The sequence below is a fragment of the Aquila chrysaetos genome, chromosome 17 (genome assembly GCF_900496995.4).
Source record: "Aquila chrysaetos chrysaetos chromosome 17, bAquChr1.4, whole genome shotgun sequence".
In the NCBI taxonomy this organism is placed as follows: domain Eukaryota; kingdom Metazoa; phylum Chordata; class Aves; order Accipitriformes; family Accipitridae; genus Aquila; species Aquila chrysaetos.
The window spans coordinates 23,926,516-24,214,873 of NC_044020.1; the positions used below are offsets into that span (position 1 = coordinate 23,926,516).

Below are 288,358 nucleotides of genomic sequence, written 5' to 3' on the forward strand. Positions count from 1 at the left end.
GAGGAGGATAAGAAGATGCAGGTGCCTTGTTTCTGCTACACAGCAATGGCGCAAGCCCAGCTGGGGAAAGCAGCTGCTTATTCATGACAGCTAAGAGACTTGGGCTGACCAGCATTTACTGTCTGGTGGAGGAAGCCAGTTACCAAGATCATCTTCAAGACAAAACCTGCTGAGAACTCCACACAGAAAACCTAGACCCTTTACTGAACAACTGGCGGCAGAAAATGACAGCAGTAGCCACACTGTCACGTACATCAGGACAGCCAGAAGAGATTGATTTGGAGGGTTTACCCTCTACACAAGTTGCTGCGGGCACAAATGGGCGTGAAGGAGGCTCATGGAAATTCATGCATTGCCATTCCTCTGCCTCCATTCAAGTGTGATGTCTTGGCAGGTCACTATAGGGCTTGAAGTGGGTGATGTGTAGACGTGCTGGAATTTGGACATGCAACTGCCAATCTGACATCCGTGCTCAGCAAATGCCTCATCTGGAAAATGCCTAAACTCTGTAGGAAACCCATTAAGCAGTTACTGGAAAGAGTGAACAAGTCATAGCAGAGTCTCCTCACTCTGAGATACCTGAAGCACTGAACCACCGTGTCTTGAACAATACCTCCGTTCTTCCTAAATTCCTTCCTTGCTTCTCCTGTGAATCCCTGCTGGTGGCATGATGACACAGCCTTTCTTTAGGAGTGAAATCCCATCCCATCCCTCACCGAGATCAGTTGACGGGAGGCTGTGTAAAGTGAGTTCATTCTTGAAATGTCATTACAGTGTCTTTCTTTGGGATTAATTAGTCTTTAAAATAAATAATGAGATCGGGTGGTCCTCAGCATTGCTGAACTCCGTCAGTTGCTTCGAATGTGCTCTATCAGTCCAGCAGGCGTGGAGTAGAAGCAGAAGAGCAAGAGCTGACAGCATGTTCTAAGAACAATTAAAAGACTGCAAATTTTCTGCCTGGGGGAGGGTGATAAATTATGTACATCCACTTACCATATTTGCCATAATTCAATTCATAATAATTCAGCTTTTAATAGTGATTAGAGAATAAGAGATGGGCTTTGCCCTGGAGTGGTGTTCTTCTGGCAGTGAACTTGTGTTCTTACTGAGGTTTCCACCTGCAGGTAACGAAAGACTGTTTTCCTTGCACCTTCACTTCACTGATATATGGGCAAGATTTAATCCCAGCTGACTGGCCACCCACTGCTCTTCATTACCATCTTAAAAGAATTTCTGTGTTCAAACTGATTTCCCCCCCCGCCCCGGTTTCTTTATAACATTAATCTATTTCTGGTTTTTTTCATGCAATATTTTTATTACATTATTTTGACTTCTCTAGTCAATAATTAATATTTCTAAGTAGTATTGTTTAAAACTTAGTTCTTTAGAATACTTTTGTGATTTTTGGTTGGGTTTTTTTTCACCTAGAACTTTTCCCTCAAACATCTATGGTCCTGACTTTGTGTCAGTGAGTAAGTAGAATTAGTCCCCAGGTAAGGAACATTTGCTTCCAGCTTTGCTAGGGCCAGGGCTTTAAGGATTGTTCTCTCTTGTTTAGGTGAATAAGAAATTGTGGACTTCATGGATAAATCATTTAACTGATTCTCTTTGCCAGGAGGAACAGGTAAATATTCTTCATGTTGTAACAAAATGAATTGTTGTTCTGTGTAAGGGAAATGATTCTTCTATATATGAGATGGATTAAATGTAATTTTTACAGTACTAGGCACGTTAATTAAATTGCTGAAAAAACAATAGTGCAACTGTGTATACATGGATACTTAAGGCAGGAAAAGAGGGGAATGTAAGGCTCTGTTATATAGAAAATTCTGTGTGTAAAAAAAGGATTCAAGGCATATGACTTTGATGATATTTTTATAGTGGTGACTGAACTAAGAGTAGTCTTACAGTTTCCATAACTTTTACAAGAGAAATGTGGGGTTAGAATGGGTAATTTCTGCCAGGGAAATTTGATTTTTTTATTTGGAATGCTGCAGGCTAAATGGTATTATAGAAAGTAATTAACGTACAAAGATCTTGCAGTTGTGCCACATAAAAAACTAGAAGACGTTTAGGTTGCCAAAATCGGTGTGCTGAAGTGAACTCCACTGTTATCCAGGGATAAATTTGTAATTACTTGTTTCATTTTATAATGACACATACGCAGACATTTATGAAAATATATGACTTAATTGCACTGTTGAAAGGTGCGATTCTGACAATGACAAAATGCCGGTACAACATGAGATTTAACGCCTGGTTCCCCAGAGTTGTGCTATTCAGCCAGGGTGCTTTTTATGCCCCTAGTCGGGGCTAGCCTGGCAGGAAAGTCAGCATTTGGTTGTAGCATCCTCCGTCAACACTGAGTGTGCGGTTCCGTGCTGTCTCGGGTTTGGAGATCGTCCAAGCCATATTAGCCTGTAAGTCGCGCTACTTTGGAAATTCCATCTCGTAAGAATGACGCTTAAATATGCGCTCCTGATGTGCTGAAAAAAGTATTGTTCAGTCATTTTCTGCTAATGAGAGAGACGACTGGATCTTGCAGTATTTGTATGTCTCGGAGCCTGGTTAGGAAGATCTGATCCATCTTCCCATGAGAAGACTATTTCTGTCTCTTTCTGAATTTACCATGAGAACTAAAACTTTGCTCTGATTAATTTAACTGTAACTGGTGTAAAAAGGTGTGGGTAGTGAGTATCTTAACCTCTAGCTTATGTTCCTGAATGTTTGGGTTTTTTTAACAATTTTGGTTCTTTACTTCATCATGGAAGACTGCCAATGTGCACAGAGTCGGAGGGTTCATGACCATTTTTGTTGCTGAGAAGTAAGTAAAAATTATGTATGTGTCTAGTTTAGTAAAACTTTTCGACGCTTCAGTTCCATATTTATCATAGGACATAGCACTTCCAAATAAAATGCCAATTGCTATAATAAAACAAATCTTGATAAACAACTTATCAGCAGAGAATTCTTGCTTTACATACCAAAACATATGTGCTATTTTGTATTGCTCATTGGTTGATTTTATACTGCTTTCTAAGGCTAAAGAATACCCTGATTAGAAGAAATACTAACAGAAGCTAGTTTTAATTTAATGCATATTAGATCTAGTTAATTCTTTTGCTTTCTTTCATGTTCTTTATTTTGAGTCAGTAATCGCGCAAATGAAGTCTTGGAAAAATATTTTTTTAAATCTATTTCTAGAAATATTAGACTCACCTTAGTGCCAAAGATTCATAAATAAGTGACAGTAATGTAGCTATTGCTTTTGTTATATGGTGGTGTTAGTTTGTGCATGGACCACCACTGGGACCATCTTTCTATCAAACATCTAAGCTCACATTCTCTATCCCAGCTTTCTCCTTCCTTTTGCTGTTCCTCAATTCGTTACAGCTTTTCAGAATCGTGCTGGATTCTGAAGGGATTGCTTGGTCATGAATCAGGAGAATCCCATCACTTTCTTAGTTTCATTTTTTTATTTCTCGCTTTCACTCTTTTCTAAATAAATCTTAACTTATAGAACTTTAAGAATTCCCTTTCTTATGGTTTGATTTTTTTAAACATCAGCTCCTTCCATCCTAATCTTCAGCATCTTTCCATCCTCTTTTGCCCACTGATGTACAGACCACCTGATCACTTTTAGACATTACAAGGTATATTTTGGACTGGTACCACTGACCCTCAGAAGTAGTGTTCTTAACTGACACCTGGTAATGGAATATACTGTAGTAACAACAAAAAATAAGTAGGATTTTGCTGCTGCTGCAGTTCTGGTTGGAATAAATTAAACCAAAACAATAATAAGCTGGACTAAGTTTGGACAAAGCAACTGGAGTGATTTCTGATAAAATGCCGTGTTTTACCTAATGGTATTGTACTTGTTAATTGTTTGGCTGATAATTCCACAGGTCTTTTCATTTATCTAGTGGACCTGAAATTTCACTAGTACTTTTAGAATGGCTATTAATTGTTTCATGTTTATTGTAGCATTATGCTACCAACCTAGAACTAAGCTTGTTGTCGTTTGACTGTACTTGTTTTGTTTTATTTTATGTTATTTTATTTTGTTAATTTGTTTGTATCCTTCTTGCCCCAGTGGTAAGCCAAAACCTATGTGAATCGACTTAGATCAAATAGATTTAAGCAAAATCCAGACTGGCAATTCACTGCCTTATTGATAAGTATTCACCCAGAGCCTTTAGACTTTGATAGTTTTGATCATAGGCTAGATTGAGGTCTGTTTTACTTTGTCCATCTCTGCAGACAGTATTTCGGAGCAGGTAAGACTGCAGCCAGCGTAACATCGGAGAAGTTCTCAGCACCTCTCATGAGCAGGCTCCATCCACTAAGGAATTAAGCACAATATGATATATTGATTTTCAGGCTGTCTGACGAGAAAGCATTTTGATCCCTCGAACGTTGTACCGACATATTACTTTATATCAATAATTATGCTGGTAAGGGAGGTAATGGATCACAAAAAGATAGGTAATAATCTAGAATAAGGTGACAGAATAGAAGGACTATGTCTAAAATGTTTTTCTCTCTTTTATTTGCCAAAATAATATAAACAGGACCAAAAATGCTTACAATATAAATGTAAATGTTTGGAAGTGCAGTATTTTGATTTGAGGGGGAGGGTTAGTTATCCCCTGGTTATGCATTATGAGCATATTTTAGAAAATGGGAAGCTTGTATTAAAATCTGAAGGATGGAAATAATTTTTGATAAACGAATTTTTCCTGCTAAAAGTTGAAGTTAAAACCTTCCGAAAGAGACATTGTGTCAATTACTGAAAAAAAAAATAATCCCCTAATGTTTCAGTTTCTGTTCTGCAATATCTTGTAGGAGTTCCTTAAGTCAAATTCACATATATTTCAGCAAAGTAAAGGAAAAAAAAAATTGAGTACATTTTACAAGTGATTCAGAACACAGACTTGGGAAAGATTTTAAACTTATTTCTGATGCCCGTTAGGCACGTGTTTCAACTCTTACCTTCCACAGACATGGAGCAACCTGGGTCTTTTTCTTGGGACGGCTCTAAGAGCGCTGTGCTCCCCGTGATGTCCGCGGAGGAGATGTGCCGCACGGCCGCTGAGCGGATCCGCCGGGCTGCGGGCACCGGGGGAGAACCGGGCTGGAGCAAGGCGAGCGGAGCAGAGGTCTGGGCAGACCCGACCTGGCGCGGGTTGGGGCCGGCTGGTGGGGGACAAGCCCTTTTGTGTTTTTTTGGGACCATTCCTGGGGTCAGGCCCTTATATGTTGGGAGAAATCCTCAGCGGTTGTGTAGCTGTTGGTCGTGCAGCACGGGAGCGAGCTTCATTTTCTCTGCTTTTCTGTTTCTCCTCTCTGCTGGCTTCTCCCTCTAGTGCCCTGGCTCATCCAGCCTGCCAAACCGTTTCCTTGCTTTCTGGTTGAACTGGTCACAAGGAGATTCTTTCGCTTGCACGGCTTTGCCATGTTCACATGTGGTCAGGTGGCTCAGCATCTTGGGCTAAGCCCATCCTCCCTTGTTGCAAAGGATGTTTAATTGACCTGAACCGGGCAGTCAGCGTGTACATCAGTCTGTACATCTCTGCGTTTCTGGTTTGAGACAGGACTGGTAAAGCTTCTTCAACCCGCCCCTTCCCTCAAGAGGAAAAAGTTGCCCCCATCTCCTCAGGTGCTCCCCACAATGCCCACTCCCACTACTGCTGCTGCTCCTCTCCATCCCCACCAGCAGCTGGATCGTAGTCTCGGACAACCCCGCAGTGGAGGGGCCAAAGCTGAATGTTACATCTCCTGGTTTCAGAGCGGTCCCCATCTCGTGGCCGTGACTTTTACCACCCTCCCAGTTCTCTACTGCATCCCACTTTTTTTCCCTAGAAGGAGACCTAACCTCCCTGACTGCTGCTTTGCTCCCACGTTTTGTCCCCCTCTCCCTCCCCCGTGTTTAGTTAAAAATTAGGAAGGCTTCCCCGCCTTTTCTATTTATTAATTATTTTTGAAGTAGTAGCCGTATTCCAACCCTGCTTTCTCTCCCCTATTTTTGATAGGCAAATACCACCCGTCTGGCTGCCATTTGGGAGACTCTCATCTCGTGGGAAAAGGCAGCGGCTCAGAGGTTCACCAGAAGTTCACGAAGCGGCGTCGAGCCACGCGAGGGGAGCTTCTTTAAGCTAATCCTGCCCGAGGCCCCGGCCGATGAGCGCAGGCAGTGTTATTTCGGGAAGAGGCTCGACGCCTGCAGCGAGCGGTGGCGGGAGGGCCGAGGAAGGAGGCAAGGTGGGATGGTGCGGCTGTAGCTGTGCTGGCCGGGGAGGGAGGCATCTGCGGCGGTGCGGGGGGAGACGCTCGCACCCACGAGCGGCTTTGCAGGACGCCGGCATCTCCTATGGAAGAGAGCAAGGGTTTGGGCTTGGCCCGTAGCGTTGGCTCTCAGGAGGAGGTGAGCACAAGCTTCCCCGTGAAGGACGTGAGGGTAGAAGGGGGAGGATAAGGGAGAAAAGGAGTGGCGTGGGGAATAAGGGGGTTTGGCACTGCCTAGGAGTTTAATTTATGATCTAAACGTTGGAGTACAGTGTGTGCTTTTCAACCTTGTAGATGACATCAGGCTGGCAGTGAGAGCCGAAGCATCAGAGGATATGATTAGAATTTGAAATGACCTTCATGAATTGGGAAGAATGCCCCGAAGACCTTGGAGATAATTCAATACAGAGATGCTCAGGCTCGGTGCTGATGTGGAAATAATGAGCTGTACAGCTCCCGGAGGGGAGCCGAGGTAAGGAGGCCTTGCAGTGGCTCATGGGGGAGAAAGAGTATGTGACAAAGGTAGAAAGCGAGTGGTGGAAGGAGAGAAAGGTGATTATGGTGTTTGGTGACTCAGGGTAACCTGAACTGAAATGAAGCTAGCTGCTGAGCTTAGCTTTCGTCTCATTTTCAACATGTTGTGACCCCACGAGCTTTATTATGAAGGTAAGTGGGGTGGTAGACAAACTGAACATAAACCAAATCCTTTTGCAGGTGGTGTTGCCCCATGGATCAGGCTGTATCACTGAACTCAGTTTTACCAGGGTTTGTTAATTCTCACCATATAAAAACCTGACTAGATTTACAAAACACAAACAAATTTTTCCCTCGCAGCAAAGGAGAAACTTTAAGGCTCTGATGTTTTTTTTTACATGATAATGTAATTAAAAATATGAATCAAAAACTCAACAAATACAAAAACAATGCAAGATTACAACGTATTTTTCAAGACAGCATGTTGGGAATGTGTGGCTCAGACTGCCCAGAAGCAGCTATTTGACTGACTTGTCAGACTAGATACAAATAGATGTAATTTTCTTTAAAACTGCTGCCTAGCTAGTTACTTATGCATGTGAATGTCTGCTAGGTCCCAAAATTGGCTTGTGAGGTTTGTCTAAGGAGCTCCCCATCAGAGGATGCAGCCATATCTATGGATAGTCACTCTTGCAATGCGATGAGTAACTTTGAGTGCTTTTGTACCGGGGGACTGTGGTATTTGGGAAGTGCAACCCTGGCTACTTCCCAGACTACGGTTCGGTGACGTGGAGTAGGGTCACGAATAAACTCCCCAGAGGTTCCTCGCTTCAGCTGCTGAGGTGGCAGGCGGCTGGGTTTCAAAGACCCTAAGAAGTCAAACAGGGCAAGGACAGGCTCCAGGAGTAGAGCAAGGGCTTTGGAGGATGTCTCTCCTTCTTGTCCCTCTCTGTGGCACTGCAGGATATAAAGGTATCTGGGCCCAAAGGAGAAACGTCTTTTCTAGCTCCCTCCCTTCACTCGGTCAGCTTGGGTGGAGGAACGCGTCCAAGTTCCCCAGTAGTTCTGGGAGGAGTTGTTCAGATGTGTTTGGGACATAATGATACACAAAAATACAAATTGTCCTGCATTCTGACTTGCTTATAAATGAGTTGGCTTTCATCAGAAAGCACTCTACTTGGGTCAGCGCTCTGCCAAGCCAAGGCTAGGGTTTACTGCCGACGGGGCTGAGGGCTCTGTTAACTCTGGGTGGTAGAGCCAGAATCACGGAGCGGGGTGGCCCTGTGCTTCCTTCATTACCCTGTGTGCTCATGTGAAGCAACAGCAGAGTGACTACGGGGCAGATAACTGTGTGTATGGAGGTGCGCTATGGGTGGCTTCCCAGATTAGTTATTACTTATCATTACTAAAGCCAGAACTTTAATGGTTTTGTTTATGACACCTTGCTCCCAAGTGTCACAGCTAATAAAAGGTCTGTTGTCCGGCTGGGGTTATAAACTGGCACGTGAAGTCAACCTGCATTACTTGAGTTTAATTAGAAATGGAACTGTAAGTCATAAGTAATATGGTTGTGTATATCTGCTTTCTTTCAGTAGAGCAAGGTGAAAAATGTGTTTGTTTCTCTCTTTTACTTTCTAACGTATCGTATTTGGCCCTGCTTTAATGTAATTGTTCTCCTGCCGTGCAGAATGTCAAATCCCTGACTTCAGCCTCACTTGCCTTTTCAAGCTAGTTTACCTTATTACTCTGTTTACTGCTGAATCTGCCCTTGCTGACTTAATCTTTCTCAGGATTTTTCTTGATGTATCCTACCTGGCAGCCCTTTATTTATCAAGGCACTTTCCCCAGAGGTGTTAAGTGGTAGCAAACTTTCCAGAGACCTCCATAGGCAACTGACATTTTTCTTTTTTCCCAGACCAATTGTCACATCAGCCTCTGCTGGAAGGGGAGCAACAAAATGTTATAAAACAATCAATAATCATGGCTTGTGAAGACAGGAGTAACTCAAGGAAAAATTTCCCCTTAAACTCAGTGTTGCATAAACATAGTCATTGTTGAATAACTTACTGCCATTCACACTTCCAAGCAGCCAATACTCTACAATTACAAACTCTAGTTTTTACTATCTAGAGTTGTAAATTTTTCTTTAGTTCCTCGAGTTCCAAAATGTCTTCATTTTTGAAGGCCTGAGGCAGTAAGAAAGAATAAAATACATTAAAACCCACCTTCCCTTCTCTGCAAGATTGTGCCATACTATTGCTTTTTATTACTTTCTTGTCAAGTTGTAACTGGCAGAGCATCGTGGTTTAACCCCAGCCAGCAACTGAGCACCACGCAGCCATTCACTCACTCCCCCCCACCCGGTGGGATGGGGGAGAGAATAGGGGGGAAAAAAAGTTGAACTTTTGGGTTGAGATAAGAGCGGTTTAATGGAACAGAAAGGAAGAAATTAGGAATGATGGTAATAACAATAATAAAATGACAAGATTAATAAAAGTATTGGAATATACAAGTGATGCACAATGCAATTGCTCACCACTTGCTGACCGATGCCTGGTCAGTTCCCGAGCAACGATCTGCGCCCCAGGCCAACTCCCCCCGGTTTATATACTGGACATGACGTCCCATGGTATGGAATACCCCTTTGGCCAGTTTGGGTCAGGTGCCCTGGCTGTGTCCTGTGCCAACTTCTTGTGCCCCTCCAGCCTTCTTGCTGGCTGGGCGTGAGAAGCTGAAAAATCCTTGCCTTAGTCTAAACACTACTGAGCAACAACTGAAAACATCAGTGTGTTATCAACATTCTTCTCATACTGAATCCAAACCATAACACTACATCAGCTACTAGAAAGAAAACTAACTCTATCCCAGCTGAAATCAGGACACAGAGTCACTGGGGTGCTCGCCTGTTCTTTTGGGGGCTTTTCAGTGTCTTGCCCAGCAAATACTGTCAGAAAGAGTCACAAATGACAGCGGCAAAGGACCAACATTATAACTAGCAAAACATTTGCCTTGCTTGCCTCAAATCTTGCCTGTTCTCTGATTACATTTACTGACCTAAATACAGGCACAACCTCTTCCTACAAACTTTTTTGCTATTTTTCTGGCATTTTCACCAGCCCTGATTTCTCTGACCAGTTTATATACATTTAGTCCAATTAATTATGTTGCACTTTGGCAGCAGCTTTCCCCAAGTGATTCTCAAGGGGTTGTGCTCTTCGGGAGAGGTTATGAGCCCAAACAGCTCAATTGGAGAGGAGGAGCTTACAGTGAGAAGTGAATCAGAAATACAGAAGTTGGGTCACCAGCTGAGGTGGGAATTTCTGTTGAAAGCCCTCGGCAAAGCTCTCTGCATACCCCATTCAGGGAAAATTGGGGAAGGGTGAATTTTGTTGAGCAGTGGTTTTAAAAGTCACTTTCTTCCCTGGCCCTGAGTCGAGTTATGTGCAGACCGACCTCTGTGCAGGTACACTGTCACTTGTGTCCATGTGCCTGCAATCCCCGTCAGCGGACCTTCATCTAGAATGTTCTTTTTTCACTCCCTCCTCTTCCTCAGTGGTACCTGTGGATATAGGGATGCAGAATAATGGTGTTCGGGTGATTTGGTGTGTTTCCCCCATTGCATTTTGTTTTGGCAGCCTACGGAAATCACTACTAGGTGGCTTTTCAAAGGTAGCTTCAGAGCTATTGCCACGATGCTGTCTTGCCTAATCTTCATTCTGGGTCATTTTTATAGAAGATGCATTTCTTTGACGTGTACTTTTGATGTGGCTTTTTACATCTGGGTCTGGGTGAAGCTCACGTGATGAGCAGCGTAGCGTGTGCTGCTTCCCTGGAAGGAGCAAGTCACCTCTGAGACGGCAGTGCAGGGGGTTATGAGAATTTGTATTATCGGGTCACTTCTGGCAAGAGGAGTAGATGAGTGTGCACTCCTCTCGTGGCTCTGAATGGGATACGGGTTAATTCAACTGACCTGCAGGCAGCCGTTACTTCCTTTGCTTTGGTATCCCATTCAATAGGTAGGGCACCAAAGTCCAGAAATCTACTTTATCGCTGTGCCACAGCACTTTTCAGAGTCAAATAATCCTGATTCAGGCAGTTATAAAGTGGGACCTGTGGGGTCTATTCTTAATGAACAACAGTAACTTCTGGTTGTCTTTAATCGAGGGAGATGGGGACAATTGGCTGAGATCCCTTCCCTTGAGACCTGGTGCTTATTCTGTCATCTAAGCTACGGTGTATAGGCTAAGGACTGGTTGTCCTGCATTACATCATTTTCGTCCTCCCCGTTTTGCTTCTCTTAGAAAATGAATAGTAATACAATTTCCCTAGCTTATTTAATTGATTATTTGGCTTGATAATACTATGTCATCAGAATGTCAGAAGAAAAGCTTTAAATATTGAAGTCTGCAGGTTGACCTTTAAGTTTTTGTTCTTTGGAATGAATTTGAACTTTCTTGCTGATGGCTTTAATTCATTGATGCATCTTAATGGAAAATTGATTTTTTTTTTTCTCCCTAAAGATCACATTTACATAAAAAAAAGGAAAATGGTATTTTAAGAAAAGATTTGCTAACAAAATGAAAATGATGTCTCTGATGTATGCCCTGGGTTTCAGGATTTGAAATAATTTTCATTAAGGAAAGGCTCATGATAATGCTGTGACTTTTTCTCTCCTTAAACTCTGGTATATTGCAAGGAAGTGAGAGATGATTATTAGACATTATCTGTTCTTGCTTTACAGAAGACCAACATCATGAGGCGCGGTCTCTGTCCTTAATTTTCAAAATTAGTAGGGTCAAAAGGCACATCCTCTGTTTGTTCTCTAAAACCAAACAAACCCCAGAAACCAACAAACAAAAAGCCCTCAACATCCTTCTCTTTTCTTATTGGACTAGGACATGTAGTATAAATCTTACAAAGCCTAGAGGGAGACTGGCAAAAATGCAGTTCTGATGAAAGAGCATCATTATAAAGTCAATACCAAATGCCACTGAGTGCCATTAACTTGAAAAGAAGAATGAAAAATATTTCTGTTTAATCTGAATAGCATGGGTCGGATTTTGTTTTTCATGCTAAATTCTGTTAGGTAAGACTGGAATAAGATTGTGGTGGCCATAGCAGTAGCAGGAAGCTTATGCAAAGGTTGAGACAAAGCCGCTCCTTTAATCTGGAGTCCTTCAGTGCAAACTGGGGCAGCTCCCCTCTTCTTTCTCTCCTTACCCCTACTTTTGCTGTAGCCTACATCAAACAGCTGTGGACCATCAAGTGGATGTTCTGGGGACTGAGAAACGTCAAGCTCAGCCCTCTTTCTTCTCCTCTCACAGTGAAGCCGTGACGAGCCAGTTTCCTTCTAATCTTGGCCCACAGACACCCCAGGGCCTCTCTGGACCCTCCTCTCTCTCTTTCTCATCTCTGATACAGAATATGCTCTTGCTATAAAGGAATGATAATCAAAACATTTCGAGAGAGGTCTGTGGGGTGGGGAAAGAGAACGGATTGTGAGGAGAGAGGAAAGCTGGGAGCTGCGTGACTTCCAGAAGAATGTGAGAAATGTGAAGTTGGGGTAGCAGAAGTATTGTTGGGGTTGGGGACAACAGAATGAGAGACAAACTGGCTGGCCTACAGCAGTGGATTAGACCTGCAGAATATATATATATATTTATATAGAATATATGCACACACATGCACGTACCCACACATGTGTATGTGTGCGTGTGTATATATATATACACACATACATACACACGCACACAGACACAAGTGTTTTTATGTCTGTTTAGCCTGTGTCGTTGAAAAGAGGTCGCTCTCTGTATTTGCCAGCGTTCTACATGCTGTACGATCCACGAGACCACTTCTAGCGCAGTGTTTAGGAGAAATCGGCCAACTGATGATGAGTAACAGGCTGCATGCATGATTGTTTACATGGCAGGAAGAAAGACTTCTCATCCAGAATTAGTCATATGTGCTAAATACCGCCTCAATCTTCATGCCTTTTTTTCCAGAGATGGTCTGGTTGTTTCTTGTTTTGCTTTTATCAAGGTATTCTTATTTTCTCAATTAAAAAAAAAAAAAAAAAAAAAAAAAAAAAGCCTTTGGAGAAATTTAAAGGAAAATATATTTGTGATTTGGTGAAGTGAGTCCAAGAGGACAAACTTTCTACAACAAATACGATTTTTGGAAAGGAGTTAGTAAAATGATTTCTGACTCTTGACAAAAACATTTTTATCAGTAATGCATGGTGAAAATATTTCCTAACGTGCTTTTTGGCAAACAATTCTTTTGAAAACTAACAAATTTGTAAGGTTTTCTTTTAATTTTATGGTAATGAAATGCTTTTTTTCTTGGATAGTGTTGGACAGAAACTGAAAAATACTAGTCCATCCACATCTACCACCTCCAAGTCTTGGTCCCCCATAGGCCCCTTGGAATTTAACAACTGACATTTTTGAAGGGCATTTTAACTTCTAGCATTCAAAATAATGTCTGGAAAAAAAAGCTAAATTTTTGGTCACTGAGAATGTGTGATTTTAAAAATTAGGTAAGACATGGCATACCTTTGTACTGAAATGAAGGCAGGTCTGGCTATGTTTTCTGTTAAATTAGTTTCCCATTACCTCCATTTGCAGTGCGTAGCATACCGCCTTTTACAGCATGCTTGTGCCTTGCTACCCTCCTGTTACACTTAATTGTAATGGCAATCAATACTAAAACTCCATTCCTTTCCCTTTCCAGAAACCCAGCTGTATGTGGATTTGACCCTACTCAGATTAGATCTGCCCTCTTTCCCTGCCTTCAAATTTTTGTGTGTGTCTATGTGCACTCCTATGTTCATCCATAGATACATAAATGCCAAATATTTTGACCAGGCCTGTCTTGAGACACATGTATAACATATGTGTTATTTTACACATATGTATCTATGAATATATACCTGTATATATTTATAAGATTAAAATTTTCTGAAAATGAGATTATTGCAAGGCATTGCAGTCACTAGAATTAAAATGGAAGTATTGAAACACAGAGAACAATTACAGTTTGTGCTCAGGGTGTCTGATGCCACTGTGCTCCCGCTGAGCTCTGGAAGAAGCTCAGATAATCTACCTATCGTGAATCTTCGTGAAGTGTTGGGGAATAAGCCAATATCCAGCAGGCCAGCTAGAGGAGATGCGAGTGGACTGGTGGTGGGCTGTGCTGCGCATATGCATTTGAAAACAGAATTGCTGCAGCAGCCAAGGGAATGGAGGTGTTTTGATTTCGGGCTCTTCCAATGCAGATAGCTGGAAACACTTACTAGACTAAAGCTTTAATGTTAAAATATACACTTCCCCCCCCCCCCCGCCCTGAAGATTTGATAGCAGAGACTTCTGAGGGATGTGACATTCTCTTTGTCTACAAATACACTGACGGAGTGCCTGGACTCAGACCTTGAGACAGTGTCTTTGCTTTGGGCAGTTGGAGATTGTTGACTATTGACGTTCCCAGCTGTGAAGATTTTATTTCAGCAAGAAAGATAATTTTTTTTTTATCAGAACTGGAAAAGGTAAGAACTGTTCTACTTGTAAAACAACGAACCAACCAACTTTCTAGTTAGTCCTGCTATTTGTCAATGCGATTTCATTATCTCACTGTGCCACTGCTTCCCAATGGCCTTGGAGACATCATGCGAAGGACAGTGAAGTGTTTGTCAGAGTCAGAATGTTCTTGGCAATCCTGAGAATTGCTAGATTAAGAACTGACCCAACAGCCTGAAATATTATTGTGTACACTTCTTGGAAACACATGTAAACCACGATTATTTCCATCCCCCATGCATGCTTATGCAGTGACATCCGTAACTTTTCTCGCTGTACAGTAGGGTCTTGGAAATAAAAGCATACTGTATTTCTGTGGACTTTAAAAGCTCTTTATGCCAAAAGAGCATTATAGTGTTAACACCAAGTGTAAATTAAAGTCCTTACCTTGTAAAACTAAGAATTTGGAGTAATATTCTCAGGTGCAAATGGTACGTTGCTCAGGAAGTTGGTCGGGTTATTCCCAAGTTGCCCTTGCTTAAGACCTGTCCCTATCACTTTCTGGAGGACACTTACCAGAGATGGACCCTTCCAGGTCGTATGTATCTGGGTTAAAGTCTCACAGTCATTACTTTTATTAAAATTTGGGATTTCCCCCTCTTTGTTTTCCCTTTCCTTGTGCTGGCAGCTGCCTGTAGGTGGGGCTGCCGTTCCACGCAGGCAGGGACGCAGGCAGCTGTGCTACAGATGTGGTGCAGATGCAGCCTGTTCTGAACTGCAATGGCCAGCAAGTAACCACCTCCTTTAGCAACTTGAGCGATGCAAAGTAACCATAGTTTTAAAATATTTTGTTTTATTAAATGTTTAAAATAACATAAACATCATATTAACAATTTTATGGCTGAGGTTCTCATAATTTGTGACTTTACCATTTTATCTGATTTGAGAGCTCAAAAGATTACACCGTAACATTAGAAACTTTGTAATTAAGATTTATAACAGTAAGTTGTCTCATAGCTAACAAGAGAATAGAAATAGCAGATAGAACCATATAAACTTTGGACAGTGGGAGAGTACATATTTTACTATAAACTGGGGTCTGCCAAGATTATTTAAGAACAAGAAACCTTTTGCAAGCAGTTTCGTGTTAATCTGAACAAACCAACTCAATTCATAGTTGACTTTTAAGCAATAGAGAAAAGTGGGATAGTACATCTTTAATTATTCCCCAAATACGCATATTTTTTTTTTTAATTCTTTTAAGTAAGTCTGTACCACCTTCATACCTATATTTAGCACCATGTAATGGGGTATTCACCATTTAGCTTCTGGGGAATGTACAGCATGTTATTTACTCTGCACTAGAATAAAGGGTCCAATTGTAATAAAAGTTCATCCTCGCTTTCTGCGGTAGAACGTCAATGCTGGAAGAGCAACAGCATGCTTTCGACCATGAAGCTGTAGCTTATTTACAAACAAAAGAATGCCCCCCTCCCTCTTTTCCCAGTTGCTTATTCATGATGATGATTTGATTAATAGTACTACAGGTTCGGTTTCCTTTATGCTGGAAACTAGGGTAGGTTTTAATCACTTTGTCTTAAACTGAATTGGAACAATGCATACCAAACAAGCACAGCCTGGCATTTCGATATGAGCTCTGCTACTTTTACCATCTCTGTATACTGTGTGAAAAGACTGGTGCTGAAAGATGTAACTACACACACGCGCATATATATAATCATGTTTTCTTAGAAAATGTAAAATAACAAATTTCTTGAGGAGGTGGATAATGGGCCAACAGCCTGTAATATACCAGTATGTCTGTTACCACCCCCCTCTACCAAGAAAGAATTGTATTTTCTTAACAAGGTGAGAAATTTTATTTTTTTGGTAACAGGCATGCTGGAGCTAAACAGCTTTGGTTGTCAGTCAAAAGGCAGTTTAAACTTGGATTAGTTTTAGGGATTTGGGTTTTTTTGTTATCGCAATTTAATTAAAAAAAAAAAAAGATACTTCTTAACTGCAAGCTTATGCCCATTGCTCTTTGACAGTGAAATGATATTCAGTGTTTCATTGCTTTTGCAACAGCAGTTCATAGCTATAGCCTACAGACTAGTGTATGTGCACAGTATTAACAAAAACAGTACATGGGGTTCAGCAGTGGTCCGTCTTATTTCTGTAGCAGCACTGCAGGCTTCTGACACCGTGAGGGGGTAGATACACTGCAAGTTCATAGGGTGCAGACAAATAATCCCATTATACTGTCTTGTGGCAGATACTTTCTTTTGTGGCTGTGCAGACTGGCTGCCAATATTGTTCTCTGTGCTTCTGCTGTCTGTGAGCAGAGGCTGCAGGAATGCTCTTCCTACTCCTCTTGCCTCCCCGTAGCACTGCCCATGCTACCTCTGTAGGAAAAAAAAAAACCCCAAAAGCTTGAGTCCTGCTTCAGCCTTACAGGTATTAAAAGCTCTAGCCTTCAGCCATGAGTAATATCCACTCCTGAGGTGTTTGTGTTAATTTGTGCACAGTCACCACAGGACCTCCAATTTAACTTGGTAACAACTGTATTTGGCTTTTCTTTTGACACAAGTTTGTAAGTATACATGAAAGAGCAAGAGAGAGAATGGGGAAGAAAAGAAATGGCTGTCGCTCAGAGGTTTCTTTTAGATATCTTCCCCAAGGCTTGGGTTTCTTCAGAGCACATACAAATACACTGAGGAGCACACAGTAAAACCTCAAAGATAAGTCACTGCCTGAGGTGAGAACAAGTTCTTATGCCAGGTCCAGCTCTCCACGCCGACAGTCATGATTGGCACCCAAAGGCCATTGCCACGTGTCAGTCTCCGCATTGAGGTTTTTCTGACATATTTCTGCGGTTCAGACAATCACCTGAAAACATCTCGAGCCACAAGACAAGGGATTAAAGATTCAAGTTTCACTGCATGTTATGTCTGTGTTAAGAAAAGCTAACAGCTTGATCCCCACCCCAGGCAAGGCCAGAGTTCTGGAGCCGGCTGCCGGCGATGCTGTGTGGGCTACGAAAGGTCTCCAGAAGAGCATACACCATCTGCAACAGCTATGTTTCTGCAACATCCCAAGCAGCTCCTGCTGTTTTCTCAGGGCTGAGTAGTAGCTTTGCTGTGGCTGTTTGTTACCTTCAGCAAAATGCTGAAGAGCTTTAGAACGTGGTACCACCATTGGTCTGAGAGAAACCTGAAGCATCTTTTTTTTTTTTTTTTTTTTTTTTGCACGTGCAGAACACAGGTCTGGATATGCTCAGGTGAGCAAAGATACATCTCGGGCTTGGTGGGACAATACAGCCTGCGCAAATAACTCAACGCCTGCAGGCATACGTGAGGAATGCGTGGCATGACGAGCGTTGGGGAAGGGAAGGCAGGACACTTTACTCATCGTAGAGCTGACTGATGTAGACCAGACATTGTAGGTGTAGCAGGTCTGCAGTATTTGACTTTTCTGAGACTCAGGTTTTTGTCTGTCGTGCACAGCGTAAGACACGATCCCCTTAGCTGTTGCTTCTCTTTGTACATAAGGCAGGCACTTAAAAAGACTTTTAGGATATGAGCTAAAATTCTTTCCTACTTTTTTTAATGGAAGTTTGTTTCAAAATAATCTGCAGTTTTGTTTTGGTTTGTTTTTTAGCCTTTCATATGAGAAGACTGAAAGCTGGCTGATGACCTGATTATGTACTTGAGGGAATGCAGACTTTCTAGAGGAATCCCTACAGCAACCTGCCTCACGCTGCCAAGGTAGCCACAGTCTCCGCACAGCCAAGTAAGTTAGCAAAGGATAACGCAGCTAAGCTTCACCATATACACTGCTACGGAAACACTGTACATGAAATTTCTGGTCCCCAGCGCCCAAACCCATAGCTCCTAGTTTCCAAGGCATGACACCTCGCTAATGTGCAATGCACGGCCCGCACTGCCAGCTTTCTGAACTTGGAAAACACATAGCTAACAACCAGCATGGGTTCATTTTGAAAGTATGTTTTCAAGGCAAGAGCTTAAAAAAAAGTCCATCTTTATAAACTGGGTGCTTGACCTAATTAAGCACAGATCAGAAGTAATGCGTGACAAACATTGCTAGGGAATGCCAGAGCCCTGCCATTCTGGACACCGTGTTTCGGGCCAGGTTCTGCTGCAGGTATCCTTTGGCAATCGCTTGAAACCAGACCTCTGGGGCATACAGGGGAAGATTAATTCCTTGCACCTTTAGAAAGACTTTTGAACTAGCTTGGAGGCCTAATATATAAATATACTGTCATCATAACCTGCTCTTGCCTTCACTGCCAAAAACAAGTATAATTTCTGAAGAATGCCAGCTTTGTAAATACTCTGCTATTCTCAGCTCTCAAAAGAGCAACTGTGTCAATTTTTCTGTGATGTAGCATTACTTTTTCAGACAGCTAGCATGACACAAGACTAAAGAAATTGGATGCTGCATTGTTTCAAAAACTAGCTGCTTTGAAGTCTGATAATCTTAAAGTGCTTATTCGGTGTTATCTGAATAAAAAATATTCCAGTACTAGATTTAACTTTAAAAATCTGATAGCATGATGAATTTGTTGCTGTTGCACTAAGGCCGTTGTTGCACCAGCTACTTTGAAGAAGGCGCTCTCTTTCTCTCTCTCCCCCCCCACCCCGGAATTCATACTTCACTAGGTGAAACAAGTATCTCCAATAGCCATGAGCGTTAGGAAGATCCTTGGGTTCCTTTCTAAACTGCAAGGTAGGACAAAATGCATTACCTTCACCATGCATGACTTTTTTTTACACAGAAGTCAATGAAACCTTTCCTATTCGCAATGAAAACAGGTTTCAGACTTTTTAGTTCCTAATGCCAGGAGTGGCAGCAGAACTGACCTGATGGGATTTCCTCCATACATGTCTTTACACTTTCATTGCCAGTGGAATTGATCAACTGCAAAGTGATTTAGCTGTAATGAAAGCATGAAGGACAGCATCAGGCCTTTTTTGAGCTATAGGGAGAGAGGTTTTCTGCAGACAAATCCAAGGGAGAAAAAAAGCTATTCCTCAAAAATAATAAAGAGCTTCTGAATTCTTCTTCAATCTTTTAAGAAGTTTCCTCTTCATTCTCAGAGTAAATACAGCATTTTTCAAGCCAAAAAAATGTTCCAAGCAAATGTGATAAATGCAAGAACAGGGCTTTTTAATAGACTGCAACCTTAACCACACAGAGAAAAAATACCTCTCCATAAGAAAGCAGCTTCTGAGTGAGTAGAGTTAACACAGGTACATGAATTCTACGTGTGTCTTCAGTTATGGCTTGAAAGCGTCAGTCCTCAATATAAGACAAGATCTGAAAACTGTTCGGTGTGTTCACTGGCCTAATGTAACTGATCTTTTTTCCCCTCTAAGTTTTGAAAAACTGAAAATGTGACATCATGTTTTTCAATAAGGTACCATTTCACTGAATGAGAATGAAGGAATAGCCTCTTTAGGAAGACCTCTTACAGGTTAATTTCCTTGGCTGGGTCTCCTCTGATGGCATCCTTTTCTTCCAAGGTTGTATGCTTTAAATTTGCCTCTTTTGAGGAAGAAGATGGGATTAAGATAGCCTAGGTAGTACATGGGAAGACAATGACTTTGGTTAATCCTTACTCTTGCACATCAGACTCTAGATGAACGGTTCCAGCTTGACCTGTTCCTAAAGCTTCAGTTATGGCTTTAAAAATTGGCCTGGTCCTACAGATGAAAGACCACCATGTATTAAAGCATTAGTTAAAATTAAAAAGGTGAACATGTAACAGTGCACAATAAATGCAGGCTGCTGTTGGAGGGAGTGGATTTTTCTGCTACTTTCAGACCCCGATGCCCATAGTTGCTGATTAGAGGAGATGGAGGTCCTTCTGGAAGAGGCTGGTTGCTGATGGACGGCTTCAGTGCCTAAGGGTGCTGGATGCCCTGAAGTAGGAAAGGAACTTGTAGCAGAGGCTCACCACAAAGTACCAGATGTTTCGAGCCATCTGTGACCTTGCAATGAAAATGCGCCAGATGATCACTAGGAGGGTGGTGTTGAATGCATATCGGATGTTCCTCAGCCTGAGAAAGAGAAAGAGGCATCTTATAGAGGAAAACAAAAACAACAAAAAAGCTTACCAGCTTGCTGCATTTGCTGCAGGTAAGTTTGTAAGAAATCCTGTTTACAAGTGGCCCTTGGGCTTTTTGCCATTCCTGTTTTAGTGAAAACACTGTGCCCAAGATGTCCCTATCGTCTTGCCAAGGACTGTGCTGAAGCGAGGATACAGTGAATAGCTAATGGCATAGGTGGAACAACTGTATTGCAAGTCTCTCTTGTTCTATGTGCTCTTATTTCAAACCAGAACAGAAGTCATACTGAGAGTTTTTTCTTTATGATAGTTTAGGTCCAATACTTTCTGCTTTGATTTGGTATATTAGCTTTTTTTTTCTTTGCAGGATTGGTGGCAGGCTAGAAGACCTACATTTGCATGAGCTGATGAATAAAGTTCTCCTGTTTGTGTGAAACCCTGCCTTTAATGTTAGGAAATTACTCAATAATCATAAATGGTCTTTACTTTTGCAGTACTGCAGCACTGGAGTTTTGGGGGGGGGGGGGGGGGGTGGGGTGGAGTGGCAGTTTACACCATATATTTAAATGGTATTATTGAGTCTTTTAAGATGCTAATCGTCTTGTCCTCTTTCTATCAAGCAAAAGTTTCTGCAGTTCTCTAATTCTTACTTTCCCAGTGTCTGACCAAGGGAAGAAAGCTTTGTACTTAATGTCCCCAAGATTGGTTTAATTTTTGTAAAAGTCCTTTTTTTTGTTGTTGTTGTTGTTAACTTTATCACCGCACTACACCACACTGCCTGTTTGAACTATGAGGCAGTTACTGGCCTGTTACAGAGGTTCTTATAAATCCTTTAAAAATGACCTGTGAACGAAGAACTAGTTTAGGATTCCTTGCTATGGCAACAAGCTGTTTTATGCTTCTAGCATTTACAGTGCACTAGAATGGTTTTCTTAAAGGAAACAACCAGGCTTTTACTCCAAGAGAGCTGCTCCTTCTCCTTTTGCCTGCACTTCTCAGTAAAAGGGCTGGAGAAGACAGGAAGAGCACAATCTTTAACTGAATAGAAGGACAATCTCAAATTGTTCATTCAGACTCTCTTAAACTGTCATCAGGGATTGAATGCATAAGCTCTCCACTGATTTTGGAGAATTTTTGCCCATTCCCCCAAAGGAATTAAAACTTCAACTTTAAAATGAAATTTAAAATCATACAAATGCTTGAAGTTTTTAGGCAATGTCTTCGAATAGCTAAAAACTTCTAGGAGCTTCACAAAGTCTAAATCTGACCCTTATTTTTCTGTTGTAACTCTGACCCTTATTTTTCTATTGTAATTCTGAATGACCAAGATCTTCTGCATTCATGTATTCCTCTTATGCATCGTAACTTCGTTACTTGGTCATCTGCTGGGAAGGCACAATATCTAGCCCCTGATCATTAGTGACGTCAAAAGTCCTCTTTTTCTTACAGGTTGGAAAAATGAAATGCTGACAACTCTCTGCCTTAAGAAATAAGCTATGCTATGTTTATCTCCATATTATTCAACAATTATTACTGCAATGTAACTAGAATAATTTTCCTCAAAAGCCATTCAAGGTAGCCAGGAGCTCTTGTCCTTGTCACTGGGTATGACTTACTTTCGTAAGTGCTGCTTTGCTGCTGGAATGCCAGCCATGTCCTCATTTAGCAAGTACTTCTTAGCACCTAGGCAGTAGCTTTCAATGTATTCTGACCAGTGCAGCTGACGAACATCAAAGTTGTATAACTGGGATTTAAAGACAAAGAGCAGAAGTTAAATGCCAGAGTTCAAAACAAGTTCACTTTAAGCATCAATTCTTCATTGACCTCCATTCCTGACAAGGCCCTCTGTCTGAAGTTCTTAAAGCCACCAAGTTTCCAAGAAGACATGGGCACTAACAGACTGTATTTCACAGCTGTCAATTAACATCTCACCCAGCTGGGAATCTGGGCAAAGCAAGCAGAAATTTAGTGCTAGCTGGCAGAAAACAAAGATAAGTTTGTCTTTCAGGTGGCAATTTTTGCATAAATACATGTATTTGTACACACATGTACATGCAAACACACAACTGTGGAAGAAAAATGGCCTTCTATTCAGGTAAATGCATTCATATGAAAACCTCCATGAAGTTTTTAATGTGTCACTAGAATTATGTGTAAATAAATGAATTGGGACATTGAGTCAACAGGTGCCTCTGCATCAGTGTTACTTGCTATTGTGCTGTATTCTCTCTCATCAGCTAGATCGACAGAAGTCCAAGAAATAGGTTACTCTGGTGTTTGGCATCAAAAAGTCTCATTGTAGAGCTAATTACCCCAGTTAATTTCAGATGCTTATATTGGAAAAATTGTTAGCAAGCTCTCAGGGGTTGTCTGTCTATTAGAGCAAAGAAAGCATTTTTTTTCTAAACGAATGACTGAAGTGAATGGTATTTCTTATTTACAGGGTCTTAAAAGAGAATATACTCAGAAAAATATTTTCCTTTCACCCCCATGCCAATCCAGGCCATTTGCTTTGGTGCAAGGGCCTTAGTATCACACCAGCAATAACTCGAGCAGAGAGGGGTTAGCTACTGTGCAGATCCTGGTGTGTCTGTCAGATATGTATAGAGATGTGTGCTGCCCATAAACTATCTAGCTTGAATACCGTTCACAATGCAGCAGTGGCAACACTGGATGCGGTGCATCTCACAAAGTTCTCATAAGCAGCTTGGTAAGCCTGAAACACTGTCTAGCTTGCGCTAAGTCCTTGATGTTGTAATTTTTTGTTTATCTGCCTAAGAACTAGCTCCTATCATAGCATTTAGGTTCCCTCTACATCTGCTGTGGTCACAGCAGTGCTACTGCCCTTAGAAGTTAGAATTTGCTGCATGCAATCCCTCTGCAGACTAGGGAAGAAAACTCTTGATTCTACTGCTGGGAGTCTGTGCAAGAACTTCATGATGTGTGTAAGACCGGTTTGATGTGAATGCCTAAGTATCTCTTTGCAAGGAGATACTGACCAAAGGTGCATTCAAGCTTATCACAGATCTACTCTTTGTATCCTTCAGTCTTTCAGTTACAATCCCATTCTTAAGGGGTAGTATTTCAAAGCTATAAAGACTACAACAGAGCTAGACATCCTGCAAATTAATTGCTCTTTAGGGACTTGAATAAAACAGGAACTTTTTACATATTGTTCAGGGTCAGATACTATGTGTTACCTAAATTTCCCTGTGCGGTGCCCATTAAAACCAAAGGGGATGAAAATGTTAAAATCTTTCAAGTAATTTCCATCTAGATCATCTACCACAACTGCAATGTTAACTGGAAAGACTTCAGTGATTGACCTGCCTCAGAAGAAAGAGCAACACACCTCAGGAGAAAACATTCCCCTGTCATAAATGGAAGGTTCCTGATAAGTTATTTAATAAAACAAGGAGGCAATAAATTATTTCAGGTTAAAGTCAGTTCCAGTCATATGGATGTCATTTGAAAGCTCAACAATACACCAAAAATAATTGCTGCAGATGAACGGAATTGCAGATGATTAGCAATCCATATTCAGGATATACTTACCTTTTTGTCCTCTGTGTTAAGGTGACTCATTAACATATTCATATTATCTGAAGACCAATCCCAGGACTGAGTGGAGAAATACTGCAGGAGCATCATAGACTTGTGCAGTCGATTGATAATCTTCATCATTCTGAAACAGAGGAGGAACATCAGAGGTGGACAGGAAGTTTGATCGTATGTAAAGGCTGTCGGTTTGCTCTGTAGGTGTTTTCATCAATCCAGATGAATAGGCATTGCAATTCCTGATGAGCACCGCGCTGGTGCTCACCAGGCCGAGAACTTGCTCAGCAAGTCTAACTGCTCCAGCTCAGGTCTTGAGCCTACAGCTACCCAGCTTTTATTGTTGGCTTGAACATGGGTGCAAAACATGCATTTCTCAGGGCAGGACTGATGCTTCACTTACCGGCCTGAACTAAACAAGGGTTGGAGGCCATATCTACATCACATACCACGTGTGAGGTGAAGAGCCCATCTGAACTAGTATGAAGTCTGCACAGCAGATTGCAAAACCTCAAAGGTATATTGCTTGCCTCCCAAGGTGGATACTTGTCTTTCTACCACACAAATTCTCTTCTGTTCTCCAGCCTGACTGGGCTCCTGAAGCAAAGCACTGATTTTTGGAGTTAGCTCCAATACAGAGGTGACTACATCTGCAGCATAGACAAGCTCTGAAGTCAGTTGCTCAACTTCAGTTTTCAGATAGAATCATAGGATCACAGAGTGGTTTGGGTTGGAAGGGACCTCAAAGATCATCTAGTTCCAACCCCCCTGCCATGGGCAGGGACACCTTCCACTAGACCAGGTTGCTCAAAGCCCCGTCCAGCCTGGCCTTGATCACTGCCAGGGATGGGGCAGCCACAACCTCTTGGGGCAACCTGTTCCAGTGCCTCACCGCCCTCACAGTGAAGAATTTCCTCCTAATGTCTAAATCTACCTTCTTTCAGTTTAAAAGCATTACCCTTCATTTTAACACTACTCTCCCTGATAAAGAGGAGTCCCTCCCCATCTTTCCTGTAGGCCCCCTTTTAGTACTAGAAGGCTGCTATAAGGTCTCCCTGGAGCCTTCTCCAGGCTGAACAACCCCAACTCTCTCAGCCTGTCTTCATAGGAGAGGTGCTCCAGCCCCTGACCATCTTCATGGCCCTCCTCTGGACCTGCTCGAGCAGGTCCATGTCTGTTTTACATTGGGGTTCCCAAAACTGAACGCAGTACTCCAGGTGGGGTCTCACCAGAGCAGAGTAGAGGGGCAGAATCCCCTCCCTTGGCCTGCTGGCCACGCTTCTTTTGATGCAGCCCAGGATACAGTTGGCTTTCTGGTCTGGAAGCACACATTGCTGGCTCATATTCAGTTTTTCAGCCACTAATACCCTCAAGTCCTTCTCCGCAGGGCTGCTCTCAATCCACTCATCGCCCAGCCTGTATCCATGTTCGGAATTGCCCTGACCCATGTGCAGGACCTTACACTTGGCCTTGTGGAACCTCATGAGGTTCACATTGGCCCACCTTTCTAGCCTGTCAAGGTCCCTCCCTCTGGACAGCATCCCTTCCCTCGAGAGTATCAACCACACCGCTCAGCTTGGTGGCATGCTTTTCATGTCTTTGGGCTTCTTTGATCTCTCTCTCTCTCAAAACCAGTTGTTTTTCTTAAAGGCCATTCCTCTCCCTGTACAATATAGTGGCAGTTTGGAGTGTTTTTTGTGTCCTTCCTTATACAGGAAGGGTCTGATAGTATGCACTCCTGGTGGATGACCTTGAAAATAACCTGAGTCCATAGGCTTTTTTTTTTCTTGGGGCGGGGCGGGGGAAACTGTTTGAACACCTTCCTGGAGCGTGAGTGTCCTGGTAAAGATGAAAGCTCCTTCAGGAGCACGGCTGCTTAACAGGGACTTTAGAAACGTAGGTTCAGGTCTCTTATGTGTCTTGGCCCTTTTTTATTATTAATTTTTTATATAAAAGGGGATGACAATAGTGCTGTCCTACCTTGCAGGATTATTTTTCAGTTGTCCCAATGGTCATGAGTACAAAAGGCCTCTGGTTGTTTAAAGTGTGATGTACAGAGCTTGGTCAATTTTGAGAGAACACCACGTTCTCTCAGACTGGATAAAGGCAAGAGAAAGCATTAAAAGGCTGATTTCTGTGGAAAACAGAGCTGTTTTCATGAGAAATTTTGAGCTGCCCAGAGGGTAACACAGTCGCCGTGACAAATAAAAGGCGGCAGTCTGGGGAAGAATGGTGCCAGGCTGGCCTCTCCCCGTGCAGATGTGACTGCCCCGATGATAAGCAGAAAAAGACACAATGAGTACAGCAATTCAGAGGAGGACCGTGCAGCTTACCCAAAGCAAATTGAAAGAGCACTAAAACCTTACATAGGCACTCCTACTCAGAATTAAAGTGGCTTTCATTTTAGGACAGCACATCATCACATTAAAGGAACCTTCATTCTGAATAATTACGTGCGCATTGATTGAATGCAGGTTATCTAAACTACTTTAAAATTACTTCAGATTAACCTTCCCGATTGTGCCTGTGTAGGCAACTACTATGGGGCAAAGCTTTGTGGATATTTTAATACCTTGTAAGAACTTGGGAAACAAAGTCTATGGCTAGATTGCAAAGATCTGAAGTTGCCCCTCACACTGGCTCCCCAAAAGCCATCAATATCTTTAAAGTGTTTAGGGCTAATGGAATCTGTCAGAAAAAAAAAAAAAAGAGAATCAACTGTGTGTTCCTACTTGTGTTTTGAAAATAGGCTATCCACGTGGCCTCCTGTCAATGCGGGCAGAATGAGCTCTGACTGTAGATCTACCCAAAGCAACATATCTGAGTGGCTGAAAGTAAGGGTCAAAAAGACAAATGAAGCATCTGAAGAGGTACGTATGAAAACTGCGTTTCGTGTTAACTGACTGAGCTCAAATGTTGTGACCACATTCAAAACATTGACTAACTTGGATGAAGGAATGGTCTACTGGAAAACATCAACTGAGTGGAAACATGCTTTTCTGCTGCCTCTGAGAGGCTATGGCAAAGATTTCTTACAGAAAATCTCATTCTCCACTGTGGAGGAACTGAGAGGAATAAAGCAAGTAGTAGCTGTCACTGATAGCCTTATTAGTTACACTTCAGAAATGCATCTTGTCTTCTAGAAAACTGTTTACAGCAATGATTTCTTTATTTGCTCTCATACTGAGCCTTGCATGAGCAGATTCTCAGGTGAGACAGATTGCCTCAGGAGACTACTAATGATATAAAACACATTAGTTTCTAAGTCATGGATGGATGTGCAGCAATAACAGTAAGCCATTTAGGGCAGTTTTGCTAGACATCAAGCAATTTATGTAAAATGAGCTAACAGTTAAAGTAAGTTTCTCAGGAGAGGCAAAATATAAAAGTCTAAAGCTGAAGGAGGTGACTCTTGTACCTACCCTTTGGTAGATGGGGTACTGCATGTGATAACTACAGGAGGAACTACAGCTGAGTTCCTCTGAACTACCCTGCAATTCAAATTAGTGAAGGTCATAGGCTGGTCCTGAATAAACAGTAGACTTGCAAAACCATAACCAGCTCCCAGATAACCTACTCCATGTGATAACCCATCACCTTATGATGAGTTGAGTATGGATACAGTAGAGAACTGAAGCCTGAGTCTTGGTCCTGGCAAAGAACTTTCTCCTTTCTGCTTGCAAATCTGGCATAGGGTCATGGAGAGAATTCAAGAAACTGCCAGGAAGATGGCTTGTACTTCAATAGATGGGAATGTCAAGTGGGAAGAAAGTTAAGCCTAGGTGCTCTGTTTGAAGCAGAGGGAAAAATTAAAGGGAAACATTAAAGCAGGTTTAGTGACACATTCAACTTTTTTTAATTTGATGTGGTTTACTGCCCTTAGACCATAAAGGTCTGGTATTTAGGTAGCTGTGAAAAAAAGAAAGAATGAGCTGCTACTATGCTTTCTACCACATTGCAGTAATGCCTGGATGAGCTTAAGTAGTGTGTAAAAAGAAAAGGGGAATTATTAAAAAAACCCAAACAAACCCCAAACCAACTTGGTGAACTCACAGGTTCGTTGCTGAGCCTGTGTTTGCTCAGGTCACAAATCTCAAAATTCAGAAGAAGGTATCTTTCTCAGCATGAGTGCATGCTGAGCTCTATTTGAAATTTAAGTACAGTATTACGGCCAATGTCCATTGGCTACTTATGCCAATCAACATTATGAAAAGAAATGTCAGTTGTAATGGCAATGCCAAGATCTTACTGCTGCCTGTTTCAACAGAATTTGGAGATTGCAGCCTATTCTTGCTCATAGTTTACCTCTATTTCTAGGGTAATTCTTACCTCCTGGATAACTGAAAGTCTTTTTATGGACCTATTTTCCTCCATAGCAGAACGTCGGAGAGAAATTAGAGCAATACATCAGCCAGGGATTTCCCTGCAAACAGCCGAAGCCAGCTTTCTAACTAGCAGAGGAGCACAGAGCAGCTGACATCAACACAGTGCTGGCATACCGTTCTTGTGTTGCACAATAAATTCTCTTCTGTGGTGGCAGGGAGTAAAGGAGGACGTTGGCTGAGTTATGTTACACCAGGATTGCTTCCACACGGGACATGCATGTCGCGTATTCCTCCTAGCCGTGACACTGCCAAGGCTCAAATACCAATTGTAATGGTAAACCGTCCTCGTAAATACAATTCAGAATTTATTCATGCTCCGAAACAACTGCTTCCTAGATATCAGGGTGCTGGGCCAGTGCTGGCAACTGCTAATTATGCATCTGATTTATGGGAAAAAAATATCAGCTGGAATGTTCTAAACATTGCCAGTCTCCAGTCCTTATGCAAGCTACTGACACATAGAGGCAATCAAGTCAGAGAGTTGCAATGGTAGAAATCTTGCTACAGAGGACAGTTTAACTACTGGTCCTCTTCTGTCTTGGGAACCTCTGAAGTGAACAAAGCTGTGTTTAAAGGACGTGCTGTCCCCCAGGTACTGGAAAGGGTGGGAACCCCAGGCTACACTTAGCTATGGCCACGCGATTCCTCTTCTTTTTGAGTAATCTCCTCGAGACAAGGAGATGGGAAGAAGACCAGGGACTTCAGGCTGAGGCAGCCCGTTCTCAGAACTTGTTAGAGATCTGCTCTCCGTAACAGTGGCAGGCATGCAGGAGGCTGAAGGCGTGTGGTTTCTTACCTGGGCTTTCTCCCCGTGAGCCTCATGTACAGGTCGTAGAGTATGGCCGGTGCCTTGTGACTGACAGTTATCCAGTACTGGTTTATCAAGTAGTTGGACGTCAAGTGAGCGTTGGGTGTTCGGAAGGCCTGCTCCAGGGGGTTCCTTTTGAACGTGGATATAACATACTGCTCTGTAAAGGAAGAGGCATTTAACTTAAAATCAGGCACTTAAGTTCAGTTGAGTTGGGCACAACCATACCAACGTGCTGCAGTAAAGCCCAAGTTACAGTGCTTGACGTGTTTAACCTACAGTTCTGTGAACTATGTAACCAGTGGTTGGATGAGGTCATCTCGGGGTCCCTTCTGGCATGAAAATTGATGACTCCATCTATTGCCTATTTGAAACACAATCTGACTTTAGACTTAATAGCAGCAGACAAAAACTTCCTTATCAAAACACCAAAACCTAATGGAGGAAAAGCAGGCAGTTGTATCCCGAAACACTTCAGACCAAGGAACTGCAGTTCTGCTTTCACCTGCAGTAGATGTGAAAGAAATTGATAAGTGTTAACATATCTTCAGATCACTGAAAGCTAACTTTGATCTGCTAGCATAAAACAAAAATGACATTTCCAATTTCTAGTCAAATTTTCAAAAGGGCTGATGTCAATATTAGTCTGAGTCAGGGACAGGTTGCTTACACACATATGGTGCTGCTTCTAGAAAGACTTCATTATATCCCTTCAAACCACATCTGACCCACAACACCAATTACCTCAGTCTGTTTTCAGAGGAGCTCTGGATGCACTAAAGCAGCAAATTGTATTGCATTCTTAACTTGAAAACTAATGATAGTGCGGTAATCTTTCATCCCTTTTGTACGTTAAGGCACAAAATACGGTGGGTCTGATTCTGAGCTCTTGCAATGGCACAGTGCCACAGAAGTGGCATCTAGATGTGCATATCTGGGGCATTTGCATATTGCAGAGGCTTAATAGAACTGCAGTAGTTGAATATAAGACTATCATCCTAGGGACTGATAAACAGATGGTGCTCCTATTCCTGAGCACCAGTGAGCTCAACGAAGAAGAATATGTGGGCTTTTTTTACTTTTTTAAAAATGAATTTGAGAGTTATGACATCAATCTGTGCTCATATTATAGTCTACTCTCTAAGCTTATGTTACAAATAGAAAATCAGATGAGAATTTGCAAGTCAAGAAACATCCAGATCATCCTCAGATAAGCAGATTCTAATCATAATATTCAGACAGTATTCTCATGTATCTGTTGTCAGCTCATTACTGCACTTCAAGTAGTGACTTTTGCTGTACTCGTTCTAAGTAACAGCAACTAGAGGAGACTTGTTAGCCACTTAGCTGCTAAGTTTAGACAACAAAGACTTTTAAAATAATACAATTTAGTTTTAGTGCAAGTTTACTGTTAATTTTTCTGTCCTGTAGGCTGCAAGTTTAATGGCTGAAGACCAGTTCTTCTGAAACTCCTCTTGCATCTGAATAGCTAGAACTGACTGCCATCCCTTTCTGTTTCACTTAACCACATCATTGCAGTGTGGCTATCTTGTGGTCACTATGCGGGCTGCGGTACAGAAATCTTATCCTTTGCAGCACGTTCTCTCCAAATGGCAAGGATTAGCAAAAAACTCCTATTTAAACTTCCCCATGTAGTTGTGCCTGTGGTTTTACTGGAGATTTCCAAAGATGTTTACTCCTGGCAGGGGAGTGACAATAAGCAGTTTGGGATGGGCTACTGGGAAGGAAGCCGCTGTCCTGGCCCAGCTCTTGGCAGAGTTTGTGTCTGTCTAAGCAGCGTGCGAGGAGTTTTTCCTCTGTGTTAGCAGCACGGCCATTTACTACAATTATACTTCGACAAAGTCATAGCTGTCTTAAACGTAAAGAGATCTGCTCCCAGTTTGGAGAGGGCTGTATATCTGTGCCCATTCAAGCAGCTCATGGATCAGGAGAGCAATCCCATGAACTCTGCTGCTTCTCCCCTTAAGGAATTTTCTCCAAGAGGCACTTTAAATCCCAGTTTATTTACAAACTCTCATCTGCTTATCAATATTGAAGTTCATTTAGTTTCATTTGGTCACTTCATTTCCTAATGGAAACCTATCAGTTTAACTGGGACCCACTGATATTTTGGAATTGTGATAGTTTTGATACTGTCTGCAGCATATATTTATAGCTCTCTTTATTCAAATCCTGATGTTAATATATTGCAGATCTAGTTTTCAACTTTAAACTGGGTGAGGTGGTTTCCCTTTGAAAACATGCACATAAGTCAAGAGCAGATGAGATATCTGCTGAAAACTCAAGAAAAATTCTGAAAGTCAGGAATGAAAGTGGTTTTGTTCTAAAATGCTCATAAGAAGGCAGCGAGACCAACTTGAAAGACTTATTGGAAGGAAGTTGGGAAAACACCAGCGTTGCATAACTTGGAACAGTTACTGCTATGTGCATCTCCCTTACCCTGGCTTGCACTGACTCAGCACAATTGCTCCGTCTCCTAATTTCTGGAAAGTGTTCAACTTTGCAAGCATAGCAAGTCTTTTATGCTCCAACAGTTTGTTTTGGAGAGAGAGAGAAAGAATCAGACAGGTCAGGCAGGCACAAAACCCAAACCAGAAGCGTATCACCTTTAGGAGCTACTGGAATGGCTTAGCGGGTGGGTGGTCTTTCCTCTCCGACCACAGCACAAAAATGCAGAAGCAAATTCTACAATTCAAAGGCAGATTAAGCAGGGGGAGAATCAGACACCAGTCTCGTCTGGGTAGACTGTCAAGGATAAATTGAAATTAAGTTTTCCCATGCTGAACACCATTTTAAAACCTACTTTAAGGTTTAGTTTTGAGAAGAGATTGCGAAATGTACTTCACAAAATCCGACTAGCAAGATTTAGATTGCAGCAAAGCAGAATACACTTCTTCAGATTAATACTCAGTTGTCTGACCACATTTTTATAATAGCGGGAAAAATAACAGCAGTAATGGAATGAAGTAAGAAAAAATCCCAAGGCACAGCCTTATTTGGAAAAGAAATAAATCAGTTAAGGTTCCTTTTAACACTAGAGGTTTGTCTGTATCTGGAGATCTGTGGAATAAACTGGTTTGCAATGGATGTTTAAGCATTAAGCTCTTAAGTAGACATATATTTTTCAAATAATTCTCTTCTAGATCTCCTTCTCCCTCCCTCCAAGCTCATCACCTTTGTAGTCAGTATGTCCCCATCTCAGTCACTTCTGTTCCCTACCCAGGGCATCCTCAGCCCACTCCAGTCTCAATTTCTCTATTTGATCTTTCTCTCCTTTCTTCCTCTCCCACCGTAAAGTCCCTACTCTGTTGTGTTCACCTCTCATTCCTACAGCTGGTCCCGGTGTAAGTCTCCCCAGCCAGGTAGTCCAGGTCCTCCCCTCTGCAAACCCCGTGTTTGATTTGCACTAAAACACTCGGTCCCACACCAGATGACTCGCATTCCCCACCCTGGTCTCTCAGCAGCTTCCAGTCTCGTTCTCACAACCCTCCACCTCAATGACCAGTTACAGACCCTCTGCGAGTCCAGTCTCCCCAGACTCCTTGAACAGACTCTCTTTCCCTCTGCTGATTCCGTGTCTCCTGCATGTTTGCATCAAACAGCTTCTTTCATGCTGGGGAAAAAGAAAAATTCTGAAAAAGGTGAAAAACCACTGGAGGTAGAGACCTGGCCTCAACAGTTTCAACCTGAAAGGTTAGCAGAGCTAAACACAGTCGGAAACAGACTTTCAGAAAGAGAGGGTGACAACTCGAGTAACGGATGCTGCCCCATGTGCGAGGGAGGGAACTGGTGGATGAAGTTCAGTCCTTCTCTGCAGGGGCTGGACTACTCAGTGGTAGCTCTTATTTCAGAGAGATCATGGCTCGGAAAGGCCTGTTGAAAGTTCATGCAAAGAGACTGGCTGCCTAAAAGCCAAATAATAGTGAGTAGACAGAGAAAATAATGTGAGTGGGCTGAGAAAGTCTGTCATCTATATAAAGAAGACTTTAGAATTGTGTGTATTGACCAAAAAGAAATTGGTAGGAGACTGAATTGAGAATTCAAACTGGATGGTCGCAGTCACAACATCCTAGTGAAATAAACCTTTCCCAAACTAATTTCTTAAACCATGTAACATCTTTACAGGCAAAATTTTGCTCTTCGATACTCCAGCCTAATTGCTGTTCATGAATTTATACCTAATACCCTCCTGAAGCCTGCTGATCTCTGGAAAACTGTGGATACGACATGCAGTAGAAAGAGCTCCACAGTGTCACCCAGGGAGAAAAAATCTTGCCTTCAGTCCCATCACGCAGCTGAACTGCTTATGCAAGCTTCTGCTGCACTCAGGTGATTTCATTGCTAAATCCACAGTTATGAGCAAAGTAACAGAGTAAGATCAGTTACAATGCATTAATACATTGCTGTTTTCATCAGTAAAATTACACTGAAAAATGGGTTAAGAAAGGCAAACCTCAGGTAGTAGTGCTACGGTGGCTGTTGCCCGAAGTAGCAGCCTGTGAAGAGCTTTGCATTTACTCCTGTGAAAAGCCACAGAAGATCTGACTTTACACGTTATAAAGAGTGGCTACGTTTTCCAACAGTCACCTACGAAGCCTCACCTCTTCTCACAACTGTGACAAATCACAATGTTAGATCTCTCATTAAAAAAGAATAAAAAAAGAATCAGGAACTTGGTGTGATTTTCTCACTGCTCAGCCAATTGCTGAAACCTCTTCCCTGCTAGATCACTTGATCAAATCTCATGGTAGGACATTAGTAGGATTTTCAGACAAGCCATGTTCTGAAAATGCAATTACGGTCTGATTCTCTGCCGACTTACAGTTTGCCAATTAAATAATGCAAAGACAAATGCAAAGCAAAGGCTGAGAGGTGAAACACCACAGTAGTTATTTGCCAGCATCCTGTATTTAAAGCACAAAGATATGAATTAATGTAGAACAGAAAGTGAATCAGGCCCTGTACATCTGCCCATGAACGTACTGACTGTACGTAGTGTTTCTGCTGCTTGGCTTCAGCATGAGTTTTCCACTGTAAGGGTGTCAGGATTTGTCTCCCTTTCTTTCACCACTGCCTCAGAAGCACATCCACTTGAAAAGTCAGCCACGGAAGTAGTTTTAGTTCTTCCACTGACAAAATTCATAACCAAAAGGCAAATTGTTTTTGAAGCACACCAGTCATTTCAAGGTTTGCCTTCTCAAGTCTATAGCAATTATTTCTGTTTAGAATTTTCTTCACAGAAAGAGGAAGAAAGGCAACTCTACTTCCTTAATATACTAGTGTTCATTCACTATCAAGGTTCCTCCAGTGATTTCAAAGCACAACTCCCCCCCCACCGCCCCAAACCCAGAAAAGGTTCTCAATCAGAAAAGGAAAACGTCCTGTTATGGCTCTGCAGAGCATCTTCTTATAGAAATAAGGGGCTGGTTCTCTATTCCTTTTTCCTCCACTTTCCACCTCAGTGCAGCAAAGCACGTACTCTGCTGGGTTGTTCCGTGATTACGCCCACAATGAAAACAGAATAGATGCCTTCCTGGGCTGAATGCCCAGCACCAGGAGCTCTTGCTCACAGGACCCTCACCGGCTGCAATTGGCCCTCCCGCGTGCAGTTTGAACGGCAGATGCTGAATGCCACCGAAATATAGGAAACCACCTTTTCAAAGCCTGGCCGAGGAACGCTATTGATGTTTGACACGTTCTAGGTTTAAACTAGACCTTACCCATTTCTCCCCAGAAGAAAGGGTTGATTCCACCTGTTGTGCAGTTGTACACCAACATGTTTTTTGGTCTGGAAAAGAGAAAGAAGTATTATTTTAAGGTGTGAAGAAAAGCACCCAAAGCTTTATTAGTGGAGCATGAAAGCTAACAGCCCAAGAAACAATATCAGCTCACAAAAAAAATGCAGAAGAGGTAATTTTTCACAAATATGAAAATACAGTATAAAACATGAAATTTTAATACTATTCAGTCAGATTCTAGAGAGCATATGAAGTTAATGGGGTTTAAGAAAAACCATCCATAATTGACTTAGCAAAAATTATAAAAACAATAAGGAAAACATGCATACTGACAAGTTTCTGACTTTTTTTTTTAACAGTTTCTCTTGCTATATTGTAAATATTTGGCCCAAACCAACCTCAGGGACACACTGTGTATTTTACAATCATTTACTTAATGGATATGATTTGACCTACTTTTAAACTCCATTTTTTAGGGTGGTGATTACAAATCAATGCATTTTGACAAAATTCTCATTTTAATATCAAATAATGTTTGGTTGTTATTTGGGCGTGACACTAAACATACATCATACTGGTTTTACTTCTTCCTTTGATACAAAGCAAGAGTTAATCAAAGAGCTTTTTTGGTCTAAGCCTGCCTTGCCAAGGGTGCAAGCGATGCCATTGATACAGCATTTTTCTTACTCTGCATTAGCAGCTGGAGCCATCTGGCAAAACGCAAAAAGAGGTGAGATCTGGCCTTGGACAGGGGATGGGAGCTTGGCTGGAGGATACAACATCTCCGTGCTCGTGGGGTGCCTGTGGTGCTCAGAGCCTTTCTCCATGGGAGGAGGCTGCCTATGAGGAACATTTCTTTTTCAAAACTCCTATGACCGAAGATACCGGGAGATAGAACCCCATAACCTGGGATAGGAAATCTCGCACAGTAATACTTGAAAACTGCAGTTGGATAATGCACAGTTTTAATGGTGTTTTTTTTAATAATGCTTTGAAGTCATGCCATTTGACTGTATACTACCATTACTATTAAACCCTAGTAGACTTCTAGGAATGCTTAGGACTAAAAGACACATGTCAAACTCTGAATCCATGATCTCCTGTAATTTGAGTTACTGAGTTGAAGTCTGATAGAGTGTTAAACATAAAAACGCACAGTAGTGCTTAGTGTGGAAAACTCTGCATTATGGAAATCAATATGGCAACTCACTAAGGACTAGATCCGTAATATGTGCCCATATAGAAAACTCACCTAGTACTGAGCCTGACAGAAAGTACACTGAAGTGAAAGCACAGACTTCCACTTACTCCAGTGGGTCAGGCCCGTTAAACAGCAAGGAAGAGGATTTCTCCGTTTTCCCAGCTTCCAGTGAAGAGCCTCTCCCTGTTGATTTTTTTTTCCATTCTCCACCCTCCAGCTAAGGCGATGACCTTGGTAGAGTGTAGAGCTTCTACATTATGTAGTGAAGATTGCAATTCTCTGCTAAGTTTTAGAATCTAACTTCCCCCGGTGATATCACCTTCCCTGAAGGATGCTGACCTTCTAATTAGATGATTTGAAAAAAAAATTAAACCACACGTGCTATTCTTCAAGATAGCACTTAAACCTGAAACTCTCTCAGAGAAATTAAATTTTCAGAAGGCTCAGGCTCTTGATTTTTGTATACAGATTGCTAACCTTGGGGTTCTGCCCAGCTAGACAAAGCTTTGAATCAAGTTCTGCAATTGCTCCTTTAGCCTAATAATTATTTGTGTAGGAACCAGATTAAAACTATGTATCTTTTGCCAATGAAAAGTTAAAAAAATGGCACGTCTCCTACCATGGCCAGAGCCAGGAAGTCTACCTGTGTGCTGACATACTGCTCATCAGCACGTGTTTGTCTCCTTTTCCAGCTTTATGGACAGGCTGTAGCCCTCTTCATCTGGAGGCTCTCAGGAGTGGGGGTGTGTGTAAAGGAAAGATGTATTTTTTTTTTCCTAGACCATGCTGCTTTGCCTGTTGCTGATGGAGAAGGATGAAACTATGAGAAAAAATAAATCTGAAAAGCTGGTGAGCTGCCTTTTATGATCCTTTTAGGGTCCCTGTATTTAGGTTACTGTATGCAGCTCTTCTCCACCCTCAGTTCAGAGGGCTTACTCTGTCTTTCAAGGTGAAATATTTCTGCCTTTTATTTGCCTGGTATTGATTTCTCAGAGTTGCATAAACCTCCAGAATAATTCACGTGGTTTACTCTGTAGCACTTCCTACCTAATGATTAAAGGTCAGAGCCAGAGGTTCACAGGAAAAGATCTAAAATCCTTAATGTCACTTATACATACCCTTCTCAACAATGCAAAGAATGGGTTTTTTTTTTTTTTTAGATCATCCTCCCTATCATATGAGCCCATAATATATTTATATTGTGCAGTGTTTTCCAAGGAAAACACTCAGACCATTTTCACCAAGAAAACTCTAGAAGCCACTTGAAAAGCGACTCAGTGTAGCTGCCTGAGAAAGGACACCCAGAAACAGCTGCCGAGAAGCGACAGTAAAGCTCTTGGCCTTCAGAAAAGTGACTTCTGAGAGAGAGATTTGTCAGCTGAGCTTACGTTGTACTGAGAAACAGGTCTCACTTGTAGCTTTAGAGATTTCCTAACTCTAAAGCCTGCCTTTATTGCTTCTGCTACACTCTTAGTCCTTGCCAACCTGGGGAAGAAAACATGAACCAGAAAATAAATCAACAAGGCTCTTGCACAGGTTTTCAATTAGCTTTTGGTTCCCTTTAAAGTCCTGGTGCAGGCAGTAAATGCCCGAGTCCGGCAGAGTCAGAAGTCCTTCCCACCTGTGCACAGCAGTGTACCACCCGGCTGCAAGGGTCAGGTTGATGGCAACGTCTACTGGAATCATGTCTGCCACCGCTTCGTTATTGGCAATGACGGTCCGCAGAATCCCTTTGCCCGCCTGTGGGACAAAGGAAAACGGTCACTGACATAACGCCGTGGGGAGATTTCATCGACTTGGATTGAGGACAGACTGTCATGTTAGCACTTGTCAAGCCTGGCACCTGCTGCAGAAGATGGTTTGGTTTCTGTGAAAACAAAGATGGAACTCACGTGGATCCCACTGTTCTGCGTTTTCAGAGGAAGTCTAAAACATGGTGATGTCTGCGCTGTGTATAAGAAAAGCTGTGACTCTTAGTTAACTCAATATGAAAGAAATAAATTTGAATTTACTGAAGTAAAATTCCCAGTGATACCTGAAGTTACATTTTCTTAACTCACACAGGCAGAGGTCTGAGTGTCCCTCAAAGACGGTAGTCGCTTTGGAAATGACACAAATAGGCTTTCTGAAAAGTTTACTCCCTTTCCTTTGGATGTATTCACACCCTCCTCTTTTCCAAAGCTGTGTCTGTTAAGCATAAAGATACAGTTGAGACATGGCCCTTGCCTTGAAGGGCTCGCCACCCAACAAAACTCAGGAAATGAATGAGTGAAAATACAAAGTACTGACAACAAAAGAGAAGGGTACCCAAGAACAGAAGATTTTCATTTTGCTTTCATTGGAAGTGCATTTGTCAGGGGATCAGGCTCCCCAGAATATATATATTTAATCTGAATGCTTATCAAGGTGTTTCCCTGATGACCAATTAGTCTTTGGAGGTTCCACAGGAGAGACATGGCAACAACAAGGCAGACTAAATCAGAGAGGACAATTCAGCGATATAGAAACGTGGAGGTGAAATGGGGTGAAGGAATTTCACCTAGTGTGTCAGGTATGAGGGCTGAACAGAGCAAATAAAAAAAAGAAACCCCCAATGGCAGAATCAAGGTTGCAAACAAGTTCTCTACCATATGGGAAATAAAATGCAATGAATTTGAGTTTGATGTAGAAGCTGAGGACCCAGCAAAAAAGCTGGGAGGACAAAAGCACTAGTGAAGCAAGGAAGGCAAAAAGCTCTTATGATTTAGAGCCATGTAAAACCAGAGGGAAGGACTGAGTGAAGGGGCAGAGGAATATGCTCTACAGATCCATGAATATTTAAAACTTAGGGCAAAGGAAATGTTATAGCATTTTTTTTTTTTCTTTTCTTCCAACCTGAGACTCCCATTTCGTGATGGAATAGCTCTCCAGCTGTGAAAGATGAAGTTTTACTACAGCAGCTAGACAGGAAGTGCCTAGTTGTGCAAAAACCCTTGCCTGAAGCCTGGGGAGAAAAAAGATGTGATAAAAAAAAGCATTTAAGACTTGACATCAACTTGTATAGCACGTGCCATTGTCTACTGGTCATTGGTGGATTTTAAAGGGACACTGCATCCCCTGTTTCGGAGCTATCTGGGTTTTTTTCTGTTCTGTCTCTCTCTCCCCCTTTTCCCCTTCTATAATCAGATGGTTTTGTTACATTTCACAGCTTGCAAGTAAGGCAATACCACTTATGACTGATTTAATTTTCATGAGCTCAGACACCTGAGCAGTCTCATCTCATGCCTGGTGCAGCTGGCAGAGGGATCATAGACAGTCTCAGATGCAGGCAACCGCGTAAGCTTCCCCACATGCCTCCATCCTCCCCAAACCCATGGCACGCAGTTAACTTCTGCTGCCCTAAGCTGAACCACCGCTGCGCTTAAGACCTTAGAACCTTAACTTGCAACATCACTATGATGGTTTTTTTTTGGTTCTCACTACTGTTTTTTTCAAGGGAAAAAAAAAGGCAAAAAGAACCAAAGGACGCAATGAAGCTCAGCTATGAATTTTCCACTGCTGCGAACACATGCCCAGTAGAGACCACTGTGTGGCCAACTATCACGTTTTCACAGGTACGCTAAAGACCTTTCTGAGGTCTTCAAAACTAGGAAGTTTGATGGATGTGCTGTAAACATGGCTGTATTCAGAGCAGCATGTGATGGTCATATACACATGGATAAATTAGACATTTCATGCATTGTGTATTTAGTGAAGACTTCAGGTTTAAGTGTTTTAAGTTACTTTTTACATTGGAAATGGTTCAGTACTTCTTTACCAGGTATTGCTTGATTTCTATTTAGAGTTGCTGACTTTTTTCTCTTTAGTGAAATAGAAGCTACTGCAGCTTGAAGCCTCCAAAATTATTTCCCAGTCTGAGTCTGATGTTTCTGGACAGCCTCCCACCTGATGTGCTTTGGGACTAATCACTGTCCAGAACATGAATTAAACCACAGTTCTGCCTTACAGCTTCACTGCCTTGCAGGGAAGAAGGTCTTTACACATAATATGGAACAGTGAGACAAAATGCTTCAATTATGGTCCAGCGGAAATGTAATTAATTTCATTTTGTTTTTCAATCAACAAAGCTTCTCCCCACAGCAGCTGGAGCAACTGTAGGCAAAAGAAACAGACTATCAAGAACAACTTGGACTCCCATATTTCATGAATATTTAAAAGAAATATATCTATTTGTGGAATGAAATTATCAGACTCAAATATTGCAGTGGTGACTGAGGAAAAAAAACCCAACAAAACAACTTCGCAAGGTTTGGAGTTCAGATTCTGCCCAGATGATCCCAAAGATCATCTGAACCAAATCTGAATCTGAGGGTTGTTCTCCATATAGGATGAGCTTGGGTTAGAAGTGGTATACGAATATTTTAGTATGCGGGGAGACTTAAAAAAAATAAATACACAAACACCAAAACACTTCCTTTTTGCTTTTTCCATCCTTAATTAAGGCTAATAAAGCTACTTGACTAATAAATACACTTTGAAATACAGTTGGCCGAGACAGCTGGTTGTAATCGCGCAACTTCCAGGTAATCAAACTAACATGTCACCCACATGCTCAAGGGCTAATTTTCAAACTACCGAACAGGATTTACCAACGCACCATATCCAAGCACATTAATTCAAAACATGTATTTATTCCCCCCCCACCACCTCAGAAGACCAAAAGTCTCTTGGGCTCCCCAATAATAAATACCTTTCACTTCCAGAAAACTAGTACCGGTCCAACTAAGTTCAGTAGCAACCGGAGATGGTACAAGACAAATACTGTCTGTCAGCACTCGGCAATCACCCCTCGCTTCTCCACATCGCGGTCTCTGCTCCTGACTGCTGCCAGCCAACACCGCTGCCTGCGGGGCCAAAGAGCCGCTGGACACGGGCAACAGCCCGGCCTCTACACCCTGCACCGACTGTCACTGCTTTTTGTCTTTTTCTTGGTTAAGTCTCGGTACAGTTATACGTCAAATCATCATATTTCATCACTGAAGAGCTCGGTGCAGATGACACGAATTTCAGTGTCTCTTTATTTCCTGTGTTGAAGAACCTCAGAGCTTCAAGCCTGAACCAAAAAATACCATCTCTATTTCAAAACTCTTTCAGTACAGGTCAAAGCTTTTATATAAAAGGGAAGTTATTTACTACACTGACCCTAGAACCTCAAAATCTTTATAGTTTCCATAGAGTTAGTTTGGAGATAAAGATACAGGTTGGCATCTGCGTGTGAAACCTGGCCCGAGCGAAACCACCATTAGGTTTGTTGTTGCATTCAGTAAGGCTAGAAATTATTTGCTTTGAAAAATAGAAAATATTAGTTACTGGTATGAGTGGCAAAGGATAAGCATATAAAATACATGCAAGCTCTAGTGTTAAGTTCCTAAAGCGGACACTATTAAAAAAAGACTGATATATGTGCAAAATTTCCAAATACTTAACCATTAGGTGTTTTTTACTTGTTGGCAGATTAAAAGAAAAGAAAAAAAAAAGGAGGGGAAAAATGCTTTTTAAATGACAAGAGATTTGATTGGTATGTTTTTATATGGCTGAAAGCATATGAATTTGGCCTGTGTTTCATAATGTATTGGCACATGATACACATATGACAGCTAGCTGCTGTAATTTGTTACTTAGGTAATTCACTTGTGAGGAATAAAGAGCAATGCAATGGAACTTTTTTTGTGTAATGTCTTTCTTGCAAACCAATTCTGGACAAGTTTTTGTGACACACATCTTTAATGCTCGAAAGTAACCATAAAAAAAAAAAAATCAAAACTCACAGATATCATTACAAAAGTTAGAACGTGTCACATGAAAATGTAAGGAGTGGATCTGCAAAATTAAGGAACTGCAAAACCTTTCTTTATCGTGATGATGACAAGACGTCGTGAAAGAACCCAGGAAACAGCACAAGGTGCTGGAAGTAGAGCAGAGAGGCAGCACAAGCTTTATGAGCAGTCAGCAAGGAGTAAAAGGCTGATAGGTAATTATTTTAAAGAAACTGTGGTATGAATAGAAGCTAATTACACTTTGTGAACACAAATGATGCATTTGGGGGCTTTTGAAGGTCTCTGAAATGTGTAACTGGGGTTTCAGATAAAAGCATTAGCTGGGATATACCCACTAATTTCACTGGTCCTGTGGATTCCAGAAGTAACTGTAACAGTTTCTATTTATGCTCTACGTCAGGTATAAATGAGCTTTTTTAACAAGATTATATTTGGATTTTATTCTGCTCTCCTAAGACTGTAGGCAACTAATCCTTTTATACACTGCATCAGGCTGATTACAATATAGTTTTTACAAAGTAATCAAGTTGGACAAATCATACATGAACTAAAATATCTGCCCATAGCTATACAGCATTATACAGTGACAAATACACCTAAGGCAGCGATTTTAGTTCAGAAAAAAAAAAAAAAGCCAGGAGAAACGGTATGCAACTTTAGTGTTTTCATATGTTAAATTGTAATGATTATTTTCATATTACATGGAATATTTTATCAAGTTATTCATTATCTTATGGGTTTGTTCCTCGCCATTTTGCACAGTAGTTATTTATACGAGTATTAAGCAAGAATATAGTGAACTATCCATGTGACTGGTAGACTCTGAATTGATAGTTTCACACATCATTTAGGTGTACTCCGCACATGGAGAAATCCTGTATAAAGGAATGGCAAGAGAGACCTAGAATCTTTGTTATTGTGAAGTGGTCACAAACTATAGCAGTGGACTTGGCAACAAAACATATAAAGACAAATGAAAGGACAAATAACGCTGCCTTGTATTGATGGTATGGTAATCTGGCCTGGAAAATTAAGTTCTGTTATAAGAGTCAAGCTTTGACATCCATGAATTACCCTAGTTTCAAGGATGCATCTTTTGCCCCTTCTTTGAAAATCTGGCCTAATTTGTCCAAAACTTTAGTTTTTTTAGAGATCTTAGAAACTACAATTCACATTTAGTGAACCAACAACATGAATACTCTTTCAATGTCCTTTTTTGAACACAGCATAAATAGACAGTCTTCTGGGTCCTACAGGCATCTAGATGTATGGTGAGTGTGTGACATCATTCTGCCAGCTTCAGAAAAGTGCTGTGATCCTTTTTTGCACACAATTTCTAAGTGGGGCTGTAGAGGAACTTTAGAGCTGCTATCTTAGTAACTCAAACTCTACTTTAAGGGGAGCTTAAATAGTAACTAGACATACCGCAACAAATATTCCACTTGTCCCGTTGAAGCTGTCAATCCAACCCTGCAAAAAAGAAGAATGATTACTATTTCTTTCAATGACATGTTGCTTACACAGGCTTCAAAATGGTGAAAGGGCTATAATGCTGTGGTATAGACAAAGAAGCAACAAGACACCAGTTAAGACAGATGCCAGCCCATTTGGGACAGTTGCCAGGAAGCTAACCAGTAGGAAATACCTAATTGATTTTAAATAGGGGATGCATTGTATGGTACCTTGTTCTGTCTGCAATTTACCCATCAACAACAGAATCTAATTTTGTTTTTAGAAACCACTGCTTTCCTATAATAACTTGGCTACAGGAGTAGACTCTGGCTTTAAACACTACAGGGTCCTGGTGCTGTCACACTTGCTGAAAACAGCCAGCATGTTATATACCCTCCGACATACAACATGCAGATGTCACTGAGACCGATTTGATTACTCCAGCTAATTTCTAAGGCAAGGAAGAGGGGGGGAAAAAAAAAAAAAAAAAAAAAAAAAAAAGCCACTCCACTTGAATCCCATCCTACTTCAGGTCAGGGAAACTGCCACTTATGGGAGCCAGAGCTAAGATCAGTGATGACCTGTCTGACCCAAAACAGGTTATGACATCTAACAGGGTTTGCTCTGTCTTTCCAAGATGGGGAGCTTGGCCCAGAGCCTCGCTATATCTCAGACGTCTTTGGCATGCTTTGAGCTGCATGAAAGCCAAAGGTGACTTTACGTTGCCTTTCCAATTTGGCTGCAATGTTAGGGCACATTATTCCTACCAGTATATTTAGCTTAGTGAATTATTTCAGACCAAAAGTACAGTTGCATTTAATTACTCTGTGGCTGACATTTGTATCTGCAACAGGCCCATACAAGTGTGAATCCAGTGAATTCAACAACTACCAACAGAAGAGAGATACTAGGTAACTGCATATGACATTATCAAATGCTTTCAAGGACCACGTGAGGTCTAGGGTGCTCATCAGGACCTCATTAAAATAGGCTGACTAGACCATGGAAAGACTCAAACCAGAATGCATCAGGGCTACGACTGACCCTCACATCTCATGTTTCCCCAGCTAGTACAGAAACTCCCCTGTGGGTCTGTCTGGGCACAATCCTCTGAGTAAGACCATCAGTTGCAACTCCAGCATTTTGCACCATTATTATCCCAGCTGTTGTTATTATTGCTTATTATTGCTCGGAGACAAGAGTCTTTACTAAAAATGCTGAAGAAGGGTTGCTGTTCTACTGCAGCACAGGTCCTCCATCTCTTCCACACGCTCTCCCATCAACTGGAGTACCTGTTTCTCAAGCGGACGCTACTACAAGTAGGGAGAGATTCCTGACAGTACTGCAGTTACAGCTGTTTCAAAGGGCTCTCGGCAGGGAATTGCTATGTGTTCATGCTTACTGGGAAAGGCTCGTGCCAGCTAGCTCCCACGATGGATGGCCTGATGATAGCAATGTTCAAGTTTCCTTTCTCTTGCTGAATCAGGTATTCTGACAAGGCTTTGGTGTAGGTGTAAGTGTTGGGCCAGTCCCCAAGCAGCTTGGGTGTGATGTCTTGAATGATAGATTCATCCAACCACCTACAGGAAATGAGGAGAACGTCATTATCCACCATACAGAGAGAGAAAAGACTGAGGCAAAAAAGACCAGTGAGACAGGAATCCTCACCTGAAACAAAGGGTAAGCAAGCCAAAGCCATTTAAGACAAAGCCAGGAGCAACTGGTTTGGATTTATAGCAACTCTGCAGGAGAAAGGTTACTTTTGTCTTCAAAGTGCAAAATAACCCTGGTAAGCTTCATGCTACCATGTCCAGCTCAACTTCAGGTATCTATACAATCTCATTTTAAAGCAATCTCTCGTGTACTTCATGCTTCACTGCAATCTGTAACGTAAATATAGCCATGGTCTACAGATTGATGGAGCTTTCCAACCTAGCACTCTCACTAGGTAGCACTTATCCTTAGCCAAAACAGTCCCTATAAACTCCCAAGTACATTTCAGGAGATTCTTGGTAACCTTGAGTTACTGAGTTGAGTAGCATTATGAAGGTCTCAAAAGCTAGAGCAACATACTACAGGGATATTATTCCAGTAGCACTATTTATAGTGTTAGGTGTTCCTTCCTACAGGTTTTCCATGGGCTTGTCCACAAAGGAAATTAGGAAACTGTCAGTGCTAGCTGCTTAAAAAAAAACCAAAACCCACAAACAAAGAAAAAAAAAAAAGCCCACTGAGTTTTTTTTTATTTTTTTTTTTTAAAGGTATTCAGGTATCTAATCCATCAGAAGTAGTTATGCATATACCTTTAAAAAAGTGGCCCTTACCACCGCAGTGCTGCAGCGAGGGCCTAAGACTCAAAGGCTCTTCCCTGGCACACCATCAAGACTTCACTGGTCCTGCCAGCGTTTGGGTCTAAAGGACAGGAACTGGCTGTACTTCCAGAGCCCTTGCACACCACTGCCAATCCCCAACAGGCTTTCAGCAGGCTGCTGTTACACCACGGAGTCAAAGATTAACTCCTATAATCCAATTTGTAATTAAGTCAATGGACTTACAGTTCAGACCGAATGGGTGCACTTTTCCCAGGGGCACTGCAAGGACATCGTTTCCTGTGGATCCTCACTTCACCCCTCCTTATCTTGAATTTCAGAAACCAGTGGAGGTCAAGGGGAGAGGAATAAGGCAGAAACGGTCACACCTAGAGAATTACTTGATCACATCAACTTAAATGTGCAAACACCTGATGGCTCAGGTGGCACACTTCTTTTCAGATGGCTCTCATTAGACACAGGTGGAAATATTACAGGAAAACTGTTGTATGAGAAAACATTGATTCACTGAAACTGCAAAACAGTTTGCAGGGGAGGGCTGAATTCAGTGAATTTCAGTTTTGGAATGAGTTAAAAAGAATCTGACAGTAAAAAGTATATAGAAATTAGTTTTTTAAAATAAAAAAAGCCTTATAGAGGCACAAATACTTTCCTTTGCAACCCTGGTCCCATGCTTTAGAAACAAGGCAGAAAAATTGTTTAAGCATAAAATACGAAGCTGAACTATGCAGAGGCTATAAGCAGCACACAATATTGACTTAATTTACAAAGCCTGTTTAGGCAGTCATTGAACCCAGCCTCCTCAGGGTCTCAGCTAAATTGCCTTTGTTCGAATCTGTTGAGTAATTAATTACCAGCCTACCAAAAGGAGATGTCTATTTCTGCGGAGCCTGGAGGAAGACTAGGTTCATTTGGGAACTCAGATTAAGCTGCATGCAAGTCTTTTTCCCCTTCTCTTTTTTTTTGCTTTTATTTAAATAACAGGAGCTTACAGGTTAGCATTCTCACAAAGCAAAGACAGGTGTAGAAGTACAAGGAGAAGCAATTTCCCCTTGCCCTCATCCTTCCAGACCGGCCTCTGCCTTACTTTAAGTGGTCATCAAGGGGACCACGCTCCTGCCTGTCTCAAGGGTACCGTCCTACCAGGTGATTTGATCGACCAGCATTACCATCACAGGAGCGCTGAGCTGACAGTTCAGCGAGGCGAACTGTTCCTACTCCTCTGTGACCTACTTTGAAGATTTTGAAATGCTAAATCACAAAGCTATTGCTTTTGCTCACTGCTGCAAGTGCCCCGTAGCAACAAGAGATGCAAATTAAACAATTAGTATCCTCTTCTTTCACCACATATATGCACCAAATTACTCTGCCATAGGAAAACATAACTTTCTGTGTTAATCACCTTGCATTAATAAGACACTCTCTTTCTTGTAAGTGATGACGGATCTACATTTTCTGCAGTAATGAAAACCGTTCTGCTTCAGCCCACACTTCACTGTGCACTGTGTTCCTTACCTCAGCACACCCTTCAAAGCTGATTTCCCTCAGCTTTAGATTAAGGCAAACCTTGCATGATGTGGCAGATTATATGTTTCCTCTAGTGGCCTGGCAGCACTTAGAAGTGTGACTTTTGGTTTACACAGATTAAGCCTAAGGCTTTACTTGCAGTTTAAATATCAAAATACGGGAAAGCAGGGATATAATAAGAGGATAAGAACAGAAAAAGAAACAGCTGGGAGTCCTACTTGGGATTTCAACTGAATGAAGCATATATCAAGTGCATGGCCACAAGCATCATTAAATGGATCTGTTATTGCATCCAGTTGTGTGATCATGCTCCTTAATGCACTTGCAGAAGAGCACTTTAAGACAAGGGTTGTTTGTGAAGGGAAGCTTTCGCAGCTGGCTGATGCAAAACACGACCTCTATTTCTTCCCCCTTTTTGAAGGGAGTTTGTATTTCCTTGTCTGCTTTTTTTCCTCCCCTGCTTTTTGAAGGTAACATTCTGATATCTGTTAATCTCCTTTCTCTGAAACCTTCTGTACCCAGATATCCACATATTATTTCTTCCACTTACATGGTGAATAATAAAAGGGGCATCTCTCCCATCTCCCTCCAACCCTGCTTTGTCTTCTCTCTCTCCATCCCTCCAAGTAATCCCCTGCCCTTCACAGTCTCTCAGAGTTTTCTCTATCCCATTCTGCCTATGTCACATCGTCCCAACATCCCAGGGACTTTCCCATCCTGCTCCTTCATACACTCTGGAACCCCATGCATCTCTTTCATATATTGCCTTTGATTTGCAGAACACCTTCCAAACCAATTACCCTGGAGCCCGTGATTTTCAACAACGCCATCTGATTTCAATGCCTTTGAAAGCAGTGGTTGTCTTTGCTGTGAGCAATTATAATGCTACCTGCAAACACTGTTAGAGAAATAGATGCCGTCCTAGTTGAGGGCACACTGTCATTTCTGTCTCACTACAAGTACTGGAAGGTGATGAACTTCTGGAGTATAGTAAAACAAATTGAAAAATCTAGTAAAAAAGCAAGAAAACCCATCTCTAATTATGTGGCTAAGAAAAAAACAACCAAACATACTACCAAGATAAACACATGAAAGAACACATCTGAAAGCCAATCCTTTGTCACTCAACCATTCTCTCAAACATCATCCTCTCTGCTGCACATGCAAACTACGATAAATGAATTCTTAGGGTCTTACATGAAGCAGCTGAAGTAGCAACCTCTGGGGCAGCCAGGCACTTCTGTGTGTTTCTGATTAGCATTTAGTCCTTTGCTGGAGTCTTTTTTATCTGAGCCGTCAACACTAATTGTTTCCAAAGTTGCAAGTGATGGTAAGCTTTTTGGGGCAGTGAAATGTAATATTGATAGCGATGAACTCCAAAGGACATTGTAAAACTGAGTCAGTGGGCAAAAAGGTGGCAGATTAGCTTCACTGTAAGTAAAAGTAAGGTAATGCATTTAGGGAAAAGCAGTCTAAACTGGCCTTAGAGGTTGCTGAACCCAGAACAGGCAGCCGCAGCGCAGCAAGAGCTCTTGGAAGCACAGCTGACAGCTTTATGAAATCTCCAGGTCATTGAGTAGCAGCAGACAAAAAAGTCAAGGAAATGTTGGACATCATCAAGTACTGAGAACAAGACCAATGGTGTCATTCTGAAGCTATTTCAATAAAACTTTAGCGTGACCACACCTTGAGTGCTGCATGCAGTTCTCTTTGGCCCCTGCACCTCAAGGAGGGAGTGGAGTTAAAAAAAGGCAGAGAGGAAGGGCAACTAAAATCATCATGGAGACAGATCAGTTGGCATACGAGGAGCCAGGAAAAATGCTGGGACTCTTCAGGCTGCAGAAGAGAAGGTCCAGGGTGAATGCAAGACAGATTTGCAGAGGTAGTGAATAGGGCAAATCCTGCAGATACTGCAATGCTGCAACGATGGGACATGCAATGGAGCTCTTAGCATGACAGCTTGAAACAGGTAAAAGAAAGCTCGCCTTCATGCAGCAGTTAGTAAACGTCTAGAACTTGCTGCCACAGGGGGTTTGCAGAAGCAGAATACCAGAAAGTTCAAAAAGGGATTAAACAAATAAATGGATTAAAAAATGGGACAAAAAATAATAGGATGTAACACCCCTCATACTACAGTTATGGTTTCTGGGAGGCTACAAGGGGAACGGGTTGCAAAAAGTATCCAGGCCTGTGTAGTTACCCTAAACAGCATCTGCCAGTGCCACTGTTGAGAGCAAGATATTGGGCCAGGCAGCCCATCGCCCTAATGCACTAGGGCATTTCTTATGTTTTTATCATGCTCCACTTGCTGAATAAACAATAAATGATAGATGACTACTTGCTGGAAGTAAACATATCCAAGAATATGGGCTACTGGAAAAATTAAAAAAAGAAAACACTGATTTGTGCTAAATTTTCTGGAGTAGCTCTTAGTCGAATTATTTTTTTTTGGCAAACAATTTTTTTTATATAAAACCTCAGTGGTTTTCCTGCTGGACAATAATTCATCTCATCTTCTATTACCCTAAATCAAGGAGAAGAAAGACTTTATACCAGCTCTTTGGGTTACTAGTTCATAGGTCAGTTGCTTATATCACATAAGTGGAATACCACTAGAAAGTAAGTGAAAGCAAAGTTACAGCTGTGGGAGAATTCTTCTAAGGGGAAGGTGTCCTGGGGCCTTTATCAGCAGATTTTGTTATTCTTTCTAATTATTTTTCATTTTGGTAAATTCAGTTAAACAAGCCTTTTTGTTGTTCCCTCATGGTCCTGGAGTCTCACACTGAACTCTTTCTAAAACAGCCTGTTTCTGAATCATCCCCATATAACTCCGGTTTAATACCACAGGGTTGTTGAAATAAGTGGAAACAACATTGCGAAGCTGAAGAGATAAAGAAATGAATATAAGGCATATGAAAAATTTCAGGTCTTACTAAGGCAGCGACAGAGCTGAGTCTTACAGAAAGAAGCATCACAACTCCATTCCTGATAGCAAATGCACTCATGCATAACTTATTCAATGCTGGACTCTCATGAAATCACAGTCTTTTTTAAAATGGTGCGTGGAAAAATTCAGAGGTAGCTGAAATTATAGGGTTATTAGGTGTGTTTTATGCTATTTTCTAATACTTTTGTATTTGGAAAAGTATTGTTAAGCTCATCCAACTGTTTATAAAGCATGACTTCAGCAGCTCTCCTGATAAAAAGGCTCCAAAACAGAGTATTTCTTCCATTTTCAAAAAACCTCAGTAAAGCTACTTTCAAAAGAAAATCTAGAAAGGACAGACTTACTGGATGGCATTCTGTGGAAAGTACCCCTCAAAACCACCTAAAATGAGAGCTCTCTCTCCCCTTGGTCTCACTCTTATTATGGCCAGCATTTCTTGCTGGCACGGTGCCTACAGACGAGCCCATACAGCGGCGACGAACAGAAATCCCACAGCGTAGGTTATACGAACAGGTCTTCAGCGGAATGAAGGAAAAACCAATGTCAGAAGAGGCGACGCAGTTCCTACTTACTCTACTAAATCAAAGAGCTTCTTGGGTTCAGCCGGGGGTGGGTAGATGACCTCGTCTATGCATTTTCGGACACAGTTTGCATAGGCGGTGGAGATGTGGATGAAGGCCTCGAGGTTCTGCATCTGCCGGGCCAGCTCTAGGAGCCGCTGCGTGCCCATTGCGTTCAGTTGCAGGGCATGTCTAAAGAGGGCAGGGGAGAGAAACAAAATGCATTTCACTGGAAAGAATATATCAAAGCTGAGCATTATCCAAACCCCAAATAATGAAAAAGCGAGTAAGGGAAGAGAAGGGGTCGCAGCAGAGCGGCAAGCTTCAATGAAATGCAAGGGCTATACTAGCTTTCACAGCAATGCTGTTGGATTCGCTGTTCTGGCCACAGAATGTCTCTCAAATATTTTCACTCAGTTCAAAGGATCAGAGGTAACAGTTCACTAACATCTCCACATCTGACATATTTGCCACCCCTTCCTGGAACAAAGATTTCCAACACACACGACCACTGAGGCACTAGGGTTCCTGTGGTACCCGTTCAACTTTCTCCTTAAGGCACCACTGCTGAACCAGACAAACGTGGTGTCAGTAAGCAGCAAAGGGTCCTTGGGCCCAGAAAAACAGATTCATACTGAAAGAAGACACAACTGGAGGTAACAGCTTAAATTCTCAAGGAGTGGAGAACTGATAGGCATAAGAGGAGAAGAGTCCTGGTTAGCAAGGTTGACCTTGAAGCACCCAGCATAGCTAGAAGTTGTCCTGGAGACTATTTGCAATGGATCTCAGTGAACAGACGTTCAACTTTGTTGCACACTTTGTACTGGAAGAAAGACACTTTCCTGCACAAAACGGAGAAGGCTAAGGAATATGCAATCTGTTCAGCCCAGGAGCAGAAGCTTTCAACAACACGTACAAGATTATGAATAATGCTATCAAGTACAGTGTACACTAAAGAAATTAATTACACTAACGTTGAAGAGAAATTGTAAATAGTCCAGATGAATGAAAACAGAAGCTGAGAGTTAACGTGTGGATCACAATATCTAAAGCCAGAGATACTTTTTTTTTTTTTTTAGCATGCTGCTATTGAAGAACAGCATTTTCTATAGGTTTCCATTTCCTCCTGCCCTTCTAGCAGGATGAATACTTCTACTTTAGCTACCCTTCATATGAAAATTACTTTTCTGTGTACATTTCTATTCAATTGTATCCCTTCTGAGAGGGGGTGAACAGAATTGTGCTCAGAATATGGGCCCAGCATGGATTTCTGCTGAGATGTTCAGAGTTCCTTTAGCCTTCTAGGGGAATATCATCTAACACTGGTGATTTGTTACTCTTTATTTTTTCCATTTATATTAAAACTGCATCTACTAATATTTCAATATAACACAGTTTCTCAGATTTCTGCCCTCAAGAGTTCCATCTGGAGAATTCCCTAAATGTACTGCATGTTGATGCAATAATTCATTTAGTTTCTCTGTTGCTGCTTTTCTAGTATCTCGATAGCACTCCTTTTGCACCTCCCTTATCTATCGGCTCTATGTATTCTGTGGTAGGCTTTGGACTTCTGCTGTGTTTAAAAATATATTTTTTTTTGTGTGTCATTAGCAATTGAGCAGCAATATTGTGCTTTCACATTTAACTTGCTAGAACTTTTACCCATATGATGTATTTTATTATTCCGACAGGAATAATTTGATTTTCACAACTTCTCGTATTTTGCCGTTTAATCATACTGGATTTTCCTTGTTCTGTTAGAGAGATTTTGACAGATTACATGCAATCAACCTTTAAATAGTTTCTACACTGCCTGCAAGCAGATGACCATTTTAACTTTTTCTTTTAACTTCTTTCTAGCTATGCTCCTTATTAAAAACATAGTTTCCCTTTGATGTTACATGCCACTGGTACCTATTTTTATTGCATGTTCATTCATGTATTGATTTAAGAACATTTATGGCTATTAATGCAGTGCAGTGCTTTGCTACTTGTATCTTCAGCCAGGTTCTACACATGGCTCAAGATTAAATCATAAATCAAGAGCTGCTTCCTTTCTGGTGGGTTCTCTAATTGTTGCAAAAAGCAATTATTTATGGTGGACACAGTGGATATGTATTTAGCCTATGTATGAGCAAATGAAGACTGATATTCATAATTGTGTTTTCTACTCTCACAGCTTTAGTGTTTTTCAAAAAACTGTGAAGATCCAGATCATCCACCTCGGTTTGTTGACCTTTACGATTCGCATAGAAGCACTTACACGTCTCATCTTGGTTTAGTGGCTTATTTCTGCTGTTCTTTCTTAATGGAAAGCCTGCCTGGACAGGCACTCCCAAGGGAGCTCCTTCAGAAACCGAGCATTTATTGTAAACAGTTAATTACAGCGAGTGTCGGGTATTTTAAAGCTTGTGATAGGCTATTTTCTTAAACAACATCTCATTTCCCTCTTCAGTTACTTGGTGACAAAGAAAGGCCATTAACACTAGCTTTAGAGACAGACACAACATAGTTTCACTTCAAGCTGTCTCCAGCTAGTTCTGCCAAAACATCTCCCTCTTGACCTAAAACGCACTTTTCCCTATCCCAGTTTTAGGTCATACTTAACTCCCTTGCTATATTACAACCCAAGCTTGCAGTACTTCCTTCTGTTCCCATGGAAATCCGCCAAGATACTTCACTTTTGACGTGCATATGCACATGACATTTTCAGAGCATTTACACCGCACGTTCAGCGCAGAACCACATGTAGCATGAAAACATAAGTGGAGAATTATTACCGCAGCTCTACAAGAGATGCGCTGAATGGTGTGTTACGGGTTATCGTGCATTCTGAATCATGCTTAGCAAATAGAGAAAGCAGGACATACTTGAGGGGTTCATCAAAGCGAACTGTTGCTGCACAGTGGAAGACAATATTGACCCGGGTCAGAAGCTCCTCCTCATCTTCAGCACTGATGGCCAGCTTGGGCTGAGTGAGTTCAGCATTAATAGGCTTAATCTTCTCGTGGAAATTAGGGCAATCTTCTCGGACCCTGTCAAAGACCTTGAAGCACAAACAGAGAGAGATCAGGTATAGAATTAGGCTCCTGAGATCACTTCGATTAGTAGCCGGTCTGATTACATCAATCAATGAAATTGGCACAAAAGAGAATGCCTGGTTCTTTCAGAGGGAGGACACGGGTGAGATGATAAAATAATTAATTCACTTGTTCCCTCCCATGGGAAAACCTCACAGGGGAAACAGAACAAAAATATCGGAGGTAATGCATTGCCCCAAAGAGATGCATGAATCTTCTCTACACCACTCATTTCCTAGGACAGCCACTGAAATTCCCGTATCTCCACATCTCCTGCAACCACTCTCTAGGGCATAACGGGAGCTAAAGAGGAGGGCAGAGCATGGAGTGGGAAAGCCTGTGAAGCCTTGGGACTCAAGAAATTTTCTTGATGGTTCTACAAAGGACTTGAGAGGAGGAGGGGAGCAGGGCACGTTCTGGCTCCTCCTCTTCCTTATGGTGCTCCTTGCCTACCGTCACTCTTCGTTCATGTCACGTGAGTCCTCTGGGGAGCTGCCTTTGGGATGGAAATACAGGGAACCTCAATAACCCATACTGCTAAAGCTGCTGACTGCCACCAGCAATTTTGCGTGACTGGACAAGTGTGCAGCTAGCTGGCCTCTCAAGCTGTCTTTCAGCCCTTTTTTGCTATGAGTACAATCCATAGCTCTTTCCAGTACAGGTTGTCTGCCCAGCCTTCTGCAGAATGGCAAGTCTGTGCATCTGTCCACTAAAAAGATTCCTACATTTCTATATACTGTTCTATCTGATGACTTATCCAAAACTAGCATTTGGCACCCTGCTTTGCCTAGGATCTGAGATAGCAGGTACCCTGAACAGCAAGACAGCTGTGCACAAACCTTCTGAAAGGAAAAGGAAATCAATACTGTCATCACCTGAAGGGTGCCTATGTGAAAACAGCAGTTTCCCATTCTTACTCTGAGTAGCTCAGAGTCACTGATAACAGTACAGAAGGTCTGGGTGCAGTTCTGCTTGCGCCATGAAAGCAGATGGCTGCTCCAGGTTCCACCCGGAAAGCTTTTATTTGGTAAATCTCACAGGCAAAGAAGATGAACCCTGAATTTCAAAACACTATGTGAGTTTGCTGGAGTAGGATTTGAAAAAATCATCTTAAGTTTTAGTGGCATCTGTTCTAAGGGGTTTGTATTGCTGGCCAGCATTACTGTATTTGAGTAACTTCAACTGAAATAATAGTAACAGTTAAGTCCAAAAAGCTCCTCCCTTTTGGGGGCAGAGTGACAACAAGAAGGGTAGAAGGAATAAATAGAATAGAGAGGCTGTGAGTGTAATCTACATTTCAAAGGATAAACACACTTCAAAGGCAACTAGCCTACTGACAGGAATGACTAAGTACTGGGACAAATTGCTGGTGGATGCTGTGGGCCACTGTCTTTGGACACATTTAAGAACTATCCAGGAAAGGCAGGGAATAGCGGAACCCACCTTGGGGCAGGAGGAAGGGCCAGCTGCCTTCCCAGTAGCTCTGTGGTTTTCGGGTGTTTCCTCTACTCTGTAGCTTACTCACCGGTAACACCGAGTTTGTAAATCTGGTTACTATCATGGCCTCCTGTTTTCCTAGAGATTGTTCTGTCATTGATTTGCCCAGTGCTTATGAAAGAGCAGAAATGGTTTGACATAAATTAAACACACTAAAAGACATATGAAAGATGAAATTGATACTAATAGGAATATTTTCTTGTTTGAAAGGGATTTACCATCTTTCTGCTTATCTGACAACCCAATCTGGATAAACCCTGATGTTCTCAGGGATAAAGAAGTGATAAGGAAATCATCAGCCCTCCCCACAATGCAGCACGCTCTGTACTTGACTTCATGTATTTTTCTTTAACATACAGCTGCGCACCCTTCATAAACCTGGAACTTGAGCAAGTTAACAGAAGTTAGGACATGATAATGTCATTTCATTTCTCTCAGTTGCACCCAACTACATGCGTATTTCAGTCTAGGCCAGAGAACAGATTTCTAGACAGAGAAAGCTAATCATGGACAAAGATGTTGGTGAGAGCCAGCTGAACTGTAGGAACTCAATTCCCAACGACTTATGTTCAGAACCAGGTACTAGCAGCATTAATGTCTGTAAAAAACTTGTCTTCTAACAAAAGGATGCTAGATTGGCTGTCCACATATGCATCATCTCAAGAGAGATTGCACACGAGCAAACCCTGATGAGACACAAAATGGAAAGGTTTCTCAGAGAACCCATGTAAGACCAATGTATCTTCTAAGAGTTTTAGGAACAATTCTGCATTCGTCTGTTGTATCGCAAAGAGAGTGTAAAACTCCACCCAGTGACAGTTCTTTTATACTTGTTTTACTTTGGCATAAATAATGCAAAGGCAGAGAAAGAATGAATCAGCCCTTTCTCCATTTCAGTCATGGCATATAAAAAGAAGAGCAGTATTTCTCGAATTTGGACAGTTATCTGTCTACATGCCACCTCCTCCTGACGTTCCCACTGCAGGTATCCCCTTCAGTTTCTGTGCCTACTGCTAGGTATTGCCTACTACCACATGCCACTCAACAGCTGTAGTTTTTCACCCCCTCCAATGATTCACTGCAGTTCTCTAAAGGATGAAGGCAATTTCTAAATGCAAGCTCACAAATCAGCATACTGCTTTGGAAACCTTCTGGATCACAAGAACATTGAGTTCATTGTCACCATTAAATCAGATAACAGGAGCAGCTGTTTAATCAAAGTCTGCTGCCTCCTTTATGGAATCTGAAGATTTCAGGCTTGCCAGTGCTTTACAAGGAAGCGCAAGAAGACTGAAAGACAAAACAAATGCATCTTATTCTATACTGTTTCCTATAGTTCAAGGAGTGCTTAACATAAAGATGATGCTTAGTCTGCAGGTAAACAGTAATTGCATGTCTAAATTCTGATTAACTCACCCAGAGCATATATAATAAATCCCCAATAACTGCATGAGGCCTAAGGATTGTTCTGTCTTTTCTTTTTAGAAGCCGTCTGCCAATATAAAATATACTCAATGGACAGAAGTGGCCTGGTGTGCTGTACTGTTAGAACCGCATGAAAATACTGGCCAAGTCAGCAATACTCCAGAAGCGATACATGAATTGCCACAGAATTATAGTGAAGAGAAAGGAAAGATGTTTGATTTCAAGTTGTCCGATATTAATTAAACTGAGGGAAATCAGTAATAATGTATCCTGATTTCAGTGTCTTTTTGAGCATCCTAATGCATTCAGGAGCAACACTGCCGCCTTGACCAAAACAGAATAAATGAACCTAGTAGCTGCTATTCTCATTTTAAATCTCAAAATAGGATGCAAGCTCTGCATAGGCTGTGCTGCCCCTCAACAGAGGTGAGAATGACACTCTGAAATTTGCTGGATTTTTCTTATTTTATAATCAGGCAATTCCCATTTACAGTAACAATCTAATCTCTGTGTTTTCAATTTACATCGTCAAGCACTTATTCTGAAAACAGGACAACTAGAATTTCTCCCAACATTATATTTGAGTGTGTTTGATGGGCATCTCTTTTCCTATTCCTGCCCACTTAAGCTTTGACCTCCCTTCTCAAAGGACATCTGTAACTCTCTCTGTTCTCTGTTCTTGCCTTACAGCATGTAATAGTTCAGAGAGATTTCTGCCCGTCAATCTTTCAATCAGAATTTTTTCCATACCACAAAGATACAAAAACCTCAAAGAAAGGGCAAATTGCACATCTACGGAACAGCGCAGCTGAAAAATAAAGGAACCACTGAACAATGTAAAATGCCAAAGGCTTCGCATCTTCCTCAGGAGACATTTTCAGTGAAGCAAATACAAAATAATGAAAAGTAGAATGCCTAAGCCATGGTCTACTTTAAAAAGGAACTTGCATGAGTTTGGTCTTATAACTGCCTTTCAAAGAAGCCTGGATAGTCCTTCCTTATTTGGACCTATCAGTCCTCACCCCTAAAAAACCAGCTTACTGTAACAGGCACCACGCGGGATGGCACTTCATTGAGAAACACAAGTAGGAGAGAAAGCAGTTCTCCCGTTTGCTCGGTAACGTTCTCTAACACTTATTTCTTGTGCTCTCGCCTGACGTGAAGGATTCATCTTCCAAAGTGCTGAATAAACATGTCCCAGCAACGCAAGCCGTGACGAAGGTGGGCTACTGCTCTTCATCACGTTCTCAGCAGAGTCTGTAACTTGCGGTAGGAGTCTGTGGCTCCTTTCCGCACCAAACCGCCTCTTCAGCGACAGCACTTGTGGCTCTGCCTCTGCCAGCTCAGGGCCAAACACTTTGGTGACTGACCCAGAAAGCATCAAGTTTTTAAGTGTGGCCTAGAAAGGTAAGCTTTTTTCCTCCTGCGGTACAAACCCAACGATCTATCGAGGCATCCAAAATACACTATTTTAACCAGATGTTGCCAGCTTTTTTTTTTTTTTTTTGTGGTAGGACCAATAAAAAATGGTCTTCTCTGGTGCACAGTGGGGCCAGGTGTGTTTAAAAGGCGCTGGGATATTAGGCTACTCTAGGAGGATTAGCAAAAGATGGTAACTTACATTATAGTATGCACATTTCAAGGCATTACTGTATAAGAACATTCCAAACGGAGAAAAATCAGAGAATTCCACCCAAATGAATCTCATATACGAGGAACTACTGAGAAGATAAAAAGTTGAGAGAGTTCAACACAAAAAAACCAAAAAAGGCAAAAAGCTTCTGTCCTTTCACATAAAGAAATGGGAGGGATTGCTTAGCATAATTCAGGAGAATATAAGCATGAATTGCTTCTGTAATGGAAATATAATTTATTCTAAGCGAGACATAGGCCAAGGGTTAAAACATCATGGCAACAATTCCTTTAAAGATCAAGGTGTTCATTGGGTGTGTAGAATAATTTTAAAAACAAGGTGTTTGAAATCCCTCTTCTGAACAATGCATTGGTGTATAAATGCTAGAGAACAGCCTATATAGAGATACACAGAGTAACACCGTGGCGCATATATCCATCCCTCTGTGATGGCAGTCTCATAAATGGATATGAGTGACCACCACAAATCTAAACTACTGAAAGTACCAAAGTAATGAAAATAGCTCTTTAAAAAACACCTGATCTCTGCAGCTTTATTCTGATGAAAGGGCTTATCCCAGTTGTGTTTGCCACTGATAAAATCCTCCAATACAGTTTTGAAGGAAGGAAGGTACATAGCTACTTTTAGAATTGCCATTGTAGCAAATTTGAAAAATAATTGGGCAGCTTCTTGACATAAAGTAATTAGCCTGCAATTAATTTTTAGCCTGGTACATTTCCAGCAATAAACATCAGGATTGCTCAGTCAAGAAATGTGTGAAAATGCAGCTCAGGAAGCTTTAATCGGGATAGAGCCTTTTTTTCCCCTTGTGCGCTCTCTGCCTCATTTCCTCTTCAGAAAGTTGCTTTTAAGTATGGTTCTTCTCAAGGCAAATAAAGCATAATTCATCTAATCAGTCAGAAAGCATGCAGCAGAGTTGTTCCTCATTATAGGAAAACAAATGGCTTATGCCTCAATCTAGAGCTATTACTTTCCCCTGAGTAGAGCTAATGTAGTGGAAATACAGTACCCATGACCAACATCTAGTAAACAAAACAGCTGATTCTTTAAAGATAAAAACTACAGAAACAGAGAGATGACAGACAGTAAATTTCAATATAGGTCAGCTAAGGCTAATATGTATAGCCACCTACTTAGGATGTGGTTTTAAACGGCCATTTTCCTTGAAAATTGGCTGCTGACACAGCCTGCTGTTTTCTAGCAAGAATGAATGCTCGGGTTATGTGTCAGTTAATCTGGAACAGTAAAAGGAGTTCTTTCAGAGAGAGGCATTGTAGACAGGAGCATTAGGGACTTGACAGACATGGAAAAGCTTTCTGTGGTCTCTAGTACCATCATATAGGTGGGTGGACAAGTCACAGACAGAACATAGAGCGTTTTTACATTCATCACAGACGTTTCTTGTGCCCCTGTGTAGTACTTAGATATCGCTATCAGCATTTGATGGTGTGCTTGACATTTAAAACAGGGGAAGAATTTAAGTGCAGGGAAGGAGGATGGTAACACTTGGAGCTTTTCCTACAGGAACCATTTAACATGTTTCTTCCCACGCATTTTCCAGAACTGTTTTCCTTCTCATCCCTCCTCCCTAGCTATGCCCCAACATGGGCATAGGTGCAAGCGGAGTCAGCTGCCAAAGGATGGCAGGAGCACTTGGTTAAGACCAGTGTCCCGTCTCAATTCCTGCCATGCAGAATTCACTACCGATTACTTACAGAATCACTGTAGATACTTGGAAATGTTAATAAGTACAGAGCTTCCAGACACAGGATCTGAATCTGCTTTTCCATACTCATTGCCTTAATTACAGATCTTTGAAGTTTCTCTGCCATATTTGCTTGGGTACCAGGGAACTTCAGGAGCGTTTGCTGAGTTCCCAAGGCTAACCAGCCAGGAGTAAAGGCTGTGCCAAACACAGATGCCTGCTTCTTGGAGACATTTAAAGAAATGACCAAAAACTACTTTCCCATTTGAAAGTGCCTAATATAAATCAGGTTGATTTTTAGGAGCCTATGGAGATTGGCACAGCAGCTAGACAGTGTAATCTCTAATGCGCTCTCATTTACAATTACATTAAAACGTGTTATATATCACAGGCGCAGAACTCTGAGGTTCCTCCCTTCTGAAAACATAAGTTTCATGTGTATGTGTCTGCCTGGCAGCGTCTCTGTATGTTAGACCACACAGTAACTCACAGTGTCACTTTTTAGTGAAAAAAGTGCTCTGCCGAAAAGTCCCAGAGGGATCCCCACGACTAGAGACATTCAGGCAACCTTATCTTAGCCAGACCCTGAGAGTACTTCTCCTTCTGCTACAATGCTGTTTCCAAAGAGGAAAACCAGGCACATTGACTGTCACACAGATACAGCTGAGGCAGGTGGCACATAACCTATATAATACACAGTGCTGGTACGCAATTCAAAATTTTGTTTCAAGGACAACTCTGTTGATGCATCTGGGCCCTACAACTCCTGCAAGGACATCTGGGAAGGTCTTGAGATACTCCACTCTGACCTTGTGCCCCTCCAAATTGCTCTTCCAAAGGAACGACTGCAGCAGCTGTGGCAGCCTAGGGTGGATGTCCTGCACTTCCATACTCACTTTTTTAAGATCCCTGACCTCTTACTGAGGCATAAAGGAGAGAATGCCATCATGCAGAGGATCATAGGTAATGCGGGCACCAAAGTTCACCTTGATTAAAAGTGGAAGGGAGGAAAAAATCCTTTGATGTCACACACAATAGAAGTTGAACAAATCAAGACAAATGCATCAAATATTTAAAGCTACTCAAATAAAAAAAAAGATTTTTAAACACTGTAGTGAGTTGGCACTCAAGCATAGCGAGCTGAACATCTGGGAAATGAGTACAGTAGAAAAGTAAGTCACTCTTCTAGGTTCATGCTAGAAGATTCTGGGACGTGAGGAGCGGGCAGTCAGCAACCAGTAAGAACCTTGTGCTGAACCTCCACCAATCAAGAGAGCAAATGAATTCTGTGGAAATATCTATACTTGTAAATTAAACTCTGCCAGGTTATGCTCTGGGCACTGGAACTCAGTCATCTGTATTGGTCCACTGTTAGAAGGGTCTTAGCACAGTTTTGGCCTGAATGAACCACCAGAAAGATGAACAAGTCCCTGGTCACAAGTGAGGAGTTAGCCTGGGACAGGGGCTTTTCCCAACAGAGATCCCACATGTGGCCGTGATGTTCTGGAAGGTAAGAAAGTTTAATGGCATGAGTGCAAGCCATTTCATGCCAGCTGGTCTTGGTGCCTGAAATTCATCCCAAGAACTTTCAATTTATGGACCCTGTCAAACAGTACAATCGTTTAAACATGGAAGTTCTGCATTTACCTAGGACAATTTCTCATTTCATCATTTTTCTTGTGTCCATTTTGTGCTGGTATCTACTCCCGCCAGCTAAAACATAATAGAAGTAGCAAGCACTTTTGTCTGCAAATGTTCCATGGGGCCACCAGCTATTTGAGCAAGCTGATCCAAAGAGCTCAAGCTGCATGGCCTTCAAGTTGCTGTCTGCAGAGCTACTTCCCACAATCCTAAACCTCAAGGGATCGTTACCCTGAACATCTGTATAACACAGATCGTGGAATCTCAGTTGTTTCTTCTGTAATTAAGTCCGATACAAAAACTTCGGCCTTCTCATGCTATTCCACATACATTTTTGTTATGTTCATCATGACAATGTAATTTTTTGGTTGGTGCTTAAAAGAAAAGCACTAAGCCCAGGTACCTCAGCCTGTCAAATATCTGCTTCCTTTCCTTGCTGTCACTTAACTATCATCATATTCTCAGAGTAAGGCTACATTCAGCACACACAGTAAGTAAATAAACTGGAGAATTACTAGGAGAAGATCAAACGGTAATGCAATTTATGAGGCTAATAGGAAGAGCAGGAACACTACAAGAATGGAAGGCACTTGTGAAAAACAGACTGAGTCCAGTGAAGAAGAAAACAGTTGATATTCTAAGAAAACATCTAAGAAAGGATGACTTAACCATTATAAACCGATTTTCTGTAGTGTCACTATTCCAAGCAAGCAAGGAAGTAGAGAGTTACAAGTAATCCTTGATTTCCATCCAAGGAGCCTTCAGCTTAGTGAATTTAAAACTTCTTTAAGAAGATAGAACCATCTGTCCAAATAGTGTCCAGCTACTTACAAAGCAGTGTGGCTCTGCAAGGACTGCTCTTACCGGAGACCAGCTGTAATTAATGCCTCTGATTATGGTCAGTTCTCAGAAGAATCCATGGAAAACCTTCAGAAATCATTGCAGAAGCCCACATGCAAGCCTGACAGCTGGATTCACAGCTCAGATCTTCTCTCTGAATCTAACCTCTTTGCATGTTATACAAAATACGGACCGCTTTCTGTACTTGAGACCTCTTTTAACAGTGCTTGGATCAATTGGTTCTGCCCATAATAAACGTTCTTAAAATTCACCTCTTGTAGCATGGGTATAAAAAAAAATATAAGCAGTCCCACTGAACTGTGTCAAATTATCCTGATGTAAGGGAAAGGCAAATTTGGCCCATGAAGTCCTTGGCACGTGTAATTCCTTTTCCACTAGCTTGGGTCTCATCAAGCAGGAGGTGTAGTCTTGTTTCAGAATAAGGATACCTATTGTTGAGAGGGCCATTTAACGTCAGCTTGTGATAGTAACACTTCTGCCAGGAGCAGATGTCGCTCACTTCCCGGTACAAAGATCAGAGCATTGCCACAGATGGCTCAGTTACACCATGTGAAAATTTTCTCCCTTCCCTGCCGTTGCAGTTGTACCTGACTAGAATGCTCTGACAGGGCTGATGGTAAGAGACAAGCCAGATGATGTTTCACGCACCCTGCAAGACTTTTCCTTTTTAAGGCACTAAAGGATAAGAATGAGTTTTGTTTGCAGTCAGGTAGGAGTTTCTCTTTCTTTTTTTTTTTTTCTTTTTCTTTTCCTTTTTTTTTTTAATGGTAGAGAAATCCAGATATTGTAGTATCGAAGGAAACACACATGCATTTTAAAGAGGATCAGGAAGCCGTATCAAGTGTCCTTAAGCTAGGCTCAGGTTTTAGCTCGCTCTGGCATCTCTCAGAGTCTGTTGAAGAGTAATCAACCATCGCAAGCCTGACCTACCATCTCTGACACTCCTATTAATTGTTCCAGCTAAAGCCATAATGTTAAAACTTTCTGATCAGAGGATCTGTGACTCAAGACATCTTTCACACTGACATGCAGTCTTCCTCTCACTCGCAAAACACCCCAAATACTGTACATCTATTAATGGAAAAGTTACTTTTCTCTGCAAGTATATTTTCAGCTCGTACTTCTTCCAAGGGAGACCAAAGAGGAGACTTCATGTAAGCTGAAACGGCATTCATGTTTCCTGCATGCTCTGCCCTTGGCTTCTAGATCTAGATTTCACCGATTAATTTTATGCTGCCCAGTTCATACAAGGCAGAAGAGTGAGCACTTGTTAATTATGCTTCAGATGTAACAAATCCCTTGCCCGTGTGTCACCAGAAGGAGCAATGTTTTCAACTAGGTTGAACATCAAAAAGTTGTTTGTACACAAAAGTCTCCCCATCTGTCTGAGTAGGGATTACCGTTAATGAGCCTGTGTCCTCGGCCCTAGTCATACGAGGTTATAAATTACCTTAATGCTTTAATCTACCGGTGAAAAACCCTGGCTGAAGGAGTGGAGAAGAAACAAGCAGAACATAACACCACCAACGACCTGTACTGAAATGCACCTCTCATCCCACACAGTGGTTTCACAGATAAGAAGTACACAATGTTCTGCAAATACTACTGGCATGATGCTATACATCCTAACTATATATTTAACTGAGGGAAGTACAGCTCGTCCCTACATTAAGTCTCCACCTGTTCTGCCATATTTGGTAGAGGCAGCCCATCAATTTCCCAGATTCCCCGGGGGAAAAAAAAAAACCAACCAACGCTTGAAGATCCACCCCAAACTACAAGGCCTCTACTGGGAATGAGGAAAGTGATTAAAACAGTTCAAGGACAACAAGGTTGCATAAACACAAAACCAGAATGTGAAAAACGTGTTACTCTGGTGCTGTGGTATGCAGACAGTGCACAAGATAAGAAACTGCTTGTGCTTAACTGCAACTAGGTAGCAGAGTCAAGGCTAAAATAAAATGATTTGTCTTAGTGAGTGTATATGGTAAAAAATACGATGCCAGTATGTATTGGATACTGGTAGGGGAGTTTTGGGGTGCAAAGTCTTCCTAAGTCACCTGTACCCAGGCAGCCATATAAGTAATACCATACAAAGTCAAGATCGCCTAAGTAACAGCACTGAAAAAAACCACCAAACTTGGGTATGGATGCAGCAGAAATGGGACCAGTAGGAAAAAAGTAACTGGGGACAGACTGTTTATTTGAGAGGAGTTTGGATAGAGAAAAAGAGGTGCAAGTGTGGTGAAAAGATGCATCCAGAAATAGAAAACTGGGAGATAAGAAAAAAGATCAGGTACAGAATAAAGGAGGACAGGATTTTTTGTCAGGAGGAGTGTGGACACGTACAGATGGTGGTGAAGCTGACCTTTGAATCCAAGCCCACAGTGATGCGGGAGGGAGCCCTATTGGAGAACCTGTGGGAGCCTCCATCACGTCTTTGCCTGAAAGATCTGGTGTGCGAGACTGGAAAAAGGAGGGATAGACTTACAGTGGGAAGGGAAGGGAGACAGAATTGTAATTCAATAGTAGTTGGGTGTGATTCATAAGACTTAAGAATGATAATTAGTAGCTTTATAGTTGTGTGTGCTTTTAGATTAATTATCATTTAATTGCTTTATTAGTCTCTTAGTAGTGTATTGCTTAATTTAAAAACATCATAGTCTCTTAATTCACTTATCCCTCAAGCCTGCAACCTGTAGGGGAGAGTCAGACTCGTAAAGCAACATATGGCTACCACCTTCGGCTCACCAGCCTGAAAGACCAGCTCTGCCCATTCATCAACAGGGGCAGCCTTCACCCCACCTCCAGATGGATGCTCAGACTCCCACACAACCGGTCTCTGTCCCCATCCTCCCACCAAATGACACCCGTAATTCACAGCCTCCAAAGCACTCACAACAGAATGAGAAAACACCGGTCTTTGTGTTCTCCAGCTTTCTGCGCTCAGCTCATGACGCTTCTGTTTCTCACATTTGTATAGGAAAATGGTAAGCCCACTGGTATATTATGATCTTACAGAGTTTCTGGAATTGCTTTACGGTGTCATCCCTGTCAACCTAAGGGAACCGTGACAGCATGAACAGATCTTCCCCACCGAACTCCCAACTGTGATGGAGGGACTCTCATACTCTCTCGGTCCCCTGCCTTCCCCTGTGCTTTCCTTTTGCAGTACCTTTTTCTGACGCTGCGGTATCACTTATTTTCCACCTCTTTGGGACCCCAAATACCACATGCAATTTGTGCACCCCTGAGCAGCTATATGGGGTGCCCAGGCAGGAAAGTGGAAATACTGCTGTTCTATAGCTGCGGAAAATGATCTCTGAGGCGGCACAGGCCCTAATGGTGAACTTGTGTCTTGAATTCTCCAGCAGTATGCGGGCTAATGGCCAAGTATCTCATGTATGGATTCCTCGAACTTCAGAGGTCTGCTTGTTTTCAGACTCATTTTTGCAGCAAAAGTGCTTTTAACTCACCAGGTTAGTGGGGCTCTGAGGAAAGAACGAGGAAAATCCTAGTCCATGCAACTTTCCTCGCAACTAACATTTTATGGCAGCTCATCCCTTTCAGATGAAAAGCATTCAGTTTTGGCATCTTCTCTCCAGGGATAATAGCGCAGCTATTATCTCCCCATCATTTACTCAATTCATCACTCAGAGCATTGCAATTTTATCTAATTCAGAGAGAGTAAAAATGTATTAAACCAAGAATATCTTCTTCCCTTTTACACTGGAAGAGATGACTCTCCAAAACACTGTGTTTCCTTCCCTCCCACATGCCTAAAAGCATCTCCTGAAGAGGCTCAAATTATATAATAATATCTGATCATCACTCTCTGAACCAAGAGAAATAACAACTAATGAACAATGACACTGACAATGCTGGAGCCATCTACGTCCTATGAGATATGGAGATCAGCGATGTGCCATTATAGAAAAAGAAGCTCAGGAGATCATCTCCAAGATAAAAGCCCACTTCCGAAGGGATGCTAATCTACATTTGGGGTTGCAGCCATGGAGATATGCATTTCCTTGCATGTTGCTCAAAAGACCTTGCCAGTTTAAATATGATTTTACAAGGCCAGATGCCAATTCTGAAACATTACTGCAGGATGTTTTGTATGGGTAGCCTTTAGCTCTGCAGTTAAATATCAGCTATTGTAGCTAAGAATGGTTCAGAGCACATTTAGTCATTTATTTAAAAAATGGACATTTTTACTGTAACGCCAAAGGGAAGCAGAATTAAGTCTCAGACTGCTTAGTACTGCTTCTATTAAACCCAAGTGAAACTCTGCCTTGTCTGCTTCATATTTAGTAGCAGCAGCATGGTACCTTGGACAACTGCTTTATACGTCTGGTTGAGAATTTCCCACTACACTGCAGCCAGCTCTAAATTAAAAAGTTTGCTGTAGATATGGACTTTAAAATAATCTCTCCTGAGCTGTGCTGGGTCTGCAGGCCTAATAGACGTAAAATTGCATTTCAGTCAATATAGCGATCAAATGAGTCCTGAAAAAATACTGCCAAGTAAGAAGGGGCCACTTATTTAACCGCTTTCAGTTCTTGCACTGATAAAATTGAGATGCTGTTTATCTAATTCCCAGCTGGTGGGATGGTTAAACACCCTGAAAATGAAACACCAACGTATCAAATGGCTGGCAAGGAGCTCTTAAGAGATTACTCATGACTGAGCAAATAGCCCACAGTATGAGTACTTCTTTTGTAGGGGAAAATCTCTTTCATGGGGAGAGATTTTAATCCACCCACTCAGCAACCTGGTGTCAGAAATCTTTCTCTATTGGTCATGAAAGTCATTATCAGCACCGATAATTAAACCATGACCTTTAAGGAATAAGTACATTTTTATCAACGCTAGTGGACTGAAATGAGCTTAACTGAAGAATTTGTCCATTTGAACTGTACATATCGGTGGGCCTACAGGATGATGTTTTCTGAAATCTTTATGCAAACTACCACCTCCCCGGGGAGCTGCGGAGAGGGGCACTTCTAGCCTCACAGGCAGGCAATTACTATCGCACCTTTGCAGTTCCCACTGCTCTGCAGCAGGACACATGTGGGACAGACACGCAGCAGAGTCTCCTGCTGCTTCAATTCCTCCCACGTTTGAGGATCCACATAACAGGGAGTTGCCTAGTGAATAGACCTGTGCTGCTGATAGAAGGCAGCCCAGGCAAGGCAACCATGTCTGAATTGCTACCAATGTCTCAAAGGTACCTACAGTTCATCCCAGGTATGGTTTATCACTGTCTTTTCTCAAGACCTTTGGAAATATCATGTAAAAACTAGACCTCCATCAGAAATTCTCAATGGTTTCCTACACCACCTTCAAGTCGATAGACACGAATCTGTAGAGGCAAAATTTCTGCTAGCGCAGAATTCTTTATTTTCATTCTGAGTTTCAAGTGCCTGGTTTTCTGCCCTCCTGTGCTCAATGATAAATACATCAGCATTTTAAAAAGAAACAGCTCAGAGAGTCCTTTCCATAGGAGAGCTATTAAAAAGCAATTTCTTTACCAGGGAGAAATACCATTGTCACGTATACAACAGGCAGCCTTGCTTCATAGTTCATTTTTGTGTTTATATTATGGTTATCTTTCATATTTCTATTCTTCAGCAAATCAGCTTGATAGATTCATTCTTTTTTGAGAGCCGGTCTTAGTCACTAGAGTCTGTTCACCAAGAACCATCTGTTGCCCAAGACTTCCCTCCCACACACCATGGTAGAATTACGCCTACAACGGGTTTCTTCTATTAGGAAAGAAACGACTATAACAAGCTAGGTGACACGAGTCCCTAGGGAGACAACACAAGTACTCATGTCTTTGTTCGTAATTATTATAAAGCATTTACGTGCAATAGCCATTACTCATGGACTGACTCTGGAGGGTAAGTGAACCTGTCTACCCTTCCCTCCCAGAGTCAGAATTTAATCCTAGAAATGATGTTCTAAGTCACGGTGGTAACATCACAAGCAACTAATGAGGAAGTCTGTCCAACTTCTGTTTGTCAGTCACCTGAGAAACATTTAGGAGAGGAAACGCTGTGTTTTGATTGTCCTCCCCTTCATGCATAACAGAGACAGTCTGATCGCACAGCCTGTGTCAGTGTTTGGTCAGTGCAAATAAGAATACCTAAACTGACACCACGTACTTCAGTTGAGGACATAGCTCTCATGTTTTTCATGTGAAAGTTCATATTGAAGGTTTCCCTGTAGTAAAATACCCACACTTCAGTTAGGCAGGTAGCTGGCCCAGAGGTTAACACACTGACCTGGGATTTAGATATGGATTTACCACCTTCAGCTCCCCGCTCCGTACTGATTGCTGATTCCCACTCTCTTGCTACTCAAGATCTGTGCTAGAAGCGAGGATGAGGAGTGAGTGAATGATGTTGTGCCAGTTCTCCTTCCCCTTCCACAGCCCGGGCCCTGATTTCACCGAGTGCACTTATGTGCAAGTTAGGGATGATGCCCCTCCAATTCCTTCCTCTGCCTCTGACCTTTTCGTGATCATGCAAGAGTCACCTAATCTTTCTGACTCAGACTCGTCCCATCTACCTTACCTAAGTAAGTGTCTGGGAGAGTTTAATCAGATTAAACTGAAAGAGCTAGTAGAACTATTATGAAGATATCATCTCGCATCAAATCCATTACATCTGCCAAATAATAAAAATAAAGTGTGGGCCTTATCTTGGGGGCCTCATCCAAAGTGCAGGATACAGATGACAGACAAGAAGCTAGACTGCAGCCTGCGCTATGCGTTCATGCTTCACCAAGTACCAGGATCAAGTGCACCCTGGGTAGCTGTCACCTTCACTTGTGTCACTCAAGCAAGAAGACAAATCGCAGTGGAGAAGTGAGTGCGTAAATACATGCCATGCCTTCAACAGAAAACAAACTGGGAAGGGGTGAGAAAACCAATTGCTCTTTTCAGATTAAAGGGGATACTATGGAAGAACATAGAACACTTCTCTTCTGCTTTACCGATACAGTGTTTTCACTCAATACCTAAAGTGACCCGCTGAACCAATCCCGTGGAAGTGTGCTGCTGGCCTTAGAAAAAATCTAATCTCTTTTAACAAAATGTTAAAGTTTTCAGAATAGAAATGGCATTTCTTGGCACTTCCTCTTGCCGGTGTTGCAGCTCAGGAGCCCTGGCATCTTACAAGTGCATGGGCTCGGTTATGCCTTTGGAGCCAAAATCCATCGAGCCTTGCTGTTAGATAGAAAACTAATGAAAAGAAGGGAAAAGGAGCACTGAGTAAATTAAATGCAGTGTCTGCCAGAGGACGGGAGCACAAAACAAGGTGTAGGCAGAGAAATTATCCAGGAGCACAAGAACTACCGTGCAGGAGCAGACCTACGGTGTATTTGTTCTTAGTCCCCGTCTGACAACAGCTACAAGTGATGTTTCAAAGCAAGATGTAGGTAGTCTGCATCAGGCAGCTGGGAAGTCACATCCTCCCAGTTAGGTCTCATTGTGGTTTATAGGAGGGAGGGATTGGTTTGAGTGTCTAAGTTACAACACTATCTTTCTATATATATTTTACTTGTAGTATATTTTTTATCCATAAAAATGTTTAGTACAGCTTGAAGCCTCATTTCATTGCCTCAATAACAACATACACAATTAATTTCAAAATCTAGTTACTCTTTATTAACATAGTCTCCCCTTCTTCAGCATTGAACTTGCTTTTACTTTCACTGAATGTCCGCTTTTCTGGGCACTGAGTTTATCTTATTTTGGTTTTATTTATTTATAGACGTCTTTGGCCACCCTGGTTTCATGTTCTGCTGATTCTCCTGATGCCAGGGATTTGAACATCTATTAGCACATGAGCGATCTGTAGCCAAGCATACAAAGCTGATTGCTTTCCTAGAGAGCATCTGCATTCCAAGGAACTCACTGTTTCCATAGGCACACGGCCCATGGAAAGCAAATTTGAAGAGGATGGTCTCAAAGTTATATAAGTAGCCAGGGAATGACACTGATTAAATGTCCCTGAACCTTCCGCATCAGATTTGAGGCAGGAGGGACAGAAGGATAACTAAAGGTCTCCAGAGGTTTTGGATTGCAAGTAGGTTTTTTTGATTAAATATTCCATTAATGCCTAACTATTAAGTAGCCTTTTTCTTCAGTAAGTTCTTTATAAAGAAGAGCCATATAATTTTTCAGGGGAGGAAACAGACACATAGATTTGAAGTGACTTACCCAAGGTCACATAACTAAGCAGCGGAAGAACCAGGAGGAGAACCTAGCTATTTTAAAGCCCTTTAAGAGGCAATACTCCTTCCTTAACTAAGTGCTTCTTTCCTGAGAGCTGCGATTTGAGTGTCAAATTAACATTAAAATTATGGCACTGACTCAAAGTCAAACTTACGTTTTAAAAAAAAAAAATTCAGCGCACACATTTTAGGATTAGGAATATTATCTCTTTGTAACTGGAGCATAAGAAATTGTGTTTAATAAAGGCAGGATACATCGGGGTGAATAGTAACACACTTGGATGACAGGCCTGTGAAAGAATCTATTCTTTTTGTAGGTACCATGTGCTCTCCTGTCACTGTTCATTGCTTTTCTGTCTGACTGCGGGAGAGCACAGGGCCCTGGGGAGAAGGAAGGGGGAAGCAGATGGGTGAGGCAGAGCAATGCCAGTCCCAGAGAGTACCAGCCCTTGGGGAAACTTTTAAAGGTGGTGTTAACTGGAGAGTGCCTCTGCTTGCCTCCAAGGAGGCTGGGAAGATCACTCTTTCCAGCTCCAAGCTTACCAAGAAGGAGGGTACAAATAACTGCTTTGCTCTTCATGCCTTTCTTCCCCCGCCATAAACTGGTTTTGATCCGTTCTAATCAGGAGCTAACATTTATCTGGAGGAAAACCGCCTCGAGGTAGCAATCCTAATGTGTCCTTCAGAGTTAACATAGGAAACGTTGAAATTGCCGCTTGGCAATCCAGGAGTTTCACCTAAACAAAAGGAAAGCAGTGAAACCTGTCCTCAGAGGACACATCTGAGAGTGACCGAGGAGCGACTGATGTGCGACCGAGGCAGACATTGGCAAAGGAAATAAATATATTCATAGCAACTAAGGTAGCAAATCAAAAGAATCTTCTTTGCAATTCACGGATCGACACAGAGGCAGATGTGTCAACTCTTGTTTGATACAGTATAGATCCCAAATAAGCGCTGAAGTAGGAGTGTAGTGGTACACGAAAAACATTTACAGAAACAATCTCAGATCTCAAAAGCACCTCCTGCAAGAGCTTTTCATATTGCCCATTTTGTGTAAATGGATGGGTAACATTCAGTTGGATTAGGCTAAATGTATGTCACTGCTATAAACAGCAGCAGGGAGCCGATGCCTTAGGATTCCTAGAGCTTGTTTTTTCATGTCCCTTTCAGCAGGAGGTTAATCTTTGCACTTCATTACAGACATAAGCAAGGCTTCAGTTTAGCAACACCTTTGGGCCTCTAGCATCAAAAATGTTTGCTCGCTCTTGCAGTAGTTGCTCAGCTCCCCTGCTCTTATGCTAAATAATGAATCAAGCACATTCTCCAAAATCTCTTTTTGGAACCTCCCAAGGAAAGTAACCATACATTTTATTTTGACAAATTACATATGAATGCATTTCTTCTGCAACTGTTTCAGTCCAGAACAAAGGGTGATTTAACAGCATGTATTTCTGTGTAAAAGTTGTGACTTCTACGTAAATTATTTGCTTTCTCCTACTGTCACTGGGGAAATGTTCGCCTTTGAATCAAAGGCAATGTACAGATTCACAGAAACACAGAAACACGCTCCCATCTATGTGCACCTACTTCAGGTTATTCACTGCTATTTAAAATACACAATGGCACACATGGAGAGTTAATATCACGTACAATCAGCTTTTCAGTTAAATTGAAAATTAGGTATGAGAGAATCTGGTTTTCAGCCTGGTTTCCAAGGAAACTTTTCCAGCTACTATTGGTGGAGGTTACAGGTTGACTGTCAAGCCCACGATTTCCTTTGTTCCTGGTCCATCAGTTTGATTTCCTTTATCATCTGGTCTTCCCTACTGAAATACATGCTAATATAGGGGGAAGGGTTTCTTAATACATGCAAAATAATCACTATTTCCCAAACAGCCTCCTCAAAAGAGAGACACTCCAAAAGCAGTGGCAGTGATTAAAGGAGAATAAATTAAATGAACGTATTTGAATTAATTTCAAACGTGATATCCAGATTTGTATAAGTACAAGTCTGCACAATGTTGATAAATAACTACTGGAGATAATCTACAATTTTACTATTTATCCCTAACAAGCAGATGGGCTCCCACATTGCCATTTTCTGGAGTACAAACACATTCCGAAAACAAAAACGAAACAAGGAAGAGTTTAAGAATACATGTGCAGGTTTTTAACCAAATGTGCCATTACTAAGGTGAGATTTTATAACTCTTTAGGATACCTGCATTTTCTACAATTACAGCATTAGGAGATGATGAGGACTGCAGAAAATCGTACACCAATGTCATCGCTTTTGAAGACAAGGGGCAATACACATTGGAGTGGATATATAGGACAGAAACCAGGTCCCAGCCCCAGAGGCAGGCACTGACCCAGGCTGGAGGCACGCTGCCTTGGTCTGCTCCCTTCCTGGCTTTGTTTCTTACCAAAAAAGTGGTTGGTACAGAGGAAGAGAGGGCAGCTGGATATTTTCATGCAAGCACAAATGAAGCCTTGCTTGTAATGCGTAATGAAATTATGCAGACTCAAAGATGTATCACTGCTGTTGTTTCTACTTTTGTCCTCACTCGTGTTTCTGCTTGCTCTTACTTTATGCCTTGGCAAGGAAAAATATGGGGAATTGTGGTGGTTCTCGTCTTCTTCCCAGGTGGAAGGGGGTTGGCCCCCCCTCTTCTTCCCAGGACACTCACATGAGACCAGACTGCGGGTTTTTTTTGCTCCTCTTTTACCTTTTCCAAAAGCTCTGTAGTGGCAGAAACCTAGTATGGCTCTTTTTAAGGACATTATTAATAATATCCTTTAGACGCTAAAGAAGATTTCTAGGAGCTATTCCCTCTCTGCCCAAGTAACACCCAGTCTCCCTCCTAAGCCATGTCAGTCATAAAATATGGACATACAGGAGGGTGCTGGATTTTTTTTTTAACAGCTATAGTTCATCTTTCCCTGGACTGCAATATGGTCTTCTCCATAAGCGCCTTGCACTGCAATTGCCCCAGCTCATGCTTTCTCTACTCCTCTCCTCCCATCTACACCGCATACTAGTCAACACCTTCCTCTGCTTTGTATAGTACGCTTCTGCCTATATTTGGTTAAAAAGATCAAAATTTCTCTTCTTGGCCATGCATAAGGTCTCCAGTGTTCTTCCATCCTACTTTCCAGGATAACTTAGCTCACACACCCTGTAATGATCATGGCAACCAGAAGCAGAAGGACTATGCTTTATGTTATTAATTGGGTGCTGAACCAGGCCTAATAGCCTCAAAATTGGAGCGAGACATGTCCTGCTTGTCTAAAAGCATGAACACGGACACTGCTGTGAGCTTAACCTTGTGAAATGCCCACCTTGATTCCTACAGAGCAACATGTATGCTGTGAATTTTCCCTTTAGATGTTCATATCTAAAAAAAAAAGTCTGCTATAACAACTTCCCTCAAACTTTTGATCTCATTTTCCATCCCTTCCCTCCTATTATGTATAAATAGATTTAATTCCTTCCTCTGAGGTCTACACTGAAATTAGGAAAAAAATGGAAGGGGAGAAAGGATAGTATTTATTTAACTTCCGAAAAAGCCGATAAAGAAGTCTTCCTCTGAAGATGCGGTGCTAGACATCGAAGGAAATGCAAACAGAAATGGTGGATACTCTCAGGAGGATGGCTGGACGTGCCAAGGGGGTACCTGATGTCGGCACTTTGTTTCACGGGACGCTGACAGAATTAGCCCATCACTGTAACTTTGACAGCAGACAGCCCGCATCCGGAGGGAGCGCTGAAGGTAGGCTGCTTGTGACCTGGACGGGGACCACTTCATGGCACCACTGTTCCCACCTCTTACCCTCCGGACCTTGCACGGGCCCAGGAGACCAGGAGGTGACCAGTCCCACCCCTGGCACTTCCCCAGTGCCACCCAGCCAGGTCCCTGCCAGCAGCAGCTCCTGCAGCACAGCGTGCTGAGGCTCCCAGCACCCTTGCTTGCGGGTGGTTATTGCTTTGTTGTTGTTCCAGGATACTCCTCCCTTACTGTACTTGTTTCTGCTTTGTTTCGGTGGTAATAACCACTATTTTATCACCCATTTCCTTTGCAGCAGGTGCGTGTTGGTGCTGGGAAGGCACAAGAGACACAGATGCAGGAGGATGTAGGAGGGCTGGACCACAGCGACGATGTGGGTTTGACATTGTTCCCAGGACTTTAAGGCACATGGTCTTGAGGGAGACAAAAGCAAGGGAAAATATCCGATGGACAGGATGGTTGGTGGTTCGCTGAGATGTTGCTTAGAAACCTTTTCTCTTTTAGCTGGTGTCCTAATGTTATCACTGGCAGCGCTTAAAGCTTGATTTACCACTGTTCACACAAGGAGTTTTAAGTAATCTATGTGGGTCCAGGGGCTAACCTATCAAATTTTGACGCAACATCATGGCAGCGTAATCAAAAACGGAGGTTCTGATAAATTCTAACATTGCTCTAATTTTATTCTAGTGTGAATCCACTTAGATTGATGCCATTCAGATCACCTGGGATAAAGGTGAAACTTTCCAATCATGTCATCCAAACAGGAATGTCAGATCATCATAAGGGATCACTTTCCTCTCCTGAACTAAACTAGGCGGAGATATTACAATATCACAAAAATATTGTGGATAGGATAAGAGCAGTGTAATCATTTGATACTAATCAACAGTGAAATTGCTAGAAAAAGAAGAAGCTGTCATTTTGCTCAAAGTCTGCAGCAAAATTTGCTAGGTTGATAGCAAAGTGAGTATTACACGGGTTCATTTATTTTATGCATTTCAGTTCTCTGTGTGACATGCTTTCTATCCAGAGATGTGAGTGTATTTGCAGTGTACCTCAGGAGATGGGAACACGTCCATCAACAAATTCCACTGTGGTTTATTTATGGTTAATATTTTACAACAAATTAACATTAAATACACTTCTCTCTGATAAGATAACAATCTGAGGGCAACACCTTCTCTTTCAAGGCTCCCAATAAAATGATAACCTTTGAAACATGTCAGCTGCCTGACTGAGAACTGAAAACTGCCTCCATCAGACAATTTAAAAACTGATCTGTATCTTCATGACTACACCTTCTCGTTATAGAGATATGTATCACCTAAACCACTTCCAGAAAGACACAAGCAAAAGTGAAAAAGTTTTTCTAGCCCTCCAAGTGGGGTTAGCTCAGTATATCAAGATACAGATGTAGTTCTGCTGGGAAGTCTTCCCGACCGGACAAAACCTGAAACACATAGCATTACTCTGGTTAGTATCCATGGGCTGCGTGGCTACTATACCTGCAGTACACTTCAGCTGTTCATCTGATTTGCTGTTTTGTTGCTTTCCTTTCTATGGGGCAGTAAATTCTACAAGTTCTAGTTCTCTTTTTTTACCCCAGAACTGCTAAGGACTCTCAGACTAATATTGTGGCATTCAGGTAAGTGACACAGCATCTTGTGTGGGTAAACTCCAGCCTCAGTGTGCATGTGTCTTTTTTTTTTTAAAAAAAAAAGCATTGTTTATCATTCACAAGTATGAATGAAGAAAAAGAGGGTTGGAAGGGACCTCATAAGATCATCCTCTGTCCCAGTGAGATACCAGACACTGACACTGTTGAATGTGGGGTTCATGTTGCAGCTGCAGTTGGAAAATACAAATGTACTTAAGCTGGTTGATTTGTTGAGATTACAATGCTAGTTGAAATCTTACTCTTCTCTGGAACACCAATTTGGGTGTTTGTGCTCTGTAGTGAAATACATAAACAGAGGAGATAACTAGTTCATACAGGTTAGGCAGACCCAAATCACAGCAGTTAAAATATGAACTAAAAGAGAAGGATGAAAAGGAAGGCAAGAAATAAGTTTCCAGCATGGTTGCCCAGGTACCAGGAAGAGAAGCACACAGAAGACTCTTTACCTGAGGGAGGGAGAAAAGGAGAGCAAATAGTTAATTGCCATTTGGAAAAAGGGCAGGCATTCAGGAGTAAGGGATGTGTATTATGCTGAGAGGGAGAAAAGACATACAAAGGGGTATGGAATAAAGGACTTTGCTTCCTAAAGGGAGGTGGCCTCTAAGGTCAGCTGGCCAGGTCCTCCTGGACATGCTCTTATTGGGCTCATATTTGATCAGTATCCATGAGAGTAAGCATGAGATGAGTTATCGCTGTCTTATAGAACTTTTACAGCTGTAAAAACACTATTTTAAGACTTTGTTTCTAACAAGGGACTGCTGTTGAGCAATTGAGGTAATTGTCCCCCTCTACTAAATGTATTGCTTTACTTAAACCTCAGAAGACATCAATGAAGATAATGGCTGCCTCTTGCTTTGCAAACTAGGCTATTAAAAACATTATTGAACACTCGACAGGGCATGGGCACCTAGCCAAAGAAAACAGTGGAGCAGTGTCTCAGCAAGGTGGACGGTGTAACATGTATGGAGCAGGGGACAGCACACTGCCCGGCAGCACGTTTAGTGCCATCGCTCAGTCACCTCATTTCAAGCGTGACGTATGTCCGGCCATACGTGCAGAGCGCGCCAGTTGAGACAGCCGCCAAGTTAAGATATAACCAAACATTCTCCTTCTGACCATCCTTGGCCAGCAGCCGTCCCAGCGTATCAAAGAGTCAGGAAAGCTCTTTGGGGAACCCTCTGGGGCAGGCACACTCGGACCAGCTAGCCCTAAAGTAATCAGCCGTGTCTGTCAAAGCTGCCTAGCTGTAAGTGCTTCAGGCAAGTTGCTTTATTTCAGTTCTCCAGACTCTGCAAGCGAGTGAACAAGCAGGTAGGTGCAAACTATCAGCTGTGTATGATGAACAACAGCACTCTCCAGCCCAAATCCAAGATCCAAGATGTACACTCATTTCTTCCAACTTTCACAGAGACTGCACTTAAAACTCCAGGTTGCTGACAGGAAAGAGTGCAGCTCTACCACCCTGTTTGAAGGGCGACCTCTGAAAGTGGGAAAAGTGAGCTGTGGAAGTGTAGGTTGGTGAGGAAAGGGAATCGGGAAGCATTGTTGGCCATCAGCCCAATGTGGTGATGGCTCACCCTCAACAGGAACACACAGCTGGCAGGCCCTGAATCTCAGCAAACTCACCCCTAATTTTTCCCCTTTCTGCATCTGCAATGATGTGCTAAACTAGCAAAGAATTTACTTACTGTTGACTATAGTTGCTGAGGTATACGGGAGGGACAGGTGACCTGACAAGGCTGGGAGCCGAAGGAGATATGTGAAGAAGGAACTGAGCCGATGATGGCTTTAATGCTGTACGGATCTTTAAACAGAAAACAGAAGTAGAGCTGGACGCACAGGATTTGGGTCAGTGTTGACTTGGAAATGTAATGGTGCAGCTACAACTGCTGATGTTAGAGGGATGTTGTGATCAAAACCTTCCCTGGAGATTTCTGGGGCTAGTGGAAAGTGGGGAAATGGACTGCTAGGCTCTGAAGCAGCAAACCCTGCCTGTCAGAAAGAAATGGAAGAAGTAATGGGGGAAGGGTGGAAAGAATAATAATCTTCCAAGCTTCAAAAGGAAGGGCCGAAAGGAAGAATTTTGGAAGGATGACAAAATGATTTACTGCTTCCATGCCCTATTGAAGCTCAAGGTCTCTGTGCTGCTAAGAATGGTTACTGTCCTCTCACTCAATGTACTGTGCACATGCAAAAATTTGACAGAGAAGAATCTAATTACCGTTCCCTAAAGGCTCAGAGACTCTCCATTGATAAAACTCCGTCAAAATCATACAGGCACTATATTAACAATTCTGAATTGCAGTAAACTTGATTTATTCTTTACTTCTTTGGTATTCAGGCTACAGCATACAGAGCCCTGATGCCCTTTGGACGTCACTACCAAAACCAGTACATTGACTTTAATCACAGTTTGTATTTCTGCTCATGCTGGAACAGAGACAAGCAAAATCAGCACTCAGGATTTGTGGCAGACATCAAGCTTTTAAAGGATCAGATATACTGTGTTAAAAATACTAGAATGAGAGTAATATCTACAGAGAACATGCCACAATGTATTTTTAGCACATATAGGTCTTCACGTACAAGAATTTTTCCCCCCTCTAAACTTCCATGCCTTGATCTCTTGTGCATCCTTTCTTAGTGTAAATCCTTCAAATGGATTATATTTAAAGAACTACTTATTTGATGTTTGGAAAAGATGGTAAAGCAGTATTTGGCACGTATTTATAAAGTGATCAAAATCTTCTATTTATTCCACACAGATTAAAAAAAAGATGGTCATATATTTTGATAATTGATATGAAATGGTAAGGACTAGTACTTTAAATCAGTGGAAAGACAGGAATCAAAACCTGACTGTCCTTTCTTTAATGAACATAGCATGAACCCTGTGCAGAGAAAAGCCCTTCGTTGAAGAACTCACATGATGACAACATGCAGCAGATCGATGAAACAAAAAAGATGGAGATGAAGAAGAGAATCTTGTCTCTCAGCCCTTTGAGCAAGTCTGTATTTTCTCTTCTTATCTTTCTGGATATGCCTAGTCATGTTACACATCCCTCTCAAAATTCTTATCTACAATACAGATTATCTCCACAGGCTATTTCTATATTTCCCCACACTCTTTATGACAGGGAACATTAATAGTTACACGTACATGTAGTTACAGTTCTCTGCCCTTTTTGCCAAAAAGAAAAACCTCTAACACCTCAGCTTTTCTACTATCTCAAAAATAATAAAATAGCAAGCCCTATTTTCACAGAGGAATCCTTGGGTATCTCAGAGAAGGCATGTTGTGGGTTTAGGACTCAGCTCTCAAAAAGATGCACCATTCTCCTAGTATCACGTATGTGGAGAGTGTGTGACATGATATGTAATCAAGTGATAATGATGGTAATATTTTACAGGAGGAAGTTACTAGCACCACCTCCATGTTCTTAGAAACCTGGGTAACTTGAATAGTGTACCTAGAAAGCTGAGCTGCATCTTGGGCATGAAGTTTGATAGGGAAACCAGCTGGAAAGAGCATATTTGAATAAGCAGCCACATGGCTGAGCTCTAAAACACATTCTGGTTATCTTTGACTGTGCAACATGGAATTCTGTAGCTGGGTAAGAGGCTTCAGGCATCCAAAAGCTAGGCATTCAGTCTAAAATTCTGCCCAGATCAGGCTAAAGACTTAAGAGTAAACGCATGTGTACTTAAGCTACCCTCATTCCTTACGAGAGCCTAAGTCCAACTCCACGTTGCCACTGAGAGTCCAAGCTTCTGCCCTGCCTCCCTGTCGCCTGCTACCAGTCTTTGATGGCCACACCAGTTGACCTGGTACAGGCAGGAGTTAGTTACATTTTCAGCCAGAGGGTGGGTTTTTTTGGTTATTGCTGCAAGGTTTGGGGGCTGGTTTTTGTGCGGGGGATGGAGAGGGTTGCCTGTGGGTTTTCAGTCAGACCAATTGCCTACCTCATTTGTTATAGCTGTGTATAGGGGCTAACAGCAGCATATGGGAAGTAGCTACATCATGCGGCACGTGGTGAAACCATCCTTTTTGGTGGAGTCAGCAGGGACTTGGATTGGCTCAGGTCAGCCATGAAACTGCACCCTTTAAGTAAATGCCTCTTTTAGAAGCTAAAGCTCGGGAAGATTAACCCTGCTCTTTAAAGGTCTTTGGGTTAAAGCCACAAATCAGAACTCAAGAGACAGAAGCTCCCTTGCTTGCTTTCTGCTGACAGGCTGTGCAGCTTGACACAGGTCAATTAAATCTTGCTTCAGGAAAATGCCCAAGCAGGTATTTTATTTAAAGCACGCTCGTTGTAACAGGAACTCACTGCAAGTTTCGTATTAGGAAGACTTTTGCCACACTGGGTCTGGAAGCTGTACATCTGTTTTGTCCCTCATTAAACCAGGGAAAATAATATTAATTTATCTGACAGAGAGGGTAGACTGAAATTGTGATTCATCTAGATTTTTAAGTAGTTGTCCTGAAGGAAGAATATGAAGTTCTGATATGTATCTTTCACATTTCTAAATTAAAGCAGGTGCATACCCCCTTCACTGCATCAGAGCTTTAATTATACCAGACCATTAATCACGCCAGGCCTCCAGTATGCCATTGACACCTTCGGTTGGAAGCTACATATTAATGTTGTTACTGGCACTGCATCTATTTTAATCCCTTTGCTCCCAGCCTCTCACTTGCTTCACTATCAGCAATTGCAGTAATTCCTGTGACCCTGCCAGGATGTGCCTGACGCACTTGGAAGCTCTTATCTGACTAAGGTTTGTTTAGTGAGTGACCTCTCGTACACAGAAACTTCCTTGTACTGAACACTGCACATCAGTGGCAAGAGAGTAAAAGCCAAGAGTTGTATAAAAAGACCAGGGAAAGCTACCAGCCCTCAGGAGCACAGAGATGCCGAATAGGGTTACTCTTCTGTTACCCCTCTCCAGCTTCCTAAAACAGGTATTACTTATAAAAGCACAGCCAGCTATAAGTAGCCTACCATAAAGAATCCAGTATAGCCTGGAGATATATTTTTTTAAAGGTATTAAACAGGGCAGGTCCCCAGATAAACCCCTAAGAAATTCTACTTATAACTGGCCTCCAGGCAGAGCATGACCGATTAAACCCTTGCGGTCTGACTGTCCAGCCAGGTTTCTTTTCCCCATCTTGACTGTAACATCCTAGTCTGGATGTTGGCATGCTGTTGGAGACTATACTGAAAGCTTTGCTAATGTCAAGGTAAATGATATCCATGGCTTTCCCGTCATCCACAGATTGAGCCATTTTATCACAGAACATGATCAGGTTGGTCAAGGCAAGGATACCAAGGGTAAATCCGTGCTGACTATTCTCAGTCACCTTCTTCTCCTTCACGTACCCAGAAATGTGCCCCAAGAAAGCTCACTCTGTGATTTTTCCAGGGACCGAAGTGAAAGTGCCTTGTCTACAGCTGCCTGAATTGTCCCTCTTGATCTTCCTGACGATGGGTGCAACATTTGCCTTTGTCCTGCCGTAAGTGTCCTCTAGAATCTAGAAAGCCTGGAGGCTTCTCCAATAAATGAAATACATAGTTTTTCATGCTCTCTTTGCCCCTGTGGCAAAGAAATTTGCTGCAAAACATATATATATACACACACATTTTTAATGAAGTCAACTTCTTGGAGATCATAGAAAGGACAGTGGCTTGGGAATTGCCCACATACAATGGGGAGTCAAACGTGAGGGAGACAGTGTGCCTTCAAGCATGGATACAACACACTAGGTAACAGAGCAGATTTTTTAAAAGGTTATTTCCTTTAAACAAGCAACCTCCCCAAATAGAAATCTACACATAAAAGTGTTTTTCCTGCTCAAATTATTCAGGTGGTTAATTCCTTGGGCGTGGGTACCCATGCAATACCAGAAGCAGTGCAGTTGTATTCACCTGGTCTTGTGAAACATGACTTTATCGCTTCGTTCAGGGGTAGTCACACAGAAAGCAGTACAATAAAACCTTCTGTTACCCTACTGCATCCCTACTGTATGTTCTTACAGCCTAGTTTACACTTGAATACCTTGAATAGTAAGTGAAGTACTTTTAAAAAGTTTTAAAGAGGTCAGACTGAGAGGGTTTACAGACAGAATCATGAAGCTTTTGAGTGAGGAGTCTAACTACATGCTTGCTGTGCGTGTTACACACCTTTCATAAACAAAACGTTATAAACTTGAGACTACTATAGAGCCCTCTGGACACCTAATTTTTCAAGATGCTTTCACTATCAAAGAGAGACCCTACAGAACTTAATTCTTGCTTGAACCAAAGGGGAAATTTTCAATGAAATTAAAAAAAATTGTCACCGACTAGGAACTTTTGCTGTAATTTTGAGCTCTAGTTCCAAGTTTTAAAAATAAAAATCTGAAATAATTTTCAAAATAAAAAAAATCCTTCTGAAAAAAAGAAGTCAACTGTTATTTAGAAGAGGTCACCCCAAAATATTTTTGGCTTTGTTGGTTTGTTTTTTTCTTCTTTCTAGGGCCCTGGCGATGGACCTCCACCAAAGCAATCCAGGTAATTCAATACAAAAGTGCAGTTTGCTTGTCCTTATTCATGTGTTATTTGCCAAAAACCATTTGGGGGGGATTTTTTTTTCCTTCCCTACTAGGAAGATACTGACTGTTCACCATAAACGTTTGCTTATATTTATGCAATACTTGCAGTATTACACAATTGTAATGCCTAGTAATGCCCAGCTTGGAGCCAGATTCAGGTTCCTGTTTTGCTGAGCCTAGCAGTAGTATGAAGGCTTGAAAACAGCGTTTAGTGTTTTGCAGATACAAAATCAAAATAAGAGACCTTGCCCCTAAACTAAACTCTGAAACCCCACTTTTATGGCAAGATGGCAACAAAAGGAGACAATTAGCAGAGAGGCAAGGCAGATGAGAAGAAAACACATGATAATGCAGATCAAATGTACACACACAGTTAGCCGGTATCAAAGGTTTCTTTGGTTTTTAAACAAGCAACATGCCATCACTTGTTTTTGTTATTATTATTTGCTATTTATATTGCAGCAGTGCCCAGAAGTCTCATCCAGAAAAAAGCACATCGAGCTCAGTCCTTTCCTTTAAATCTTGGTGCAATCAGACATGGACAACTGCAAGTTACTAGAATCAGTAATTTCTCCTCCCAAATGCAGGCCTCCAGCAGACTGGGAGAAAAATGATGACCACGGAGTTTTGGTAAATTCTGCCATTCTAGTGACCAACCTTGTTTCTTGTTATCACAGGTACAACGTGCTGCGCATTGTGGCATATACCTGCCTTGGTGTCAGTCCAGAGCCTTTGTCCTTTGTTAATTGCCCTTACTGCATCCTCTGTTCCTCTGCTATTCTTCAGTTCTATGTTTTTATAATCCTGTGCTCTTTTAAGCATTTCAATGTGCTGCCACTGTGGGAGCAGATTAGCACTGGCATCAGCTGGTTTCCCAGCTCCGATTTTTCCTTACTGTACCTAACACTAAACAAGCTACCAATTCTCCAAGCTCAAGCTTTTGACCCTACCTATTTATTTTTTGGCACATCTGAACTCTTCCAACACCACTGCCCATCACATGCCTACTGGGATATTTTAGGAACTGACAAGCAAACTAGTTACTTAATCCAGCGATTATCCCGAAGCTTAATGTATGAGAAGGAGATCATTCTAAATTTTCTCTCTCGTCTAAATCACGCCCTAAGTAATGAGCCATATACTTGGCAAAACTCACCCAATCCAGTCTGTATCAACGCGAGGTAAGATTCCGTTAACTCTTCAGTGGCACCTACTTCAACACACCTCCTCGAGTTTAGGATAAAACAGACACAAACTACAGCAGAAGACTGAGACACGAGTGAAAGACACACCAACTTTCTTCAAAGAAAATGAATACTGCAAGGCTCATAAAATATTTGTCATCGCAATACCCAGACTCTTCTTCAGGTACCTCAGCATCAGAGCCTCCACCAGCACAATCCATGTCAGTAACCACGGCAGCTGTAGATCATATTAGACTTGCTTAGAAGCCACTGTCACTTTGCTTGCTGCAGGTTCCCAGCAGATTTGCAGGCATTTTAACTTTCTGTGGTAAGGTGACATAAACACGCAGGACAATAAAAACATGGGAAATCACGTAATTCTATCTTGGGAGAAGTACAGGCACAAGCTGTGACAGCCAGGCAGGAACAGAGATGCACGAAACCCCATCAAACTCACACGAAGTGCCACCTGGCATGGTGTGGTGCTAGGGGCTATGATGTAGGAAAACATTTAATCCCAGAAGTACACCTTGGAAACGGTCATCTTACAGTTAGGATTTTTAAAGTGGAAGCTTACAGTAACTGAAAAAATATAGGATCAAAAATCAGTCTAATGATAATTTTTGACAGAGTGCGTAAGGCATGCCTTGATCTTAAAAATATTTAGCTAGACCAGTAATCCTTTCCCTATGCCAACTCCAGATCAAACACAAGTCTGGTCACAAACAACAGGTTCTGGACTGCCACCTCCACGGTCCAGAGTGTGGCAGCGAATCACCCCGTTCACAGAATTAGCATGGTTCCCCTCTGCAAAATCAGACCAGCTCACTCTGAATGTTTGGCTGCAGTCAGTCAGTTGCTGCTCACAATCACACCATCATTCACATTTAACTATGAATGGAAGAGCTGCTTCGCCACAGCAGTTTTTTCTTTCAAGAAGGAAAATTCATTTACAACAGGCTAACACTAATAATAGTCCCACCCCCAGCTCCCTTAAAAGAAAACAAAAGGCCTAATACAAGCCCCCAGAAAATTACCACCACCCAATTTTCACACTTGGGTTCCTTGGCACAATTCAGACATTTTGATTTGTGTATGCAATGATGCGATTTGGAACTTCACATTTTTTTAAAGCTTTCTACCTGATATACTTGGCAGTCCTAATGGGTTTGGTGAATGAAATAAAAACAGTAGGCTGGATTTGCTAGGGTAAACTGCAGTCAAAGGTGACCTTCAGCAAACTTTTCAGCTGTCTGATCATCTGGAGGATCAATTTTAAGGTCAATTGTTTGGAACATAATGCAGCAGTCAGTACCGGTATGAAAAGCCTTATGAGCGCCTTCTGGCATACAGGGATACCTTGAATTTGTTTTCACTTTTCCAGTCATAGCTCAAAGACAGGGACTGGGAGGAGGGTGATGCATGAGCCAGCGACTCTTCTTTGCAGGCAGGACACCTAGAAGATCAAATGCTCTGGACTGTGTACATCAAGACGTACCACTGTGTCACAAGTGGAAGCTCTGTCTTAGAGGTCCTAAGGCTCAGAGCATTCCCCCCATCTCCCCAGTATTTTAACAACTTTCTTTGTAGAAGGTATTATCCAGTGATCAGGTCTGAGGGTTGTAACTGGGAAGTCAAAACAGAAGATTAAAGACTCTGCCCCACTATATCTAGGATTTCTTCTTAAACGGCAATGTTTTTTTCACAACAAACTTTATTTCTTTGCAAGGTCTTCCGACATAAAATTGGTTTTAGCATCCATCACTCAGTCATAGCCAGCTGCTAGATAAGAAAAACTACAGGTAAGGATGGCCGGGGTTAAATTTAGGAAAAAAGAAAAGCTTTAAGAAGCAGCTGGGGATAGAACGTAATAAAATCAGACATGAAGGATGAAACATGAGTTAACTTTATATTTTGTTGAATGACCAAATAGCAAATTCTGCTCTTTGGGTGCTGACTGATAGCTCCATTACCGACCCACTTAAGAAAAAGATAAGCCTCCATTCTTAACTATGATTTGCAGGCCAAGATGTTCCCAAAAGAGGTTGCCTGAGGTTAGGTGTCCTTATTTAGCCCCAATTCAAAGCAAAGAACCCGAGCCCGTGTATGAGCTTTGGTACATGAGCAGCTCCGTCGGCGTCCAGAGTGGTTCTGAAGTGCAACAGCCCAAAAAGGAATCATGCCAACTCGCACACGTCAAGAGCCAAGTCACGGGCTCCAGCAAAATGACAAACATTGTTTAAAAACATGTTTGCTGAAGGCCTTGTTGGTGAACGGGTCACTTGGCAAAATCATGAACACAAAGCATGCTGTGCAGCTGCCTAAAAGCTCAGCTCTCCTGTGTGCCTGAGCAAAACCAGGATACAGGAGAAATCGGAGGGTTACAAAGGATGCCCAACAGGACTTCTCTAATGATGTCGCTCCATCTTTCTCGATGCCAGCAAAAGCTGCTGGGAAATAGCTCTGATTTCTGTTACTGATGTAAACTCTCAAGCCTGTGGAGTGGAGCTTTTCTCTTCAATGCTCTTTGTACTTTTCCTGTCCTCTTTGAAAATGCCATGCTGAACTCTTTACAATCACTCTCCCCTGCGCCACGTTTCTTCCATACCTCTAATGCACGCACTCTCGCTTCCTTGACTTAACCACTTAGCATATGCAGACAGCAGTGGTGGTGATGCTGAAAGCTTTCTGCTGGCAGGAAAACCAACATCCAAAAAGGGATGATTTTCTGGATGGAGAGATCTCTGACTAGCATAAAAGTGAACGTTGTGGAGTAGACAATCTAAATCTTGCCTTTACTCACTTGCGAAAATCTAATATTAGGATACTATTTCCATTTCCAACTTGACACACGAGGCCAAGTTCAGATGCAATCACATGGGCAAAAGAAGTGGATGAGAGTCAGGAGTACAAATGAAACCATTGCTTCCTGGTTTTGGCAGCTTCCAAACCCAGAAACTGTCTGGCTTGCCTATCCTCGAAGGCTTTTAGGCTGGAGTCAGGTAGGAATGGTTTCCCAAATATAGAAGAGTCATTAACTGCATTTGCATTCCTGTATCAAGCACTTCTTACTATGTTTAAGTCGCCATCATCTGAAGTTGAAATATTGGCAGTGAAATCAAACTCATACACGCATTTTTTCCTGTAAGAAACAAAATTATCCGGAACAAAAAGAAAAACCAACACAATGACATAGAACTGAAAGGACAACTGTAAATACTTATTTGGGCCCATCACCTCTTTGAAATCCACCCTTCCTGAGATACTCAACCAAAGCTAAATGAAGATACCAAGAGAAATTCTACTGATTTCAGGAACTGGGCCTCGGCTGCAAACCAGAAAGCACATAGGCATAAATGCAAATTCAAGCAATGTTATGAAGATCCTTTAAAGTTGTGACTCAACTGCAATCTTAGTTTGCTAACTCCCTGATGAGATTCCCTCCTTCTTCTGTAAGACACCCTTGCACATCAAAGAAAAAATATTGTGAAGTAGATACAGGCTACAAGTGTCCAAAATATCACTGCTTATGGAGAACTAAAAACGCATTTCATTTTACATATGGTAGCAAATGCAGCCTGACTGTAACCTCTAGGCTGTTACTGACAAGATAAAATCTTACCTTTGAGGGTTTTTAAAATTGCATCATTCTAAACGTACTGCCTGCTCATTTGCTTCAAGGGCTGAACCTTTCTTTATTTTGTTATTTATCAGCTGGCAGAATTCTTCACTGCAGACATCATCGTTAACACACGAATCCCTTGGCGTATCCACCATTAAATAAGACAAAACCTGCTAGCTTGAAAGAGAGGACCTTTATGCATATGTATGCATTTGTGTGTATACAAATGGTATATATTAATTGGACTGCAGAGCACAGTTTTGCGTTTACTGCGTAAGAAGCTCATCCATAATTTTTCTCGGCTAAAATGAGGTCCCTGACCATCAGAGTTCTCAAAGAACTGCATAAAATTAGCCACGATGTCTTTACAAATTATAGCAGAATACTTGAATATTTATATTGAAACTTGTGTGTAGTCTCTTGTTAGATATCTAATACGAAACAGATTTCTCCTTTCTTTTTTTTTACTTTATTGCACTAGCAACACATGCATTAGCGTACACTGGCTAGAGGGATTTTTCTGGAACATTTATATTTGAGGCTCTGTATTCTCCCCTGCAAGTGTTGCTGTTTAGATCATGATCTACTTAACATCATGAAGTGATCTGAAATAAAAAACCAACCAACCAAAAACCCCTTTTGAAATCTGATGATTTATTGTGATTCCAGTCCAGGCCAAGGAAAAGTTGCATGAAACCAAGAAGTAAAGATAAAAATGAAGGCCAGCTTTTACATATCATTCTGTAGATGGTGGGTATTTGTGTAGAATGACATGAAAGACAGAAACCATTAACCTCCTTGCTGTTGCAGCCAAGCAAGTAGGCGCATAGAACGTTGAGCTCCAGAAAGAGATCTTGCTAGACCCTTTGCACGAGACGTATTTTCTGTGCGTACACCTAGCAACGGTCACACACACCTCGTGATAAGAGGCTGGTATGAGAGACGGAGTTTCTGCACAGCAGGGCTGCAAGGCAGGTGGCCTCTGGTCAGACAGTGATGGTGGGCCACCATACTTCACGCTGGGTTTGTCTTGCAAGTGCCTGAGCACCTGGACAAGTATCAGTGTTAGTGTCACTCTGCCGGTCGCGGTGGATGTGCCACATCAACGCTTCTAACAGCTGTTTTGAGTGAAAGGTGAGGAAACTGATGTGGCAGGTTTGGACGCCAAAACATTTTAATTCACAAAATGAAAGACAAACGCTCTTGAAATGAACTGTGAAGCATTTTGCTTTCAAGAAGTTACTCATTCGAGAATAATTCACCTTGCTTCCACAGTTTCATTTAGCACTGTATCCTTGTTTTTCATTTAGTATTTTATGTCAATTAAACAATCTTAATTTCATTCTGATTTATTGTGCACCTGTTGCAAGGAATGTATAACTGGAGTAAATTGAAAATTGCAGTCTATTTTAAGAAGAGAAACACAAGTTGACTTTACTACTGCAAATACCCCCAGGAGCTGAATTACTGAAGACAGTTTGCAAAGCTGGAGCATTAAGCTGTGAACTCTCCTTGGCGGTGACAAAACTGAGGTTTGTATTCTGTACCACCTAGCAGAGCTTGTGACTAGCAGACAACCAGCAGACCCCATGGCTCACCCGTATTTCAGCAGTATCACTTGTAATAAAAGACAATGCATCACACAATTAGGTCTTAATCCTTCCTAGAGCTTGCAGGTACTACGAGTTCTGCTTTTAAAGGACAACATCAGCAGGAATCATTTTGATAGCACTGGAGAACTGCATCTGTAAGTGACCAGAGCCTGATGTTTCAGGGAGAGATTCAAGCAGAAGTACAAGGAGAAGCCATGTAATAAGGGACCCAGCTTCTCCCAGTGGGAAATGCCTTTGTGAAGGGTCTAGAGCACAGGTCTTATGAGAAGCGGCTGAGGGAACTGGGGTTGTTTAGTCTGGAGAAAAGGAGGCTGAGGGGAGACCTTATCACTCTCTACAACTACCCGAAAGGAGGCTGTAGTGAGGTGGAGGTCAGTCTCTTCTCCCAGGTAACAAGCAACAGGACAAGAGAAAATGGCCTCAAGTTGCACCAGGGGAAGTTTAGATTGGAAATTAGGAAAAATTTCTTCACCAAAAGGGTTGTCAAGCTCTGGAGCAGGCTGCCCAGGGAAACAGTTGAGTCACCATCCCTGGAGGTATTTAAAAGACATGTAGACGTGGTGCTTAGGGACATGGTTTAGTGGTGGACTTGGCAGTGTTACATTAACGGTTGGACTCGATGATCTTAAGGGTCTTTTCCAACCTAAATGATTCTATGATTCTATAACTTATTTGTGCTTCAAACACATACAGATAGAAAAAATAGTATTTCAGTCTTGGCTTATGGCCTATAGAATACTCTGAAACTCCTGGTGACAGTCCCTTCTGCCTCCGTTGCTACTGTTAAAGAGAATCTATCTATGCTCTGGAAGTCAGATTTCATGGATGGAGTTTTCCTCACTGATTAGACCAACACTTAGCTGCCAGCAGCAACGACCAAATGATTAACCTTCCCCGTTATTTAGCACTGGTGAGGCCACATCTGGAGAGCAGTGTCCAGTTGTGGAATGCCCAGCACAAGAGAGAGATGGACATAACTGGTGCAAGTCCAGTAAGGGGCCACGAAGATGATGAAGTGACTGGAGCAGCTCTCCTATGACGAAACGCTAAGAGAGCTGGGACTGTTCAGCCTTCAGAAGAAAAAGCTTAGGGGTATCTCACCAATGTTTATAAATACCTGATAGCAGGGAGTAAAGAAGAAGGTGGAGCCAGGCTCTTCTCAGGGGTATCCAGTGACAGGACAAGAGACAATGGGCAAAAGATGAAAACACATGAAATTCTGCCTGAACAGAAGAAAACACTTTTTTACTGTGAGAGTGATGGAGCACTGGCACAGGTACCCGGATAGGTTGTGCAGTCTCCCTCCTCGGGCATTCAAAACCCAGCTGGACATGGTCCTGGGCAACCGGCTCTATCTGACCTGCTCTGAGCAGGAGGTTGGACTGGACAATCTCCAGAGGTCCCTGTCAACCTCGGCAATTCTGTGATCCTGTGAAAAGGTTCCGAGAGAGGAGTGTGAAAACAAGTTAGAAACAAAAGCGATTTGCATTTTCAAGCTTATAAAAAACTAGCTGAAACTGCAGAGAATGGAATTATTATTTTTTATATAATAAAGGATGCTACAGAGGTTTTATCATATCCCCTAATGATTAAAATAGGGGATGAAATTTCCTGGGAATAGCTACTGTACTGTGACAGTATCAAAGACTGATCTTAATTAGAAGACAAGAAGGAGACTTTCTTTTCCCCTGAAACTGGAGAAGAGTACCTCTTTCAGACTCTTGATGTTAGTGGCTGGGAGGAACAGAGAATTACCCAGGCCACAGGGATGTCTACATGATGTCATGACACAGGTGGAGAGCAAGAGAGAAACTGGACAACTTAACTGGACAAAGGAAGCAGAGTTTAGAGCTTGTTCTGCAAAATAAAATATTAGTTCTGCATAACTTTCAGGAATTGCACAGAAGAGAGGACAGGATGGGCAGTTCTCATACTTAACTTCTTCTGTTCTGCAATGCAATTAAGACTGAGGGGTAGAGAAGAACCTCTGTGTTGTTCAACAGATACTCGTCAAAAAATTACTTTGCTGTTTAAATAACTGATCACAAAAAAAATTAAAAGTAACATCTAAGTGAAAGATGAAAGACTTCTTTTACAGACTGTCTTAAATAAGGCCTAGAAACTCCTCTCCCATGCTCCTAAAAGCTCACTGAAGATTAACGTATTTAGCAAAATTTGGGATAAGCAGGAAAACATTGTCTGATCACATTGATATAGGAGAAATGATGAATTCAACAGGGCTATATGACAGGCACAAGGGTTTTGGCTTTAAATCAGGCACAATCCTTCTTATAATTCAAAAGTCATGGTGTTGATTCACTCCCATGGGCTCTCTGATCACCCTAAACTACTTCTCACCTTTCTGCTCATGACCTTACCAGGCTTTTCATTCAGACTGAAAGACTTTTTGGACAAAGACCTGTGCTTGCATAACTATGGCTCCTGAATGCCAACATAAGGCAAATAAAATTTATCATATATCAATATGAGAAAAGAAGGTTTCCTCTTCTCCCTCATCCACACCAACATCCTCCTGTAGTCCTCCATTACTTCCTTCCTCCATCTAGCTCCTCAACCCCATTCTCTTCCAGTTCCTTGCCCTGACTTTCACCAATGATAATGCCCTACTCTTCACACTTTCCTTCTGATGCTTTTTACAAACTCTTTTTTTCTGAATGTTATCTCTGATAGCCTCTGCAGACCTGCTGTCTTCTCTTTTTTCCTCTAATTGTTTCTTTGGGATTTCTTCAGAAGTTTTCATATTACTGCAGCCTTTTATTTGTTCTTGTATCTTCCGCGTCTGTACTGTTTTTCCTCCATTACTAAGATTTCCACTGGTGTCACCATTATGTCATAAACTTATCCCCTTACTCTACTGTTCCTGACCCACTTCTGTCTCTCTCTGCCATCTTTGAACTTAGGTGACGTCCCTCCTTTTGGATGACTTGATGTTCATTGTAACTTCTCATAACTAAAACATAAGTTCTTTCTTAGCAATATCACCAACTCCTTATTTAACTGCTTCCTCTCTCTGTCCCTGGATGTCTAATTTGCATCACAATCCTGTCACCCACATTTTCTCTCCAGCTTCATTAAAAAAATGACAGCTAATCTTTTGAGAATGGTGTATAGATACCTGTCCACATTTTTTTCATGCCTGCTTTTGTATGTACATAGAACCTTACAGAACAAGTTTGTGGCCCTAAAAAAAGGAGCATGGACACAGCAACATGTTTTCAAATACGCAAGCATTTTCAAACTGACTATTGATCTGAGGTGCTCCATTTCTAACATTTCTAAATTAAAGTATCCCAAACGGAATCAGTCTGCAAAAGGCCAGCGAGATAAATCAGACTCACCAGACACACTGAAAATTTTTAGCAAAGAAATACATTATATACTGAAAAGTATAGTTATTGTTATTTCTAATACTGTCATTAGTCACGTATAAGTGTAACAAAACACACACAGCAAAGAAGATTTAGGGTTGTTATAAATCCATAACTCTGAATGCATCCCTGATCAACTTACATAGTGTGTGGAGAAATTTTAAATTACTGTGCAGCATCCATGTATATTAAGTAGTGACGGAAACTGCATTATGACTACAAAACTGTGCAACGAGCCTATTTTCTCTGGGAATTGTCTCAGTCACACAAAGGCGTTCTTTCTGCCTCAGCAGATTGCAGCCTGAATTTATCTGACTGATGGAATGGAGGACACAATTGCAACCACCACCTTTCTTTCCCCCTTCCTCTTATCATGGTTTCTCCTCTGACATCTGAGTACGCATTAAAAAAAAAATTTTACCCCCCCGCCATTTCCAACTAGCTGCACTTCCAGAGAAAGGAGCTGTAGGAAACCAAGTTCTGCTGATGCTAATTGATAATAAGATGGGCCTTTGTGCTTCTCAGCTTCTCCATTAGGCCCCTGGTAGGCATGGCTTTGCATGTGGAACAGATGAAAGAGTAGGTAGGCCTGCCAGATCTTCCAACTTAGCTGCAAGCTGGCGGGTGAGATTCTACACCCTGAGTCATGACACTGGTTGGATGTCCATCAAATGAGGAGGAGCTGTCACCATACAAGGCTGCAGCTTTGGCGCAGCACCCAGAAAAGACTATGTCATTGCACTTTGCTTGTTCCAGATGCCCATATTCCAGCAGAGCCTAGAGCCAAGGAGCAGCAGCAGCAGCACGGCTGCAAACATCCAACAGCAGAAAGTGACACCAGGGACATGTGAGTGAGTCTTGAGCTCAGGACTAAAGGTGGCTTCTTTTTTGTGCAGTATGAAAGGTTATCTTGCTGGAAGCACCAGCTGTCTTGTGGGCCCTTTCTTGTGCTGTAGGAAGCAGGCTATTAGCTGCTAACATATAAAGCAAAACCTTACCAGCCTTCTTCAAACAGAAACACAAGTTGTAGAAGAGAAAGAAATGAAATGGAACAAGGCAACAGATGGTGTTAGCTTAGGAAAGAGGAACAGAATGGTTCGAGACCCTTGCCTGCATTTATGTCAGTTATGTTACTGCCCTTAAGATTTAGCTCCTCTCTACCACATGGTTTACAAATCATGGGGTCAAGTAAGAAATAAATGTTTGTTAAAATGACAGATTTGTTCCTTTGGTACACAAATACGAGAGTTATTTCTGATAATCTACTGACAAAAGTGAGGCAAATCTACATAAATACTAAACCAGAAAACATCTTCAGCTCTGTTTCACTCCAATTAGCAGTTTCCAGACCTCTTACTGAGCAAGTGGGATCCTGTTCCATCAACCAAAAAAACTCATTACTCTGATCCAGGTACTGATCCATGCACCACTGTAGTGGTCGCAGCAGGTTTAGGGGACGCTGTTCCAGAGGGAGTGACACTGCACTGATTTGGCGTGGAGAACTTTTACTGCTTATGGTGATGAGCAAGACACATGAGCAAGGGAGTGGAGAAAGGGATAGTCAACGGAGGTGGAAAAAGAGAAATCTGGCATGATTTGGTGAAATTTATAGGGTTACCGGAGGGTCTTGCTGTATATTTGCTGATAAGCGTAGCATACTTGACAAGGAAATACTGAAGAGGCAAAGGTGTCTGATAACACCGGACTGCTGCTGTTTTCAGTGGTCAGTCCCATCATAATGTGTAGTTCCAGACAAAGCTTTGCAGGGAAGAGAAGGTCTATCTGTACCATCCACTGTAACTATAAGGGTTAAGCATCAGGCTTAACTGTGGTGGACATCATGAAAAAAGCAGTAGCATTTTACAGGATTTCTGGTCAGACCCAGCAATATTTACTCCCCATTTTCAGCAGCCTCACAGCCTCCCCATTTTCTCTCTGAATTATCAGAGACATTAACAAGAGTCTTTTCCACTCCCCACTTTAACTGGTCTTTCTAATTAGGAGCACTGAACAAATAGATCTGAGAAACAGCCTGGCAGCAGCAAGCAGCCTTGGTTCACTGCATGCAGAGCATGGAAAAAGCTCTGCTCTCCCAGGGACACCGTGAAAGCTACAACCAGTGACTCAGCGTTAGCCCAGTAACAGCTCTCCAGGGAATCTGAGACAACCCCTCCAAGCATTCCTGCCTATTTTTGCACACGGAGGGATCAGACAACAAACAATACTCCTTGAAACAATTCCCTACCTCTGATAAATATACACCTCCCATCAACTAATGAGTAAACAGCACTGTAAAGCTTTGCCTTGTGATCCACATCGACGGACACATCCGGGGTGAAGCCAATACTGAAATTTGGGGTTTTGTGTAACAGCTGCGCCCCGTGCCATGCAGACATGGCATTTCATTAAGCACAGGGTAATAGCTTGATTCCCTTAGGGACTCGCTGCTGGAAAATAGAACATCTCCTTTCATAAATAGGCAAGGTCACCAAGCACCACACATTCCTCATTGCACATGCTCATTCTGGAGTTGATGCTGAGATAATTGAGTATCTGTTCATTATACATTTCTTATTAATGCAATAACGCATCTTCATGTAAAACTAATTTTACAAGATCTGAGGAAAACCAGCATTATATTACATTTCAATGCCATGTGTTCAGCTACTCCAGAATACAGTGGAAGAATTCTGGATTTCTGCCCAAATTATTTTTTATAATTACTCTTCATGTTGCATTGAGTTTGAAAAATTGCATGTAATAAACATTGAAAAGCATAAACCAAGGTATTTTGCCCCTTCACACCTCAGCACCCTTTTGTAACTTACAGTTGCTTTTTTATTTAAAAGGAGTCATCTTTCAGCATATTCACATGTACACACTGTGAACAAGACAGTTCACAAATGTGACACCTCAAAGTTTAAGCCCCTGTAGATATAATGATAGAAACCACTAAAATTTCACAGAGATATATGAAGAGAGATCAAAAATTACAGGCAATTTCTTTTCTAATATTGTTAAGTACTATAAAAAAATCAGGAGTCCCCAGAGCACCTTACCTGAAGGACCTAAGCATTATGCAGTGCAACTAATTCCTGCCAATCTACTTCTCTGCTTTCATCTTATTTCATCCCAAATACTACCTTTATCTGTTTGTTTAGAATATTTAGAAGTTGGCAACCTGTTTTTCTCTATCCCTCTGTTCCATGGGATACTTCCCTTCTGGATGTGAAAACGAGAAATTCCAGAGGATAATACTGGGTCAAAGCATAATGTAAAAGAAGAAAGAGTTACTTGCAAAGTGAATGTGTAATCAGTCAGTAGAGAAGATTACATAGGGTAGAATACAACAGTAGAAATAAATTATTTTCACCTAAAACCAGATAGCAATACTGTATTGCATTAAATCCAACAGTTTGTGGGGGAAAAGAATAATTATGCAGTAGGGATTAGAAATTATATATGTACACGTAAGGAAGAGAAGTGATTTTATTCTGAATTTTCCTGTGCTTACTCAAATGTATGCATTCTTCATCAGTGATTATGATCAGGAGTGTCAAATGCAAATGTTGCCTTAAGACTTGGAGTAAGCTTTTGCTGCATTTTTATTTGTTATATAGCTCAGGTGTTTCCCAAACTGAAGAATGCAAACCACAACTGTAAATGAAAGTGTAGTCTCTAGATTGTGAATGACTGATTACGTGGCTTAAAGGCATACAGCAAATGTAACTGGAAACAATCTGCAAAAGTGTTAAGAATAATGTTTCTTGCCCTCTTCGTCTGCCATGAAATTACCAGTTGCTGGAATTAACAGTTTCACATCTAGAAAAAAACAAAGGTTGTCAATGTTTTCACATGGAAATAACCTTTGAACAGTTGGGTTTCTGCCTTAGGGAAGTATTTTTGCTTTATTTTAAAAAGATCAGCATCAAAAAAGTCACCTTCTTCCTTGAGGGGACCTGAATGAGTTGTGAGCATACTCCTAGAGTTTTTATTTCAAGGCCGCAGCAGCCTACCTTAGAGACTTGCCTCCTTCTTTTGTTCATTGAAACACACTGAAGCAGGCTGTCAAAGGTTCAAGGAGAGGTTATCAAGTCCTATTTGCTTTTGGCATGTCTAAAACTGCTGACACATGCTAGGAGAAAAAAGGGTACATCTAGTACAGCTGCAACAATAAAACACCTACTGGGGAACCTCACCTAGAGCTAACAACACTAAGCTGTGTTGGCCAACTGAAGAGATAAGCCAGTAATATTTATACATAAAATGCAAACAAAGCTTATAGAAGTCCTGAAAAATAGCTAGGTTTGTCATTTTCTTAGTGGTTTAAAAAAGAAAAAAAAAGGGGGGGGGGGGAGGGGCAAAAAACCATGCAAACACACCACATTTGGGATTTTGTTGTTTGATGATGAAAACCATTACCCACAGTCTTCAGTGATGAAAGCTGTAGAAACAGCTGAAAAGTGTTCATTAAAAGGAAAAGTAATGAAAAATTCTGCACTTGACAGACTTGCAAAAAGCAACCAATGCAATATTTTCCTCTTATATCCCTCAGAAATTTTCCTGAACGTGAAAATAACCTACCCTCTGTTGAAAACACACCAAAAAAAAAAAAAAAAAAAAAAATCAAACTCTGTGTTGGACATACTTAAGACTTTTCTAGTTTGATGCCTCAAAACATTAGGAGGAAAAATGCATGCCTTCTCCCAGACTTATTTATTGCTAAGTAAGTTATCTATAGACCTATTTTACCTCTAACTCCAGTAGAAGGGGGAGGAGTACTTTTCCAGTCAAGTCTTGTTCAAAGCTTTAGACCAACACTCTAGAGATATGTTGACATTTCTCACATTAATTCCAAGTAATTCCTTGCCTACTAGGGTCAGATCTGTCCTTTCCCCTCATTTCACATCAGCTATGTACAAATTCACACTAGCAGTTAGCGTCGGCTTGAACTCTGGCACTTACCATAGCTAGAGGAGTCGGAGCAAGTTCATGACCTCACCACTGGCCTCAGCTCCTGAGGACCTTGAGGTCCTCAGGCCAAGTCCACTCTAGATAACTGGTCTAGCCGTTTCTATTTACAAATCTTTACATTAAATGCAGCAAAGGGCTTTGACATCCTTCTTGACACTAGAGAACTGGATTTCCTCACCGGGGCGGCAAGCTAAAAGTTCAACAGAAACAAGCCACATGGGTGGAGCTCATACAGGTCTGGTCTTCAACTCAGGTCTCTCTTAGCCTTTGTGCTCTGCTGCAAGCAACTTTGGAAAACACCCTTTTCAAATGCAGCAGCATTTTATCACTTCATAAATAAGGTTAAACTGGAGCTGACATCAGAAGATGGCAGATGCCCTAGCGTACTGCAGCAATGCACTGCCCCACTATACATTGCCACTAGGCTTAGTCTTATGAAACGAATTTAATGCTCCAGTAAGGGCAAGGAGTAGGGTGTGATGGGCTCACACTCAGCTTTATTTTTGAATGCTAATGTTCGAATATTAAGTTTTGAAAGTGGGGGAAGGAAAAGAGTTCATGAAAGCAAAATGCTGTTCTTCTTGCAAAAAGGAAATTTGCTAAGTTAACATGCTTTTGAAAAAAATAATTCTCAACAAACAGCAATGCAAAAAGGAAGAAAAACAACTACATCACTACAGTGTAAAATGCTGCATCACCTATCAAAATCAGACAGATCCAGGTTCATTCATGTACAATTTGTTTGTTTGTTTTAGACACAACGAAAATATACAACAGTTACAGCAGAAGATGGTATTTTGTTCTTTAACAGAAGTCCTTTGCTTCACCCAGCTAAATGGATTTCAGATTAGACTCTAGAATAAAATATAGAAACTTACCTTGCATTTCAACATGTTGGCCACTCTCTCTTGCATTGATTGTCCAGCCTTTGGCCTGACAAGTATGTAAACTGCTTTCACTTCAGGGCTGGAGCGCAGAAGCTTTTCCACCAGTACTTTGCCCATGAAACCTGTAGCTCCTGTGATAAGTACGGTCTTTCCATTGTAATAAGCTGAGACTGAAGACATGGTGCTTTCTTGTTCTGTCCTCCCTTTAACTTCCTGCAGGAGGTACCTGAGAAGATGCAGAAACAAAGCTTTAAGGGCTTTTGAGTCAAGACATAGATCAGTTATTTGGGAGCTACAGTCTGAAATAACCTTTCCTAGTCAGCTGTAGCAGCTCACATTAGTTCAGTCAATGGCAATTTAAAAGATGATTTTTTAAAAAGGCTTTATTATGAAAATAAACCACAAAAATTAAAAAGGTTAATCCGAGAAGCTTAAAAAATCAAGCTCAGCGTTATTCTCCGTATTATACCACAGCTGCACCCAGCAGTCACCATTTAGAACATAACTTGTGCTGTCTGAGACTCCTAGCAGTAGATGCTCACTGCAGTGTTGAATAGCATTTATCTCCTACACTGTGAAGTGGCAGCCATGAAGATATGCAGTTATCCCTACAAGACAAAGTAGAAACAGATCTCCTCACAAACACTGCAGGTACAAATGCTGTGTTTTCCACTTTAATTCCACTGTGCCAAGCTGTTGCATTTCTTGTCAGCTATCGCTCAGCAATGTGCTCAGTCTTTTCCTGTTGTCTTGACTTGGAATAAAACCATGAAGAAAGCTCTTCTTCACAGAAGATATAGTGCAATGACATTGCTCTGCAACACCATGCTCCTGTGTGTAGGTCATCACCCACTATTGGCTGTTAAGGCCAAAATTCATCCCGTTTGACTCTAAGGAACGTAGATGTCATATGCTTGCTCTGGAGAGTTTAAGTTGTTCGAACTGCCCTTTGGAGATCCATTGACTATATAAGGGGGCTGACATGACTAGGCTCCCACATGAAGTGTCCCAGTTAAGTATTTTAATTAGATACAATGGTTTCAGGCCTACATGTCCCCAGCCATCCCGATTCAAACTTTAAGTTGATTAAATGACAAACAAGGATGGACTGAATCCTCTTAGTACAGCCCCTCTCTCTGTTAGACTAACGGAAGGAAAGAAAACCCTCCTATCTTTGAAGTGCTGCAGATCACAGCATGCAAAAACCACTTACATGGCAGGGGGAAGGCTCATGAAAAATATAAATCGATGTTTTGAAAAAAGCTTACTAACTTTGAAAGAAAAAGAAACAAGAACAGTAGAACGCTGCCGATCAAGTATTCAAGAACCAGGACAATGATCTTCAGGTACCCCAGAAAAACCTCTTCCTCCCGCAGAAGCTTCAGAAACACTGTTGGCCATTTCAAGTTTCTCACATGACGAGTCAACTGCATGTTAATAAAACGCAAATACATCAAAACAGAAATACAGCATTTGCTGCATTTTTGCAGTCTTCCAAGATTCCCTGCTCTCATCAACCCTTTTGCATTTCTGAAACCTAGTAAACCATTCAGGGACAGGGAAGGCCTAACTTAGAGCAAAAACCGCAAGCCTTCATACAGAAACATCTTGTATAATGAGTCCTTGGCTTGGACCAACACAAATGAACAACACCAAAGGGTTTAAAGTACTGTAAGAACCTTGGCTACATGTGATGGTAGGTTAAATTCCCTTCACCGCATGGGAACATGAGAGAAATATAGTTTGTCCTACAGCACATTCCTTCCTCAGGATGGAGTGAGGAATCTTACCCCAGAAAACTGACCACCAGCTATGTGAATCAAGAGAAGCACCACAGATCAACCCTTACAAGGTGTACTGTGTTCATTGCAACACTCAGGAATGTGCTCGGCTGGACTGCGATCCCCAAGGCGTTACCACTCACAACAGTGAAAAGTGATCCACAGTCTGTGTCAATCTGCTGTCGGTATCCGGGTCTACAGCTGGTGCATCTACCCAGACCTGACTTTGCATTCCTACCAATCTGCCAGTTTTCACAATCACTGTACTGCTGCTTGGAAACGTTGAATGTATATTTCTAATGGACACAGACACATAAAGTAGGGACTCAAGTCCAACAAAATACTGCTCTTCTTTCCCAGTGCTGCCTGGGACTGCAGTCCATAGCATCAAACAAATGAAAATCCCCAAATTTCTTTATCCATAACAAATCATCAGGTGTGCCATCCAATTTAGAAACTGGGTCAAGCAGAATAACTTCTGAGGGACACTATTTTACAAATTAATAGCTGTGGGTATTCTGGCTCAGTGAATTCGGGTATTAGCCTACTTTCAGATATGGCCTAGATTACAATTTAAATGAATGTAGCAGGCTCGGCTAGGCCTATTAAAACCTGTTCTTATTAAAGAGCTGGCCACTTGGGAAGTTAAACAAACAGGTTAAACTATTAATCCTATTTATAACAAAATGTCACATCTCATTCAGGTTCAGAAAAACTGAGTGATATTGGAAGACAGGAACTTGCAGAACCTGGAAGTGTGCAAAAGTGTGTGTGAGTCCAAAAGTAGATATTAGTTTAGCCGGATGAAGATGGAGGTGACAAAAGACTTAAAGAATTTGGTACGACACATGTCCTGCAAAGCAGCAAAATTAATGAAAGAAGTCCTTGGTCACTAGAGGCCATACAAATTATACTGGACATAAGGAAACAAAAAGGTGAAATGGAAGACCACTTCCAGTCACTGGATACTTGCTTTGAACTCGTATTCCGAAGATCATATCTACCTAACATCACCTAATATTCTGCTAGAAAAATGGTACATTTATAAAGTACTTTGCACCACAAACTTGGAGATTGCCACAGTGTTTAACAGGAATTAACTCTCTTCCCACACTTCAGTTGTAGAGAACATTTCCAACCTGCACTGCTAAACATTAGTGCTTTGCATTATAGTTGTAGACTCCTGTAAAAATAACTGTTGAGATTTCCAAATGCGGACATCAATTTATTATGTTGTTTCATGTGGGTTCTCTGTTTGAGTTACCCAAATGGGGCTTCATTTGTTTTGGTCAGACATTCAATGCCTGCTAGAATAGTAAAAAAAAAAAAAAAAAAAAAAAAAAAAATGAAAATAGCACAGTACTTGAAAGCATCCCTAAAATTGGCTGTGCAGCCACATTTCATTAAGTATTTCTGGCAAGGACTACATACACATAATTGACAGTTTTTCCCCATGTAGTCTGACACCATTTTGAACATTTGACTCCAAAAAGTCAGGAAAACAATTGCATCTCCCAAACCATTCTGGTATGATGAAAATGGAAGCACCAAACACAGCCACAGAAAAACTGAACTTCTAAGGCAATCTGCTGTTCCTCTTGATTATTAGCTTAACCCTATAGGTTTAAAAGAAAAGGTAAGAAAAATCACATCCTTTCTTTTTTCTGTAATAAAGTAGTCCAAGTCAGGCAGCGGATAGATTGCAGGGCCAATTTCAGAGTTGGATCCAGTTGCTGAGGGCCTCATCCACAATGAAAAGCCATGAGGAATGAGATGGTGTTTGCTTATTGCAAGATCGGATTTGTGTCCGCTTGCAGTACTTTTTTCCCCTTTCCTGGGTTAGCTTTAGAAGAAAATACAATAATCTTGTAACCACCTGATGTCATGCTAATTACCAGCAAAGAAAATCTGTGTATTTGTTTAATGTGTACAAACGAACTGATATTTTGAGATCATGACACAAAAGCCACAATGCTGCAATCTTCTATGTTCAGACAGATCCCTGAATCTCCACTATCCAAGCAAATTTAAAGAGGCTTTTACTAGGTTCCAAATTCAAAAGCAGATTCTAGTTTATTCAGGATTGCCAAGGGATTTTCCTTTCAACTTAGTCTTGACTTGACTTTTTTATTTTTCAGAACCATCTTTGGGTTTTTTAAGAGTGTGATTTTATAACAAAATTGATTCTTCTCTGTTTTAATTGATTTTGCTTGGCCTTTGTAAAGGAAGTACTGAAGAAGGTATGGAGATTTTAAGGAACCAGAGGATTTCTAAGGTCAAAGGGTGTGATCCATGTAATGCCTACTGACCTGACCCTTTGGATGTCTACTTCAAAATAGAGAGAACTATATGCATGCTTTTTGACTTTTTACACTCAGTCAAATGAAGAAAAGATGTTTCCTGCAGAAGCTTAAACTTTGTTTTTGATTTTAAGGAATAAACAGTCAATACTGGGCATTAACTATTTCCCAGTCAATTAAGCTGCAAGGGATTAAGCGTCTGGTAAGACAAAACTATTCAAAGTCTGAACCGTGGTCAGCAGTTGCAGTGAGTTGACCCTTATTGAGGTGAAGGAAGAAAAGGCTATTTCAGAGCCTAAGGGTCCTGACTCTTCCAAAACTGAGCGGAGGAGAGAAAGCCACTGAATTGTGCAGAAAAGCCCACACAAGGGCTTCTTGAAGCCCAATTCAAGTGAGTAATTACAGGCAACTCTGAGCATTTAGGCACTAATCAAAGCAGGAAAGTAATCACTGATGCCATCTGAATTACTGAATGCAGCATCTCTGCAGCAGTACACATCTCACTGATGCTGACTCATCTCCGACCGTAGTGTGAAAGAACCACCTTTTGGACAGCCAGCCAGGAATCACACTGAGCATCTCTGCAGACATAAGTACACAAGCTGCTTTAAGGGTAAAGCTCTGTTACTGATGCCTGTAACAGCCACCTCTGGATCAGACATAAAGGATGATCTACAGCGCTGCATTGCAAAGAAAGCCATGATCTTGTGCCGGGGGCATATGCCAAAGGAGAAGCAAAGGGAAAGGTGGGAATCCTACCAACCTGATACTTTCCTCCTGCAAAAGAAAACCCTCATATCCTCAACCGAAGAGTAAAGAACTTTCCTCCACCAAGAGCAAATACAATTGAGCTGATACTTAACAAAGCTACTAATACACTGTCCTCATCTTCCACATACTTCAATGATGCCAAATCTGCATTCAGATTACAATGGTGTAATGCCAAGAGTTAGACTGCTATCAAAGCCATATCCATGGGAAGGGAAATGTATATCTGAACTTCATTGACTGCTGCTACTGCCGCTGCCCAGGGCAGGTCCATGGCTGCAGAGCATTAACGAGAGATGGCAAAATGGAGCACGAGCAATGAAGGATGGATAGACTGGAGCACGTTAATATTTCACTAGGGTCTGGACCCCTACTAAGATTTCCATGCCCTACTCAACTAGGACAGCGGCCATTTCAGAAGCTTATCTGTTGAGATATTTGCCTTTTCAACTCAACAGAATAGAATGAAAAAAAAAAAATATTAGATTTGTGCTAGACCAAAGGACTGTATGCCTGTAAATATACATCTAGATTCACAACCGGCCTCTCTGTCATCTCTTTCTACTTAGTCTGGTTTTGATAAGTTTTCTCATATCTGGTACATTTTCACAACTTTATGCAGGAATGTAATTTCTGTAAACAAAAGGGTCAGACTGTTCAGATGAGTCATTCAGACATCATATTAAATGTAATGAACCAGCTTCGACTAAAATTACAATTAATGACAACATTTTTTGAAACAAAGCTACAGACACCAAGAGTCCTTTAAGATAAAATAATTTTTGGCCACTTTCTGAATATAAATTTTTAATCCTGGGTACAAATATCTAATCATACATAAGACAGTCTAATCAGGATTCTGGAGGAGTCATAATTAACCTGGGACACACAGAGAAAGAAAAATTCCTCTGTCACTTCAGAGCACTTGTACAGCTGAGGTCAGAAGAAGCAATATAAAGTGGTCACAGACTATTTCAATCTCATCAATTTGCTTCCTCAGTCTATTAATTATTTTATGAGTTTAAAATGGACTGAACACTGGGGATGCCTCAACAATGTATCTTCATATAATTATTTTCTTTTTTTATTTTTTGCCCCAGGATGTGTGACAGAGACTCCACAAACTACGCATGTAATTACAATACATAAAAGCAATTCTTTCTAATATGTTTTCTTTGCCTGAAAACATTTGTGTATAATTTCTTGTTAGTTAATCATCAGCAAGTAAACAATCCCATGACTATGACTGCAGCAGGAACCACCTGATCTTTTCACTTTGGTGGCCAGTAGAGGTGGATACTTGAAGAAGGAGCAGTTTTCCTCCAACGCTAACATATATACAATTGTATGGTTTGAAGCAAATCAGTATAATCCAAGGAGAGTGTGTACATGGATGAAGAGGTAGGAATAGTGTTACAAGTTCAACCTACACACCACCTCCCATAGAGCAAAGTCCAGTCTGAAACAAAGCAACTTTCCAACCTTCTGATTCCTGAAGTAGCAGAATGCTCCATTCCATGCTTAAAGAATAAAAATTAAAGAGACAAAGGAAAATGCAATATGCATCTGCATGTTTCATTTATGTGCTGGCACTAGAGACGTGGGATATAACAGTGTCTGTCAATTCGCAGTGAAATCTCAGGTGCATGCAGGTGCATTAGTTGTGTATGCTCTGTCATTTAAGATACTTTATGTGGATATCAAGGTTTTGTTGAGCACCAGGCTTTGCTTCAGAGATTTCACAGATTATTTTTAGCCCCAGGACATCTGGAAGTAATAAAGCATGCTGTGGCCTTACGAGTCACAGAGCAGAGTCCCACACCATGCACGCTAGCAATAGCTGAAGAAGTGACCTGCTTTTCATCATAGTGACTTAACTCCTGGCTCCTCAGTAACACTGGGAGGAAGTTTATGTCACTCGGCTCCATTGATTTGATTTACTGGGCCAAACTCACAATCAGGGTAGTTCCACTGCAATGACCAACGTTTCAGCTGGGATTAACATGAATTAGCTTAGATTTGAGCCTTTACGTTTAAAAGATTTTCTGCGTTTTCAGTGATAAATAACAGTGACTCAGAACAGAAAAAGGCTATAAGTTCAACACTGCACAACATTTTTGACAGCAGTGCTGCTAACGCAACCCAGCAGATAGTACCAACAATGATGCACTAAAGTTACATAATATATTTTCAAAGGTCTTTAGGCACAAAGATTTGTGCAGTACATGATGTTTGGGAAGAGATAGGGGAGATTTCACTGATGGCAGAAAATGAAGCAAAGAGGATGTTAAAATGGCTGATCCAGAGACAAAGGAAAAGATCCTCATGGCTTGCTAAACTTCCATAGTTATTTAATAGCACTAACAACTTAACAACGATAACAAACTGGCAAAAATGAACCTTCTCTCACTCAGCTACAGAATTAAAAAGAAGGTCATAATCCATCCTTTGTACAGGCACTATAGATGCTAATAGAGTGCAAAGAAATAAAATCCTGTGATTCAAAGATGGGCACATTCACAGCCAGACTGAACTCCTGATGATAATCCTCTTTACAAAAGAGATTTTGCTCCAAGCAATTTACACCAAATATAAATGCTGTTGCTAGCAGCCTGAAGGTTAAATCACTTTTCTCCAGCTAATATATTTCAAGTCACTTTTTGTTTGCCAACATTACCAACTCAATTCCATAACAGCATACCCAAGTAGCGACAAGCAAGGAGAAACTCTCATTGCTCCCGGAAACCCTTCATGACTTGAAAAATGACACCAGTTTTGCAATCCATTTCAATTTATAACAGTTAAATCTAAAGAGACAGTGCAGTGTGACAGCATAATTAAGAGCTAGAGACAACCAGCAGCGTGCACAGCCAGATCCTGCGAACTGCTGAACGTTACATTACATGCAGACAGGAACTCTCGATCCTTTGGAAAGCACTGGGAGTTGTGGCTCCTGGGCTAGACGTCTGCCTGCAGAACAAGACCCAGATGTAGGACAACAACTTGAATTTCAAGATTTGATCGTTGCTTAAGCATTACCTGTACAGCTTCACAGATCAGCTGACTCTCTTAAGTAGTCCAAACTGTTTGACCACCATTAAGAATTAGAGGAGAATGAATGAAGCAGAAGGGCCACCAATATAATGACATCCAGGAGCAACCTCTTGATTTTTCAGTGAAACCTCTTAGTCTCTCTCAGCCTCACTATGCTCTTTCTAAAACTGAAGAAAACAAGCCCGTAAGTGTTTTATTGCTAAGACGGGGCAGTTGTGCTAAGGACATACCTACATATGTGATATGGGATTTTAAAGAACAAATATTTCTCAGTAGTTCAAAAATGGATGTATTCTGCCTTACTCCTGTTTAGGTAGCCTACTGGTAAGAACAGCAGCTCCCAAAGACATCAAAGGAACGGCTTCTGCAGGCTTTCTGTGTTATGCAGGTCAGTGACTGTGCCCACTGTCCGTTTTTTTCAGCTTAGAGCTAGTTCTTGCAAGGCCATTGAGCAGGTTGCAAGATCAAAGCTTAGGTACTGTGCATAGATGAGGACTAGAAGAGAGTTTTTGCTCTGCCTTAGAATAATTATATGCAGACATCCTACATCAGAGCATTTCTGCAGGCGATCCATCCCCTTCTCTTTCCGCTAACTCACTCTTCACAGCCATTATCACCTTGCTCTTTCTCCTTTAGCTGTGACTGGGATTTCTACAACCAGCAGTCCTTTCCCAAACCCCTAAATCAAAACCCTTGCCATACCCATTGCACACTGATCACACTGCATCTCAGCATTGTGAAAGGGAGGTTCTCTCAGTGATTAAGTCAAAAGTCTACAAATCTCTCTGTGATATCAGGGTCGTCTGGCACCTTTATTTTCTTTTAGATATTTCAGTTGAGAACTTTGTATTAGCATCCGCCATCTCTTAGCACAGTATTTGAAGATTTTCTGTCCTTTTCCGCCACTTGTTCTTGCCCCTCATCAAAAACAGTGGCACTATAATTTACAGTATTTGTGGGTAGAGTTGGATTTGGAGACAGCAAGCTGGGCAGGAGGGTTGATCTGCTCGAGGGTAGGCAGGCTCTACAGAGGGATCTGGACAGGCTGGATCGATGGGCCGAGGCCAAGTGTATGAGGTTCAGCAAGGCCAAGCGCCGGGTCCTGCGCTTGGGTCACAACAAGCCTGTAGCGTTGCTTGGGCTTGGGGAAGAGTGGCTGGAAAGCTGCCTGGTGGAAAAGGACCTGGGGGTGTTGGTCGACAGTTGGCTGAATATGAGCCGGCAGTGTGCCCAGGTGGCCAAGAAGGCCAACAGCATCCTGGCCTGTACCAGAAATAGTGTGGCCAGCAGGAGCAGGGAGGTGATTGTTCCCCTGTACTGGGCACTGGTGAGGCTGCACCTCGAATACTGTGTTCGGTTTTGGGCCCCTCACTACAAGAAAGACATGGAGGTGCTGGAGCGTGTCCAGAGAAGGGGAACAAAGCTGATGAAGGGTCTAGAGCACAAGTCTTATGAGGAGCGGCTGAGGGAACTGGGGTTGTTTAGCCTAAAGCAAAGGAGGCTGAGGGGAGACCTTATCGCTCTCTACAACTACCTGAAAGGAGGTTGTAGCGAGGTGGGTACTGGTCTCATCTATCAACTAACTAGTGATAGGATGAGAGGAAATGGCCTCCAGCTGTGCTGGGGAGGTTTAGATTGGGTATCAGGAAAAATTTCTTCACTGAAAGGGTTATGAAGCACTGGAACAGGCTGCCCAGGGAAGTGGTTGATTCACCATCCCTGGAGGTATTTAAAAGATGTGTACATGTGGTGCTTAATGACATGGTTTAGTGGTGGACTTGGTAGTGCTACGTTATCGGTTGGACTCAAAGATCTGAAAGGTCTTTTCCAACCTAAATGATTCTATGATTGATCCAGTTTAAGAATACCTGTATACAATTTGAGGGTAGCAGGAAACTGAAGTGTTTTGGTGTTTCTTTCAAGCCCCACTTTTGGAACAGTTGAGCTAGCTCAGCTGCTGTGAAGCACAGCAGCAGCAGGACTGCTACCTCCCCCCGATTTCCACATTCCAACACTCACAGAAAACCATCTCTTAGTGACCCCAAAATAGACTGGGTAACTAAAACTGAAAGTATCTAAAATCTGACTGCATTTCTGTAACAAATGAAAAAAACAGTAGTGATTGATAGTAGAAATGCAAATATTCATGTGATTGCAGCAAACATGTTCTGCACAAAGGCACTGTCACTATATAAAGAATGGTCTTCACTCAAGATTTTGAGTCAGCAGTAATATTGATCCAAGTAGAGCATTATCTGGTAAGTAAATCTATGTCATGTAATGATGGAGAGACTACCTTCCTGAGGGATTCCTCCTTTACCTGTAATTCTCCCTCCTCTACTGTCAGCGTAGTTTCCATCCAGCTCTCTTGCCAGGTAAATACATAATCACAACGCTTAAAAGTCTCAATGAAATCAAATGGAACAGCATGTATATGTTTTCATAACAAAACCTAGAAAATACAGAAAACAGCAAAAGAAGAAACTGAGTACAATGTACCAGGAATGTGGTCAAAGTGATGACCCCTTAATGGTCATTAACGACCGCTTCTCTAAGCCATGCTACCTTCCTATTGTTACATCTTTTTTTTTTTACAGCTATGTCCGGTAGAACCTGTATATAGAAAAGATGAGTAGCTTTGTAGTCCTGTGCTGATTTATCGGAATACACATGTATTTTTGTTCAAAACAAATGCAAAGTATTTAATAAATGACTGAATGACACTAGCTGCATAAAAAAAAAAAAAAAGCCGTAGGGATTCAAATGTATACAACATTTACTCTCTCCAGTTTCTGATGACCCGAGTCCCCCATTCAATGTGTCTGGATCTTCCAAAGTGTACAGGCTTCTATTGAAGAAGACTTTTCTTTAGTAATGTGTATGCACATACTCGTGTTTGTACATGCACAGGAAACCATTTTTCAGTTGTAGGTACAACAATGTTAACTGTGTTTTCCTTGAGTCACAACTATTTTGGGGTCAAGACCACGACTGTCCTTTACAGGCTAGTGGCTATAGCATACCTCTTGTAAACTTTTCCAGGCTGTAACAGAACAAAAATTCCCTTTCCTCCATCACGTCCAAATTTGCTAATACCTCCCCTATAAGGCAGAGGAAACTACTTATCAGCTGAGAAGCTCTTGACACGTTGTCAGTGAAACCTCTTGATGAGCTCAGATAATATAGTAGCATCGTGTATGCTGCTTAACAGAAGAGTGTGGTGACTATACTAAGTCGTCTAGCAGTCCTGTGACAGCAAGCTAAAATGAAATTTCACATTTTTGATCTCAGATCTAACAGAGTGGAAAAAATTACCTGCTGTGTTCAGACTCAGATTTAAGGTTAATTAAATAACTGTAATTATTTTTTCTTTCCAATAGAAAGCTAAGCTCAGCAGTCTGACCATTATTATACTCAGGTTTTATTAAGAAGCGCAGTCTAGAACCCTACTCTTGCCTTGGTTGGGGATGAAAGACAAAAATGCTTGGAATATTTCCCACCAAGAGAAGTCGTCTTAAAAGGATGACCAGATGGATGTGAGAGTCCATACTATCAATTTCACAGGAAAGCATATATAAATACAGAAATATGTTTTCAAAACCAAAGATTTAAGACACCATCAATTCTTCTTTCTATATTGAAACCTAAAAGAGAGCATAGTGGATGGAACTACCACAGTTTTGCCTTTTATGTCATCATTGCGTCAAAACTCAGATAGGCTAAGTACAAACAAAAAGAACTTACTTTTTTAATTTCTCCCACATTGCTCTATTGTTCATGCTTAGAGCATTTGATGGCACCTGGCAATCCATCAGACAACAGCAGCAGTCTTATATGTTCTGTCCAGCTACTGAAATAGGACAGAAGCTATCCAGGCTTCTGCTACACAAAATTCTCCTGTCAAGTAAAGTTCTCAGCAGACAGAGCAGGATCAAGCGCTTTAGGAAAGGGAAAAAATGCAGCCAAAGCATATTTTGTTCCAGGAAGTCCACAGGGAATTTTACACTGCTTAGTGCATGCTGCTAGCTGGCTTATTCTGCACCACGCCAGAAAATCCGCACCAGTGACCAGCTCTCCAATAATTCCCTGCATCCCCTGTTTTGTTGAAGACAATTCTGGCACTACCTGAATCAGAACCGTGACACACTGCCATATTTACTGCCAGAGTCCTTGGCACTAAAATAACGACCTCGCACAGGCAGCCTAAGGGTATACACACAAAGGCAGCGACAGCAGCAGAGCTGCAGCTGTTCCAGTTTGGCAGGTCGCTGCCGTGTCGTGACTCTCGCTGTGCAAATGTGATCGACTGACAAACATCGCATTCTCCCTTTGAAAACGCACAGAAACGACTGCGAGGAGAATCTAGAAGGCCACTTCATCCTACGAGGACCCACGCGTGGAGCGTTGGGAAGGGGCAATGGAGACACCGGTATGGGGCTTGCCTGCTTCTGAAGAGAGGGTGAGGAAACGCAACAGCAAAAAGAATTTAGACTTTATATATAACGTAGAAAAAATATAAAGCATACTTTTTCTTAAGACAGAAGTCAATATGACAGAAGGCGCTTCAGAGAGATTGAGCGGTATTTCTGCCTGCCATTACACCTCACTGTTCCGGGTAGACTTTCCCCCTGCTTTGTCCGACTGTCCCTGCGGGGATGCACTCCCAACCTCTTTAATCCTTGATCTATTGCTTCTAGCAAGACAAGAGAAGCATGGCGTTACAATGCACAGCTGAGTCCTGCTGCTCCTCCCGAGGCTGTAGGATAGCTTGGGGCCAGGGGATGAGAGCTTCAGAGGCTACACATGCACAGCGGGACTACTAGTTTTGCCTCTGCCCCTTCCAACAGCAAGTGCCATCCTAATAGTTTGGAAGTTTTTTTCCTTGGGATCAACAAACACAGCACATGGGCAGCATGAGCGAGAAGGCCTCCTTCCCTGGAAACTTGAACAGCTAATGCAGAAGAAGCCCAGTTAAGCCAGAAGCTTCACCAGCCATATGAAAACAAGCGGTGTGTGTTGATAGGTAGCTCCAAGGTAGCTGCTAGGATTTTCGACAGAGTAAACCACTGTTTGATCAAAGTGGAAAACTGAAGAAAATCGTCTCAACATGGCTAGGCTGAGGGTGAACATATCTTGGATGCTAACTGCTACCGACAGAAAGAGAAAGATGAGACTGCAAAATGTAGCTTCTGAAAAAAAAAAAAAAAAAAAAAAAAAAAAAGAAAAACCAAGAGAGGAGTTTGCAGGACTCTCTGTGATCAGTATCTGAGTCAGTCTGTTTATGGAGGAATTGCCATTCAGCTTCTACCAGTAGGCCTACATCTCACAATGAACTGAGTGTGCAAATCCAAGAGACCTCCTCACCATGCTATGCCCAGAATTACTCACAGCAGCTTAAAACTTACAGTAGTTCTGTGATCTCTGAACACACTGAGCCAAGTTACTCCTGGGTAATAGTCTAGCGATCTTCAATGCTGATGACGTGGAAACTGAACTCTTCCAAAAACCAGTTTCCTTAAGACTGAGACCTATAGCTGAAAGAAATGAAAAACAACTTACAAGGGTCTCCTCATGTGCCTTGGAAAATTTATACTTCTTGTAGAATTTGCCAACTGGCATGCTGTGGCTATATGGCAATAGAGTCTGCTAACACGGGTGCCGATCAAAGCTTGCAGAGAAGGCAGACTTTTGTCAAGCAGGAGCTAGTTCAGTAGGAAATGGACTGAGACCCTCTCATTTCTTGACACCTGACAGCCATAATATTTTGAGATATAGTTTAAAGGTGCAGTTCATAAGAAGATGTCAACAAAACACAGAAATGACAGTCTCATTTGCTCTTATAAATATACTAAACCTTCTTTTTCTACCCCCCATCAGCTCTTCCCTTACTTGAAACCCAGCTATGAGCAAGCAGAACTCACTCTACTAACAGTGAGAACATTTTCACAAAATCTTTCATAATTCAACTGACTGCACTCTTGACACTAAATATTATCTTTACTTAATTTCTGAGAGTTTAGTTACTCTCAGGAGGTAGTTTTCCTGATCCTCATCAGATGGTTTTAAGGATTTCCGACTCTTCTAATTAGTACATCTCTCCCTGTTCTACCAGGATAAACAGACTGAGAAAACAAATAAAACTAAAAAGCAAATGTTAAGCAGGCCTGAGTGTGCTGTTTTAAAATACAGGGATAGATGCAATATTCTGAAACATGTATGCCTCCAGCAGAGACTACAGATTTGCTGCATCCCAAGCTCTTTGGGATGGGAACTACGCAAGTGCAATAGTACCAGTCAGAATACGTCTCTGATCACAGCTGAAGTTATCAGAGTAGAAATATTTTTTCTGGATTTGTATATATAAATCAGTAATATAGCAAACACAGTCACAGCACACACAGCACAGCAATGTCTATCCCTCCCTTTTGCTGTTAAAAATTCTCTTTTATTGTATTAGTGTATCCGCTCATACCCTGTTTTATACACATTAACTAATGATCTCTGAAATACCCCAGAGAAACAAAGTAGGTGTGTATTTTATTATTCCCATTATTAGAAGCAAGGCAATTCACAGGGGCTGTTAATGAATTAGAGTTAATGATACAGTGCCAAGCAGCCACTTTTTTGCTCTTTTTATGAGTTGTGTTCAGTTCTTTTAAATTGTTTAGTCATATTAGAACAGGGATCAGAAGTAAATTCCATTTCACAAGACAAAGACCACAGCAGCAAGAAGGACCATAAATGCTGTAAAATACATTGACTTGATCAAAATAGTTGTTGCAGTACTGCAATTTCATTGGTATCATGTGCATATGTAAATAAAAAAAGTCTTTAAAAAAATTTTGTTGGGTCTTTTTTTTGGGTTTTGGTGGGTTTTGGTTTGTTGTTTGCGTTGGGTTTTTTGTCATGCAGGGACTTCATGGGTGGATTCAGGGGGGAAATAATGATTATATGTGGAAGAAGCCAACCTAGAAGATCAAAATAATACCCTTCCAAATTAGATTTTCTCACAAACTGCAAGGAAAATACACTTCTTAAATCTCCTCACTCAGTCTCTGTGAAAGATAGGTAGCACAGCACCGTCTGCAGATTTCTCTCCCCAAAGTTGTCCAAGAAACACAAACATTTACTCTTCAGATAAAGAGAAAAGAGCAGGAAGAGGAAACTAAAGAGAATTCCCTAGAGTTACCCAAAGCTGCATTAAGGAACTTTGCTCAGCACATCAGCGGCTCTGAATAATGAGGCAGCAGAGAGCTTTGCAGCACTGGGAGCCTTTGAAACACAATTCTCCAGAAAGAAGAGACAATAAAATGTAAATAGAAAATGCCTCTTGGCTGGCACAGAGAAAATTTTTCCTCCTTTTCCACACACAGGGACCAATTTTTTTTCCCCACGCCCCCCTCCAATACTTAGAAGACAAGCTGATGAAAGATGACAAGGCACATTTATAGAAGTTCAAAAGGATGGTCAGGCTGTACTAATGTCATCTAATACATCCTCTGTGCACTGAAACACAAGGAGGGAATGGAAAGAAGTAATTCAATGATGATTTGGTTCTAAACATTCAGGAAAAGTTTGAGTTAAGTTTAAAGCACTTGAATAATCCTGTTGTAATCATTGCCAGGTTCAAATTAGCACGCGTTTTCTTGAATCACAAATTACCTTCTTGTCCTTAAGAAGCTCTGCATTCAAAATTTACATGATCCTATATTGAATAAAGTTTTTTCATTACTTTTTTCCTTTTTTTTTTTTTTTTTTTTTTTTTCCCCAGTGACTAACAGTTAAAACCTTAATTATCTGGTAAAGAAAAATATCCACAAATTTTGCAACACTGGCTTCCCTCATCCTACCATGATCTATAAAATAAAGAAATTCTTCCTATTTCCAGAGAATCCCACACGGTCCTCTTAAAGCCAACTCACAGTTTAAATTTTGGAATAATTTTAAGTTAGGTTAGTTACAGACCCAGGACTAGATTCTGAAAACAAGATACGTGCTCTGACTTCACACGGCTCATGTAGTACAACCCTGTGGGCCAGCACCCAGCCAGCCCCCTGCCACTACCACGATCTTTGCCCTTCAGGCAGGAAGATGTCACGCTGTACAGCCTACCTAGTGGTGCTGCCTCTGGATTGATTAATGTGTACGTGTCCTCAAAATGCACGAGACCACACAAACCTGGTATATTAGCATAGCTTCACATAGCACAGAGAAGTACAGAAATAAATATGCAAAGGCATACGACATGTTTCAGATGAAGTCAGGTGTGCTCCCAGATTTTCCCGTGCAGCATCCAATCTACAGATGTGCTAAGCCTTACAGCTAGCTGTCCATTAAAATGTGACAGTTTTCTCTCTGATAGCAGTTTTCTCTTAACATCAATGTGGCTACTGATGTTTCAGAAAGTCAGTAAGAAAATATACATGAGATGCAGTATCTCAAAATAGATGCAAGTCAATTAATTACATTATGCTTGTATAAAACACTGCAGTAAATGCTGTACTATTGTGCACCAGTGATTTCAAGCTCAGGTACAGGTACAGAGTGTTGGTGACTCCCGATTAGGTTTTTGGTTTTTTGGTTTTTTTTTTTTTTTTTTTTTTTGGGGGGGGGGGGTTGTTGTTTGGGGTTTTTTTAAGCCTTTTCCTCTCTTGTAGAGACAGGAAATTGTTATGTTCCAAGGTAAAGGTATTTAGCGGTGTTGTGACTACATAAGCATTAATGTTTGATCAAACATAACAATAGAAATAAAGGGCCACTGAGGACCTTTCTAAAAGGAAGGATTTATCCATATCTTTTAAGAAAAAATAACTTATGACTCAATTCCTGTTTATAATTTTTTTAATTATATTTTCCAAGAAATGATGCTTTTTTTGACTTTTGCATGACCTCATGATCTTGGAGAGAAACCTCACAGTCTTAAGTTATAAATATCAAGCAAACGTTACTAGTTCTGAAACTAAAATGCTACCGAGGTGCTTTGGTGCTTTTAGCTCCATTGCACTAAGACACCCAAAGTAGACTCACTCTATCTTACATCTCTCTATTTGGCGTACTTAAAATTTTGCTATTTGGAAGAAGCTGAACCACCCCCTCTTAATTAATCTTTGCCGAGCAGAACACAAAAGATTTGCATCTTAAGTCAGGTCTCTCCGGTCCTGGATATTCGCAATGCTTTGAAAGTCCCACACAGGTTCAGAGTCTGTCCTCAGCCCAAACCCCAGAGATGCTGTGAAAATAAACATCAAGTGACTTAGTGTAACAACATATGTGCATAGCAGGCTACCTCTCAATAAATAAACTGTTATCAGTCCCTGCTTCTCTAAACTGTAGCGAAAAGGTACAACATCCTCTTGAAGGTATCACCAATTGCATTGTCCTGATTCTTCAGACACAAATAATTCACCTCCAAGCCTTGCAACGTTTGTTAGATCTGCCCCATCTTGCATTTTTTTACCGCTAATCTTTGGTCCAGATAAGAGTCCTATTAAGAAGGGTTGAAGTGAGGTACATGCAGATTGCCAGGCTAGAAATTCTTTGCCAAAATACACAGCTTAATTGGGCGGCGACATAATAAGTAGCATGTATCCGCACTAGGCTTGCCACAAGAAAGAAAAATCTTGTGTTATTAACAGCCAAAATACACACTGACCTTGCCAAAAACTAGTCTTTGAGGCAGGACGCTTCCTGCAATACAGAGATACCTACTAAAATGAGCACACAAAGTAAGGCTCCCGCTCAATTACACCTCTTTGTTCTCTACTACTCTTTTCTCAAACATACATGTCTACAGGTAGTAGCAACCATTTTTTCTCTCCAGTTTAAGAGCGTAGAAGTGGTACCACTCTGTTGCTTGTGAAAGCAAAGCAAAAGAAAACAGGAGAGGTGTTTCACTCTGCTCAAAATTTTATTTCTTCAAATCTCTGTAGTGTAAAATCCTATTTTAGGAGAAGCTTTTTTTTCCCTTGGCACTGCAAAACAGCCCCAAACTCAGCATATTTGGCTTCCTGATAATTTTTCCTGGCTGAGTACTCACAGCCTACAGAGGCTCTCTGTTACAATTTTTGCCAATTCCCTTTCTTGACCCCTTTCCAATAGGATGACCAGAGAAAAAAGGTGGCAGTCAGAGAAACGGTATGACCTCGTGTTATCAGAAGGGTGTTTGAAGCCACAGAAAACAATGCACTGAGGCAGCGTCATTCTGCACTGGAAGCCAATGTAGGCTTGGGGAGATTTAATGGTTTTGCCACCATATCCATACTCTTTGATCTTACACCAAGAAATCTGGATCTTAACAACCAAATGGCAGAGATGTCCTGCAAGAGATACAATCCTAAATAACCAGAGGGGAAAGAAATCATGCCTGTGAATGTAGTATGTGTCTTTTGACACAAGGAAGCTTAACCATAGATACAGCAGGCACACAGTAGGTGATCTGTGCTTGGAGAAAAAAGTTTAATTTAGACGATACTTACTTGCAAATTATTTGATCTAGTTGAAATCTTCTAATAACACAGGGGATAAAGAGGTTGCTGTCAAGACATACAAGTTGAGGGGCTGAAGAATAAATGCAATATAGTGATCCTATGAACCCAAAACTCAAACAGCACAAAGAGACTGCTTCTAAAGAGACTGGAGTTTCTTATGAATAAGTCAGGCGGGTTTTTTAGATTTTCAAGCACTTCAGAAAACTTCAGCATTCAAATTCAGGTTAAAAAGTCATAGTGTTTAGCAGGAGAGAGAGAACTTAAATTGAGTATTTCATAGAAGTAGATCATCTTTAGAAACAGCGACAGAAAATTGAAACTATTATCTATGATCTAAAAGACAAATGATGAACTGCAAGGGGAAGTAGAAGAAAGGCACCTTTGCACTGCCAGGCTTTCCAGCTGGCTGTGAGATGTCAGGTTTGCCAGGTGCCAAATTGCTCCATAGAATCTATTAGTGCCACTAATCACTATATAGCACAGATGCCCACGGGTGATACCGAAGCTCTTAGATCATATTTACACTACAGGAACAATTTTTTTATATTAGGCTGGTCCTTCCAAATATACAATATCTGAAGTTTAACTCTGAGGCCGAGCCTGGGCCAATTAATTTGCCTAATGTGTACAATCATAAGCTTTAATTGCAACATTCTTCAGTTCTGACAGTAAGACTGAGACAATCGAGGCAGTGCATTTCACAAGGGAAAACCATCGCTGATCCTCAGTTGCTTTCTTTCATGAGTCTCTGGAGTTGCACTGTGGCTAAACACAGAGGTTTTGGCAGCAGCTTTCCTTTTTTTTTTTTTTTTAGAAATTCTTACCTTTAGCAACTCAGGCCATATTTTTCTTGCCCCTCCACTTGTGCAGGAAGAATTCCTGCAGGATCAAGTTGTGAGTTAAACAAATTCACTGGACTAGTTTACAATGTGGCTTGAGAAAGAGTTGTGTCAGCACCAAGGGCGTTGTGAGACAGTGGTGGGATGAGAGGCAGGGGCAGGAATAAGCAAGAATTTGTTTGTCTGTATCATTGCCAAGGCCTTCACACTGTGAAACTCTGTCCTCTCGGCAGGAACATTTAATCTACCTTTTTTAGGAAGTACTCTAATTTTAAAATTTAACAATTATAACAGTTACAAGCAACTTTCCCCAGGATTTGCATGAAGTCTCACCTGAATAATTTCAGGCCATCTCTCCAACTCCTTGTGGGTGTCTTGCCAATACTTTGCTATTCCCCTTCAAAACCCTTGTTTTCTTTCCCCTTATTTATGCTTCAGCCCAACCTGCAGTGTTGTCTTCTGAACTGGGAAGCTTATAACAGGAACAGATCCTCCATGGCCACCAGGCAAGGAGAAGTAAAACAGAACCCCGGTAACCACCATCAGCCTTAATCCACCGCTTCTGTGAGAGAGTCCCAGCTCAGGAGATGGAAATGGAGAAGTGAGGACTGGGGGGGATCACTTAAAAGAGAGAATCCAGCCCAGCATGGAAGAGAAGGTCTAACATCACTTACAGAGCAAGAATTTAGGAACAGGGCTTACCTGAAAAAAATCAGCTCTTGCAGAAGTTTATCTGCATGCAGTTAGTTTAGTCAGGAAAGTCAGCCAAACTCTCTAGCAACATGGGAAACTTTATAGCATTGGACGAGGACCAGCTAGTCCCTCCTGTTTGCTCTAAGGGAGGTACTATAAGGTTTGCAGGAAGTAGAGAAGCCATTAGTTATTAGGAAATAAAACGGCTCTAAGATACATTGGACACACAGAGTCACAGCATGCTATAAAACACAGGAGAAGAATTGCAACAGCTACAGACAAGTTGACACAATAGCTGAGATGAGGCAACATGACCAGCTTTTTATTTGACAGCTATTTCTAGAAGATATAGCCTGTTCTTTGCGCAATGGGTTTAGCATTTTTGTTAATTTGCAGTTGAATGGAAAGATGAGTCACTTTATCACAAAACAACTTCATCAACTCAGGTTTCAGCCTGTGAGAGCAGAACTACTATGCACAGAACACAATCTATTAAGACAATTTAGCACTCCCTTCCTAATGCCTGGGAAAAAGAGCCCCTTTATTCCAGAGTTTATTATACCTTCACTTTCACTGAAATAGCCTAATATGATGCTTTGATGTTCTTCTCCACATATCAGAGCAAGCAGATTTCAGGCTGTAGTTCTTCCTCATGCCCTATCCTAGAGCAAAACCAGTCAGTCCAGCAAAAAAGCAGAAGAAACTTAGAATAAAAATAAAAATTACTTTCTCTCCCCACAGAGGATACACTTATCTCAGCTGCATCCAACATATTTTCTTGAAAAGCTTAGTAAACTACAAGTGAAAATACATATGTTTTACTCATATAACGTGTCCTCCCGCTTACAAAGGATAATACTGACACAGTCAAGACCCAGTAAAAGCGACAAGCTCTTTTTATATAAGGACCTTAACATGCAGTCCTAAGAAAACAGACTAAGTAGCTACTAACCTCCTATTGAAACAAGCCTCCCTTGACTCTCAGGGGGTTGTAGGGAAGAAGATGGGAGAAGGGCATGAACCACCTTGAAAAGAAAGGACCTCAGTGATCTCCAACCTGGGTCTCCTCTTTGTGCCACCCATCGGCGTGGGGAACCTCCCCACTCAAGAGACCGTGGAAGGGCCCTTGTTTCCTATGGGGGTCCCGGCAGCTGGTTGAATGTTGGTCCGCTTGGGGAAAGCTGTGTACTGAGGAACCAGCTCTGACCTGTCTGCACTTCTGTATTCCATATCCACCTTAACTTCCATTTCTTGTGCAGGACTCACTTTAGCCCAAAGGCTAAAAAAATGATCAAATATCAGTTTGGTATCTTTGCGGCATGACACCTGAAAGGAGCTAATTGTTTTCTTTCCTGTTATTGTGACTCCTAGAGCAGGTGTTTTATAGACTGCCAATGAAGAGAGAAATTTCTGTAAGCTACTGTGGAGGCCTTTTCTCCCTCAAAATTACATAAAGACGATCCTGATTAAATACTATCCCACATGAATAAATATCCCTTTCACAGAAGTATTCATTGCAGAGTAACAACTGATGGCTGTGTGCAGACAATGGATGAAGTACCCTTGCTGCTCTGGAGATCTTCATGACATAGCCGAATTAAACCTGAACTCTATAAAGTGTTGCATAATGTCATAGAATAGAATCACAGAATGGTTTGGGTCAGAAGGGACATTCAAAGATCACCTAGTTCCAACCCCCCTGCCATGGGCAGGGACACCTTCCACTAGACCAGGTTGCTCAAAGCCCCGTCCAGCCTGGCCTTGATCACTGCCAGGGATGGGGCATCCACAACTTCTCTGGGCAACCTGTTCCAGTGCCTCACCACCCTCACAGTGAAGAACTTCTTCCTTACATCTAACCTAAATCTACCTTCTTTCAGTTTAAAACCTTATGCCTTGTCCTATCGCTACATGCCCTTGTAAAAAGCATGTCCTGCTTCTCCCTCTATAAAACCTACTTTTTTTGTCTCAATAAGCTTTGATAAACTATGTATTTTACTTTCCTTGTTCTACCTAGAACACCGCATGTGCCATGGTTTTCCTTTGAGAGCATACACAGCCTCCTGAACTTGTTACACACAACATGAAAATATTCCACCATGTCACAACATACAACAACTTTGCTGATGCTACCTTTACATGGGAAAGCCAGTTTGGGAACTGATGGGTAATTTTCGCTCTCTTTTATTTCCCCCCCCCCTCTTTAGTTTACAGACATATTTTCAATCATTTTACTGAAATATTTAGATTTCTTTCCATCAAAAATCCTGAAGCAAAATGTTTTTTCTAGAGCCAAGGTCACTCAGAATCAACTGGGATCTGTCACTTTGTTCAACCTTGTCTCATTTTGACATTGATCTCCATCCACCTGTATTGCCACTATGCCAAATGACAGTTCTAGCTTACGTAGGTCTTGCTCTCATTACCACTATCAGTTAGGCCTCTTGATGGACTGTATCTCCCAAGAGACACACACTCATGCAAATCCTGGTGTATGCTGTGACCTCCGCTCTGCCAGAGCTCTTTGGACGCAGAGAAGGAGGCACATAAATGTGATTCACCAGGACAAAAGTGCTTGGCCAGTGACCCCAGCTCATAGCGATCAATGAAGACATCTCTGAATTGCCATTCCAAGGACTCATCAAAAGCAATGGAGGAAGACGTAATGTCAAATTGGTCTTTTAACACCCCCCCCCATCCTTTTGAAAACCAACATTTTTCATAACCCTCCATTCTAGCACAAAAATGAGATTTTTTTTTTTTTTTTATTTCTATCCAGCATAAAGATAAATGCTGAAGTTAGCAGATTCCCTGAGGAAAGGAAATACTGAATTTTAAATCAGCTCTAGTTACTCCTCCTCCTCATTGCATCTCAATCAGTGCTTGCTATGTGTTCTACTACTAAATTCTTCCTCATATATCTTTCCCAGACAAATCTTTTACTTAAGCTGTTCTTTAAAAACTCTCTGGTTTGTTGACTGTTATCAGAGATAGATGAGACAGAGCATCATGGCTCTCCCTCATGGGAAAGCATCATAACATCACAATGCCTTCGCCTAAACAGATGAAACTACATTGGGTTCCATCTCCATTTCACATTTTACTCTCAGTAGCCTGAGCACTTCTCCTGCCCAGTTATCACCAAGCAGCATCTGTCTTTTTCTCATCCCTCCTCCTTCTCTCTCACCACCATGCCACAAAGCCAAACTTCATTTTTTTACCCGCTGCCAACCCTTAACTTCTTTGGAGTGCCTGCGTAGGAAGTAAAATTGGTTTAGGTTGCTCATAAAATCCACTGCTTATTGTCTCAGAGTGGTGTCTCCTCTCTCATGGCAGATAATATACAAGTTACAGAGACTGGAGAATCCTAAAGCAGGAGATGCTCTGAGCACTAAACTCTCCTGGCATAGCACAATCGCAGAAGTAAAATTAGCCAGAACTGCATGCAAAGGGAGATTAAGCTAAAAGTCTTCACCTTGGAAGTAAAACAAAATAAAATAATAAAAAAAAAATTTCACAAGCCTTTTAAAACCACTTCCAGTTTCCTGCAACTTAAAGGTCAAATAAAATTCTCCATTTTGCAAGCTTCTTTAGAGTAACTTCACAATATTTTAAATTGCGTATTTTTATACAATATGTGAAAGCACACTTAACCTAAGAGGTCTTCTTTTTCTAATTACCTTTTGATTTTTGTTTCCCCATTTCCCCTTCTGCCTTCTCTTTTCCTTTTTTTTTAATGCACTGTGGCAACTCACACATTACATTCCAGTATAATGGCAACCTTGCAAAAAATCTGATGAAGTAACAGCTAGTCTTGTCCAGTTTGAGGAGAATAACTTGGGTTATTTGCCAAAAATGCCATGGGATCTGAGAAACTGGGGTTCCATCACTTTATTCTTTTGTTTCTTGCTTAATTACTGAAGTCCTAATGACCATACACAGATACTTGGATAGAAAACCATAACTTCACTAGAGGAAATATTCTAAATTTCTGCTAAGTCTGTGTAGAAAATATAAATTTACAGTCTTTGCCTGCAAGTTCTGCCCTCAGACCTCCCAGGTGCCTGGGTCTCACAGCAGAGTCTGGGGGAGCGAAGTGTGACCCCTGCTAGAGAAAGATGGAGTGAGGGACACAGGCACAGAAAATCTACACAGCTCCGTGGGACTGGATGGGAGGCATCCAAGGGGGCTAAATGAACTTGCCGATGTCATCAGGAGAAAACAGTCTAGTATTTTGGGAAGGTCATGGAGACTGAGAACAGACCCATGGACAGTAAAAAGCAAATATCGAGACCGTCTTCAGGATGGGCAAGAAGAAAGAAACTTCCAGAAGTGGAAGAAAAACCATTCTATGTTTCTATAACCATTGATTACTATGATTATAACCACATTTCCTATCATTTTTCCTTCAAAAAAGACAAGGAAGAAGAAAGCAAACACGTAAAAGGGGGAAGGGGAGCTGAAGATTAGTTTCTTTGCCGTGCTGGCATTCAGTTTTGCTTGCTGTAAATGGTATGCTGACCACTGGTAAATATCCCTCAGTGCAGGCCTTAGAAACCATCTTCATTAACACTTGTGAAGAGGATGAAAAAAAAAATAAAATCAAAACTCAATACAAATTATTCTGTACTTTAGGCAAAAACAACTTAGACATTATAGATGGACATAAATGCAGCAAATTTTTCCAAACTACATAAAGAACTCCTTCCAGAAAGAAATAAAAATACCTTCAAAACCACTGAGTTTCATGGAGTTATGCAACTTCTCTGTACGTTTTTTCTTAGCTCACTAATCAAACACCTAGCTTCTTAGTACAACAAATCCTGGTTTTGGACAATAGATTACCATGGAACCTAATAATTATTTTGGCCAGAGAGGCTTTCCTGAGATGTCTCGGCCTCCTGCCTCAACCTGCTCCCCAGAAAACAATTCCTTCTTGTCAAGGGAGCACTGCCTGCTTAATGACAGGCTTATGAAAACCCAAATGAAATATTTTTATCTTTCCACCATCAGAAAAGCCTCCAAATAGCTACTGAATGACTAAAATCAGGGAGTGTCCGAGCAAGGAGATTGATTCAGAAAGAAAAAGGCTTTGCCTTCACTCTCTGACAGCCACAGCCTGTGAGCTGGCATGTTCTATACTTTTTGTCCTGGGAGCAGATTTTTCCATCTTTCCAAAGTGCTGTTTTATCAGAATGATAACCTGAAATGTACTCTTACTACTCCAGTTGTATTTCCATGCAGGTTTCTGTGGGAAGCTGGGATGAGTGGTGGCTCCTTTGCACACACAGCCAGTGCTCCTCCTTCTCCTGGCTGCTCCCTCAAGGTCAGTAATGGCGACAGCCCCCAAAATACAAAAAAAACCAGACAGCAAAAAACGATGGAAAGAGACTCTGACTTTCCTTGTTGGATACTCCTATCTCTCCCCACTGGATATATGAGGAGCAAGAACTATTTGGCCCTTAACTCTGAGGTGCCTCAGATGCATGGGCAGAGTCACTACATTATACTACTTTACTGTTACTGACGCTGGCCCGAAAAGGGCCAAAAAGTGAGAAGGAAAGAGTACACAAAGTAAGAAATCAGGACCTCTGGGCAACACACCATCCCAGAGTCCGCCTGGGAAAGGCAGTTTCAGCCAAAGGACATTCAAGGAGGTTTGTCTCCACAGTTCTGCCTGAGCTTCTCACCAAGAGCTGGGAATGAAGGACCATTGCTCCACACTCAACACGTATGTTAAAAAGGAAAGGTCTTTCTTTTACTGAAGCGGGGAAAAAAAAAAGGGGGGGGGGGGGTGTGGCAGAAAGGAAATCTTTTATATAAAGATAATACTATCAACAAAAATGCCAGGGAATACTGACCTCTAACTGCTAACAGAAGAAATAAATCAGGTTTTGTCTCACCTAGAGCAGAGAGTTGATTAGAGATGAATGAGAGTTTCAGATAGATAATATATAAATAAAAGAAGAGGTTTAACTGAAGATATTCTGATGTGAAAAAAAAAAAAAGTAAAAAGGTATTGGTCAGCAAGTTTTTTTTTCTGAGTAGTTCTGAGAAATTTTTTTAAGGGAAAATATTTTCCTGACCAGTAAAAGATAAATGAAAAGAAATTCTGTCTTTGCTTTGTGAAATATTTACTAGTTATCTTGGTTGTTCTCTGTCTTTCTACTGGCCATCACACTTCTGCTGCTCTGGGCTTCTCTCTCCTTCTCTGCAGATCTCTTTCCTTCTCCCCTGAGTGATTTTTCCCTTAGCTCTGTAATATTCCACTTTTAAAATAAATGCAGAGAATCTGCTGCTTCCCTAGAGCATGCCCAGGGGCAGCTATATAGGAGTTTCAATGAAATGCTGCTTCCTGGGTCATCAGCCTGACCTGACTTTTTTTCTTTTCTTTCATTTTTCTTTTCTTCACAAAGTCAAACCAGAAAAGATGCAACACTTAAAAGCCCTGTAAAGTGGGAAACCTGCATGACTGAAACTCAGAACTCTTGGATTCTCAGCAAAAGAAGACTACAGAGAAATGGTACCATAATAAATTATGAAAGCTGAGTTCCCAGGTAGCCTGAATAGCTTTGGTAGACTTTAATTAAATTACTTTAAAATGCACGAAATGCATCTTTGTTGTTAAGAAGTGCAACAGTATACGCTAGAATGAGATTTACACTAAAATTATTTCATATCACTCCACAGCTTCAAATTTTCATCATCTGACTTTCCCACATATTCTGAGGAATTTTGTAGTTAAGGAATAAGGGAAGGTATGTCCATCTATTTTGTGAACTGTTAAAGGTACAAGATAGCTGGCTGTATTTAACCTCATGACATGGGCTTTTACTTCCGAGAATGGCCTCTGCTAGACTAGATCCTACAATAACTGGGCTCCAATTCTATTCATTGCACACTTTCTGGACAACCTTACACAAAGCCAAATCCACAAAAGTTTGTGATTTTTACTAACTTATGCCATATTTTGTTCTTTCCTAATCCAAGTAATCCAAACCAGTTTTCAGCTCATTACATCATTATAAGGTAGAGAAATAGTGTTGTACTTATTTTAGATTTAGGCACTGGGAAATTAAGGGATCTGATCAAAGATGCACAGAAATAGTCCAGGAGACAGTTGGAAACCAAATGCGAGAAAATGGAGCAGGAAAGATCTGCTATGGTGAATTTCATTTTTCTACAGGATTCATTCAGTGCCTAGTAACTCAGGCTGGAATGAGGATGTACCTGGTTTTAGGTGCATTCCCTTTGACATATTAGGAACACTGTAAAGCAAGAAACTTCTGGAAAACATAGGCAAAACGATTTCTTAGTTGCTGCCCAATTACGAGTAAAACCTCTTTCTTAGTTGCTCAGAGAAAATAGAGAAACTGAAAACAGCTGCTGGAGTTGCTGAAGATGCTGAGAAATTGTTAGGTAAAATACTGATGGCAATTAATAAAATCAGGCTGCATCCTGCATATGCAACAGAAGGAAGCCAGGGGAAATAGTGCAAAAAGAACTCGTACAAAATGGTAGTCAAAGCAAATGTGATCCTCTACATCTTTATTCCCAAACTACAGCTGTAAATAGGGTCCACAGAAGACATCTGAGATGAGAAAAAGATAAAAATTTCCCGAACTGTAGACTCAGCTCCACACTGACCCCTCATAGTGACCCCACACACATCTGAATTTAGGCAGTGTTTTTTGTTATTATTTGTGATATTAATAAAGGAAGGAGCTTATTATTTCTTCCCATACGTGTCCCAAATGCCCACTGCATCCTTTTTTTTTTTCTCTATACGATTGAAGGAGGCCACCTTTGGTCAAAAGGCCAAATGGGCTTTGATTCCCTTACAGCTTCTATAAGAGGATGGAACCTGCCCTATTAAGAAAAATCTTAACATACATTTTCCAGTTACTGTAAATCCAGGCTTCTTGTTATATGTTTACAGCTGAGACAGAAAACAGTAAGAGGATCTGTGAATGTGCAGCAGTAAGGAATAATACTGCAGAAAATAATTTGTGGACAAAGACTGATAATAGCCTACTGGGGGGACATGGTGTGAAACGGGGAGCCTTTGGGCAAAAAAAAGAGCCTGGTGTTCAAGAAATATGGTTTTTAGGAGGGATTCCAGAGTAAGCTGGAGGAGGAACAAATCTGGAGCGAGAAGCAGAGGACAAGGAAGTGTTAACGGGGCAGGCAGTTCAACACACCAGCTGTGTCCTTTGGGGAGCTGCGAATAGAGAGCAGAAGGCTACAGAGCAAGAGGAGAGGGAAAGAGAGGGTGACTATGAGTGCAGCCACAGCTCGCTGGGGACTGAACGAAGCTCTGGGGTTAAGGGAGGGTAAGTAAAGTCACTGACCTCTGAGGACTCTTCAGAAAAAAAAAAGCATTTTTCTGTGCACTTGGAACTACTGATTTTCTAATTGTACCAAGACCAGTTAAAGAGCCTGTCCTGCAAGGTTAATAAGCATAAAATGTGTCATTAAGCATGCAGCTTCTTATCATTTTAGATCTCTTTGGAGGGAGGAAAATGGGAACAGGATGACAACATGACTCATGACTTTCCAATATTAGGTACAACAATTCTGTAGTTGTAGAGGCTGAGGCTTGCATACCCTACTTCTTCTAACTCTGAAAGTGAAATAGCCAAAATCACCAAGGCAGCTGGACAGGGTATGTACCGGTTTGTCCATTCTTTCCCCAAAGCCACACTTAAGTTTAGAAAGGTAGCAACAGAGATCGGTGTTCAGCTGCCACCCACACTGAATAACTATAAACTGAAACAGGATTTCCTCACCTGTCCTTCTGGTTAACATGCCACAGTCAGACAGCATTGCACATACTTAAACCCAGCCACCTAAAATAACATTCTATCTGCAGCCCTTCCTACTCAGGGAGGCTGCTGGTACTCCCAGATAACTCGGTATACAAACAGGTTTCCACAAGCTTAACAGTGGCAAAAGAAAAATCTGTAGATACTAAAAAAATAACATTAAGGCAAAGTGACACCAGAGTGATGTTTCCTTCAGATCACTTGTAGCTTCAAACCTGTTCTGAGGCTGCCCCTCTCTTCAGCGAGGAACGAGATGAATTTAGCCGAGCATCGGGAAGGGAAGCTGGCTCCGCTGCGCAGCATTAATTAAGCACTGATTCTACATTAAGGCCGCGGAGGGGGAAGCGAGCGTGGAAGGGTAAAGGAGAGCAGGCTGCAAGGTGGGGAGAGACATGACAGAGAGTAAATAAGAGTGGTTCAACAGCATTCACCTGGAAACTGAAGAAGGTTGAAAAGCTGGACGGTTCCTGCCAGAGAAGCTGCTCTGGAGGTGCTGATCTCCATCTCCCTCACGTGGCATGTTCCCCATCCAGAGCTGAGCTGGGATGGGGGACAGACCCAGGAGTGCTCCCGAGTCAATCACTCCAACAAATCCAAGCCTAGCGTTATGGCTGTGGTAAATCAGAATTCAGAAATGCATGTATTTAGGAATAAGAACTGGCTGGATAACCACATCTGGCAGGATCTGTGAAAAGCCTCAGACTGCCTTCACATGCGTAGTGAAGGTAGGACTGGAAAAACCAGGCTTTTTCTCTGTCACCAAGTATATATTAAAAATACTGGGTTTAATCTTTTGGTAGTGTTAAGGGAACCTTTCTTCTTAATGGCCAGATTCATTTAAGGTTTTATATGGGAAGAGTTAAGTAGGGAGCTCTTTGAAAAACCTGATACAATATAAATATTTAATCCTTAAGTAAATCATTTGGACCTCGCTCCAATATTCTCAAACCTAGCACCTACCACATAAGCTCGCAGAAATGCAACAACAGGAGTTACTAAGTTCTGTCCCCGTTCCTAAGACAACGAAGGAGCTCTTCCACAGGCCAGGTGTTTAGCAAGCACATTCACAGACAGCAATCCACAACGGCAGTTTACAGTCCAGGACTCGCCACGCACATCAGCGAAGTTTACACTCGTGCACGGACGTCCGTGGGATGCAAGAGATGAGACCTGCTGGTCAGAATTCACTGCAGACGTTCAGCCAGTGGCAGCACATTTAAGCTAGCGAGGTATCGCTTTTACTCCAGGCAAGGAGAGGACCAGTACTGGCAGAGTTAGACAGCATGTCTGCTTTTAAAGAAATACTTCAACTGTTGGAAAGCTTAAAAAATTTACTTACTTCATAACGGTACAATATTTACCATTTCGTCTGAGCATATATTCTCAATCTTCCCTTGAATCTCTCTATTCCAAATATCACCACAAAATAAAATACTCATTACCTCATTAAAATAATCCTCTTGCTATGCTTAGAAAGGGATAGAAATAGGATAAAATCCTATGACAGGCCTGTCACTTTTACTTATTTTATAATTGGGTGCTTACTATATTTCTTGTTGATTAAATTAGAACAAGAGTAAAGGTACTTTAAGAAGTTTTCCACCCTCAAAATTGTTGATATCTCTGACGTGAAAGTAAAAGCCATTAAACACGGTGATTTGGTCATACTATCTGTTTGAAGGGGCTTTCCAAATTTGTTTGTGCAAAGGAACATCTGTTCAGGCAAGGCAGCTTTCCAAATTTGCTCATTTGTCTGGCTGCCCTAACAGCTACATTGTCATCCATCACCTGCCACCAAAGCTGCGAATGACCAGGAAGTTCATGAGAGAAAAATGGTCTTATCTTATAGCTACCCATGGACAATACCCAACTGTAACTGAAAATGTTAGCAATGCTTTCTCTCCTAGTCCCTTCCTGAGATTAAGAGATGGTGAAATACACAAAGACACAAAAACCCTGGCTCTGACGCAGTCAGCGGTGAAGGACTGCTCCTTTCAACAGAGCCGAGGAATCACGGCCTATCTCCAAGCCACCTGACGTTTGTCACCGCCACGAAATCCTCTTCAGTCTTTTGCAATAGCCTGGAAAGAAAAGGTGTGGATTTGCTTGTTTTCAGTTGCAACAGTCATCTAATTGGGAGGTAACTTAAAATCTTTGTTGCCCAAGACAGCTCATGTGGCATTTAAGGTGTCACTTCCTTCTCTTCAGCGAGGCCCTCCTTGATCCGCTGTGGTCTTCTGTCGGTGCACGTCTTTGACTCTTCTGCAGCGGACGCGCTCGTTTTGCCGAGCACCAGCTGTGCTCTTCAGAAATCTCGATCTCACCGACAGCAGCTGAATCGCTGCGATTCTCTGCAGTGCATCGGCTATGGTCCCTCACGGCACGAGGGATGCCACGTCCCCTCTAACCGCATGTGAGCGGCCATCGTGTTAACCGTTGGGTCACTGGCCAGCTTTAAAAACTTTCACACAAATAGAAACGTGACCTTTCAGACTGTCCTCTTGCTGCTGGCGATCCTGCCTCCTCCGATAGCTTAGCTGTAACCTTCTTCCTTCAGCTGTTAGGTTTTTTTTATCTGCCCCAGCTCAAAACGCGGTGGGGTGTGGAGCAGAAGTAGCAGGAAGCACCCAGGAGCCCTGGGTGACTGCAGAGCTAAGGAGGAAAGCACAAAGCTCTCTGGCAGTGAAAAAGGAATATTCTAAAATATTCTAAAATATTTCTAGAATATAAGAAGAAAGGAATGGAGAAGAGGGATGAAAGCTGACCTTGCTTCAACTGAATCAGCAGATTGCAGCTAGAGAGGAGGGGCGTGTTTGTTTCAAAACAATAAAATACAGCCAGCACACATCATTCCACATCTACCGTCCTTAACAGCGCTCTTCACACAATGCTCTTCTGTTACACACAAAAAACAGATCCTTTGTTTTTTTAATAAAAAAACAAAACACCAGAGTAAGAAAACAACAAACCAACCCCAAAAGACAATCCCTTCTCACAAAACAACAAAAATGCCCGAAGGCTATCCCAATATTGTCAATATTCTAAAGACACGATACACTCACCAAAGCAAAACAGTTGGCTTTCCGTAGAGCTGTGTTTACCAAACCCTTTCATTTGTAGCACCCGAACCACCAGCCAAGGCGAGAACGACAGCTACGTCCTGCTGAAACGACGACGGAGCAGACCTGCACCTTGCAGCAGAGGACAGCGGCGATGCCCTGGTCTAGCTGTGACCGACCTGCTTCCAGAACTGGGAGTCATCAAATCAGCTCCAGGCAGCGCTGCTCCTCGCTTAATTAACTTTGCTCCTGTACGTAACCCACGTGCAGTGCTGCCAGCTGATGCTTTTGAGTGTACCTTTGAAGTTCTAAGCTCATAATGTCCCACAGCACGGCTGTGGCACAGACAGAAGTACCAGCCCGATAAATGCTCTTTGCACTGCGTGCCGTTGTGCAGCACAGACATACCCTTAACTGACACAACCTCCTGGCTGTCTTTTTTCTTCATCTTGATCTAATAGCAACCTCCTTGCACAAGGGACAGAGAGCACCTCAGCCTGCAAGTGTCACAAAAGTAACAGACTTGGAGCAAACGGATCCTCCTGAAGTCAAGCGGAGCAACGGACTTGGACGCACACACAGCCATTTTCGATCTGCGTGAAAAATATCACGGCAGGAAAACAAGAGAGATGTGATTTGAGAGAGAGAACATAGATGTGAGTATGTGAAACTTTTAGGGCTGCAAAAGATCTAGAGCTGTGGGCAGCACCTCACTATTTTGACTGTTACACATTCAGGGAAATGGGTCTTTGCAACAGGGAGACAATTTCTCTTCCTGACCAGGAAAACCCTTAATTTTTAATTCTTATTTCAGTCAAACCACACTTTGACTAGATGAAACTATGCTACCCAGTGAAGATATCAAAATAAACTCCATGACTCTGCCATTTCCTGAGCCTATCGGTTGAATGTCAGCATGCCCTATTCACCAGCAACACCAAAGAGCAAAGTTTTGTAAAGATAGTTAAAAAAAACCCACACACAAAACCAAATCTTGTCAGATTCTGGCAGGAGTTTGCCAAGCAAATTAGGGGTAGTGGGGTGGTGGTGGTGTTTCCTCCTCTTTGCATTGTCAGGATAGATTCTGTCAGCAATTCAGAGAAAGTTTAAGCAAAAAAGAAGCTTTGTTATTTAAGTCACAGTTTTATTTGAATCCGGTAAATGTTCTGGTGAGGAAAAGTGCGTACCTACACAGGTAAATTCTGCCCACTAAGAAGTCCTTCCATATGGGTACCAGCATTTGCAGTGGCAATGGGACGGGAATGAAGTATTCTCACAAGGAAATCAAATGCAGCTCAGTTAGGAGAAACAGAGCTGGAAGGAAAGAGGCAAATATATTAACATCAATACTAGAAGGGATTTTCAAACAACCTAGTTTTACTCAGTGTTCCTGGTATTTAGAGGATGTTGGAAAACCTCTCCATTAACTTTTTCAAAGTTTATGATACTTTGTGATAAAACTATTAGAATTTTGGTGATTTTCTCATAACAAAATGAAAGTTAGGAGTTGTGTTTCATTTCTGGAACATATACGTAGGGGGAGTTTTCCCATTCTGAAGGCTGCATTCCAGTTAGCAGCAGTGTGAGTGTTCTCAGTGCGTTAAGCCCAAGATAATGTCTATTCACAGTCATATCAATGGCATGGTGACAGGGACCTTCAAGCTTGTCACTAGAGGTCAGGCCTCATACTGAGGGCTCTCCCTAACTCACTTCACCTGGAAACTGGTATCTCAGCTATTGAGTCAAACTTAGATGGATATGATCTGATTTTAGCTACAGAAATTAGAGTGCTTTAACCATTGCAAACCAATACTTTACCAAAATTGAACTGGGACCTTTTTCCTAGATTGGTCCATACAGAACTTTAAAAGACTGCTCTCAGGAACCAGTGCCCTTCTGAAAATATAGGAGGAGGGATCCCAAGCAAAAGGGAGGGCAAGATAAAGTATATAATGAAGTTTTGCAAGAATAAGTGTGTAGGAGCCGGAAGACAGCTGTGATGCACTCTGTAATGAAACGTCATTCAGGTCCAGGGAGTAACGCATACCTTCTGATTCTCAGTTGGCAGACAAATGTGTTTCCAGCCCTGAAGGTTAGGACAATGTTTCAAAAACAGCTGGCTGGCTATATAAGAAGTTTTCCTAAGGTGAGGAGAATTTTGCCAGGGCTGACCGAAGGACAAAATTGGTGCTCCTTATCATCTGCTGGGATGAATCAGGTCTACAGGCTTGATTTAATGCAAAACCTGGATGATGGATTTACTAGGGCAGCTATGGCATTGTCCCGGTGTGGAAGGAAGACAGACCAACCTGTGATGCTCCCACAAGACTAGGTATCTGCTCCTCAAACACAAATTGAGAAGCAAACCAGAGTAGATTATAGAGTAGATTTCAGAGAGTCACAATTTCACTTGCAAAGCCAAGACAGACAAGCATCTAAACTGTCACTGCAATCTCTGTAAAATAGGCAGATATTCTCAAAAATATCTTAATTATGTGCTGTAGGTTAAGTACTCCAGAGTGATGAAAAGACTCTCAAAGGCTAGGGAGATGGAAGATCTTACTAGAGCAGATGATCCTAAAATGTTGTGTTGGAAGAGGCCCCCACTGGACTACTAGGGACAGGTAGATGTGTCAGATGAAGGGCTGCGACATGGAGCCAAATCCATAATCTTCAGCCTTTACGCCCCTGATTTAGCCTCCTGATGGGCTCAGAGTATACTTTTATTGTGTGAAACAGGCTGCTCATACAGTGCTGTTTCCTTATGGTATATTAACCAAGTGCCAGACATGGTATGTTGGAAAGAGCACAACATACGTGCATCCTGAAACAGCATCATCGGCACTGAGCTCAGGCATCTTACATTTAAGAGTAATCTGATGCATCCACTGACTTCTACCCATATTTTGTTATGGAAGTTGACAGGGAAGTGCTATTAGCGGCAAGCAAGAAATTTTGTCTGAAATTTTCTTGGTGAAAAATGAAGATCTTGGTCATATCAATGTTTTTAGAGTTATGACGCTTTTGGTGTCAGTTTCATATAATTATTTGGGGAAGGGGAGATTAAAAAAAATCCTAACCCCTAAATATTTTATTTAAAAATTTAAAAAAATTAATCACCTTTGCTTTAACATTTATCACTTTTGTTTATCACCTGGGGGGAGGTGCAGCAGCAACCTGAATGGTTTATTTAAACCAGAACAGTTTTCTACCTCAAATTCATAGGCCAGTGATTCTTCCTCTCTGATTTTTCAGAGCCAGCACTGATCTGAATATTGCTTAACGTGAAATCTATTAGCAGATAATCCTTATCCAACAATGGCACCTTCATTTGTGTAATCTGCCCAGAGATGAGCCATTTTCTTTCATGTTTCAAAATACTGTAGAAAACCACCCTGTCTAATGCTTGCTTAGGAAAGGAAAAAGAGTGATGGGACTTGTAGAAGTAGCTCCTTTTTGTTCTGCCCAACTCCCACCTGCCCACGCAGACATTATCAAGAACAGAACTGGGGGTGCTGGCCCAGAACGAGGGATGGAAACGTTTCCAGCCTGCGCCACAGCCATCCACACCCGGGTTGCAATGCATTCCCTCCTCCTGCCAGATGGGAGTGAAAAATCAAAACATGTAAAGAAGAACTGTTTGGACTCTGGCTTCTCCCAGCTCCTCTGCATAGGAATACAGCCTCTTCATTTATCTCCAGGCTTTTGTTATCTGCCAGTGCAAGTATCATGGTGTAGCAAGGTGGAGGTCATTTAATAGATGCGCTATAAGCAGCTGCAATCTTTGGAAAATGCTATTAAGAGCACAGACTCTCCATTTCCGTATCTCCTGTGTTAATGAAACATTCCTTTAGCCAATAGAAAATTTACAAACTGTATACCATTGCTTCTGGTATTTTAGCTTCTTGAAATAATAGGCTTATATTATATATGTGCCTTCAACTCTAGTTTAAGATCATGGAGACTCCAAAGATGCAATAATTTTAATAAAGTAAAGCTCTGCTAATCTTGACTCCAAGGGTATTATCCTTAAATATTATTAACATGGCATCATTGATGTCTATCTCCTGTTGCGTATGTGGCTGTAGGCACTTTTCTGTTCCTGTACACCCGGCTGCATGCTTTGTTGTTCTAATGTGAAAGCCATGATGGCACGACTCACGTGAATCTTCCTTGCCTGTTATGACTTGTGCTCAATTATCTGAAATCCAAAAATCTTTCCATCTTAGCATTCCTGACTGTTGATCATCTCTGCAATGACTGATCTATGAAGAATAAAGAGAACACTCACCAAACACACACAGTTTTAGGATTCTCCGACACATGTTTACACAGTGACTAAATTGCCACCAGCTGCACCCAACTTTGCTGGCATCATTTTTACACCCCTGCCCATCACCCAGCCCCCTCTAACAACATGCCAAGAGTGACTGGTGACAGTACTTTATTTGTATGGGCATTGTTGCACAGACTAGATGGTCTCCATGGGTAAAAGACAGCTCCACTAATGCAGCGTGAGGATGCTCCCAGTTTGGTGTGCAGCAGAGTCCCACGCAGAAGGACCTCTGCTAACCTTATGTAAACACCTCTGTGCTGCAATCCCAAAAGCACAGAGGCAGGGCAGCCCAGTGCATAGCCAAATGAGAGGTTCCAGGTGGTCTTGGCCATGTTTAACAGGCTTTATTTGCCAAGGCAGTAGTCTCAAGGCCTTCAGCAAAGAAATGGCAGTGGTGGCAATCACGCCCACTAGAGGCAAACAGGATGGAGAGAGTAGGTAGAGGAAAAACAGAGGGGGAGTAACTGAACCAGTCAGGTACAGAACACAACCAGTTTTCTGAAGTAATAATCAGACAAAAGGACGTCAAGGCTCATCTCCACTGGAACAAGATAAAGTGTTACAGGTACCTATCCACAGGCAATCCTTTTGGCTTGTACACTGCTGCCCATGGCTTAGCACACCAGAGGAGAAACTAATTTTTGGCATATCTTTCACTAACAAGATCATTGAAAGATGAAGTACCCGCTCCCAACTGTTATATCCAACATCTGGGAAGCATTTGCTGAGCAAAGTGGTTGGCTGGCTATAGACCATCAGAATACAGGTCTCCCAACACTCTTTTCCTCACTTGGCATACAGGTCTCCACAATCTAGATACGGTAACAAGAGGACTACCACCACAGGAGGCTGCAGGAAGAAGAAAATGCCAGAAGCAGGTTCCCTAGTTGCATTGCTTCACCATGTCATCATGCCTGAAACACAGCTGGTGAAAAAATACCAGATTGGGTTGAACCCTTCACGTTGCATGTGGAAACATGGAGCAAGAGAACGACTGTGTCACTACCCTGAAAAGTCCTAGTGAGGCACAGATACTACTCCAGAGCTCACATGCAGTATATGAAACTTGTTTGGTCTTCACATATCTTACAGTACTTGTTACATCCTCCAGTGTTTCACAAGTGCCCCAAATTACGCGAGGAACTTTGCCTTATCATGGGTGTGTGCTGCTGCACCCACAAAAAGTGGGTAGACAGAAAGGCAATTTTTTTCCAAGCAATCCCAAGATGGGTGGACTGAATCCATGCATCCGTGCCTTTGTAATGTAGTTTATAGCACACAGCCCAATTACGATAGCCTGTCTTGCTGGGGTGCAAGGATGAGCAGCTTCTTCCCGACAGCTACATCTAGATCACTTTCTCCCTTCGTGGAAAAGCAGGATAACAAACCACTGCATCATATGAGGCTGATGGTTGCTGTTACAAGAGCTACCTTGAGGCTCTTGCCTCAAGGAACAGCTATTATCTTCATCTATGCTAGCACGCTTCTGTACTTTGAAAAGGAAAGCACTGTGCCATGGAAAGATGCAAACAACCAGTATGACAATATCAAAGCTGCAGATTAACATTTTGAGCCTGATATAATGGGTGTGATGATAGCAGCTGATAAAGGGATAGAGTGGTAATACCATGCATAACAAACAGTGATGCGTATGGAAGGGTGGGGGATGACAAGATGAAGGGTTTATCACTTTGTTATTGCTGTTGTCTGACATCAGGAGGAGAAAAGGGTGGAAGAATATATTACAGATATCTGACAGAAGATGCATAGTGTTTCCCACTTTACACCCCCTATGACCTTCATTCTTAATTACAGTCTTACTAGTAGATTGATCAGATGGGAAAGGAAGAAGAAAAATAGTTGACAGGCAGAGTTTTTATACAAGCACATATGTACCAGTATTTTAAGAAAAAAAGGACAAAGGAAACAACGGAAAGATATGGCAGCTAAGCGCACAAAGTGTTCATTAAGCATAAATACGCTTTTTCCCAACAAAGACCTTTAACATGTAGCCTCTTCTTGGAGGAAAGGGAAACAACTTAGAAGTAATTGGTGCTAATAATTTTTTCAGTGATTTAAGAAGCTTCCCTTCTAACAGTTAGGTGTTCTGTGTGCATTTGGGCTTCAGTAACTAACACATGGAGGTAACTATGAATCAAGGTGATTTCTTTATATGAATCAACTGTGAATCAACTGTGATTTTTTTACAGGCACATTTACAGGAGTGAAACTATCCATTCCAGGGTGAAAAGATACAGTTCTCAGCCCAGCTAAGAATCCACACAAATCCAAAACCAAAGGAGATGACATTAGGGCTGGCAGAAAATTAAAACCTGTTTTTCTTCAGAGAAACAGTGTTTTTTCGTTCTGTTAACCTGTTTCACAAAGTTTATCTGCTCGGTGCAGAAAGCTGATTAAAAAACCTTATTTTCCAATTCACATTGCTACATTGCAGCCAGGGGCCCAGAACCCATCACTTAAGTCTGCACCAACTGAAAGCAAGAAGACAATTCTTGACCAGAAGAGCCCAACTGTTTAAAGCAGTATCTGGAAGGAAATTTTGACAGCGAAAGTATGCAGAAGAAAATATATTCCAATTAGCTCTGCTTAACACCTTATAGCAGGAACAATGATTTCCGTATGGCAGTTTTTGTAATGAATTGCCTGTACCTATTTGACATACCCAGTGTGACACAGTATCACATGAGCTTTTATAATAGGTACCTGGGGAAAAAAAAAATAGTGCCTGTAAATACCATGTATTTGTAATCTTCTTTTGCTAGCAGGGAAACGTGTATAGAAAAGAAAAATCTGTTTAATACCTGCTATTCAATTATAAAAAAGAGCCACAAGCTAGCAATCTACAACACATAGGCTTCCATTTACTTTATGACATTGAGGCGGGGAGGAGGGAGCAAAGGAAAAGCTTTCTGTAGATCTCACTGATGAAAAATATGGCATCACATAAAAAACTGAACACAGCAGGAGTCCTTCCACTTCTCAGATACTATGAAAAGTTTCTACTCCTTGTACCTGGACAGGTAGAATTACGAAGTCACATTAACAGTTATTTTTAAGAAAGATTTATGACTTGTTAACAACTTCTAATTAAGCCTCCCACTTTTCTACAGTATTGCTATGAAACATCTTAAAACAGCATTCAACAAATGCCTCCAGCTGTCCCTGTCTGGCTGCTTTTTGGGTTTTATCTTTCACAGAGGTACTGCAGCTACTATGGAAAGTAACTTAGTTTAGCTCTCAAGTTTAAAAAAAGGCACTCCCTCATTTTCCCTTCCAGCTGGTGAGCAGACACGATAGGTGACTGAAACTGTTCATTTCGTACCATCGCCAGCAACGAGATTTGTTACGTACACATCCTGCCCATTAATGACAATAAAACTCCAGGTAGTAGCCTTTGATCTGTGAAATCAGTGGCTCTGAAGGACAAGCCAGGAAAGGAGCAGCTGCTCAGTCTTCTCGGCTGGAAATCACTCATTGCATACCTTACAATAAAGATGTTCTCAGCCTGACACTATCGAATTAGCAAACAACACACACTCTTCTTTCGTGACATCTCTTTCCTGCTTTTCTACTGCTGATCCAGGTGCCCTAGACTGTGGCCAAAGACTACTCCTAAGAGGGTCTATGAATGACTGCCAGAATATAGAGGTAGAAAGAACATATAGAGATGTATATATTTTAATTTTCACAAATCAAAAAAGGTTCAGAAACACTGTTTATGCCAATTTAATCAATTTACTCCATGGGAAAGGAGTGGGTTCATACTGTGTACCACACTAGGTGTTGAGACTGGAAGGCAAGGAGAGTAACATCAGGTACCCATCTGAAGATTTTATAGATGCTGGTACCTTCTGCTCTTTTCCACATCATCCTAGCTTGGAGCAACACGAAACACTAAAAGGGCCAGTAAATTGAGTAGACGACAAGTCCTGGTGCTTATTTGAACTTCCCATGTCTTTGCCCTTTTCAAGATTTCTCTCACATTATCACTCCTATGTACTCTATCTAAACATAACCCACCTTGAAGTTTTTGTGCCAGCATTTATTAATAAATACAAATGAAAATATTCTAATTTTCCTATTTCAGTAGATGCAAAATTTAGAGAGAAATATAAAATAAAACCAGAGTCCACTATATAAAAAAAACAACAAAACAAAACAACAGACAGCTACCGTTAAATATAAACACAGTTATCTTTTCAGGCTCTCTGAGAGAAAGGTCACAACCACCTTGACGTATTACCACCACTGAGACACAAGATGAAATTCCCATGGTGTTCCTGTTGTCACATGTGGTTTGCTTCTGTTGAGCCTGTCATGCTGGGATGCTGCATACACATTAAGAACTACTGCTTTTCACCACAAAGGTAAAATATCATGTTTGGCAGAAGCTGAGGCAATTCTTGCTGCGTAATGCTTGGGGCCAGAAAAAGTAGGATATTCTTCTCTTCTTTCCTTCTCCTATCTACAGTGAAAATTCTTCAAAACCCAGTAAAAGAGGGCATTCTTGTTGATCACCAATTATGCTCGTCGGTACACCAAAAAAAAAATCCCTTACTAACTAAAAAGATCTCAGGAAACACAAGCCATATAACAAATATGAAACACACCCAAATGAAAAAGTTTGCATACACCCTTCCTAGTTTATTCACTTTTGACTTTTGTAGCAAGTACATTTCCATCCCCGAGACCTGCTATAAAACAAAACATGTGGGAGGATAATGGGACAATTAAAGTTTTATCAGGATTTTTAAAAAAGTAAGAGAGGCAAAGCAGTATGCCCCAAATTGCATAATCACTGCTAAAGAACAGGCAAAAGTAGTAAGTCAGCCTGAATACAGAGTCATGCTTGCGCTGTGGTTAAGTGGTACATTTCTCCCTAATTCCAATAACCATTAATCTTAACAACTGTTCAACTGAACCAAAACCCTTTAGACTTAAAAACAAAGGTTAGCAGCCTGGTAGGGCTGTAAAAAAACCCCACTTGCTATCCTCTTATAGACGTTAAGCAAATCAGGAAAGAGGTGTTCAGCATACACGGAGGTGCACATGTACGTTGTACGGTCATGTTCGATTCAGCGCTAGTTTGCAGCATTACTATGCTGGATAGTCAGTAACTCCTAGGCAAAGACTTTTCTAATTATTTGTAATTATTATTTTTATCAGCATTCGTATTCAAAAATGCTACTGTATATTCACAGCGAGATGTAGGGAACACCCAGCAGCTCTCAGCTGCGGTGCCCTTCCAGGAAAACTAACATGCAGTGCCAAGAGCAAAACAACCCCCACAACCCTTTGAAAGAAAATAAATGGACATCAATAACGAAAAAACTTTTAAAATTAAGCCAAACGTCTGCATTTTCAGGTTTTCACTCAGTCTGCCCCTCCCAAGAAAAACCCACGAATATCCTAATACGCAGGTCAAGGATCCTCAGCACGAAGCTCTCGGCTCCATCGCTGCCGGCGGGGGGATGCCTACAGACTCGGGGGCTGCGGTCACAGCCTCCCCGCAAGCTGCAGCTCCCAGGGTTTTGTCCCTTTCCCTCTCTGTGACAAATAGCCTAGTGTCTCAGGGCACGCGATGCCAGCGCTGCCCACACAGCGACAACGTTCGGGCGCTGCGGATCCTTCAGAGGCAGGCAGAAATGTGCTGGAGCAGACGATTTGCGAAACTTGATTTACTGGAATTTTTCCAATAGATCTGATTATCAGATCTCCTTTTGCCTTATATGTAAGTGTACTGGCTTAGGCTGTAAAACACAGCACCTGGGTGCACGGCCAAATGTCAAAACAGTTTTAAAGGCACCATTTTGAATAACAGCGACTCTGATGTTAAGGTAATTGTTTAGATTCTCCCTGGCACTTATAGGGAGTGGGTCTTGGTCAAATGAAATGTATGACAAGGAATAGTCTGATTTGTATAAATTCAGAAATTGTTCAGAGTTAAAAATCAGAAAGACAGCACGACGAACCAAGTTACTATATTCTCTTCAAGCCAAACTGACCTTCCTAAGGAATTTTTCCTTCTGCGCGGTTCCACTTAGAATTAGTAAAATACAAATTCCTAACTTTTCTGTCTCTATTCAGAGCCAGACATGTTAAATGAATTTTTAAAACTAGCTGTAAAAAACCTGTTCAGTTGTCTGAAAGGAAGCCTGCGAGAGATGACTGTGTTCCATAATGTTATTGGGTTTTAGCTGTTTTCATTAATCACAGAAATAATACAGTAGTGCTCAGCTTCAAACCCAGTTAGGAATTACGAAGAGGGTGCTGCCCTTTCAAATTTCCAAATGCACATTTACCAGGTCTTGTGGACCTTTTACAGTCTAGTGAAGTTTTAATTTTAAAAGATACAGACATAGAGCTTAGTGGAAGCGGCATCTTCAGTCTTCCTCTGTTTTCTTATCTTCTCAAAAACAGCTTTGAGAACTAAGCACATGGATTTTGCAAAGCACTGTGCTCTCATCTTCAATTTATATCAGCTGTTCAGCTTTGAATAGCAGTTTGGTATCCGCCTTGTCAGCAGAACTGCCCTCCAGGAGTTGCGTCTCTAGCCAAACCTCAAAAGAAAGAATCACTTCTTGGCACGGGCAGCTCCTCCAAGCATGCTCTGCCTCCTGCCAACCGCTTTTGGTGGAGCCTCAGCCTCCAGCACTCAGCGACAGAAGATGCTGCCGACAGGAGCACAACTGATGCTCTCGACCCTTCCAGTCCCTCTCTTGTCTCAGAGCCATATCCAGAAATAGCTGCAAAGATCTACAGTGACCTAGAAGAAGAGCAAGTCGTGCTCTGGTAGGATTTTTAGGGCTCTGCTCAACTGGAAGGCACCTTCTTGCAGTCCTTTGACTTTGCCTTGGAGGGAAATGCTCAGTGGAAGCTGGTTGCTTTTAACACCCATTCCGCAGCATAGTCTGTTACACCCGAAGTTTACTAACTCAACAAGCATAGTGCAAAATTCCTCTCTGTTGTTAAGCATCTGTTTGACTCAGATCACACTGAAACACGTTTTGCATGCATGTGCAAAAGATTGGGATAAAAGTGGTTTTGCTTTAAGGCACTGCTTCACAAGGAAAAAAACAAACCAACAAACCCAAAGCAGACCACATGCCAAACTAGGCTTAATTGCAAATTAGCAAGGACAGTTGAGCGGCAATTAGTGCAGCCACAATTCAAGGTAGGAGAGTCAGTGGTTCACCAGAGACTCACCCAAGATACATTATTTTGTAATTAATGAAACTGTTTTATGAATTTTAGGGTACAGTGTGTATCACTCTTCCTGGAGTGAAACACAGGTTTTCTTTTGTGGCTTTATTTAGGCACATTGTTGACCACAATTAAAGGACAAGAAATTACGCATATATATTTCCTCTAAACTAATTTTTTTTTTTTGAGAAGTCTTCCAAACTTCCCAACTGCCAGATTAACAAATCAAGCACTGTAAATAATCCAAGCATGCTATAGACTGTACCCTACATAACAGCATACCACTAATTAGAGTAAAACCAAACCAAAACAGAAAAACCTCATCATCAGGTTAACTCTGTTTCCTCTGGAAGAACACAGCAGAAGCAAAGAGGTGAGCAGCAGCAAGCTTATGTCAGGAAGGCTGGTGAAGGCATGAAGTAGAAGGATGTTTCCAAGTCCATCTTGAACTTCTAAGCTTAGCACTAATAAAAGCTCACACAAGCAAAAGATGGAGGGGGGGGGCGGGGGAGGGGAAAAAAAAAAAAGTAAATTAATGTGGGGATAAAGCCCTAGGGCTGTTGAAATGGGTGCTGGTGGTCTGTGGCTAGAGTAGTACTGAATTCCCAGAGGTTCAGCTGCTGTAACAAAATCATAGCATCCCTTAGCCAGCTCGGTAATACCTTCTTTCTCCTAGAAATGCACGTCCTTTAGTTATTTCTGGGCAGACTGCCAATCATCTTTAAGACAGGTGACTTTATACACAGCTGCTGTAAATGCTCCATAACTAACTGTTAGGATGGCTTTCCACTTCAAATATTATTTTCTGCACCCATTTCTTTTAAAGGAAATAACGCACCTGAACATCGTACATCTGGAATCCATGCCAGAGCATAATTTTTTAAGCTTTCTATGAGCATGAGGAGTTTTAAAAAATCATTATAGAAAGGACTCTGTTGTTAGGAAACCTCAACAAAACAATTAAAGAGAAATTTCATAACACTCATTTTTGGCACATACTTTCTCTTTGCTCGACTATACTTGACAAACTACAAATTGGTTTAACTTCATTGGCCTCACATCTGAAAAATCATTGCTAGACTTGCAGAATGAATATGCTAGTAAGAGAATTACAAGGACATAACACACACCATAACACAGCAAGGAATAAGTCAGGACAACCTCATTAAATCCATGATTTTGGAAAGTGTTCCTGTTCAGGACAGTATCCAAAGCACATCTTTCAAATGGAAATAAAAAGTTCTAAAAGGTTATCACTTCAAAGAGTTTTAGAACTATATGTACCTGTTTAAACAATAAGACTTCACCTGAGTATGGATCACAGGTGTAGTCAGAAGACACAGAATATTCAAAAGCCCAAGTTGCTTAAACATAAAATATTAATAAACAGAATACAATGCTGTCCAACTCCTATGATAATTCACACTTTGAATGAACTTCAGCATCTTTGCACTTCACCATCAGATCTGGACCACAAGTACCTGCACAAGTCTGCATGACAAGAACAACGTTGACACTCTAAATGGTGGTTGTGCATTCCCCCTTTCAGTCCTTTCTTTTCCTGCTGATAAATACAAGTCTGCTTTCTCTTAGAGAAAACTTGTCAGACAGCAAAATCAAGATGTTCCAAAACATTTCATTTCACTTGGGCTGTGGCAAATACTCAAAACAAAGATTACATCACTACACACTGGCACAAATTTGCAACTAAAAACCATTACACTCGATTTTTTTAATGAAAAAGAAAATGCAAGTAAGTTGTTTTGTAAATCAAAACCCTACATATTAGATGTCTCTTTTCCAAGAACTTCCACAATAAACATTCCCTTCTCAAGAAAAAAAACCAACAAAAACCCCTCAGGAGATGCTTACATATAGGATTGCTAGGTCTTTACTTTAAAGTTCACTATGACTGTGTTGAAACACGTGATTCTAGGAGCTGTAAGATTAATTAAGATTAAATCATCAGCAGCTAAATGGTGTTTATTAGAAAATAAAATTGCACAATACCTACAATCTCACACTAGAAACCACATAAAGTTAATCTGGTTTGAAACATTAACTACCCAGACCAAATTTGCTAAAGTTTAGACCTATACTTCTTAAATCTAAAGTTTACAGATGATTGTTGCATGAGGCTGAGTAAAACTTGTTAAATTTCCCTTTCCGTCTTTGGCAACATTCAAAAGACAAGCTCAAAATGAAAACTGAGGAAAACAAGGGGTTGTAAGAAGACTGATAAATTAAGATTCTTGCATATGCATGAACCAGTTGGCAACAACTAGCTCTTCTCAACCCATTCTACCTCTAACATATAAGAAACCAAAGTCTAGGGTGCAAAAGGGCACTTGACCGCACACCACCAAAAATTCAGTGTTATTTATAGTATTAGCTTTGAGCTAACACCAACAAGGCAAAGTACACTGTGCTTAAAGGAAGAAAGGTGCTTAAGGTTCCCTAAACCAAACAAACCAGAAAGATCAAAATGACAACTATACAGAGTTCAGCTGTCCCTTGTCATGATCTTTTTGGGTCAGCTGTGACTGTATTTTGCACCAAGAATAACCCAGAAGATAAAATAAGCTACATTTTCTGGCAAGTTTTGTACCCGTAGCATAACCATTTTTGCAATAAATGAATTGTTAGCTGATTTCAGTGGGTTCTTCCCTCAACTAAATAAAAACAAACAAACAAACAAACAACTTTGCCTTGCTTATAAGCAAAATGAATAGACAGCTTATGCCTGGAGAAAGTTGCACAATTTAAGAACCACTAGACATCATCCAACACAATGTATATTGTTTTTAGCTATAGCTAAGTATCTGTTACAGACTATGCCCATATTATAGTATTCCTGTCCTTAGCACACCAGAACAATCCTTGCAGTAGTGTTTTTGTTGAATAGCCAGTTCCTGGACTTCCTGATTACATGTGAATTCTGCTTTTATAGCCTCAATTACTGCAGTGAGAAGACTAAAGATCAAGAATTCAAACAGATTTGCTCATTTGTCCTATTGTTTTCTTATTCAGTACTTTCTCATGGTTTTTGAGGACATGATTTATGTTTCCTGAATAGCCGAGCCTGGCAAAACTAGTGCCACTTGAGGATAACAGGATCCAAGGAGAATCAGCCCTGAAGCTGAATCAACATGTCTATGAGTCAGGCACAGAGGAAGGATTCCAAGGTTATGTGCTCCCAACTCATCTGCTCGGTTTATAGGCTTCATTAAACAAAGCAAAACTTACAGTGGACAAATTTAAAAAGAAAAGTGACAGCATTTGATACACTTCTTTAAGCTAGAAAATGAAGCATTTGCAACAACTTTAAAAAACCCTAAACTACTACAGTTGACAAGTTTAATACCTGAATGAAAACCATTTACTTGAGTCACTTAAAGTCGCATCCAGCATTGTAATGCATCTCCCTTCCAGTTTGCAGCATACAGGATCTATTACCTAGTGGCATTTGGAGGAAATGCAACGTGGTCTTGAGGCATTGAATCTATCCATTTAACTACCAGGTAGGACAGTAGACTCCCTTTATTGAGCTTCTGAATTATTCTGGCACATAAAAACACGCTGACTGCCTTCACAATAAGGAGACTTAATAAGACAGTATAACAAAGGATACCAAAGAAAGTTTTGCCTTCAAACTTTGCCAAATTTTGTTTCTGCAGTTTGTTGCACTTGCAGAGTGCAGACTGACTCCATTTCGTCGTAGGACACCACAGAAATGCAGATTGCTGGTCTAATAATGCTCTGATGGTTTGGGTTTTTACTGTTGCTTAGCAGTTATGAAGACAATCCACTTGACAAGGTCAGAATTCATGACCAAGAAAAGTGGCAAGCAGAGCAAAAGTTACATATACAGCCCTATCTTTTGAAGCATGAGCTAAGGACTTAGAAAGCACATTGCTATAGTCATAATATTAAAGTTTGGAATATTGTATTCTCTAGCAGGAAATCAGAACAAACATTGACACTTCTTTGCTTCCCTAAATCATCCTGCACTGTTGCACAGAAAATACATCTGTAGCCTGGTTATCAAGTTCTCTGCAACTGTAGTCTTCTTAAACACCGTTATTAACCACATGAAAAAAGTAAACCAACAATCTTCAGTTACCATAAACCAATGCAGACCATTCATTCTGCTGAACTTCCACTGCAGATCTAACCTACTACTCCTAAAAATAACAACAAAATATTACATGACACCATCCAGGTGATTCCAACACCAATGCAGAAGATAGACTCTGCACTAGCATGGAGAAAAGTTGCAATACATCAGAGTCCTGTGATGCATGCATTAAGTTTTCAGATCCTGAAGAAATCTGAGCATTCAATGCCCAACATCACACAGGTTGGCTTTTCTGGGAGGCAAAACCTGGCTTGCAGCACAGTCCCGTGTAATGATGCCCCTCCAACTCTACCAACTCTCCATCAGGTGTAGCCTGGAGCCTGAGAGAAGCCATCCACGAATACAGAATTTTAAGGAAGACAGACCAACGGACAGAGTCTTACACGAAAAGCATGCAACCTGACAGACCTGCGTGATAGGTGGCTCACTGCCTTCGGGACCCACTTTTAGGTATGTTTTTGCACATAAAAAGTTTTGCCTACAAACACCACGCTATACTTTGTAATCCCATGCTGGCGTATATATAAAATTTCCATTGTGAACAGTGTTCCAAATATGGAACAGACTGTATGCTTATTATATGTATAAAGTCCATGCTGACTCCTGTGATAACTAGCTTGTAACCAGCTTACCTACAAGATTTAGAGACATTGGTGTGTTTGTTGATGACTCTCAGATGTCCACACGGTGCTGCCGCTAATCACACTGCAACCAGCTTTGTTTTAAACATTTTCAGGTTCCAAAAAGCATCTGTGCAATGTGATGCTCCCTGATGACAAAGCATTAGCCATATGCTGCACTCCCTCTCCTTCTCTCCAGAGATGCAAGTGATGTTACTTCTACTCTACATGTTTTTATGGCATAACAACAGACTCTCTTTTCCTTATGGTCTAGGATGCCAAGCACATCAAGAGAGGGAGGTATTCCTGGGGCTTTTCTGCAGGGGTAATTTCAGGAGATGAGCAACTAAGTTACAGCCTGAGGTTTAGATGAGTTTGTTCTCAGTAACTCATTGAAAAGAGAGAAGGGGTGGGATCACATTAACAGTGTCACTTTGGTGCAAGGGGCCCAGGAACACTTCTTACCTATACTATGTAGACAAAGGTCCTTCAGTCAACTGTATCCATGTCCCAGCTTAAGAGCCTTGACTCTTTCAAATAAAACCCAGTCCAAAGTCTAAGCACAAAGTGGAATTTAAAACAGCCCAAACCAACAAGCCACATATTACAAGATAATAAAGAGGAGCAAGAAATCCAAGTAAAGTTACAATTTATTTCAAAGCTACGTGCCTATCACTTGTGACTGCAAACCTAGCTGGGATTTACTGTCTGGGCTGCTCAGAGGTTGAAGAAACAGCAGATCATATCCAAGGAATTCAAACAGGTTTATGCTTTTGTTTTCGTAACAATGACTCCTCAGCTTCTAGGTCAAATTGTGATTACATGCTATCGCACTCTTACCTTACCTGCTGTCACTCTGTATTTTTTAAGTTCATTTCACAAATGCTCTTGCATAATGTACAGGGTTTAATCAAAATTAGGTTTATATATTCTAAGTTCTAGGGTCTTGGGGGTTTATACACATAGCCTAACAATGCGATTCAGATTCGCTGGCCCCCAGTCAAATATAGTTCACTTTCAGGCAGCATATCCAAGATGACAGGTAAAAGGCATTTTAGGGAGAACAGTGCAGAGTCACCCAAACAGCAGGAGAGGCAGCACAGCTGAACCAGCAAACCCAGCCAAACACAGGCTGGTGCCTGCTGAAGTGATGGAGCTGCTCCCAGCTCTGACTTACTGAAAGACACTTGCCTGGATGTTGTGCCAGACCAGCTATAGCCCCAAGTTACTACAGCCCCCAGGACCCAGAGCACACTGCAGAAGAGCCTGAATTTTGCTAAATTGAAGTTACTAATCCCCACTAACGGCTAACAACACGTGGGTCGATACAAAACAACTGGAGATCTTCTTGCATTTTGCCCCTTATCCCCTCTGTCCTCATGCCTCACAGTACAGAAAGTCCCCAGCTGGCAGAAAGCTCTTGGCTCAGACCGCAGGTGAGAGCTGCGAAGCTGCTTTTGGGCTAGCACCGGCCCTGGGCGTTAAAGAGATGCATCGGCACGGCCCTGCGATGAGTTAGCACGCACAGCGGCCAGCACGCCTCTGTGCCACGGTTTGTCTGAAACGGAAAGCTGAGTAACGCAGTCTTCAGAGGGGGGGTGTTTCATTGCGCTATTTGTATTGCCACTGCAAGACCGAAAGCCCACAAGAAAACAGAGATTTCTCAGCAAAGTTATCGCTGCCCAGGCCTAAATAAGAACATCTGGAAGCCCCGGTGAAGATCACCAGAACAAATCTAATCTCTTGGTGCTGATTTGCTTCCCACACTCTCTATTTAACAGCTCTTCTGCACACACTTACTCCCTGGTTGCTGCTTCTACTTCTGGATTGAAAACAAATATGAACATACACATCCTCCTATTACATGAATAACGAGATTTAAGTTTACACAAGAAATGTTTGTCAGGAACATATTCCCTTTGAAATATATTTTCAAGATATTCCATATGTAAATCATTTCCTTTTTTTTGTATTTGTCTCCTCAGAGATCTAGACTAGGTCCTAATTATCCTCTTGTGAAAATTTATCCAGTAGAGGCAGAGACACTCCTACCAAGAATCTTTCCAGTAAAACTGCCACAGCAAATGCTGATGCTTAAACTAAGCTGCAACAAACGTATTAAATCCTGAGAGTGAAAAACCGTGTTCACATCCAGCAACAACTTCCTGAAAAACTGATAAAGGAAATTTCATAAAAATAAAATTATTTTGTTGAAATGAAAATCAAGGTTTGGTGAGGGACAAATAGGAAAAGCAAGTATTTATTTAATTTGACATTAGGGTGTTCATTGCTAAATACAGATATAATTTACTACACAGAAGATCAATGGCAACTTTTGTAATTACAGTCATTGTTTGGGGGGAAGTGTTGCTATAGCAATACCAACCATAGGAAGGAAATCCACATCTACTCAGAGCATTATTTCTACATATCATTATTTTTTATGGCATAGCACTCGAACAGGAAAGGGTGCAGTAAATCAATAGCAATGCCTATTTTAATCACATAGGCATAGTTTGGAAAAGTGTTTCACAGAAACACATTGAACAGGGAAATGAAAGACCATGACTGCACGTTAAGTAACATTGTGTTTGTTTTGGTTACTTGAGTGCCCTTTCTCGAATCAGCTAACATCAGCTAAAGTCAAGAGTTTAAATCTAGGCTTTCCCAAACTGACTCCTCCTGGATTTAGAATATAAGATGTTTTGGTTTGGTTTTTTTCCTGTTGTCTACGTAATCACGAGTAACCTAAATGAGATCTGATACCCCTCAAACTGGTTTGACTCCCAGCCATCTCAGGTCTGCAGGGTTTCTTGGCTCAGGCATTAAGTGAAAGAAATAAAACTGGTTTGGGACTGGGATCAGCCCTGAAGTGATACAGCCACATTTGCATGGCCCTACCCCCAATGCAGCTGGCAATGGTGTTAAACTGGGAGTCAGACAAACCACAAAGGATGACCAACATATGACTGCAATACCTTTTCCTGGCCAGCCCCAAGGCAGGTCTGGTGCCCAGGGCACGCTCTGGGACATTCCCACCCACAGGCTTCCAGCAATGGCACTTCGGCTGGGGGTTTGGGGAACCGGGACTTTGGGTGTTTGTTTCTTTCTTGTGCAAAGGTTGACCCCATTCTGTCTGTCTCCACTCCTACCTTGGATTACTGATAAAATCATACTCCCAATTATCCTGGCTTTTAGTTGACTATTTTTTCCCCTTTCGATGAGTTGGCTCCCTCAATTAAATCTTGCAGCACTCACAATCACAGTCAGATTTAAAAGAAGGAATCAACTCCATTGAAAACAATCATCAACACCGATCTGTGAAAACAGATATAATATGATCCCAACAGCTGATTTTCTCATCTCTCTCTCTCTCTCTCTTATTTTTGAAAAATTAACTTGAACAACAGTTTTCTATACATTTCTACAGCTCCTAGCACACCTAGGAAGAGAGAAGGGATGGCTAAAATAGATGTAATTCTTAATAAATAATCTTAATTCAAGTGAAATACAAATTACTTGGATTCCTATGGTCACGTGGCTTTCCCAAAGGCATGTCAAAAGAACAGAAAATTTGAAAATGGCTAAGCAAGATAAACCCACATAATATCATATAGAGTTAAGGACGCCTTGTACATGGATACAATTCGAGCTGATGGTAGGGAGGAAATCTTTGTAGAAGAGGAGCTTCTATTGCCCACCATTCCAGATCCACCATCGTGGACATACAAACGTCACAACCTTACAAAATTCTTCCTCTGCATGGCACAGACCTTCTGTCCTAGGCAGACTCTAACTTCTTTGGAGTCAGAATCATAGAAAAGCTGGTTGGAAAGGATCTCTGCAGATCACCAGTTCAACTTTCTGCTTGAAGAGGGGCTGTCACCAATGCCAGATCAGGTCATCCACAGCTTGGTCCAGCTGTCTTGAAAACCTCCAAGGAAAGATTCCACCACCTCTCTGGGTGACATGTTAAAAGTCCTGTGCTACTCCCTGGCAGAAAAAAACGTTTCCTAATGTCCAGCCTGACCTTCTCAAGCTGCAAATTGTGACAGTTGCCCCTTGTTTTTACAATCTGTCCCTAATAAGAGTTCAGCTCCATAGTCATTGTAACTCCTCTTCAAGCAGTTACAGGCTTCTGTGAGATTGCCCCTTAGCCTCTTTTTCTGGCCAGACTAAACCAGCCCAACTCTCTCAACCTCTCCTCATAGCTTATGGGGTCCCATGGCTCAAATCACCTTAATAGTCCTCTGTTGCATCCTCTCTCCATTTTTTAAACACTGTCCTTTTCATTTGAGGAACCTCAAAACTGACCGGAGAAGCACAATACTTAACAGTGCTGAGGAGGGTAACGACTTCCCCTGATCTGCTGGCCATACTTTTAATGTAGACCACTATGCCATTTGCCTTATTTGCAATGAAAACACACCACTGGCTCATTTTCAACTTGGCAGCAACCATAATATCCCATTGCTTTCCCACAGATGTTCTGTTCAGCCAGTTGTTTCCCAGCCTGTACTGTTGCACAGAGTTAATCTGCACAGGCAGAGAACTTCACGATTATTCTCACTGAACTTCATGAGGTTCCTGTTGACCCAAAGCTCAGGTCTCTCGAGGTCCAGCTGAATTTAATTTCTACCATTTGGCGTACTAAACTGTCTCTCCTGCCAATTTAACACGTTCTATGGCTTTTCTCAGGGTGCATTCTGTCTCACCATCTACGTAATTAACAGAGATGTAACACTACTGGCCCAATCCCTCACAGGCCACTTGTTATTTGTCTCTAATGAGACACTGAGCTATTGAAGACTACCCTTTGGACCTGGAGAGCCACGCAATTTTCAGTCAATCTAACAATCCGTATCTCCAGCCCATACTTACACAGCTTCCTCAGTGAGAGATGATAACAAAAACCTTACTGAAGTCAAAGTCAGGAAATGCTATACCCACCGATGTCCCCACATCTACATCATTAGTCATTTAATTGGAAAAGGCACTCAGGTTGGTCAAGTATGACTTGCCCTTGGTACCTCTGGGTCAACTGTTCTTGATTACCTTCTCATATTTGGAAACAAATTCCCTGAGGACATGATTCATAATATTTCCACAGACTGTGGTAAGGCTGACTGGCCTATAGTTCCCTGGACTTTCCTTACTCTTCTTAAAGATGGGTGTAATGATAGACTTTTCCTAGTCTTCAGGGACCTCTCTGCCATCTTTTTTCATAGATAACAGAATTGCAATTGCATCGCCCATGTCCGTCAGTACCCTAGCATAAATCCCACCCAGGCTGATGGATCTGAGTATAACCAGCTTTTCTAAGTAGTTCTGAACAGTAAAATATGCTTTGTTTCCTGTGCAGCACTGCTTAATTATGTTCTCCTTGGTAGTCTTTGCTTTTGTACAAAATCATATTTGGAATAGGAGATGATCATGCCTCTTGCTCAGTGGGCCACACTGCAAGACAGGTCATCTCTTGCCCGCACACTCAATTCCACACTGCTTGGGCTCTGAGAACACAGTATTTATCCTCACCTCACCCTTATAAAATCGGAAAGTGCTCTACCCCCTGATCCTAATGAGCAGCCATCTAGCAAAAAGTACTCCTGACAAATAGCCAGTGATATCGGAAAGAAGAGAACCCAAATCTTCAGAGTGCTAAGCCTCTAAATACTGATTCAGGGGGAAGGACAGAGAGCTGAGAAATACCCACAGCGCAAAGAGAAAACTTTTGACCCTACCCTTAACAGTAGCTCCAAAATAAATGAAGAAAGACTAACTTGCCTTTCTGACACATGCCCTTATACTCACTTAACAGGACTAAAATTACTAGGTTCCATTTGGATTCTGCTAGGATACGGTTCCTTCAGGGGAAGGAGGGAGACCCAGTAAGACCCAGTAAGATCCCCCTTCAGTGACATTAGAGATCTATCTCACTGCTGTCTTGACAAACCTGCCAGGTTACCTTCCTGAATGCTCAGTGCACAACTGCTACGTACCCTTTCCTCTGACTGGACCAGGGGCCCACGATCTGCTGCAGACTTGTCACTACGTGCTTCCGAGTTGAGAAAGAAGAGGACCCAAACGTTCTCTTATGGCACTGCTCCCGGGGGTCTTCAGACAAACCCCACTGTGCTGTTGCCAACTCTCAGTGCTAAGCTGGAACAAAAGAAAGCAAACCATTTCCACCATACACGGTTTTTAATCGCTACTGCCTACCGTATGCATTAATACAATGCATTCGTACTGTGTTAATCTCATTTTCATCGTTAACAGTGAAGCGGGAAACACAAGTGCCAAGCGCTATCCTGCTCCTCTTCATTCAGCGTATGGTGCACTGGCAGACCTCTGTATCCGATTTGAAATCTACCACATTTACCTAATTTCCACATACCTTGTACCATGGATCATCACTTGTGTCCTTTGCTATGCTCTCTTTGCTTTCAAGTAGTAATGCCACACTATTACAAGGAAAACGCACATCTCCAACAAGCATATGAATACACACAAAGTGCAGATGCAAGAGACTTATTATACCAATAAAATCAACATGTTCTGGCAGAAAACATTCTCAAGATCATAGCGACCACTTCACCTGCAGCCCAGCATATTTTGTTCTCGTATCAGGCATTTCTGGTGGAGATATATTAGGACAATTTTTATGTTTATCCTAAGACATCAGAACATATGTTCCCTTGCTAGCACTACACCAGATATTTGTTTGCAATATATCAAAGAGATGATTTAATCAATGAAGAAACACTCAACACAAAAGAGTGGCTTCTACAGTTGTAGGTTTATAACTTATGAATAGGACGACAAAGAAAATAGAAAACTGATATATTTTATCTTAATTTTTCAGTCAGATTCATTCAAAATTTGCTTTTTAAAGAAAAGAAGGTAGATTTCCATAAAATATGGAAAACATAACATTTTAAATAGATAAGGGAATGAAGTATGACCTTTTCATCACAGAATTATAGTTATCCTTAATGTATTTTTTCTGGCCTTAATCTTCTTGAACTTTCAAAACAAGTGTTCAAATAGATGCAATACTTGTATTGGTGCAAGTGGAAAGTTCTGGTTTGGTAAGATTTTTGCACAACACTGTACAGAATAAAAAAGCAGCTAACTACTATGGGACACCCTAGTGAAAATTCTGTAATTGATTTAAAGGAAGCTGCTGCTGGCAATTATGAGCACTTTAGATTAAAAGCATCCCGGACAGGATATTTTGGGCACTATATTTTGCATGGACAGGACACAAAGTTGCACATAGCAGATAAGAATTTCAAAGACAGACAAAAAAAAGAAAAAAGGAGTGCAACGAGGTGCCCATTTTATTTTATAAATGAGTCAGCAGTACAGGGTCATATCCATACAAAGCTACATGGAGCAAAGCACCAAATGCTGCCAATGCTAGTCTAGAGGGAAAATATAGACAACACAATGAAAAAAAAATGTTTAGAGTAAAAATATGTATAAGGACTTGCATACATCACATGAAAAAAATCCTATTGTCTTGATTACTTCCAACTATCAGACATAATAAATTTAGTTTACTCTTGTTCCCCACAAAACAAGACACAAGTTTCCTGCTATATACCTAGGAATGCTGTAAGACCTACTTCTATAATTCCACTTTTATTTGTATAGCACTTTAAGGGCTCACAGTCACAGTCACATTAGTCACACTGGGTGTAGGCGTATGTGGAATACAAGACAACTACTCTCTTTGAAGGCACCCTGCCATTTAATGAAAGATAGATTTACTTTTACAGTATTGTGACTGTTTTAACATTTTGAACACATGAACTTTAGATCAGAGACGAGTTCCTATGAAGGGCTCCAGATCGCCTTACTTCATCTCCCAGAACAAGAGTTACGTAGGTTGCCATGGAAATTAAATGTTAGTGATAAGTAGAGTACTTGGGTTTTGATAAATGCAGACTATGTTGCTTCAGAAGACAGGAACTTTCCCATCTTCAAGGATGCAATCTATGGTCAGCGATGGGAACTTTGGCATTACATATTATTTTTTCATTTTTCAACACAACTATCCAATTTTCAGGTGAAATACTGGTAGTTAGATGTGCCAGCCTATAACCTTTAATACTGGAAGTTTAAAATCATATTGAACTTCAAGAGCAAAGCAGAGGCAGCCACAAAGCAACCTGTCCTCCTACGTATGTCACCATCCTGGTCTGGGGGACATCTAGCCTTTCAGAAAAGACACCAGAAATGTGTTCAGTATTAATGCAACTTCAGCCTCTACGATTCACCAGCAGAAAGGTGGCTATTGAAATACAACCATTTATTACTTGAAAACCAAAGCCACAGTAAATGTAACTTTAACAGGCAAAAGGTTTCCAAGAGGAACCTGAGAAGTAAGACCCCCCCGACTCCCAAGTGGTGTAGTATGAGCAGCTAATCCATCTGTATGCTGTGATTGACTCGCTGTCAGATCAGAGTTTAGTTTTGCATATGTGGTTGGTTCAACAGTATTACTCTGTTGGTAGAGTCCAGAGACCTCATCTTTAAACATGCGATGTTATCACATCATCTTGGAAGCATACAGTTTCATCCCATCCCTGACTTTCTTGCTAGAACTTCTTTGTGGGTGAGTTCATCAGCAGTAAACAATGCCTAATTAGTTCTTGAAAAACCTTGAGCTAGCCAAAGCAATAGGCTTTCCATTGGTAAGGAATTCAGTGTTAACCTCTGCAGATAAACAACTGCCTGCATCTCAGTTGTATATGGTCCAACACAAATATTCAGCAGAAAAAAAAAAATGCTCGACCAAAACACTTGAGCCCCGTGCATGGAGCGTTCCAGTACCAGGAACTGAACATCTCTTCTCCACTTATCGATTGACTCGGACCCTGTAGCAAACAGCAGCATGCAGGATTCGAGCAAGGTGCCTGTAAAGCACTCATTTTAACATAAAAACAAGACACCTTCAGAACATGGTGGAGATGGGTTAAATTCTTTTCTGAGCCACAGGAATTAATACATAGCTAGCAGTTTGCCTGACGCCACACAGCAATGAAGGGTCAGTGATAGGCCAAAATGAAGGTGAAGTGATACATCTCAGGCATGAAAATCAGTCTTTAAGGACACAGTTAGACTCCTCATCTCCTCTGTCAGCTTAGTGATGGCAGAATTAGGCAAAGGAACAAAACAAAATGCCTGGGAGAGAACACAGTGATTAGGAAATAAGGGAGATGAAAAAAATATTAACTGAAAAATGCATCAAGATCTAACATTTCCCATCAAATCGATATATTGTTTAGGATGCCTTGAAACCTTGAATTCAAGTATATAGTAGAAACCCACAGGCTGCTTTGAGGATACATGGGGCAAGGCAGCAGGCACTGAACATAAACATAAGAATGAAGAAAAATTAAGACTACAGCTAGACAGCGTTATGGCAAAAGTTACGGATTGCCTGCAGAACCCTGAAGGTTTTCCACTGAGTTGACAGGTTTGACTACTGCATCTAGGTGCAAGATATGATGGTTGTTTTGAATCATACACCAGAGCATGGCATAAACACCCTGGTACCTCTGGGCTCCTTGCCCTCTTCTCTCTGCAACAGTGTCATCAAGTTCATTTCAGATGCAAACAAAGGCACAAAAAAAAGTGCGGAGGGGATCACTGACATTTTGTTCCATACTTGGAGTGTATTAGCTTAGTCACTTTGCTCTGGAGTATCTAATAAAGATAGCAGCAATTGGAGCTTGAAGGAGGTCACCGGTAGAAGACGGTGTCATTCAATGTCTGTAATGTCTTGATCTGGGATTTCATTTCTACCCGCAGATGGCAGACTGAAGGGTTCCATAGGGAAGTACTACAGAACCTCATCAAAAGCAATAATGTACGTTACTACAGAAAGGATCATAGGGCACGTAGAGAGCTAGGCTGAGAAGTTCCAGCTGCAGTCACAGGAATAAAGTGGAATTTACTGCACGCAACGTTAGAGTACATGGCTATAAGAGCTCCAGGTTTGCATAAACAGATCATTTTTCAGAAAAGCAAGCAAATTGTTTCCTTGCAGTCTGCAGGATCAGAAAGAAGCAAAGCAGTGAGGCTGTGGTTATATGAAGCAAGGGTTAACTAAGGGTATAATTCTGTCTGTCACATTCAATTTAGAAATGTGAATACATGAGAGTTCGGGTGTCTTATTAATGGCCTGGGGACCAACAGTCTCAGGCTCTTCATAAATTTTTCGTCCAACAAAGGAGTTGGGTGCTTTACAACAATGACATTCAGTTCAATAGCCAAAGGAAATCTAGCAGCAGTCCTGGACTGTGACGTTCCCCTTCACTTAAAGCTAGAAGCAATGAATAAGCTGATGTCAGTGCATGCAATAGAAGTTTTGCTAAGGGGTCCTTCTGTAAGAAAATTTCACCCTCAAAATTGTCCTTAAAATTAGGTTTAAGCAGAATCATGCCATCCATTACAGACCAGCTGATAACAAAAATAAGCCCCATTGACAGCACTGTGAGCGTGTATATCACAAAGTGTTTTATGTTGGGCAGGCAAGTCCTTTTCTTTCTCTCCCTCTCCCTCACAACAGAGCACTTCTATAAGTCCCCTACTTGAGCTATGGGCACACAGTGGGGGAATTTCTGAAGAAACGTACTTATTTTTATACTTAAAGGAAAGATTTTCAATACCCATGCCCAATAAGACTGCGTGCTTGTGAATAAGCAATGACAGGTGGTAAAAGCAGATGGTTTTGAAAAGATCTGCGGCAGTCCCTGGCTCCGCCGTCCTAGCGGCTCCGCAGGATACTGGCAGAGAAAGCGATTCCCCTCCTCTTCTTTCGTCGCCTCACTTGAGAAAGCCAGCAGCAGCCGACCTCGCTGGCTGCCACAAAGCCGGGATAGGACCGGCAAAGCACACTCACTCACATTCTTCATCCCAGCTCCAAACTGCTTCTGCCTCGCTGCAGAAGCTCAGCCCATCGCAAGCCATCGACACTGGCTAACCAGCCGGGTGGTCATCTGCCAGGAGCCACAAAATCACCTCTGCGTTAGCCGGTCCCGACCAGGAACAGAGTGGGCAGAGCTCCTGGTTTCGGCAGTCTAGCACTGCGTTTGTTCCCCACGGATCATGAGCACTTTGCTTCTGAATGCGTTACCCTCCTCTGGTGTGGTCCGAGGTATCTAAGAGGGAGCATCACCGAACGCTCCAGTGCTGAATTGAGACAAAACCACCTGCCTTCCACTACAGACCTCTGCTGAAAGCACTACCTCTTGTTTCTGAAGGCCTTGGTGATGAAGGAGGCATCCCAGATGCTTCAACCCTGCATAACCAAACAAACTTTCACAAATGATGAATAACCTTGTGTCACTAGTCACAGAGTGATACTGCAATGGAGACCAAAGCAGAGAGAAGCACAATTATTCACGTTATGTCTCAAAACAAGAGAAAGCAGGCAAAAAAATTATTTCGTATATCAACGAGAGCAGTAACAGAAAAGTACGTTTCCAAATGAGTGTTGCGTGTTTGGCCAAAACTGTGCTGACTGCTGCAGCTACAACCTTCTCCAAGTTATTGTTACTTGTGCTTAGGGAGCAAAGACCCACTACTACGGAGAAAACAGTGCCAGCTTCAGGCTGTGGTTTTCTGCACGCTGCATCAGCTGTAGCACACCACTAGTTAAAGTCAGTTGTAACTCTCTTTTGAGATATCACAGTACACCTAGAAAGATGACTCAGGCAATTTCATATACCACCAATGAATCATTAAATGGTACCACCTCTGGCTACTACCAAACCCATCTGTGTAGCCCATTATACCGTTAACTCCACGGTACACCCATCTCAAAGAACCTTTTAGAAGACTGCTATGCTCACACATTTCATGAATAAATTAAGAATCTCTCAGGATTTATTAAGGTGTATTGTAGGAATTACGCTTTGAAAAGGGCCGGTACCTTTTCTACAATAGTGTCTCTGCTTTTCAGATGTTCCTCAGAAACAGGTCTGATTAAGTCAATGTCAACATAACACTTATTCTTGTTTTCCCTTTCTTTAAATAGTATAAGTGTATAGCTTTGTAAGAATCTTTTCCTTATTGTTCATCTATAGCACTGTTTACAAAATTGCAATCCGTTTACATTTTCATAATTTCACTCACAGTATCAAGGTAGTTGCTGAAGGAATATTCTAGGGAGGGTTGTGACACTACAGTGTATTTATATTCAGCATCCCCTGAATAAGAAAAGGCCTTCCTGAACCATCCGTGGCAAAATAAATCCACATTCTTTACATGAAATCAGGGAACCTGTCTTTCCTTCAATCAATGGGGTTTGTGGTTGCTTTCAGGAAGGTCAAACAAACAAAAAAAGGCATTGTCAATCCAGCTGGCCCCAATTTTATACAGCATTGCAGAAACAGTAGTGAAAACTGAGTTTGCTGTAAAGGTGGACGCAAGCCACTCAAGCCTGGAATCAAAAACTTAAATTTGTTTCCAGAGAACACCCCACGGTAAAATTGCCTCTCACCTTTGGGCACAATAAAAAGTGGATCTGGGCTTGGATAAGGCAAGGCTGAAAGACAGCTTTAGAAATTAAATTGTAAGCATCCAGGTTTGTGACCAGTCCTGCCATTCTTGTGTGCGTTAACCAGTCATTAAGTTTTGAATTTGCTCTGTTAAAACCACAGGACAATTTACTGCTTCTTAAAGAAGATATAGGTGATGGATACTGGTATAACGGGTTAAAAATGAAATGAAGTACGAGGAAAACCTATAATATGCATCTCTTTTGGGCACAGCTGCTCCACAATTACTTTCAGGAAGGAGAAAGCATTGGAATTAAACATAATATTCTATTTTTGTGGCACAAGGTATCTTTTTTCTGTGAATGTGGGTGAAAGAACAGAGCCCTATGCAATTTCCAGTCACTTGAAACTGCCTAAGCATAGGTGCACACAAAGAGAAACACACGTGCAAGCAACTCCTGCAAAAGATAGCTAGTATAAGCTTAGAACTGAACACAATTATAGTTGAATTACAGGTATTTTTGCAAAACCTTCAGTATGCCTCATGCTTTAACAAAAACAAATAGGCCAGGGCTTTGAGGGAGAGGAGATTTTCAGTTTCCAATAGAACATTCATTATATGCCTACACACAAGATCCTACTATTGACTATTTCACTGTGTAAAGAACTAATCAGCTGTAATTTTAACACTGTATATCACCCAGACAACTACATTTTCTAAAGGAAGCCTGAAAGCACTATTTAGATGAAAATTAGAAAAAACAAAACAAAAAAAACCCCCACACCAGACAAAACATCTAACTCGGATGGTGTTAAAAAAACCCATGAGTTATAGGCTTACCATTCAAAAATTGAATGGAAAAAATATAATAAAAGACAAAGCATCCGCTGTAGTATACTCTTTGTTGTGATAATAAATGAACTTTTGCCAGACATGGCTGCGTATAAAAAGGGCTGAGATGCTACAAGTGCATGGTGACCCCAGCAGTCCACGGGGAATGTTTTGCAGGAGTCCAGGAGACTGCCCAAGAGAGCAAATTAGGGAAATGCTCCCCCATGACTGCTCCCTATGGCTCTGACCATCCCGTGCTGAGAAATTATCGTTGTCGATATCATCATAGCAACAAAGAACTCATGCCGTAAACCTGGGCTTTATCAGCACAGGCCATGTGCAAACACAGAGCAAAAAAGAGGCTGTAGTTGAAGTAGTCTGCCATTTAAATACAAGATAGGCAGACTCAGAAGCAAGAGGAGTGGTTGTGAGGCTATAAATCAGGTCAGTGGCAGAACTGACCCCAAACCTAAATTGAGAGCTCTACATCCTGAGCAGAGGGAGGTAATTTTTTAGGATGCCAGAGTAAGGCCCCACCTCCTTCAAGAATACAGGTGTTTAAAACAACTTTTTGTCCTTCAAGTTTCCTCTTTCACTCAGTTCATCAGGCTCTTGAAGAGTATGTCTACACAGGTGACTGGAGACAGACAGATACCTCTACTCACTCTCCAAATTGGCCAGACACAAGCCAAACCCAATCTGGAAGCCATGCAGAAGTGTTAACAGAGCACCGAGCGAGCTCGTTAGGCTGCAGGTCCCTCATCGTTTTAATCTGGTCCAAATGGGTCTCCTACCAAGCACGACGAGGATCGCCCGCTCTTCGCCCAAGTGCACGTCTCTGCTGACTCCTTGGTGCATTTTAGTCATGCATTGAGTCAGACCCAGGAACTCATCCAACAGAAAACCAGGCCAAGAGCAACAAGAAGAGTGGATTTGCATTTGGCCACAAGTGATAGTACCGGCACAAAGCGAGAGATGAGGAACGCGTCGCCAGAGGCGAGGCAGGCAGGCTGACCCCTTTGGCAGAAGCCCACATTTATGGCAAATGGAAATGACTGCTGAACCGCACCCTTTGCCTTGCAGAGAGGCAAATTTTGGTTAGCTCCAGCACAGCTTCACATTAATACAGGTGAATAGCTGCCAGACAAGGACTGCCTTTGTGTAATAGCTTGTTGAGCCAGGGAAGTGAACATGCTTCAGATGATATTTATTTCTAGATACATCTGGAGATGCAAAACTCTTTCCATGACATACCGCTAATAACTTTGATAATGTTAATCTCATTGGACAGCACTGCAATATTCAAACTTTCATTTCTTAAGCCTCCTTTGTAGACCCAGGGCCCTTAGGGAATAAGAATGCTATAATTTTTAATAGTAATAATGGGATAATAATGCAGCTACAGAGCGATGCTAACATTATGCCCTGCACCAATCATCCCCAACACTTTCCTACAAACACAGCAAAACCAAACAATATAGTAAGATAAGCAATAGTCCCCAGATGAGTTGACCACTCATCAGTAGAGTTTCCCCAACCCCACTGAGTTACTCTCCATTGCCCTTCAGCTTCTATGAACTACTCAGATCTGTGGTATCACCAAAAAAAAAAAAAGTCCCTTCTCCTTTTCCCATTTCAAAACATGTATTTTTCTTCTCTTTCCCTATGCCCTCATTTACGTGATCCATCCCTTGTATAGATCAAAGCTACTTGCCATTGGGAAAAAAAAACTGGCAAATTGATCAGAATTAGGGGCTTCCTACATGGAATGTAAGGAAAAAATATTGAAAAGTTTTTTTACAATGACAGTCTAATGCTGTAGACGGCCCCCTTGGACAAGGATCTACTTGCTACAGGATTTGAAATCATCAGTATCCGAGAGATTTCTGAAGACTTTGGCCACTCGTTTGCCACTCTACCGTACCACGCAGACCAAATGGCAGTCTCTGTGCCTTTGGTCGTATTACCCATATTCCCCGCCACGATCCTTCTGCCCTGTCATTACCCATGTTCTCCCTGCCAGCACCCCCACACCTCCCCAACCAACCCATCCACCACCACTCCCCAAGATCCAGGTCTGTCACATCTGAACTGGCTTTGGGGAAAGCACGAGAATTTTATCAGTCAAAGCTGCCTCCATAACAGAGCTGCAAATTTTACGCCTCTCTTAACAGGCCATTCCCTACTATTTTTCTAGCATTCTCTCTCTAGATTCTTCTTTTTTTGCCCAGCTGACATGCTACGAGTTTTATTTACTCAGGCTTTTCCGACATGTTCTTCAAGATGTTTTAAAACTACATTTCCCCACCACTAATTTAAACAAGCCTTAATAGGGATTAGAATTGAAACCCAAATTGGCAGAACTGAGGAATTTGCAGCTTTGTTACAGTATCAGATGCATCCTCGAACACCCTCTAAATATAGTAAAAGGCTGGCCTAAATCTGCTATTGCTTCATGTTTAATTCAGATACCTTTGAGTAAGTGCATGTCTCCCCACACCCCCAAATTTTCTATTCTCATCACCTATGCACTTAAGTTTATGGTGACTTTAACTTAGACAAAGACCCCAAACCACAGAGGAAGTGTTTTTAAAACTTGTTTCTACAAAACTGTAGTTTATCAGAGGGCGGGAACACAATAGATCTGGAGATTAAAGCACTTCCGTTATAACAGGGATTTTACAACTTCTCTAAAGCAACTATCAGTGTATTTTTTAAACTATGTACTTACTTTAAAGAGAAGATGAGTATATTATACGGTAATGAACAGGACTTGCACTTTCCTATTCAAGAACATTACAGGTAAGCAGGAAACGATGATGCTTTTGATACGGTAGATGCAAATGAAAACAAACTCCAACAGCAGATCTCTGGACTGCCATCAGCTTCTTATGAAATGAAGATGAAGATTCCCACAACACCAGCACACACAGAAAGTTACACTCTAAAGTAACATGCCAAAGCAATGTGAGCTTTGGTATTGAAAGCTGGGCCATGCCTTTTTTTTTTTTTTTTTTTTTTAAACACACCTTTAGGATCACCTAATAGTTCAGTTTTACACATACTTTTAACACAAATTCAAGTGAACCCGGATTAGAGCAGATACGGATTTTGGAGTACATTTTTCTAGCCTAATCATGACCTTCACAGATAGCAAAATCTCAATCTAAACAAAGATGCAAAACTAGTCTTTTGATTGAATTTATAGTGCAGTATTTCTGGGTGAAGCAACTCGCATTTAGTTTTACTGCTTCCCACTGCAAGATAACGGTCTGTCATTAGTTATTCATCTCTCTAGTTATGCCCTTAAAAGGCTCCGAGGCAAACACATAAACGCAAATTGTTCCAAGTAACAACATTACTGTAAAGGACCGTATAAGACAAGGTCGCATGTCTCTATATTCTAAAAAACCGAGGATATCCTCACAGGATTCTGTAACAAAATTTGTGCTGTATCTTTGTGGTGCCATGTGGGTGGGTGGGCGGGCAGCAGGGTTATCCAGTAATTTCCCTATCAAGAGACAGAAAACAGCAACGAGGCTCAGAATAAGGGCCCCCCCTCATACAATTAAGACTCAATTGCTGTCTAATACTACACTTTAAAAAAAAAACAACACCCAAACAACAACGTAGGGGCCTAACAGCAGGGAAAACAAAAAGGCAAGCCTCGCTTAAAATTACATTAGATCTTCCTGGTTTTGGTTGTGGGTTTTTTTTTTTGTTTTTTAATAGCATCGCCCTGAAGATTACCCCTCCCCGGCGCAAACCCTGCTGCGAAACAGAGCAGAAGCCTCTCACCACATCCTCTCCCCACTCACCGGGCTGCGCTCCGCATCCAACTCTCTCTCCCAAGCAGAAGCCCAAGCGCCGGCAGGGCTGGGGCCGCCGCTTCCCCCCCCCCCCCCCCCCCCCCAACCCTCACGGCACCGCCCAGCGCCGGGGAGGGGGGGACAGACCCGGCCCGGCTCCCCGCTGCCCCGGCTCGGAGCTTGCCCCCGGGCCGCGGTACCGATCCGACCCGACCCGGCCCGGCCGAGCCTCCCGCCAGCCGCGGCAGCCCTGCAGCCGGCCCGGCCCCGCCGCCCCCGGCCCGCTCCCCCTGCCGCCTTCCTCGCCTCCTGGGCATCATCCCTCCACAGCCTCGCCGCCTCCTCCTCCTCTCCCCCCCCCCCGCTTTTATTTTTTGGTGGGTTTTTTTTTCTTTCTTTCTTTTTTTTTTTTTTTTTTTTTTTGCTGCTCCCCCTCAATGTCCCCCAGCGGGTTGTTACCTTCAATTACCGCTTTTCCGACCAATTCCCGTCACCAGACCGCTGCCCCTACCTCCCCTAGCAACTCCCGGCAAAGAAAAGGAGGCGGCAAAAAAAAAAAAAAACACAGAAAAAGAAAAAAAAAAAAAAATTACAAACCTCTCCTCCCCCTCTGGGTCTGATACTATATATCCGGCCGGGGGAAGGAGGGAGGAGCAGCGGCTCGGCTCTGCCTTTCCCCTCCGCCGCCGCTCGCACCCGGCGTGCCCGGGGGATGCGGACCGGCTCAGGCCGCCCGCCCTCGGCTCCTCTTCCCCCCCGCCTTGCCCGGCCCTGCTTCCCCGCCGCCGGGTTCAAGCTGAGCGGCTCCGCGGCGGGATCCGTTCGACAACGCCGAGCGCAAACCGGGGCTGGGGGAGAGGAGACACCCCCGGCAGCACCCGCCCCCCCCCCCCCCCACCTCTCCTCAGGCCTCCCCTTCTTCCCCGGTCCCCCGCCGCTGCCGGCATCGCCCGGCGGCAGCGAGGCGAAGCCACGTTTCTCTGCCCACCGCCGCCCCCGGTTCCCTGCGCAGCCCTCCTCCGCCGCTCCCCCCCCCCCCCCCCCCCGCTAAGCCGTGCCGCAGGCTCCCCGGGCACGCCGCAGGGCTCCGCTCCTTACCGGGCTGGCGGGGCTCCTCTGCCGGCGCGGCCGCCTCCGGGCTGCCCGGGGGCTCTGGGGCCGGGGACGGCGGCGGCGGGGGGGGGGGGGGCTCCTCCCCGAGCCCCCGTCCTCGTCCCCGTCCTCCCGCCGGCCGGGCTGGGCGGGAGCGGGCAGCCGGGGGTTGCGGGAAGGAGGGCCGGGCTGCAGCCCCTGCGAGCGGCCGGGAGGTGGAAGGAGGCGGCCAGGGAAGGAGGTGGAGGGGGGGGGGGGGGGAGCCGAAAGCCTTCTAAATGCATGACGAAGGGGTAGGGCAAGTGGTCCCTCGGGTGTCCTCCAAGGTTATTACGCCTCCTTCTCCCTTCGGCTTAAAGCAGAATTTACCTCTGCGTTGCAAACGAGCGGGAAGAACGTTGCACACAGAAACGGAGTTACAAAATGGGCATATTAAGTTAATTACACAATTTGTCTTACAAGCAGTAGGAAAAAAACGAGACGTGCAGCATACCTGCTCAGCCACGAATACCCACCTTTGCCACCAATACTAATTTTCTCGCTTCGGCTATGGAAGATACACCCTTAGAAAGATCTTTTCGACCCAACGTGAGAATCGTCAAGATGTGGGGCTTTTATATCCTCTTATTACACTTATTGTATGTACAAGCATTAATTATTTTTACAAGGTTGTGTTTATCTAATTACCATCTTCAATTTATTAGTACTGAAAAAAAGCCAGCCCCAGAGAGGTTGGGTAAGGTGCCCACTGATGATTGAATCGGTATCAGAGCTGTCAGCAGAACTCCGCACACAAAGGCGTTAAGTACTACACCCATAGTTGCAGTTCTCCAGCCTCTAGCTCCCTTCTTGACAAGCTTAAAGGCTACAGGTGCCTGCCGTTTCCACACGAGAGCTCCCTCGGCATCTCTGTTTGCACACCTGGGCACTAGTGGTTAAAGCCTGCGACTAGGGGGAGTCCCCAAAGCCTTCACATTTTCACCTCATTCTGGCTAGTGTCCTCACACTACATTAACGTGACACCTGGGCATAGGGCTCTAAGACCAATGCGGACCATAAAAGTCCAAATTGCCCAGGACACAAGATCCATGTCACCTGCTCTCCACACTACACCTACAGATTCAAAGGAGGGTTTTATATGTGTGGGGTCAGATAGAGCCATTCAGGGAATTGATCCCACACAAAGGAGTGGCATGTAGAGTACATTGACTTCATCATTCCTATAGATGGAAGAAAGGCTGCTGCCTTCACAAATAACTAGCATATCGCATATCGCTAACGTAGCTATCGCAATGGATTGGAGCACTCGACAGAAGAGTAGAAGCCCTGGCTTCGATTTCATTTTTTCTTTTACAAGGAAAAACAGCCTACGACTTCCTTTATGGCTGGACTCGACGATCTTAAGGGTCTTTTCCAACCTAAATGATTCTATGATTCTAGCAAAGGAGATTTGAATTCATTAATTGGAACTGTAGCAGGAGGGAACTTGCAAGGAAAGAAACCACAGGAAGTGGTTCTTACCCAAGGAAGTCCCGGCTATTTGCAGAGAGTGACTGATGGTTGCTGGGGTAATTCTGAGTAAACAGAGTTTTGGTTGCCTTCATCTCAGGCATATTCTTTAACATAAACATCTGCCTGGACAGACTGGCCAGGCCTCAGTCTGAACTGAAAAAGCCATACCTGAACTGCCAGCTGAAGGCGAGCAACTGCTTGGCACCAAAATGGGGAACAAGTAGACAAAGCTGTGAATGAATAGAATAGGCAGTCAGGGGTGGCTTTGTTCAAAGACCACGATCTTGCAGTCTGAAAAATAACCAGGAGGAAAGTTTCTGGGAAGCACAGAATGAGGGAGAACTATTGCTAGCATTATCTTTCATGACATTGAATAGAGAGCTTGATAAGCATCAGTTCTTGCATAAACTCTTTCAAGAGACATTGCATGGGAGACAAAGTACATTCAAACCTACAAACCTACAGAAGCTCCTTTGTGAAGTTTTGAAAAAGCAGGCAGGCTTGAAGAACTGTTCCCAACTAAGAGCCAATTAGGACATTAAACAGGTAGCGTGTCAGAGACAGTTCGTGACAGCTTCCCAGAAATCTCTAGGAAAAAGTTGAGGGGATAATTTGATTAAGGAGATGAAGAAACAAGAAAGAATCATTAAAACAGTGCCAACCTGAGAAGGGTACCCTTTGAACCGATGAACTGAAGGTAGTAATGCAGTTCTCAAATGTGTCAAGGGCTGGGGGAAATCTAGAGGCTTGGCTGAAAAAAATGCCTTTTAGCTAGTTGAAGTAGTACACCAAAAATGTTTAACAGGACTAAAAAAAGGTAAACTCTCCAGGGTACTCTGCCCTCAGGGAAAAAGGAGAGAGATTAGCCTTCATTGTTCTTTCTTAAGTAACCCTCTTAATTCTGTCATTAATTGCAGTGACTGAGCTGGAGAAAGAGCTGTTGCAAGCCTGGGACTTCAGTGCGTGTCACAAGAATGAGGCGTGCGTTTGAAACCGACCTTGCTAGAGATTGCATACACCTGAACTTCTATCTAACGCAGCATAAGAAAGGTGTAAAAGTAGGAAAGTTAAATTTTACATCAAACTACCATTAAGTGATTTGATGCAAGACTGCCTAAGGGAAGTTGCCTCATGCAGGTCCATGAGGCTAGTGTTGGAAGAATCGGAACGGCACTTCCCTCTCTTCCTTTGACAACGTGCCCTAACTCTACGCCTCATGGGTTACTGAGGGAAATAATAAGCACAGATATGGGGGTTGTTTGTTTGTTTGTTTCAGTTTGTTTGTTTGTTTTAAATACGAGCAAAGCAGCTTAGTCTGGAGAAACAGTACAAGAGCCCAGAAGATCTATAAACTGGGAAAAAAAAATTCCAGATCCTTAGGGCTACCAACACATCAGAAATCTAAGGGAATCTAAGGGTAAAGGTTTGCAGCCATTTTAATATTACTCTTTATTCTTCTAACAGAAATTGCTAAATTTGTCTGCTGAAATTTATTTTATCTCTGCTTTTTAGTTGCACTCAACCTTCTTCAACAACTTCTTTTAAGCTTGCCTTTTTCATGCCTCATTTCAAAAGAGAAAAATACTTTTATTTTATATAAAGCTTGAGGAAATCTAGTTGGATTATTCTGGAAAGTGTGTATACTCTCAGATATGAGTACTTCACAGATTGAATTAGGTGTTATGGACATGGACCTCAAAACCAGCAGAAATTCATCTTTAGTTTCTCAGGAAGACCTGATGCCCTTTACACCAGCCAAGGAAGTATTAACATTTACATTCCTACTCATTAATATCTATGTGGATCCTATTTGTTACAGCTGAGTTCGTCCTGCTTCCCCTACCTGAGACCAGAGGAGGCCTCAACTTTAACAAGAGCATCATCAAGGCGAGAAATGCAAACTGCTTCTTCCCAACTTCAGCTACATGAGGGTATGAAGGCAGGTCCTCAGTTCAGGCAAAGACTTCTCCAACTCCTGGCTTCAGCTGCAGTGCTGACTAGCATCCCTGGTTTACCACAGACATGAGAAAAATCACTTTGGCTTTTGACACACAGACAGAAAAATGGTTTGCTTTATCTGGGCAAAGATATGTTCTAGTTTCCCCACTTGAGACTACGCTTACAGGTAAAATGATGCTGTCTTGCATTAGAACCTGTTGCCACCTAAGCATATACTACTTGTGGCAGGAAAGAGCTTAAAATGTTGCATGCTTTGCAGGTTTAACAACTATCTTATAGAGAGGTTCACTGCGTGCTAGTTAGTAGATGGGGAAATCTGGGGTTCACATCATATCCAGCAGCCCAAAATGAAACATCTCTTCATTCTCCTGGGGCACACTGTTAGCAAAGGCTTTCTTCATCAGGATCAAGATCTAGTCAAAGAACATCTCAAGAAACATGTGAGAAAATTCAGGTAGGCGAAGATTAGATCATGTTGCAAAACTCCTTCCGTTCATTAAATACGCACAGCTCATACAGTTCTAGCTCCTCGCCATGTTCATGGCACAGCCCTCTGGACAAGAAAGAGGCCACACAACTCTCAAATTTCACAGCCTGTGTGAAACACCCTTCACTCTTTCTCCAAGCAAATGGAAAAAAGACTTTGTGATAACATTTCTGGTTTTATACTTGCTTGAGAAAGGAAGCTTTATCAGAGTAATGAATATGTTGGCGTTCACAAGGCTTGATTCATAACATTTTTAAGAAATTAGTTTCCTAAGGGCATTTGATGCTTAATTTTGTGGCCTCCCTTTTAGTTAAAAGGACTCATTTAACAGTATCAAACTTATGCAATGGGGACTGTTTCAAAAACACCTTTTATGAGAATTCTGTGTCCGTCTTTACCTTGTGCTTCTGTCAAGGTAAGTTTTAGTGCCACCTTCCTCTCTCACGTCAAAATGAGACTTCTTCGAAGTCTCTTGAGTAAAACAGAACATGGAGAATAACTCAGAGGTAGAGGCAGGTCCAGCCACGTGTGGCGGGGGGTCCGTTCCCTTTTTAGGCCAGAATCTTACCCGATGCTAATTGATAACAGCTCTGCCGATTCCCTTTTAGTGGTATAATATAGAAAAAAGGAAGGCAGGCAGCCGGCAAGATGTTTCAGTATAAAAAAACAATTTACAGAGACTGGTGCTGCTGTCACAATCATGCAGTTACTGAAGCAAGACCGTCTCCTGCAGGAGCATCCAGGAGATGCTAAGCACAATGCGCACGTGCAGTCCCTCATGTACACACCGTTCAGCGTGGGCTCGTTAGGTTCACAATTGAGCTTTCCCAGCTGGCTGCGGAGAATCTTTTTAACCAAATGCTTGAAAGGCCATGCCTCAAATATTTATTTCAAACTCAATTTTCTAGTCATGATTGATATAAATCACAAAGTTTATTGCTTGCTTAGAAAACTACAGCATCTGTAGTAGCACTGCCTTATTTTGAGGTTGTATTTCTGACTGAAGAACCCCAAGAGAGTATGTCAAGGTCTCAGCTAGGGTTGTTCCACATGCACTATCCAGATGCCGATCAGCTCGAGAAGCAACAATAATCTGTCCGACGTCTTGTGGGAGTGTACAGAAAACAAGTGTTACATGCTTTTCTAGGATAAGATGGACAAGGATGAACAGCATGAGAATAGCACAGAGCCAAACCATCTGCAGTTTCCTCTGAAGAGGACTGCAAGTGCTTTGATACACCGGGAAACTCATGCTACAGGTTCTCAAAACTCATTCTTGAGCATCAATTTTTTTGTTGTTTTGTTTTCATTTTATTAAAAGATAAGCTTTCTTTGGCTCCTTCCCAGACATCAGTGTTTCTCTGTATTCTTGCCAATGAGAGCGATTCAATCTTTGTGAGGTACTCCGAGCAAAGCAATCATTTTCCATTAAGCATCCAGAGGGGAAAAGAAATATACCAGAAAGCATACAAAATTAATTAACCTTGTTTTTTCCCCACAAAATTTCTACCTGTAGCTTTAAAAAGTTGCAGCTTGACCTATGATATTTATGTTGCTTTGAGGTTGAAGTTGCCCTGTTATCAGTGCAATACAGGAAAGGAACTTCTGAGAGGAGCTGATTTTAAGTAATATATAATTCCACACTTATCTTTCTCTTGCATTTTGATAATATACTGCTTATTCAGATGAAGATTCTAAACCACAGCTAGCAGGATCACCTGCTGCAAGAGCACATGTATAAAACAGACTGCAGAGCAGCACGGAGATAGTTTAGCTGTCATGAAAAACCTAACTGTGGGTGGAGGCCTATGGGAATAAAAAAAAATCGAAAAATCAAATCCAATAACTATTAAGTTTATTCTAAGCCCTGTGTGATGATGCCAGAAAATCATGTCTTTATTAAAAATAATTTTAACCAGCCACTCACTCCTACTTATGGCTGCCTAGCTTCATTGATCTGAGGGACTGGATTGAAATTTCTTTTACATAATGCTTATTTAGCAACCCAATGTTAAATGAACACCTGTCATCTCTGTGGCTTCCAGTACACAGTTCTGATATTTCTGACTTAGCAAGTATATTCTATAATATACACTGAGTGAAGAGAACTGAAATGTAATGGAAGATGTAAGTTTTGAATAATCTTTTAAACAAAACCTAAAATTCTGATTAGTGGAGTAACAGACATTTGAAAAGTAAGAAATGAGTCAAACTCCAAAGAGAAGATTAATTGCCACATAGTACAAACAAGTTTTAAAAAAATAATTTTGCTACTGATATATATTTAGCTTTTTTTTATTAATTCCTTAGGGGGAGGGAATTAATTAATTTAGGTAATGTTGCTTTTGTTGTCTTAATACAAGGAATCCACATTTTGCAGTTTCACTTTTTTTCTGATAAGTTATTAGCCTTCACCCAAGGTACAGGTGAAGATCAGGGACTCTGAGAAGAAACTTAAAAATTAAGCCTACAATTAATGTTTAAAAGTAAGAAGATGATATTAACAGATCTTGTCACCTGTCAGCCTGATTGAATTTAATTCAGACCTGGTGTTTATGATGAAGGAAAATCATAGCTATGTATTGGAAAGCTGCCAAGAGACTTTGGACAGGTTGATTTCTTAAATAACTGTAATCTAGCCCACTTACAACTTCCTCGTGTGGTCATAATACCTGAGGAGATAGAGAAGACGGCAAGTTGTTGAGTGCAAATAAAAAAAAAAGACAAATGTTGATTTTTAAAAAGAATCCTACTAGCACAAGAACTGCAGTGAACAATTTAAAGGTTAAAAGTTTTCAAGGAAATCAGAAGTCTGAGAAGGTCAGACTAACATACCATGATGCATTTCTGCTGGCCACACTATTTCTGACACAGGCCAGGATGCCGTTGGCCTTCTTGGCCACCTGGGCACACTGCTGGCTCATATTCAGCCGGCTGTCAACCAACACCCCCAGGTCCTTTTCCACCAGGCAGCTTTCCAGCCGCTCTTCCCCAAGCCTGTAGCGTGACATGGGGTTGTTGAGACCCAAGTGCAGGACCCGGCACTTAGATCATTCCCCTGTACTCGGCACTGGTGAGGCTACACCTCAAATACTGTGTTCAGTTTTGGGCCCCTCACTACAAGAAAGACCTTGAGGTGCTGGAGCGTGTCCAGAGAAGGGCAATGAAGCTGATGAAGGGTCTAGGGCACAAGTCTCATGAGGAGCAGCTGAGGGAACTGGGGTTGTTTAGTCTGGAGAAAAGGAGGCTGAGGGGAGACCTTATCGCGCTCTGCAACTACCTGAAAGGAGGTTGTAGCGAGGTGGGGGTCAGTCTCTTCTCCCAAGTAACAAGAGATAGGACAAGAGGAAATGGCCTCAAGTTGCACCAGGGCAAGTTTAGATTGGATATTAGGAAAAATTTCTTCACCAAAAGGGTTGTCAGGCATTGGAACAGGCTGCCCAGGGAAGTGGTTGAGTCACCATCCCTGAAGGTATTTAAAATCCATGTGGACGTGGTGCTTAGGGACACGGTTTAGTGGTGGACCTGACAGTGCTAGGTTAACGGTTGGACTTGATGATCTTAAGGGTCTTTTCCAACCTAAATGATTCTATGATTCTATAATTTGAAATTAACTGCTGTTTTTCACCAATTCAGTGTCAGCACTGAATACTGAATAACCAGCAGCGAAATGTCATAGAGCTGCAAAGAATTAATGAAATACCTCATGCTTTCAGGTCAAATTATGCCTAAACAAATAATGCTTTGTGCATGTCTGAAGTGCCTTACATCACAAAATGTCAAGCCACTTCTCATTAAGTGATTGATGCCAGCCAGAAATAGGGTCCTTGTCACATGAGCCTTAATCCTGCTTTTTTAACCATAAACCTTACAATGTTTGTACTGTAATCTTTCAACTTTTTAATAGGAGTCCAAAGGTGGAGTTGGTTATTTCCTCATTGGATGATCTGTAAATCTGTAAATCTCCAGGTGACAGACACGTTAGCAGTTTTCTGCTGTAGCGTATTTTTTATTATTTCCCAAATTATTTTGATCTTTATCCAGAACACCCTACTATTTCCTGTGCTTCAGAAATGAAACTAAGCTTCAAAAAAATTACAGCAGTCAAGCCAAAAATCAGTTCTGGGTACACATTTACAAGGCTTTTTCATTTTATTGGATTTTCCCATCCCTGAACACAATTAGATACGTATTACAGGAATAAAGTTACTATGAGAGGACACCTAGTGGTATTTTGCAGAAAGTCAGAGATGTGCACCAAATTTTCCGAAGGCACTCAATTCTTTATATATATGAGATCATGCTATTCATTATTCCCTACTGATGTCTAGGTTATGACATAGAGTATCAGATATTCCTTGAGAATACTAGAGAAAGTGTCAGATACCTTGGCAACTAATCTAAAGAAAGCACAACCTCAGTTTATTTATATAATTACTGCCAAATATTGTATCATTCTGCCCGCGCCTTTGGGGATGAAACATTATTCCATAACAAAAGGGCTTAGTGTGCGAGCCCACTATTCACTGGCAAGCAAGACCAAGCCCAGCTATGAAAAAGCTGCACAGAGCAAAGGCAAGACAGTCTAACCTGTAGTGAGCTACTGTGTGCATTTTGTAGTTCCAGATTTGGAAAAGCAACAGTGATGAAGCTGAAGGCGACTGTGCAGCAGTGCCATATTCAGACAAGGAGGTCTTTGGCCGTGATGGAGCCATCACCCACTTCAGTGCAGTGGCATCTAGATAAGCAAGATATATGAACAACCGAGAGAATCAAATAAAGGAAGCCAACAGCAAGGTGCGACAGCACAAACAAGTAAATTATAGGCCAATAAGCATAGTGGCATCAAATCCATGAGGCCTAGCAGGCCATGCAAGATGGTTTGAAAGCCCCTTCTCACTTATTTGTGATATTTGTAATGCCATCGTAAAAGAAGGGACAAACAAGAGTAAATACTAGCAGAAAAGACAGTTAAAGTGAATTGCGGAAAGAGAAGATACAGCAGATGTCTTGCTTGAAGCTTGCCAAGAAATACAAGTCTGGTGGAACTACCAGGGAGTGAGTCAGTAGGAACATTGTTCAAGGGCTAACTGCTCTTGCACATTTTAAGTACTTCTGCTAGCAAAGATACAAATTAGTATTAAAAAATCCAGATCCATATCAGAAATATGGAGTTCTACTACAATTCCATATACAAAAGAGAAAATATTTAACACGTTCATTAATCTGATTTCCTGGTTCTCATTTCTGTGTCTCATTTGGTAGTATTAATTCCTTACATGTGCTGATGTTTTGCCTTTGTGCACTTTGATAGCACAGGCTCTTCCTTCAGGTATTTTCTGTTCCTCTCTGGCATTTCTTCCTGATGTAATCCTTGCCATAAACTGTCTTGGCATGAGTAGGGAGTTTCAGCATTTCAGCGAAAGGATTCAAAGTGTGACACACTCTTAGTAAGCCACTAGCAGCAGGGTTAAAACCCATTATCTAGTAAATATTATTAATTACTGGGCTCCAAAACACCTATAAAGTTGCAGAACAAATGACTTGCATGACCTACAGTACAGGGGCTAACCTATCCCTGACCATTAGCCCCCTTCTGTGAAGCACAGGCTCTATCACCTTGGCTAGCTTTGCAAGAATTTTTTGTTGAGCTGTAGAAGAGCATACCATGCAAGATAAGAGAAGAGAAAATAAAGACCAAAGTGAAATTGAGACAGCAATAATGACTCAAGAGAGAAAATAGCAACATGGAAAAGAGTCGGACCTCAAGATAAAACATCGTAAAGTCAGAAGGCAACTCAGCAAGAATAAGAATGATCCTGTATAAATAGCAGAGGCCAGCAGTTTCCCATCAGATTGTCAGCTGCCCAGCCAGCAGACTCAAGAACTGCCTGCATGGGACTGGTTGGCATACTAGTGCTTAGCCTAGTATCACATTAGTTCTAGCTGTCTACTGTGAGTATTAGCCAATAAACGATTGATGTGTACCTGAAAGTATAACCCTGCTTGCAGGTATTCTGTACATACGAAAAGATGCTCAAATAAAAGCAACCAGTCAGCAAAGGTTACAGCAGTGTTCTGTTAGGGAGAAAACAAATTTTTTTGTTCTCTCCTGTGGTCTAAAATGGTGATAAACCTGATGAATAAAGGACTGAAAAATGAAAGTTTTTGTTTTGGTTTAATAGCTTCCAGTTTTGGGGCTTTGATTCTTAGGTAGCCTTCTCAAGAAGATTTATGTTGCTCCTTTGGCTCTGGAGATGTCTATTCCCAGCATTTGCCCAATCTAACTCTTCAGTAAGAAGAAACAGAGAAAGGAATATGTTCGAGTAGATCACCATCCTTTTGTTATTGGCAAAAAATCACCTAAATCAGTGAAGAGAGGGGTGCATGTGTGTTTTAAGGGACAACTTGAAGCAGCACTGCACATAATTTACTTTTCTTTAATGGGATGATGGCAATTGCTAGCTTAAATCACATTCTACGCATCCCAACAGTCAAATCCTTGGGCTGCCTGAAGAACTTAACTGAATAAAACCCTTTAGTATCAAACCATTGAACCTAAGGAGTCAAATTTTCAGGCAGCTTAAATTGCTCTGATGAGCTTCCTTTATTCATTGTTTTCACTGCAGTAAAATATCCAGTCCTTGTGCAGACCACAGTAAACACAGCTGAACCAAGATAGCTGCAGTTTAACAAAAACGAGCCTTAAATTACTAGTTATGCAGGACTGCGGAAATAATTTGCCAGAAATACAATTGAGATCAAGGGTTTTTCAGTTTTCAATTTTTCAGAATCCAATAGGCATCTCGGCTATTTTGGCTTTTCTCTTTCAAAGTGCTCTGGTTTTGAGCTGGTAAAAAACAAAATAAGATGACAAGAACAAGAGGAAGAAACCATCTCCAGTCAACTGTGCAACTGAGACAAAGATCAGAAAGCTCGAGTACCAGTAGGAATTTGGGCAGAGATGACCAGGTGGTTTTGCTTTGTCTTTTTAACTATCACTCAACAGCAACACAGTGAGAGAAAGTATATATATATCTAAACATTTCAATCCTACACATTGCATCACAGACATGACCTCCTTGGTTCAATAGTTACAGTTATCAATATTTGTTTCTCACATGCTACCCAGGATCTTTTCTTTCTTAGTCTGGTAGCAGTGTTTTGTATCATATTGACAAACCATTTTTTTTGCCTTTAGAGAACATCAATAGCATACCATGATAGCTCCATTCCAAATCAGCTACTTCATTCTCCCCTATACTACTGTATTTAGTTATTACAGCATGATCAGGTATCATCAATTAATGAAAGATCTAGCTTTTGGTTTTAAAAATTCATTTGTATTTGAATTAGTTAAACAATGGAATATACCTGCAGAAAGGGCTGTTGTTCCTCAACAGATATCCATATATTTTATTTATTGCCACTTGATGGAAATTTTTCTAGTGCTGCACAAAATCTGGTTAAGCTCTTATCCTCCGAAGTTAAAGGCATTTGGGGGTGGGTGGGTGGGGAAGAGATCCTGATCCTGGGGGCATTCAATACTCCATTAGGAATAAAGAATAACTGTTTACTGAAGCATGAGAGTCAATGCCCTTAAAACTCATTTCGAGTCATCAAGCAAGCAAGACAAGACAAGCAAATGCTATTCATTTCCATCTCAGGCCACCATGTGCACATACGAAATAACAGAGCGCTAAGCCCAAAATAGCTCAGAACAGGGTGGGGGTGTGTGTGTAGAGTTTCAGCAATTCCATTGTCTACTAAATCCTACTATCTCTTCAGCTTCAAGTGATGCCGATCAGATTTGTGATGAGCTTTGTTGCTCAAGCCCCCATTTTGACTACATCGTGTTAAAATGTTCTGCTATAACAGAAGTTGATAGGATGGCACATTGAGTCAAGGTGCGTCAAATCTTGATAAAGGTAACACAAGTCAGTTGTTAGTGGGCAACATAGCAAGGCAGTAAGTAGACATTCTCATAAGGCAAGGAGAGAGAAATGCATCAGCCTCCTCTATACGGAAATAGTTTCTTACCAAGTGTTTTTTGGGCTACCGGGATGCACGGCTCTTGCAGAACATATATAGGACTGGAAACACATTTACTGATAATTGTGGTCCTTGTCAGGCTCTCCTGTTTAAACTGTACAGGGATGGCCACAGAAGGTTTCTGAGTATGTAAATCTGGATTGAGTTTTAGCACTTAGAAATGTAAAAAATTCAAAGTGAAATAAAACAAAAAAGAACCCCATACTGCATGTGTGATTTTGTAATTGTTTACTGAGAATGCCCACCCCATCCTTCTTATATACAAAGAAGTTGTTTGTACATGTGAACAAGAAAGAAAGCTTGAGAGGATGGTAAATTTGCTTGTCTATCATCATACAGAAAGACAGAGAGAGGAAACTAACTTCCAGAAATTACAGATAACAAGTATAAAAAGCAAAGAAACCAACAAAGTGATAAGCTTGCACTGATTTCACTGTTAACGAGGTTAAAAAAAAAGACAAGGAAAATGTATATTTGAAATTAATTTTTAAGAAGTTTTGTTGTTGTTTGCAGCTCTTTTGAGTTTGGAATCCCTTATATAATGAATTTTGAACACCAGCAGCAATTTCAGCAATCCGGGCTTGTTGCAGGTTTACTTTTCCTACTTCTGAATCAAGTCTGGGAAAAAGATCAGATTTCATAGCAAAGATGAATATATATACAAATTTTGGGAGGAGAGGCAGTACTTGAGCTGAATTATTCCATCATGTCCAAGAGGATGCTTGGGAAAAAAAAAATAATCATCACCAAAAACCCCAGGAAGTGCTGTTTGTGTGGGAAGTAGAAAAGGCAAAGGCTTAAAAAGCACAGGTGTGCAGTAAAACAAGTGCATTATTGATTTTTACTGCAATAACAGCCACAGACCTCAATGATGGGTCAAGGCTTTATTGGGTGAGGCACTGGGCAAAGCAAGAGAAGAGTCTTTGCCTCACCAAGCTCCTAGTGCCCTGGAAGACAGACCCTCTGCAGTAGCAAAACGCTGAAGTGGATTGCAAGCATGGGGCATGGTGACGTTCACAAGAGTTTACAGCATTAAAGCTATATGATATTTTATTGAGTGTAGGTGGCAAGATTTTGGTAGCACAGGGGCTGAAGGGGTGGCTTCTGTGAGAAGAGACCAGGGGCTGTCCCATGCCGGACACAGCCTGTCCCAGCTGGCTCCAACGGACCGTGACCATAGATGGACACAACACAAAGGAGTCTTCGTCAAAGCCACGCTTCTGTCTCAGCTTCTCTGCTGTCATTTACCTACCCCCACTCTGAGCTCAGACCTTGCTCTTCCCTGCAGGATGGGGGCATCCATCCCCTTATCAGGCTCCAGCCAAACCCAAATGGACCATGTTTTAGACTGCCCATCCTCCAGTGGGGGTGGTAGTAAGAGTTTAACTTTCTCTTCCATCAACTTGATTTCCAACTCCAGCCACACTTTGCTGTATGTGAGAGCAATGGTCTGTACTCCACCCTCCCCTGCCCCACCTTGGTAAGCATGCATCTCTTTGGGACCTCTTCCAGAAAGCACGTTTAAAGCTATTCTTCAGAGTGGTCCCCGAAATGAGATCATGTTGGGTACGTAGGTCTCCTCTTGGCGTGTTTTAGACCCAAGCTGAGTGCTTCTATAAATCTCCCCCCGCCTAAACCAACAGATCCTGTGGAACAGCCCCACTTTGCTGCTACTGAGAGAGGGGACACAAGCTTACTTTCTTCTGTTGGAGAGCCCCTACCACAGAAGACGACTGATTGAGGAAAAGCTTCTCTCTTTTGAGTGTTTTGAGTAGAGAGGTAGAAAGGAGTCCAGCATCACAGCACAGCGAATCTGTCCTGGCATAGGGCAGGGGTGTTTAGCGCTGGGGCAAAGGTTTCTGGTTTGAGAGTGAAGTTCAACATTTGCCTCTGATGCTACTGCTTCATTTAAAGTATAAAAACATCTATTATTGAAGGAAATATGGTGCCCCTGTTAGATAGTTTTTTATAGCATTACGATGTATAAAAACGTGTCAGGAGGATTTCAAGTAACATTCTCTACTACCTTCCAAAATTTTCAAAAATTGTAAAGATTTTGAGTCTAAAGTTATGCTTCTAAAATATTTTTAGCTTTCTTCCTAGTTTAGCACTGAACATCCAACAATGGGAGTGAGTAAGTTTCAGCTGTGAGAACAAAATAGTTGATGTTTTGAAAGGCTGCATTCAGAGGAGTTTTGTTCTCCCTAACGGCCAAGGGGAAGATTTTCAAAGATCAGTATGTAAACTGGAATTTAACAGGAATCAAGATACCAGTACCGATTTAATTGGGGGTGGGGGGAGAGACTGAAGAGACACATAGAAGCTGTTAGACCCCACCTGGGATGGCTGGTGGACTTTTTGCATTATCTGACACAGGCAGAGCGCTGCATCTCTATCCACCCCTTCTTGTTCAGATGACAGCTAAGTCTAGCTTTGCAAAATACAGCTTAGAAATCATCCCCCTTAATATCTGCAGTGTAAAAGGCCAAGAGCTCTCCTTCCTGAAGGTACGGGGTCTGATGCAAAAAATGAGGGTTATTTATCATCCAGCTTTGAAAGAAGTATGAGAAAACAATTGCCTACCCCTCAGAAGGAAAAGGCATTGCATGACTCAACTTTCCTGTTTGGTTGCTGAGAGCAGTTTGAGTCTGAAGGCAACGACGCTGAAGTATTGAGCAAAAGAAAAAGATGGTTCTGAGCAGCCTTGCCCGCCGACACCAGCGTTATCATTCAAACCTTTCTTGTAACAGTGGGGTGAAGAGCCGGGGATATGAGTCTTCAGGACATATGCAGATGTCCTGCGTTTACTGGACCACCAAAGTATTAAAAAAGCATTGTTTGAATGCTCATCATCGTTCGGCAGAAAGGGAGGGAAGTCCTAACGGAGGCAGGGTGACAGCTTTCCATTCTGAAGGGGAAATTTGCTTGGCAACAGTAGCCTCTCTTTTCCTGGACTCCTCACAGTCCTCATTCCTACCAGTCATCTGGCATGGGCTCTGAAACATCAAGTCATCATTATTCACTGTATTCCTAGCATGACATTTTCTGCAGCAGAATTTCATATGGTTTCTGTGGCATTTTTAAATTTTTTTCTTTAATGAATGTTAATAAGATTTTCTTAAAGGGAACTGGGGAAAAAAAAAAAAGAAAAAAGTAATTGAGCTTCTGAGGTAAGCAGAAAGGAATGAAAAAGAAAAAAAGGAAAAAATAAATAAACCAAGAAAAATATCTCACGATTTTATATTAAAAAATTCTGGCTTCATCTACTTAGAACTAGTATACTAAAAGATTATCCTAGCATCTTACACTTGAAATGTTAATAAGAATTAGTATCATGTGGACAAAGTAAGAAATATGAGTAACTGAGAGAAAGGTTGTTAAAATTTTTAAAATTAAATCTGTCTTTCTTCATTCATACTGCATTCGAGATTGAATTCACATGTATGAAATGATACCACTGCTAAACGCTTATCATCACGATTGCTTCAGTGAAAATGTGAGGGTTCAGAATACCTCTGTGAAATGCTGCAGTCCAAGGAGGAAAGGAAGGAAAATCTAACTCCTGGGACTTCTGAGGGAAGAAAAAAGAGCACTCCTGCCATGACTTTAAACTGCAGTGAAAATATATGCCTTCTCTATTCATCACTATGAAGTTCAAAGTCATGTGAAAAAGAAATCTAAAACCTTCTGCAGATAAACCAGTATTTTTCATCATACTACAGAAAAGCAAAAATGCATATACACAGCAGTGGTTTGTAAGTATACATCAGGTGATCATATGATGCAGCATGAAATATGTTTAGTAAAGATTCTGCTGATGTCATTTCACTGAGGGAGATGTACTTCTCAAGCTTTCTGTTCTTTCCAAAGCAGCATTTCTTACATTTCTCTGGTGATGTGCTGTCAGTGTTCGGGGCTGCAAAGTAACATTATCTTTGTGCTGTGATGAAATATGCCCTTGGGATTAGCATGCTCACATAATGAATTGCTTCTAATATACCTTGTCTGACTATTAGCCAAAGCTTTGATCATTCTTGAGCACAGAAGAAGAACCTTTTGTACGGTGAGTGGGGAGGCAAAGGATCTAGTTGTTATTTTTGACTGTTGTACATTTACTATGATCTCTTTGCTTTGTTTTATTTAAACCTCAGTTTCTCCCTCTGGAAAATGAATGTATTAAAATATATCAGCCTCATAAATGTGACAGGAGGATTAATCAATCTGCTTTTACAAAAATCCTCAAATGGAATGTGAGCGAATAGGAATTTTTGAAATAGTTTACTTCCAGAAACCTTTTTCTCCCTTGGCTGCCTACCATTTTCAAATATGTTGCTCCAGCTTTTAAGAGACATTTTTTTTAAGCTGCAGATAATTTAAAGCAGAGAAAAATTCTAAAAATACTCTCAATGTGTGAATATAGTCCCTCAAAGTTTATTTGCTTAGCTGTATTTACTAAAGCTAGCACTTTGGGAATGATGTAAAAATATACATGAAGACTTGCAGACATTTTTCTGACATATATTCTTCCTGACAAACAAAAACTGTGAACGCTTACAAGTGTATTAGCTAAAACTGTACAGCTAGGTACAAGTTCAGGTGGATTTAAAGGTCAATTGGATCAAGGTCTAAATTCTTTTTGAAAATGTGGGTTGCTATAAATAAGCAAGGCTACCTCTGTTTTGTAAGAATAAAATCTGTGCATACACCCAAGTAAGCAGACTTCCAGCGTTTTGCAGAAAGTGTGAAAAAATCCTGTTTACATCATTCTTTCTGAAATTTAAAGGAATTTCCACAGGATAGACAGTAGACATATATGGACATGCATGTTCCAGCAGGGCTCTAAGGAAAGCTAGGTAAAAATTACCTTATGATTTCAGTGGAAATATTAACAAAAGGTAAACCTTGGACATGATTTTTAGAACTGAGACTTTAAAATCTTGCCTAGTGATAGCTTTGGCAGCTTGAAAAAGGAGACAGCTCAACACAGGACTCAAAAAACTGCCCCAAACTCATTATTAACTGGATTAAGAAAAAAATAATTATAAAAACCTGTACATCAAGAAAAAAAAAAAAGAGGCTTAAAAAAGCCTTATTGGGTGCAAGACGCCCAAATGTCTTGGTACCAGGCCCCCAAAGGAAAAACCAGATAAAGATGCTCTTTCAATTTTTGCTATGAGTTTGGGGTAATGGAACAGAGCGAGTTAAATACACCACTGGCAGGGATGATGTTTAGGCATAATGTTTTGGCGACCTCCAGCTACCACAAACTGCATCACATTCTCAGAGTCAAATTTAATAACTTGGGCTGGGGCATCTTCTGCCCTTGGAACCCCATTCTTCCAGATTCTGTAAGGAAGGCACTTTCCTTCTCGAGATTAATATTTTAACGGACTTTTTTTCTTTTAATTGTTCTGCTTGTTGCTGTGAGTTAGATTGCCTGGAAGCAGAGCTTTTGTGACTCAATCATTTATATATTCTAAGGGGAGATGGAGAGAGGGGGAGGAATTAGCATGAATAAAATATAAAAATAAAATGCATTGCTTTGTCTGACCTGCTTGAAATGCCAGATTAATGTCTGCTTGATTTAGTTCTTTTTTTTCCTCTTGTTCATCTAACAAATAGTTTCATAACACTGTGTTGAACACAGTTTATTTTTACCACTAAAGCCTTAGATCCCAGTAGGGGTTATTAGTACTATGACATGAGTTTTAAAAGCTCAATACCATGAACACAAATCTTTTTAAAGAGGAAAGATTTCATGTGCATCGCTCCTGAATCTATTTAACTCTAAAGCACCTTCTCTAAATTGGAATATGTTTCCTATTAATTTCTTAAGCTATTGTGCTTAAATAAAAGCTTCCTCATGGTCCATTTAGTTTTACTACCTCTACTCTAACCACTAGACCAAGAAACACAAAGACCTGGAAGTCGTGATGCCGGCTTTGCGTACCCAGCTCTGCCACCCTCCTAGTGATCCCTGCTGTTTCAATTTCCTCAGCAGAAAGGGAAGGGGTGATAAAACTTTCAGGTATTTAAAGCAATTTATACCAAGGTTGTAGTTGTTATTAAATTCTAAAAGGTTGGCTTGTATTTTATATCTTATCATACCACGTTCCAGTGCAGATCTCAGGACATTTTACAAGTGATATAAGTTTATTGCAGCTCTTGTGTGAGAAAAAAGCCAGAAGGGATCATATAATCTAGCTGTACAACAGAGAACTCTGCAGAGATTCATTACCAGAGCTGATTGAAATTTGGACTTCTATTTTCTGATTAAGTTTTGAAATTTGTCTTTGTTCAACTTGGGTATGAAAACCGGTTTGTGGAACTAGTTTTCCGTTGGTTTTGTTTTGCAGAGCTCAGAAAATGTCATTGAAGAAAACTGCTTTAGGGAATTTGCCTTTTTAAAAAGTGTTGTTTGAAATATGAAGTGTCAACCAGAACATCACATATTTTAAAAAGTATTATTATTTAATGATTTTTCATTAGTAACAATAAAAACATTAGACCAATAGTACTGCTGATGACCTAACTTGATGTGAAATAAAACAGTAGAGGTTTTTTTAAGCATTATGGGTTGTTGTCTCTTAAAGGTGACTGAGGTATCTTCTTCTCTAAATCACATAATAATTTATTAGACCAGCTGTTACTAGTATTACTACAGCATAAAAGTGCAAGTGTTTAGAGGGGAAAAAAGTATTTAATTTGGTACTAATTAGCTACTGTATTTAATTATCTTGTGAAGACAAGGAATATTCCAATATCATAAAAAGACATTGAAATAATGCAATACATCATTAAGATACAAATCATGCAAAAATAAAATCCCATGCATGAACAACAAAGCTATTTCTGGACTGAATATTATCTATGTTAGACAATTCTTCTGAAATATATGCTTTTCCTCTTTATCTGGTTTGCTCAGTCCTCTTGAACCACCCCATTTGTTCTTCCCTTCCACTCCTTGCTCAGAAAGTTTCCTCAGCATGGCATTCTCATCCAGATACCCACATGTAATTGTCAAAGATATCTTTCTAAGTAGGAAAGTAATAACCCAAGATGTCATGCAAGCTTCAGTCTGCAGCCACCTAATCTCATCTCTGAATCTCCATTCAGCTTCTCTTAACGCCTCTTACCGTACTGACTGTATGGAGACAAATCTGTCACCCTACAGAGCACTGAGAAAATAGCAAGGTCACCTTTAACTATACATAGTTCAGGAAGAGTTCATATATGCTTAATATGTGTTGTAAAACATGACTAGTCAAGAGAACATCTTATCCAAGTGATTAGTGTGTTCTGTGTCTGGTCCGAGTAAGGACAAATGAAAGAGAAAACAAAGAAATGAGAAAAACAAAGTAGGATAACCCTCCTCTCCCCCCCAATATTACTCATTAGATAAATAAAAATTTGCATTTAGATAATCTGTGAGCAAGTTTTTCCTTTTCAGGAAAGGAGAGGGATGGGGGGTGGGGTGGTGTGCATGTGTGCATTAAATTTCTGTGAAGTGCAGATCATGATTAGAGTGAACGATTAGGATAGTAAATGATATATTTAGTCTCTTTTTTTTTTTCCCTCCACAATGGGTAGCTTCAGACACAGCAGACCTGTCTTCACATAGACCTTCTACAGCTAATGAAAAGTGGGAGTCTCCTCCAGAGGCTGACACAGTGCATCAGTTCAGTCCTGAATGGCACGCTAGAGCAACTCCTCTCTTTTGTAAAGCAATAATCTCATCCTGTGATCCACTGATATTTCTGAGGGTGCTGCGAGGTGTACCTAAGAGCAACAAACACTTTCACAATATATTTGAAATCAGTTTACAGGATTTTGCACCTGCAGTGAAAAATTTTTAAGGACTGCAACTAAAAGACATTGAAAATCACTGCTCTAGATACAGCCTGATGAGATTGTCCTTGTGCATCTAAAGTTAGCTGCTGTGAGAAAGCCTTATGTACTGTTTTCCATTTTCAAAGCTGTGCAAACATATAAGATTTAATCAACTGAATTACTTCTGTTAGGTGAAAACTTAGATCTTCCTGCAGCATTGCGCTGCACGCTCTGATGCACTTACCTAGCAGTTGTAGGATGCTCTCAGTTACCGATGCCTTCCTTTATCCTCTGGTTTCAGCTTATTACCCTGCCATGCTTTGGTAGACTGTCTCTCTCCTTTTATTTTTCCTCTTAAAAGGATTCTTTGCTGCCATCTACTTGGCACAGTCAATTACAGCAGCACAAAGTGTTACCGAAACAGAATAGTAGCATCTAACCTCCACTTCAATAAGGTGCAAAGCAACGGTACAGAGTATTTTCCTCTGTTCTTTTTATTTTCTTGAACGCCTTTTAATTACAGTCAAATTCCCCCAGCAGAACACTGAGGTGACTATACTGCTGCTGTATAGTTCATCAAAAGCGGTTTTTGATAGTGCTGGAGCAGGGCATGCCTCCTTTGAAACCTACGATAATTTACAGTTGCTTCATGCATTTTGGTTTGAGGAGATTCATTTTCCATTTCGCTTTGTTATGTTTTCAAAGCGAGGTACACTAAGCTGCGCTGCGACCTGTTTGCTTAGATTTTATCACAGTCAGCAGGCTCAGTGCTTAAACCTCCCAAACACCTTTTTGGTGAGGATATACCTCTGAGCCACAGTACTTGACCCTTTGCACATGCAAGGATGAAACCCAGTAGTATTGTAAATGCGGGAAAATATCTGTGCATGTATGAAGAGCTATTTCTTCCTAAAGCTGAGGAGGATATATCAGAGGGGTTAATTCACCTTATTCACCAGCATAGAGGAGTGTAGCCACAGTGTATGCAAGGGATTCACTAATGAACTACTTTCTCCATCATGCGGCCATAAACATGCACCCAGAAGATGCTAATGAAGGATAAGAAGGGTGATAACAACTCCGTTTTAGTCTGTCTAGGTAACTCAGTCCCAGCCCAGGGAGATCACTAACCTCCTAGCTCCTTCATCCATCATCAGCACAGCTGGCTCCACCAGTTCTTGCAATGAGGTCCAATTAAACTATTCATAACAAAATACCTTAGTCGAGGAAACAAAGACATCTTCCCCCTTGCTGGGTCTATGTTTGCAACACATGGGGCATGTCAGATGGCTGATGACTGTGGCTTGTTCTGTGGACACAAGAGGATGAATGAAATGTAGTGTTTCAGAGAATGGCTGCTTTAGAAAAGAAACCAAAGAAGAAAACCAAACGCAAACAAAAAAAGGAGGTGTTCACATTAGATAACTTATTAGCCAACTCATGTTAAATGACAGTGATAAAGCAACTCTTGTTTTATCTGGGGTTAGAAGCTTGAGCTGTCACAATTAATTTGATGCGCAGGGGTGGTGGAAGAAGAGGTTGTGCAGCCTCTTCCCTATCATGTGACACACAGCATGCATCCCACCAAACTATCCCAATGGAATAGAGGGACCTAACATACCTTTTTCACATACACACTTTGTAGCTAACCTTTCCATGAAAGTAGGTGCCTTTCAACAGGAAGACAGGACTCAAACACATCATGTAAGTAAGGGAATTATTTAGGGGTCTTTTGAGATTCATACAAGTGCAGAATCTCATCAGTCCTCTAAAATGATGTTCAGAAGATTGTTTTTTTCAACAATAACTCTTAGCCTAAAGAACAAGTATAGCAAGAGAGCAGTATCACATGCACTGTCTGTATTGCCATTACCTATTACATGCATTACCAGGAGTGGATTTGATGAATCCTGTCAGTAAACAGCACCAATGACAAATAACCATTTTGGGGATGTTTTGACTACCCAGGAACTTGAGGCGTTAAGAAAATCTTTTACCAAGGGATGTAAAGTGTGCTGCCCCCTCCAACTTTTTTTTTTTTTTTTTAATCTATTTAAATAAGTTTAGGGACTTTCCTATTCTGAGGTCAGTAGTTTCGGTTTATCTGGTCTGTTCGTTTATTAGCAGGGACAATCTGTGAGAACAGGATGCTGTCATCGTGAAAACCTGTTGTATCACACTGGCTGGAGATATCCCACAATAGACTCTGGAGAGTGTTCCAGAAACCAACCTTTCAGACATCTCGGCAGGCTGCTGAACACTGCCTAGTAGCCCCACTTTTTAACTTTCCTGATTTGAGCTTGGTACCTGCAGCATACGAGAAGCCAGACGTGACCAGCTTCTTTACAGGATTTGTGTGTGAGGGGGATGAGAGGAGAAAAGAGGGAATGACAAAACCCCATAAATAATAAAGACAGAAAAGGCCCTCAAAGCATACAGAAAAGCCCTTGGAGAAACAGAAAAAATGAACACAGTTAACAAGCATGGACTGCCCAATGACAGGCGGGAGAGGAGTGTTGGACAGCATACAGACTCTACGTAACTTGTGAAGGAAAAGCTGACATACAAGAGATGGTGTTCTGTAAGGGACGTGCTCTCTCCTCCTCTCTTCTCCTGTATCAGGTCACATCACAAGTGGCTGGCTAAAGCCCAAGGGCTACCATCAGATCTCATTAGACCTCCGTCTCTCACTGTAGGACCTCCCTTTTGCCCCGGGGTTCCCCAGAGCCACAGGAGCTCCTTAGCCCTTCTCCAGAGCTGCTTTTGGAGCCCAGGGCTCAGGAGGGATGTGGCATTTTCCAGCTATAGGACTTTCTGGCAGCTGGACAGGTGCTCAGAAGATGGGCCAGATGAGCAATTCCAACACTGAGCACACAGCCAGGTCCAGGCCAGATCCCAGAGGTGTCTCACGGATGCCCCACAGTGCCCTTGCCCTGGGGAGAGCGCAGCATCCTGATGTCCCTGTATAACTATAAGGTCTTGACTGGGTGGCCCGAGACCACTGGAAAGCCAAGAGAGTGTTTTCATATGGCCACTATCTCTGAGCTGTGGAGGAGCTGGAAAAACACCAGAGGATCCTGATCCACAGCAGTTTTGGGGCAGGTAGAATAGAGGTCTGAACTTTGCATTCCTTGCAGCTGCTCTATACTGAGCTGCTGCTACACATGCATATATGTGGTGTGAACCTTTACGAGTTCACCTCCATGACTCAGCTACGTTGTTACCCATGCCAACCTGTGAAGTCCCACGTGCTCTCTCTCATGTGGCCAGCAAAGTTGGTATGGAAACATCTGTATGGAATTATGCTACATGCATTCCAAATACCTACAGCCTTCCAGACCATATGAAGTTGAAGAAGTTGCAGCATTATGCTGCTGTCCAAGGAAATTGTCTTCCAGTGAGGTACTGCTAGAAGGAAGAGCACCATGGCATTTCTCCTAGTTTAGGATGCTACTCATCAGGAACAGCTCAGAGTCAGAAAGAAGCCCTGGAAGAGGGCTTGCACACAAGGTGGGGGCAGGAGAAAGGCAAGGATTCCTTCTGAGTGAATCTTGATGCTCAGGGTCTGCCTGACCTTCAAGCTAGGTGGACTAACAGTGGTGAATAAGTCTTGAAGACAGCCAGCTTGCACTGCAGAGTAATATACACTTCCTCTGCACAACCTCAGGGCACTGGCTGAAATAAAACTATACTCGCAGCTGTCAGCTGATGTTTTCACCTGCAGGGCTGGAGGATGCCAGGTCTGCTCGCTTGGCACGAGCATTAGGGTTTCTAGTACACAATGACTTCCATATCTGTATAGGTACACATGGAACCTTGCTCTTAGAGGGAGACTGCTAAGATTGCCTTTGGAGCCACGATAAAACAAAGATATGCTTTTTTGATGGAAATTAGTAGCATCATGTACTGTACTAGCTTCTCCTGTTAAGTTTATAGACATACGGAGGACAAATAAAATCTTATGCTACTGAATAGTATGGAAAGAAATGTATTTGAGCATAAAAGTGAGATTTGAATTCATTAGTCTCATAATCAGAAGGCTCTATTCTTTATCTGCATACTTTTGGGAATATTAGAAAAATAGTGTAAGCTAGTACAGCAGAGATAAACATTTGACTTGGGTTTGTGTACAGCAAAAGATGTACACAAAACACAGACAGACATTATTTTTACCATTTGTTATAAAAAGGCCAAGCCTCAGTAATAATTGAAAGAAACTGAACAAGTAATGAAACTTCAGTGACAGATATATCTCTGCTTTTAAATAACACCCCCCCACACCCCACTATATAACAAGTGGTGAACAACATGACTAACAGGCACCATACCTTTCAGTAACCACCTGTAAAACACTCTGGAAGTGAAACCAACACGGTTACATCAGCGAAAATTTGCACATCCCTTGTGGATGCTAATAGACAAGTCCTGATGCGGAGCCCAAAGCTAAAAAGTGCCGGCTGCTCTCAGCGTAGCTTCAGCAGGAGTTCCATTGGAAAAGTACCCAGAAACAACCTTCCCCTTGCAAGGGAGAAGTAGTTCTGAAATGCAAATGCCAGAGCAAGCACAAAGGAGTCATGCTGAAGGTTGGACGAACCTCCTGTCAGACAAGCAAGGGAAAAAAAAGAACAAGGAGGTTGGGAGTAAATAAAATGCCTCTAAATGAACATAATGCGATGTAAAGCCACTTTTCTGCTTCAGTTATCCTTGTCTCTGTAAAATCATCTCAGTGTTTCCCAGCCACTGGCAATCGGAGTCAATTTATTCAAACACTAATCCTATAAATGGAAATGGAAAATTAAATCCCTTAAGATTGTAAATAACTAGGGTGCTGCATCTGGAAACATATAAAATATTAAGCAAAACACTGCCATTTCCTGGTAACAAAATAATTATGGAAATTCTAATTTGAGCATGAAATTCTTCCTTTTAGAATTGCCTAAAATGTAATCAGTGGGTGAGATGCTATTTCTTAAATGTATTTGTAAGTGGAAGAAGAGTCCTGGCCTTGATGCCTTGAGGAGCTACAAAAATAATAAATGTTAAATAATAGTCAGAATCCGTGTAAACAAGTACATCTGTCATTAATAAATAGCCCAGCAATGGCACTTGGAAAAAAAAGAGAGAAAGACTAAGACATGAAACTAAACAAAAAAAGAGAGAACAAGATGCCACAAAAAAATTATGAAAACCATATGTTCAGCTAGAGATTTTTAGACTCTTCACATCACAAACAGGCATTGTATTGGGTGAGCCAACACAACAGTAGTGCTGTCAACTACAAAAAAAAAAAAAAAAAAAAAAAGAAAGAAAAAAGAGAATAGGTCCCTGTATCTGTATTTATTTTAAATGTTAAACTACCTCTCCCTCAGAGGCCTTTTTGTTCTGGAGTCGTCTTTCATTTCCAGAGGCATCAGGGTAGAGATGTGCATCCAGCTCAGTGAAGACATGCCCTTAAGACAGCATGAGCAGAGACTCAACTCTGACTTCTAGCACTCACCAGGAGCACCTAGTTTGCCAAAGAAACCTGATGCTCTTATGCTAGATTTTTATTTAGTTTGCATAGCAAGGTTTTGGTAGCGGGGGGGCTACAGGAGCAGCTTCTGTGAGAAGCTGCCAGAAGCTTCCCCCATGTCCGACAGAGCCGATGCCAGCCGGCTCCAAGACAGACCTGCTGCTGGCCAAGGCTGAGCCCATCAGCGATAGTGGTAGGACCTCTGGGGTAACGTATTTAAGAAGGGGAAAAATTTGCTGTGGCACAGAAACTGCAGCCAGAGAGAGGAGTGAGAATATGTGAGACAACCAACCCTGCAGGTCAGTGCAGAAGGAGGGGAGCAGATGCTCCAGGCGCCGGAGCAGAGATTCCCCTGCAGCCCGTGGGGAAGACCATGGTGAGGCAGGCTGTCCCCCTGCAGCCCGGGGAGGTCCACGGGGGAGCAGATCTCCACCTGCAGCCCGGGGAGGACCCCACGCCAGAGCAGGGGGATGCCCGAAGGAGGCTGGGACCCTGTGGGAAGCCCATGCTGGAGCAGGCTCCTGGCAGGACCTGTGGCCCCATGGAGAGAGGAGCCCACACTGGAGCAGGTTTTCTGGCAGGACCTGTGGCCCCGTGGGGGACCCACGCTGGAGCAGTCTGTGCCTGAAGGACTGCAGCCCGGGGAAGGGACCCACGCTGGAGCAGTTTGTGAAGAACTGCAGCCCGTGGGAAGGACTCACGTTGGAGAATTTTGTGAAGGATTGTCTCCTGTGAGAGGGACCCCACGCTGGAGCAGGGGACGAATGAAGAGTCCTCCCCCTGAGGAGGAAGGAGCAGCAGAGACAATGTGTGACAAAGTGACCTCAACCCCCATTCCCTGTCCCCCTGCACTGCTGGCGGGGAGAAGGTAGAGAAAACGGGGAGTGAAGTTAAGCCTGGCAAGGCGGGACGTGTGGGGGGAAGGTGTTTTAAGATTTAGTTTTTATTTTCTTATTATCCTTCTCTGATTTTGATTGGTAATAAATTAAATTTATTTCCCCAAGTTGAGTGTGTTTTGCCCGTGACAATAACTGGTGAGTGATCTCTCCCTGCCCTTATCTCAACCCACGAGCCTTTTGCTGTATTTTTTCTCTCCCCTGTCCAGCTGAGGAGGGGGGTGATAGAGCAGCTTTTTTGGGCACCTGGCATCCAGCCAGGGTCAACCCACCACATAGATATAAGATTATTGTCACAAACGCACACCAGAAAGCAACTCTCCCCCGCAGCCTTTACAAAAAGTGGTCATAATCACCCAGAAGTGAGAGCCCAGGGAATGACTGGTCTGTCTGCCTTCACGTAGTCGGATGAAGTGGAGGTGGTCATATCTCCCCCAGCGTCACCTAAGCATGGCACATGGGGCATCACAGGAAAAAGGCAGGGAATGGTTTTCTACCAACACAAATTAAAGATGGCTCAGCTATACGTGGTATGCCCACTACTGCTAACTCCTCCAAACACCGAAGTCAAAGGAATTAACTTCAGAGCAAAAGCTGCTATGTCCCATGTCTCCCACCTGAAACTCCACAGAGATGTGGTAGCCAACATCACACCAAGGGTCTGCGTCTGCAACAGCTCCAGCTCCAGCTGCAACACATACAGGAGAGGCTAGAGCGGGGCAAGAGCAGAGAACAAGCAACGCAGTAGGCAGCACTTCATGTGATGTGGCTCACGTTATTATTACCAGCCGACTACTAATGATGAGGCTCCTAATGATTTTTTTTTTTAAATTAATTACAATTTTCATGGTACTTACAAAACCCCATATTATCCTGTCTTCTACTAATGGAACTGCTCAGCTCAGAATTAGGATCTAGCATGTGTTTGTAGCTGACATCTCATCAGGATTTGTCTGTGGGTTTTTACTAGCACGACAGGTAGCTAAGTGAATATTCTTTGAGACAGCCAAGTCCCTGAAGTTTGCAATTTAAACTCTGAAGTAGGATACCAGATAGCTTAGAGCTTACTACAAGGGAGATGATAAACTCTTAACTTGGACACTTCTGCGGGACATTGCTAGACAACATCTTCTTTAGGATGCAAAAGACTTAAAGCAAAGAAGCACTCAGCTTTGGAGCTCAAACCTCATTTAAGTTAGGAACACCACAGACGTTTATTGGCCACATTTTGGGAAAAAGCTGTGTTAAATTTGTGGGTTGCTTCCAGATATACAGAACGATTGCAAACAGCATCGTTTTTTTACTTCCTATCCAGAGCTGATACGCCAGGTCAGCACTAGAAGTGCTTTGTTAACACCTTCATACACAGCATGGAGGAAAGGGGGGGTTACTTACCTGTACCTCCTGCATTCATGTTGTCCAGCTGATGCAAGTTCCTTGTGTGCTGTCTCATGCCTTAGCATTTCCCCAGCTGTACCTGTGGGTCAATGCAGCTGCTTTGCTTTGTTATTTGGGACAAACACGACATTGCTGCTTTGCCCTGACAGGCCAGTTAGTGACTGGTGTGGAGCCACAGGGACCAGGGCCAGGCCACACTGTCTTTGTCTGTTCTTGGAAGCTCAGGCAAAGCTAATACCCAACAGGCATCATCTGGGAATCTCAGTTAACATAGGTACCAAGTAAGGAGATGGGGTTCAGCACAGTCAGCCTCACCTCTGTGCCTGGTAAGATCATGGAGCAGATCCTTCTGGAAGATATGTTGAAACATATGGAAGACAGGCAGGTGATTCGAGACAGCCAACATAACCTCACCAAGGGCAAATTGTGCCTGACTAACCTAGTGGCCTCCTACAGCAGAATGACTGCATCAGTGGACAAGGGAAGAGCTATGGATGCCATCTACCTAGACTTCTGTAAGGCCTTTGGTATGGTCCCCCCCAAGATTCTTACCTCTAAATTGGAGAGATATGGGTTTGATGGATGGACTGGTAGGTGGATAAAGATTTGGCTGGATGGCCACGTCCAAAGAGTTACAGTCAATGGCTCGATGTCCTAGTGGAAGCCACTAACGAGTGGTGCCCTTCAAGGGTCTGTACTGGGACCAATACTATTTAACATCTTCATTAATGACATAGACAGTGGGATTGAATGTACCCTCAGCAAGTTTACAGATGACACCAGGCTGAGTGATGCAGCTGATTCATTAGAGGGAAAGGATGCCATCCAGAGGGACCTTGATGGGCTTGAGGAGTGGGTCCATGCAAACTTCATGAAGTTCAACAAGGCCAAGTGCAAGGCCCTGCACCTGGGTCAGGGTAATCCCCAATATCAGTACAGACTGAGGGATGAATTTATTGAGAGCAGCCCTGCAGAGAAGGACTTGGGATTACTAGTGGATGTAAAACTGGACATGACCAAGCAATATAGGCTCACAGCCCAGAAAGCCAACTGTATCCTGGGCTGCATCAAAAGAAGTGTTGCCAGCAGGCCAAGGGAGGGGATTCTGCCTCTCTACTCTGCTCTGGTGAGACCCCACCTGGAGTACTGTGTTCAGTTTTGGGAACCCCAATGTAAAACAGACACGGACCTGTTAGAGCGGGTCCAGAGGAGAGTCACGAAAATGGTCAGAGGGCTGCAACACCTCTCCTGTGAAGAACGGCTGAGAGAGTTGGGGTTTTTCAGCCTGGAGAAGAGAAGGCTCCAGGGAGACCTTATGGCAGCCTTCCAGTACTTAAAGGGGGCCTACAGGAAAGAGAGAGAGAGACTCTTTACCAGGGCCTGTAGTGACAGGACAAGGGGCAACGGCTTTAAACTGGAAGAGGGTAGATTTAGATTGGACATAAGGAATAAATTTTTTACAGTGAGGGTTGTGAGGCACTGGAACAGGTTTCCCAGAGAAGTTGTGGATGCCCCATCATTGGAAGTGTTCAAGGCCAGGTTGGACGAGGTGTAGGGCATGAGAAGACTTTGGCACAGTAACCCAGGATAATTCACCTCCCCAATCCCAGTGTGTAGAGTCCCAAGAGCATCTTATCTTGTTGTCATGGTAACCCAGGATAGTTCATTTCCCCCATCTACACATACCCTTGCATGGGCATCAACGTGACGGCCAGCTGCAGATCTCAGAATTTGGACGATAGACCTGCATTACATCAGAGAGTTGCTAATGAGCAAAACAAGACATTGTATATGTACGATATGTTAATCAGCACAAGTTTTATTACCCACCCCCTGTGGTGCTTTCGCTTGAGCTTCACCCCCAAGAAGGACTCCGTTGTGTCGGGTCACCATTTTTACTAGCACTGGTGTCCCGGGGCTGCCCCTGTGGTAATGCTAGAGTTGCAATAAAGCCAAAGCTTTCACTCACTGACTGTAATGCCCCTTCCCTGAGGGATCTGCACCTGCTTTTTGCTCGTAACATGGGGCTTTGAGCAACCTGATATAGTGAAAAATGTCCTTGCCCATGACGGGGCGGGCAGGGGTTGGACTTCAAAGGTCCCTTCTGACCCAAACCATTCTGTGATTCTATGACAAGGGGATTTTGTTGGAACTATTGTCAGAGTTTGGGAACTAAAGAAATGTGGACACAACAGTCTGGTGAAAGATGAAGAGGTTGAAGAAAACACATTTTTCTCTATCAGGCACACACACTAATTTTCCGAATGGCTAAATTGAGAAAAGTACTTCACTGATAGCTCCTTTAACTTTTAAGATGCAGCCAGCTTTGTTGAAGTTACCCAAGAATGTGGAAAACAGAAACTGCTTCTACTTTTTGTTCCTGGGTTGTACAAACAGTGGGACACTATATTTTTCCTTGCACAGAACAATTCCTTTTGTATAAAACAGAATTATGCTTAGTGGGAAGCAAGCAATAGCTTCTCTTTATGACAGGCTCTCTGTCAAACCTCATTTTAACTTCTATCTTCCAGAAAAAATCAGTACAATTCACAAACTCATATTCTTTTCCTCACTGAACATCTTGTCCATTTTTGCAGCAGTCACGCAGGGAGTGCTTCCTCCGCCTACAGGCTGTCATGATTTGATGATTTGTCTCTGTTGCTCCATCCCTTCAGGACCTCTCTGGACCCCTTTTTGTAGAGCCTTTTTCCTTGCCTGACTTCAGACAAATCTACCTCTTTTCTGCCAACCTGCAACTTTAATATCCCTGAAAAAAAAAAAAAAATCCAGGCTCCTCCATGAACAACAGAACTAATGAAATGTGGTTCCCTACACCTTTAGTTTCAGAGTGCGGCTCTCTGGTGTTAATAGTGTGCAAAATTTGAAGCTTATTTTGGAGATACCCCCCACCCCATGTTGGTTCTCTAAGGTCTCACAGGACCTGTTCTTCCAGTGGGCTCCTGAGAGGCTGTCCTCACTCTTCTCAGCCATTTATTACCACAGATTTCAGGCTCTTACTCCTGTGTCAGATTTGATTGACATGGACAGTGTGATCACCTCATTTTCCTGGTTGTTTTTGTTCGTTTGTTTTTAAATCTCCACCTTTGTCGGTGTATATTTTCAGAGGCACATGTTTTTATGGGCATAATAATAGCTACAGAGTGCTTTTGTGCAGAGGGGTTTTAAATTCAGTGTATGGCAGCATTCTGTTTGGGGTAGGGAGGCAAGAGGGCAAGTCAGGGATCTAAGAAACATTGATTTCAACAAGAAATGTATTTTTCTTGTTCAAAGTTGGGAAAAAAAATTGAATTGCTCATACTGTTTTTATTGCAAATGGTATTTTACTTTTAGGTTGTATTGTTTTAGAAAGCCTAACAGAACAAACATGAGATCTTTTGGGATGAAAGTCTTTGTACTAAGCACTCTCTACAGACACAATTGTTCCATTTTATATTTCTGTTGAAAGCTGCTCCATATAAACAGAAAATTTCTGGCCGACTCCTTCCATCCTCCTCCCCAAAAGTCAGTTAAGTAAAATCTTGGGCAGGACCGTAATCACTAAGTTGTTTACGCTGAAATACATACCTAATACTAACCTTGCTTCAGGAGTGGCTGCTTGTTAATTATATGGGTTTTTTTTGTTGTGGAATTTGATTTGTTACTCTCTGTAACACCTGTATGGTATTGCAAATAAATACCTCATTGTAAATATTAAGGAGCAATTAGAAGATGAGAATGCTAGGCTGAATTGCAGTTGAGCACAGTGACTACTAGCACATGGTGACTTGTCTAGTCGTTATGGGAGGGACAATATTTTCATCTTAACTTTTGAAACCTTTGTTCCAGGATTAAAATTTCTTAGCTAAATATTTACGTTGCATTTTGTTGGAAAAACTGCGTAGAATTCTTACATCTTTTTTATAGAAGACATTTGCACATCTTATTGTAGAAACACAATACCCATAAAAATGGCATAACAACAGCACCCTCTAAATTATCCAGAATTGTTAGCAAAGAAGTACTGCTCCTGGGAAAGGATAGCATGCATATAGTGTGGCCTGCTCCCTGAACTGCATGTGGCTAAATTCTATAAAAGCTGCATCCACAGCATGACTACATCACAAATACCCACATTATACAGGCCATAAAATATTTTGACACATCTATCCAAGCTAAAGAATTCACTACAAAAGCTTCAAATCCACAAAAATAATGTTTCATGGAAAAAGAGCAAAAGACATTTTGGGTGTTGCAGTGGCCCTCAGTCCTTTTAATACCATGGAATTTTCCTAGATGAAAATGTTCATCCAGATGATGTCAACACTATCTCCCATAATATCCTCATGAACAAACAGTGTTGTGGGATTTGGCATACTACTTATGTAGAACTCGCTTAGTGTAACTCGCTTAGCATTAGTAGCTAAATTTGCTGAAACCTTAGGCTGCAAGCTGTTGACTTTCAACCAAGGATGCTGAACTTTTTTTACCTTGTTAAGTAAAAGAAGGCCCCAGAGCCGGTTCAAGCTGGAAGATAAGGAAGCAAGGAAGGCCACTACCATCATCAGCTGACGCAGCAACCTTGGAGGTAAGAGAAGAAACAACCCACCTAGAGACGATGAAGGGGCCCAATGAAGAACGGGAAGACCCCAGACCCTCATGTTACTACTAGTCAGAACTGTTGTGCGAGGGGTGGGGAATTTAGATCGTAAGGGTATAATTGCCCAGGGATTTCTTTGTTCAGGGTCCCTCTTCAGACGCACCCAGCTTGAGCTGTTCCACATGTCAGATTAAAAAACCCACTTAATTACTCAGTGGATTGGCAACTCATTTTCTTCAAGCAGGAACCTAGGGCTGAGACTTGTTGATGGTGGCATAATTCCTGGCAGGTAGCGTAATTTCCTCAACAGACTAGGTCAGTGGACAGTGAAGTGAATTAAAAACTGATGAACTACTGAGCAAAAAGCGTTTTGGTCAGTGGCACAAAGTTCACCCGGAGGGCAGTCACTAGTCGTGTACCCTGGGGGTTGATACTGGATCCAGTACTCTTCAACATCTTCATTAATGGCCTGGATGATGGGGCAGAGTACGCCCTCAGCAAGTTTGCAGGTGTTGCAAAACCAGGAGGAGTGGCTGATACACCAAATGATTGTGCTAATATCCAGAGGGGCATTAACAGGCTGGAGAAATGGGCTGCCAGGAGTCTGATGAAGTCTAACAAAGGGAATTGCAAAGTCCTGCACCTGAGGAGGAACGACCCCGTGCACCAGCTCAGGCTGTGGACTGACCAAATGGAAAGCAGCTTTGCAGAACAGGACTTGGGCGTCATGTTTGACAAGTTGAACGTGAGCCAGCAATGTGCACTTGCGGCAATGGAGGGCAACGCTATCCTGGGCTGCATTAGGAGGAGTGTTGCCAGCAGGTCGAGGGAGGTGATCTGTCCCTCTACTCAGCACTGCTGAGGCCACATCTGGAGTGCTGTGCGCAGTGCTTGGCTCCCAGTCACAAAAGAGACATGGATGTATTGGAGCAAGTCCAGCAGAGGGTCACAAAGATGATTAAGAGACTGGAGTATCGGTCATACAAGGAGAGGCTGAGAGAGCTGGGGTGTTTAGCCTGAACAAAAGCAGGCTTGGGGGATCTTATCAACGTGTATAAATACCTGATAGGGGGATTAAAGAAGGTCGAACCAGACTCTTCTCAGGGGTGTCCAGTGATGGGCAAGAGGCAATGGGCACAAACTGCAATATAAAGAAATAATCCATTTAAACATAAGACAAAAACGTTTTTACTATGAGAGTGATTGAGCACTGTCACAGATTTCCCAGAGAGGTTATGGAGTGTCCATCCTTGGGGGTATTCAAAACATGACTCAACAAGTTCCTGGGCAACCTGGTCCAGCTGACCCTTCTCTGAGCAGGGGTTTGGACTGGATGAACTCCAGAAGTCCCTCCCAGTAGCAGTAGTTCTGTGATTCTGTGATTTAGATATACTTGTAGGTAGGTAAAGTTTATGCAAGTGAATTTATGCATTAATAAAAATAAACAGATACAGAGTTCATTTATAGCCGTTCTACCAAGTTTATGTGGCATCATCAAGAGCTCATTGTAACAATCATTAGCAAACAGCTTCTCAGGTCCACTCAAAATCTTAGAAAATTAGATGAAACTCACTGACTCATGTGTTTTTACTTTGAAAGAAATAATTAAAAAAAATACTTGGGGGCAAAGCAGACAAAACCAGAACAACATACCAAAAATAATAAATAAATGTAGCCCTCTGAGAAATGCATGCCATTTTGCAATGTCTCTGTCTCTGATTTCTTGGTGGGAAAACTATGTGGGCAGCTGGCTGTCAGCCCCCTTCTGTGATAGCAGTAATGATAGTCATAGAATCATAGAATGGTTTGGGTTGGAAGGCACCTTTAAAGGTCATCTAACCCAGTCCGCAATCTTCCTCAAAGACTATTAACATCAATTTCTGAGGCTCTGTTATCTACCCCAAGATGCTTGCTCAGGGAAGATCTTTGGAAACTGCAATTCCTCCTGAATTGCAAACCTCCTCCAAACGGCAGTTTTCTCCTGAAAGCAGAGTTAGCTGCTCTTCTTCCTTACAAAATATTTTTAGTGACTTTCTGCTCCTCAATAGGAGAACCACCACATACTAGATAATTCACAGTTCTTACTGCTTCCAGGAAGTTTAAAAAATTTTCCTCTTTTCTTAAGTCACTGCTCTTGCTGCTGCTGTTATGGTAGATGTGAGGGACCACTCACCAAAAATACATTTAGGCCTGGCAGGTTTGCCCAAACTTTTGTAACTATGTAACTATATCTCAGCCTTATGACCTGATTAATTTGGGGAATACTTTCAGTGTATCATAAAATAAAGAAAGTCAGACAAACATTTCATGGTCCATGGTCATTTCATGACCAGTGTTGGTGCAAGCATTTTATTGATTCTGCATGAAAGAAAGAGCTGAAGTCATCTCACGTTCCTGTCAGTACAGAGCAGCTTAAGGGGAAAATACAGAACAACAGTTGCAATGACTAGGGATGAGCTCTACTGTTGAAAATTCTCATCACTGGGATGTTGTTTAGTGAGATGTCACTAGAACTTATTTTGTCACTTCACTTGACTTCCCTGATGGTGGGCCACATATTCATCTGGTTTCTATGGCTGTACCTCTATTGATTCAATGAAGTGCTCAGACTCACCATAGCTGAGGATCTAGCCTACAGCTTTTGAACCATCGTTATAGCTTATCTTCACCTTTGCTTACTGGTGTCCTGCACTGTATCATCCCTGCTGCATTAAATGAATGAGAAAGTTGGGGGAAGGGGAAAAAAAAATCTGGTTACAGAGAAGTATGGAAGAACATCTGCCCAAGTCATTTTTATGTGTGGATCTTTCCTTAAAAAAATAGAGAAAGTGTCTGCTTGGTTATAAATGGAAAATGAAAAAAAAAAAAAAGAGAGAAGAAATTCCTTTTATTTTTCTTTCCCTTACTATACAATTGTATCAAAAAGTTAAAGACAGTTAAGAAAATGCAAATAATAAACCTCAGAGCCCAGATATAGGCCTATGGTACTTGTCACTTAATTATTTCATTTTGGCTTAATTATTTCATTTCATTCACTTAATTATTTCATATTCACATGGCCTCTCCTGTACAAATACCTCTAGCCCCGCTCTGCAGCCACAACCTCCTGTGCCTTGAAACTGAACTGTGACACTGAAACCAGAGTTCAGCTAGTCCACTCTCCTGTTTCTGACAGTCCCCCACAGTAAATGCTTTGGAAAAAAGTCTTAGACCAGAACAAGGACGGAGATAACCCTTACCCTGACGAACTTGTGCAGCCTAGAGCAGGAGGTATTTTAAGGGCTTCCTCAATAGAAGGTTAACGCTGGAGCATGCCAATTAAATTACTCTGTAGGCGTCTGTTCTCCATGAACTTACCTAGTTTCCTTTTTGACCAAAGTATACTTTTGGCCTTCACAACGTCCTGTGTCAATGCGTTCCACAATTTATGCTCTTTGAAAGGAGCATTTCCTGCTGTTTGCTTTGGCCCTTGGGCCTGCTAATTTCCTTGGGTGTTTCCTACTTCTTGTGCTATGAGAAATAGCAAATAATAATTTCTGAATTACCTCCTTTTCTGCCAGCATTAGACAGGTATTTGTCCTGTAGAACCTCCACCTCCTTTCCCATTATCTCTTTTCCAGGCTGAAAAAACCTATTCCGTACAGTTTCTATACATAGGTCCTGTGGTTTAGGTCTTTCTGTCATGACAACCGGGAGGCCATCAGGTGAGGGCCAGATATCACAGTCATTCCTTCTCATGGTACAAGCGCGGCTTTTCCTGTAAAACTCAACCGTGGAGACTGTCCTTAAGAAGTTGTACAGAATGGCTGAAGGAGAAAAGATACACAATAGTCCAAATTAGCCCAGCAGCCACAGAGGTCAGATCCAGGTTTTAGGCCATCCTGCCTGCCACAGGCCAAACCCTTCAAGCATCTTCCTCTCTCCTCCCTCCACGCAGCCAGGAACTTATGCTCCGCTACATTGCCACGTTCCCCTCGTCTGCCGCAACCCCCACATCCCGTGCCTTCCAGACAGTGATATCACGAGCACGGAGGGCGAGATGTGGACAGAAGTGCAAGCACTACTGCAAGGCAGTAGTGATACGAGTTGTGCATACTGTGAGGATGCTGCTGTCAAGGGCATCCAAATGCTGCTTGAGGGAAGAACTTCTTCTTGTTCTCTGACAGCTGATGCCAGTATATTTTATTCTTTTTTCTTCCCCCAGTCCCTCTAACTTAGCACTTCCCTGTGTACAGAAATCGCTCCCTCATTGTTTTTTCAGCAGTGACTTGGGAGCATTGGTCCAGTCACGTTTCTGTTGGGAAGTCAAAGCTACTCGGATCTTAGCACTATCTGATGGGTAATCCCATCAGTATCCAGTGGTTGCTGTTAAAGTTTTCTCAGAAGGAAAGACAGCGTCATCTCCTGCTCTGCCTGGCTCTGCTTACCTCCCCCGCCACCTGGGGACCCTACCTGTGCACCATAAGCTGCTCGTTAAAAAAAAATATCATTAAAAGTGCAAGCCTTCCCACAGCAATTTGGGTTATATCACATTTATAAGGCCTCCATGGGAGCTGGGCAAAATATACTTTTGTTCTGCACCTAGATGAGTGCCATTGGAGCAGCACTGCCCTACAGCCTGGCTGGATTTTTCAGACGAGCCATCTTTCAGTGCTGTACAAATAAAGGACAGCGGATTCTAGCATTTCAGTGGCCTACACAATTCTTTGAGTGATGTCCACCCAGTATTATTATATGTACCTTCTCTCTATGGACACAGATGCTAATGTTTATGTTAGCTGGTCTAAATTTTCTACCACCATTTATCAGGAAGTGAGCACTAAGCTGAATTTGGGAGCAGTTCCAAATTCAGCCAAGGCAGTTTATTTTCCAAAGAAAACACTGTTGACAATAGAATTGGAGTTTAGAGGCTGGATCTTCTAAATGCACAGAGAGATTCAAAAGTTGTTCCCTAAAATATGGAGCAAGTACACTAACTGGCCTCTACATACCATCCTAACACAGTCTCTGTGTATTTGTGTACATTAGACTGTACTTTTTCTGGTGCTTTTGAAAAAGGCTTGAGGTGAGGGATTTCAGCAGTTCGCAAGGTTTAATGTTGCATGGCACAGTCTGATTTTTTGCAGGTTTATATTGGCCAATATTTATTGAATTTTATTGAAGAACTGTATTTTGTTTACATTCTGGCTGGGATTTTGAGATGCCTTCGCCAGACACCCACAAATACCTTACTACTTCTAAAAGTACAGGTTGTACAAAAAGAAGCAATATGCAGCCTGTCAAAACCACGTTAAAGGCAACAGGCCTTTACTGAAACTCAAAAAGACCCAAGGAGCTCCCCGATCTTGCAATTTCGGCAGCACTGAGGGGCTTTGCGGTATCTGCTCAGCCTTGGTAATTTAGCACAGACTGTAGGAGAAAGACCATTCAGCTCTCTGAAGTCTCCAGGAGCACACAACAGCAAAGAAAGAGAAGGAATTACAAAGCTATAGCTGGGGTGAGACACCTCCTTGCCGCAGCAGCAGCAGTGCTTGCTCTACATACACGCTCAACACCCAACGCACAAAGAACAGCAAAGAGCCCGTGCTACCTTGGAATCTTTCAAGGAGCAAAATCACGGCAAAACAACAATAGGAAAAGAGCCTTGAAAACTTTTTCTTATTTCTTAAAATAGCTCTCCCCTGTGTCCCCCGCCCTCCTCACCATTTTTGGCAGGGAGCTAGCTGTAGCTAGCTAGTAATTAAAGAGGGACTTTCATTCTGGGACAAACATGCAGAAACGAAAACATTTTACATTTTTCTTTGCCAGTACGTACATTTCTGGGTAAATATTATTAGAGATACTTGCATGAGCAACAGAGCTTCTTCTCTTGGAAGCCAAATGACTTTTTCTGGTTTTATTCTGCAGTTAACAAGGTCATGTCTGATCACAGTTATAATAATGGAGTAATTATTCCTGATAAAATTATAAGGCAAGGCTTCATTTTACAGTTACCCGTGAAAGGTGGGAAGGAGGTGATATTGTATAAATTAGAAAGAGCATTTGTCAAATACCAGTCACTACAACGTATTGCATGGAAAGGAAAACTGGCTTACACTTTTTTTAAGACTTGGCCTTGGCATTTTCTTTTTTTAATTTAATTTCATTTTTATTTTGAAATCATAAAAACTTGACACAAAAAAATACAGTTTTAGAAGACTTTTTAAAGCAGCGTAAACAACATAAACCCTTTCCAGAAAGAAATTTGCCTGGACAAGGGAATCAGGACCATTCCTAGTCGGACTTATGCCAAACCCCTTCAGAATCATTAGTCTCCTCGAAGGATTTCCTTTATTTTCATAACGTTACAGCACATCCCAATCTTCCACTTTAGTTTACTCCTTTTTTTGTGATGGGAAATTGTCCTTACACAACAGCATCACCAGCCCTAATTTTGTAAATATCAATCTGCACAATCAAGATTTATGTTTATAAAAATATTTAAACTTCCTCCTCTCTGTTAGGAGAGGAAAATTATATTTTATAATTAGGCAGTGGCAACAAACAAGATGTGTAATTGCGTTATTAGCAAGTGTGAATTCAGAATAGGAAGCCCTGTGAAACTTTGCTTGGGAAAAAAACGTCCTGGGCTTGCACAGTAGGTGACTGTTAACTTGCCAGCTGTTGCCAGTCTCAAAATACCAAGACTTACCATATTAGTTCACTATGGGTCAGATTCATTCCTCAGCAGCGGACACTTAAGCGTTAGTTAAGTTTCACTGAAGCCTCTGACAGTGAAACATCGGTGATCCCTAGGCCTTTTCCGTGTGATCTCCTCATGCATCAACTTCTCTTCCAGATATGTTTGCATTAGAACAAAGGAAGACATAAAGGAAGAAAAAATAAAATATAATTAAAAGAAAACAGCATTAAAGAGATTTTTATTTATGTATCTGTACATATATATTTGTGCACGTGTTTATCCACAACAGGCAAAATCTTACCTTCACTGATTTTCACAATTAGCTTTACCAAAGAAGCAAATTTATTAACCCAGAGAGGCTAAAACATCTTCCAAAACATTTCTTTATGGCTGCATTAAATTTAATATCCTTTAATACAGCACCTAAGATTAGAGAAACGGTTCTACTTAACTGTCACCATTTAGTGCTGCACACCAAAATTATTATTTTGAGCATCTAAGATGAAAGCAGGTCCTTTACATTAAAATTCCTGGACACAGCCTCTTATGCAATAATTACACTGAGGTTCAGTCCTTTGGATGCTGCTACCTTGAATAAGCAAACTCAAGTTTGTTTAAGCTCTAGCTTAACCAAGTGAGTTTCAGAACACGGTCTGGAACCTGCATAAAAGTGCATAACCAGTGCGTACATTTGCAGTATGTGGCAATACGTGTTACTTCTGTTGAAAAGGCTCTTTGTTTCTTCATTGAAATTTAACAGTTTTGTAACTTTGGACATAAATATTTGAAAATTCTTATATTTTCTGACTTTAGAGAGACACTTTTGAAGTCTTCCTTCTAGTGACGTACCAATAATTAATAAATGTCCGCTTCAGTTAAAACACATTGTTGTTAATGAGATACAGCCATTACAGTAGTTTGTACATAACAATGCAGGCATGAAGCCACCACCCTCAGAGAGTGGCTTAATGACCAGCTTATGTGGTTTTAAATGTGTGATGCTCCCCAGAGGGTCAGTCCTGCCCTCTCTCCGCTCACAAATACCAAGAAAACAGTCTTTATTGTGGGATTATTTTTCTGCACCCTCAGCTGACAAAAACAATCCGCCTGGGGTGGCCGGAGTCGTAATTCTCCAGTGCAAACCCCAGAGGCAGAACATAAGACCAGGAGCTGTGACAAAACCAGCCGCTGTGAATTCAGCAGAGAACGGAACACCCAATTGCTCTGCGCAGCTTGACAGGTAATTATCCCAGCTGTAAATCCAGCGAGCGCTGAGTGAACTGCGTGGGTTGGTGGCAATCCCCGAACCCCAAAGGGAGTTTTGCTTGCGCTGTATCTGCAGTCCTTTGCCATGTGTGACCATATGAGCCTCCCTCGGTGGTACCTGCATCGACACCCAACGGGAGGGAGCTGCCAGACAGCCTGACCGCTGCTGGTGGCTCTTGCCCTCTGTGCTCTCCTCTAACTTCCCAGCCTCATCTGCAAATTCACCACGCCAGCAGTGTGGGATGGCTTCAGGCCCGGTCAGGCCATCTGGCTCTCTTAGAGGCTTTGAGTAAGTCCTGTAAGTCACGCATCGGCTTCGGGCCAGACCGCGGTGCCGGGGTAACTTCACGTATAGCATTCAGCCTTCCTCTGCTGGCTGGTTCCCCTTGACGCTCCGGGTGCACGGAGACTATGCCTTACCCTCAAACCTTTCAAATAAACACGAGCAGTGGCTCTGTGCTTTCAGTCAGCATGTCAGACTCACACAGGTGCAAACAGCCTCAATGTTCAAGGTTAACCTTAATCTGCTGAGTTGTCATGGGGTCGGTCACGTTAAATTTTGTGATCCGCCCAACACAAGCAACGTGTGGTTGGCTTGCCCGCTAACATTTCGTAGCTGTGTATACACGCACACTCACACCCACTGCACACAGATACAGGTTTCTTTTATGACTATGTTGCTCTCTACTTGGACTTCAACACGTTTCTGGTGGCTGTTTTATCCTGGTAAAAAACATACTTCTGAAGAACTACCACAGGAGGGCTCCCACGTTTAAGCTTTCCAGATATGAACGCCTGTGCGCCTTGGCAGTATGTGCGAGGGGCTTTATTTCCCCCGCTCTTCCCTTTAGCATTAGGGACGCCTTGCTCACGCAAGTCAGGGAGCAAACAGTTGTACTTTGAGCCACTCATAGTGACTACTATGAGCGATTAATGTGCTAGGTCACGCTGAAGCTTGCCCCCCATGTCTTTCCCATCAGATCATCATTCTCTTGACCTACAGCATTTCCAGACATTTCCAGGCTTGAAATACTTGGGAGGTAAGCTGGATGATGTTCTTAAAGAAGTGCATGATGGAGGCTTGTAAAATGAGTTTGTATAATTCGCTTCCACTGGCCCAAGCCATTTCTCTGCCCCAGGCAAATCAAACGCTAGTGCTTTATCCCCCGTCTCTCCATCACATGAGACTAACCGTGATGATCACTCCGAAGCAGCCGAATGAAGCAGGAAGGACTTCCAGAAATGCCGTGTGCACTTGTCTGTTCGCTTTGTCCATAGGATAAGAGAGCTCAGCTGCGCTGAAGGCTCTGGCCCAGGATCCCCACAGTTAAGGGTTAGCTCCACGGAGTGATTTCATGAAACAGTTTCTCATCCAAAAATGTAAACACTAAATATCTTCTTTGGAAAAGACCCATTTGTTTGAAGACTGGAAGACAAAAAGCAGAAAAGAGAGATGTTGAAATGTGAACTTTTGCCTGTTTTTTTCTTTCTTTCTTTTTTTTTTAACGAAAACTTCTAGCACATCTTAAAACTTCTAACACAAGAGCTTTTTCATTTCTTTCTCACTAAGTCAGTTTTTCTCTAGACTCAGCAAAACAAGCTCTGTTTATTAATGTGAGCTCGTCCCAAGATCTGGTTTTGCCAAGTCTTGAGCATTAGAAATCCCCTAAAAATCCTTTCCTTCTCATCCATCCTCCTAGCCTTCCTCTCCCACAACATACACAAGGCACTTCCTTCAGGTTTGCTCTGAGATCAGAGTTTCCTCAGGATGTTCAGCCTCAAAGCTTGAGAAACAGCGCAACACATTAGTCACCTCCATCACCACAGTTCCCAAATACACCAGCAAGCCAGACTTCCAGCTGATGCAATTCATCAGCATTACCCTGTCAAGTTTCACTGGAGACCTGATCCACAGCGTCCACCGCAGCGAATGACTACACCACGGCCACTCGCCGGCCTCCCTTTGTGGGTAACTTGAGAGGCACCGTGACCAAAACAAAAGTGTGGGAAACTCATCCCTTATGTTTAGGGTCATCTGAATACTAATTTTTTGCTCAGAGTCAGATACAGATAAAAAGAAGGGGATGCGTATGCCTGTTATTGAGATTGGTAGAAATGTGAACAAAATAGTATTATTCTATAGGAATATCTATTTGCCTCCTGCATTCCTCGTTACCTAGTCATAACATAAGCGTGTGCACAAAAAGTCAAACACAAGGTGTACATACCAAATAATATTTACTTTATCATAATCATGTGTGACAGCTCTGTATTAGATTTAATTCAAACAAGAGGAATTAATTTTTTTTTCCTTGTGTCTTGTCTGGATTTCCAGGTTTTGAATGATACTTGCAACAGGACAGTTTGTTCGTCAGATTTGTGGTGTTATGAAGCGGCGCAGCTCCTACGCCTCACAGCACCGGCCAAAGGGTCGGGAGTGTACGTGTTGCTTACGCAGTGATGATACTCACGTTCCTCTAAGTAACCACACATTTGCACTCACAGCACACGCCAAAAGATAACTCTGATGCCATGGTAAAAGAGTATCTAACTCCATGGTCACCTAAATCAGTACAAGCAAAGAGTGAAATCAGGAGAGATACATCAGGGTAAATCTATTATGAGTGAACAGGGAATCATGTCCTTAAAAAATTCTAATCAGCTTCTAATCGAAGCACAGCTGTGTTTTCTGCTCCTGTTTTCCTCACTGGATGTGCAAGTTAATATATTTCTAAATAATTTTCCAGAGAAGTTTTGTTTTGTTTTCCACTTTCATAGAATGGTTGAATGGATTTTCCTCCGACTTTCTCCCAGAAGCCATTGGCTGAGCTCAGTGATGGAAAATTTCAGCCTAGAAAGTAGAACCTTTCAGAAACTCAGGAGCGAGGGAAAACACTGGACTTGGAGCAAAATCTGTTTTGCAGCCTTAACTACAATACTACGTCAGCATCCACGTGGATGCTTTGATACAGACATAGCATTGATTTGCACATGCAATTTTTGAAGTTGAGGCAATCAGTGTTAGTTATTTTATTGACCAGTAACACAAGAAAAACAGAAGATGCACACAGCTGGGATGTGCTACTGGCCTGATTTGACTCACCAGACTTTCTCAGGAAATGCTTGAGCATGTTTCATTCAGTAGGTGCAGCCGGCGTGCCTGGACATGGCACACCTCTCCTGTTTGATGTGGTTTCGTAGGGCTTGCGCATCCTTTGTATCACATAGGCCTGCGGGTGCTCAGGGCAAAATGAAATTGGCTGATGATTAAATGGCAAGCATATGCAGTGGCACCCTTCAAAAGCCCTCTGATGCTATAAGAGCATACAAATCAGGGCCCTGGTGACAAAATCATTTCCCACAGTTCTTACTCCCCCGTAACCACATGACAGCACAGAGGATGAGAAAGAGCAAGTCCAAGTAAGAAACTTCATAAACACTCATGGAATTTATTTCTCTGCAGGGACACCATCATTCACTTTCTGTATGAGAATTAGGAGACATCTACCTTGTAGGGGCAGCAGCAAAATCATTGAGACCTCCCAGTTGTGTGACATAGCCTTTCTGTTTCGCTTTTCACCATCTGTGAAACGCTTCTGTTGATACGTAAGACAGGGCTAGCTAACATAGCCATAGCAATTCGATTGCAGCTCACACTGAGCACCCACACCGGTTTGTATGAAAGAACTCTTTAGACTAATGGTGCAAGAATAAGTGCCCACAAAACAGCAATTACTGTGTCCTCCCATGCAGTGTGCCAGTTATTGCTCCCTTAAAGCACCAAGAGCAGCTCAGGAGAAGCCAATTTGCTGCTGATGCAGTTTGCAGCAGGAAAAATAGTGAACCTAAGCAGAAGCAACCTAAAGGTGGGCTCTGGCCTCCTTAGTGGCCAGAGCTCCTGTGCTAGCTTACAGCTGGGACCAGAAGATGCCAAGATGCTATTTAGCCTTTCAGATTGGTGAAGTGTTTTTGGATTCTGAGTAGAAGGTGGTTATTTTTGGTAAGCTTTGATCTGCAGTGAAAAAAATTCTTCTCCATTTTGCATAAAAAATGGTTAGATACAGAATATCTAACCGTTCCTTTGAGAATAGGAGAGGAATCGCATATTGCATAATTGCATAAAGGTTAACGTAAATACTCAGGGAAGAGAAAATGTATGTTCCCCACTGTAGCTGCCTGTGGTTGCTCTTTCCTTCTCGGTTCCATTAGAGGGTGCTCTTGTTTCAAAAATTCCCCAACCCAGGATTTCTGCCATCAAAGAGTTGCCTTTAAAGCAGGTCTTCAAGTTAGGTGGTCCAGTCCAGTTACTAAATGCTAAGCAAGGTAGGAGACAGCATGATTAAACAAGATAGCATTACTTATTTTCCCTGCTGTACAAGTCAGGAGCACTGCAGACATTAAAGATCAAGAGGGAGCAGCTGTGTAGAAACTGTTCTCCTTGGAGTGTCTCATTACACAGACCCTGCACAGAGCCTCACCAACAGGCTAAAAGCACTTTTCACAGTTTCGTTCTTTCTCTCTTTTAAAAGGGAAGAGGCAAAAGGACTGTTTATATTTGCATTTTAAAGTCCATTTATACAAAAGCCTTTCACTTCATACAGAAGATTGGAAAGAAGCTGAATCTGATATTTATAAGACTTTACAAGTAGGTGCATTTTAAACAACCCAAATAAAGCACAAACAAGCACAGCATAGGTTTTTCTACTGTCACATTGGCAACGATGACTCAGTGCAAACTGTTCTCTGCTGGAAGAGGAGATGCTTGATCTCCGCAGCTGTCTCTCCCAACAGCCCACATACGATAGCCTCCTTCCTACAGAACCTTCCATCTAGACGGCAGCAGGACATTACATGGGGGAGACACTGGCACTTGTGCAAAAGGCACAGCACAGCTGCTTTCCATTCCTCTCTTCACTTCCATTCTTCCCTTCACTGTTTCTGTAGATCATGAAAATTGCTCTCCACTGTCCTCAATAGCTGGCCTTCCTCTTCACCCCAGCACCTGGTGTCATGAAGCCGGTAGCCCAGCTCCATGCTGACAGTCCGTACGGATGCATTTTTTAAGTGCTCAAACTTGGATGATTTAAAAAAATAAAAGCAACAATAACAACAGGTTCCTGGAAGTACAGTGTTGGCTAAGCACTGTCAATATTTGAGAATCTTACAGCTAAACATGCCTGCATCTGCCTCAGAGAAGAGACAGTTGACCCTTCAGGCGTTGTGGAAGGCTCCCCCCTCCTGTCCCAAGATCCAGCTGCAGACTAAGGAGAAACAAAACTCTCCCACTGCTTCAGTTGCAGGCTGCTGCATTTACAACTGACACTCCTGGCTATGATTTCTACTAGCATTTAGCAGCAGCTGTGCCCCCAGCTGGGAGCTTTCACTTTCTATTTTTAAAATCAGTGAAATCAGGAGCATATGGGGCCTATAATTTACCATGTATTTTTAATAATAAAATCCACTCAGCAGCGTATCAGACTGTAATTCTACCCTGGAGATGCTTTGCTCCCTAGGAGATCCTTTATCAGGGCTTAATATACCTGATTATATTGGGTGTGTGACATTCTCCACAATTTGCTATCATCAAAGTGCGCAGTATATCACACGAAAGCCTACACCATAGAGTGTTTGTTCCCCAGGACCAGGCTTAGAAGCAAGTAAGTGACAATAGCTTCTCACTTCAGTGCAAAATTGGAAAATATGCATGACAGTCATTTACCTCCAAGATACCTTCTTATTCCTCTATTATGACAATAGTTAGTGAATACGATATATTTGGATTTGTAGCACATTTGTGCATGTAAGTGGTTTGTGTATTTAAGTGCATATATATTTTAAGCAAAGCTATATTTTCAGGAGGCAACTATTTCCAGCTACAAGACAAAACTAAGTAGGAGAATGAAGAAGAGAAAGAATGTAAGTAGTGTGCGGCTAGGGGTGAGAAGAAAAATGAGATGGATGGCAAAGGAATAATGTAGATGATATAATTTTTGCTTGGCATAAACAAGAAAACAAGAAAATTTGGGGGAATTACAGAGTCAATTCATATTGTTCTGGTTTTCCCCTTGCCCCTTAAAACCAAGACCACTTTTCTTAACTTCAGTAGAGGTCTAAGCTAAATGCCCTACAGCCTAATCTGGATGTCCATCAGAAGCAGGCCTACTCCTGACTTAGGCTGCTCTAATCTTTGCATTGAAAGGTTTGGGGATGTTTTTTGGTTGAAGTCAGGAGAGTTATACTGATGTATGGCCAGTAAGAAATGCTAGAATGGCAAATCATGCAGGTCTTGAAAGAAACACGGTAGTTTCACAAATGTGCTTTTCAAGCACCTTTACATAAGCAGGTAAGCAACAAACTATACAGCAACCCTTCTGGTGTTCCCCTATGCGTAAAGATTTTATTATTTTGCCAAAGGACCTTTTTATGTCAATTGCCTTTCATGTGTGAGCTTAAAAGGCCACCCAGAGCTTTCTCCATTCTGTCCCATGGATGCTTAGAAGGCATAAGTAGGCTTTTGACATTCTGTTTATGAATGATCTCTGACTTCCAAAGAGTACCTATTTGTCACTCATTTTACCTTGTTATGATCTGGTGGAATCAGGTAACCTTCAAGGTTTCCTTCAGGGACTATCCATCCTGCTCTGAAGTGCCAACACAGAGGAATCATGTGTCCCTGAGACGCCTCTGAACTGTGAAGGCACCAGCTCTTGCACAGGTTTCTCTGACATTGTCTCTATATTTGCTGTTGGACTAAGCCATCAGCCTAACAGGCTTTCCTCTTCCTGGAGATATTACGTAAATCAAAACCTGGTCCGGTCTCCATCACTGGTGTTCCTGATGATCAGCTTATTATCACTAATAAAATGAAGCTCAGCTACAGTTGATGGTGATCTACTTTAATGACCAATAAAGTTTATATTAAGTTTCTCAGTAGTGTTTATATTACACTACTACACTATATTGTAATTGTTGTTGTTGCTGCCTGGGATGGAGAGTGGAGAAAGGGGTAGAAAAATCCTGCCTACCTACCTGTGTAGAAGTTGTTACTTGTCATATCCCAACATATATTTATAATTTCACATACTACATTGCAGGTGGCAAGAATAAATGTTCAGAACTATAATTTTAGGGCCTTAAAATCTAAGGCTCTGTGAAAGGATCGCTTTAACTTAGTGGCTTGAGGATGAATGAGATGGTCAATGAGTTCTGTTCTCAGGACTAGGACATCCTGGCAGGACAACCAGGCAAAGCTTGCTGAGCTGCTGCCTAGCTCATAGGTATAAAGAGAAGCCAGCATCTAAGACAGAAAGTCCAGCACCTTTCAACAGCTCAAAATTCATGTGAAAGAAAAGGGTGTCAAATAGAAAAGCCTGGATCATGTTGTCAAACACCAGGAATGGAACAAAACCAATGAGAACAATGTGGACAAAGCTACCGAGCTGAACGCCCCTAGACCTTGGAGCCACAATTGTTTTCCTAGTGCAATCTTCCCTGCTGTGAAGCTTCTATGAATGCAATTACTGACTGGTTTAACCCAAAGGTTAACTGATGTGAAATAAACAAAACCTCATCACATCATATTTGGCTTCTGCTCAGTCATCAAGTTCTGTTTGTGTCTTATTCACTTCTCCTCCCAAACCATTTCCAACTTCATTGTCTTGTTTTTCATACTCAGCCAGTTATCTGTAAAACTCACCACTAGTAACTATCACTGTTTAGGGCAACACCTATTTACAAGGGCAGTGCTCATCATCCACAGCCATCTCGTCAGCTGAACTTAGTAAACAAGGCTCTGGAGAACCAAGTAAATGCTTTACATTTTAGATCATTAAACTGTTCTCCTCTAGCACTATCTGATGTAGATACAATCGGCTCACTTGAAAGACCAAACTGGAAACTGAAAAGTAGCTTGGCTGATACTGTCCTGTACTTGAACCTGCTTTGGCAGTGCTATAGATAAGATTACATAATAGGGCTTTTCCATCTCTGGTTTCTAAATTCCCCATTGATTTCGGGAAGTGGTGAGTCAATAGGTTAGCCGATACTTCTGTTCGTCTATTTTGCTGGCTCCTTTATTTACTCTATATCTCTTGGTTACCCTGGGAATAAAAGAAAAACGCAAACCGTATGATGCAAGCAGGGAGACACAGAGGTCAAAGCCAAATGAGGTTACATAAAAATTTCTTATAACATGGTTCAGAAGGCAATGACTTCTGAGCTGCTCTTCAGGTTGTCTGGGGGATCTGGCTCAATAATTATTTCTTCTTCCTGAACCAGACGCATGGTTCAGAAACAGAGTTTTCATCCATGTCAAACGCCTTCCATATCAAGACAGCAAATTGACTGGCTTTCAGACCACAAAGGCAGCATCCCGCCCATAGCTGGACAGGCATGAGGATTGCCTGATTTTTATTAGTTAGGACAGGAAAGTGGAGGATTAGCAGTTGGAGTAAGAGTTAGTCAAAGTCCTGGGATAATTTGTGTACAGAGATACACACAACCTTGCCAATGCATGAGAAGCTTTCTTGTGGCGTTTGAAGCCTGAAGCTTTCCTACACAGAGGTTACCAACTGGTTTAATTTCTCTGACGAACACAAACCTACTAGGAGCTAAGAAGAAAGTAACTTAGTTATTTTCACTTTTTGACCTGAGGAAGAAGTTCAGCTCATGTTCCTGGCATTGAATCAGTCTCAAAGCAACCATATTCTGTGTCACATTTATAGTGATGTTCCAAGAGCAAAAAAAGACAAAAGAGTCCACCCATCTCATAAAACAAGACTTCAAGGTGATTAAACCCTCTGGTAAAACAGAGAAAGATGAATCAAGGTTGAATACTGGGACAGAGGCTTCCAAATGTCAGAATTGCTGGTACAAAAGAAAGAAACTGGACCAACACACCCCTTTCTGATCTCCTTCTATGCCAGGAGAGGCTACTGCTCTGATGAAGCAGTGCAAGGGCAGAGGTATTGAAGAGACTCTGAGCGAAACTGTGAATGTGGATGTCGGCAGCACAGGGCAGAAGGCGCCAAGCCGCTCCTGTCAAGCTGGCACATCCACATGGCACAAAGCCTTTCTGTGATACTAGATCAGGTCCAGAAGTACAGCTCAGCAGCACTACCTCTCCGGCTCGTTCCATGGCGCCGTGAAAATAAACCCATTGTACCACTGAGGCTGAAATGCTGAGCCATTATTTTTCTTTCATAATGTCCGTTTCCAAGCTGGCTATGTTTCTGTGCCAGGTATAATGTGGGTAACATTCACTGTGAAACACTGGCAGCGGGTGGTTTTCTAGGAGGCTTCTCTGCTCATTGGCAAAGAGAAAATACCTCCTTTACACCACCACGCATGCCCTACCAGAGGAACAAAGAACAGAGCAGTGCGTTCTCCAGACGTACGCTTGCCAGGTCAGTCCTTTAAAGGGCCTGCAAGTCCCCGGGAGCACCCGAAACACAGCCTTGAACATCCCATATACCCCAGCTTACAAGACGCCTCCATTCATGGATGCGCAGCCCTCCCACCATGACTGTGTCCCTGCAGCCTCTTCTGAGAAACTGCTCCTGGGCTGCATGTCCAACACGAGCCCCGAACGAGACAGCGTGACCTCACCAGGGAGCACCGACAGTGTCACCGACTGGTTGTAAACTGTGAAACTGGAAAGCGATTTCCCTCTTTCTCCACGTTACCACTTCCACCCCTGGCTCTGACTGTGGTATCATCTGCTTAGAAGCCAGTCAGGGGAGCTCTGCAAAACAGAGCTCTGCCTCTCACAACAGAGGCTGAGGAGGGAGGGAGATGCTTTGCATTAAGCCCGTTTAGAAAGGTTAGAGGGTAAGGAATATTAGGATATTTTGTTTCCTGCCTCCCTTTGTGTAAGTAAATGAGGCCTAAATGGCTCCTGAGAGGAGACAGAAGACCTCAAGTTAAGCACTTTCCAGAAAGTAAGCAAGCAAACTCCCCCTACCTATTCCCCTCCCCGAGTCTGCCTGTTAATGTAAATTTTCAGGAATTATCCTTTTAAGAGATAAAGGGGAGAGAAGGAACAGAGAATATGATTGTGCCTTGCAGCCAGTTTGAGAGGGGAGCCGAGCTGGGTTTGGCCTAATGCCAATTTGCTGGCTCAAATTTCACCTGTAAAAGCCCTGTAGACATTAAAAAAGCATTCATTATCCACCCAGACACAAAAAACTCATTATGCTCTATTTTTCCAATCCTGCTAACTATGCATGAACAGTTCCTGCTGAAGGACAGTATTACCTGCTTCCTTCAGATTACTTGCCGATCACAGCAGCTCGGGGGGTTTGTTTTTAATGAGACGGAAGGTTCTTTGACTGGACTTCTCCCAAATGACCATGGACCTACACGTGTGGATTCCTGGTTCATCTTTAGAGGGCTCAGCCACAAGCATGAGCCCAAGGCCCGCTCATCTCTCCCAGTTCTTGGGACATTCACACAAAACAGTCAAGTGACTTGTTGCTCGTAGCCATATGGGTTCGGCTAGAATCCATAGCCCCTCAGTAAGGCATTTTCCACCATTTCTGTGTATAATAAACCTTGTGCTGACTATCAAAGGATACTGAATTTTTTCCACAGTGTATTTAGGCATTTTTGTACAAATTTGCTTTCTGCGTGGTACAGAAAGGTTTATCTTGAATTCAATGATGAATGTAGATATCCCTATTAAAAGGCTTCGCTGAACCCTGTAATTAGATTTATTTCAGTTCTACATATACTTTTATTAGCACGTTGGCTTCAAGAGGAAATGTGTTGTAGCTACCCTTAGCCATGACATCACAGCTGCTAGCACAGCAATAACCTCTAAGCACCACAGTTAGCACTTTTGCCTAAGCAAAGGCAACTGTTGTATCTGGTGGTCAGACGCTAGATAAACTTTGGCAGTGAATTTGCAGGCTGCATCGCACAGGTGCTACGCTGTGTGTGCTCCCTGCCAGTTACTTAGAGGCTGAAACCAGGATCCTTGCAATCTGAAGACAGCAAGTCCATCAGATTACCCAAAGTGATATCAGAGATAGAAGAAATCCTGTGGTAGATTAGAAAGTTCTGTAATACCTAGAGAAGTAGCCAGGATCATTCTGATCTTTCTATTCATCTTGTTTAATGACGCAGCAATTCTGACTCATTCTATTCATCTTGTTTAATGGTGCACCAATTCTGAGCCTTTCTATTCTTCCCGATTGATGGTGCAACCCTCTTGGCAGGAAAATGAACCACTGACCCGATGCAGAGCGACTTAGCGGTCAAAATAAGGAGGAGACACCTCCTCAAACGACCACCGAAGACCACCCGAGAGACCTGCGCATGCGGAAAAGGCGTCTGATGTGTCATGGTTACGTAATCCTATGCATAGGCATTAGACAGTTTGAATATGTATTAGGTAGGAGTAGTTTAATAAATTCGATGCAATTGTTACTGTATAAAAGAGACATACCTGATGAATCTGGTGTGCTTGATTTGTGGAAAGTCCACCGAGCACCCTGCGCAGAATAAAGCAGTATCTCTTCTGAGTGTGTGAGACCAGTCTATTCCACACCAGGTAATGAGTCCGCTTTTAGGACAACAAAAGCAGTGCATGTGCAGGACCTTATCTCAGATAACACCTGGCTTTGTTTTGGTCAGATGACTAGTAAGAAATTTCCACCTAAGTTACACTACTGCAAAATGCCACCAATTGTTTTGTGGCTGCTATGCAAAACCCTTACACCAGAGCCACACTAGTAAGAGAGGACTAAGCGTGCGGTATATGGCAATGAATCTGCTCTGGGGCCGGGGTTCCCAAAAAGGTGGAGTGTTCTTATTCTATGAGCGGCCAAGTGCCTCCTCCTGCTCATGCACACGTGTGACAGCCGCTGCCTGTTCTGATACCAGAGCCAAGTGCTTTTGGGAACCCTCGTTCTAAGGCATGTTACAGCTTTTCCCTCAAGACCCAAAGACAATTTGGGACCCCATTTTTTTCTAAGGAAGGTTACTTCAACTTGCTTACGCTCTTCTGTGCAGCCCTGATTTCACAATAGCAGGCACTGGCAGTGAGCAATGCTTAACAAAACACCTAAACACTACCCGGATTCCTGCAAAGTGAAAGAACAACAGAAACAGAGGGGTAGGGCAGGCTTTTCTTGCCGTGGCTAAAGGCATCCTGCACCGAAGGGGTTTTTCTCTATGCAGATTCCTTGGAAGAGACTAGGAAGGTAGAGTCAGAGGGACAGAGTCTCGGTAGATGAATCACCTCTTATTTGGAAACCCAGGTCCCAGACTGGATGGCTGGCAGGCCAACTGGCTCCACCCGGTATAAGAGGGTGCCGGAGGCAGAGAGAAGTTGTGATGTGATGCTAAGTGAAGTGCCAGCGCTGCAATGAGGGGCTGTGAGACAGGAGCCAGCGGAGTGAATCTTCAACCAGAAACTGTGAGGCTTGGCAGGTCTGGGACTGGCACTGCAAAACTGTTGCAAAACTACCCTGAGGTGACAGCGGGGTGTATAAAGAATCTTGTACTTCTCATACTTACAAAGACTACAGAGAAACCACCAGCCCCAGGCTTTCTTCAGCTCTACGGTCACTTGAAAAATATAGCAAAGCTGTATTTTAAGGCAAAGACAAAAACCTAATGAAGTGAATGGAGAAGATCTGATTGTTTTCCTGCAGCTTTTGGTCTGTGCCTCTCCAACTAGGTGGCTGAATTCTTGTTGAAGAAATAGCATGGCAAATCTTTGCACGTACATGCATCACGTGTGAGGATTAAAACAAATGCTCTTCAATCCTGTGTCTATTTCTCCAAAAGGCATGGAGGGAAACGGCAAGAAAAGTCTTGAACGGTGAAAAGTATTTGGAGCTGGATGCCCTGCAGACACTTCCAAAGGTTCTTTCCCTCAATAGCTGCCGCCTTCTCCCCCATTTGGCCTTTAGCTGTTTTTCCCCTTGATCCCTACAAGTTTTTTTTTTCACATAAGTTCCCATGCTGTATGCTTACAATGCTACAATTTAAGAGTAGGAGAAGAGAATTCCTATTTTTAGTTCCAGCGTATAAAATGTTATCTAGGGACAGGTCATTTTGTCCTAAGTGATCAAGCAGAAAAAGGATATGGCAACAAATAAAACCTTAGAAAGGATATTCATGTGGTTAAGGCATTAGCCTGTTAATTTTGGAGATTTGTGTTCCTTTTCTGGCTCCCCTACAGTCTCTTTAGGCCCCTCATGGGTTAATTTCTGTTCCTCACTTCCCTTCCTGTAATATGGGTATACTGCTAACCTATCTAACAGCTTGGTGCAATGAGGATAAATTAATTACTGTATGACAGATTTTCAAACACATTAGTGCTTACTGCCATAACAAAGCCTTTTGTGTAAACAAATACCCCTGGGAAAAGAAGAGGCTGGATGTAGAGGTTGCTTTTGAGGTAAATTCCTATACCAGCACTCCCACCATGGGCACACACCCACACCAAAGGAAAAAATAGGACAAATGTACGGTGTCATGCTTTAAAGATCTTGAAAATCAGCCAAATCTGTAAAATGCTAAGGAGACTTAATGCAATACTTACACATCCTGGGGCTAATTCTCAGGAATGCTGAGTACCCTCTGCTCCCCACTGACTCCGAGATGTGGGCACTCAGCAAATTCAGATGTAAAATAATCATTTAGTGAACAAAAGGCATTTGAATGAAGCCTTATTCCTCAGCCTGTACATTTTCACAAATGCAAACACCCTTACTGTAAGAAGTTTCACCAAGCTCAACTGCTGTAGCATCTGCATGCTAGGTGTAAAACTTGGAGATTTGTATCTTAAAATACAAAAAAAGTAGGGATTATCTCTTTTCTCCCTATCTGATTGTTCCCCCAACCCATTAAAATGTCCTTGTGTGGCTCCCAAGAAGGCAGCCAGGAAGGAAAAAAGGGCGAGGATTTTGCCATTACTTTCTCCAATCTCGAGGATGGCCTTGGGCCTCCCCTTCCCTCTCATCTGTATTCCTGAGTCCCGAGAGCTTCAGCAGGGTGTGAGTACGCTCCAAAAACCACTGGCAGATGGGAATCCTTCTCCCTTGCACCAGTTTTTTCTTCATAAGGTGCTGGGTGAAGAGCGTTGTTTTCCTCCTGGTCAAAACCAATATGACGGCTTTGAGTAGGGGACGTATTTGGTCCTTTCTCAGAAAAGCAGCTGGTTTATTTCTACTTGAAAATGGAGCTTAACTCCTCTCTGGGCTGAGACAGCTTTTAAAACTCAATTAACAATAACACCTGGCTTTTGGGAATATGACTGAACCAACGCCTCCCTGTCTGAAAACACTTAGCCGTTGAGGAAGTTAACATCCAGACCTGTGCTCGGTGTACAACCGTAGTTAAATGTTTCCTTTGAGGGTGTGTGGAAGTCGGTTTTTATAGGTGCAGAAGAGGCACCAAGGTGCGACGGTGTGAACTGCTAACCGGGGAAGCGGTGTGCGACCGGACTTGGCCACACAGAGACTGGTGGGCCAGAAGGCCAGCGCACCACCACAGCGGGGTGCGATGTGTCGCCACTCCCCTCGCCGGCAAAGCGTCCAGCCAAGCCCGGGCGGATCAAAACCTGCAAAACTAAATCAAAGTAAATTCCAGCCTGAAAGGCACACAAAGCTCGTGCCCAGTACGCGAGCCCCCATCCTTCATCCACGCATCATGGAACATTTGCTCGTAGCAGCGCGTGCCGAGCGCGCGGCGCGCTGGAAGGGAAATACCGGAGGGGCAGTCAACACTGCGATCCCTGTTTGCCAACCGGGGCACGCTCCTTCGGGCTTGGCCGCGTCACCGCTCCTCGGTGGTGACCAGCTTCGCCTCAGACCCACCTCAGAGCTCTCTGTTTTTTTTGGCGGGGCCTGCGACCCCGGGCAACCCAGCCCGGTGTTTGAGCCTTGCCTGGCGCATTGCAGAACGGAGAACACATGTTTTTTTGTTTCAAAGATATTGCTTAAAATAACTCCATCTCTAGAAAGTTGAAGTTGGACACCCCCCATCCCCCACCCCTTTCCCCCTGCTCTCCCCTCTTTGCACAGCTGTGGCTCCCATGAGGACTGAAACACAGATGTGCCATGAGGATCTGGTTATCATTCCTCCTTCCCACCCCCCACCAAAAAAGAAATACATATATATTTCTTTCTCTGGGCTGCTGGACAACAGCAAGCGTCTGTGAGAAGAAGGGGGGAAGGAAAGCATTGGCTGAAAAACATCCCCTGCTCCCTCTCCCCCCTCCCTGTCATCCTGTGCTCTCTTCAAACACGTTTTTAAACATACCAGTTTTGGTCTGGTTTCCTGGATGGCACATCTTCATGTCTAGCTGGGCTCCATCCATTACCTCATGAGACAGGTTAGGACCAAGGTGACAAGATTGATGAAACGTTTTGAGCGAGGGGAATGGGTGAGGAAACCCTCCCAGGACGGCAGTGGAAACGGGTCGAGGGGGCACTTTTATATGTTTTAAAGTCATTGAGCAAATCTGTTTCAGGAGGGAAAAGGTAATTTATATTCTAGAGAGATAATTTGGCATTCCCTCTTGTTTGTCCTACCAAAACGATGAACTGACTCATTTCATTTTATTTTATTTATTTTTTATTTTAAATTCAGTGCCTGAATTTGTCCATGTTTCATTTTTTTGCGGTTTGGAGGGGGGTGAGTTAAAATGCCTGCCTTACCTAGAGTTCACAAGTAACCAAGTTACTTCCACTTCTGGAGGGTCCTATATTTTATTCCAAATTGGCACAAGATCTGTTCAGTTATTCTTAGCCTTGCTGACACCTTTTTGCTTTTGTTACATTAATGCATGGATGTGAAGAGGGAAGGGACTCTGAGTTCTGGATCCTGTTCCACTGAGCTGCTAATTCACATTAAGAAAGGTCAAGTCTAATAGAGCAGTGCCTTATGTTGAGGCCAAGAGGAAAAGGAATTCATCTGAAAACTCACTTTCCAGGTGTATTAACCCCTTCAAGAGCCATTAGGCTGCATATGTGTCACAGCAGCAGCTCTTCTATGGAGGAGCCCAGACAAACTGGCTTATTACTCAGCTTTCAACTCCAATTCTGTATAGCTCGGATCACAGCTCTGCTACAGTTCCTACTGCTGCTTAATCTCACCTTGTATCAGGCTGTTGCCTGCCAGGAGTAAAGACACTCCTCTCTACTAGGGTGTACAGTTTGTACACGTCTGTTTACATATCAGGGCATTCTATGCAGGGTGAAGAAAGGCAGCAAAACCAACTATACAGGACCATTTAATCAAAACTGTTGGGTTTTTGTAGGCAAATGCAAAGGTACCCTCACAGGTGAAGGGGAAGACTTTTGCTTCTTGGGGAAAGCTAGAAGGCTGAGGAGCTACTCTGTAGAGGGAGTTGATCTTTGCTACTTATATTCCAGCATGATGTGCAGTAAAGGACCTGAGGAGCCTGCAGGTACTGGCTTCTGAGGAGCGTCTGCCTGAAACCCTACATACGTGGTTATCAAGTATGAAGAGGAAAGAGAGAGGAAGGCTACATGGCTGCTCAGGCGGTGCTGAAGGAGATGGAAAAAAGTTTATCATTTGCTAGCTGATGGACAGAAACACATCTGTTTATCATGACCGCAGGTAAGAGGTGTAGGGAGTGGAAGAAAAATTGCTTTTATTAAAACAGAGAAATACAGATCATGGTATTTGGCCACATCACAAAACCTGAAGCTCATTTGAACACTTTAAGAAAACAAAACTCTGGGCTCAGCCTCAGGCGAAAGAGCAAACAATTTACTTTTCACTCTGTCTCAGTTCAGACCAAGTTAGTCAGCCCTGTCCTATGAGAAGGGCAGAACGTGATGAACAAAACAAAGCAAAATCACCACTACCAGAGTCCAGGTGATTCTACTCAGAGCTTGGTGTTGATCTGACTTCTGCAAGGGGAGACCCACAGGCAGTCTAGTGAATGCAGACACACAGCCAACATTGGCTTGCAGTGCCCAAATTAACTTGTTAAAATGCAAAAAGACTGCGAAAGGAAATGAAAACAAAACAAGAGAGATATCCCATCTGTGTATATTCTACTCTTTCAGGATGTCTACTTCTACAGGGAATCTTTTTCATTAACCTCAAAACTGTTCATTTTCAAATCTTCTTTTTTGAAGAGGAGCTACTTTAGTGGTGGATTTTTCTTATAAACATACTAAGTTTTATTTATGTCCCCAGTGAGACTACATGTGTGACATAGGCCAAATTTTTAATATATATTTCTATGCACAGGGAAACATAACAGTTCCTGAAACATTTAATGAAAGCTGTGTATGACCTCTTCCAAAGATTCTCTGGACAGTGGCAGTCTCAAATAAAGCATAGAGCTTGCACTTGCGTTGACACAGTATACCAGAAAAGCTATGCCTTTCTTCACGAGCAAGGGCAGGAGAGAAACCACACCAACCAGGTGATACGACGGGAGATGGGTGGCATTGCGGAGGTGTCGCTGGAGAGCAAAGGGATGACTCCCCAGCCGGCGGCACAGGGTGCTCTCGGTCGGGCTGCCCTTTTCCAGGCACTCTGATGCCCCGCGAGCCTGGCAAGCACCCTCCCTCCACGAGGGGAACTCCCTCAGTGTTGGCTGGGAGAAGAAATTCAAGTCTTTGCCCTGTGTCCTTCGAGAAAACAAGAATCTCTCAGTTTGCGTTTATGAGAAGATTTCACATTTCATTCCAGCTGGAGGGAAAAAGAGAGAGAAAAAACACACCCTTTTCTTAGCCAGGCTGGAGGTTGTCTGCGCACACAGGCTGGGACTGTAGGTTATTCCACAATGGTTTGAGTGTACCCCACTTCCCACCCCTGCCGAGAAAGTCTCAGTCCCAGGGGAAAGCAGCGCGTCCTATGGTGTAAAGGCCTCGGCGGTAGGCAAAGCACGATGTCTGGCTGAGGCAGGCTTAGTGCCACTCTGTTTGGCACAGCTGACGATAAGGTTCCCCTTTGGCTTGCCAAGAGGGGCCGTTGCCTGCAGAGCACCTTCGGCGTGTAGCTAAGCTGTGATAATACGCATATTCGGAAAGTCAGTTTGGGTCTTTCATCACCGGTTATTAGTTACACGAAGGCCAAGGCATTTTTGCGCAGAATCCGAAATCCTAGAAAGAGTCCCAAAGCACAAAGTTGTTCAAGATCTGAATTATTTTGGGGGAAGAGGCTGAGTTCAGGCCATTACAGACTGAGGGTGCCAAGGCTGGATCCAGACGCAGCTTTCCGGGAAGGATGCTCAGATCCTGGTCTGCAATCTGTTCCCCAAAGGAAATAAGGGTGAGCTACGCAGTTCAAATTTTGCCACACCTTATGTGTTCGTAGATGCGAAGCCCCAGGTGAGACCTCTCTGCTTAAATCAAGCAGGGACTCCCCCCGTGCAGGGACAGGACAAGAGCCGGTGGTCCAGCTGCCTTCGCAGCCCTCTCTAGCTTCAAAGGGCAGGATCTTTGGAGATGAATGGGAACAAAGATGGGAACAAGATGGGAACCAAAGTGAGCACTAACTGTGCGGGAGTAGGAGAAAGCAGGAGGGTCCAAATGTTGTCCTGAAGTGCCAATTCTCCCTAATTGTCCTTAACACACTGCTGTGACTAAAATACCTGGAAAATGGCATTTTGAGTCACCCTTCTCCCTTCTCCCCCTGCCCCCGCCACCATCCCTACACCCCTCCCAGGTGAGGAGAGCATCTGTTGCAGCAGTCTGGTCTGCACTAGTGGGTGGGTAAGTGGTTTCAGGCAACACCAGCTGTGGGCTCCAGCAGGATTATGTTTAAACTCCTATATGCTATTTTCTCTACCTTCTGTTGTTATCCTACATTCTGCTGGGGCCTGCGGCAAGGGCGGGGAGGAGGGCAGGACAATTCGATTCAGAGCAATAATGATCATGATAAGAAGAAGAACCGATGCTGAATGCAATTCCCATTTCTCATTACTATGCTACTGTAGCTATGGTTTGGCTCTCCTCCTGGCCTTGGCAAACACGATCCACTTCATCTCCTGCTTCTCCTGTTGGCTGGGCTCCCATCCTCTTGGCTCCTGCAGCCGAACTCCTGGCTGGCTGCAGTAATCCCACATAATATTTCACGCAAATTTATATGAAGCCCGTTACAAAGCTCAGCAAGGAGACACTGTTTCTTTTTCTTGATACAATTAATCATTTGTAGCTCTGCTCCAAGGAGCAGCCTGTGTCCCATGTAAACTGCTCCTTTCTGTCAAGAAGGCTGAGAAAGCGTGGTACCCAGGGAGGGCAGGGAGAAACCCGGCTTTCCCTCCCTCTCCCACACAACCCCAGGTGAAATAGTGTACGGGATTGCTCTCGCCTCCTTCACTTCCCACTGCCTTGTACCATCGAGTTAATGTTTGGGTATAGCTCCCTCTTCTCGCCTCCTCTCTACCCCCCCCCCCCCCCCTGTTGAAGTATTTCTAGTGTTGTGGTTGTTTTTTTGGAAAAAAACAGAAAGCTAACCCACAGTATAATGTTTCTGTGGCTAAACAGGAGACCCAAGTCTCTGGGCTTGTCAATCCAGGACCTCACACTAGTACTGAAATTCAGAGAAACAGAAGAAGGGGATCTCTTTTCTGCTTGTAACTGTGGGTGTCCACCTCTTCACTCAGTATTTCCTTGCTTGAGTCCATCTGGCACATCACCCAATTTCTCCCCTCCCTGCTAGTCTCAAGTATAAAATCAAGAAGATAATTAAGAAATGCATGCTTAACAAAAACCTATATCCCCCTTTTTAGCATTAGGCACATAAAAGGGTTGAAAGCTGCAATCTGTTTTGGTATCTTTTTTCTGATATTCCTACAAAATTCATGGTAGTCTGGTTCAATAAGAGATAGTAAAGGAAAAGGTAGTTTAATTATGTGTTTAATAATTCTTAAGACAAATGCTAGAAGAACTGGCTTTATTTATTTTTGAAGCTAAGTACCCAGAAGGTCCCATTTTCCCTCCCAGAGCAAACTCAGGCCATGTGTGGTAAAAGAAGGAAACTAAATAAGAACTTGGCCTTTTTCTCTTCTTTCCCACCACACAGTTTCATTATGGGAGTATGCTGTGTTTTCTGAAGCCCAACCACTGATTGCTGTTAAGTGAATTACTCTTGCCCAATAGCTGCAGTTACTCTGTTCAAAGCATATTTCCCAGTTCCCAAGGAATTTGGGGAACAAATTTTAAATCTATTATGCTCCAGAAATCTTTTCCAGTTGTTCACGGGCTTACCTGCCAGATAAGTATTTCTTCTCAGCAGATAGTTATCTTTCGCTGGCTCTCCAAGTTGATGCATTCCAGGATCTTATTTGCAATCTGAGATTAGAACTATAACCAAAACATTAGGAAGTGAGGCTGCAGTCACACCTCTAAGGTAACGGCATTTCTGAAGGCCAAACTTGCATGACAGCTTTCTTGCACCATTTTTGTGATACAGTCATTTCCTCCTCAATTGGTTCAGTATCTGAACGGCTGAACAGGCAGCAATGGTTGGTAGCATTTCTTTACAAATTGTGGTGTCATGGTGGGTATAAGGTAGACAGAACAGGCTCTGGAAGAAAGCCCTGGTATGAATCTGATACTTAGTACCATTTCATCCTCTGATCAGGAAATCTCCAAACTGTCGGCTTCTAGAAGATGCGACAGCATATGAAGGAAAAGATTGGAAGAAATACACACCTGTTTCTCATACCGTTTTGTAAGCAGACACTACTGTCCACTGCCAGAGACAAGATACTAGGACTAAGGGACCATTTTGGCCAGCCTCATTTTCTTATTGTCGAAGCTACAAAATCCTTGTGTGTGTGGGAGGGGGATGGGTTCATCTTTTTTGTTGTTGTTTTGCTTTTTGTTTGTTTGGGGTTTTTTGGTTGTTTTGTGGGGGTTTTTTTAGTCATCAGCAACATACTTTTCTGTCGGTTGCATTTTTTTAGTTATTAAGCACATATTTCATTCACACCACTTTCAAGTTTTGCAAATTTAAGGAAAAAAAAAAAAGCGATAACTTCTTTTCAGCTTCTGTCATGTCTTTGTAGAGCACTTTTTACCTTCAGGAATGGCCTACACTGGAGAATTTTCCTGGAACAATTAAAGCAGAGAAGTGATTTTTCAGGTCAGTTCTGGTAAAGGGAGAAGGAATTAAAACTAAGATAGAGTTATATACAGTGCTATATATTCCCCAACATGTTTTTGGAGGATAGCAATTTCTTACCACTCTTTTAGTAAAAAATGCCACAATCTTCTACTTTAGACTTAGACCTGACCAGAGTTAGGATTAAACTGGTTATGGCAGGACTCTGAATCAGCCAGAAACTTGAGGGAGACTTGCTTGTATATTTTTCTTAACGCAAGAATCCTCCCAGAACACCAGAAGGAATTTCAAAACTCTGGAGCTGGGATTTAAGAGAACCTAAACTAAATTAGGGATCTTTTTACAATGTAGAGAAATAAGATCTTCAGGTTAACTTGAACAAAAATAAAGGAATTTGACAAGAATTCTGCCTGCCAGTTGTGCAAGGTGACCGTTTCCCTCAGGTTTGCTCATAGCACAGCATCATTTTGATGTGCAACATCTGCTTCCTGGGCTACAGCAGCTCTGCACAGATTTCTCTGGGTCCCTAGGAACAGTCCCTTTCTTTCCATCGCCTGGGACGCTTGGCTCTGTGTCTGCTCCCTGCTCTTCTCAGCAGTCCGTGATTTTCTCCCCCACTCAGAGTTGATGCCTGCAGTCCCCCTACCCCAGGATGTATCTGTTCGGATACTCTCAGGGAAGGAGCAATCTTCCCACTTTCTCTCTTGTCCAGCAGTCAGGACAAGGAAAAGAGGCAGTTCTCCTTTCTATTGCCCAACCACTCCATCTTAAAGATATATACCAAGGACGACTGTCTTGTACTCAAGTAAAACAGAAACCTCCTGTCACAAGATAGAAAAACTTCCTCACTTTCTGTTCTTTTGAAATAGTATGCTCTATATAGAACCCAGTTTGGTGTCCCCTACCCCATCCTTCAGCTTCTGACCAATGTATCCTACTCTAAATATTCAGATCATGTCAAGATAACTGCCTGGTAACTGTTTTATATATCGGGAAGTTCTTCAAGTGAGAAAACTGCACCAGTGTCTGTGTCGTCCTGTCCAGTGTCAGATGAAAAATCGCAATGACATGCTATGGCATGCTGCTTTCCGGCACCTAGGCTCTGAAGTCTGCCTCATACCCTCTCAAGGGTGAATCACAAGAGGTCTGATCTTCTTGAAAGGTTTTTAAAGATATCGTTACAATATTTGACTTTTTATCTTCTTGTGTGGTAAAGAGAAAGATAGCATTGCACAAGAAGCTGTTGATCTCTCAGCTGGGAAAGAGCAGTAATTATCTTTGATCACCATGGTTGGGGCTCCTTATTCCTGGAGAGTGAATGTTGCCAGATGTGCTTGACCCGGACGATGTATAGAGAAACTGAAGAGGGGCTCCTGAATGTGAACCAGCCAGTAGAGTGTGAGAGGAGGCAGTTAGCCCAGCCTCTATTTTTGAGCCAACTGCATGTGATTTCAGGGCTACCTAGAGATTTAGGTTAAGTGCTGTCTTCTGTACATCAAAGATGTGAATCCTGACTGGATGATATAGAGAGCCATTGCCTGCAATGTGATATACGCTTCCACTTCAGACACGCCAGGAAGCCCATCTGTTTACTTAACTTTTTATGAAAGCAGTTGGGAAGAAGAGCTTCTATTTGACGGGGGAGTTATTTTATTTGTTTATTTGCTCATATTTATAAAAGTAATTACAAATGATGTGAAAAAAAATCACTCTTCTGGTAATAGAAGTTAACAAAACAGTCTTTCAAAGAGCAATGTGTAGCAACAGTAGTGACAGTGACACCACTAAGAACTCACAGCAAAACATAACCCACCACTATTTGTTTCTAGGGAGTTACCTTTAGAAACTGCACTTTCTCCTTCTTTTGCCCTCTTCCTTCCCTGAGGCCATCTTTCTCCCAAGATGCAAGCTAAACTTTGCCAGGATTCCGGGATGCTCATGACCATACCAGGATACTGGGGAAGACTGGAAGCAGGAACACACAGCATCTCTCCAAGCAGAAGAAAGCAGAGGAAAGCACATCAGAAAGCTGTGTGTCACAGGCTGTATCTGATGTCAAGTCATTTGATGGTGGGGGATCATGGTAGTTGAGAAGATGAAGGGGAGATTCAGGGGACAGTGGCTGCAGAGCAAGCTTCTGGCAGCACTTCTCAATACAAAGCACTTTCTAGGCCGGCACATCACCAGCTGCAACGCTGTGCTACCCCTTTTTTCAATATTCTGGGTGCCACAGGCTCTGTTTGTGACTTTGGGCAGTTCACTTAATGCTGTAATGTTTTAACATCCCATCTGTCTCTGGACTCTGACAGAAAAGTCCTCTGGGAGTAAGCTCAGGCAATTTGAGATGCTAATTCTCCCATGGATGACCCATCCTGACATGGGGCACTGCCGCTCTGTGGCAGAGGTAAAAGGATGGGCTACAAGTTCTTGCCTCGCATTGTCTTCATTAATAATTTGTTATACTGCAGGAGAAGGAAAGCTTGCGCTAATATTTTGGACCCTGAAATGAGCAGTCTGAGCTGTGGACATATGTCCTATCCCACCACTCCCTCTACTTGGCAGCAAACTCCTCCAGATGGCCATGGCACGCTAAAGGCATCAGTGCCTGCGAGACTGTGCCTTGAACAACCAAGCGGTGGCAGCTGGCTACTGCACTGAATACACCATGACAGTAATAAAACTTCTAATGAAACAGCACACTTTTCTTTATATCAGAACTGGTTTGAGCAGCTTTTGGGGAAAAGTAAAAAAGGTTACTGCCATCTCTCCAGTCTGAAAAAAAGGGAGTTCATTTGTTGAGATGTAACAGAATTTTGGCCAGAAAAGAGGCTGTAGTTATTTGCACAACTTTAGTTGTACAGACACCCAGGTACAGATGCTTTCATGGAAACTCTGGCTACATAACAGTATTAATTTTGGCTGAGTCCTGAGACTATTTTCAGAAGCTTTCAGAAATTTACAGGAAGTACCTTTCCTTTTCATTTATGTACAGTGTTATCGTTATTTTTATGTACTAAACAAATAAACAGAGATACTTTTACTTTGCTTCTACTAGATTTCATGCTAAGAAAGGAGGTGTGGTGGAGGGGAGAAAAATCTTGGCTTAACTAGTTCAAAAACAAGGCTCATGGCAACCCAAAAGTTGAATGCTCTTTCTAGAAAACCTGGTCTTAAGAGCAGTGGTCTCCTCTGAGACCGCCTGGGCTACTGCTTGTGTTGTGGCAAAATAAACAAATAAACAGAGTAAAGTAAAGATGAGAGGGTCCCCTGAGATTTGGGTCTTTCGCTGTCTCTTTCATGAGTAATGAATGGGGTGACCGCACAGACTTGGAAAGCCCTGCAATGCTTGAATCCGCTGCTGACTTTCAAGCAGGCAGAGTGCAGGATTATATGGGATCCACTGGCAGAATTAGGGAGTCAGTTAGAGGGGCTTCAAGGCAAACCAGGAGTTTTTATTACTCACACACAGGGGGAAAAAATTTAACAGCTGCTCTTTACTCTCACTGGTGGTATGTAAGCAGAAACTTGAATTATACAAGAGTCCTAAGAAACTCCTGGAAAGGGTGTCTCTCCAGCTTGGGTGTCCAGATCTGCTGTCTTGAGACCCTTTTATGAGTATGAATTCAATTCTCAGCAGCAGTAGGGAGGCTCCTGTTCGGCGGACCCGCCTGAGGTGACCATATATCCCAAGGTACTTTCCCATTCACCTGGGTGGTCTCAGCCCCCTGAAAGGAAGACTCTATTTCTACTGAGAAATGACACACAATGTACATGGAGCACATGTTGGCCAGTATAATAACACAACGTCTCCAAACGTAAGCAGGCTATGTTACACCAGTCATGGCTCTTTTTGTTGTGTTTTCTTCTTGAGTTCTCTCAGCCTATTCTTAGAGCTCTGTAATTAAGGCTTTAAGGACTTACTGGAGCAAGGCAAATGGGGACTTTCTTCCAAGCTACACGTGGAGTAATGGGAAGAGCTATTTACTAGGCAAAGGACATTTAGTCCTGTCCTCTATGCCTCTATACAGAAGATAAGACAGATCCTTTTGACTGCATTTTGTGGCTACCGCACTGGTTCCCCCTTTGCTACCAGCAAGTTACTTGGGTATGGCCTTTGTTTCGCTATTTAATTTCCTTCTTTTCTGCTTCATTGCCTCCCATAAGAGGGTATCAGCAAAACTTTAAAGATCATGCACAGACTTCGGATGTTTCTTTGTAATTAATCAAGACCTTCACACCGCCTGTTCATTAAGGTAAGAGATCCTACCCTTTTTGTAGCATGTGGAGGATTATACAGTATTTGAGGTAGTTGTGAAGATGGAAAACTTTGTAGAAGTGCCTCGTGCTGTAGGATTCGAATAAGTACTCTAAAGGTAGCAGAAAGAGAAGATTTCTGTTTCCAGTGCTGTCATGGTCTGGTACCATTCATGAGCAGCAAATACATTTTTCAAACCACTATAAATAAAAAGTCAAAGCTGATAAACATTTTAAAATATACTATGAAAAAAAGCCAGCATTAGAAACATACCATGAAAGAAATCCAATTCCCTCTGAAGCAGGCAACAGCATCATAAAGAGAGAAAAGTATAAGAAAAATAGAGAAAACTAAATCAAGTCGTTAATGACTGAAAGAAAACCCAACCCTAGAGCTGAAACAAAAGGAGGCTGCATGCTGAAAACCTTACACATTAAAAGAGGAATTAATACACAACAAAACAATAACTTTGCAGTCTTCTCTACTAGCACAGAGCTTGTCCTGACCACAGTGCTCTGTGACTGGTGGGAATGCAGAACAATGGAGGGCTTTGAAGATTAATGATTGTTAAAGTCAGAAGGGAGTTGTTGGACTTTCCACTGAAAATCAGTTATGGATCCTCAGCCTGTAAGAGGCCACAAAATGTCACTCAATATTAAGCCTAAAATATAAAGACTGAGGCCTTAGATTTGTTCTGTTTTTAACTAACTATAGGTTTCCCGAAGGAAACTAGATAGCTAGATATAGGAAACTTACAATAACCAGGACTGCTATTTATGAAGTGAATCATAATGACTAATCCTGAACCCATTAGGCTGGCCTTAGTCTTTTTTTCCCCAATTGCAAATGGAAAGGATGTTTTTTGTTTTGTTTTGTTTTTTTGTGGTCAGAAATATTTGGCTTTCGGAAGAAAATCAAAGTTGCAGACGGTCATAACATTTTGAGATCAGATTTATTTTGTTGAAGACAACATCTTATTAGAAGACAGTTTTTTGAAGAGCTTCTTTTCCCCTGAACAGATCCACCTCACTAACTGCTGAGCTCAGATGAATATCAGCTAAATCTCTTGATAGCTTGGAGATAGCTAATTATTCATGTCTGCTGTGAAAGTGATAAGTAATAGTGGATCTTTCCATTACTGTTTCATGTTGCCACTAGGAACACTCTCTACCTGTAGAACAAGGTGATGGAATTACATACATGCTTTCAGCTCCCAAGGGCTTGGGAGAGAAAGAGAGTTTGCTCTTCATAAATCGGAGCAAAGACAGAAAAATAACCAGTTTTCTCAGCTTCATCAAAACCTATTGCCTGCAGGAAGGCCAGCAGAAGTCCTATGTGAACCGCTGAGGAAAGTCTTAGCAACATAGACACCATGACGTGACTCTGAGCCACAGGTTCTCCCATTCTTGCTCCTTCTTTGTCCTGATAGAGCTATGGGCTTTAGGGTGCTGGTAATGCTGAGCTGTAGATGGAGATGGCCATGGTTAAACTGTGCAGTGATCTGCAGAGCAGCAGGTTACATGCTGGGTGATAATGAGCAACAGTTAATTTTTGGGTGCTCTGGAGGATGAGGAGTAGGCACAACCATGGCAGGCTTCCTTCCTTGAATGAGGAGATGACATTCGCCATTAGTAAGAGGCTCAAATGGCCTCATCTCTGTCACTAATCAAAGGTACAGTACACAGCACAGTCACTTTTTCTGCAGTGTTTCTGTGACTTTCTGTTTTCTGAACCAGCTGGATTCAGAAAAAGAATGTGTTATGCTATCTGGCATACATCCATTGTCCACTTCCAAGAGACCATCTGAGGTGTGGATGATTTTCTCTGAAAACTGGGATGTAAGTTTTATCCTGAATCAAATGCACAAGGCTGGTGTCCATAATACACGTTACTGAATATTGCAAAGGAAACCAACTTTTATTTCTCAGAGCTTGCTGACTGCCATAACATCTTGACTTGTTCCACACGTTCTCCACACTGTACACAGAGCCCTGAGTAACCTGACACAGTGTCACAAATTAAAATAAGAAATACTGCTTTAATTAAAACACTAGAGTGAATTTGTTCAATAATTAGCAGTTGCATTTGTCAGGAAGGTGGTAAGGTCTACTATGTATGTTCAGAAAGGGACCACAGGCTAACATATACACTATCATCTCCCTTGAGGGCATGAAGTAAATTGATTAAACAGTGCCACAGGTCACGCTAAGATTTATAGCCAAGGTCTCTAATGTGTTTTTTGAATGAAAGAGTAATACCCCTACGGTTTTCACTTCAAAATTTTTGGCAAGCTCCCTATTAACTCCACTCGCATGCCAGCATGGTGGGCAGTACTGGGAGGGTACTTTATTCTAAGGTACTAAAAACTGTGATTAGGCAATGATTTATGGCTTTCCTTAAACTCTGAAGTGACTTTTTTTAATAGGAGTATTTTTGGCTGGGCTAATTGAACTAAAAGTTGACTGATTTATGATTTAATTTACAAAACCTTTTGCCACACCTTTAATGATGAAACCTCCTTCTTTTTTTTTTCCACTGAGGCATATTTTCCATTACTGCTATGCCAGTATGGCATTAGAAAAGCAGTTGCCATCTCAAACATCACTGAAAGGCTCCATTTCTTCTTGGAAGCTGTTTAAATTATATATTTAAACTCCTCTTTCCTCACCTCCCTCTCCCCCCAGACTGTAAAAAAAAATATTCCTAGAGCATTTTAAAAGCTTGCATGAAACCTTACCTTCTACCTTGCATAGAGAAAGTCAGTGAGATTAAGGCTTGTTTTATTCTTTTCTTCATAGAATATGTGAACTTCTCATGCTCTGGTACCTACACCCAAAAGGGTTAAATCTTACAAGCAACTCTTTAATAAACCACTTCAAGCTGCTGTAAATGCATAACAAAACTCTTTCTTCTCCAAAGCCAGTTTAGTATGGTAATGACTATGCTATTGTCATTTAGTGATTCCACAGTGGTCTTTCTGAAGTGAGAGGAGGGCACAGGCATGACACCAGGCTGAAATTTGCCAGTTCCTTTGGCCGACAAATGAAGCTCTTGAAAAGCAGTCTTGATGTGGCAAGAGCTCTACTGGAGAGTGACAGTGACTAATCCCTAACCATCCCTTTTCCTGGAAGCTGAAGTGGAGGAGGATGACATGGAATAGAGGATGCAAAGATTAAAATCTCCTACTCCCCTACTTCAGTTGTGTCAAGCCCATGTCTTTTGAAAAATCTACCCAAAGCTTTTGGAAACCTACCCAGTTTTAACTATGGTACAAGCATCTTGGCCACCATGGAATGCTATTCTACTGTTTTACAAACTTTTCACAGTTCAGTTCTTACTGCTCATCAGCATTCCTGCTATAGCCTTTAACATTCACCATTCAACTAAGCAACCACAGGGATCTGCACTTTTTAGAGGCTCTGACCTAAATTGGCTTGTTATGTTTTGCAAAAGCATGTTTTGTGCTGCCAGTAAGCTAGCATTTGAAGCAGATTTCAGTGTTGGGTAATATATAATATCAGCAGTAAAACTAACTGAGTAATTGAAGAATGGAGCAACTCTGGTCAAGTCAGACTCTGTAAGGTATATGCAGGACAACTGATAATATTTTGAACAGCACCTTGGTCTACATCTGTAAACAAAAGATACCAACCACAGAGAGACCCTCAGCTGATAATCTGATTTTTGACAGTAATTACTTTTGATGTACTTGCTGCTTTCAGCAGTTTCTGGTTATTTTGTTACAGAACAGTAATAAAGACATGAGAAAAAGGAGCACAAGCAAAATGGTTTAAAAACAAAACTATAAAACTTCTTGTTTGACTCCTCTAAAGAAAGCTTCAAAGCTGTAAAAAATGGGCCTGGGGGAGTGCTGAAAACAGAGATTTATGGCAGAATGCCTTGCGGAGCCTGTCAGAGGTCACAAAAATCAGTAGAGAGAGCTGTGACACACATCATAGTCCAAGACAATGATCAGTATTTGGAGAAAGACAAGAGGACTCTGAGAGATTTGACTCTCAAAGACTCACATTCGTCAGACAAATTGTTCATAGCTGGAATGGACCATGAGCTTGCAAATGAAATTAATTTCTTTTTAATGGTCCAGACAGAAAGCCATTCTATCTTTGCAAATAAAGCTACAAGGTAATAGAAGTTAAATAGGTGAAATTAAAGGCTAACCCACACTAAAGAATAATATCAACTAAAAGTAAGTAACTTCATGGGAAAATCACCATTTCTAATATTGCTTGGGGAAAAAAATATGCATGATGAGTAAAAAAAAAAGAAGTGACAAGGCTTTTTCTTGTTGGGGGGTGTGTTTGTGTGAATTTACTGAAGCAGGACAGGGAAGATTTTCTTTGAAGAGTCTAGACAAGGAAGGACTCAGGTGTCCCACATTATGCCCTTTGTGACTGTAAACGAAAGGTACTGTTGCAGGTAAGGTCATTTTCTGGGAATCACAGAACTAATGGAAGAATCTACAGAACTGATACATAACCTGTAGAAAAGAACAGAAACATTAATTTATGTAAAGATGCAAATAACCTGAGAATGCAGTACTCTATATGGAGCTATGTCTTTGGAGAAAAGTCTGGCGCCAAATATTTTTCTGTCATCTTCTGTGCATTTCTATGCTAGCTACTGTTCTTTGGAAAACAGAGCATCCATCTGCATGCACATTAAGTTCCACTTTTGGACAGCACTGCTGAGGCACTGTGGCAGTAAAACACAAAAGCAGAACTGCCTGTGAATATTTCCAGAGTTGAACAGCACAGATAGAATTAGTAGATTTACTAATTGCTTCTGTCAGACAGAGATGATAAAGATATTTTAGGGAGACCTGAAGGTGTACACAACAATGCCAGAATCTGCAGGAACTTTATTTTACTAAACCGTGCTGGTTGGCTACTTACTTGATTGGATATAAATATCTGGAAAATCATATAATGTGAATTTTGATTGTTAATTGCTGTTTTTGTGACCTTTGGCCTGGAAAGCAGTATGTGAGGACACTGCACCTTCACAAAGCATTGGTGTGAGATTTTTGGAAGCAGCTATGGGAGGCTCCTAGCACACAAGAACAGCTACAGCTCAGACACTGAGTGAGACTCCCAGTCTGTGATCACTTTGCAGGTATCCACGTACCCACCTTATGGTGGGTTTCTTATCCATAGTTGTGAGCTCAGTTAGAAAGGTAAAACTCAAAACCAACTGAACTGAACAACTTAAAGACCTACCTGGCTCATCAGTGTTAGTGAGATTTTAAAATAAGATTGTCTGGAAAGAGTAGTCTCAATTACTACACAGTTATGTGAGAAAACAAAGTCAACAAATCTTCAATGCCTATGTCCCTTAATTAATAACCTCAGAAAGTGCATCAAAGATAAAGAATAGAAATGTCTTACTATGTGCATTCAGGTAATTATCTTTAACTCTTTTAATATGATAATAACTGAACCATTTTCTCAAACTTGGCATTATTTACAAAATTAGACTTTAGGAAGCAACATCCCCTGAAGATTTTTGCTTCAGCCATTTTAAAACTTCTTCTCAGAGAACAGTTAGTCTCTTTTCTATGCTGTTTTGTGTAAGAATTCAAGAACGAGGGGATGGAAACGTATTTCTTTGTGGCATGAGTATAAGTTTTGAAAATTTCAGTGTTAGAGAAGAAATGTAGGAGCATCTGAAAAATAATGTTAGAATGGACTTTGGAAGTTAACTAGAGCAGATGTTCCCTTCACCTGTAAAATTTAACAAAACAAGATTTACTTTAAAGTATTGTATTTACCTGCTGCTTCTATTTAGAGGTTATTCTGTGTCATTGCAGATGTAGGATGTAGGAGAAAAAGGGAAGTACAGAGCAGCAGCATTGCAGGTGTGAGTCTAAAAGGGACCACGTAGCTCAGGATACTTTGGGGACAAAAGAATGTAGTGCCATTGGGTAGAAAGCTTTAAGCTTGCTCTTTGAGAAATCAGTGGCAGAATTCCCATTAACTTTGATGCTGTTATGACTTCACTCTTTCTAGTCAACAGCTATGCTCAGGTCTCAGATTTTCAGCATAAGTTTTACCCCAGTTTGGTTTGGTAATTTTGAAAGATTGTTGCAGATACTGTGCAAGGCAATTTCTTACCTATACAGCACTCATAGTTTTCTAGACAGCAGTCACAGTATTCTAGTTTCAGAGGAACAAAGATCCATCTTTTTTCTTTCTTTCTTTCTTTTTTTAAACAAAACCTCCACTTGCTATATGGCCTAAATAAAAGTTATATTTTCATCAACTGTTTTCCAGGTCTTGCTAAGGATATCAGGAAGACTGCATAGAGGGAGAAAAAAAAGGAGAATTCTGATCATAAGATTTTTTTTACTCGTGATAGGGACAGCTGATGATCTGTCAGTATTTTCACAGGACTTTACCTCCAGTGAGTGGAACAAATCACATATTTTCCACCCAAGCAATTCAGTTTAGGCTTTTGGGGAAAACTTTATGTCGAGTAAATGAAAGTGTTCATCAGAAAGTCATGATTTTTTTTTAATACAATTTTTTTTTTAAATTGTATAACTCCATGAAATGAAAACATCTGGAATATTTGCTGAAAATATCTTAAAATCTTCAGAGAAAACAAAGAAGAATTCTCTTTTATCTGCACTTTTCACAAGAGAAGAGTCATCTCTAGTAGGAGGCTTTTGGGGCATTCATGCAGCTACAGTGGCGTACATCCCCAACACGTACATTTGGGCAGGCACAGGCAGATATAGCCTTGAGCAAGACACACATTCATATCAGAGGGCCATAAAAATGCAGAGAGCATCGGGTATTGCTGTAGAGCAAGAACTACAGTTCCTACAGTCTCTGTGGGTAAATTCACAGCAAGGCTGTTTTGCACCGTGTGGTGTTTGATGACGCTTTTGCTGATAAACTTTATCAGTACTGTGTTTACCTTAGAAACTTCCTCCAGGATACCTACAAGCCTGTGGTCCCAGAGAATAGAAATTTCTTTTTCATCTAGACTTTCAGTGGTCCTCGGAGTGCACTGACTCTGATTCTTTTCTCCCTTCTTTTTGGTGTTGGTCCTACATGCATTGTTGAAAAGAACATGCCCAGATGCTGTGAACAGATGTGCAGTGAAGGGAAAATCAAACAGGTAGTCACACAACTGCAAAGGCATCGCTATATATTTGCAAGCAAGTGAAATGTATATGAAGGCTTCTTTGTAGGCAGCTCTTCTGTAAAGGCTTTTCTAGTTTTCCAGGGGAGGACTAATTCAACAACAGCTTTTGTTCCAGTTGCTTCCATGCTTTATCTGTTGATATGAGAATTTGCTTGAAGTCTAGAACCGGCTTTAAACATTTTAGCTGAATACTATTTATTAAAAGGTCTTCCTGCTGAGAAAGCTCAAAGATGTGCTCCCTGTTCATTTGTTAATACTATTAGCAGTTCTGCGGACTGTAGCCAGCAAGGCAGGCCCAAACAAGGCAATTTAGCAATCTAGCAATTTTAACATGCTGTAATTCATTCAAGGCCCATTTGTCACAGGGGATGAATGGTCTGAGGTGAACCTGGTTTTGTATTTAAACAGGGACAGCTAACTTCCTATCTCTAAGCAGATGGGACTCAGAAAAGAGGAAAGGGAATGGTCTCAGGAAGAGACAAGAGATCAAGCAGGGAATGGTTCAATACAGAGATTTCCAGTTCAAACAAGAAGGATGGCTATGGTGAGAAATGCTTTCTCGTTCCACAAACATATCACCAGAACCAATTCCCTGGGTAATTCTTATTCTTACTTAGCAAAGCATCAGATCACGTGCATCACTCTTAACTTTCACTGTCGTATGAATTATTCTTGCAGCTGAAGAAGTGAGAGACTTTTTAGTTAAAAAGATGAACACATTGGCGTAATTGTATGGAGATTAACTAAAAATAAATATAGAATAAAAGCATTCTGTGGTGGTCCCAATATGGCAGAGAACACTCTTGATACAAGATCTCTCCATCCCAACCCATTATTAGAACCTGCTCTTTTTTGCTTCAAGCCTCAGTGAGCTTTCTCATCTTAATTTCTGCATCGTCCTCCCTGCACTCTGAAGAAAGGATTGATGATTCCTATTTTCTAGCTAGGAGAAAGGAAAATGCCCCCAAAAGAGATCCAGACCAAATTTTGCATAAGATCTTTCAGAAGAGCCTAGCTTTCAAAGTTAGATAGATGGGCAACTTTGAAAATGTTTCTGGGCTGTCTGTGCATATTTATGTGACTGGATATCATAAAAAAACTTGCTTGAAATGAATTGACTACCATTGTACAGAAAATCTTTAGCAGGACAAGGCAAAGAAAACAGGGAATCTCCCAAGTCCACAACCAGTCATCGTCTTTCCTGACATTTTATTTGGCAAAAAAGCAGAACATTTAAAAACTTGTGTGTATGTGTTTCTATCTGCCTATATCTATGTCAGTAACCTAGATTTATAAAACCTTGTTCAGAAAGTACTAAATCAAATACATCCCTGCTATACTTTATGGATCTGACAGAGGTTGCACAAGGAATTAATCAGACCCAATAAGCTTCAAAACATGTATTTTATTATAGTTTTACAGGTTTTTTCCCTCCAGATTTTAATACAGTCTGGAAATGTGTCAGCTTCTTGCATTTGTGCAATTTAGACTAAAAATTTTCTAGGATTAGTGGGACACTCCCAGCTAGGTCAGAGCATGTTATTATGTGTCAAAGTCTGAAGCAGCGAGGAGCAGTAATTGCTGAGCTTTGACTGCATCCTGTCTACGCTCTGGGCGGTTGAGGGTGTGTATACGTGTATTTGTTTTATGCATGTCTGTCATAACTTGCTTTAGGGATTCAACCAACCACTTGTCTACAGCCTGGCTTAGTAATAACTAAGACAGAAGGAGGGGGACCAGCGGCGGGAAAAAGGTAAGACTCTACAGAAGCTTGAAAAATATAAACGCTAGAAGGGAAAGAAATTAGAGGGTTCGCACTGTGGAGTAATAGGATTAAATTCAGCTGGGAAAAATTGATGAGAAATAAGGAAAGTATTCCTGTCTCTAAAATGACATTTACAAACTGTTCTGGACAAAGGTATTAGTAGATGTACAGTATGAAGCCAGTTTAAATATATTGCCTGATTTTCTTATACAGCCTTTATTATAATTAGGGAGACCTATGTTGAAAGGGAGAGATTCAAGGCCTCTTTCTTTCTCACAGTCAAACTACTGTCCTGCAGTTGTGCAATTGCTACATCATCCAGCTTTGCTTCATCATCCAGCCTTTACACATGGCATATTTGCCTGTCAATCCATCTATGGAAAAACACTGGCAGGCATCCATCTCTTACCTCGCACAAAAAAGGCTCTGTGGTCTAGATGTTTTCAAACATGCATGAGACATGGAGTAAGTGCCCTGCATTATTGCTCTTCTGCTTGCCCCAGGCTTGGTGAGGATTTTGTAATCTTGTCTGTGTCACGGCCCCTTTTCAGCTAGGCAGCTGCGCTCATAGGGCTGCTGCTGCCTCTTTTTTAGCCCTTCTGGAAGAGCACAGTAAAGGTCTCGGGGGACAAGAGGAAAGCATGTGTGTCCTATTTCATGAACATATACTGAGGAATATCTTGGTGGCCAGGGGGGCCTACCCCGTTGTTCATTACTGTATGCAATATCAAAATAAACCAAGAGTTTCTAGTAGAGTTTAAAATCTGGGTGAACAAAAGAGCAAGCACCGCAGCTCAGTCAACTGGCCCGGTACCTTGTGTCAACCAGCAGTCAAACTGGATGTCTAAGGAAGAGTATAATAGCGCAAATACAGTGACACTTCCCCAGAATACTCTCCCATGTCTCCAGCAATTTGTGGTGCAGAGGTTTCCTGGGCCAGAGGCAGTGGGGAATGCAGGAGCTCAGAGCTTCCCTTGGAGAGACTGCCAGCAGAAGTGACAGTGATGCACCACAACTCCCCAGGCGCTCTAATGGAAGTGAGTACTGAGTGAAGTAAGGAAGAGAAAACAGATGTCTTTCCATACAGCATGCAGAATAAATAAAATGTGGGGAGGTGGATGAGGGGAAAAGATGTGACAAATGGTTGAGCCTATTTGTGTTCCTTATTTCTACCATGAGATGTTTAAAATTTTAGCATATTCACACACAGAGTAATTGATTCTTTCTGTAACTATGCTGGATTTTATGCTATCTTTCCTGCACCTTCACACATAAAAGCAAGTATACTCACATATTTTAAGTATATAAGGATTACGCTTCATTCTTCCTGCCTAGACAGTGCTTTATCTGCATCAGGTTTTTCCTTCTATTTCACGATGTCACAGAACAGTGAGAAATTTTTATTGTCTTTCGCAAATAGTACAATGTGCCTGTGTGAAGACTAGGCCAAAGGCAAGTAAAGGGTAACTCAGTGGAATTATAAAGTGGAACCTTGCATGGGTTCATCTCCTTCAGCTATAAACACTTGGCTCCAGATGTAACAAAAGTAGTCATGGAAAATTTCAAATCTAGGTGATACCCAGGCTGCCTGAATGATCCAGGGCAAAACTCTAGCTCTAACTCACCGGTTATGTAAGAAAGGTGTTTCACGTCCCAAAGTGCACTTGTTATATGTCTATATTGCAACAGAAAAAGTCAGCATCTGGAGTAAGACTCCTGTAAATTACTGGAAATAGCCACAAGTACCTGAGAAATGCTGCTAGTATCCTTCTAACACAGGTATATGGAACTCATCTGTTTGTTATGTTAGTAGACTGTGCCCTGAGCTCAGAAGTTCAGCCAGCCATGGCTAGAAAAAGCAGAAGAGAAACTAGCAAATGTTTTAGCTACCCCTTAATAGTTTCAGTAAAGTGTTAAGTCCCCTAGTTTATTCTGCAGTCTTGGCCAGGCAGGTTGTTCCAAATTTTCAGGTATTTTCAAACGCTTAAAATAAAACTAGATAGAGACTTTATTTTTCTGCACTTGAGTAAGCATTTGACAGGGTGAGAAGGCACAGGTGAGTATTGTTGAGGAGGAGAACTAGGTATTCTCCTACAGATATGCTTGATGAGGGAAAAATTCCCCCTAAAAGCAGACAGCAGCAACTTGAAACTGAGAATACATGAGATGCAGCCAAGACTGAGATAGGTGATGCTCTGTCCTGATCTGGGGCTGAGTAGTTTTCAGAGCCTGGCTGAGGTGGCTGTCAAGTGTGGAGCAAAAGTTTTAGCAAGGTGAGCAGCAGAAGAGCTAACACTTCAGTCTAGGATACAGAGTCAGACTTAATATAGAATTTACCTGCAACTTTACTCAAAACATTTTAATATATCAATTGCTGAAATAAGAAAAAGGAACAGTCAGACTTATCACTTATTTCTGTCTAATGTTGGCTTCTTTGGGAGGGTGCATTCAACCTCCAGTCATACTGAGTCATTTCCTAGGAACTTTACACCAAACATAAATAGATCCAGATGGTAGGTTTAAAGAGGGCAAGGGGAATGTCTTCTTATTCCTACTGTGCCAAGAACACTTGGGCTTCTACCACCCGATAAGTAAAATAATATCTAACAGGATCTTAGGTTTCCCAACAAGCAGTTGTAGGAACATGGATATACACAAACCTTTGCTGCTGTTCTGTGCGGCATGGTTCACCTTTATACAACACCTTAGGATGGCATTGCCTGAATGGTCAAACTCTCTGTGAGCAGCTGGTTGGCTGGTTGGACCCCAGCTCTTCCTCAAGCCAAGCTCAGTACCAGTCAGTCATCACTGTAAGTATCTTTTCACTGTCTTTGAACTCATGCACATACATGTCATGATACAACAATGGCTATATCAGTCCCACTAAGCGTTACCCCCTAAAACTTGTTGTTGTTCTCTTTAAATCTTTCTCAGAAAGAAAAGTTAAGAAATTAGGAAACATCACAATGAATCTGTTGTGTAGGCCAGAAGTTAAGACTTAAAGCTGCATGTAGTATCTATTCAGCCTTCTTGTTTTAGGAGTTGGATGTATCACTGCTATGCAGTGTGTCTTCTTTCCACAAAATTATTTAGCCAGATATAGACAATAAAGAGGCAACATTATTAAAGTCTTCCATATAATAGGCAAAGAATTATCAGCTATAGTTTCTAATCTTTGAGGTATGATGATGCATGTGCTGAAGTGCAGATAGTTTATTGGTGCCTCCCCCATACCCAGATGAATAAGCAAGCAGTTTTGCTATTAAAGAGTAAAGCAAAATTCCCCAAACCTCCTGCATTATATACATTCTAGATTATTCTGAGCTCTTTAAACCAAAACTCAGATATTCAATAGTAGGTACTTCATCATAAGCATTAAATGATTCTGTCTGCACTGCATCATTTCTTACACTGCACTGATTAAACTCTCAAAGACCTGCCCAAGCATGCTTTGAACTTAATTAGTAGAAAACTTGAGAGGAATTCTCTTGAGGGACAAGCATTTGTTTGGCTCTTTCGAAGTCACATTCAGGAATTAAAAGGGGATATATTGTGAGCATTGTGCTTAGAAGAGGAAATAACCGTGTAATACCAGCTGGCAACCTATTTCTGAGGCACAACCATGTTGTGGGAACGGGGAGACGGAAGATAAGCAAGCAAATAGGCTAATATGGATTACCCGCTACCATTCCAGCTACAGTGTCATGTAACATTGATGGCTCTCTTGGGAGTTCAGTACACTGAACCGATTTGCAAAGAGTTCTGTAGGGCTAGCCGTTGATTTTCCTTTTTTATTTCTTTGGTAGGGAAAGAAGGAAGGAGAAGATGGGGGAAGGAACTAGCCAAAACATGCAGTTAATGCAAAATGGAATACTTCTTTAGGAAAATGCCTAATTTATTATAAGTTCTATCTTTATGCTGATACCGCTTTTTACAGTTCAAGGAACATGAAACATTGACACAGCACAACGAAGTCTTTTAAGACCGGTTCCACAGTTAGGCAAGTAATGAAGGCCAAGTACCATGCGTCCAACGGGTAAATTCTTTGCTTCTGTGCATGTTAAAATACCCGATACACCACTGGCACAGGTGAAGCAGGTTTGATAGCATCCGCAGGAAGGAGGCCACTTATTTTTTCATGCGTAATTTATCACCACAGGTATTTTTGCCTACCTATGTGTCCTCTACTTAAACTCATGGTAGCACGTACATTTGCAGCTGGACGTGCTGTTGCTGTAGCAATCGTGCTCCACCCTTCAGCTCACTGGCAGATCCTGAAACAGGATGTCAGCATGAGGTGCCTCTCTGCAGAGCTACTGTCTATCAGAAAGAGACAGCCTTGAGACACCCTGTGGGGCGCTTTTTTAGGGGAACATGGGTAATTACTTAGGATGTTTAAGTATAACATTAAATATTTACTTCTCCTGAGAAAACATTTAAAGTGGCAGTACTTTATACGATTCCTGCAAATGCAAACTCACAAGCTTGGCCAGGACATTTTTCTCTCATTCTTCATAAAAGTAAAGTTCCACCTCTTATTTCACATATAGCTACATTTTTAAGGTTTATTGCTTTACACTAGCCACCTTACCAAATTACGTTTTTTGTATAGCAAAGGGAACAGTACTGAAGCCCTCTTTTCATCCCAGACTCGAACCTGTTTGTCAAACCACTGTGAGCTTGGGGGAGTTTTGCTTCTGATCCACATGACAAGCTTTTTGTTCTCTTTGCTTTAGATGTAGGTGCATGCACCCTATAATTATTGCTGTGCAACTGATTTTGCCTTGCTTTACTGCTTTTGCCTTGCCTTATCATGAAGGGGCATGGGATGAAGTCATAAAGATTGCTCTAAAGGAGATGTGATGCATCTGAAACACGACTTGTAGCTCCAAGTATACATGTGTGTGCACACACCCCTTTGCTCCAGACATAACTCACTGTTCTTTGCGAGTCTAACCAATACTCACTGGACTCTCTTTCCACATACTCCAAGTACTTTCAGTTTGACATGTTACCTATTACAGCTTCGGTCGTGAACAGCCCCCTCCCTCCCCCTTGTATTGTAGACTTTAATAACTGGTGCCAGTTGTGACAGGACAGCTGACAAGGAAGAATGTCATAACACATCTATTATGCACCTTCCCCCACCTAGGAAGATTTTCCTCCATCTATTTTTTTGGTGACTTGGCTTGTGTGGGAAGATTTAGGGAGTGTTGAGACATGGAAAGTTAAATCTCCAATTATCCAGAGGTCATGACAGTCAGCCAAATTGTGTGCTTCCCTTTCCACCTCTACACCCACTACACTGTCCTGCTGCTGACCCTGAAATGGAAAGACCACCCTCCTTCGAAATGAAATCAAATCCTCAGAACTTGCTCATCCTTGGGCCTCTCCCAAACGCTCGTGCTGCCAAACATGCCTAATTGGGCAGTAGTTTCATAACCTGGTGGGCTTCTACTCTCTTGCGACCTGAGCTGAGGTCATTACATTCATTTCCATTTACGAAGTTGTCTTGCGTTTAAATCTGTGTTGTCCCAGAGACAAATGTGCGTCTGGGTTTTTCCCACTGCGTATGCGCTGCCCTCCTCACACAGATGAGGTTTTTCTGGCAGCCTTCTGTCATGTTGTTATGCTTTGAATAATTATTTTTTTAGAACTTCTCCAGTCCAAAGTTCACTTTTTTCCCTTCTCTCATGCTCTTCCCCCCCCCTCCTTTTTGACTCCATCGCCATCCTCACCCCCTGCAATTTATCTCTGTGTTATTCTTGGCCCGTCTAGGTGCCGGTTGGGAGCTAAGTTAATTTAGGTGCTTGTCTGCTTGCCTGTCAAGTTCTATCAAGAGTAAAAAGAAAGGCAAGTTAATAAATTCAAAATTATGTCAGGCATGAAGCGGACTCTTATCCCATGCTGTTTATCTGGCAGTAGGTGAAAAAAAGGCCAATAAAAGAGAAGAAATACGGCCTTTCACACGCACACACAGACACACACATGCACACATATACACACACTTTGAAAGGAAGGAGAATGGCTGCACGTTACTGTCGGGTGGCCAGCACAGAATGAGCTGGTGGTCTCAGGCCAGACCTTATGGGGCAGGTGTCCACATTACAGAAACCACAAGCACCATTCGCCGGCTTCTTGGCAGCTGCAGCACAACGACTGACGTGCACTCTCACGGGTTCAGGCGAGTCACTTGGTGAGAATTCGGGGATGGAAGTGGGGAGGAGAAGAGGGCAAGCTTGTTGTGCTGCTGGTCAGGCACCATTTGCACCGTTAATAATAGACGTGGCCTCCATAGGCAACAGCATGGCATTTGCTGGGAAAATGGGACCCACGGAGCGGGCCTAGTCCTTCGAAGAGTGTGTTTGTGGATTAATGAAATTTGGAGTGAACGCTATTGTACTAGAAAGAAAAGCTTCAAGCAACGCTATACAAATTGGGCCTCTGGCATCCTGAGGATTTTGTTCAGCTTCCTTATGAAAGTTAAATTTAAGCTTTGTCGATATATTTCAGATAGTGTAGAACTGTATATATTGGAACTAATTGTAGAAAAGATGCTCTAGGATGGCAACATTTAGAAATAAGATGGTTTTGGAAATGTCTAAAATTTACCCAGATTCTAAAGCAAACAGCACAACATCATCTGAACATGAGAAGGGAAAATCATCCTTCGCTTTCCTTTTGGTTTCCTTTACTGAGCTTCACATATGTAATTTCCCTTTCTCTTCACTGTGAGAAGCCTAATGTCATGCCTCCCAGGCTTCAGGGCATCGTATTTCTCAGGCTTAAGGAAGAACCTCCTTCCCTCAGCAGATGTGTTATTAATTTCTCTTCACTCACACCCTCTTTCCCTACTTTTGCTCCTGGAAGAGACTAGAAAGCTGTGCCTTTCCTTACAGCTTTGGACAAAGTGCCCAACATGATCTTGGATGAGGTTATCACTCCTACCCAAGGAAAAAGCTATGACTTCAGACAGCCAAAAAAGTAGTATATTTTTTGTTGCTGCATTCTTTTCCCCTTCCAATGTCTTCCTATTTATCTGCAGTTATCCTAGGCAATTGACTTATAAAATCTAAGTGAGAACATCTTAGTGATATCACTGCCAATGCATCCAGCTTTTAAGGACTAAACTGCTGAACTGCATCAACAATCCAAATTTCCAGTGGGCTCAGTTGAATGCAAAGCAGCATTTAACAGCTGGGTAGTTACTGAAAAATTAATTCTTAGTATGTGAGAAGAAGACTTCAAAGGCAGTAGTGGGTGGCAAAACATACGTAATTAATTCATAGATCACAGTATGCCTTTCAGCAGCATTGAATAATATGTTTATATATTTTATCTGTGTTTATATGTGTATTTATAAATATATCAGTTGGACATGTATAATTACGTATAATTACATACTTTTGTTTACTGATGTGACTGGGAGTTTCCAGTTGTCATGGTTTAACCCCAGCCAGCAACTAGGCACCAAGCAGCCACTCACTCACTTCCCCCCCACCCGGTGGGATGGGGAGAGCATCGGAGAGAAAAAGGTAAATCTCATGGGTTGAGATAAGAACAGTTTAATAGAACAGAAAGGAAGAAACTAATAATGATAATAATAATACTAATAAAATTACAATAATAATAACAAAAGGACTGGAATATACAAAACAAGTGATGCACAATGCAATTCCTCACCACTTGCAGACTGATGCCCCGTTAGTTCCCGAGCAGCGAACCGCCCCCCAGGCCAAGTTCCCCCGGTTTATATACTGGGCATGATGTCACATGGTATGGAATACTCCTTTGGCCAGTTTGGGTCAGGTGTCCTGGCTGTGTCACCTCCCAACTTCTTGTGCCCCTCCAGCCTTCTTGCTGGCTGGGCATCAGAAGCTGAAAAATCCTTGACTTGGTCTAAACACTACTGAGCAACAACTGAAAACATCAGTGTGTCATCAACATTCTTCTCGTATTGAAACCAAACCATAACACTACACCAGCTACTAGAAAGAAAACTAACTCTATCCCAGCCGAAACCAGGACACCCATAACCGCTGCTACACTCTTGAAGTCACACACTAGTTGATAAAGATATAAAAGCTCCAATACTGCCTAGAAGTTTATACAGAATATCTTTGATTTAGACACCAGAGTCACCTGCTGAAAACATTACCATTGTACTTAGTGTGCAGTGGACAACTGCATGCAAACCACTGAGAAAATGTACATTTGGGGTTTATATATATTAAACTCCTACTTGTTATTAATATTCTCATTAATATTTCAAGCCTGTCCAAGTGACGGGTGGCCAGTAATGGCCCCAAGGGGTAAAACACAATCTAAAGAACTCTTATTTTTTTCAAGGTTGTCTTTCTGTTTATGCTTGTTTTAACTTCTTTTTATTTGACTTCCTAATCCTTATTGATTTTTCTTTCCAGTTCCCCAGCAATGTCCTATCTGGTCATGCTGACCCTTGCTTTTACCCACACCATGATTTAAAAGTGAAGAAATGGAGTTCCTAAAATCTTCCCTATTCCAAGTATTGCTGTTCACCGCGACTACCTATTTCAAGCACTTCCATTAATAATACCTGCCTTGCAAAATAGGCATTTGATAAGATGACAAAATCTGCTCTGAAGGCAAAAGTGGTGGAACAACTACAGTGAAGGCCGTCTTAGCTGAAGAATAAAAACTAGCCTGGTTTTCTATGGAAATGGGACGACTTTGCTCATGATACCTGTTTGACCATCTGCATCTTTCTAAAAACCTTTAAACCCACAGGCTGAATCCATCAAGTAAACCTGACAGAGGAATAGTGGTCTCAAAGAGAGTAAGCTATTATTACTTGTGAAAACTGATATCTCAGGGACAGGAGGAAGGAAGACACCCTGACAGAGCCCTGAAGGAAGGGCTCGACCTTTACTTGCTGCCTTTGCTGCCGGTAACAAGTGAGAAGTAGCAGTCGGTCAAGCGATCAGGAAAGCCCTAGTCTGAAACTCTCACAGTACTGCCCATCTCCCGCTGAGCCAGCAAGGCTCCCAGCGGTAAGAAAGAGGTGAAAAGGGCTGAAGATGTCACGGGAGTGGGTGGTTTGGGCAAGGTGGGACAAATTACTGTCACTTTTGGGAAAGTTCTTCAGGGTGGTGCAGAAGGCTGGGGTTACTGTAGTGTGAGGATATAGGGCATGCAGAATGTGTATCTATAAGAAACTACGCTTCATCAGTCTTCGTGTTCATAGACCAACTTCTGTTTTCAAGCTGCTGGGGCCCAGTTCATCACAGCACCATAGTGGGTGATTGGGTTTATGCAACTTAATGACAATAGTGGAAATAGTGGGACTGCTTCACTGCTTACAGGCTTTCTGTGGAGCATTGTTGGGTTATGGCCATAAATGACCACAACAAAGAGCTGCAATGTGTCCTACAGATAAAAGACATCAGTTCTACATGTGTAAACAAGCATAGTGTCTCTTGCATTGAATTCCACTCTTATTCAACTTACCGTTTACAGCAACAGACCTCATCCCTGTGGAGCAATTTCTTTCCCACTGGGTCTGCTTCTGATTAATGTAAGAGAATGACGTATAAAAATGACACTGTAATAAAGATGATGGATAGTCAATGAAGCAGCTGCAGATTAGGAGAAAAGGAAGCTGACTACTGAAGTGTGGCTTAGAAAGAAAAAAATAACACAAACAACAATATAAGGTTCTAACTGTGTACGTAAAAGCCGCTTGAAATTCTCCTACTGGTATTCTTACTGGTATGCTACTCATAGCATGTAGAATAGTATTTTCTCAGTGGAAGCAAATTATTCAAATGCATGTTAGGGGACTAAATGCCTTTTAGATCTGGCCTTTAGATCAAGCACTTACCCTGAAATGCTTTCATCTCCTCTGAAATTCATACTTCATGGGGAATAGGAAAAAAAGATGAAACACTTTTGAAACAACCAAACAACATTCTCTTTAGATAAAGTTTTTAGACTAGGATATTAGTAAGTCTGTGGCTTCCTTAAGTTCATACATGGATTTTACAGACCAGGCTGAGTCAGCCTAGCGTGGGATGACTGGATGACTTTATATCCTTAATCAGATTTTGAGTGAATAGTTATTTTCCTTCTGTTTGCACCTGAGGAAAAGCTTACAAGTGTTTGCACCACCTTCTAAGCAAACAAAATGAATTGGGCAACAGCAGCTTGGAATACTTTACAGTATTTCTGATTCTGCAGGGATCTTGCCCACTTTTGCTGTGTTTTAATCAGAGGTAGCCTTTCATTTTAGAAGGTGGTTCAGCATGCCATTTTGAAAATGGGGGAGTGGAGTAGAAGAGAGGAGGAGACCAGGGGGAGGCAGAAATTTTTACTTAATGAGTCAAATAGCTCAGCTGTCCAAAACTTTCCCTAAAGACATTCACTTCTCATGTCTGTGTGAGCTCCTACAGAAAGGAATGGAATGTGCCACAGTTTTCCATAAAATGCTCCAAACAGAGGATTGATCCATGGCTCTATGCTGTGTTTCTCCTCTGGCTACAGTAGACTATACTACTTTAAGGCCATGGCCTACTTAATGAGTTTCTTGAAACTGATATATACTCATAAATGGATTTGATATTCTGTTGTTCTGTGGCAAAACTGGAGATGATGGTAGCTCAATCCAGTTCTGTTGCTCTTTTTAATCCTTTTCTGTACTGAAGTAACACAAGACCAATCTCATTCTGCAATCTCTGGATGTATTGAAGAAGCAAGTGTGTCTGACCTGCAAATCAAAGAGCTACACACCACATTCAAAGGGAGGACACATGAAAGGGATAGGAAGTGCCAAATTATTTTAAATAAATCTATTTCAAGAAAGTAGTTTAGTGCTTGATAAAGAAGCTGGATTGGTGGCCCCATGATGGGCATCTGATTGACAGAGCAAGGTATCAGGCATTAATTTTTCAATGACATCACAAGGGATGCTACTGGCCAATTTACCTCCTTTGTGAGCAGTGAGTCTTCCTCCTATGGTAAGACTGTAGCTAAGATATCATCTATTTATTCTTTCACTTTCTCTTCAGATTTCGTATGACAGTACAATGTGTTATACTATGATATTAATGCTAAGGAAGAAGCCTGTCTTCAAGGTAATTGTGCCAACATTTATTTCAGATAGTTTACTGTACAGCCATCATAGATTGCTGCTTTTGAGTCATTAGTTTATCTGAACTTAATTAAAACATGGTAATTTAAGTCCCTTCAGTTCAACTAGTTGACTCCTAGTCCCACAGCTGTAATAAATTTTGACATTCTAGTGGGGTTTTGTGTAGTTTACAAATTTTCTGTAATTTCTTATTATGCACTCTAAATAGTTGAGGCATTGCTTAAAGGTTGTTAGTGGTTTCTCTGTTATGATTTTTAAATCAAAACCAGTGCCGGCTAATGTGTCATGTGTCTCAGCACATGTAACCAGTCCCTAAAACAAATTGATCTTCACACTGTAGCACACATGAACAATGTTACAACAGCCCTTGAACAGCCTCAGCTGGGAACAACTCACTATTTCTGGAGCAACACTTCAATGGCAGACTAACATGTATGCCCCATTGAAATAAAAACATGTTTATAAAGACAGATTTTTTTGGTTTCAGGATTCCCACAGGGCTGTTATAGAACAGCTGAGAGTGAAAAAAATCATTAATTATTTCATCAAGAATAAATCAGAAAACCTCTGAATGATTCCATACATCATTAATAAGTAAAAGTTTTGTAGCCAAAACATCACTAGCATTCACGGAAATTCATGTCATGACACTGGCTGATGAAACTTTGCCAGCATCATTACTGGTTTTGTTCAGACTCAGAAGTAGTCAAAAGTGAAAAGACCAGCCTACATTAATTTCTAATTTAAAAATAGTTTTTGCACTACCCAGGCACTAATGACTCTTTTGTTGTTTCTTTTTTTCTCCTATTGGATGGTTGTAAAAGGTCCCTAGGGTTGGGGAGCAGTTTTTTTCTGTATTTTGTTCTGAGAAAGTCTGAAGTAAAGGGAAAGTTTATCAAGTTGGCAGACAGAAGTGTGAAACTTTAAGTTAAAGGTCAAGAGCCTATTGACTTTACTGGACTCCAGGGTTTGCCCCATGACCTAAATCATACTCCTCTGAAGTCCTTCCAAGACTTTCTACCTCAATGATCACACATCGAGTTTTCAGTACGACTTCTGAGACCTACTTTTTGAGAAGACAAAATTACATTTTCTGGTTATACGCAGATGCTCTCATAACAAACTGGAGCAGAACAAATGGGAGAATGAAGAACCCTGAACAAAACCCAATATGCCTTCTCTTTCAGGAAGGTTTGGTTTAGATCCTTCCACCACTGCCTTGCTCCTTAGCTCAGCCTTTTTTTGAAAGTGGAGGGATGAAGAAAGTTTGAAGATTTTTCTGGAATAGCTACAGCAGAATTTGATCCTAACCTCACAAGGAAGTTTATTTCCATAAACCATCCCACTCAATTCTGCAGAGCCAGAAAACCTGAAAGCCTTGAATAAACTGTAAAGTTGTTGAAACAAATGTTTCAGTGATTCTTTAACTTCTACCGCTAAATCTTTGTCAGGTCATTCATTATCACTGCTTGCCCACTTATGAGAAGAGAATGAAACAAATCCCAATGGCTCAGTCAAAATTACATGAGCCTCAGTGACAAGTTCTGTCTCATTTTCCTTCAGGGAATATCTAATGTATCACTGGATAAGCCATGAGTACACCACGATTTTGGAAAGTAAACAGGAGCGCTCCACATTTTTTCTGTACCATAACAACATTAAAATTTGACTCTGCACCTCCTGTACAGATTTACTGCTGTTGAAAACAGGGGATACTTATTAAAAAAAGCCACTACCACTCTGTAAAGGAAGTCAAAGGTAGGGTTAAGGCCACCAGCCTGACGTTTTCACAGAGAAGGAACCTGACACTGACGTACTCAACCTGTACCAATACCTAACTGCCATCTTATCTTTAAAGTGCCAAGTACTTGACAGCTTTGAGGTCACCAGCAGCTGTTTAAGAACCAACCTGTTTGATAGTACGAAAGGTGCTTGAATATTTTAGGCATAATCCTATGCTTCACATTTTTTCAAACCTTCGCTGATGGCTATTGGCAAAAATGCTGTGCTTTCAGGAAGGGAGGTGGAAAGGGTCATAATTTGGTCATCAACATTTGATGCATCCCAGAAGAGGACATAAAAAGGTATCACGCTAGGAGTGATGTGTTGTTGTTGGCTGTCCTTGTCCCCAGCTGTGATTGAAATGAATTCAGCATTTTAGGAATGAGAATAAAAAAGTAAATTGTTAAGTCCCCTAGCTGTTCTGTGCTTGGTTTTAAAAATTATGGACTACTGTGATTTGCAGTCTGAGATGAGACTATTTTGTCTGTTTGCTCACTTTGAATATTTGCCAGTGAGATTTCTTTCAGTGGGAAAAAGACCATGGCAAAGGTCTTACTTTACGTATTTAGATTTAAATGCAAAGTAAAATAAGACACCTCTGCCATTCCAGACTCCATGGTACTCTCCATCTAGAAGTAACTCGTGGGCAGCGGAGAAGCCAAGAATCTAAAGCAGCAAAACATAATCCATCCTTCCCACATCTTCTAAAGCCTGACCTTCCCCAAAGTTCTTCACCTTGCCTGTCTCTACAGTGCTATTTAAGTACTATGTGTAACAGAAAGCCTTGTTTTTCATTAGTGTCCAGTTTCCTTCTTTGATGTCTTTTTAAACTTAATGTACTATTAATACATTACTGATGAAAGATGCCAAGTCAGGAGTGATGGACAGGCAGAGTTCTCTAGCAAGACCAAGTCTAGTTTTTGCATTTTAAGATGATTGTCTGAAATGATAGCCTGAGTATATCCCCCTTCTCTCATCCTTCTCCACATAAATCCTTTTACCCTTTCTGTCCCCTCAGCAAATGTGCCCTGAAAAGGGGCAGACAACCTTGCCACAGCTGAGCCCAACCCTCCAATTACAACCTTGCTGCACACATCCCAAAACGTGGCTTTGTACCCGTAACCACCTCTTCTTGGAAGAAGAGGTTTGATCACTCCTCTGATTTCTTAGATCGAAGCCATCCATGATAGCTGCTTGAAGGAAACTGCATGTGTTCAGATGGAACTAGTTTGAGGTCACCAATTAATTTCACATAGACCGGACAGGCAAGTCTTCAGACAGACCAGTCATCAGATTGGCAGTAGCGTCTGAACAATCTAAGCAGGACCTCAAGTAAGGATTAAGGGTGAAAAACTCTACACCAATGTGGAAGTCTTGCTCCCCTGAGTAGCCCAGTTGTAAGTATGGTACAGGATGGCTGGGACTGTGTAGACTGGTAAAGTCACAGGGGCAAGAGCTCAGCTGGGGTGAGAAACAGATTTATCTCAATTATTTGGAGCTAATGCAGAGTAGAAACATGGTTCATAAATCCTCAGGAACTAGAACAGTATAAGAAGAGGCAAGAGTCTGTTTTGAGGTGGCTACAGGTCTAAAAGATGATAGTTATATTTTTTCAGAAGGGTATGATTTCACTTACTCCTTGAAATGTTCAAATGACTGTTGGCTCCGCAGATTCATTTACCTGTGGCTGGGGAACTGGAAGGAGTATGCAAAACGGTTAAAAAACCCCTATCCTGGATTGGATCGCATTGTCTTTCAGATGTTGCCTTTCCTCCTGAGGGATCCTATAGCTCTCTATGGTACATACTTTCAGGTGAAATCACTTAATCCAGTCTCTGTGATGGACTGTAGCAGCAAGCTGTTTCTGTATAGGTCAAACTTTACTATCAGACATGATGGCATAAATGCAGACAAATCTATGCAATTCTTAAAAGCTTCCTTCTATTTAATTTTTTCCAGCAGAGAAGTGAGCTCAGTGGGACTATATGCACTACAGAAATCTAGCTGAGAAAATTCAAAGCAAACCAAGTTCAGTTAAAACTTCGAGTGAGCTCTAGGTAGACAAATTACAGTTACAATGGTAACATCCTGGTCTCTTTGATTAAGAGATATTATAAATTGTGGTCAGTACTTGAAATACGACATTTTAATCAGAAGAATGAACCCCCAGGAAACTTTAGTCTCTTAATAACATCCCTAGGCATTAATGTTAGCGGTAAGTACCACCCACTCAAAATCCTCTCTACAGTATGCTGTGGTTTGCCTAGAAGGCCCAGTGATGACATACACTTGGTTTGTTTGTCAGATCTGAAGAGATCCCACAGTGAAGTGGGATGCATAATAAACTACTTCGAAATCTTTGACTTGAATCACAGAAGAAAAACTACTTCAGTTTGAGTATTATACATGGAATGAAGACATAGAAGTATCTTTCATTGCCCACCTCATCTGCTCACCCACAATCCCCTCCTTCTAGTGGGGGGAAGGCAAACAGGTTTCTTTTTTTCTATGCCAGTAGTTCATCTTGTCTTGCTTGCAGATATGCTGGGAAGACAGTAGCTTTGAGGGACAGAAACTCAGACTGGCCATGAGTGTGTATATTCCCAATATGCAAAGACATTCTCACAGCTTTAAAGCTTGGGGTTTCTTTTTACTCCAGTGATGTTCATTGGGTTATTTGGAGGTGTGGAAGCCGGGGAGTAGGGAGACTTCACCTAGGGACAGGCAACACTGCTGGGTTGCATTTGGAGATTGTTAGTAACGCTACTTTCAATGTAGGCATGCCCAACTGGCAACACGCTTTGGGGCCCCTTTCTTGATTTGCAACCTTGTGTGCAAGATGCAGGAAAGTCACAGATGAGGCAACCAGCTACATCACAGGGTGAGAGGTGCTACAGAGGTAATCAGGCAAGTATAGGCCTATCTGTGTGTGAGTGAGAGTCTAAAAGCTTGTTTGAGTCTCACTCTCTATCACTGAAACTTGTCCAGTCTGGATTCTGCCAGCAAAGGAGCTCTGCTCTGCTCCCCTCCACTGCTGTGCTAAGTCCCCCTGCTAACCTCCACCACCACCCACTCCCAGTATGTTTTCTGTTTCGCCATTGGAAGCAAGACAGGCTCAAAACAGAGCGAAACATCAGGAATCAACAGCAACACTAGATATCTCATCGCCTATCTGTCTACCTCCGCAAGCGTTCGCTTTGCCTCCTGGACAAAGCCAGGCAAAGATAGTCCAACAGCCCAGAGAATGTCCTGGAAAAGGAGAGTCACAGCAAAAGACAGCAGGACACAGGCTGAAAACATGTCTGTACGTTGTCACAGTGATGCTTTGAGCAGAAGGCAGTGGTGCAGCCCAAACATGTCCACAAAGCAAGAAAGTACTCTCTAGTGAAGACACAGCATGGCAAGAATAAATGCATGAAACTCCATCTCTTGTCAAGACGGTTATTAATTTCTGCACGATTAGGATAACCTTTCTTTGAAACTGAAACCAAAAAGTTGTAGTTGATGTAATCTGAAAGTACTGTCATTTTCAGTCTTTTCTGACTTTCCCATCTCGTTTCTGTAATTTGCCTGTTTGAAGAGCACAAAGACCTTAAAAAATCAGCTGCAAGTAATTTTTCCATATTAAAAATAAACAGAAATTCTGAAATTAATCCCAAGGCAGCAGCAGGCTATGAACTAAGATCTAGTTCAAAGCCGGATCGCTATCTGCTAATACAGCCAGTTCAGCCAAAATAAATCTTTATTTTCACCAGATGCCACATGTGGCTTAAGTATTCCCACACATCTGCATTAGGATAATTTTCAGAGAGAAGATAAGTCCTTCCCTGGACAATATAAATGTAACTTTTGTGAGCTGGTCTTAAGATGATCCTTGATTTTCCACTCTTTTACACAATCCTCTGGCCTTTCAGGGATTAACACTATCAACAAAGGTGGGGTCACCTACTAGACAGACTTGCCTGCTGTGCCCAAATGAGTGCTAATCACGATCCAGACAAGTTACACTGTGCCAGCTAACATCCACAAGTACAGCTGAGTGAAGCAACATGACAGAACTGAGACTAACCATTTTGGTGTGTTAGTCACATTTTTTGAAGTGCTTCGTGTGTGACACTTCTGAATTGTTCTTATTTTTGTTATAGAAAGAGGAAGATTCTGACTTCAAAAGCACCTTTTAAGAATACACACTGGGGATATGGTTGAAAGAGATGGTGGAGGAGATAGTTACCTGAGAAGTGTAGTGCCTTGGTGAATAAATGGGTTAATCAAAATGAAGGAGCCAAACCTTGTACCCCTCTGGAGACCCCGTGTTCATAGAAGATTTACTTAAAGGCCCAGTCCCCAGCATTCTGTTTTTTCATGATAATCTTAAATTGAATTGAGAGCAGTTCTCTTCAGACCACCACAGCTTAATAAAGAAAAACTAGACAAAGCCTGGAGGCATCCTTAATTGGCTTACAACCTTAAAAAATTAGTTCTCAAAATATATTTTCTTCAAATCACCAGTTTTGTAAGAAAGAAATGTTGCTTGCAGGACAGCGGGAATGAGGTAAGAACCTGGGAAAAAGTGTATTACTTCTTACATTAGGAGAGGGAGAGCTGGAATAGCGTTCTGATATATTCAGTAAGAGTGTCCAAGACTTCCTGTTCATTTTGATCTGCCCTACTAGTCCAGGACCTTCCTTTCCAAGGTGGCAACAGGCTCTTGGTGTTTGCTGCTTCACCCCAGATTTAAGTACGTTCACACTTATCTGCCGTAGAAGACAGACAATGATCTCTAAGTAGATATGGAAGGCAAGAAACCATGAAGAAAGCTGAAAGTGAGATAAAAAAGACCTGACTGCTGTGAGGGGAGATGTTAGTATCAGAGACACTGCACAGAAGAAAGACGCAGTGTTTGAATGACAGGAGCTTTGTCACCAACTTTAATTCTGTGTATGGAGATGGGAAGATGCACCTTAGAGACAATCTAAAGAAAAAAAGAGAAAAACAGCAATTTTGACGGACAGCTTTAGCAGGGAATGAAAACCCCCAGCCCTTCTGTGAGATGTGGCAACTGGAAAAAGTAAATATTAATGGAAAAGTTAGAAAGAAGGACTTCAGGGAAAAGAGGTGGTTGTCATCTATCCAAAATGTCTGTCGAGTACTCTGAAAATGCAAGTTTCAGAGTCCCCAAGCAAGACTTCCAAGCCTCTGGAACGGCCCAAGCCACATGAATGTTAGGGAAGTGTACAAAACCACTGCTTTCCTTTGGCCCATTCACCTAGAGTTGTTAGAGTTTCCTGCCTAGAGAAAAAGAATCTGCTACAGGGAATTCAGGAAAAATAGCTGCCTGGAACCACTATCGCTTTTTTTCTAAAACTATAATGATGCCTGATTCACCAAAAAATAACCAAAGTGTTTTAACCAACAGCATTGGATTTCACTGATACCAACACCAGCCAACACAAAAATACCGCAGGAATGCTTCGTAAATAAAAAGAAGATATTTCCCCACAACAACGATGAATGGAAATGAACACTTAATTCTACCTTTCTCACTCATAGAATGTTGTCCTTCTATCAATCACTCTTCTTGCCTCTGTTTTGTACTTTGCCATGCCTAGATATGAGGCCATGTCCTCACAAATGTGGCTGAAGAAAAAACTGGAAATAAAAAGGGCTAAGGAAGAGGAGGGAAGATAGATGGCAAGGAAATAAAGTACCAAAATCTAAATTTTTACTGAACATACTTATTTGCAAAAAGTTTTTCACACTAACGTATTATTCAAAGAGAGAGGGCAGGAGTCTTGGTCATGAAACCTGTTCATAAATCACTACAAGCAAAGGAGTGAATGGTTACTCTGATTTGCTAAACCTGTTTTGTCCTATACAGCTCTTACAGCATTCATTCTTCCCCTTATCCAGATGGAGTTCAATGAAAACAGGGGATGAAGGTGACCATCTATGCTTTGAGATGGCTTTTGTTTAAGCTTTGGTTTGTAATTGTTATTCGCTCCTCCTCATCAGATGGACAGCTTGCCTGGATCCTCTATCCTCTATTGCCTGCCCTATCCCATCTCCCCCGGCCCCTTCCCCCATCCCCGAAGCTTTCACTTTATTTAATTTCTATAACAACTTCCTTTCCCATCTCCTTTACCGTTCTCCCCTTCCTGCCTTCCTGAGGGTACATGTCTCCTCCGGCTTGTGCTTCAGGCAGGCCAGAAACTACTTTGGAAATATCCTCCCAGACCCTTTCCCACCAGGAGTTAAACATAATGCTAAGGCGAACACTTCAATTTTAAATTTAAAATTCTGTGGCATTCTGCCTGCTTCAGCCAAAGTGCCTGAAAGAAAAATTTTGTTCAGAGGATGAGAGGTAACATGTGATAGCTTTTGATTTCTTGCTGGGGAATGCATAAACTAGGGTTGAAATGGGAAGCTGCAAAAATGTGGCAGCAAAAATGCACCTCTGCGAAAGTCTTGTGTTCACTGAAGAGGAAGTGAAGGGATTGCCAGGAGGTCCCAACCGCCTATTGATACGCCGTCAAACTTTTCACCCTCGCTGTTCCACCACACCCTATTTTAAATCCCAGCTCAGATTATTTTTATTTTTTTAAAAATAGCTCATGATTTCGTTGGGCCTACAGCTCACAGAGATTGTGTTGCCACTAAAAATACATAGCTAAACACAAGCGGGCAGAATTCAAAGGAATGAAGCAGATATATTTATTTATAATTTATTAAAAAGCTCTGAATACAGATTAATGTTCCTTACTCAATACTTTTTTTATTGTTTCACCTGCTATACAGTGGGAATTGAAAAGGCTGACCGGTCATCTAATCTGGCTGTAGCTGCTTGATGTGTCTGAGGATTCTCTGAGGAAATATAAACTAAGAAACCACCCACAGTAATACCTCCGAAGGTCAAGGCTCCCTGTGAGAGAGCTCCAGGCTCTCCCAAGTCACAAGTAAGCCGCTTCCCGTGCACCCGATGACATTCACCCCTTCCGCCAGCGTTTGCCTGGTTTGATCAGAGAAGGAGGCACAGATGTGTCCTGCCATTCATGCAACGAGCCAGAAGTTACCCTACGCTCCCCATAAGTGCCCTTCGAAGTACTCACTACATTTTTATACACGGGTTTATTTTTGGATGCTCTGATAAATCTTCTTGCCGTTCTCTGTGCTGTGAACCCGCCCCCAGAACTGACCGTCTGGAGGCCAGAAGCAGCAAGCTCAGATATGGCATTTTCACCCATCCTAGTAGGCACATGCAGCACACAGTGCAATATTTACTGAATCCGAAGCAGCAGGCTTTGTTTGGAGTTCTTTGTTAATTATCCTGTGTTATGTTCTTGCATCTTTCCTCCAGGTTCTCTTCCTTTTTTTTAGCTCTGTCCCACTTAGATGATTATGGCTCCTCTATGGCCTCTTTCTTTTTCTAAGACTGTAGTGAACCTTATTTTTGTCTTTTCTGGGCCTTGCCTTGATTATCAAAGCCTGTGCTGCAGTATTCCTAAAGCCAAAGGACTCAGAATGAGATATACTGTGTTTGGTAGGGGAATCCTATTTTTAGTATAATATTAAAAGGCACTGCATGCAGCAATTGTTTTGCTTCTGTGAACTCAGGCTGTGTAGAAAAAAGTCACATTAATATTTCACTCCATGGTGACCTCTGTATTTCACCCACCAAAACCAGCCTGCAGAGACATTGCCCATTGGGCACACAGGAAGACTGTATCCTATTTTTGTCTCCTGGTTTCGAATGCCAGCTGTCACCTAGTAGCTGACCTTGAGCTTGGCTGAACATTCTTGGCTTTGTCTGGAGAAGAATCATTCATGTCATGATCAGGCTTCCAATGGTGCAGAGTATTTCTTAATTAGAGTAGGGAAATGTCAGCAATTAAAATCATTAGACCTCATTCTACTAAGGAAAAAGAATAGCTGGTAGAATTACATGTTGCATACCTCATGCTAGCAAAGCCAGGATTTTTGTTAGAAGCAAGCAGTCCCCTTTTCCTTTTGCACTGGGGCTATAGACTCTAATATTAGGCAAACGAGTTATACAGAAAAAGATTTAAAACTACAGCACAAAACCTAATGAAATGTCACTTTGGGGTTCAACATGTTCTGTAACAACAAATTAATCTATGGAGCATCCTGCCCAACTGGGAAATTATTTTTTTTTTTTTTTAATACAGCAGAAAAAAGTCTCTTGTGAACTTTTGAACCTTTAAACTTTTTTTCAACATAATATCTAAGTTAACAGGGGAAAAATAAAGATTCTAAATAAAGTCTTCCCCTAGGACGGCATTTTTGTCTTGCCAAATTAAACTAACCAAAACTTTTGTTTCTCTAGCAATTTAGCTTCCCAAGAAAAATACACCTGCAGCTATCAGGAGCTTTGCTTGAGCATGCAGGCCTTCTATTTCATGAACAACATTAGAGGGCACTTCTGCATTGTGGTAGGCTTAAGTCAAAGAAAGAGACACGCCTGACCTTACCAGCTGAATTGCGCTTGAATTCAGAGGCAACCCGAGATCTGTTCCAGCTTTACCTGGATTAATAACTTATTCTGCAGGCAGCCTCTTTGATCTCATCAAAGCCGGTCCTGGAGTAAGGCATGACCTGCTGCGAGGGAAGGTGGGACCTGGTGCTTTATGAGTAGGTCAGTGGTCGGGGAGGTGAGGCTGAGACGTGGGGTCCCATCCTGCCCCACGTTCTGGTGTCCCCGCACCAAAATGGCTCTGCCCTTGCGAGCTCCCACCCAGGGCTGGGGGTGCTGGATCAAAGGTGGGTGTGAGGTCTGCAATGTGGGGTGCAACGGGCAGCTGTTACAGTTTTGAGAGCTTCACCGATTTTGTTTTGAGTCTTTCTACGTTTGATGCCTTTACAGATTCAGTTGACAAAGGCACGTGATTAAGTTATAAACTCTGCTTTCACTGAAAAAAAAAAAAAAAACCACCAAAAAAACCTTTCCAACCTGTGTAATTATAGAGGAAAGCTTGAAAAGGAGATCTAAAAACTTAAAAATCAGAACGTCATCGGGAGGGAAAGGAAAAACTCAAGCTATATTTATTTATTTATTTTAGAAATGCCACGATTTTTCAACTAATGTCCTTATTTTGAGGGTGCTGACCCACATTTTATGGAAGTTTCAGGTTAGCAATGCTGACATAAGCAAACAAAAATCATCAATGTAATCAAATAGCTCTACTTTATCCAGAAGCCTCTAAGCAGCCTTTTCAATATGCGCTTTTCTTCAATGACATGATCTCTTTGAAAGAGTCGCACAAAATTATCAGCACATGCACCGAGGGCTCACTGGGCTTATTTTCCTATTTACTGTTCTTCAAGGCCTGACCTATAGAACCGAGCTCCTGAACCCACTACCGGTGAAATGCAGTTACAATTTATCCCAAGCCTCTATCCCCATTTAGAGGCAGGATTTCACAATATGCCTCAAGAGCAATCTTCAGTGTTTATTATTGTACAGACTAACTAGGCAAAGCGTGCTTGGTTTAGGCATCGAATTCCCCTGTTTGCTTTGAACCTCCCATTTCTCACTTTTAACGCCAGGGAAAGATTGTAGGAACTGTCTGAGTATTTTCTCCCAATCTCAGCTCAGGGGCAAGGAAGTGAAAAAAGACAGAGCATCGGCAGGGAGTTATGAAAACGTCAGTCATTCCCTTCTGGAGTGAGTGATCGTGACCTCTCCATGGTCAACCCAAAATGTAGACCTAAAATTCAGTTTGCACAGTCCTAGCCAAGAATAAGCAGCTGCTTACTGGAAATTATTTGTACATCATTCAAGCCAAACTTAACGCTTAACCTTCTCTTCAACACTGCAGGTACGCCTAGAAATCAGGAGCCCGCAAAGACCCCCAGGTAGGCTGTGTTTTCTTGTGTGCTGCCTCGTTTGATGTGGGGGGGGCTGCATCCCACCTTGTGCTGCATCCGTTGCATAAACAGAGCGCAGCTTGGTGTGGCAGCTATCTGAATCTGTGACTTTTGCTGGGCAGAGGTGCAAGCTTCACTATGACAAAAGCGATTCAGATTTAAGATCTTTCCTGTCCTGGTCTTGAAGCCATCGTTCCATATTTAGCAAAAATTGGAAAGCAGAGTGAAGAGGTATGAAATCTCTCATAGAAACAGGTCAGCTCTGAAGACCTTGCTGTCTAGCTGATGCCCGCGTTCAGCCACGAGACACAAGCAGCGGTCCTACAGAAGAAAGACACGAGCAGCAGTCCCTACAGAAGAACGGGGGCCTGTTTTGGCCGAGCTCAGAAGTGAACGACAGCCTCGCAGTTGTGTCATTAAGGTTGCCTGGTACAATGCACACGCCTCTGAGGGAGCACAAACACTTGTGCATCTGTTCATGTCCCCGCTCCCCGCCGCTCAGGAACACGTCTGCCCCTCGTCTTGGCAGCCGCTCTTTTCAATTTTCAACCATCTGATTCATGCAGCAAAAAGTCTCCCCACAGAACACATACTGGCTGAACCGCTTTGTTTTTCCTAGAGCAGTGCAAACAGTTATTGCAAGGGGAATTTTAGGAAGATTGTGCCTGGCAAGGAAAGCTCACTAAATAAATACGTGATGTTAATTATCCTTTGCCTGTTTCAACTGAGCATTTCAAAGTGCTTTGCAAACCGTTAATTAAGCTGCAATTTAGTACCATGAGGTAGTTAAATATTACTAACACTGTTTTCTGCAGGTGGGAGACTGTGACACAGAGGGTGAAATGACCTGGATGAAGTCTGTCAGCAGCAGACCTGAGCCCCAAACCTACAAATTTCAGCTCACCAGCTCCCTGCTTCATTAGACCTTTGTACTGTGAAAAGACATGGTTACCTCGTGGACTATGATGAAAGCCTGTGAAAATTTGAACAGCAGATCCAGAAACCGTGTAGCATGTCCCCCACATGACAGAAGCGTGGCTGGCAGGAGGAGCGATTCCCGGGACTGTGCTGCTAACACAGCCTTGTGTCCTGTGTCCCCCAGACCCTGGAGCAGCTCTTGACTAGTTGCAGCCTCTGGAGTTAATTACAGCCCTGATTCTGGTGTGCCGAGATATTCCATTGCTAACACCTCTGGTGCCAGATTTCACAAACAGGTCAGGCATTTAAGCCAGCTCTGTGCTTCTGACAAATTTTTGGGTCTAGTGCTTCTCTGAAATGGCTCTACCTGTTTCGGTTGCCTCACACAGCCTTTCCCCTCCTGCTTCCAGTTACTGCCCCATCCCAAACAAGTGGCCATGGTGAAACTTCTCAGCTGAAATAGTCGCTGAGTGCCAAAAGCCGAGGCATGGAGGGCTGATGCTGAGAGATGCTCCCAGGACCGCCTGTGTTGGCCAGCGAGTCCCAGCCAAAGGAGGTGAAATCTGAAGCTGAAGACCAACTCTTCAGAAAGAGGCACCAAGCATCGCTTCCCAAAAGTAAGACTTGGGTAGCAAGGCTGTTTCACCAGCTTCTTATAAGATCCACGTTTCATTATTTGTTTTTGAGTCCTGCCTTAGACACCACATCTCCCATCAGATGTCCCACTAGTTCCTATATTCTCCCACCATCTTAGCCAGTCTTATTCCTTTGTTTAATCACCTTAAGCCTATTCTCAATGGAAACTCTAAATTAATGAAAGAATAAAAGAACAAGAAAAGTTAAGAAAGAAGCATTCAGCTTTGAGTGTTCCTCTGTGGGATGGACATTTACAGCAAAGAAAAGTCAAAGTGCAAAAGCTGGGGAGCTACTTCTATATGCAGCCATCCCTCTTTTCCCCTGTTCGTATGCATTATACCGTTTTGGTACATACTAACTTTCACTCCTTTTAAGAGATATATAAACGCTGTGGCACCTCGGAGCCACTCATGATCTGCCGGCCATAAGCTTTCTGAAAAGTCAGCTCCTTTTTGAGGCGAGTCCGTGCAGTAGCGGTGCAGAAGCTGCCGAGCTGCCAGCTTCGCCGGCCACCTCTGAGGCAGCCCCAGCTGGTAACAGCGCATCCCGAGCAGCCTGGAGCTGTGCCCAGGATGTACACCCAGGGGATGGCATTTTCCATCGGCCTTATAGACTATGCTACCTTGGCTATAACCTTCCCTACCGCTGCAGGGTAAGTTTGCTGTCTGTGCATGACAGCTGCCAGTCACCTAAGTAATGCCCAAGTGATGCTGATCACCTTTTGAAATCTGCCCCATACTGTATTGTCCTGGTTTCGGCTGGGATGGAGTTAGTATTCTTTCTAGTAGCTGCTATAGAGTTATGGCTTGGATTCAGTATGAGAAGAATTTTGATAACACACTGATATTTTCAGTTGTTGCTCAGTAGTCTTTAGACTAAGTCATGGATTTTTCAGCTTTTTTTCATGCCTAGCCAGCAAGAAGGCTGGAGGGGCACAAGAAGTTGGGAGGGGACACAGCCAGGACACCTGACACAAACTGGCCAAAGGGGTATTCCACACCATGGGATGTCATGTCCAGTATATAAACCGGGGGGAGTTGGCCTGGGGGGGCGGATCGCTGCTCAGGGACTAACTGTGCATTGGTCAGCGAGTGGTGAGCAATTGCATTGTGCATCACTTGTTTTGTATATTCCAATTCTTTTATTATTATTATTGTCATCTTATTATTGTTATTATTATCATTACTAGTCTCTTCCTTTCTGTTCTATTAAACTGTTCTTATCTCAACCCATGAGATTTACCTTTTATTTTTCCCAATTCTCTTCCCCATCCCACTGGGTGGGGGGAAAGTGAGTGAGCAGCTGTGTGGTGCTTAGTTGCCGGCTGCGGTTAAACCACAACACATATGCATGTGGGTGAAGATACACATTTGCTTATGTGTATTTCTACGCATATGTATACCTTTACTTACACATTTCTCACCCGCACACGTATGCAGGTAGGCAATATGGCAGATGTACAGAGGCAGCGAGCCGCTAGATGGGGCTGGAGGAGGAAGAAGACAGATGTGGGATTATAGGCAATCCATCAGGATCAAGCCGAGTTGCGCGTTTAGTATCCTGGCCTGCGTGGGATCTTTATTGAAAAAGATCAACCATAATAGCAGCGTGCAGCACCTGTAATCTCACCACGGGAAGGGAAGCGAGCATGCTTTTCAAGCCAAAATGCACAGTATTTTACCAGGAAAAAAAAACATTGTATCCCTTCAATTGTAAACTCTGGGTGAATGTGCTTATACATTCAGAGCATGAGGCAGATGGTAACAAACCACACGCTTGTGGATTATCCCACTTTTTCCACATTTGCATTCTCAAAACCACTTTTGGTGCCCGTGGTTTAACCTCTGTTTCCCTAACTCCTGTTTATGAGTTGAGTGGTCACATGTCATCATGTTGAGTGGGAAAGTGTGTACAGGGGATAAGGAGGTAGAAGTGGTTCCATATGGTGAAAGAACCGACTATGCCAAAGTATTAAAAAAATATAGAAAGAGGGAAAAGCAAGAGTAAAATGTTTTGAGGAGATCGGGAATCTAAAATGCTTGTGACCTCATATGAAGGAAATGGTTTTCTGCATGTGAAAGGGAAACTTATGATTTGAAAGGCTGATAATATAGGTTTGGAGCAGGGGTGAAGGTTAGACAGCTTTACCTTCCTCTGTTCTATGCATGATTCGGGCTGAAGGCTGAAAGATTCCAGTCGGAGGACGGGAGGCTGCTGAAAGACTGCAAAACTGCGGGCTTCAGTTCTTCTTCCAATTTTAAACTGTTGATCAGAATGAAAAAAAATTACATCAAAAAACATTTTAGCTCTGTTCACAATACTATTATGAAGTTGCTGGCGCAGTACTAAGTATGTGCTTGTGGTTTCTTGAGACAATTCATCTAGCGAAGTCGGAGTCCTTATGCTTCAGGGAAAGGCGAACAAAACACAACAGATGCCCTTTATTCAGAGTGGGTAGCAAGGGTCAGAGTTATTCCAACAGCAGATAGTAAATGAAATACCACAAAATCGTGGGGAAAAAAATAATGAGAAATGGTCTTTTGTATCCCAGGTTTGAATAAAAAGCAGACAACAATGACAAAAATCTTTATTGCTGGATGGGGATATAGTGTTCTCTGGTGCTGGCCAAACCAGCTTACAGAACCACTTTTGCCACCATAATCAGTTAGCAGTCTTGATAGTTGTATTTAGAAAGATCAACCAAAGAAAGATGAATGGGAGTTCAACTCCAAAGCATACTTCTATGGTTTAAGCATTCTTGCTGTTGTGTGCTGTAAAAATGTGATAAGTGAAAGGATGTTTCAGTCACCAAAAGTGTCTGAGGTATCAAAATTTTTTATTACATACCAAGAAGCAATTTGAGAAGTCAAGGTTTTTAGATGCAGGGACCCTTCTGAAAATCAAGTGTCTCTGACAGATTTCTAGCTGGGCACCCAAAATGCAATACATTTCTGCATATTTAGGTCAAAGGTCTTTGGTTTTGAGAGTCAATCGTGTAATCATAGGCCAGTCCCAAAACGGGGTTCAAAGACCAGCTTAACTGGCATTCATACAGTTCATTATTGGTGGTCCTGAGGATTGCAGACTTGAGTTTGGGACTGGTTTCAGAAGTGAGACTAAGAAAAGCTGCATGTGGTTCAAAAACACTTAGCTCTGCCTTCAAGGGGAAGCAGACTTTGTGGTAATCTTTGCCAATACAGCAGATGATGCATAGACACCAGAGTGAAATTCCAATTTCTTTTTGCCATCAGCTTCAGTGTGGCCAGGATTTAAACCCAGTTGTTTTAGGGACACATCCAATACTCATTTTATCAATTCAAAGACTTCCATTGACTTAAACGGGAGATGGATCGTACTCTCAGAAGTCAGTTTACTCGTAATGATAGCTCAGGAAAAAGTGCTCCACTTCATTATTTCAGAAGTGGAAGTAAAACGGATTGGACTGGAGCGGGGAGAAAGCAAAATGACAGTCACAGGTCAAGACTACTCCAGCTAGCACCAGGGTGGCAAAACCAAGCCTGTTTCATCCTGTGAAAGAGAATTGGATTTCTCGTAGCAGGTCTGAAACTTTCCCTGAGGCAGGTTTAAACCTGCAAATTGTACAAAACCACTTTCCATCCGACTAGACATCCTATTACAAACCTGTTCTATATTCTGTAAAGCTGGCGGTGGGTGGCTTTCAGTTGACTTCCTCCCCACACACACACTCACTGCCCTTTGCTGCCAAGTCAGAAAGACGAAAAATCATATATACTTGCATTCACCAAGTGATCTCCAAAGCAACTTAATACTGGTTCAAGTCTTCCTTGTCTTATAAATCGGATTCTTTCTGTAGATTGTTTACCTACCACTTCTAGTGTGTCTCCAATAAATTAAAATCTGCTGAAGTGGTAAAATGTACGAAAGATATAGTGAATGGTCTGCAGGCTGCACAGTGGAGCCATTATTCTAAGAGGAAGTAGGAAAGGCAATCATAAAATTTTGAAAAAATATGCAATAACTTTGTAGTTATTGCCCATCTGTATTCATTACAATGATCTACTTCACAGGCATATAAATACAACTGGCAAGTAAAAGATGTGCTGTTTGCCTCCAGACGTGGCACTAGGCTTCAGCAAATGAAATTCAATTAAAGACTTTAGAAAAAATATTGTGTTCATCAACAGATGGAATCTAATCACCTCTCTCTCCCACCCCCCATTTTACATTCCCCCATGCTTGCTCTTACCCCCGCTCAGGACACCTTTGGAAGAAAGATGACAAAATTTAATTGCTTCATTTGCAGGGCAACCCTGATACACTACATGACTTCATTCTCACAAGGAAACAAGTCCCATAAATCACACCTACTGAGTGCACCCATTAGAACTCCAGTATGACAACTTTATGCCTAATACTCTCCAAACAAGGACCACACAAAACTAAAACTGTAAAACTGCCGTTGACTCACAGCGGCTTTTATAACATGCACTCAGCTCAGAAAGACTGAACTTATATGGGTTTTAATCATGTTTGGGCATATGAGACCTCTCACTGTTTCAAGACAACATACGTTCAAAAAAGAAGAAAAAGCAGAATACATTTGGCAGAATTCTTTCCCTTGCAGTTCCCACAGAGAAATATATCAGTATAATGGGAAAATGATTGGTTCATTTTGTAAAGAAAGGGGATCCTGAGAAGTATTTCTTCCTAAAATACAAAAAAAAAAGTATTTTTTGTGTCACCATGGGGAGGGAAAGGAGTAGAAAAGGTGGTATTTCTGGGTTAGATCCTCAACTCATGTATATCTGCACAAAAGCCACGGAAGCAGCTAGAGCTACACACACCCACTTGGGAGTCCCAGTGCTGCAAGGATACATCCTGCCTCCAAGAACATTTGCACCATCAGGCCCGTGAGCGATCTACACCGTAACGGCCCCACTTGTGCCGATCGCAAGCCCAGGCACAATTGTGCTGTCAAGCTCCAGCAGCGGGCTAACACCAGGGAGGAGCGAGCCCCAGTTGAGGAGCTGACTGATGCTATTCACAGAGTTAGATAAACAGCTGGCATGAAGCATCGGGTATTCAAAAATATCCTGGCTGAAGCGCCCCGCCAAGCCGGTGCAGAGGCTGCCGCTGCGGGCTCCTGCATGAACAACGGGTGCAGAAGGGGCTCACGAGTGGATCCAAAGATTTTCATGTGCTTCAGACCAGGGCTCCCATTGCTTCCCTCCAACAATATGGCATGCATCACCACATTTCTCTGAGAATCTCTTATTTCTTCACACAATAGCTTTTTCTTCCCCCCCCCCCCCGCTCTCCCTACGGCTACAAATGAGACCAAGGGGGTGAACATTACATGCTGTCTAATGGACTTCCTTGCATTTGGAAGGCAAAAACAAGAGGTTTATAAAATCAGGCTAACACGCAAACCAATTGAAATTAAAATGGTATGTTAGAGTATATTCCTGAAGTATTCAAACCACAGCGAAGAAAAAAATCCCCTCCACTAAACTACAAGGGGCTGACCGAAACCCACAAAAACTGGGAAACACAGTAAGGTCTGACTGAAAGCTTGTCCTTACTTCACCCTTGAGGAAAAGAGTAGAGCGTATAGATAATATTGGCTGCTTTTCGGTGGGCCTCAAATACACAGCAGAGCTATTAAGTCCCACAAACTAAATAGGAGGCTTGCCACCGTATCCTCTCTCCCATTCCCACACAACCAGACCTCTAACACAGGCTTGCAGGGCAGCTGCTTCCTCCCTGTCCAGGACCTTCCTTGCCGCAGGCGCCAGTCACGGCTTGCTTCCCTGTTCTATAAGTTTTAAGTTAGCACCTGCTATATGGTTTTCTCTCTCCTTGCCCTTACCCTCACAGAAAGAGGTTTTGCTAGGACCAACACAAGAGAAAACAACACACAAAAAAGTGAAGAGAACAGCTCTGGATGCCTGGTTTCCTATGGATTCATGCCCTGTCCCATGCTCCCGTATTCCCCATTCCCACTGTCTTTATCACATCCACAGCATCTTCCCTCCTTCCCCTCTCCACGGGGACATGCCGTATGCCTTAGCAGTCAGCTGGGGCAGTGCTCCCAGCTGTCTTAGGGCACTGCATGTGCTGCCTGCTCAGCTGATTGCTACTTTTTCAAGTGGATAAGGAATGAAGTTATAATTGCCTTTTCTTCAGTGAAAGCACTAATCTTCCTCTACCCAGCTACCCCGTTTCATGAAAATTCACAGGCACTTCTACCCCACTGCCTAATTGAGTTGAAATGGACTAGTGAGTTCAAAAGTTATTAGGAAGGATGGATGGACAGAGCGTATGTTCACAGAAACATTATTTCTTTAGAAAATCAGCCTAAAAATAACCCTATGACAGAAGCCTTTAAGACCAGTAGTAAATGAATCAAAACTAGAGTTAGCCACAGATGCACTGATGAGTCAACTCTGCAGATACAGTGGGTTTCATTTTCACCTAAGATTCACATAACTAAAGTTACTCGCCTGTGTAAGGCTCATCTAAGTTTCTCTGAGTCTTCTGAGGTGGCTGTCAGGGTGGTCAGTGAAGAAGGGTTTAGATTCCTCTGGGTTTCCCATCTAAAAATACATTAACGTGTACACATGTATGCCTCATGTAGGTGCACATGTAGGACCCTCCATCCCCATTTCTGCATAATTGCAGGTTCCAAGCTCTTCACCATCTTTCATGTGTTTTCTACAAACCATATTGTCTGCTCTGTAAAGTAGGGAAGTGATTTTATTTCTGTTTTTCAGGTGAAGAGCTGAAGACTCTCAAAGATCAGGATCCTAGTAAAGTATCCAGTTTCTGTGGTTTTCAGGAGTGTTTAATTACTCGTGTACATCTGAGAAATTGGGATCACAGGCCTCATCCAAGGACTTACCAGAAGTCCACAGAAAAGAAAGGAGCTGAATGTATTTCCAGATCCCAGATTAATGCCCTAGTTCCATCCTCTTCCATCCATCCCTTAATGACTTATAATGTAATTACCTGAGGGTGAAAAAAAAAACCCAAACAAACCAACTACATAGGGAAAAGAGATAAAATAAAGATTTCCATTTTACTTGTACAGTTTTCCAGTCCTGCATTACATATAGTCTAGACTCAAACATATGCTGAGGACACTTTAAATCACCCTAGTAAATTAGAGAGGTCTTCAAGAAGGTGAAATCTCTTTTTGCCTCCCCAACCCCTCCCTAACTACCACTATTTAAAAGATACTTTTCTCTCAAGAGAATCAGCTTTTAAGTCTCAAAAAACCCCAGATTAACACTATTAGAATATAATTTTTTCTATAATGCTATCTTCTGGAGAGGAAGCAGCATGCTGTAAGGATGGAAGCAGCTTCAAACTCTGCTTGAAGCTGGGGAACAAAAGTTTCTCTGCAAACAAAGAAACATAAATTAAATTTAAAAGGCAATGTTTCAATGTTTCACATTCTTTATGGGTTGGCATGAGCCTGCAGGCTGACGGTTTGGGACACTAAAGCCATGGGTGCACCCCATGAAATACAAACCAAACGTTTTGACACTGAAGCATAACTGTTAGGGCTATTCAAATATTCCATCTGCTTTGCTCTGTTTGTAAATGAGTACATGTGAAATACTTAGGGTTTTTGGGGTTTTTGTCCCTCAAAGCAAGAGAGGGTATTGTTTAGCTGTTAGACAACAGAATTGGGCAACCTGAGGACACATGGGATAAATAATGCAGAAATTGGTATAAAGCCACTTATATCACATGTGGTCTTATCTATAATCAGTTCTGCCTCAGCAAAGATATCAGATAGTTTCCAGGTTTGGAAAATTAGTGAAAAAGAAAGGATTTCTTCACTTTAAAGAAGGGACAAGAGAAGAGTATACAATATCACAGATGCCCTGAAATGGGACAATAGTCACATTCAGGGAAGTTAAAAGGTGAGTCACTTAAATATGGTGAAAGTAAACACTTTTTAGCAGAACATATAATTGGTCATTGCTACAGGATGTGCTTGAAATAAAGAATTTAGCAAGATGTAAACAAGGTTGATATAAATATATATATGAATAACAACCCTATCACTGTTATTTATTGATACAACAGTTAATGATAACATTTTGGGGTTGGAAGGCTGGATAAACCTGATTAGATTTTCACATATTTAGAAAATTTGAAAGCCACAAGAGACCATTGAATCATCTCCTGTACAGTGTTGCTTATTGTCACCCAAATCCCCTCATAGTGAACCCAGACACTTGAGCTGAAAAGTTTCTGTTCCCAAGAGATCAGTCTCGATACTGCCAGTGGAGTCCAGGAGAGACTGAATTGCCACCAGTGCCTGAGGTCCTTGCGAAGATAAGGAGCTGAGCACTGAAACTATAAAGTTGTGGCTGAAGCTGTAAATCACAAGCCTGGGGGGAGTCAGTGGGTAGTTTGTTCATGTAAAGTGGTCTGGGGAAAGATACGTATCAGAAATATGTTCTTTACTAAAACCTCAGCATTTATTAGGATCTTAGGAGAGTTCTTTTAAGATAAACACACTCTGCAAAGGATTTGCTGCTGACTATTGTTTGTATACTGTACCCATAGCTTCTGGAAGATGAGAAACAGGACTTTGTGTGAAGCTTCCTTAAGACCTTGTTTCTAACCCCCACCCTGCCCCGCTCTTTGAGTATGTTCCCCAATAGCCTCAGCTGCTATTTTTAGCTCTGCCATTAAAAGTGGCACTCTTTAGCAGCCCTTATATGCAGACTGGGAAAGAAGAAGGTGAGAGAACACCACCGTTAATCCGGCACACTTACCTAGAGACAAGAAAGCACCCAGCATGCTTGCTATGTATCAGGGGATAGCACAGGTCCACAGTGACAGCTCTTGGCGACTGAAGAGCTTCCTACCAAAAAAAGAGCAATTTGAGCACTCTTTAAGTCAGTCTTCATTGCCTTTTCTTCTACTGCACTGTTGCAAAAGGGGCTTAGTGAGGGTTCAAAACTGAGCTCTACTCATGCTGGATGCCTTTACCTCTACCTTACAGCATATCAGTGCAAAGACTGACTTGCATGCCTATGTTCAATTACTGTGCTAGGGCAAATTTCTGCCTAAGAGCCATGGAAGAGGTGATGTACCTCCATGCATTGTTTTATGCCAGTTCAGCTATAGCACCCGTAAAACTTCTGTCTCAACTGAATCAGGGATGTTCTTACAATCAATCAAGTATGCAAGACCTAGATCCAATAAAGAACAAAGTGTGTAAGTTTTATAGCACCTTGACTCCTCAAGGGAAACACGGGTGTTTTTGTTAGCCACCTAGGCTTCCACAAGACTGAATGAAGAGAATTAGGCACCTCCACATAAGAAGAGAAGATTACATGCTGGTGGGGAGCTACCCAGAGATTCTAGACAAGAAATGTTTAGTATGGGCTGTGTATCAAAGTTTGTCTCTCACCAGAGCTTAGATGTGTGACTTTGTAGCCTAGAGTTAAAGTCCTCACCTTAAGAAATAAATATCCTACATTCTGCAAGCCACTTGTCTACTCTTTAATTTAAAACAGATAAAAACAACAACCAAAAAAAAATCCACAAATTTTAGTTAAAGTAATAAAAGAAAGAGAGAGAGACCAAAGAAGCTCTCTTTTCCACAGTTTTATCACCCAAGCAGTTCTAAGCTTTGGTCAAGTTGCAGTTGCCTCTGCCTGTGTCACCAGAAGAATTTCAGGCAGAAAACTTATCCAAATAAAGTGCTCTCTGTGGCTGTTCTTCCCCTTTGCCACTGGTTGATGAGTGCAAAGAAAGTTTTTTTTTTCTTTCTAGAACTTCATGGGACGGGGTTTGCAAATATTTAAGATGACATTAAAATGATTAAATTCACTCAGGAAGAACTGTCTTTCCTAGAGGATTTTAGAGTTCTAAACCTTCACATTTTATACTGAATTTCACAGTAAAATATTTGTCTCACTTATAGTCCTGGGGACACTTGTTATTTTCTGACTTTTACTTTTTTTTGTAGAGAAACTTTGATATGGTTCAAAACTCAAGAGACATAAAAAAGGGCCAAGCCTTTACCACATAAGAAGACTTGATTTGAAGAAAACCTCAATGCTTTAAGGAGACTTGACTTAGTATATGGAAACATTTAGGGATAGCAATACCAAGACCTGATTGCATATAACTCTTCAGATGCCATTCAGTCTCTCAAGGATCCTAACAAGAATGTTTGCAAGGGGAATAATTTTATATGAAGGACTCAGGCCCTCTGGGTTCATAAAGGAAAAGTCTATACATACACCTTAATTTGTTCTCTGTAAGTGCCATACAACTGGCATGCATGCACATGTAAAGGTCTCTAGTTCCCTCAAAAGTCCAGTGCAGTGCGTAAATTCTCATTTATCCATAAAATAGTGGGTGCTAGAGTCCCAGCATTTCACCATTTATCAGTGACCTAGAGGAGAAGAGGGAATGCAGCCTCACCAAGCTGGTTGAGGACGGTCGATATAGTCCTCATTCAGCTGGAGAATGGGCTGGAGAAGCTGGAGGACTGGGCTGACAGGAACATTATGAAATTCAAGAGGGACAACTGCCAAGAACTGCACATGGGATGGACAAACCCCATGTAATTGTACAGCCAGGAGACTGATGGGATGGGTAGAATTTCTGCTGAAAAGGACCTGGGAGTCCTGGGGTCCTGGTGGACAGAAGGCTGGACAGGAGTCAGCATTGCACTCTGGGAGCAATGAAGGCTAACAGTGTCCTGACTGATAGCAACAGGAACGTAGTCAGTTGATTGAGGGAAGTGATTATTTCCCTGTACGCAGCACCTGCTTGGCTTCATCCGAAATACTGCATCTAGATTTGTCCCCACGCCTCCCTACCCCCTCAAACAAGAAAGATAATTATAGACCTGAGCAGGTCCAGCTGAAAGCCACCAAGATAGTCATGGAGCTGAGACCTGTCAAGTGTGATGAGAAGCTGAGGGAGCATGGCTTATTTAGCCTGGAGAAGAGAAGGCTTGGTGGGAGATGGGGAGACCTAATAATTCCCCATATCTACAAGGAAGTTATGCAGAAAATGGAGCCAAGACTTTAAGAAGGTGCACAGCAGGAGAATGAGCAACAGTGATCATAAAGTGAAACAACTGAGGTTTAAGTTGTGTATAAGGAAAAAAAAATAATGGTAAGGACAACTAATCACTGGAACAGCTGCCCAGAGATGATGTGGAATATCAGTGCTAGGAGGTTTTCAAGATCCGACGGGACAAATTCTTAAGCAGCCTCACCTGAATTCAGTGTTGATTTCTCTTTGAGCGGGAGGTTGGATTAGGTGACCTGGTTCCTTTCCAGTCTGAACGATTCTGGGATTATGACTGCAATGCAGAAATAGAACAGGCAAAGTCACAAGTTGTAAGCAGAAACATCTAATCAGTCTGTGTTCACAAGAAAGATGGCCATGGGAGCCAACCTCTGGAAAAGAAGCTACTCCAATTGTTTTCCAGCACACATTGTCCAAATTCTTGACTCCAACTTCCACTTAAATTTCCAGTTTTTCAGACCACTGCTGTTCTTTTTGCTTTCTGAAGTAGAGTACCTATCACTGGAGTAGAAGGTGAAATAGTACTTTTGCTGGAAGCAAAGCTGTAGCCGGAGAAGGAAGTCTCCAAAGCTTTTCACTCACAGAAAGGGAGGAAAGGGAAAAATCAAGTGCCAGGCTGGGAAAAAGGGACAACAATATTATTTTTTGTTATTCTGTAGTTCTGTCATTTCATGTTGCATGGAAATTAAAGCATTTGCATGTAGTATCTTCCCATCCCACTTTCCCATGCAGGCTTGTCATAGGTGCAAAATTCAAGTTCTTGAAAATAGCAACCCCCTCACCTCAGCCAGAACTGGCACAATTTGTCCCATCCTTCAAAACCTGGGATGAGGCCCAGCTGCCTTTCACAGGCAGGGAGAGAAATGTTTGTAAGTAAGTACTATGGTCTCATACTAATCTAATCTATGATCTGCAAAAATGCTGAAGATTATTTTTTTTCTCTGGGCCAGTTATTTTAAGCCCCTTTGTATGGTATTTTTCATCCTTGATCCCTCTTCTACTTAAAAAAAAAAAATACTGTCAAAAAGAGTTTACTGTGAAGACAGCAGTGAGGGGAACTGGACTGTTAATAAGAGAGCATTGTCTGCCATCTCAATGAGTTTTGTATGCATTATTGCAACCATGTAAGATGCAACTCAAGGTGATGTATCAAAAGCTCTGTCCATGTAAGCACAGAATCGTGGAATGGTTTGGGTTGGAAGGGACCTTTAAAGATCATGTAGTCCAACCCTCCTGCTGTGGGGAGGGACATCTTTTACTAGATTGGGTTGCCAGGGTATGTACCTCTCAGAGGAGAAAGCATAGCTATGACAAAAAAGGTGTTATGTTTACTATCAGCAACAGCCTGAGTTGGACTGGACCTGAGTTACTGAGTATTTGTATACTTTTAATCCAAGAAGGGCAAATAAATCCTGAACAGTACCACAAAAATAGCATTTTTATGGAACTGGCTTGTCCTCCAAGCATACAAGTGACAAATCTCACTTTGAGAATATCACTTTAACTGAAAAAAAATCTATTCTATACATTGCTCTTAAAGTTTAGATAATAGTGAGTCATGATTTACTAATCTGCCTTTATTTCAAAATAGAGTTTTGGTAACATTAGTGTTTTATAACTACTATTAACCTTCAAACCACAAACAAAGTCAGGGAGTGGTTTGTGAGCAAATGAACATACGAGTGTGTTGGGAGGTGCCATGCCGCTGTTGCTGATACCAAAGGTTAACAATCTCGAGCCAGACTCCTAAATCCCAAGCCTGGCTGAAAAACAGTTAGCTCCCAAGAGTTCTTTTAATAGTATGTTTGGGGATCAACGTTACTGCTTTTTCTATTTGAGCCTTCTGAATTCATTTTTTCAAGCTATTTTTCTGGATGAAGAAAATTAAATATGTAGTCATTTATATAGTTATATGCAAAAAAAAAAAAAAAAAAAAAAAAAAGAGATGATGCTGGAAGTAGCATTCTTACCGAATTCCTCTAAAACAGGAACCACTTTCTGAGTGTCCAACAGTGCACTGTTTTCTTGAGAGAGTGAAGCCCTTCCCATGCATCAAAGCTTACATCAAAAAAGCAAGGGAGATACTTTATTTGTCACAGTACACCCTCTTGAAAAGAATTTTGTACTACTTAAGACACTTTCTATTGAAAACTCTTGATATTTAAAATTTAAAACTGTTTTCAATTAAAACTTTTTCAAAATAAAAAATAATATGAACATTAACAATGTCCTTTACAATCTGGTAAATTCTAGGCAATTTTTTTTTTTTTTTTAAGTAACACATTTTTGTTGTGTTTTGAATGCTCAGTTTAGCAGCAACTTCTATTTTGATGAAGAGTCACAATCAACCCTTGTTGGAAAGAAATCTTGGTAAACAAAGCTTGTGCGTGAAACAACTTCAGTGACTGGTCTTAACACTAAGGACACCAAATTTTCCACTTCATTTATGACACCAGATTTGTACTCAAACAAGCTTTAGTTTATATAGGTGGCAACAACTGATGTACCTAATATGTTTGGTCTTAAACTTCTCCTCTGAAGAAGCTAGAAGTTCTTTACAAGAAAAGAACTTTCTGAAAAAAAACTCTCCTAAATTTAAGATGTGTACACATACGTGTATGTAAACGCAGTATGAGTTTTGCAAGCTGCACAGAAAACTGCCATAGAATTTACACTCATTTTTATGAAGTCAGGCATGTAAATGCCCCAAGTGTATTTGAAAAATGCATTCAGACTTAAGACCTGAAGGCATAGTTCCCATTGTTTGGTGTGGAATACTGCAAGACATATCAGCGTGGATAGCTATGGCCCTAGAGTCTGGGATTATGAGAAGAAAAAGATTACAAGAATAATTACTGAAAAGTGCTAAATAATTAGAACAATATTCGTTTCATTAGAAAATCTCATTAAAGTAGAAGAAAATACTTGTGAATATTTGTTAAAGCACTTGCACAAAAGTCTTACAAACAAGAAGGAGAAAATAATGAAACCAGATGATTTGCAGGCTGAGTCAATGGGCTGTGCAGAATATATGCCTTCTGAAGAGAATGGCATGCTTTTAATGACACTGCCTAGGACAGTTTTCTCCTAGCACGTCTTCACAGCTGGCAATATGATGTATTAGGTGAGAGCCAAAATTTATTAGCAGATGAGAGTGAAAAAGTGTCAGTTTCAGCCATAGAGATGTGGTTTTCACATTTCAACCATTGCATTGTGTTTACATGGCAAGGTTTTGGTAGCAGGGGGGCTATAGGAGTGGCTTCTGTGAGAAGCTGCCAGAAGCTTCTCCCATGTCCGACAGAGCCGATGCCAGCCGGCTCCAAGACAGACCTGCTGCTGGCCAAGGCTGAGCCCATCAGCGATAGTGGTAGGACCTCTGGGGTAACGTATCTAAGAAGGGGAAAAAGTTGCTGTGGCACCGAAACTGCAGCTGGAGAGAGGAGTGAGAATATGTGAGACAACCAACCCTGCAGCCCCCCAGGTTGGTGCAGAAGGAGGGGAGGAGATGCTCCAGGCGCCGGAGCAGAGATTCCCCTGCAGCCCGTGGGGAAGACCATGGTGAGGCAGGCTGTCCCCCTGCAGCCCAGGGAGGTCCACGGTGGAGCAGATCTCCACCTGCAGCCTGGGGAGGACCCCACGCCAGAGCAGGGGGATGCCCGAAGGAGGCTGGGACCCCGTGGGAAGCCCATGCTGGAGCAGGCTCCTGGCAGGACCTGTGGCCCCATGGAGAGAGGAGCCCATGCTGGAGCAGGTTTTCTGGCAGGACCTGTGGCCCCGTGGGGGACCCACGCTGGAGCAGTCTGTGCCTGAAGGACTGCAGCCCGGGGAAGGGACCCACACTGCAGAAGTTCATGAAGGACTGTCTCCCGTGGGAGGGACTCCACACTGGAATAGGGGATGAGTGAGGAGTCTTCCCCCTGAGGAGGAAGGAGCAGCAGAGACAATGTGTGACAAACTGACCTCAACTCCCATTCCCTGTCACCCTGCACTGCTGGTGGGGAGGAGGTAGAGAAAATGGGGAGTAAAGTTAAGCCTGGGAAGAAGGGAGGTGTGGGGGGAAGGTGTTTTTAAGATTTGGTTTTATTTCTCATTATCCTACTCTGATTTGATTGGTGACAAATTAAATTAATTTTTCCCCAAGTCAAGTCTGTTTTGCCCGTGATGGTAATTGGTGAGTGATCTCTCCCTCTCCTTATCTCGACCCATGAGCCTTTCGCTATGTTTTCTCTCCCCTGTCCAGCTGAGGAGGGAGGTGATAGAGCATCTTTGGTGGGTACCTGGTGTCCAGCCAAGGTCAACCCACCACAACAATTTTCTCTGTGTTTGCAACATTCCTAATGAGGCTTAGAGCCATGTCACAGTGTGGGAAGGGGTATTGTTATCCCATTGTAGACAATAAAAGATTTGCAGCAGGACTTAGCCATTTTTCCCCTTGACATACATTATGACTTCATGACACTCTGGAATGATCCTTCTCTGAGACTCTGCCTAACCACTTTTGCAGTGTGCAAGAGTTGTGTTGTTCCCCTTGAAATGCTGTTGGGCAGTCTAGTAATGAGCTGTGGATAGGACCCCTTAGCAAGTCTGTCTTCTAGATAGATAGCTTGAAAATGTCCCTTATTTCTGATACACTCTACCCGTACTGCCTGTCCTAGCTTTGTCAATTCTTCCATCTGGCACAGAAAAGTCATCTCACTTGCTTTCCTTTGGTGGGCACTAGAAAGCTAGAGTCACAAGATCAGGACTGAGCCACATCTCAGAAGCGCTTACTAGAAAGCTAGGAACTGCATCTTCTTCTAGAAAGTTTTGCCTGGTCAACAAGTACAGACATATGTGTGCCCCTTGGAGCAACATAACCTCTCACTCTTCTTGCAAGTGGTTGCAGGACAATGAGAGAAGTAACTAGGGACTTGACCCTGGTATTGTGAGAACCATCCTTTGAAGTCTACAAGGGAGCACCTCAAGAAGGGAAGCAGTTCTGGCAGACAAGGTTCAGGTATGGGTGAGTTTGTAAAACCTCATGAATGGCCCTGAGATATTTTCAGCCCTTTGGCTATGAAAATGAACCTTCTGCATGTTAGATGGTAGAGGATCCTCACAGACATCTGTCACCTGCTTAATATCATACTGAGATATGGCCCTTCCTTTCTGTGGGATACTGGAACAACAGATGAAAACCCCTTACCTATTTAAATCCTAGCCCAGACCATTTGTTATAGGGATACTTTCTGATACCTCTAACTGCATTCCACCTTACCATAGTAAGGGTGGGATTCTTTTCACCAAGTTTTAAAAGCAAGGTGCCTAGTTGAAACACCACGCCTTTGTGTCAACGAACAGACACGTACATCCCAGAGCCCTCTTAGCCCAGACGTATTCTAAGCACCTCTTGAGAGTGACCATTTCTCTCAATGAGCATAGAAAGACTCTGGACAACTACCCTAGAAAAGATTCCTAACACAAAAATGGCAAAAGTTAGGTCATATGAACCATGTCTTTAATGTGTAGTGTTGTTTCTGTATTATATATTACAATATAGCTCATCTCTTGGTGGAAGAGGGTGTGGCATTTTTTACACGGCCATCATTTCTTTCTAGGTGGATTTTATGTTGCCAGGAGGGCATTACCAAGATCCGTTCTGCCTTCTGCTAGAGCGCCTCTGACCAGAGGGTAGAAAGACCAGCTGTACAGAGCACAGCATGAGAACAGTCACCAAAGTTAATTATTCAATAGTGCCTGAGAAGGACTCCCTCACCTCTGATGTAGCAAAAGTCCCTCCAAGGGGAGGGAGAAACTAATGGGTTGTCGCGGTTTAACTCCAGCCAGCAACTAGGCACCACGCAGCCGCTTGCTCACTCCTCCCCCCTCCCAGTGGGATGAGGAGGAGAATCGAAAAAAAAGTAAAACTCATGGGCTGAGATAAGAATGATTTAATAACTAAAGTAAAGTAAAATATAATACTAACAACAACAATAATAATATAATTGTAATGAAAAGGGATATAATTAAAAAAAAACCCCAAAACTAAAACAAACAAAAAGAAAAGACAACTGATGCAGAATGCAATTACTTACCACGTGCTGACTGATGGCCAAGCAGCTACCTGTGCCTCCTGGCCAGCTCCCCCCAGTTTATATACTGAGCATGACATTCTATGGTATGGAATATCCCTTTGACCAGTTCAGGTCAGCTGTCCTGGCTGTGCTCCCTCCCAGCTTCTTGTACACCTGCTTGCTGGCAGAGCATGGGAAACTGAAAAATCCTTAAGTTAGGACAAGCACTACTTAGCAACAACTAAAACATCGGTGTGTTATCAACATTGTTCTCATGCGAAATCCAAAACACAGGGTACCAGATACTAAGAAGAAAATTAACTCTATCCCAGCCAAAATCAGGACATGGATGGAAACGGCAACCTTGCTACTACCTCTCTGGAAGGTATTTGCCAGTGCCCCTGATTTAAGGTGACAGGACTTTCTAAGTGTGTGGATTTGATGGGCATCAGCACCCTCACCATGCTCCGTGCAGTCGTGCTGATTTAAGGACTGGTGCAGAGTGCAGGGAGTGTCCCACCAGGAACTCTGGGGACTTTCTGTCTAATAAGCCAACTTCTTAAGGTACAAGCCAGTTCAACCTGCCTGCGGTCAAAGTAACCAGCTCAGTAGCCAGACTGATGAAGGATTAAAAACAGCACTGGTAACTGAAAAAACATTTGCAGTAAATGGCTATCAAAGTTTGAAAAGATCCAAATACTTACAAGACTGGTAGTCTTCTCAGTCATATCAGTGGGAGTAAAGGCTGCAGGATCTGGCCCTATGTGGATAATAGCCTTTTTAATTTCCAATTCTTTTTAGGCGGATTATATAGGTTGGTCTTTCTCTCCCTATGTAAAACCATGATTCATCCATCATGCCAATAGCATCATATTCATAAATATACCACCATGTCTGGTGTTTTCCACTGAAATTGGCAAATGTACTTAGAAAGAAGTGAAATGAAAATTTCAGGAATTTCCAATTGGGCTTAGCAAGCTGTGAAAGAAGAGTGATGACTGCTATCGATGTAAAGAGTTATGAGCTGCCTGGTTCTTCTGTTTTATGGAACAGCTTAGCCATAGAGCATACCTACTTCACTGCCACTGTGGCCTGGTCCTGGCCGTGGCCTTAATTTTTCTGAGGATGTTATTCATAAATGTTCTCTTAATCAAGCTCAGGCTCAGAATTTTACTGTAGAGGCCAAACTAATTGCCAGGATACACAAGATGCCAAACCCTAGAAGGTAAAGCTAAAATTTGTGTGTCCTGGCTCAGAGAACCACTATGTTTCAAACCTGAAATAAAGAGTGGGTTTTTAAATTTCTTAAATAGTTGATTTTTCCACTCCAACAATTAGAACTCTGTGCTTCTCAGAGAATTCACACTGTGAATAAGTACATCTCCTTCATTTTTTAATTTGACCAAAACAAAAATCTATCTCTCTTCTTAAAGGATTTTTTTTTTTTTTTAAAGAAAAAAGTAAGGATTTATTCCAAAATTATCCCTGGCTAGTGTGCATGGTTACCACACTGAAACAGACAGCAGTTTTCTGGGTGAAATGGCATTGCCCCGGATGCCAAGACCTACATGGAAGGTATGCCAAGGACTGTGAAGATTTTTATGTCTCTCCTGCCATCATAAACATGAATGTTATATCTTTCAACTGGGCAACTGGCATGTTCCCCGTTGATTACACCCTTTACTTGAGAAAGAGAGAGATGAATGATTTTCTTTATTCTTTTCACATGTAAAAGCTTCTACAGGATTAGTAATCTCTTGGTTCTTGATCAAAACACGGGCTCCAACACAAAATGTTGTGAGATCTCATAATATCTTAATATTAAGTTCATAATATCATAATAATCTCATACTGGAATAACCTCACTCATCGTTAAGGAACTGAAATGCTGTTCAATAAGCAACATAACAACACCACTGGGGCTTTTATGTTCAAAGTCTGCTAGCCCTCACTTCTGTGACTGTGGGAAACATTTCACTTTGCCATTCTCAATCACATGAGTAAGAAGCAGCGAGATGAGGTGATGTGAGATGCAGTGTGTGGACAGAAAAGCTGATGAACCCGAAAACCTGCCCACTTTTTCTCTTTATACCATCACTTGGTTTGATAAAAGAAGGCCACAGCTTCCAGCAAACCATGCATCAGGTCCCTGAGCTTATCTCCCCATCCCAAAGAGTTTTGCTGCCTGGGCCTACAGCCAGCTCTCTGGCATGGCACAGCCGTATTTTCCACTGGTCCAGACAGTTGTGCAAGAGCAGCTTTGGAGAAAGAGCTGCCTACTCTTGGGGGGTTCTGCCCCTCCTTTGCTCAGAGGGCACTTTTATGCTCAGGCCATTACCACTCACCTGAGTTATGTTGCTGGGACACCTGTGCCTGGTTTAACGCCTTCCTAATTTTGACCCTTATCCCAGCCCACTGATTTGACTTTCTGGCTTGATCTCAGACCTGCCTTGTCACTGTGGACTTTTTGATCAGTCCTCTTGGCTGGCTGTGGTTACTGTCACTGGACCTGTTTGGGTACGGTAGGGCAGCTCCCTGGTTGGCGAGGTCTGTGCCCCTGCCTACCTTGCTGTCACTCTCGGCTCCTTAAAGAGCAGCTTGTCTTTGCTGCTCCGTGATGCCTTGCGTTACTTCATCCTTTGATCACCACGCTTATAAAATACTGCTATGAGAGTGCATGGGATACTGTGACCTTGAATAAATGAATATTATTGATTCAGTAGGCATCCTATCATCAGGAAAGATTCACAACCCAGGAATCTACTACGCAGATGCATTAGACAGATATCTTCATTCTAAAGGAATTAGTCCTACCCACCCCATTCCTCCACAAGGTAAACTTGAAATATTTCCCTTGTCCTCTGGAGCCCTGAAGAAGACTCTTCTGTGCTGGGCAGATAGTTCAGGACTCTGAAGGTTGGGTCAGATGAGGAAAAGCTGGAAGAGCTTAGTCAATGAAGGGAAAAATCTGTAAAAAAAAAAAAAAACCACTAAAACCCAGCAGAAAACAACAAAAAACAGTAATTCTATTTCCTTTAATATCAAAGCCAAAAGGAATTTTGCCATCGCCTTGACTAAGAACTGTTGAATGTAGAAGTAGTTTCTCATCAGCAATTCTTAATTTATCCTTGCCTGTATTCCAGAGTAGTCATCTAACATTTTGACACTAGGTGCAGGACTGGATATGATTGAGTATCATGAGCCATTTGCAGCAGGCATGAGTTAGAATTACTGTGTGCCAGAAGCAGGCCATGTCTGAGTTCGATCCAAAGCACTCATACTGAAGGTTATGTTCTTCTACAAAAAAGTCCACTCAATGTAACATTGCTTTTCACTGCCCTCTTTATCTTGAGAAGTGGTGTCCAAACCTAAAATATAAGTTTAGCAGTGATTTTATACAGATGAATATTGAAATTGCACCTACCCTCCCCACAAAGGGTTTAGATGTGACCAAAGATTAGTTCTAGTGCCTTAAACCATCGTCACATCAGACTTGTTCTCAGCAGCAAAACCAGGCTCTTGCTTAGCTCTACTTCATTGTTTTTCTTTCTGCCTTTATGTTCCCACCTCAAACCCACCCTCCCACTACTGCAGGGTCATAATGAAACAGAGAAACTAAATTAGGGAAAAGCTGCAGATTGAAAATAATCCATCAGGGAAAAAAAAGAGTGACTAGAAAGGATCAGGTACTTGTGGCAGAACAATTGAGAGGGCAGTCAGGGAGTGGAAATGAGCAGCTGGTATTGGAAGGGCAAGGAACAGCTTAAATTGATATTGTCACTGAGAAAAATGCCTGTGGTATTGTGACACAAGAGCCTAAGCATCACTGACTTCTCCAAGGCTTGCAACTTCAGGCACTGTTTTCAAGATAAAGCTAAGCTCCTTGTTTTCTTAAGGCGGTCAGAAATGTTACACTTTTGTCACAGAAATAAAGGTATACATTTGAGCCTGCTATGCAAATTGCAATAAACCTTTAAACAGTCAATTTCCCTCTTTCTATTTTTCAAGATGCCTGAAAACAGCTTACAAAATCCTCATATCTGCTTTAATTCAAAACATTTGTGAATATCACCAGTAGACTGTTACTGCTGTGGAGTATTGAATGCAATATACATCACTTCTACGTACACTTAATAGCTAATTAGTGACATTAGACACTACATACTGCATGGTTGAATGGAAAATTGAAAAGTCACATTGCTTTTGGCTATGCAGTTAAAGATTCTGGTGGACAGTTCAAAATTCAAACTATGACAAAAAGAATGCATTTTCCATGAGGATTCTGCTAAGAAAGCTCAAACATTCAGTAGAAGTGTACAATGAGGGAATTGAAATAGACTTTTGAAGTTAAATGAATAGCTATAAGACAGATAATGGTTTGTTTTGTTCGCTCAAGTCTGTAAACATACATGATATTATAATAATGGATGAATATGAAAAACACTGTCTTGTGATTCTGGATAAGCACTCAGAACGGTCAGTCCTTGTCCAAGTTATCTGGATCATTTGGGCATGGAAAAACCGGGTGGGGAATTGCATGAGATCAGGGAAGAAAAAAGGAAATCTCATGAGAATAGAGCTACATGAATTGCTGCTTACAGTATTTTGGCAGTTTCTCAACCCAGAAGCACACAACAAATGAAAAACAGCAATAACAACCTCCAGATACTGTTGGGAATTATCTGAACCGCCAAGAACATGGCAGTTTCTGTGATCCTACGCACAGATAGAAAGGGTTTGTGGCATGTCACCCTCCACTCAGCTGCTCACAAAATTGTACAGGAATGGTGTCTACTGCTGACTCATGCTGGCAGACAGACCTTATTTATTCCAAGCATGATATAAGAGGATTTGGAGTGTGTTGTTGGAACAGAGAAAACTTGCAGCTGCAACTGAGGAATCCCCCAGAGAAAGCTCCAAGAACAGTTAAGCTTGGGAAGAATAGTTGGGCTCTGTCCTTACTGTGGCTATTGAAAAGCCAGATGCCTGTGAGGGGGTATGCCTCAACCTGCAGCACGTAGAGCCTGTTCAGAAAAGGGTGGTAGTTTTAGCTGCTTACAAACACTTTCCTGACACATATCACTCATGTCTAACAAACAGATGAATCATTTGCAAAAGAAGAGTCTGCTGCTTTGTTGTCTACTCTAACCTTCTGCATCATGTCAGCACTGATTTTATTAGCTTCAGTTGCTCTCTCCCTCTGATGCAATCTTTTATAATGCTGGAAATGGAACTTTGAACACACATACATTCCCAGGTTAATATAGATTTACACTTGTCTTGGGTTGAGTACAAATTATTACAAGAACCACAGGACAAGGAGACTCAGAGTCCAAAGGTGTCCCCTGGCAATCTAGTAACCTTCCAGTCTGGTCTTCAGGATCTGCTATGTATGCCTTGATAAGCATCCTTCGCAGAAGGATTTGGCATAAAAGGAATTTGTCCTTACAGCGGGTCATATTCTTAAGTGGCACAGGTTGGCACAGCCCCAATAACTCTCATGGAGCTACCCGATTTACACCAGGTGTGCAGGAGCCCAGTGGATTTTCAAGGAGTACATTAAAAAAACCTCCCACTAACAAGGTGAGATCATATGCTGGCATAGTCTCAGAACATAAAAGATCTAAAAGACCAAGCTGACGTGTTACACCACGTTACAATGAATAATAGAACTCTCTATGTAGCACACAGCTAGTAAATACACACCAAAAAAAAATGGACAGACCTCCATCAGCCAGCTGTCTGCTCTTCTGCCTCTACCATCAAACATCGCCAGCAGAGTCAGAGCTCTTGGTCTCAAGGATCAGCGAGACTGGGGCTGCTCTGCAAGGCAGAACAAGCCCAGAGCCAGGGACAACCCCAGCACAGGCAGTGACGATGCCCTCTCCAACCAGGGCACAGTTCCAGAGGGTCTGAACAACCAAGTCAGAGCAGGGTGCTGATAACAAGGTCCATCAACAGCCTAAGGCAAGGCAAGACAAGGTGATGAGTCAGGTCCGTCCATCCATCTCCAGTCCAAAATAGCAAGATAAGGCCAGAAGCAGGAGTGGAGACGAAGCCACCTAGAGTCCTCCAGGAAAGTCCTATGAGTAAGCAAGCACAGACAGGACTGGACGTGCAATGGGGCTAGGAGTTTAAATGGAACTGGTGGGGCAATGGGCAACAGGAAGGTAGGTGGAGGCCCCACATGAGGCTGCTCAGGGAAATTAAGGCCTTTTGGTGCCCTCAGGGCATGTACACTTGGATTACAACAGCAGACAAATCTTTGTATGAAACTGTGACACAAACCTAAAGCAAGCCAGCAAAAATACACTTCTAAAAAATTGTCTCTCCAGAAAGGGCAAGATGTTCTGCTCCTAAATTTGATGAAAGATTCACAGTTTAGAAAAACTTAACACACACACACACACACACACACACACAAAATGGTTAATTTGAAAATTGTAGGCACAGCTAAAACCACGTTAATTTTAGGCTATGCACCACATTCCCAAGTCAATCAGCACATAAATGGCATGGAACAGCAGACAGGGACTGCCTGCATTTAGTCTGAGCTTCTAGTGTTTGGTACTTTTTTTCCTTTTCTAAAACTAAAATCAAGTACAGCTTAATGAAATAGTCATTTGATGAAACTTGACAACCATTTCTATTATTTGGATCTAGAAGGAAGTTTTTCTCATGCTTATGAATAGGCATTACAGTTTCTTCAGATGACAGAACAATGGGCTGCACCTTCCTTATTATTTTTAGCTGCACAGTAAGTTAATTTATTATTAAATAAAACTTGAATGCTAACTCGTGATATAGCTATCAACTTTAAGAGTCGCTTGGATTTGAATGAGAAAGATTCTCCTCCTTGTCCTTCAAAGACAAAATTATCACGTGTATTTCAAGTAGAGACTGTCATAAAGCTCCTGCCAGCAGGTGATTGCAGTACTTTCAAACAAGGACATTTAAATCAAAGAAGCAAGGAGGGGGAGAGGAATAATCTCTTAGCCATTATTACTATATAATATTAATATAAAATTATTGAAGATGTAACTCAGAAGAGCTAAATTAAAGAATACATACTGCCTTCTAAAGTGTATTGTGTAAGAAGTAAATCTGAAGACACTTGATCAAGAATAGCAGATTTTACTTCCATTTGTATCTCCTGGAAAGGATTATATGAACCAGGATAGACAATCTAAGGACATGAATAGAGATCTATGCAGCTGGAGCCTGGCCATCGTGTAAAATGCCCTTGAAATATTTATTTTAGGTTGGCTGGAAGGAACTATGTTTCACCTTGCTGAAGTGGATCATTGTCAGCAGGTGTCTACATCATCTGGAACATTATATTGTAAACAAATTTAATAGCAACACAAGACCTGTGACTCTTGACTGAACTCATGACTACAAGGCAAAAGACAAAGAGCTGCTCTTGGAAAGAGACAGGCTCCCACAATCTCCTCTCAGAGATACCTGAACAGAAGTAGCAAGGAATTTGACAATGAAGTACTTTTTTTGTTGACAAATATCTACATATCAAAACCATACCAGCT

The 288,358-nt window shown here is 41.9% G+C and overlaps 1 protein-coding gene across 10 annotated transcripts; it reads right to left on the reverse strand.

The window, feature by feature from the left end:
- Positions 1-15,109: 15,109 nt before the first annotated feature.
- FAR2 (fatty acyl-CoA reductase 2) lies at positions 15,110-165,043 on the reverse strand. Of its 10 annotated transcripts, XM_030041062.2 has the most exons (13): positions 108,768-108,896; positions 106,433-106,614; positions 98,536-98,770; positions 53,578-53,753; positions 50,720-50,899; positions 44,746-44,923; positions 43,317-43,361; positions 37,697-37,815; positions 34,857-34,924; positions 29,104-29,275; positions 23,923-24,052; positions 21,984-22,111; positions 15,110-20,359 (listed from the first exon to the last, which is right to left on the reverse strand). In XM_030041062.2, exons 3-13 carry the CDS (start codon positions 98,722-98,724, stop codon positions 20,197-20,199), a joined length of 1,548 nt encoding a protein of 515 aa, XP_029896922.1. In that variant the 5' UTR covers positions 98,725-98,770; positions 106,433-106,614; positions 108,768-108,896; the 3' UTR covers positions 15,110-20,196. The 10 variants fall into 10 exon arrangements, with proteins under 10 accessions (XP_029896922.1, XP_029896928.1, XP_029896927.1 ...); XM_030041068.2 differs by lacking the exons at positions 106,433-106,614; positions 108,768-108,896 and adding an exon at positions 164,920-165,043; XM_030041067.2 differs by lacking the exons at positions 106,433-106,614; positions 108,768-108,896 and adding an exon at positions 164,419-164,549.
- Positions 165,044-288,358: the final 123,315 nt, after the last annotated feature.

What these genes read in the sequence shown, in the direction of transcription:
- FAR2 (XM_030041058.1), bottom strand. Translation starts at nt 127,820, where the DNA reads ATGGGGAACATGCCACGTGAGGGAGATGGAGATCAGCACCTCCAGAGC. An exon ending in TGGTACACTGCTGTGCACAG is followed by an intron (nt 34,925 to 37,696) that starts GTGGGAAGGACT and finishes TCTCTTTTCCAG; the next exon opens with ACCAAAAAACATGTTGGTGT. An exon ending in TTTCTTCTGGGGAGAAATGG is followed by an intron (nt 29,276 to 34,856) that starts GTAAGGTCTAGT and finishes CTTCCTTTACAG; the next exon opens with AGCAGTATGTTATATCCACG.